The sequence below is a fragment of the Centropristis striata genome, chromosome 19, assembly GCF_030273125.1.
Source record: "Centropristis striata isolate RG_2023a ecotype Rhode Island chromosome 19, C.striata_1.0, whole genome shotgun sequence".
NCBI lineage: Eukaryota > Metazoa > Chordata > Actinopteri > Perciformes > Serranidae > Centropristis > Centropristis striata.
In genome coordinates, this window is record NC_081535.1 from 31,901,368 (window position 1) to 32,181,414 (window position 280,047).

The 280,047-nt window shown below is 41.6% G+C and overlaps 26 protein-coding genes and 1 long non-coding RNA gene across 45 annotated transcripts in view; 16 read left to right on the top strand and 11 right to left on the bottom strand.

Moving 5' to 3' along the window:
- The first annotated feature begins 907 nt into the window (after window positions 1-907).
- il7r (interleukin 7 receptor) lies at window positions 908-14,497 on the top strand. Its single transcript, XM_059357692.1, has 8 exons — window positions 908-989; window positions 8,916-9,048; window positions 9,130-9,278; window positions 9,961-10,124; window positions 10,205-10,358; window positions 12,154-12,265; window positions 12,342-12,414; window positions 13,403-14,497. The coding sequence occupies exons 1-8, from the start codon at window positions 908-910 to the stop codon at window positions 13,760-13,762; spliced, it is 1,227 nt and encodes a 408-aa protein (XP_059213675.1). The 3' UTR covers window positions 13,763-14,497.
- capslb (calcyphosine-like b) lies at window positions 14,454-26,169 on the bottom strand. Of its 2 annotated transcripts, none has more exons than XM_059358665.1 (5): window positions 26,128-26,169; window positions 24,145-24,284; window positions 22,394-22,571; window positions 19,889-20,098; window positions 14,454-14,605 (listed from the first exon to the last, which is right to left on the bottom strand). In XM_059358665.1, the coding sequence occupies exons 2-5, from the start codon at window positions 24,282-24,284 to the stop codon at window positions 14,504-14,506; spliced, it is 630 nt and encodes a 209-aa protein (XP_059214648.1). In that variant the 5' UTR covers window positions 26,128-26,169; the 3' UTR covers window positions 14,454-14,503. The 2 variants fall into 2 exon arrangements, with proteins under 2 accessions (XP_059214648.1, XP_059214647.1); XM_059358664.1 differs by lacking the exon at window positions 14,454-14,605 and adding an exon at window positions 16,285-17,681.
- A 1,551-nt stretch (window positions 26,170-27,720) lies between these two features.
- hsdl2 (hydroxysteroid dehydrogenase like 2) lies at window positions 27,721-33,332 on the bottom strand. The gene is made up of 11 exons (XM_059358086.1): window positions 33,221-33,332; window positions 31,080-31,243; window positions 29,679-29,777; window positions 29,441-29,555; window positions 29,242-29,345; window positions 29,069-29,167; window positions 28,765-28,959; window positions 28,615-28,686; window positions 28,333-28,482; window positions 28,069-28,197; window positions 27,721-27,992 (listed from the first exon to the last, which is right to left on the bottom strand). The coding sequence occupies exons 1-11, from the start codon at window positions 33,235-33,237 to the stop codon at window positions 27,877-27,879; spliced, it is 1,260 nt and encodes a 419-aa protein (XP_059214069.1). The 5' UTR covers window positions 33,238-33,332; the 3' UTR covers window positions 27,721-27,876.
- Window positions 33,333-36,950: 3,618 nt separating this feature from the next.
- ugcg (UDP-glucose ceramide glucosyltransferase) lies at window positions 36,951-45,781 on the bottom strand. The gene is made up of 10 exons (XM_059358273.1): window positions 45,398-45,781; window positions 43,180-43,324; window positions 42,136-42,238; window positions 41,880-41,981; window positions 41,660-41,772; window positions 40,575-40,753; window positions 40,412-40,498; window positions 39,671-39,778; window positions 39,461-39,539; window positions 36,951-38,857 (listed from the first exon to the last, which is right to left on the bottom strand). Exons 1-10 carry the CDS (start codon window positions 45,493-45,495, stop codon window positions 38,687-38,689), a joined length of 1,185 nt encoding a protein of 394 aa, XP_059214256.1. The 5' UTR covers window positions 45,496-45,781; the 3' UTR covers window positions 36,951-38,686.
- A 4,115-nt stretch (window positions 45,782-49,896) lies between these two features.
- LOC131992468 (molybdopterin synthase catalytic subunit) lies at window positions 49,897-52,706 on the bottom strand. The gene is made up of 4 exons (XM_059358065.1): window positions 52,592-52,706; window positions 52,335-52,491; window positions 50,116-50,239; window positions 49,897-50,016 (listed from the first exon to the last, which is right to left on the bottom strand). The coding sequence occupies exons 1-4, from the start codon at window positions 52,704-52,706 to the stop codon at window positions 49,930-49,932; spliced, it is 483 nt and encodes a 160-aa protein (XP_059214048.1). The 3' UTR covers window positions 49,897-49,929.
- An 820-nt stretch (window positions 52,707-53,526) lies between these two features.
- LOC131992469 (molybdopterin synthase sulfur carrier subunit) lies at window positions 53,527-55,471 on the bottom strand. Its single transcript, XM_059358066.1, has 3 exons — window positions 55,358-55,471; window positions 54,429-54,553; window positions 53,527-53,659 (listed from the first exon to the last, which is right to left on the bottom strand). The coding sequence occupies exons 1-3, from the start codon at window positions 55,367-55,369 to the stop codon at window positions 53,533-53,535; spliced, it is 264 nt and encodes an 87-aa protein (XP_059214049.1). The 5' UTR covers window positions 55,370-55,471; the 3' UTR covers window positions 53,527-53,532.
- A 1,755-nt stretch (window positions 55,472-57,226) lies between these two features.
- Window positions 57,227-62,098, bottom strand: LOC131992467 (uncharacterized). The gene is made up of 2 exons (XM_059358064.1): window positions 59,875-62,098; window positions 57,227-58,787 (listed from the first exon to the last, which is right to left on the bottom strand). The coding sequence occupies exons 1-2, from the start codon at window positions 60,113-60,115 to the stop codon at window positions 57,802-57,804; spliced, it is 1,227 nt and encodes a 408-aa protein (XP_059214047.1). The 5' UTR covers window positions 60,116-62,098; the 3' UTR covers window positions 57,227-57,801.
- Window positions 62,099-63,211: 1,113 nt separating this feature from the next.
- Window positions 63,212-76,080, bottom strand: man2a1 (mannosidase, alpha, class 2A, member 1). Its single transcript, XM_059358063.1, has 24 exons — window positions 75,875-76,080; window positions 74,601-74,747; window positions 74,141-74,353; window positions 73,701-73,845; window positions 72,921-73,008; window positions 72,568-72,651; window positions 72,090-72,217; window positions 71,833-72,006; window positions 71,132-71,318; window positions 70,830-71,007; window positions 70,250-70,440; window positions 69,805-70,002; window positions 69,128-69,242; window positions 68,976-69,043; window positions 68,486-68,654; window positions 68,165-68,401; window positions 67,569-67,697; window positions 67,051-67,165; window positions 66,843-66,976; window positions 65,715-65,856; window positions 65,415-65,548; window positions 64,947-65,141; window positions 64,604-64,714; window positions 63,212-63,543 (listed from the first exon to the last, which is right to left on the bottom strand). The coding sequence occupies exons 2-24, from the start codon at window positions 74,739-74,741 to the stop codon at window positions 63,373-63,375; spliced, it is 3,447 nt and encodes a 1,148-aa protein (XP_059214046.1). The 5' UTR covers window positions 74,742-74,747; window positions 75,875-76,080; the 3' UTR covers window positions 63,212-63,372.
- A 3,012-nt stretch (window positions 76,081-79,092) lies between these two features.
- Window positions 79,093-81,485, top strand: atp6v1g1 (ATPase H+ transporting V1 subunit G1). Its single transcript, XM_059358098.1, has 3 exons — window positions 79,093-79,258; window positions 80,100-80,200; window positions 80,813-81,485. Exons 1-3 carry the CDS (start codon window positions 79,177-79,179, stop codon window positions 80,984-80,986), a joined length of 357 nt encoding a protein of 118 aa, XP_059214081.1. The 5' UTR covers window positions 79,093-79,176; the 3' UTR covers window positions 80,987-81,485.
- Window positions 81,486-82,577: 1,092 nt separating this feature from the next.
- Window positions 82,578-95,232, top strand: slc31a1 (solute carrier family 31 member 1). Of its 2 annotated transcripts, XM_059358509.1 has the most exons (6): window positions 82,579-82,775; window positions 88,319-88,352; window positions 93,026-93,192; window positions 93,275-93,347; window positions 93,981-94,149; window positions 94,895-95,232. In XM_059358509.1, exons 3-6 carry the CDS (start codon window positions 93,028-93,030, stop codon window positions 95,094-95,096), a joined length of 609 nt encoding a protein of 202 aa, XP_059214492.1. In that variant the 5' UTR covers window positions 82,579-82,775; window positions 88,319-88,352; window positions 93,026-93,027; the 3' UTR covers window positions 95,097-95,232. The 2 variants fall into 2 exon arrangements, with proteins under 2 accessions (XP_059214494.1, XP_059214492.1); XM_059358511.1 differs by lacking the exon at window positions 88,319-88,352 and having other exon boundaries at window positions 82,578-82,775.
- Window positions 95,233-98,597: 3,365 nt separating this feature from the next.
- Window positions 98,598-102,166, top strand: slc25a46 (solute carrier family 25 member 46). The gene is made up of 8 exons (XM_059358008.1): window positions 98,598-99,005; window positions 99,561-99,603; window positions 99,699-99,756; window positions 99,959-100,036; window positions 100,257-100,357; window positions 100,522-100,578; window positions 100,661-100,718; window positions 100,829-102,166. Exons 1-8 carry the CDS (start codon window positions 98,738-98,740, stop codon window positions 101,423-101,425), a joined length of 1,260 nt encoding a protein of 419 aa, XP_059213991.1. The 5' UTR covers window positions 98,598-98,737; the 3' UTR covers window positions 101,426-102,166.
- A 603-nt stretch (window positions 102,167-102,769) lies between these two features.
- On the top strand, window positions 102,770-112,187 carry wdr36 (WD repeat domain 36). The gene is made up of 22 exons (XM_059357938.1): window positions 102,770-103,022; window positions 104,517-104,544; window positions 104,735-104,835; window positions 104,962-105,079; window positions 105,326-105,458; window positions 105,608-105,662; window positions 105,851-105,983; window positions 106,184-106,359; window positions 106,590-106,710; window positions 108,165-108,230; window positions 108,346-108,435; window positions 108,560-108,702; window positions 108,784-108,901; window positions 108,974-109,139; window positions 109,704-109,812; window positions 109,982-110,061; window positions 110,243-110,350; window positions 110,481-110,712; window positions 110,915-111,037; window positions 111,492-111,573; window positions 111,722-111,909; window positions 112,005-112,187. Exons 1-22 carry the CDS (start codon window positions 102,879-102,881, stop codon window positions 112,152-112,154), a joined length of 2,664 nt encoding a protein of 887 aa, XP_059213921.1. The 5' UTR covers window positions 102,770-102,878; the 3' UTR covers window positions 112,155-112,187.
- Window positions 112,188-114,578: 2,391 nt separating this feature from the next.
- On the bottom strand, window positions 114,579-123,113 carry LOC131992207 (scavenger receptor cysteine-rich type 1 protein M130-like). Its single transcript, XM_059357693.1, has 9 exons — window positions 123,080-123,113; window positions 122,097-122,129; window positions 121,670-122,007; window positions 121,192-121,498; window positions 118,159-118,473; window positions 117,562-117,846; window positions 116,549-116,869; window positions 116,239-116,321; window positions 114,579-115,933 (listed from the first exon to the last, which is right to left on the bottom strand). The coding sequence occupies exons 1-9, from the start codon at window positions 123,111-123,113 to the stop codon at window positions 115,880-115,882; spliced, it is 1,770 nt and encodes a 589-aa protein (XP_059213676.1). The 3' UTR covers window positions 114,579-115,879.
- On the top strand, window positions 116,818-136,713 carry wu:fi75a02 (RNA-binding protein 33). Of its 2 annotated transcripts, XM_059357939.1 has the most exons (13): window positions 116,818-116,867; window positions 117,697-117,884; window positions 123,145-123,294; window positions 126,088-126,210; window positions 126,754-127,506; window positions 127,918-128,377; window positions 128,890-129,186; window positions 134,737-134,760; window positions 134,937-135,108; window positions 135,227-135,315; window positions 135,390-135,461; window positions 135,796-135,926; window positions 136,046-136,713. In XM_059357939.1, exons 3-13 carry the CDS (start codon window positions 123,276-123,278, stop codon window positions 136,201-136,203), a joined length of 2,298 nt encoding a protein of 765 aa, XP_059213922.1. In that variant the 5' UTR covers window positions 116,818-116,867; window positions 117,697-117,884; window positions 123,145-123,275; the 3' UTR covers window positions 136,204-136,713. The 2 variants fall into 2 exon arrangements, with proteins under 2 accessions (XP_059213922.1, XP_059213923.1); XM_059357940.1 differs by lacking the exons at window positions 116,818-116,867; window positions 117,697-117,884; window positions 123,145-123,294 and adding an exon at window positions 124,719-124,912.
- Window positions 136,714-137,362: 649 nt separating this feature from the next.
- Window positions 137,363-147,702, top strand: pisd (phosphatidylserine decarboxylase). Of its 4 annotated transcripts, none has more exons than XM_059358539.1 (9): window positions 137,363-137,469; window positions 139,325-139,368; window positions 139,544-139,680; window positions 144,939-145,073; window positions 145,201-145,302; window positions 145,664-145,787; window positions 145,941-146,081; window positions 146,582-146,742; window positions 147,002-147,702. In XM_059358539.1, the coding sequence occupies exons 1-9, from the start codon at window positions 137,378-137,380 to the stop codon at window positions 147,269-147,271; spliced, it is 1,206 nt and encodes a 401-aa protein (XP_059214522.1). In that variant the 5' UTR covers window positions 137,363-137,377; the 3' UTR covers window positions 147,272-147,702. The 4 variants fall into 4 exon arrangements, with proteins under 4 accessions (XP_059214522.1, XP_059214520.1, XP_059214523.1 ...); XM_059358537.1 differs by lacking the exon at window positions 137,363-137,469 and adding an exon at window positions 138,015-138,205; XM_059358540.1 differs by lacking the exons at window positions 137,363-137,469; window positions 139,325-139,368; window positions 139,544-139,680 and adding exons at window positions 141,646-141,801; window positions 142,822-142,966.
- On the bottom strand, window positions 147,577-152,319 carry rnf224 (ring finger protein 224). Its single transcript, XM_059358541.1, has 2 exons — window positions 152,065-152,319; window positions 147,577-148,247 (listed from the first exon to the last, which is right to left on the bottom strand). The coding sequence occupies exons 1-2, from the start codon at window positions 152,317-152,319 to the stop codon at window positions 147,912-147,914; spliced, it is 591 nt and encodes a 196-aa protein (XP_059214524.1). The 3' UTR covers window positions 147,577-147,911.
- Window positions 152,320-159,522: 7,203 nt separating this feature from the next.
- On the top strand, window positions 159,523-172,437 carry fer (fer (fps/fes related) tyrosine kinase). Of its 2 annotated transcripts, none has more exons than XM_059357899.1 (20): window positions 159,523-159,686; window positions 161,187-161,378; window positions 161,578-161,709; window positions 161,820-161,993; window positions 162,067-162,166; window positions 162,250-162,433; window positions 162,520-162,657; window positions 162,735-162,854; window positions 163,884-164,006; window positions 164,092-164,293; window positions 164,390-164,488; window positions 165,384-165,590; window positions 165,680-165,802; window positions 165,891-165,947; window positions 166,084-166,202; window positions 166,415-166,509; window positions 166,597-166,720; window positions 170,637-170,791; window positions 170,908-171,030; window positions 171,116-172,437. In XM_059357899.1, the coding sequence occupies exons 2-20, from the start codon at window positions 161,310-161,312 to the stop codon at window positions 171,250-171,252; spliced, it is 2,481 nt and encodes an 826-aa protein (XP_059213882.1). In that variant the 5' UTR covers window positions 159,523-159,686; window positions 161,187-161,309; the 3' UTR covers window positions 171,253-172,437. The 2 variants fall into 2 exon arrangements, with proteins under 2 accessions (XP_059213882.1, XP_059213883.1); XM_059357900.1 differs by having other exon boundaries at window positions 165,387-165,590.
- Window positions 172,438-172,795: 358 nt separating this feature from the next.
- Window positions 172,796-175,179, bottom strand: cdc26 (cell division cycle 26 homolog). Of its 2 annotated transcripts, none has more exons than XM_059357904.1 (3): window positions 175,135-175,179; window positions 173,153-173,242; window positions 172,796-173,041 (listed from the first exon to the last, which is right to left on the bottom strand). In XM_059357904.1, exons 2-3 carry the CDS (start codon window positions 173,231-173,233, stop codon window positions 172,829-172,831), a joined length of 294 nt encoding a protein of 97 aa, XP_059213887.1. In that variant the 5' UTR covers window positions 173,234-173,242; window positions 175,135-175,179; the 3' UTR covers window positions 172,796-172,828. The 2 variants fall into 2 exon arrangements, with proteins under 2 accessions (XP_059213887.1, XP_059213886.1); XM_059357903.1 differs by lacking the exon at window positions 175,135-175,179 and adding an exon at window positions 174,883-175,127.
- prpf4 (PRP4 pre-mRNA processing factor 4 homolog (yeast)) lies at window positions 175,122-181,695 on the top strand. Of its 2 annotated transcripts, none has more exons than XM_059357901.1 (15): window positions 175,122-175,251; window positions 176,531-176,741; window positions 176,842-177,028; window positions 177,222-177,309; window positions 177,422-177,501; window positions 177,853-177,946; window positions 178,023-178,117; window positions 178,205-178,263; window positions 178,359-178,482; window positions 179,367-179,456; window positions 180,176-180,298; window positions 180,403-180,510; window positions 180,756-180,874; window positions 181,299-181,405; window positions 181,478-181,695. In XM_059357901.1, the coding sequence occupies exons 2-15, from the start codon at window positions 176,582-176,584 to the stop codon at window positions 181,562-181,564; spliced, it is 1,521 nt and encodes a 506-aa protein (XP_059213884.1). In that variant the 5' UTR covers window positions 175,122-175,251; window positions 176,531-176,581; the 3' UTR covers window positions 181,565-181,695. The 2 variants fall into 2 exon arrangements, with proteins under 2 accessions (XP_059213884.1, XP_059213885.1); XM_059357902.1 differs by lacking the exon at window positions 175,122-175,251 and adding an exon at window positions 175,331-175,350.
- Window positions 181,696-183,351: 1,656 nt separating this feature from the next.
- ythdc1 (YTH N6-methyladenosine RNA binding protein C1) lies at window positions 183,352-192,887 on the top strand. The gene is given in 17 exon segments (XM_059358489.1): window positions 183,352-183,590; window positions 184,318-184,419; window positions 184,530-184,825; window positions 185,650-186,025; window positions 186,106-186,168; window positions 186,265-186,359; window positions 186,788-186,896; window positions 186,978-187,095; window positions 187,819-187,903; window positions 187,975-188,129; window positions 190,160-190,239; window positions 190,544-190,580; window positions 190,846-190,885; window positions 191,336-191,401; window positions 191,483-191,556; window positions 191,558-191,675; window positions 192,370-192,887. Coding segments are annotated over 17 exon segments (2,031 nt in total). The 5' UTR covers window positions 183,352-183,562; the 3' UTR covers window positions 192,559-192,887.
- Window positions 192,888-194,849: 1,962 nt separating this feature from the next.
- On the top strand, window positions 194,850-196,007 carry ufc1 (ubiquitin-fold modifier conjugating enzyme 1). The gene has a single exon (XM_059357561.1). The coding sequence runs from the start codon at window positions 194,987-194,989 to the stop codon at window positions 195,500-195,502; it is 516 nt and encodes a 171-aa protein (XP_059213544.1). The 5' UTR covers window positions 194,850-194,986; the 3' UTR covers window positions 195,503-196,007.
- A 223-nt stretch (window positions 196,008-196,230) lies between these two features.
- On the bottom strand, window positions 196,231-201,763 carry fktn (fukutin). 2 transcript variants are annotated; one of them, XM_059357559.1, is made up of 11 exons: window positions 201,624-201,763; window positions 201,221-201,491; window positions 199,312-199,368; window positions 198,997-199,197; window positions 198,759-198,905; window positions 198,558-198,688; window positions 198,290-198,422; window positions 198,083-198,212; window positions 196,904-197,037; window positions 196,658-196,782; window positions 196,232-196,490 (listed from the first exon to the last, which is right to left on the bottom strand). In XM_059357559.1, exons 2-11 carry the CDS (start codon window positions 201,320-201,322, stop codon window positions 196,277-196,279), a joined length of 1,374 nt encoding a protein of 457 aa, XP_059213542.1. In that variant the 5' UTR covers window positions 201,323-201,491; window positions 201,624-201,763; the 3' UTR covers window positions 196,232-196,276. The 2 variants fall into 2 exon arrangements, with proteins under 2 accessions (XP_059213543.1, XP_059213542.1); XM_059357560.1 differs by lacking the exon at window positions 201,624-201,763 and having other exon boundaries at window positions 196,231-196,490; window positions 198,997-199,194; window positions 201,221-201,580.
- A 34-nt stretch (window positions 201,764-201,797) lies between these two features.
- apc (APC regulator of WNT signaling pathway) lies at window positions 201,798-225,552 on the top strand. Of its 4 annotated transcripts, none has more exons than XM_059357554.1 (17): window positions 201,798-201,937; window positions 209,559-209,714; window positions 215,203-215,290; window positions 216,020-216,257; window positions 217,219-217,327; window positions 217,432-217,545; window positions 217,648-217,722; window positions 217,802-217,852; window positions 217,937-218,023; window positions 218,274-218,451; window positions 218,582-218,782; window positions 218,879-218,974; window positions 219,137-219,276; window positions 219,362-219,439; window positions 219,596-219,712; window positions 219,787-220,001; window positions 220,094-225,552. In XM_059357554.1, the coding sequence occupies exons 2-17, from the start codon at window positions 209,580-209,582 to the stop codon at window positions 224,991-224,993; spliced, it is 6,822 nt and encodes a 2,273-aa protein (XP_059213537.1). In that variant the 5' UTR covers window positions 201,798-201,937; window positions 209,559-209,579; the 3' UTR covers window positions 224,994-225,552. The 4 variants fall into 4 exon arrangements, with proteins under 4 accessions (XP_059213537.1, XP_059213538.1, XP_059213539.1 ...); XM_059357555.1 differs by having other exon boundaries at window positions 217,648-217,710; XM_059357556.1 differs by having other exon boundaries at window positions 216,050-216,257.
- LOC131992120 (uncharacterized) lies at window positions 209,795-210,994 on the top strand. The gene is made up of 2 exons (XR_009396198.1): window positions 209,795-210,649; window positions 210,804-210,994. It is a non-coding gene; the product is annotated as an uncharacterized LOC131992120 (long non-coding RNA).
- Window positions 225,553-227,867: 2,315 nt separating the features above from the next.
- On the top strand, window positions 227,868-234,906 carry fsd1l (fibronectin type III and SPRY domain containing 1-like). Of its 4 annotated transcripts, XM_059358697.1 has the most exons (13): window positions 227,870-228,047; window positions 228,914-229,009; window positions 229,111-229,242; window positions 229,352-229,453; window positions 229,607-229,629; window positions 229,820-229,941; window positions 230,258-230,479; window positions 230,911-231,009; window positions 231,085-231,211; window positions 231,899-231,987; window positions 233,372-233,626; window positions 233,984-234,072; window positions 234,226-234,906. In XM_059358697.1, exons 1-13 carry the CDS (start codon window positions 228,033-228,035, stop codon window positions 234,325-234,327), a joined length of 1,473 nt encoding a protein of 490 aa, XP_059214680.1. In that variant the 5' UTR covers window positions 227,870-228,032; the 3' UTR covers window positions 234,328-234,906. The 4 variants fall into 4 exon arrangements, with proteins under 4 accessions (XP_059214678.1, XP_059214679.1, XP_059214680.1 ...); XM_059358695.1 differs by having other exon boundaries at window positions 227,868-228,047; window positions 230,911-231,211; XM_059358696.1 differs by having other exon boundaries at window positions 227,868-228,047; window positions 230,911-231,211; window positions 231,902-231,987.
- Window positions 234,907-236,932: 2,026 nt separating this feature from the next.
- On the top strand, window positions 236,933-244,511 carry epb41l4a (erythrocyte membrane protein band 4.1 like 4A). The gene is made up of 21 exons (XM_059357694.1): window positions 236,933-237,028; window positions 237,148-237,252; window positions 237,792-237,837; window positions 238,047-238,125; window positions 238,233-238,330; window positions 238,425-238,506; window positions 238,666-238,753; window positions 238,875-238,963; window positions 239,870-239,930; window positions 240,119-240,210; window positions 240,312-240,356; window positions 240,537-240,607; window positions 241,739-241,937; window positions 242,198-242,263; window positions 242,367-242,417; window positions 242,798-242,887; window positions 242,957-243,010; window positions 243,097-243,132; window positions 243,399-243,467; window positions 243,946-244,026; window positions 244,115-244,511. The coding sequence occupies exons 1-21, from the start codon at window positions 236,933-236,935 to the stop codon at window positions 244,191-244,193; spliced, it is 1,677 nt and encodes a 558-aa protein (XP_059213677.1). The 3' UTR covers window positions 244,194-244,511.
- A 5,565-nt stretch (window positions 244,512-250,076) lies between these two features.
- Window positions 250,077-280,047, top strand: part of LOC131992660 (DENN domain-containing protein 1A-like) — a 34,606-nt gene continuing 4,635 nt past the window's right edge. The window contains exons 1-20 of one of the 3 annotated variants that reach the window (XM_059358297.1): window positions 250,077-250,314; window positions 254,354-254,418; window positions 256,619-256,662; window positions 257,277-257,326; window positions 259,778-259,897; window positions 260,530-260,599; window positions 261,242-261,322; window positions 263,012-263,065; window positions 264,726-264,836; window positions 266,941-267,041; window positions 269,806-269,851; window positions 270,422-270,523; window positions 271,044-271,169; window positions 272,297-272,398; window positions 272,561-272,648; window positions 273,272-273,312; window positions 274,953-275,024; window positions 275,124-275,180; window positions 276,252-276,401; window positions 278,333-278,397. In XM_059358297.1, coding sequence (XP_059214280.1) covers window positions 250,298-250,314; window positions 254,354-254,418; window positions 256,619-256,662; window positions 257,277-257,326; window positions 259,778-259,897; window positions 260,530-260,599; window positions 261,242-261,322; window positions 263,012-263,065; window positions 264,726-264,836; window positions 266,941-267,041; window positions 269,806-269,851; window positions 270,422-270,523; window positions 271,044-271,169; window positions 272,297-272,398; window positions 272,561-272,648; window positions 273,272-273,312; window positions 274,953-275,024; window positions 275,124-275,180; window positions 276,252-276,401; window positions 278,333-278,397 — 1,562 coding nt within the window. In that variant the 5' untranslated portion in view covers window positions 250,077-250,297. The remainder of the gene's footprint in view (window positions 250,315-254,353; window positions 254,419-256,618; window positions 256,663-257,276; window positions 257,327-259,777; window positions 259,898-260,529; window positions 260,600-261,241; window positions 261,323-263,011; window positions 263,066-264,725; window positions 264,837-266,940; window positions 267,042-269,805; window positions 269,852-270,421; window positions 270,524-271,043; window positions 271,170-272,296; window positions 272,399-272,560; window positions 272,649-273,271; window positions 273,313-274,952; window positions 275,025-275,123; window positions 275,181-276,251; window positions 276,402-278,332; window positions 278,398-280,047) is intronic. The other 2 variants (XM_059358296.1, XM_059358298.1) reach the window with 2 other exon arrangements.

The following is a 280,047-nucleotide window of genomic DNA, read 5'->3' on the forward strand; positions in this document are numbered from 1 at the left end:
AAGGTGTCCTTCAGTGGAGAAACATGTCATCTAAGGCAGCGGTTCCCAAAGTTTTTCTACTGGGCCCCCCTTTTCTATCTAAAAAATACTTTCAAGCCCCCCTGGCGGCCTCCACACAACAAGCATGAATGGTTTTGTAATATTTATTTATCTTTGTTTTTTGTATTTGTAATATTTGGAGTAGAGTCATGATCTAATTCAGCTTTTACCAGCATTGGAGAACAATTAAATTATTTCAATTTAGCCTTGCCACGCCCCCCCTTTTATAACCCTGGGGGCCCCCTAGGGGTCACACCCCCCAGTTTGGGAACCACTGATCTAAGGCATGCTTAAGTGGAGAAAACGTGTCCTCTAAGGTGTCCTTCAGTGGAGAAAACGACATGCAGTGAATTTCTAAATTCAGTTTTTTTTAAATGTATTTACCTTTTGCCAAAAACTTCTGAACCGGGCTGTAAAGATGTTGTGACGGGTTATAGATGATTGATTATAGATTATATATCATAGATGATAAGTGATAGATTATAGATTATGACTCATAGAGAGAAATGTGATGTGTACATACAGAAACCCAGAAAGGCCTGTGAGTTAGTTTTATTGTTTGCTGGGACCTTTAGTCTCTTGTTAAACTTTCTGTGGTTAAAATCTGTTTTGAGCAACTGAAAACATTTGTTACATCCAAAGCAGCAGGATGATGAAACTGTGATGTGAGTAATGAGTTATTGAGATGTGTGTGTTTTCTGATTTACATCCTGCCCCCCCCCCCCCCCCCCCCCCCCCCCCCCCCCCCCTCCCCCCCCCCCTCCTCTGAACAGGCCACTCCTTCTTCCTCCTGCAGCTGCAGAAGAAAAGCTTCAGCTGAGCTCAGCCTCACTGAGAGGAGGAGATGTTGCCAGGCTGCTGGATCACCATGCTGCTGCTGCTGCTGCTGCTGCCGCCGGCCGCCCACGCACAGAGTGGGGACGCGGACAGGGACGGGGACGGGGACATGGGTGAGAACATATTTTAATACTTTTATTTCCAAAAACAACCACAGGGAGATACAAGCTGTAATAAACTGTTTGTGTGACATGTAACTACAGACTGTTTTGAATATCCGGAGCTGGTCTGATGTTGTGCAGCGTGCACTTCATCCTCCAGACTTTACTCTCAGAGAGCTGACAGCAACAGCCGCAGAGCCACAGAGTCATTTCAGCAGAGAAACATACACAAGGAAATAAACTCCTCATAGCGTGTTTGGAAACCTTGAATAACACTGACTGGTGTTGGACTACATCAGGCTGGAAAACCTGTTGAGTCTTTACAACCAGTTCCAACATGTCGGGATCACTGTCGACTGTGTGGGAGCTGCAGGATCTCCTGCTGGTCTCTGGTCTCTGGTCACTGGTCACTGGTCTCTGGTCTCTGGTCTCTGGTCACTGGTCTCTGGTCTCTGGTCACTGGTCACTGGTCTCTGGTCTCTGGTCACTGGTCTCTGGTCTCTGGTCTCTGGTCACTGGTCACTGGTCTCTGGTCACTGGTCTCTAGTCTCTGGTCACTGGTCTCTGGTCTCTGATCTCTGGTCACTGGTCTCTGGTCTCTGGTCTCTGGTCACTGGTCACTGGTCACTGGTCACTGGTCTCTGGTCTCTGGTCACTGGTCTCTGGTCACTGGTCACTGGTCTCTGGTCACTGGTCTCTGGTCTCTGGTCACTGGTCTCTAGTCTCTGGTCACTGGTCTCTGGTCTCTGATCTCTGGTCACTGGTCTCTGGTCTCTGGTCACTGGTCACTGGTCACTGGTCTCTGGTCTCTGGTCACTGGTCTCTGGTCACTGGTCACTGGTCTCTGGTCACTGGTCTCTGGTCTCTGGTCACTGGTCTCTGGTCACTGGTCACTGGTCTCTGGTCTCTGGTCTCTGGTCACTGGTCTCTGGTCTCTGGTCTCTGGTCACTGGTCTCTGGTCTCTGGTCTAGGAGGCTAAAATATCCTAGCTTGACTAGAGGATGGGAAGGCACCAGTGTTATCATTCCTGAGCTGGAGCTGCACACTGCTTGTCTTATCTGTAATATTTTGTTTGTGAAAAAGGCTTTTTCCTCCCCGACAGAACTTTGGTCTTAATTGGGGAGATAGAGTGTTATGACAACAGTCATAACATTGGAACTAAAACTGATAACAAGGTCATCAACTAGAGCTGAGGGCAGGGTTGGTGATGTTGTAAAATCCTGGGTGAATAATGCACAAGTGTTTTCATTTACATAGCACTTCCTGATTACCTCTGCTTCACCTTTTGTAGGATTGGCAAGGGTGGTCATCATAAAAAAAACACAGTAGTGCTCAGAAAGAGCAACAGCGTTCACCACAACCTCAGAGATATTACAGTTTTTCTCAGTCGCTTTGGTGCATTTCTCACATCGCTCTTAACATTTTCACAGTTAATGCATTTCTCAAAACAATTAGTACAAACTGCAAAACCTAGTTGATAATATTTAAAAGCCTGTCACTTGCTCAAAATGGATCATAGCTCATTCCTCAAAAGCAAGCATTCATGTCAATGAAAGTGTCAGTGACACCAAGATGAAAAGTCCTGACACCATGTTTATGAACGAGAAAGTCAAATGTCTCTGTCATGTTTTCATTATGACAGTTTATTCTGGAAATGTTTTCAATGCAAAAAGGTCAGATCTTGGTGACGCTACCTGAAAATGCTCCAGACAGACTATATACTTGTAGGGGGTCACAGCTGTTCCACAAGTTTCATTTGGATTTATGGACTGAATGCAGTGAGAATTGTGTCAACAATTTCTTTTCATGCTTCCAAGATGGAGGCCTTTCTCTTTCTTACCTCAAGGCGTCTCGTTGGCTAATTCTAACAGGAAATACAACTCAGTTAGAGACACAAAAGTCTCCTCCAGCCATCTCCTCTCTCTCTTCTCCTCGACTCCCTGGGGGACAGCACGTCTGCTGTCCTGGTCTGATCTTCCAGGAGGTAGATCAGACCAATTTCCCTCTCTCTCTCCAGCTCTAACGGAGGCCGGCAAGGCCCCAAACCAAGCTTGGGCCCAAGCCATGCTTTAAGTTTCCTGCTTGTGATCTATACTGGATATAATCACAGAGACCTTCACCAAGCTTTTGGAGCCAACGGCAAATAACAACCTTTTGTGTTTGGAAACACCAAACACAAAAGGGACCTGATTCTTCTTCAAAAGGATTTCTGCTTCCCCCTTTCAACTCTGGACTCTGTGGTATAGTACTGGGCAGTTAGTAAGCAAGAACAAGTTTGTTAAACTTAAATCAATGGTGTTGATCTGTTGTGTGTTTAAGTATATTTGTTGTGATATTTTGTGTAGCTAGATCATTTGAAGTTGTATGATTAATCTTGCTCTACATATCTCAAGTTGTACATGTAAATTAACTATAACTCATTAGATTTGCTCACACACTAATCCACATAAAATATACTTTAATTTGGCTTCCTACAACACATAGACTTTCAAGGCTGCATGGTCTATTGTTCTTCAAGAACAAAAGGGCTTCTGCCATTTTGATTTAACTGTAAATGTCTTTAAGATTAGTTATTGTGTTCTGTTTGCTTTGCTTTGTTTAGAATAAATATCTTTTTGGATTAATATACTTCTTCTTTTAATGTTGCACATGAATGAGTGATCTGCTAACCTCTGCTATGAAAAGAACTCCAAAATTCCTTCAACCGTTACTGAATATTAATAAGGTAATTTGATTATAATTATATTCATAATTAATAATCAATGTTCCAAATTGATAATTTGTTAACTTTATGAGATTGATTTACTATGATTTGCTATCTTTTCCTATTCCTAAGTGAATAGGTGGTGCCCCGAAAACAACTTTAATTTATTTAAAGTACTAAATATTAATTTAGTCAATTTCTGATAGCAATATTGACCTAAATTAGCTTTACCTCTAAATATTTTGGTACCCCTGCTGGAGGCAATTTGTATCTGAGACCAGATACCCCTACATACTATTGCACAGCCATTTGAAAACTACAGTAAAGTTACACATTACTGTATTTAGTGAGGTAACTGAGTACAACACACTGGATACGTATGTTTCACTTTTTTTTTATTGCATATGCCACAATTCTTAAAATAAAAAACCCCCTTAAAAAACTCCCTTTGGGTAGAGCTGTGCAAAACATCCAGACGTTCCTCTCTGTCTGGCCACATTGTTTCATCTCACAATGAATATTGTCTCTGGCAATGCAGCGAGGGAAGTATCTCCTTGAGTGGCGAATCCACCCTCTGCAGGACTCTGCTGTGATGTCATCACATGCTGCGTCCATGGTCTCTAGCAGGGCCAGATATGTGGACGCTGGTCATACACCTTCCACCTCCAGGAAGAGAAAAACTCCTCTATTGGATTCAAAAATGGCGGGTATTTCATCAGGAATCTGCCTATGTACTTGGCCTCTTCTTCCTCTTCCCCTGTTTTGTCCCCTTCCTCTTCCTCCCCGCACTCTCACCCCTCCTCCACGCGGATGACCTTCCATTTCGGTGTCACTGTAGAAATGGTCCACACTATGTCCTGCTTGGTTCATATTTGTTGTAAAGTGTTTATGGGTTTATGGGATTCAGCTCTGAGTGATTGTAGAGAAGTGGTTCAACTAATGCTTCACACAGCCCTTCATCAGTCTCATCAGTGAAAGCTGAGGTTCACCTGAGAGAAATGATTCAATTTAGGAGACATATTCAGGAAAAAAAAGATTTAGAAAAAAATATATAAAATTTGCTTGACAGATTTTGACAACTAGTTCAACATTTTTGTATGTAATGACTCAAGCAATGAAATGAGGACTGTTAGTTTTATATGGAATGACTATTCAGCATTCACAAGTATAGTTAATTTTGACTGACATGACATAAGCAAATAATAATGTTATAAAACAGCAGAGAGTTGTATAAAAGCACTTGATGCATGTCCAAAAGCATTTGCAATTTGTTGAAAGGAATGAGAAACTGCTACTATGATGAGCACAAATGACTAAATGTTGTGGAGGTTGAATGTAAAGAGCGATGTGAGAAATGCACCAAAGCGATTGAGAAAAACTGTAAGACCTTTGGTAATAATTAGATCTAATATGTGTCCTCTGTTATGTGTTGGATCTGTGACATGCTGAGAAAGCCCAAAGTTATCCAGAATATTTAAAAGTTCTTTAGCACACCCATCTTTAGGATTATCAACATGAATGTTAAAATCACCTACTAAAACAACACAGTCAAAATCCATGCACACAACAGACAGCAGTTTGGCAAAGTCATCAAAAAGCCTTGCATCATATTTGGGGGGTGTGTAGATGGTCAAATAGATTGCTCTATAGGGTGATTTTAACTGAATGGCAACATATTCAAAGGAGTCAAACAGGCCATAAGACATGTTCTTGCATTGGAAGCTGTCCTTGAACAGGGTGGCAACTCCGCCTCCTCTCTTATTTATTCTTGCTTCACTGAAGAAACTAAAATTTGGGGGAGTTGACTTAATAAGAACTGCTGCACTATTATCCTGACTTAACCAAGTTTCAGTTAAAAACATAAAATCAAGGTTGTGCTTATGAATAAAGTCATTGATTACGAAAGATTTGCCAACCAGAGATCTGATATTTAAAAGAGCTAGATGTAAATCCTTAACAGGAGACGCTGGTGAGTTTGGAGGATGACATGCTATACTCAGTAGATTGAGTGAGTTAATTGAACTCTTTTTATTTCTCACCAGTTTGATCCCTTTTCTGTTACCTACTATCACAGGGATTGAGAAAGCTGACTTAACTCCATGGGGCCCTGACTTTTGCTGGAACAGAGCAATCTTGATATTGATATCAGAGCCTGGACCCAGCACATATCAGTCAGACTCACAGATAGGGTCATTCAGAGATTCACAGGTATGTCAGATTCAGAGGGGATGGGGGAGGGCGGTGACTTTTGGTTGAGCGTTGTTTCCGAGGTGGTGGAGTGGGAGGGGCTGGATGTGGGAGGTTAAAGGGGATAAATAAGAGATTTTGGCATGGTGTTAGCTGGATTCCAATCTTGACAAGGCTCTTCATCCTGTCTGTGAAATCCAGAAGTGGGGAGTCCTGGCTGCATGGAGAGAGTTGGGGGCTGGGTGGGGTTTGGGGGGGTGAGGGTTGGGGGTCTCCTGCCGGGACTCGGTGAGACTCCCCTCGTTGGGCTGTTGGGGTTGGTGGAGACTCCACTTTTAGTGGAGATGATGACGCTGCCGGCTCTCTCAGACTCTGCTGTCCTCCATAGTCAGTCCTTATCATAGCTTATCCGTTGTTTTGGAACGTGTTGCCTCATGTCCTTGACACAGGCTGCTTGTGTGTGACGCAAATGATAAAAAATGTTGGAGCTTAGCAACTGTACTCCTGCCTTGTTAAGGCGAAATCCATCTGCCTTAAAGAGGTGCCTGCGTCCCCAAAAGATGTAATGTCAAAATGTCAATGTAATTTATTGATGAAATTATCAATAAAGTTCACTGATTGAGCGGCACACATATCTTTGAGCCATCTGTTTAGCATCATCAGCCTGCTGAATCTGTCATCCCCTTGCCGAACTCCTGGTAGAGGTCCACTGAAAAACACCTCAGTATTTAAACATCAAACTTTGTTAATTAGATCAGTGAAGTCTTGCTTTAATACCTCTGATTGTTGCTTCACAACATCAAGGGCTCCTGTGTGTATGATGAGAGCATTAGCTGTTGGATGCTCAGCAGCAACGTTCAGGATCTTCTTTGAGATATCAGACACGATGTCGTTGGTAGAACAGAGTACTTTGGTGTTCTTGCTGCAAGAGCGTTTTATCTCATTCACAGCTCCGTCACCCACTATCAGAGTTTGGGGCCCAGTGGTTAGCTCTTTCTGTAGCCTTTTAGCATATGAATTAGCCTCATACCTTTCTCTGGAGCTGGAAGATGAGCCCACTTTTGGGGAGTCAGGATTCTGAGAGAGTGGAGCAAATCTGTTCTTCCGTAGAATTCCTGCGTCTTGGGGCAATTTGCTCTTAGTTTTTGTTGTAGCCTTGGTCCATGGTTGCTTTCTCTTTGGTACTGGGGTTGAAGCGACATTCCTGTATGATGGTAGTGCAGGCCACTCGGTGTCATCGTAACTCTCCAGGTGCTGGGTTCTGCCTGATAACTGTCTTCCCAAAACTGAGGGAGGTGATTTGTAGTGCTTTGGCTTTGCACCAAGAGAGTTCCAGGGAGGACTTGTTGGCTTATTGCCATTTACACCCAGCTCCTGCTGCGTCTTGGTGGTGCTAGTTAGCTTTCCGTTAGCCTGCTCCCTTTCACTGTTTAGGGAAATCGGCAGAGTAGTTTTATTCCCATTCTGTCCATTTACCTCCACATTCACTTTGAGCCGGTCAATTTTTGTTTCCAGTACTGCTATCTTCTGGAACAGTTTGTGGTAATCATCCGTGGAAAAGGGAAGCATCTTGCTGCTGTAGTCCGCTAATCTTATAAGAGCTCACAAATACACGTCTGCACTCCTCCACTGCCGCAGAGTCGCGGTAGTTCTTCTAGTTTTCTATTGTTACTTTTAAGTTTACTGTTCCGTTTTTGGTTTGACCTTTTGTAAAGCATGTAGCCTCCAGCCTCTCCTCCTACATCTCTTCCAACTTCTCCTGCTCTACCTCCTCCAGCCTCTCCTCCTGTACCTCCTTCTGCATCTCTACTATCCCTCACCTGACAAAAATATATTGATGCATGACATGAACAGTGTGTGACAATTTGCGGTGTAACAATAATCAATTTTGATGATACGGTTATAGAGGAAAAAACTTAAGTTTCACATTATCATGAGTACAGATCAGGCGGCAATCTCCGTGCCTGAGCATGGAAGCCACCAGGAAGTGCATAAAGCCTGCAATTCACCGAAAATTCCAGTAGGGGGTGCTAATTTTGGCTGCAAAAGAAATCTGCCCATTCATTTCAGTGCTAAATTTGAAAACTTCTCACTTGATTTATTACCTCAGAAACATTTTTCAGGGACAACATTATGGTCTCAATCGCTAGTAAAAAATCTTCTTCAAGACAATTTGATGTCAATAGTTCTAATAATGGCCCCATTTAGAAGAAAATAGAAGATAAAGAATCGTATGATTTGGGGCGTTTCTAGCTTTGATTGACAGGTCACTGCAAGGCGAGCCGTCACCAGGAGAGAAGCAGAGCGTATCCACGGCAACGTGTCAATAAAGTTATATATAACGTTATATAGATAGAAAAGAGGACGTTTAGCGGTTTGGTCTCATAACTTTGACCCTTTCACACTATATTTTCACTTAATGACAGTTTATTTGAACGTTTTGTTCAGTAAAAATGTCTTGTTCAGCGTTTGGTTGGACTAACAGACACTCCAAGGAGTCGCTGCTCAGTTTTCTGAGGTAAGAAAGATACATTTTGTTTTTGTTTTTTTGCTAGCCAAAACTAACATCCCAGTTAATGCTCCAGTTAATGCTAACATGAATTAGCAGCGGCTTCTCTCAGTCGGGTTGCCGGTGTAGAGATGCGTGTAGTCAGTGTCGTCAGATCCCTCTCGCTCCTCCACAGTCCAATTATGGTCTGCTCCGCGTATCGGAAACATGATGGCGACGCAAGATGGCGACGAGTGTAACGATGAACTCGAGGCTTCCAACGGACAGTCCATAAACCAATGGGTGACGTCACGGTGACTACGTCCATTATTTATATACAGTCTATGGTACGGATGTATAAAACCACATTTGTAATCCGAGGTTACAGATTGAGCGGCCGTTTTCCGCTTGGTCCTAGTCCCTGACGCTTCTCTTTTGGACGGTAAAAACAGCAGGGGACAAAAACGGCCTTTTGTAAAAGTGCAGGGGCCATGAACCAGACGTTCGTTAAAAATAAGAAACAAATTCACTTTGTTCTGGTTTCATGTTGGTGAACAGAGCCCCGGATCAGCTGCACCTCCGACATCCTGGTCAAATACAGCAGCCTCACCTGCCGGCTGCTCGCACACCGCCGCGCCGGAGAGGACGACGAGGACGACGGGGACGATGGCATGGAGAAGATGACCGCGTGGTAAAATGTCTTTTCATTGGTTCACAGAGGACACGTCAACAGTGTCCAGAGGACGTTAAAGACTGAGCTCTCTGTCCTCAGCTACATGGACTACAGCCTGAACCAGAGGAAGTGCAATGAGGCCCTGGGGGACACCGTCACGGGTCTGAGTCCTCTGCCTCGGTTAGACGTGAGCATCCTCCTGAAAACAGGACGGACCATCAATACCACCGTGGAGCTGATGAAAATCAGTCAGTGTTTTAACTCAAGTTTTATTATTATTAATAATAATAATAATAATAATATCATATAATACTGTGGTGGAATGTAACTAAGAACATTTACTCAAGTACGGTACTTAAGTACGTTTTTGAGGTACTTGTACTTTTTGAGTATTTCCATTTTATGTAACTTTATACTCGTACTTCACTAAATTTTGAGGCCAATATTGTACTTTTTACTCCACTACATTTATCTGACAGCTTTAGTTACAAGTAACTTTTATGGTCAATATTTAACACGAAAAAGATGTGATCAATACAAAATGATAATGCTTTTTTAAATTAATTATACCACATAATAGCATATGAAGTAGTTCAAATGAACCTTACCTGGACAACAGTAAAATGCTGCTTACAAAATGCATCATAGCAAATAATCTAATAGTATATTTGAAATATATAAAACAAGCTGAGTGAGTCCATTCTGCATAACGAGTACTTTTACTTTTGATACTTTAAGTACATTTTGATGCTGATACTTTTGTACTTTTACGTCAGTAAATTTTAAATGCAGGACTTTTTCTTGCAGTGGAGTAATTTTGCAGTGTAGTATTAGTACTTTTACTGATGTAGCCTAAGGGATCTGAATACTTTTTACACCACTGCTATAATATCATGTTGACCGAGTGTCTCTGCTGTGTCGTCTCTGCAGTCAAGCCCAGAAGTCCTCGGGTGAAGGACGTGTCCTTCAACACAGACTCAGACCAGGCAGAGCTGCACATCTGGACTCCGTACGACAACGAGTACCCCAAAGAGTACCTGCATCAGGGCACGCTGCTGTTTGAGCTGAAGCTGTGGGCGGCGGGCAGCTCAATTGTAATGTCTCTTCCTCTGTGCTGCACTAATGTTCGTCCTCTGGAGTTCAGCAGTGACGATGTTCTCTCTGTTTCTCTCAGACTCAGAACGTCACGTCGGACACCCTGCGGATTGACCTGAAGCGGCTGGGGGGGCACCGGGAGTGGAGGGTCAGCGTGCGAGCGCTGCCCGTCAACGGTATGCAGGGAACCTGGAGCGACTGGAGCGAGACGTTCGGGTTCCTTACTCCCGCTGGTGAGAACGAGCCTCTGCACATTCTGCTCCTGTAAATAGGGTTGCCAACTCCCTGAGAAATAAATAAGGGACACCTCATCGGCAGGGCCCGCCGATCCGATTGCCTTCACCAGGCCTGGAATTTCACCATTTTAGGGAGAAGGCCACTTGGCCTTTTGTGTTGTCAAATTTTTGAAGGCACAAAGTCCAAAAGCCAGGGCCCCAAGGCCATAAAATAAAACAGTGATTTTAAGTCCACGTTCATATTGAAACTAATTTAAGGACTCGTAATGACACTTCTGAGGAAGATTGGAGTCTCGGTTGAAACTGTCAAGCAGGTAAAGAAACATCTCCTTGTAAAGTTAAATGCATCAATCTTGTGCACTTTGAGAGCTAAATGAGAGCAAACACCTCACATAACATTTTTCGCAGTCCGGAGATCCGTATTATAGAATCTTTGTGTTCCTATACTGTGTCATTTTTAATTGCCATAAGCATGCTTTCCACTAGGACATGGAGCAGCAAGCCAATGTGGAAAATAGCTGGCTAGAATTTTTTCCATAAAAACCCAAATTTGGGGGCCTCTCAAATATTCTAATGCAACAATTCCATTATACACACTCATCTTAATCATTGCATATTTTAAGAATTATTTTAAAGGAGAATAAAGGTGCTTGTATATTTTATTTAAGGCATCTTATTTTGACAGACTTCTTGTAAATTCTGTGGTCGATTCTGTTAACACACTGCGCTTTTATTTTGAAAGCTGCATGCGTTTAGCGACAGGAAGTTATTCGAAACAGTAAGTCACAGTTTAGTGTGATTAAAACAACTTTAACTGTTAGCTAATGTTAGCTTGCGGCTAATGAACGGCATATGCAACTGTGCACTTCGACCTCTGACCGCCCGGAAAGGCTTATAGTATTTAGTAAGGCGCGCGGTGACGGTGAGACACGGAGCGATCATGTGGGGACGAGTGTGTGTGTTAGTGTGTGCATACGCGCATTTCTCGGAGGATGACCGAGTGGTGGGTCGGGGTTCGACTGACTGACGGGTGACAGACACTCAGACACAAAGCAAAATAACTTTGTGATTACTTATGACTAGTGTAGATATACTTTCAGTAGCTTGAAGTGTGACGTTAGCGCAGCACATGAGACTGGTGGGACAGATTAGAGTGCTTTTGATGAAGTCTCCTTGCTTGGCCGGTGATAGATTTGTGTCGAACTGTCATTAAAGCCCATCTTAGCGGTTCATGCCAGGCTGAAATCAAACCCACCACTGATGATGAATGTCATCAAAAGATGCTTTTTTTCCCTCAAAAGTTGTGTTGACAGGAAAGAGGCAGACTACAAAACCAACTGGGGCGGTGGGCGGGGCATCAAGGCCACCATGGCAGACATGTTTTTAAGGGCACAAGGCCAAATTGTTAGGGCACGAGGGCCATGGCTCTCAGTCACCTATGCATGCTGCTTTGTTGTCTTCTGCTATCTTCTCCGCGAGCAACAGTACCTCCTCGACCAATGGGACGAGCGTATTCTGTATCGTCACATGGTGTGTGAATATGCTGTCAGCTCATTGGTCACAGAGCAGGACAGGGTGTACCGTAAGTTTTCAAATAAAGTGCCCTGTTATTAATTCTATTTTTTGACTCTCACAGTAATACGGAAAAAAGTGCGTCCCTTTTCAGCTCGAAACAGGACGGCTGCTTTTGTTTTTTAAATACGGGACGATTTCGTTTTCCAAGGAACGGTTGGCAACCCTACCTGTAAAACACAAACACTCACCTGATTCCACTTGGTCCTTTGGTTTCCAGAGGAGAACGTCCCGCAGGCGGCCGTTGGAGGACGGGAGCTCTCCAAGCTGATCGTGTGTCTGGTCGTTCTGGTCGTGGTACCTTCAAGTGTCCTTCTCTTCTGGAAAAACAAGTACGATGTCACAGCTTCCTCCGATGCTCCCGCCACATAAGTTAATTTATTAACATTTCTGTTTCTTTCTCCACAGAATATTCAGCTACATCTGGCCGAGCATCCCACACCCCAAACATACCCTGGTGCACATCTGCAAGCCCAGTAAGGTGAGTGCTTTTATTCTGAAACTGAAGCATCAGCTGTTTGAAAAGCTCGTTAACTCTCTAGGGGCCGGGAGGAAGTTAGTGTCAGTGTTTGTCTCTGTGTTCTGCTCTGGATTGGGACGTCACTTTCCAACTATTTGGACGTCTTTCCAAACTCAATCTGCTACAAATATCTCAGCTTTACACTTATACAAATGTTTACAAATGCAACGCAGACACAGAATCCACTCGTCTGCCTCTGATCACTTCACGTCTCCGTATGGAGTTAGTCACACTCTCTAGAGGCTGCAGTGATTCACAAGGAGTCAGTTAGAGAAGTGCTGACGGAGCACTATTTCAACCAAACCAAAGCTTTCTGTTCCAGCAGTGAACCTTACCATGTCCTAACACTTTCATAGGAGTCTATGGGAGCTGTGGTAGAGACTCTCAAAGCAGTCTATGGGAGCAGTGGTAGAAACTCATAGGAGTCTATGGGAGCTGTGGTAGAGACACTTATAGGAGTCAATGGGCGCTGTGGTAGAGACAATCATAGGAGTCTATGGGAGCTGTGGTAGAGACACTCATAGGAGTCTATGGGAGCTGTGGTAGAGACACTCATAGGAGTCTATGGCCGCTGTGGTAGAGACACTCATAGGAGTCTATGGGAGCTGTGGTAGAGACACTCATAGGAGTCTAACAGGGTCAGAGGTAGCAGGATGGAGTTTGGTGTCTGTGTTAATGTGATGTGAAAGTGTAAAACCTAGTTATTTGTAGCAGATTGAAGAGAGCAGGCTGTATTTTCAGTTGATGTTGCTTCTGGTATTCGGGCACCGTTAACCCCTGACTGACCAGTGTTTGGTTGTGGATGCAGCTCTGACGTGTGTCTGACTTCATATCGAACGCTGAAGAACAGTCAGCTTCTGGTTCTTTCTGTGTCGATGGCAGTAACAACAATATATTCAGCTTTAATTTAACAGTTGTTAAGGACGTTGTGCTGTGTTTCTGTGTGCAGGGACTCCTGCTGAACTTCAGACCTGAGGTGTTCAGTGCCCTGAACCTGGAGAAGTCTGAGGATCAGCCCCAGGAGGAAGCAGAGCCTCCACCAGGTGCAGCTCCTGGCTCCGCCCAGAGCTCCGCCCAGAGCTCCGACCCGAGCTCCGCCAGCACCACCAGTGCGGACACCGAGGAGCTGGAGCTGTCTGCCCTGCTGAGCCCAACCTCCTCTGATGGAGAGGACAGCCTGCAGAGCGTCCAGGACCTCCAGCCCGGGGACAGACCTGAGGGACCTGGATCACCAGAGGCGTCCTGCAGCAGCGGAGGGAACGAGTCGGAGGCCTACGTCACCATGTCCAGCTTCTACCGGATCCAGTAGGTCAGCAGGTCTGACTGAAGGACCACAGCAGGAACCAACCAACAGCAGGACAGCAGTTCATCTTAAAGACATATCTCTATCTCTATTATATATCTTTTTTGATGGATTGCTATGAAATTGGGTTCAGAGACTGGATCTCACCAACAAAGTTCATCCAATGAGCACGTTTACATGCACAGAATACTCCGTTTTTTAATCCTACTTATAAAAACATCCCAATATTCCTTCTGAGCTTCTTTCATGGCTCATGAAAATTCATATTCCATCAAAGATCCTGGTGGACTCGATGCTCCATGTAACCACGTCTTAGAGTCGATCAGTGGGAGTTTGGACTGACGTCTTCAGTAAGACGTCTGTTGAACGTCTCCGTCACACTGGGGACGTTCATGTCTGATGGTTTTATTTATGTACCATGTAGCTGAATGTTTCAGAGGTTTAACATGTAGCTTTTCCTCTGTCTTGCTGCTTTTATGGGTGTATGATTATATAAGTATATTTTCATGATATCTCACCGTGACTGATACATTATGTTCCTGCATCTTTTACTACAATCACAGAAACCTGTAGCTGGTTAAAGGCTCAGTCCAGAGTCAGATTTGAGCTCAGAGCAGCTGATGTCACATTTCACTGCAGGTTGGACAGAAAAACATTCATATATATATATAATGTACAGATGTGATGTGACAACATATTGACTGACCATCTGTTTTTATTTAACCAAATAAACATATTATGACATCATCAGAGCTTCCAGGCATTCCTCATCATCAGGATGAAGTAGACGTCGCTGTCCACCGAGGCGCTGACGCCGCAGTAATAGTTGACAAACTCTTCTTTGGTCACCTGCCGACAGAGAAACGCCACGTCACCGTCACACACACAAACACACACACACACACAGAAATAATCACATCATCAGCTGCTTTCCATCCAAAGGAGCCAAAAGCATCAATTAGTAGAGAAAAATAATTATGGAAATTATTTAAAAAGTTGATTTAAATGGAAATGATGTCATATTTGTAATTTATTTGATTTAAAACTATATTATTTATAAATATAAACTAAACTTATATTTAAAGTTTATGTGTCAACTTTTAACTACACACGTGGACAAAATTGTTGGTACCCCTCGGTTAATAAAAGAAAAACTCACAATGGTCAGAGAAATAACTTGATTCTGACAAAAGTAATAATAAATAAAAATTCTATGAAAATTAACCAATGAAAGTCAGACATTGCTTTTGAACCATGCTTCAACAGAATTATTTTAAAAAATAAACTCATGAAACAGGCTTGGACAAAAATGATGGTACCCTTAACTTAATATTTTGTTGCACAATCTTTTGAGGCAATCACTGCAATCAAATGATCCCTGTAACTGTCAATGAGACTTCTGCACCTCTCGGCAGGTATTTTGGCCCACTCCTTATGAGCAAACTGCTCCAGTGGTCTCAGGTTTGAAGGGTGCCTTTTCCAGACGGCATGTTTCAGCTCCTTCCAAAGATGCTCAATAGGATTTAGATCGGGGCTCATAGAAGGCCACTTTAGAATGGTCCAATGTTTTCCTCTTAGCCATTCTTGGGTGTTTCTAGCTGTGTTTTGGGTCATTATCCTGTTGCAAGACCCATGACCTGCGACTGAGACCAAGCTTTTTCTGACACTGGCCAGCACATTTCTCTCTAGAATCCCTTGATTGTCTTGAGAAAGACAGAAAGAAGTCTTGAGCAAAGCAGCCCCAGGCCAGAACATAACAGAGCCTCCACTATGTTTCACAGTAGGGACAGTGTTCTTTTCTTAACATGCTTCATTTTTACGTCTGTGAACATAGAGCTGATGTGCCTTGGCAAAAATTGCCATTTTTGTCTCATCTTTCCATAGAACATTCTCCCAGAAGCTTTGTGGCTTGTCAACAAATTCCAGTCTGGCTTTTTTATGATTTGTTTTCAACAGTGGTGTCCTCCATGGTCGTCTCCCATCAAGTCCACTTCGGCTCAACCAACGACAGATGGTGCGATCTGACACTGATGTTCCTTGAGCTTGAAGTTCACCTTTAATCCCTTTATAAGTTTTTCTGGGCTCTTTTGTTACCATTCATATTATCCGTCTCTTTGATTTGTCATCAATTTTCCTCCTGCGGCCACGTCCAGGGAGGTTGGCTACAGTCCCATGGATCTTAAATTTCTGAATATTATGTGCAACTGTAGTCACATGAACATCAAGCTGCTTGGAGATGCTTATAGCCTTTACCTTTAACATGCTTGTCTATATATTTTTTTAAATCTCCTGAGACAACTCTTTCCTTCGCTTCCTCTGGTCCATGTTGAGTGTGGTACACACCATGTCACCAAACAGCACAGTGACTACCTGTAGCCCTATATATAGGCCCACTGACTGATTACAATATTGTAGAGACGTCTGATGCTAATAAGTGGACACACCTTGATTTAACATGTCCCTTTGGTCACATTATTTTCAGTCTTTTCTAGGGGTGCCATCATTTTTGTCCAAGCCTGTTTCATGAGTTTATTTTTTAAAATAATGCTGTTGAACTGCGGTTCAAAATCAATGTTGGATTTTCATTGGTTATTTTCATAGAATTTAGAATTTAGAACTCATAGAATGAGTTTATTTGCAATGTTTGGATGGAAAGAGTGAAGAAGAAGACTGATTGGTTTAAAGGTCTCTAAACTACTGAAACTACTGAGGTTCCTATATAATCTATACCAGCCTCAGTTACATCTATCTATAGTATAGATCTATACTATAGATCTATAGTATAGACAGATAGATAGATGTATTTATTTTGTTTTATTGAGTGTGCTTGAAACAGCACACTATATTCTCTCCACCGGGCTTATTCCTAGATTTATTCTTCCATGTTTTTTTCGGTCGACCACTCCCGTCAGAGTTTTGGTCACACATACACTAAAAAGGTATCAAATCGACCGGCTCGGCCATGACAAGTGTGCTATGACTTTTCTAAGGGGTTCGACAAACTATTTTCAAATTATTTGGCAAAAACACTCCAAAAAAATCCCCCCAATGTAACCTTATGGAGAGGCTAGAGTTGGTGACATCATCGCTAGAGTGCGGAGGGAGAGAAAAATTTGTCAAAAAATAAGTTTGGAAATTGCGCTCGAGGTCGCAGATGCCACTCTACAGAAATAATTTATGAATAGAAACGTAGGAAAATTTGTCTTCTCACACATTGGTCTGCTAAAGCTGTCAGAGTTATAGTTTGGGCGTAGGACGCACAGATGATCCACCAACACCACCCACAGCCTCATAGACCGCAATGTTAAAAAGGAGGGAACTTTTCTGGAGGAAAGCAGAGGTACCAGTTTCTTCTGATCGCTCTAAAAAGACAATTTCTTCATTTTTCTACACAAAACACATGTAGACGTTTAGGAAGAACTACAGTTTGGCCAGAAATGCTTTCTGTTCAAGGGAAACTTTCAGCTGTTTTTCTCTCTCAGTGGTGTCAAATGTCATAGGTGCAACTGATTGCAGTTGATTGCTCTTCTCTGATTGGTGGCCACCAGATGGCTCTGGTTGTTTGGCTACCAAAGCCTCTCCATGAAAACAGTTCAAGTTGTAATCTAATAATGTATGGCTGAGAGTCATGGTCAAGCACACTTGAAATTTCTTTAGACATTTTCTGGTTTGTATTTGAATACTAAAGACAGATGTAACTGAGGTTCCTAAAGGATCTGTTGGTATGTCGTTGGACCCGTCCTGTTCTGCGGTGACAGGGTTCAGGTTAGCGAGCGACATACTGCAGAAGACTTGCAGGCTCGGTTGCTGCAGCCACGCTCACTCACAGCTTCCAGGCGTTTCTCATCATCACAATAAAGTAGACGTCGGTGTCGATGGAAGCGCTCACTCCGGAGTAATAATTGATAAACTCGTCCTGGGTGACCTTCAGAGAGGACAGCGTCAGAACCAGGTCAGAGGACGTCCCGCTCGTCTTTATCACCTGTCCGTCTTTATCACCTGTCTGTCTTTATCACCTGTCTGTCTTTATTACCTGTCCGTCTTTATCACCTGTCCGTCTTTATTACCTGTCTGTCTTACCTGTCTGTCTTTATTACCTGTCTGTCTTTATCACCTGTCCGTCTTTATCACCTGTCTGTCTTACCTGTCTGTCTGTCTTACCTGTCCGTCTTTATTACCTGTCTGTCTTTATCACCTGTCTGTCTTTATTACCTGTCCATCTTACCTGTCCGTCTTTATCACCTGTCCGTCTTTATTACCTGTCTGTCTTTATCACCTGTCTGTCTTTATTACCTGTCTGTCTTTATCACCTGTCTGTCTTTATCACCTGTCTGTCTTTATTACCTGTCTGTCTTTATCACCTGTCTGTCTTTATCACCTGTCCGTCTTTGTTACCTGTCTGTCTTTATCACCTGTCTGTCTTTATTACCTGTCTGTCTTTATCACATGTCTGTCTTTATTACCTGTCCGTCTTACCTGTCCGTCTTTATCACCTGTCCGTCTTTATTACCTGTCTGTCTTTATCACCTGTCCGTCTTTATCACCTGTCTGTCTTTATCACCTGTCCGTCTGTCTTACCTGTCCGTCTTTATTACCTGTCTTTATCACCTGTCCGTCTGTCTTACCTGTCCGTCTTTATTACCTGTCTGTCTTACCTGTCTGTCTTTATTACCTGTCTGTCTTTATCACCGGTCCGTCTTTATCACCTGTCTGTCTTTATCACCTGTCTGTCTTTATTACCTGTCCGTCTTACCTGTCCGTCTTTATCACCTGTCCGTCTTTATTACCTGTCTGCCTTTATCATCTGTCTGTCTTTATTACCTGTCTGTCTTTATCACCTGTCTGTCTTTATCACCTGTCCGTCTTTATTACCTGTCTGTCTTACCTGTCTGTCTTTATTACCTGTCTGTCTTTATCACCTGTCCGTCTTTATCACCTGTCTGTCTTTATCACCTGTCTGTCTGTCTTACCTGTCCGTCTTTATTACCTGTCTGTCTTAATCACCTGTCTGTCTTTATTACCTGTCTGTCTTTATCACCTGTCTGTCTTTATTACCTGTCCATCTTACCTGTCTGTCTTTATCACCTGTCCGTCTTTATCACCTGTCTGTCTTTATCACCTGTCTGTCTTTATTACCTGTCTGTCTTTATCACCTGTCTGTCTTTATCACCTGTCTGTCTTTATTACCTGTCTGTCTTTATCACCTGTCTGTCTTTATCACCTGTCCGTCTTTATTACCTGTCTGTCTTTATCACCTGTCCGTCTTTGTTACCTGTCTGTCTTTATCACCTGTCTGTCTTTATCACCTGTCCGTCTTTATTACCTGTCTGTCTTTATCACCTGTCTGTCTTTATTACCTGTCTGTCTTTATCACCTGTCCGTCTTTATTACCTGTCTGTCTTTATCACCTGTCCGTCTTTGTCACCTGTCTGTCTTTATCACCTGTCTGTCTTTATTACCTGTCTGTCTTTATCACCTGTCTGTCTTTATTACCTGTCCGTCTTACCTGTCCGTCTTACCTGTCCGTCTTTATCACCTGTCCGTCTTTATTACCTGTCTGTCTTTATCACCTGTCCGTCTTTATTACCTGTCTGTCTTTATCACCTGTCCGTCTTTATTACCTGTCTGTCTTTATCACCTGTCTGTCTTTATCACCTGTCTGTCTTTATTACCTGTCCGTCTTTATCACCTGTCCGTCTTTATTACCTGTCTGTCTTTATCACCTGTCTGTCTTTATCACCTGTCTGTCTTTATTACCTGTCTGTCTTTATCACCTGTCCGTCTTTATTACCTGTCTGTCTTTATTACCTGTCCGTCTTACCTGTCCGTCTTTATCACCTGTCCGTCTTTATTACATGTCTGTCTTTATCACCTGTCTGTCTTTATTACCTGTCTGTCTCTATCACCTGTCCGTCTGTCTTACCTGTCCGTCTTTTTCACCTGTCCGTCTTTATTACCTGTCTGTCTTTATCACCTGTCTGTCTTTATCACCTGTCCGTCTGTCTTACCTGTCTGTCTTTATTACCTGTCCGTCTTTATTACCTGTCTGTATTACCTGTCCGTCTTTATCACCTGTCCGTCTTTAATACCTGTCTGTCTTACCTGTCTGTCTTACTTGTCTGCCTTCATTACCTGTCCGTCTTTGTCGTACGGAGAGTCGAAGCTGTCCAGGAACGTCCTGAACACCTGCTCCTCCGTCCACTCCCCGTTCTGGTACTTGGGGTGGTACTTGGGGTTGTAGACGCCCCGCAGGTCGTCCACGGTGATCACGCCGTCGCCCGTCTTGTCCAGCTTCCGAAAGGCCTGCAGGACCACCTCCTTCCTGGCTTTGGACATCTGTGGCTGCACGGGACACAAGCCTTAAGATGCTGTATACGAACTGGGGCTGAGCCAGTTATCATTTCGATTGAAATTGCGATTTCAGACAACACGATCATGTGATCGTCGAAGCTGCGGTTTGTTGCAGATCATTACATTACATAACATGTCATTAAGCTGACACTGTTGTCCAAAGCAACATACAATAAGTGCATTCAACCTGAAGGTACTGGCCTCAGACGACAGGAATCAAGTAAGTACATAACTTTAAGAGCCAACTGTAACCGCTACAGGAGTGCTATACGTTAAGAAGAAGAGCATTTTTTATTTATTTTTTCAATATTAAATTAGGCGACCATGACTTAACCAAGGTATTGTTGGAAGAAGTAGGTCTTCAACCTGCGGTGGAAGATGTCGGTGAGGAGCTCGTTCCACCATTTGGGAGCCAGGACAGAGAAAAGTCCGGAAGAGGTTTTGAGGCGAGTTGACGCACGCAGGATGGGAGTCTCCAGCTGTTTGGCTGATGCAGAGCGGAGTGGACGGGCAGGAGTGTAGGTTTTGACCAGATCATGGATGTAGGCTGGGCCTTAACCATTAGCAGCGGAGTAGGCCAGAGCTAGAGTCTTGAAGCGTATCAGCCACTGGTAACCAGAGGGAGGAGTGGTGTTGTGTGTGTGAAAGGTTGAGAAGATTGAAGACCTATCGAGCAGCTGCATTCTGGAGGAGTTGTAGAGGTCGAATGGCTTTGGCAGTCAGACCTGCCATGAGGGAGTTGCAGTAGTCCAGGAGTGAGATGACCAGCGCCTGGACCAGGACCTGAGCTGCCTTCTGAGTGAGAAACGGGCAGATTCTCCTGATGTTATGCAGCAAGAATCTGCAGGATCTGGTGGTAGCAGTAATGTTTGTGGTGAGGGACAGTTGATTGTCGAGAGTCACACCAAGGTTTTTAGCGGTCTTAGTGGAGGTTACCACTGTGTTCTGGACAGTGATGTGGAGGTCAGTAGTGGGAGAGGTAAAGTAGCTCAGTCTTTTCCAGGTTGAATGTAAATGAATGTATATGACTGACCCAGGATCTGTCGTTGTCTCCCTCTCATCCGGTCACCAATCAGAAGAAGCCTGCTACTCCTGGACAGGTCAGCTAACCAATCAGAATTAACTGTTACCTGCTGCTCCAGCATTGTAACGTTTATGTGTTTTCAAATGGCTTCAGAAGGAGTTTGAGGATTTCATTTGAGGCTGCAGAAGCTCCAGAAACAGGAACTGAGCAAAACATCCAGCGGATCACATCGAACACTGAATGTTGCACTGACGCTAGATATGAAGAAAATCCTAAATCCAATTGAAATCGCAAGATCTGCCAGAAAAATCACGACTATATCTTTTCCTGAAATGGTTCAGCCTTACATGAATATACAGTCATGGAAAAAATTATTAGACTACCTTCAATTTCTTGTCAATTTTAATGCCTGGTACAACTAAAGGTACATTTGTTTGTACTTATTTAATGATAACAACAAAAATAGCTGATACAAGTTTAATTTAAGAGCTGATGTCTAGACATTTTCCATGGTTTTCTTGATAATAACCAAAATCATTATCAAGAAAACCATGGAAAATGTCTAGATATCAGCTCTTAAATTCAACTATTTTGAGCTATTTTTGTTGTTATCATTAAATTTGTCAAAACAAATGTACCTTTAGTTGTGCCAGCTATTAAAATGAACAAGAAATTGAAGAAAACACGGGTCTAATCATTTTCCATGACTGTATATGAATGCATATATTGTATATGAATGTATATATTGTATATAAATGTATATATTGTATGTGTTGTATATTAATGTATTTATTGTACATTTTGTATATGAATGTATATATTGTATATGAATTTATTTATTGTATATATTGTATATAAATGTATATATTGTATGTATTGTATATTAATGTATTAATTGTACATATTGTATATGAATGTATATATTGTATATGAATGTATTTATTGTATATATTGTATATAAATGTATATATTGTATGTATTGTATATTAATGTATTTATTGTACATATTGTATATGAATGTATATATTGTATATGAATTTATTTATTGTATATATTGTATATAAATGTATATATTGTATGTATTGTATATTAATGTATTTATTGTACCTATTGTATATGAATGTATATATTGTATTTGAATGTATTTATTGTATATATTGTATTTGAATGTATTTATTGTATATATTGTATATAAATGTATATATTATATGTATTGTATATGAATGTATAAATTATAAATATTGTACCTATTGTATATTTACCCTGAGCGTTATGAGAAACTCGTCGAAGTCGATGGTTCCGTTTCCGTCGCGGTCAAAGAGCTGGAAGAGCGCTGTGGCCTCCTTCTTCTCCATCATGATGCCGTAGTCATTCAGACCCTTCAGGAACTCCTTCAGGTCCAGGGAGCGACTGTTGTTGTCGTCCATTATTTTGAAAGTTCTGATAAACAGGAAGTCGGTTCATCTTTCATCATAATTATAACGACTCTTTGTCTGGTATCATATGAAACACAGCAGGGATAAGCTCCATCTATTCTCTTTGATAAGAGATATATACAGTAAAGGCAGATTATGATGAAATGTAGCAATAAAAGATGATATTGGATCAATTAATCAATATATCATATTGTTACAATACGAATTTTAAAGCAACTGTATTGAACCTTTTATATCGGTAAAAGTACTTTTTAGCCCAGTGTACTTAGGACATAAATATAAATATATACATATGTTGTATGTACTAATGTAAATGTACTCATTTTAGCATTTAAGATAATAATATTAATACACTCTTTTTGAAAATTCTTTTTTTAGAGAACAATGGTTGGTGTAATTGACTTTATTTTAAAATCTTCCCCTGCACTAAATAGACTGTTGTCAGATTTGAGTGAAGGGGAGAAAACGTGTGAAGATTAAAATAATCAAGTCAGCACCTGAAGCTTAAACTGAAGTAAAATATTAAAAGAGTAAATGGAAAGTCCCGGCTGAGCAGCTGAGCAGCATTAGCATGAAGTTCTATCAGCCAGAATCTGACGACGCAGCGCAACAAACAAAACCACAACATGAGCAACAACACACAAGGATGACAATAAACCAAGACACATCACAACATCCTGCTGCTGCTGCTGCAGCCTGCCATGTCTGACAAAATCCTATAAAAAAAATCGACATGCTATATAAGACAGACTATGCTGTTATATATATCGACAGACTGTAATAGAGCCATTTTAAAATTTGATAGTTTTTGACAAAAATGGACATGCAATACTATGACTTCTTTTTTTTTTTTAGGCTCATAACATGGTGTTTTTCTTTCATTTCTGGTCATAATATGCTCTAATATGTATCAACAGACTATAATTGAAACATTTTAAGGCTTTTTTGGGCTTTTTAAAATTTGCCCATTTTTTGAGAAAGGTTGACATGACTTTTTTTGAGGGGGTCATTTTTGGACATCGCATAATATGGCGTTTTCTGTCATTTCTGGTCATATTATGCTTTAATATGTATCAACATACTATCATTGACCCAAATTTAGCATTTTTAAGCATTTAAAATTAGACAGTTTTTGAGAAAAATTGACATGCTGAGGAAGTCATTTTTGTACACCCCATAATATGGTGGTTTTTCACTATTTTTGGACAAACTGTACTACCACACATATTAACAGTTCAAAATTGATCCATTTTAAGGATTTTGAGGCATTTTAAAATTTGTCCATTTTTGACAAAAAAATCGACATGCTATAGTATGACTTTTTTTCAGTCGGTCACTTTTGGACGTACCATAATATCGTGTTTTTCTTTAATTTCTGGCCATAATATGCTGTAATATGTATCAACAAACTATAATTGATACATTTTTAAGCATTTTAAAATTTGACCATTTTTGACAAAAATTAACATGCATTGAGGGGGTCATTTTTGGACATCCCATAAATGTTGTTAAAAAAACGTAAAATCCCGGGCTGCCTCAGAGAGAGGTGCACTCTGGGTAATATAGTTCCTGCCCACCTGCCCAGCCCTTTGATCCCAGACGAGCCTCGGGCCAGACACTGCAGTCTGAGTCTCTCCACCGGGTCCGAACACGCCGACAGCTGCTGCTTTGCCTTCAGCGCCATCTCACGGTCGTGTCTGGACGTCCCCGCCATCATCTGACACACACACACACACACACACACACACACACAAGTACTCACTGAAATACATCAGAGTACTCAGATATACTCACTGAAGTGCATTAAAGTACTCACACATACTCACACAAATACATCAGAGTACTTTAATAACTGAGAGAGAAGCTCTGACTTATAATAATAATCATTAAATGAACAATGTGTCATTTTCTCTGAAGGACTTGAGACAGTTTGTTGGACTTTAACTCAGAGTGGTAAACAGTTTTTATTCACAGTGAGATGTCTCGTCTCTCAGACTGTTTCATTAGTAACTTTATTGTCTTTTCCTGTGTGACGTCACAGCTCATGTTAGCTGTGACATTATTTCATTTTATTTTGATGCAGAACTGTGAAACCAGTAAAGACAATTATAAATATTCAGATAAAATGTTTTGATGCAGACAGAATGTAAATGTTGTACTGTTCTGTTGTTTCTGGTAGTTAAATTGACTTAAATTGTACATTGTGTTCTTATTAATGTAGATTTTATAACATTCCTTTGAGTTCAATAAACACGGTGGAAAACACAGATTACACTTTTTGAAGATACAGGTACATTTCAAAAAATCATTTCAGAAAGTGAAACTCATACATTATATAGATTCATTACAAATAGAGTGAAATATTTCAAGCCTGTTTTACTTGTAATTGTGATGATTATGGCTTAAAAATAATGATGACACAAAACTCAGTGTCTCAGAAAATTAAAATATTGTGAAAAAGTTCAATATTGGAGTCCACAGTCACTGTGATTTCTGAAGTCCACAGTCAACTACCAGGACATTTAGAGCTATTTTGAGATGCTGGTTTCATTTTCCAGCAGGACTTGGCACCTGCCCACACTGGCAAAGGTACCAAAAGCTGGTTCAATGACCATGGTGTTACTGGGCTGGACTGGCAAACCTACTTGGCTGACCTGAACCCCATAGGAGTCTATGGGCTGTTGTCAAGAGGAAGGAGAGAGACACCAGACGACCTGGCTATAAAAAGGCTGCTATTAAAGCAACATGGTGCTGTAGGATGATCTCCTCCAGTAACCTGCAGTAATTCATGCAAAAGTAGCCCAACCAAGTACTGAGTGTATAGAAATGAAGATACTTTTCAGAAGCCTGACATTTGTGTTTTAAATATCCTTTTTTTAATTGATCTTATGTAATAAGATATGTAAAATTTCTGAGGCACTGAGTTTAGGGTTTTCCTTATCTGTAAGCCATAATCATCAAAATTACAAGAAATACAGGCTTGAAATATCAATCAAATCAAAATCACTTTATTCATCCCCAAGGGCAAATTTACTTATTCTGGTAGAATCTCTTGAAGAATGAGACAGCCTGATGGCTGTAGGTGCAAAGTATCTTTTCACTCTATGTGTAATTAATCTATATAATATACAAGTTTCACTTTCTGAAATAATTGACAAAAAATATAGAACTTTTTCACGATATCACAATTTTTTGAGATGTACCTGTAATATTGAAAATGTTTTTAATTTGTTGAAATAATGGATAAATAAATCATGTTTGGGTGCAGCTCCTTGCTTCCTACAGTCACGTCTCTTTATTTAGAAATGATTTGCTTTTATTTATTTATCTTCTCTTCTTTTTGTACTAATTGAAATTCCAGCTGTTTCTTTTATTTATTATATGCCGTGTTTGTTTGTTTATTTGTTTGTTTGTTTGTTTTTTATTTTTTTAAAGACGACTCCAGTCCTTTACTCTCTCTATATATATTCTATATTCTATATGTTAAAGAACTTTTACTGCAGCAACATGTTCCGTATAGAAACTGATTATTATTAATCATAAAAACATTAAAGACTCACCGACTTTCTTTTTTTCTTCGGATGAAAACAACCAACCGGAAGTCCGACCGTTCCCCAAACAATCCGCCGTTACCACGGAGACCTAGTGTCCTCCTCTGATTGGCTGCTGCACGTACGGTGTCACTTGTTATTTTTTTGCTCAACACTTCCTGTGGCTCTTTCACAGTAAAAGCCTACCCCTGCCTTCACATTAAAGCGCTTTTATTTTATAAAATGAAACACAACTAAAGTATATATATAAATCTTTTATTTTATTTATTCACATTATCATTATTATAATTAGTAGTAGTAGTAGCCTAGTAGTAGTAGTAGTAGTATATATATTATACATTATATTATTATTATTATTATTATCATTCATTTTCATAAAATCAAGCTATTCAGTTTCCACTTTATCTTCTAGAATTTAAATTCTTCATTGATATTTCCTTTTCTTCGTCTTTCAATATTATTTGATTTATTTCATTTTTTATAAATGTATTATTCATTTGATTGATTGGTTTTACGTGAGTCATGTCAGCTATGTAAATATTGTCTGTATTTATTAATTCATTATTTAATTAAAAATTGAAGCTGCATACTTTTGTCCCTTCTAAAATATCTTATATTTATAATATATTTTATTTACCATTATTATATATATATAATATAATAATCTTTTAAATATTATTTCTATAATTATATTATTTATGAAATATTAATATATTAATTATATTATTTGTTTCTAATGTTTTATCTGTATCAATAATGTCAACATTAATGGTATTAATGGTTTCTAAAGTCCTTAAAACTAGATTGGGAGCTAAAGCCTTCAGTTATCAAGCTCCTCTCTTGTGGAATCATCTCCCAGTCTCAGTATGGGAGGCAGACACCCTCTCTTTATTCAAGAGTAAACTTAAAACTTTCCTCTTTGACAAAGCCTATATTTAGGGCTGGCTGAGACCAGCCCCTATTCATGCTGCTATTGGCCCAATGTGTCGGGGGACACCATACACCGGGCCTATATAAATAAAATTGATTTGATTTGATGATAATGGACTGTTTAGATTTGATGGATGGTAGTTTGGACTCGCTGCCCCCCTAGTGGCCACATCAAGAACTGCATGGTTATTAAACATTTAATAATCGTTATTATTATAATTACTATGATAAGTAATTCTCATAATTATAAGTTATTATTAAAAGTGCAGATTTTATATTAATACCTTTGCATCGTTCTCTGCTGATGATGATCCAGTGAAGTGATTTCAGATTTATAATTTATTGACAGAAAACTGCATCAGTACCATGTGGTTCCATCTGCTCCAGCAGAACATAATCAACCATAAACATATGAAAAAACACGAGGACACCATGATATCTATAATCACACACTGATTGTTATAAGTCAATAAAAGTATGTTTGATTTCATGATGTTGGATTGTGAATATTTCTGTCCGACAAACTGATTAACATGTTGAACTGCTTTATATGTAAACAATCTATTTTATTTACTTATGTCAACACCACAATAAATCCTGAACTTAAACACTAAACTATCAACATCACAGCCTTTAGAAGTCACACTTTTGAGGAAATGACTCAAAACATAATAATGTTAAAAAACATCTTCAGTTTATTATCAAGGCAGGTTTTATTAATTATTATTATCATTATTATTATTAGTCCTTATTATATTAGTGTCCTTAAGGCAACATGTAGAGATACAGGGGGCGGGACATGTGGCGGCCAGGGGTGGGGCTTCAGCATCACAGCTTGGACTTGTTCATGGTGCCCATCAGTTTCTCCAGCTTGATGGCGAGCGTCATGTCGCCTTTGATGCGCAGCTTACCCGCCATGAAGGCGAGCGTCGGCTTCAGCTTCCCTGAGAGAGATACAGCTGTTACCATGGAAACAAAACAAAGTGTCACGGCTACGGCATTACCGTGGTGATGGCTCACCTGCAAACATCTTGCTGAAGTCGTTGGAGTCCATCGTCATGACGACGTCAGCTTTGACGGGTGGCTGGCCCTGGCCCGCGCAGCCAGCGCCGCTCTTAAGGTCCAGGAACCAAACGCCACTGTGTTCTCCTTATATGGTCATAAACAGGTCAACATTAGACACGCCCACAGGATGTCCTTATATGGTCATAAACAGGTTAACATTAAGGACATGCCCATAGGGTGTCCAATGTCCATATATGGACATTATCCTCAGGCTCTTACCTGATAGGTCAAACTGATAAATGCCTTGCGTCGACTTGACGACATCTTCGTTGATGACTGCTCTGATGACATCAAACGTGCTTTCTATTGGTCCACTGGAGGTGGCCGTGGCCGAGGCTGAAGATGGCAGTTTGAAAGCGGGGGTTGCCCCTAGCAACGAGGAGACAAAACAAGGTCAGTGAGGTAATCAGGAAATACTTTAGATGATATTTTAGATATTTATTATATTACAGAATACGCATTGGTAGCATTTGTAGTCTTGGTAGCTTTTGTATTTTTTACCATGTTTCTCCATGTGGTCGACCAGCTCCTCGGGCTCCGCGTCCAGGAAGAAGTCCGGCAGCAGAGGGTTACCTGTCAACCAATCAGAGAGCACGGTGAGAACCACATGACAGCGTGAGCATCGGCTAGTTTAGCGTTAGCGACGGTCACCTGGTTGGACGGCATACTGGTCGAAGTTGTGGATGCCGCGTTGCTTCAGGACGTCCTCGTCCACCAGGAAGTGACCCGTGAAGTCCTTAGGCTGGGACAGCACGGCGTAGGCGGCATCTGCCATGATGTCAGCAGTACGACACTGTTTAGCCACGCCCTCGCCACCCAGCATCTCCATCGCTGCCGTCTGGATCGCTATGACAACAACACAAAGCAGGGTTAGCATCATGGATTCAGTTAGCATGCTAATTTACTATAGGAGTCTATGAGGAGTCAGTTAGCATGCTAACAACTAGCCACTGACCAGTTTTGGGCCAGAGGGCGTTGACAGCGACTTGACCTCTGAACTCTTCGGCCATCCCCAGGACACACATGGACATGCCGTACTTCGCCATGGTGTACGCTGCAAACAAACACAGGTGTTGATGTTGTTGTTGCTGTGCGACGGCGTGACGGCTGGTGTTTTGCTATGGTTACCTGTGTGGTTCTTGAACCAGACAGGGTTCAGGTTGAGCGGCGGAGAAAGATTCAGGATGTGAGGACGAGAACTCTTCAACAGGTGAGGAAGGACCAGCTTCGACCTGAACACAAACACACACACTTTCAGCTTTTATTTCTCAGAGCTGGCAGGTGTGTGTGTGTGTGTGTGTGTGTGTGTGTGTGTGTGTGTTCCTACGTGACATATGTTCCTCTCAGGTTGATCCCTAGCATCAGGTCCACCTTCTTCATGGGCGTCTCCAGAGTTCCTGTCAGGTTGATGGCACTGGCGTTGTTCACCAGGATGTCGATTCCTGAGCAGACACCACAACACGTAGTTTACAGAGCAAAATAATATTTCTTCTATTTATATTTGTGTTATCTTCTGGTTCTGAGATGTTTTGGTCTGATCAGGTCGTAGAAACACGACATCATACCTCCGAACTTGTCGACGGCTTTCTGAACGGCATCTCCGATCTGCTGCTCGTCTCTGATGTCCACCACACACGCCAGAGCCTTCCCACCCACCGCCTCCACTGAGACACACAGACAGAGACACACACACACAGACAGACAGACAGACACACACACAGACAGACACACACACACAGACAGAGACACAGACGTCAACCTTAACCCTCTGAACACAGACTGTTTCTCTCTGCAACATATAAAATCTTTAGACATCTAGAAATGTCATGAACAACTCAAACATGTAAACAGCCTCTCCTGTCCTCTCCTCTCTGCTCTGTGTAAACAGCCTCTCCTGTCCTCTCCTCTCTGCTCTGTGTAAACAGCCTCTCCTGTCCTCTCCTCTCAGCTCTGTGTAAACAGCCTCTCCTGTCCTCTCCTCTCTGCTCTGTGTAAACAGCCTTTCCTGTCCTCTCCTCTCTGCTCTGTGTAAACAGCCTCTTCTGTCCTCTCCTCTCCGCGCTTTTTGGTTGAAGGAGGTAAACAATGTTTTAAAGTAAGTTTTAATTCTAAAAGAAGAGGAATTTCTCAGAGTCAGAAAGTGAAACGCTGACATCCAACAGCTGCAACACAACAAACTGGTTTTGTTTGGCAGCATAAAAAGTGAAAAAGAAGGAAATCAGTGGTGCTGTCAGCAGAGCAGCAGACCATTAAACTCCTGGTGAGGTTGGATTATTTAATTTATACAACGTGATATAAAAAGTCTAATAATCTATAAAATATCCAAATATTGTTATTATTATGATGATATATTTTCTAGGATAATGGTAAATAGCAGAAGACAACAGCAGTTAATAGCCTCTGCTAGTAATCTGTTTAAAGAATTTCATGGTCGCAGGGTGTTTATTTTAAATTATGTTTTAATGATAAATTATGTAGTCTAAACATGTTTTGCTTTGTCACCATTAAAAAACAAAACACCACAGAGTTTTATCATCTCCAGGCATCGATACAATAGTCTAAGATCAATTCTCTGACTCAGACATGTGGACTTCACGCTGACTCAAATTTGTATACATGAGCTGAGAGCAGTGTCTCTGAGGAGCAGAATTTAATGTTTCTAACAGGATCTGGTTAGTGCAAACGCTTTATTTTAAATGACACATGTAGAATAAAGAGATTTTGACACAAAACCATTTTTATCTTTGTTTTCTGTTGATAACGTTTGTTTTTATAGTTTCTTTCTACTATAAATGCTGGATTTGTATTGTTGTTATTATTATTATTATCATCATCATCAATGTGAATGTGTGAAATCAGCTGCTGATGTTAAACTCCTCAGGACGGTTTTCCTCTTCTGTCTGTTTGCAGTCTGAACTCTGAACTCGACGCAACATCTGGGAGGACGTTAGCGGTTAGCAGCTCACCCTCCTGCGCCGCCGTGTAGATGGTTCCGGGGAGTTTGGGGTGGGGCTCGGCCGTCTTGGCGGCGATGACGATATTGGCGCCATCTCTGGCGGCCTTCAGAGCGATCGCCTTCCCGATGCCGCGGCTCGCCCCAGTAATGAAGAGCGTGCAGCCGGCGAGCTTCCTGAAACACCCGACATACACACACATATGAATTTATTTGTAAATTCTTCTCTTGATATTATTCATAAAGCGCAGCTTGTCACCTCTTATTGTTCTAAGTTTTATTGGCTGTCCCACTCATTGAGCCCCCCCCCCTCCGGAGCTCCTGTTTGTCCGTTTGTCTTCAGGCAACAATACACGTTTTCTTTCTGGGTGTTTGTTTGTTCTTTAAACTAAATCCTGTTTTCCATCAAACAAAAGAAGAAAATCTATATGACTAAAACCTGTTAAGTTCAGTAGAAATTAGGGCTGGGCGATATGGAACAAAAGTCATATCCCAATATATTTAGGCTGAATATCGATATACGATATACATCCCGATATTTTTTATCACAAAGTGAGAGCAAATGTTCAGTCAAAGTCAAATATGACATGTCACAAGTAGTTTTATTGAAACCTTTTTGTTTAAGTGAACATAAATACTGTATAACAGGAGAACCTTTTAAAAAAAAAATAAAAAAATCAAAGCTCCATTAAGTGCACATTTAAATAAAAAAATATCTTAAATAAAAATAGCCTAGGAAATAAAATAGGCCAATCTTTTTCTGAAATATATATACATTTATATGAGAAAAGAATAAACATTACAAAAGAACCAAATATTAACCCTAGTAAGGGCAGCATTTATATAGAAAGAAAAAATTTGAACTTAAATATATTGATATATTTTTTATATCGATATATCGCCCAGCCCTAGTAGAAATTAGTAAAAATAAAAATAGACACAACAGGAAGTTTTCTTTTGAACTTTCCCTTCAAATTAAAACAACCTTCAAAGATCAGTTTGGTACACAAACACTTTGTTTTTTTTACTTTATTATGAAATCTTAAAACATGTCATTGTAGATGACATAGAAAAGATTACTTTTTTTTAAAAACACTGAATGGGAAATAAAACAGTGAATAAAGTGAATGTGTGTTGCTAATCTTTGACATATCCCAGGCTGTGATAAAAACAATGCCCCAGCCAAAAATATTTTATTATGTGGAAAATAACTTTATTTCAAATTAAACTGGCTTTTAAAGGGTGAAAATCCTCAAAATGATTGAATGTTGGTAGTTTTGACCAGAGCTGAAGTTGTTTAAGAGTTTCATGCAGAAAAAAAATCTATAAGGTTTTTATAGGGTTTTTTTGGGAGTGGACATTTTTATCCTTAATGGCCATAAAGGGTAGTAAATGTGTACACAGACAGTGCATTACATACACAAAATATATCAAGAAAAAAAACCTTCTTCCAAAAATCCTACCATAGGTAGAATCACAGCCAAAATTATTACCAAAACTAAAGTGAAAAATGACAAATATGGCTGAAATGTCGCTAGTGGTCCCAGAGGGTTAAACTGCCTTGCTCAGAGGTCAGAGGTCAGACTGTCAAACCGCTCACCCTCTTAAACTCTCACTAATTATCGGTGATTCGGGTTTGTCATGTTCTACAGGTTCGTCTCAGTTTGTGGGGAATGAAGAATATGAATACTGTGTCTGCTGAAGAGAGGAAAACGTGTTTTCTAAAACGGCGTGCAGAGAGACGGCGGAGCGGACCTACCAGCACCGAGCCGGTCCGGGTTCCGTAGCAGGAGAGTTCGGCTCGTTGGAAGTCCTGATACAAACACTGTTTAGTCTATAAGACTATCTTTACTCCACCTGCCTTTATTCTGCGGGTTTCGCAACGGGCTTCAACACAACAGTGACATAATGAGACGCAGCGGAAACCAAGAAATATCCAACTTTCAATGACTCGTTCAAAGGTGAAAAACCAGAAGAACCAGAATCAAAACTGCTGATGTACCTGGCGCAGAAGAATTCAACACTCAATTCGGCGTCATTAAAATAACAAACTAAAGGTTTTTATTCACTAAAATCCACGAACTCTCCAGTCGCTTCTTGTTTGGAGGAGTTTGTTAAAACGAGACATTTGTGAGCGGAGTTCTGCGGACTCACCCTGTGTTCTGCAGCATGCTGAGGGTCTGTTGTTGGAGAACTGTTGGAGAACTGCTGGAGGTGAAGAATGAAGAATGAATCTGTCTCTTCTCACCTTTCACCTACTAACAGCTCCACAGCCGGAAGTCACTCATCAGCTGCTCCGCTCCACTTCCGGTCTCCAGCGAAGATTCTTTTCTTCTTTTAAAATTAAATTAAATTGAAAATGATAAACCCTGTGACATTTTACTCAAGACAAAACAGCAAAGAAAAAAAACTTAAAATGTATTGAATATATCTAAAATAAAACTAATTTAAATAAACATATCAAAGGACTCAAATATATATATATTTTTAAAAAAAAGAATAAAAATTAAATCACAGGGTGACATTTTCTGCTTCCATTTGGTCCACAAAATCCAAGAAAGGCTGCCAGGTTGCATAGAATTTGTTGCATAGACAAAACAGACCCTTGGAGAGAGTCTCTTATTTTTTCTAGCTTCAGATGTTGCTTAGTATCTCTAATCCAATGGGAGTATGAAGGAGGAAGAGGGTCTTTCCATCTGAACACAATCAGTCGTCTGGCCAGTAGTGTGCAAAAGGCCAATGAAACGGATAACACTGACTGAACAACAGGTTATGAAATGATCCTGCCTTTTATTTTATTTTATTATTTTTGCTCCACTTTAGTCTTATTTATTTCATTTTAGTACATATTTTCCATTAGTTTGATGTTTGTTGTCACTGTCCATTTTATTTACTCACTTTCTTTGTCTGTGTGAATGAATATATGTTCGAGGGGATATAAATAAAAATGTTTGTACATTCGACATAAAATTTGATATGCACTTGAAACTTCAATAAAAAATATTGTTAATAAAAAAATGGTGATCTCCATTTCACTAACTGTGACACTGCTGACATCAACTAGCTGGAACTCTGTTGAATTAGATCAGTTACTTTAAAGGGGATGAATACTTATGCAATCATTTATTTTACCTTATTTATTTTTTATTAATTGACATTATTTTGTAAAAATCTGTTTTCACTTTGATATTAAAGAGGTTTTTTTGCTATTTTTTTTTTTAAAAAGGCCAAAATATATTGACCATGATTTAATGTGTAAAAACAAAAAAAGGGTGAAACATCCAAGGGGTATGAATACTTTTTATAGCCATTATACAATGAATTCACTGTTAATCAGTAACCCTGTCCTATCTTAATTATTCTGTTACACATCAACAGGATAAATCTGACCAACCAATAGGACTTGGACAAGTGAAAACGTAATAATGTTTGGGCTGTATCTTCATTCTTCAGATTGTGTATAACCATGCACCTTGCTGCAGGACACAGCTGGAACAACTACAGCAGCAGGGAATGATGAAACTGAGAAATTAAATAATAATTTTCAACTACATAATCAGCTACCCTTTGACACATTTTCTTCCACAGGATGTCGGCTCGATCTACAAGTGTCATATGCTTTTAATATATATATGTTTAATATAATGGTTACTGAAAACCAAAAACTCCATACGGAGACAAAAAGCTAAAAATGTAATAAATTAAATTGGAGATAAAGAAAATAGAGAATGATGTCAGTATTCATTTTACCTTTCAACAAGAAAACAAAACACTTTTATTACTACATAATTATTTTAAGTCCTTTTGTTTAAATTATTTGACCATTTAATTATTTTATTTTTTGATATTATTATCATTGGTTAATTTTAGTCTAATATACAAAATTAGGCCTCATTTCAAAATAAAAAGTAATAAAACCTGAATATTTTTTTAATAGTTATAGTGAAATAATAATTTCTTAATGGCAATGCACACAGCAGGTTATGTTAACTTTTGGTCAAACTTATGTTTTGAAAACATTGTTAATTTTTGGATGGCAGCAAAAATATGGTAACATTATTATGGTGTGTAATTTTAGATGGCAAAAAAATTGAGCATTGCAGATGTGTTGCAGACTAGTTCAAGTTCTTTTATTTGTACCCAGAGGTAGATTTTGTTTGCAGTATAGAGTCCTCAACTTAAACCAATGGGAGTTAAGAAATGGCAAGTTAAATAAAATTAAAACAAATACAATTAAAAAGTATTAAAAGTTCTTACAGGTCCAGACTATATACTTAGATATTGATGTGAACTAAAATACGAATAGCAAAAAAAAAAGAAGACAGAAAAATAAAAACAAAATAAAACAGCAAAATAAAATAAAACTTGTTTAGGTTGTAAAAACGTAGATAAAGGTTAAAATGTATATATAGAAATAGTAAATACATACATAAAAGCAACAATAAATAAACACCTGTGCAAAGCATAGCTATGACTTGTTCCTTAGTATAATGGCTGCAGGGACAAAACTGTTTTTGTGTCTTTTTGTTCTACACCTAAGGATTGTAAAGCTAAACGCCCAGAGAGGAGAAGCTGAAACTCTGTGTGCAGTGGATGGGACCTGTTGTTTAAAATTGAACCAGTAATGTGATGTAACTGTTTTGTGTACAAGGTCTCCACGTTGAGCTGAGGCTCACCCATCAGTCTGCTAGACCACTTTACTATTTGGTTGAGTGAGTTTTTATTTTTCAATGACAGGTTCCCAAACCAGGCTGCTAGTGCAAATAATAAAACTGATTCAATAAAAGCGTGATAAAAGAGGGTCATGATGGATTTGTCAATGTGGAAGCCACTCAGATTCCTCAAACAAAACAGGCGCTGATGCCCTTTTTTTACACACCGCTTCACAGTTTCACTCACTCAAATGTGAGTTTTGAGTCTATTATCGTCCCCGGGTATTTATAAGATTGCACACATTGAACAGTCTGACCTTTGATTGATGTGATTTCTTGTGTATTCATTTTTTTCCTAAAATCAATTAGCATGTCCTTTGTTTTGGCTACATTTAATTGAAGGGATGCCTCACACCATTCAGCAAAGTCATTACTCCTATACCCACTCCAATTACTATACTAACAAACTGAGCAACAAATTGCACAAAAATACCAGATGTTGCAAAAAGAATCTGCAGGTTCCACTGGTGGATCAGTCATTGCTGCATGAAAACTTCATTTCAGCAGATGTATGATGTTGTGTTATACGGAAAAAATTTTTTTTGTATGTTTGAGGAAAATGTTTAAAGGAAAGTCAAAGTTTTAATAGGTTAAAAAGATTAGGTTTTATATGTTTTTGTTAGTTCAGGTAAACAAACTGTGAGCAACAAATTGTACCAAAAGACCTGATGTATCAAATATGATACAAATCAGAATTCATATATGCAAATTGATAAATTACTATTTTTAAATTTGTCAGCAGGTTTAATAAATACTCCAGTTTAAAATAATAGAATTTTCTGGCAATTATTTCATGGTTCAGGCTTTATAGGGTTAACAAGAAGACACAAAATCAAAACACTTTTATTTTTTATTTAATATTTTAAGTTTTTTAAACCTTCAGAAGATTTTTTGGTCCTTTGGTTTAAATTATTTGAACCTTTAATTATTTTATCTTTTGATATTTCAGAGCTCAAACTGTTTTTGTAGCTGAATGTTTTTCTGCTGATGAATGTAAAGAACCCTGGTGCATTGTGGGACTGTTGTTGTTATATGAAACATTTTTGATATGAACTGCTGCATGGTGGGGCCAGTTCATTTACATTTATTCTGAAAGGGTGACAGGACGTTTTAGCATGAGTCACTGAATAAATAATCTGACAATCAATGGCTGATTTCAACAGACAAACAAGTTGAAGTTTGATGGATAAAACTTTATTGTTCCTGTGTTGACACAATCCTGGGCTGTGATTGGTCGCCTCTCAGACTACAGCAGATCATTATATAAAAAAAAACAACAATAAACAAATAAGAATCTAGCGATCCTATTGGACGACGGTGACGGGGCTCGTCCGACTCGCAGTGATGTCATCAACCAATCCCCACAGCTACGCTAACAGCTAACGGCTAACAGCAAGCAACACAGCTTAGAAAACACACACACACACACACACACACACACACACACACACACACACACACACACACACACACACACACACACACACACACACACACACACACACACACACACACACACACACACACACACACACACACACACACACACACACACACACACACACACACACACACACACAGTGTTTACACTTCAGAAATGTGGATTATTTATTTTTTTTGTTTTATTTTCTTGTTTATTTATTTATTTGGTCCTGTGTTTTATTTTGAAATGTCGCGACCGTTTAAATACTGGAACTCTTTCAGTGCTCGACTCTTTACGCTTTTTTTAATGTTTTTTCTTTTTTTTTTAACGTTGGGAAAAAAACATAACATAATATATTTATATATAAAAATAAAGTAAAGTTCTGTGCTGTGATTGGCTGATTTATGATCTGATTGTTGAGATTTATTATTCATTAAATAATAATAATAATAATGATAGTAATAATAATAATAATATCTGCTCACAGATTCTGGAACGATGAAAAAAAAACAAGAAATTATCTTCACCTAATTTTTATAATTTTGTTTGATGGAAGAAATGTTTAATTTTCTGATGTGTCATAACAAAGTTCTTTAAACTTCGTTTTGTTTCAGCTACGAACTTTTATTTTATGTTAAATATTTCAAATTTAACGCAAAAATGAGAAAAACGGCACAAATAATGAGAAAATATTTTCTTTGTTTAGGATAAATGTAAAAACAAAAGTACATTTACTTTGTTTTTGAACATCAGAACTCGATCTGTCGCCTGATTGGCCGATCAGCCAACACAAAGAAAAACAAATCTATAATGTAATCATTATAGAATAATAATTCACAAACTGAACAGAAACTTCTATAAAATATCAGAAAATAATGAAAAATGTCGTCACAGTTTTTTTTTAAAGTTAATTTTGATCAAAAACAAACATTCGTAAATTTTTTTGACGATAAATTGAATGAAAACTAGTTTGAGACTTTACTAATTTTGAGTCTGAATGTTGCAGCTCAAATATTTTTTTTATCTGAGAAACAAAAACATTTCTATTTCAGCAGAAAAATCTGAATGAAAAACATTTCATCCACTTCTCTTCTTCGTTTTTACATTCACATTTTAATTCCAATTTTTTTAAGTTTTTGGAAGTTTTCATTCAGATTTTCTGCAGAAACTTGAAAAACGTTTCGACGTGTCAGAAACAGAACGTTGAATTTTATTCAAAGTGGCGAAAGATTCAGTCTAAATTTAAACTTTGTGGAAATGTTTCAATAAACACTTCGACATTTTAAATAAAGTCGATGTGACCAATCAGGAGAGAGAGCTGGGAGCTGCTGGCTCCTGATTGGTCGGTCAGTGCGATGCGTTCATTGGCTTGTTCTGGCATCATTTAGTTTAGCACCAAAAGGAACATAAATAGTTAAAAACACACATACACACACATACAAACACACTCTCTCTCTCTCTTTCTCTGTAGAAACAGGCAGGGTCTCAGACGTCGAGGATTTCTTCGGCCGTCCCGCCGCAGCGCAGCCGGTAGCGCCCGGTCCTCCAGCTGATGGTCGGGTCCCACAGCGCCGACAGGAAGATCTGCACCGCCATCGACTCGCGGATGAACCACGCCACAGCGAAGTCCAGCTTTGAGAAGCACAGTGGGCCGGCCTGAGGGTGATGTCATCAGTCAGTAGCGAATCAGAGAACAGGGACCATTAAAACATTAGATTTATGTCTTTTATTTGATTTGATACATTTAAACTTCATTTTGTTTTCAATTTAATTTTAGATTTTTTTCTTATTTTAATGAAATTTCATATATTTCTGTTTAATTAGATTTTTTCTTATTTTAATGTAATTTTATATATTTCAATTTAATTTGATGATCTTTTTCTTATTTTAATGCCATTTCATACATTTCAATTTAATTTTCAGATTTTTTTCTTATTTTAATGTCATTTTATATATTTCAATCTAATTTGGGATTTTTATTTTATTTTAATGTTTACATTAGATATATATTTCAAGTATTTCTTATGTAATGTTAACTATTTGTTATATTTTTAATTGACTTTATCACCTTTTTAAAAACCCAAATAAAAATGTAAAATGTATAACTGTTTTATGAAACAAAAATATAGAGCTACATGTTTATAAAATAAAAATGTTAAAAAAACGTATAAAATAAAAGTTTAAATGAAAAATATTTTAGATATAAAAACAAACAGGTCCCTGTGTGTCTGATTTTCAAATTAAAAGCATGGAGTTTACCTGAACTCCAGTGAGCTGAATGTAGTCGGAGATGAACCAAGCGAGACAATGACACATGAAGAACACCATCATGTCCCACCTACACACACACACACAATTAAATATTGCTACAGTGTTTTTAAATGATTACAACTTTTATGACCTCTCAGTATAATAATAATAATAAAATGATCAGCTGTTCTCTCATGCTGCTCTCTGATTGGCCGTTACCTGAACACATGATGAGCAGCCCAGCCAATGATGAGGCTAGCCAGGAAGCACTCTGAGACGGGCTCCAGCACAGTGCCAGGCAGCATGTTGATCCTCAGCTTCGTCCACCTGAACACAAACAAACACACACACACATACACACACATCAATAACAGCTGATCACCACTACATGATGATAAATCTGCATATAAATAAATCTGAATAATCACAGAGGAAACTCTTATGTAATATGAAATCCTACACTTAAACTGAAATCAAACTGATTGTTCTGTGCAGCCGATTTTAAAGCACCTCCTCCTGTAAATGAACCTCATGCTGCACACAAATGAACATTAAATACAATAAAAAACAATGAATGCTTATAATAAAACAAGAGTAATAATTCAAAACAGTGGAAGCTGTTATAGGTGCAAAAGCGGGAGTTTTTTTAAAGTATTTCCTATTTCTTATGTAATGTTATACATTTTTATTTGATATTTGTTATTTTTTTAAATTTACTTTACCAACTTTTTAAAAACCCAAATAAAAATGTATAACTATGTTTTATGACACAGCTGATTTTAAAGCACCTCCTCCTAACCTCACGCTGCACACAAATAAACATCAAAAAAACAATTAATGCATACAATAAAACAAGAGTAATAACTTGAACGTGCTAAAGTGTAAAGATGATTTAATAAACATTGCGTCCACATTCATGAGGTAAAAAATAAAGGAAAAGCTGTGAGGTGGTGAGGTCACCTAATCATGCGGGACTGGAACTGGCCAATCGAGTACGACCCAGAATTCTGCATCGCCACCTGCGTCGCCATGGAGAACTTCCAGCCTCTGAGGACACAGAAGAAACACATCAGCTTTTTACTAAACTAGGTGACTCCACAGGTGCTAATGCTAACGTGCTAACCTGTCAGCGATGGCTTTAGCCATAAAGTAATCCTCAGCGATGTACTGAGCGAAGGAGACGAGCCCGCCAGCCTGATCCAGCACGTCCTTCCTCATCAGACAAGACATCCCCGTCACGCACTTTATCCCCGTCACGTTCGCTGAGATGTAGGAGCGAGGGTGGGACGTCCCAAAGTACACCTGAGGACGGGTTAGCATTAGCATCATTAGCACCAAGAGCTAGTCTCATGTTAGCAGCAACAGCTAGTCTCATGTAAGCACCAACAGCTAGTCCTATGTGCTAGCACCAACAGCTAGTCTCATGTTAGCACCAATAGATAGTCTCATGTGCTAGCACCAACAGCTAGTCTCATGTTAGCACCAACTGATAGTCTCATGTAAGCACCAACAGCTAGTCCTATGTGTTAGTACCAACAACTAGTCTCGTGTGATAGCACCAACAACTAGTCTCGTGTGATAGCACCAACAACTAGTCTCGTGTGATAGCACCAACAACTAGTCTCGTGTGATAGCACCAACAGCTAGTCTCGTGTGATAGCACCAACAGCTAGTCTCATGTGTTAGCACCAACAGCTAGTCCCATATTAGCACCAACAGCTAGTCCCATGTTAGCACCAACAGCTCGTCTCATGTTAGCACCAACAGCTAGTCTCATGTGTTAGCAGCAACAGCTAGTCTCATGTGTTAGCAGCAACAGCTAGTCTCATGTTTTAGCACCAACAGCTAGTCTCATGTGTTAGCAGCAACAGCTAGTCTCATGTTTTAGCACCAACAGCTAGTCTCATGTGTTAGCAGCAACAGCTAGTCTCATGTGTTAGCACCAACAGCTCGTCTCATGTGTTAGCACCAACAGCTAGTCTCATGTGTTAGCACCAACAGCTAGTCTCATGTGTTAGCACCAACTGTTAGTCTCATGTGTTAGCACCAACTGCTAGTCTCATGTGTTAGCACCAACTGCTAGTCTCATGTGTTAGCACCAACAGCTAGTCTCATGTGTTACCACCAACAGCTAGTCTCATGTGTTACCACCAACAGCTAGTCTCATGTGTTAGTAGATGTAGCATGTCTTTAGCGTGTTAGCGTTACCTGCTCCAGTGTGGCTGCGAAGCCTTGGCGGTCGGCAACATATGGCAACCCATGGACCAATCCCACCTTCTCGGTCATCTGATTGGTCAGATCTGTCAGGGTGTCGGGTTTCACTGCAGCACACACACACACACACACACACACACACACACACACAGTTAGCATCAGCACACACAAAGTTTCAGTGTCTGAAGCCCATATGTTCACAAAGTCTCCGGACCTCTGATTCCACTGTCACAGATCCAGATCAGGCCATATTTGGCTCCTTCGTAGCCCGGCATCAGGTTGTTGATCTTCGGGTTGATTCCAACTTTCTTCCCTCCTGAGAACCAAAGAACAACACATGCTAACATTAGTTGCAAACAAAGGACTGAAGAAAGTGATTTACAGATCATTAAATAAAGTCAGTTTTTACAAATAAACAACAATAAACAACAGAATAAGTTGAATCAGAACACACAGAAGTGTTTTCTCACCGATAAATAATCGAGCGTCTACATTTGGATATTTGCCCAACAACTTTTTACAGACGTCAACAGCTGGATCGTCTTGATCCTGAACGCACAACAGGATCTCATACTGCAAAACAAACATGGTCAAGTTACTGCAACAACCCTGCAAGGGGGCAGGGGGACAGTAGACGCAGCAGGGGGACTGTAGTTTGGGCAGGGGAAAGGAAGTCGGGGCAGGTAGACGGGGCAAGGGGACGGTAGACGGGGCAGGGAGGTGGTAGACGGGGCAGGTAGAAGGGGCAGGGGGACGGTAGACGGGGCAGGGAGGTGGTAGATGGGGTAGGTAGGAGGGGCAGGGGGACGGGGCAGGTAGGAGGGGCAGGGGGACAGTAGACGGGGCAGGGAGGTGGTAGACGGGGTAGGTAAAAAGGGGAAGGGGGATGGTAGACAGGGCAGGAGGGATGGTCGATGGGGCAGGGGGACGGTAGGCGGGGCAGGGAGGTGGTAGACGGGGTAGGTTAAAGGGGAAGGGGGATGGTAGACGGGGCAGGGGGATGGGGGTCGGTAGACGGGGCATGGGGATGGTAAATGGTACAGGAGGGATTGTCGATGGGGCAGAGGGTCGGTAGATGGGGCAGGGGGATGGAAGACGGGGCAGGGGGATGATAAACGGGGCAGGTAGAAGGGGCGTGTAGAAGGGGCAGCGGGATGGTTGACAGGGCAGGGGATTGGTAGATGGGCCAGGGGAATGGTAAATGGGGCAGGGGATGGTAAATGGGGCAGGTAGAAGCAGCAGGGGGACGTAGACGGGGCAGGGGGATGGTAAATGGGGCACGTAGAAGTAGCAGGGGGATGGTAGACGGGGCAGGGGGACGGTAAATGGGGCAGGTAGTTGGGGCAGGGGGATGGTAAATGGGGCACGTAGAAGTAGCAGGGGGATGGTAGACGGGGCAGGGGGACGGTAAATGGGGCAGGTAGTTGGGGCAGGGGGACGGTAAATGGGGCAGTTGTGAAGTGGCTCATGTGGAATTGAAGGTTGTCAGCTCGTTGGCGGGTCGTTATCGTTACCTTTGGATAATCCATTGTAAAAAAGGTCTCCAGGTTGGAGATTAGGTTTGGGTCGACGCCCTTCAGCGGCTTCAGCAGAGAAACTCCTGCCAGCTGCGCAAACGGCTGTTTGACCTCTGACCTTTTCTTGTTGAGGTGGAGACGCCTTAAAGACACAGAACACAGATCAGATAAACAACAAAAAAGTTGGTCCTCTTCAGTTCAGTTGGTAAGCTGATGCACGGGGAAGTGAAGTCTGGGACAGCAGACGATTATTGACGCAAGTGGAAGATGGTCACGTTTCTCCACAGATTTAAAATAAATAAAAGATGGTGTGACAAGGAGTCACGACGTCCAATCAATGAGCTTCGGGTTCATTTCCAATAAATCAGTGTGAAAAAGCCCATACAGATGATTAAACTTCCTCAGCTGTATAAAATGTTTTAAGAACTTTAACTTTGCAGGTGTTCTCATAGGGATTATATAACAGAATCCGTTCAGTCTGAAAGTACTGGAGAAATCTTGAGGGTCAGGAAACCTTCTTGTCTAAATTAAATTATGGTGCAGATTAATGATAACTGTGACCACAGAATTCAATGACCTTTCAAGGAATCTCAAGGTACCAACTGTTGATCTTCAAGTCTTTCCAGGTTGTTTGTGTTTCAGCATCTTAAACTGACCTTCAGTCTGCTGATGCTCCGCTGCACCAAACCCCTTTACTATACCGGTTAAATTTAAGGTGCCGCGATTATAGAGAGAAGTAAAGTTACTACATACAGAAAGAAAATTAACCTACATCTATTTTATTTGGAAAATGTATTGATTTACTATTATTATCTATCAATTACAATAGATCATCAGTAGAGGTAACAGGGGTTTCTGTTTGTTTTCTGGGAGCCTGATGTCCATCAAAGCGCTGCAAGTACTGAATCCATCTGCTGACAATTTTCTTAATTGAGTCGGTCTAAAAACTGGAAGAACAGAGTGAAAACTGTCCATCGCAGTTTCAGGAGACGTCTTTAAAGAACAATATGTAACTTTCTCCCTCAAACCAAACCATAATAAAAGACAGAGCGTTTGTGTTTATGGACCAGAAACCTGTAAAAACACTCAATGCAGCAGTTTCATGTTAAAATCAGTGTTTTTTAAAAGCAGTTTGGTGAACACGGGATGCCGTGGAGGGGCAGCGAGCTAAGGTGCTGCCAGTGTTCACTTAAATGATAAAAGTCAACGCCTGGAAATAGGGCTGGGCAATAAAACGATAAAGATAAACTGTAAAACTAAGATTTTGTTATTTACTTGGAGTTGACCAACATATTTAATGTATACTTCTGTAAAACCTGAAGTATTGAGATTTTTTAGTTTGTTAAATATGCCTATTTTATTAATTGAAATACAGTTCTACAGTACATGTGTCATGTTCAGCTTCTGGCAGCAAACAAATAATTAAATCAAAATTAACCCCTTGATATCTTCACACGTCAATTAAAAAGAGTAAAAGAAGCTTTAAGCCCGACAGAAATAGTGAACGGATTTATATTTACATATATGAAAAAAATATCGTGATTGGACCGTATCGACCAGAACTTCCTGAACATTTAGTTTAATGATATAAAACGGTTAAAATCAGGCAAGAATGATCTATTATGACACCGATAAATCACGGCAATGCTCCTGGACATGCAGTGAGACATTTAGTGTGTGTGAAGGAGACTAGAGCCGAGTGGTGGAGAGACTCCGGGCATCAGACGAAGGTTTTCCTGCCTGCAGCAGAAACATAAATATTACTTAATCAGATGGTTTCTAAATGTGATTCTGAATCAGGAAATCCCCGGCTAACGCTGCCGGACCGTGATGAACCGAGTCCAGACCCGGGACTGTAATCCGTACGGAAGAGCACATTTCAGCTTCGATATATAAACTGTCCCAGCTCGATAATTAAGTAATTAATTAATTAATGAATGAATGTTTAGAGGCTACAGGGAGCCCTGAGTGAGCGGAGCTAGCAGGCTAGCGGCTAACCAGGAAAACGCCCAACTGATAACCGTTCAGACACGGAGGTTTACCGGCCGTCACACCGCCACAATCCGCCGTGAACTAACCGTCTGTCCCTTTAGGGTTTCATCCTGAAAGTGACATTAACGTTAAAACAACAGAAACACAGACGGGAAGCAGCAGCTAGCTGTTAGCCTAGCTGTTAGCCTAGCCGTTAGCCTAGCTGTTAGCCTAGCTGACTCACACATAGATGATGGACATGAAGTGCATCAGCCACAGCACGAAGAACAGCCCGCCGCCGAAAACGGCCAGGCCCTGCGTCAGCAGCTCCACCACGGCCATGGCACCACCGGCAGCACCGGGCTCTCCGGGTTCACCGGCCCCACCGGGGTCTCAGGGGTCTCCGGGCTATCCGGGGTCTCCGGGCGGTGTGCGGGTCTGGCTGAGGGAGGCGGAGCTCGGCTCGTTCGGACCTCCGGGGCAGCGACCGGTCCGGGTACGGAGCTCCGGTAGCGGGGACAGAGAGCGGCCTCGGCCTGGGCTGCTGGTCCAGGTCCGGGTCACGGTGCGAGCTTCGGGGGTTTGACAGTCACCAGACCGGCCGACGGTCAGCTGACCAACCGGGGGAGCGGCTGGCACGAGACGCTGCTAACAGCTGCACGCCACTTCCGCTAGACTTCAAAATAAAAGTAATTTAAAGCTCTTACCATTCAATTACTGTTTGAAAAATGTTTTATTTGAAATATATGGAGGCATTATTCAACTAGTGGAGTTCTAGAGCAGTGTTCCTGTGGGGGCCCAGGAGGGGCCAGTGTTTAATCAGAGGGACATTAAAATACGGCAAAGATGATATTTAAGCATTCAAAACTTTCATTTTAGCTTACCGTATTTAAACATCTCATTCAAGTATATTTGGAAGATACAAATACATTGATTGAAACAATGAGACTTACCAACAATAACAGTTATTTTTGTAAGACAATGACATTTCTCATTTTTGTGAAAAATTACTTTTATTTTATTTTTGAAAGTGCAGCACAGTGCGAATGATCTTTTATTGCACAATTAAACTATTATACAATGTACACTTCTGGGTTCCTTTTGTGTACAATGAGATATTGTTTGAACAAAAAATAGGTAAGAATTGTTCCGTCATTCATCGTTATACATTGATCATTTTATTATTAATTTGACACAGGGGCCACAGCAGGGGCCAAGGGCTTCTACACAGGGGCTCCTGTAGACCACTGTGAAGAAACGCCACTGTATTCAACTGATTAAATGTTTGTTCCTTTGTATTATGTAATAATTCCCTGACTGATTTAATTAAATCACATATTTATTGACTTGTAAAAAATTGGGAATTTACTTCAGTGCATTGGGATCTATATTTCAAAAGTATAATGTCTCATTTCATTGCTATGCGGACGATGTACAAATATATTTACCGCTAAAAATGAATAACCAAACCTCTGTGCAGGTCTTATTAGACTGCCTGAAAGACACCCAGTCATGGATGGAAGCAAACTTTCAGTCAATTAATAAAAACAAGACTGAAATCATTTTATTTGGCCAACAAAATATTTTAGATGGCTATGACAGCGCCATTGGTAGCCTTGAATCTCTGTGTCAACCCTCTGCAAGAAACCTTGGGGTTATTCTGGACTCTGACTTCAAGTTTACCAAACAGATAAGCTCCACAGTCAAAACTAGCTTCTTCCAGCTACGGCTACTGTCTAAAGTAAAGGCTTATCTCCCCACGAATGACTTTGAGCGAGTCATTTATCACGTCACGCCTAGACTACTATAACTCTTTGTTTGTTGGTCTTGACCAGTCAGCAGTGTGCCGCTTACAGGTTGTCAAAAATGCAGCCGCCCACCTGCTGACTGGAAAGAAACGGCGTGATCACATCACCCCCATCCTTGCATCTTTGCACTTGCTACCTGTACATTTTAGGATCCAGTTTAAGGTTTTATTAATTGTTTTTAAGTGCTTAAATGGTCTGGCACCGTCTTATTTATCAGAGCTTTTAAAACCCCACAGTACTTCCAGAGCACTTAGGTCGTCTAACCAGCTGCTCCTGGTCGTACCGCGGTCCAGACTCAGTACTCGTGGGGACAGAGTCTTCTCTGTGGAACAGCCGACCTCTCCAGGTCAGAGCTGCACAGTCTGTTGAGCACTTTAAAACATATAAAAACCTATTTATTCTCCTTGGTGTTCAGTCCCAGCTAGGCAAGAATCCTTGGCTTTCTTTTTACTTTTTTACCCTTTTATTTTTATTTTTTATCTCTAACTCTTTTTTAAATTGAGTTTTTATTACTATTTTATTGTTTTATTGTTTTTAGTATTTATTGTTTTCATTGTTTTTATTTATACCTATTTGTGTATGATTTTATTCTATTTTAATAACTGTACAGCACTTTGGTCAACCGAGGTTGTTTTTAAAAGTGCTCTATAAATAAACTTTGACTTGACTTGACTTTATTGTCGCATTTATTATTCATAAATATATTCATTGATTTAAAATGTATTTATTTTAATACACATAAGTAGTATAACTAGAAAATATAAAATAGCTTTTAAAATAAATTTAAAAAAAGAAAAACATTTTAAAGAAAGGCATAAAATGTAACATTAAACAGAAAAGTAAATAAATGGGGGAATTAATACAAAAAAATTAAAATAATAATTAGAAATCAGATCAAAAAATCAGAAAACAATAATAATTTACCTCACATTTTATTAATTAATGTCTACATATATTTCTGGTACACTTAATCTCATATTTATTGATTTATCAAGTCATTTATTCATGTTTATTTATTTTGGCTTTTGGCAGCAAACAAACTCCATTCAATAAAATGTTAGAGCTGTAAAAATAATCACAATACCATTCTCCACTTTTTATATGAAAAATCCTGAAAATTTTTTAAAAAGACTCTTTAAATATATTCATGACATTAACTTTACAAGGCCAATATATATTTATTTAAAAGCATAGATTAATACATTAATTAATTCATATTTCTTTTGAATTAAGAGTTTCTTAACACACCTGATCAGCTGATAAGCCCCGCCCCCACAGGTGAGTCAGCGGTTTTATTATGAATTCTGTTGTTATGATTTTATGTGATAGGTGAAGGGTTTTGCCTACCTCCTGTCCACTAGGGGGCAGTGCAGTATTAGTTTTGCTACAATGTTAGGTAGGAGTTAGTGCCAGCCATTTTGGGGAATGTCTGCTTACATGTCAGACACACATTTCTGTGTTGCATATTTAGCATGTGATCACTTAATTCATGTAAGTATGTTTATCTTACCATGTTCATTTTGAGTTAGTGATTTGTATTTTGCATTCACTTATGTTGTTGTTGTGCCTGCAGGGCTTCCACATTGCTGTCGTTAAAGCAAACAAACTGACATCAAGGAGTCTTTCTTCAATGGGAGCAGCTGACGGCAGGACTGCTTATCACAAACAGCCAACAAACTGTCTGTTACAGCAGCTTCATGAAGACCAGTGAATAATAATAATAATAATAATAATAATGCCAGCCATGATTCCTATTATACTGAAGATTATATGAAGCAGGTTAGGATTTTATATATCTGCAGAAAGTTTAGCTACATGTGTTCAAACAGCTGAAATACAGCTAGTGATGCTGCTGACGTCATCACGTCTCAGTGTTTCAGTTTCCTGTTTGTCCCTTCACATTAAAGCTCCAATCCAATCCAATCCAATCCCCTTTATTTATATAGCACAATTTTAGCAAACACAAGGTTTCCAAAGTGCTGCACAAACAATAAATACATAACACAATACAAAGCGATGTAGTAAACAATAGATCAGTAAGATGCAATAAGATAAAATAAATTAAAAATGGGATAAAATAAATAAAATGTACTGCCCGCACAAAATAAAATATGCATGAATACAATAAAAACTCCACCATCATGTCTGTTCGTTTCGTTTGTCACTTCACATTGAAGCTCCACCATCATGTCTCAGTGTTTCTGTTTCTTGTTTGTCCCTTCACATTAAAGCTCCACCATCAGCTCCAGTCATTAAACCACTTCATCCTCATTGGGTCTCTGAATCCCTCAAGGAAACATTGTTTCAAACTCAAGCTCCGACTCTGTCTTCTTCTTCTACTTACATACAGGCCACACTGGCTGCAGGTTCCCTACATGCTCTCAGATATAGATCTATAGTTATAGTTATATATAGTGATGTGACTCTGAGGGAACACACTCAGATATATATATATATATATATATATATATACACACACACATATATATATATAGTGATGTGACTCTCAGCTGCAACACAAACACCTCTGGATATTTATTAACTTCAACATACTTTCAACTCCGCTCAGTTTGTTACATGTTCTCCAGCTGTGAGCAGAGGTTATTTTTAATGGAATATTATACATATATGTAGCGTCCTGAACGCAGAATGCGTTAAATAAACTTTATCGAGTCTGTTTTTCAGAGTATATCATTTGAAAAATTAGTAAATATAAATTTGATTTCATAACAAGGAAATATAAATTAATATATAAATATATGTTAATATAAATGAATATATACTATTAAGTAAAATTAATTCTACAAGTGTTTAAAAGTAATTCTATTTTAATATATCATAAATTAATATACGTTAGTAAATATAAATGTATAATATATAGAGTAATATATAAAGTGAATATGAAGAGATGTATGATAACAGACACACAGGGACTCAGTGATAATAAAGTTTATTAATAAAGTGCAGCTCAGGAGTCGTCAGCGTGTTTGTGGCGTTTTGCCCACGGACACTCAACGTTCTGCTTCCAGCTCGCCTCCTGCGTGTCGTACACTTCCTGTGTGTTTACATCATATTATTGACATTATTAAACATTAGAAATACATGAAAAGTATAGAGTGTATAGTTTATGTAAGAGATCATGTTTGTGCCGTACCTTTTTCCAGATGGGGACGTGGGCCTTCAGCTGGCTGACGGCATGCTCCACCGCCTGCTGGGCGTCCTGACGGTGAGGGGACGACACTGCCGCCACCACACTGGCCCCGCCCACCTCCACCCACCTGAGACACAAGGACAGGTGAGAGGAAAGGTGAGTGGACAGGTAGAGGACAGGTGAGTGGAAAAGACAGGTAGAGGACAGGTGAGTGGAAAAGACAGGTAGAGGACAGGTGAGTGGAAAAGACAGGTAGAGGACAGGTGAGTGGTCGGGTGAGGACAGGTAGAGGAAAGGTGAGTGGACGGGTGAGAGGAAAGGTGAGTAGACAGGTGAGTGGACGGGTGAGAGGAAAGGTGAGTGGACAGGTAGAGGACGGGTGAGTAGACAGGTGAGAGGACAGGTGAGAGGAAAGGTGAGTAGACAGGTAGAGGACAGGTGAGTAGACAGGTGAGAGGACAGGTAGAGGACAGGTGAGTGGACAGGTGAGAGGACAGGTAGAGGACAGGTGAGAGGAAAGGTGAGTGGACAGGTGAGAGGACAGGTAGAGGACAGGTGAGTGGACGGGTGAGAGGAAAGGTGAGTGGACAGGTAGAGGACAGGTGAGTGGACGGGTGAGAGGAAAGGTGAGTGGACAGGTAGAGGACAGGTAGAGGACAGGTGAGCGGACAGGGGAGAGGACAGGAAAAGGATAAGAAAAGGACAGGTAGAGGACAGGTGAGAGGACAAGACAGGACAACTTCTTTCACCTCTAGCATCAAATCAGCTAAAACCACATACTATCATGACAAGATCTGCAAAGCCACAGATGCTCGGAAAATGTTCTCAGCTTTCAACTTGTTCCTCTATCAGTGCTCGGCCCTCTTCTCTTCTCAATCTACACACCTCACAGTGTGAAAGGGTCAAAGTTATGAGCCCAAATCGGTAAACGTCCTCTTTTCTGTCTATATAACGTTATATATAACTTTATTGACACGTTGCCGTGAATACGCATTGCTCTGCTTCTCTCCTGATGACGGCTCGCCTTGTTAGTGACCTGTCAATCAAAGGTAGCCCCGCCCCAAATCATACGATTCTTTATCTTCTATTTTCTTCTAAATGGGGCCATTATTAGAACTATTGACATCAAATTGTTTTGAAGATGATTTTTTACTAGCGATTGAGACCATAGTGTTGTCCTGAAAAAATGTTCTGAGGTAATAAATCAAGTGAGAAGTTTTCAAATTTTGTACTGAAATGAATGGACAGATTTTTTTTGCAAACTTAGTGCCCCCTGCTGGAATTTTTCGTAGAATGCAGCTTAACCCTTGTGTGATGTTCATATTGTTGTTACTCAGCCAGTGTTTGTGGGTCTGATGGACCGTTGCATTTTGTGGCTTTTAATGCCTCACAATCAAATACTTTTATGTTAAAATACTGAACAGATGATGCACAACACAAGCTGAACACATGAACACAGAGTAAACATATCAGTCAAGACAGACTGAACATCAATTTCCACACTTCTATTAGCCCCGGGTCCAGTGGACCCAGACATCTTATATGTAATAGAAATGTGTAGGGGGGTTGTATGGTGTGTGGTCATTAAATATGTATTCCGATATATGTTCTTCACAGAAAATGAGCCAAAGTCAGTGAGTCTCAGTTCGAAAAATTAATTAATTGTATCTTTTTTTCTTTTAATAAAAAATGAAAACGGGTCCCACAGACCCGAACACCACACAAGGGTTAAGACACTTCCTGGTTGGCCTCCATGCTCAGACACGGAGATTGCCGCCTGGTCGATTTGCCCTATACAACATCAGGAAGATCAGACCCTACCTGACGAGCATCATCACAACTCCTGTTTCAGGTCCTTGTGTTATCACGTTTAGACTATTGCAACTCTCTACTGGCAGGTCTTCCTGCTGCACCACCAAGCCTCTGCAGATCCTTCTGGTCTTCAACCAGCCCAGGAGAGCACTCTTGATCTACACAGATGAAACGATAAGTATCACACTGACACTACGCTACGTCCTGATGGACTCAGACTGAACCACGGCTCTGACTCTGCTATGTTTCTTGACTTCATCCTTGCTTGTGTTGTATTAACTCTCATTTGTACGTCGCTTTGGATCAAAGCGTCTGATGAACGACATTGTAGAATTGTAGGACAGGAAGAGGACAGATGTGTGGACAGGTAGAGGACAGGTAGAGGACAGGTGGAGGACGGGTGTTCTGACCCCAGCCGGTGGTGGATGCAGACATGTGTGACGGCGGGCCAGCGCTGTCTGATGTCGGCGCTCAGCGTCCTCAGCTCTGATTGGACCATGGGCTCATAGGCCTCGTACTCCAGACCAATCACCTTCCTGCCATCCAGTTGGTCCTGCCGGGTCGTTCCTGCACACACATATTATAAACATTACACACACACACACACACAAAATATTTAGTGTTTAAATACTTCTGCTGATAATACTTCTGCTGATAATAAATAAACCTATAAAAAGTGAAATGGCTCCGCAGGACGGGCTGCTGACGGCGTCCACCACCTCCTGTACAGACAGCCAATCACGGCTCAGCTTGAAGACATCTCTGCCCTCTGATTGGCTCATCTGATTCACCCAGAAACACATAAATAATAAATAAATAAACAGTGTGAAAAATACATTTTATTTAGGACATATCTTCATTTTCTTACTTATTTATTTACATTTCTATTAATTTTCCCATTTAAATGTATTTATTTACTGAATTTTACTTTTTAATTGATGTTTTTGTATTTATCCTTATTTATTTTATTTACATTCCTGATGGTTGTATATTTAAATACAACAGTTTTAGAAAACAATATATGAATTAATAACTTTAAAATAATTTTAAAATACATTTTAAATAGATGGGAAAAAGGCAAAAATAGTTGAAACAATTAGAAATTAAACACAAACTTCAATAAACTCAAATAGGAACATAAATAGATACAATCAATAAACAGATAAAACATTAATGAATGAAGTAAATATAAGATAAATCAATTTATGTCACATTTTATCAGTCCATAATTAATCATTGCTATTAACATTACCATAATTATTATTATTACCATTATTATTTCCATTATTATTATTATTATTATGGTTGTTATTACCATTATTATTATTTTTATTATTACCACCACCATTATTATTATTATTATTGTAATAACTGATTTATTTTTAATATTATTTTTATTTATCAAGTCTTTTATTTTGGTAGCTTCTGTCCTCCATCAATAAATAAACATCATGCCAAAGAAATTAGACATTGTTTTATTGATTAGAACTTTTTAATAAAATAGTAATAAAAGTTCATATTTTCTTTGTTTTTGTCTTTTTCTCATTTTCATTATTATTCTGATGTGGAACAGAACTTTATATCTTAATAAATAAAAACGGACCGTGTTTATCCTCCGCTGAGAGGTGGCACCACGGCAATCTCGTCCCCGTCTCCCAGGTTAACCAGCTGGTCGCCGATGGCAACGTACTGCTGACGCACCGCCAAGACCACCTGATGCTGCAGGACACTCAACCTACACACACACACACACTAAATAAATAACTATATCTAACAATGTCAAGTTTAATGTGAGAGAAACTGAGGATTTACAGACAGACAGACAGACAGAGCAGAGACAAGGTGTCTCTTGTCCAGGTACGTGATATGCTTGAACAACAGAAAACTTTTTTCACTGAACTGCTAGAGCAGCAAGAACGCAATTTGAAGAGCTGCATGCAAATCTTGGTAGATGCATCAAACGTCCATTCCCAAAGCTTTCAGTGAATATTTCCATGTCAACTCACAATTACAATTACAATACTAGACAACTGACCAGATTTCACCTCCTCACTATCTACTACCCTCGGTCAATTCTCCTTAAAATACAGAGGATCAATACTCTGGAATGATCAGTTTAATAGTTCAATACAGTTTTCCTCTCAACACATACAAGAGCAGTTTAGGTGCTCTGATGCTCAACACACATACACAGATGCATGCACACACACGCATTTCTACACTTTTGTTTTATTTGACTTATTATTATAATTTAGCTTTATTTTTATGGTAATTTTTTTTCTATTTCATAGTTACTTGTTTTTAATTTAACTTGTGAATTTTAATATAGGTAGAGGCCTGTAGAAGCCCTGTTGGGTTTCTTGCCGCTACCTTGCACCTTCCTTTTGTTGTTATTTCTTTGTCCATTTCTTTTTGTCGTATAATTGTGCAAAATATTTTAAAAAAATTCAAACTTCGAACTATTTCTTTCAGGATTTATTTATTTTTACTGTTTGTCTCGGTACCTCGGGTGTTGCCTTAGCAACAGGCTCCACAGGTCCTGGCTGCTGATTGGTGTTGGCACGTCACTAAGCTCCTCCTCCCTGACCCCGGTCAGCTCCACACTCTGAGCGAAGTACAGCACACACACCTGCACACACACACACAAAGACACACACACACACACACACACACACACACACACAGACACAGACATTTAACTTTCTGTTTTAATAAATAAAAGTGATTAAATATCATCTTTTTATTTTTTTAATCTTTTAAACATTTAATATACAAACTACATCGAATTTAATCAGTGAAGTTAAAAAATCTTTCATTACTCCTGATGCTACACATGAAGTTTGAAGTATGTTTATTTATAACAATGTTATTATCAGATATTATTATCTGATATTATAGGAACTGACCTGGACCCTGACCTGGCCTCTGACCTGGACCCTGACCTGGACCCTGACCTGGCCTCTGACCTGGCCTCTGACCTGGACCCTGACCTGGACCCTGACCTGGACCCTGACCTGGACCCTGACCTGGACTCTGATCTGGACCCTGACCTGGACCCTGACTCGGGCAGCAGTCTTCTTCCCTCGTGCTTCTCACGAGGGTCTGACTCTCAGACGGTCACCAAACACTGATCTCAGCTTCAGCCGATCTTCATTTGAAAGTTCTCAAATTTTAACATTTCTTATCTAAACAACAAACTCTTTCTGTAAACTACGAGTTGCAACTAGTTTTTATATCAGGAAATAACCTGGCTTTGATTCTGCGTCCACATCACTGACCAGCACGCGTTTGAAATGTATATATTGATTATATATTGACTCCATATTGACTCCAGCTGGATGCAGCGCGGCGTTAAATTCAGAGTAAATGTTAGAGGAGTCTGGCGTCGGGAGCGCGCCCAGTGCCGGTCCTGTTCTGGACCTGGTGGACTCACCCGGGCGGTCATGGAGAATCTGGAGCAGCTGAAAAAGTGAAGGAACTTCAGGATCTGAACTCGGACGGTTTCTGCGTCCGGTCCTCCTCCGCCCCTTCTTCTTCTTCTTCTTCTTCTTCTCCTTTTTCTTCTTCTTCTTCTTCTTCACGTTTTATGGCGGTTGAACAACAAAATGCGCGCTGCCGCCGCCAGCCGGAAAGGAGCGGAACAACATGTAAAACATATTAATTAAATCTTTAGAAGGCTCCTGAAACAATCAATAATAAATATATTAATAATATCAGTGTGACGTCACAGTAAAAGCAGCAGCAGACAGCTTCAGCACGCTTTAATACCTATTAACAAATCTTCACCACACAGACACACATTGTTTATATTTTTAATGTTTTTTGTCAGTTTTCTGTTCTTGTTTCTTTATTTATGATGCTGTTTTTGACTCAATCTGTTTTCTTTGTTGTTGTAAAGCAGATTAATCTGAATAAAAATATTATTTTTGGCATAAAACTGAATAAATAAAATCAACATGAAGTAAAAAAAATATATATATCTACATGTTGGACAACAAACTGACAAACAGAAAGAACACATAAAACTACCATCACTAGAATAAAAATGTTGGATAATCTCCTGAAACAAACTAGAGACCTAGAGCATTCAGAGGATGGATGGCGTAGACACTAGATTCACAAAAAGCAGCAACACAACACAAGTGCTGCCATACAATCAAACAAAATACACAAATAAATTGTCAAATGTTTCTGAAACAGTATCACAGCAGGATTTTTCTCTCTTGGAGTCTGAATGATTCTGGAGTTTAAACATTTTTATCCCTTCTAGAATAAAAAAAAAAAACGGCTTAATGTATCCCTTAATGTGTAAAACAAACGGTATGAACCCATGATAAATAATTGAGCATCAGAATGGATTGCAGTCAACAGTCATAGTCAATGCTCTTAACCCTTAAACCACTAGTCCAGTGGGTCATTGTTCAGAAAGGCCAACATCTCAGTCTTTCTCTGACGAGGCATTGACAGCAGAAATGTACTGAAATTACTGATTCACTTCATAGTTTTCATGTTGGCTTCATGGGTAAATATTGATTGATTTGCTCTGGCAGCAAGGGGAAACCAACAGACCAGGAGCATTTATCAGTGAACGTGGAGACGATTAATAAGTTCCAAACACACTCACAGCAGGACGTTTGTGTGATTCAAACAGCTGTTCATGCAGAAAACGATTCACAAACACAACAAAAATAGACTTGACATGTACAAAAACGCTTCTAAAAAGGCTTCCAGTGGGGAGTGACAGTTACAGTTGTAAAACAGTCTGTGTGGCTCTAAAAGTGTTTTCTGTTGACACCGGGTGGTCTGCGTCACAGTGTTGAGGAGGATAAACAGTGAAGTAACAAGTCAGTGTTTCACTGTTTCACAACGGATTGCTTTTTCACACAGATCCAGTCTACACACTAGCCTGGGTATACCCAGACTGCCTTGCGAGTTCGATTTCATTTCGAACTGCCAAAGGGTCTGGAAACCAGAGAGGTTTCTTAGCCCTGTTTTAGGGATCCAATCACAGAGCGGGGAGGGACGGCAAGACGATGACGCGTACTACCCGGCAGACGGAAGCTTGTAGTTTTCTTACGGATCCAACATGGCTGCTGCAGACGCGAAACTCTCTTTAGCTGTAGGTGGTGTTTTAAATAGTTTAGAGCGAAAGTTGAAAGGCGAAAGGTCTCTCGGCGGCTCCACTGTCCCCCGGCTCGTAGCCAGATCACCGGCTTTAAGTTAGCGGGGCTAATGGGCGCTAACGTAATGCCGGTGATCTGGCTCCGAGCCGGGGGACAGCGGAGCCGCCGAGAGACCCGCAGCAGCTTGTTTATTACCCATAAAATCAGTGGATGTGTGTGGCTGAATGACATGAGGGGGAATAAAGCGTGAAAATAAATAATCTTGCAGAAAGCGAGAACTGGCGAAGCAACGCAGCAGCAACACTCTCTCACAGACACACACACAACAAACATCCATCTCTGTTGCTCTACTACGTCATCTGGTATAACTGATCTGATTGGCTAAGAGCTACCTACAGACGCTTTGATAGACATTCTAAGCGGCCAATAAACGGCTCCGGAGGATCGTAAACCACACCTCCTCTACGGAGAAATTAATGGCTGGTTTCCAGACTAAATCTCATTTGAGATTAGTCTGGTGTTAGCCAGGCTATCTACACACTGTAAAACTCTTCAATCTTAAACTCACCAGGAAGATGGTTATTATTGATACTCCCTGAAACTACCGCTGATTGTTTTGGTGGTTGAGTAGCGCAGAAGAGTCATTTCTCTCAGCCAGGTGACACACACACTACACCTGTAACATGTTGGCCACATACAGTACCCGCACTGACCAAATGTGGTCAGCCACCTCCTGGATTTCAACCCAGTCTTGTTACTTTTCTGTAAATGATTTAAGTTCTTCCTTCATCATCACCAACTGATCAGTGACCTTCTGACAGCGATCAGCTGACTGGATGATGCCTTGTGTTAACTCTCTGTCCTGTTCACGGGTCGCAGTGAGTCTGACGACTGACACAAGGATCTTCATCATTTCACGGATCACCCTCACCACTGAGACAGTAACCTCCAAAACTTGTTCACTAGTTTTCCTCAGCTGAGACACTCGTCTTAGAATCCACTGAAAGTCCTCCAGAAATGCCAGAATCCATACAGCCCTGACTTTGGATGGTACTTCCTTCAGCTTTTCACATTCAGTCTTTATTTTTTTCAGGTCGTTCTTCAGAGGTTCAACGATCTCTGTGAACTCTTTCCCCAGCTCTTCTACCTCCTTAGCACCTCTGTCCTCTTTCATTGTTTTTGTGACGTTTTCCTGAACAGCAGCAGCAGCAGCTGCAGTAACAGCTGCTGCTGCTGTTACAGCTGCTAACCCCAGCCCCCCAGTGATCGGAGTTGTAAGGAGCATGAGGACGACTCCTACTGCAACAGTTATTCCAGCTCCTCCAACAACAGCTTCTACTTTTCTGATTTTATCTGTTCTCTTCTGCACCTTTCTTACTTGCTCAGAGATTTTCTGAAACTCTCCTACAATCTCTCTCATCCTGGGTTCTCTGCTGTCAAACTCTCTGTTGAAAGAAGCTGCATGTTTCCTCAATTCAGAAAAATAAGGAGGTAGTTCTATACTCCCTCTTCTTCTCCGTACTGAGGGCATTAATTCAGACAGATCAGAATGTAACCTCCTTCTTGGCGCTGAGGACATTTTGAGGAGTTTCCTGCTGACTGGATGTGTTGAGGAGTTTCCTGCTGACTGGATGTGTTGAACAGTTTCCTGCTGACTGGATGTGTTGAACAGTTTCCTGTGGACTGGATGTGTTGAGGAGTTTCTTGTGTGATTAAAGTGTGATGAGCTGATCAGAGGCTCTGTGGAGACAAGAAGAGATCAGAATCACTAAATGTTGTTATTTCCATCTGTTTACATGGACAAATGTAATTTCCACCGGGTGCGGAACAGCTGCGCTGCTTTTTTTGCTCCGTCCTGATTAGTGGCAGCGATCAGCTCCGGTGACTGCGGCACAGCCGTTCCGTGGCCGGTGGAAGTCAGGCTTCACAGATCAGCTTCACACCCTCCTGCTCATCCCTAAAGGTTTCCCCTTCACCTGCCTCGTCAGCCCAACTCTCCTCACCTTTTCACTCAGCTGCCTCAGATCACCAGTCACCGTACTATATAAGCCCCTCCTAGCCCCACCATGCAAGACTTTCCAGCACTCTCCCTTGGACTGCTTACCTGTTGCCGACCCAGCCTGCCTCTGACTCCCCTCCGTCCTCTGTTCCCAGCTAAACACCTTGTCTGATTTACGAGCCATCTCCAGACCCACAGAGAATGTGAACTGTGCTGTCTCTAACCTATCTGCTGGTGATCCTCTGTCTTGGACAAGTGATGTCAATACAAACTGTGATTGGTGTCAGTTGAACTGCAGTTGGGTCCAAATCAGACCCGTTACAAACAATCTGAAAAGTAGGATTTGGTGGAAATAATATGAATAATTAATTCAAGTCATTGAAAAGTTGAATAATACCAATAATAAATATAACATGTGAAATATATTTAGGTTAATTGAAGAGCTGACGATACACTGCAATGGTGGCTTAAAGGGTGAAGATAAAGTTGAACTAGTAGGAAAAGGTCATGGTTGAGTAGAACAGGAGAAAAAAACCCATCCTTACAGCATCGGGCACTTAAAAGCATATAAGGCACTTACAGTGGCAAGTTCAGCAGCTAACATTCAGCTGTAATGTGTAACTGGTGTGGTGAGGACCCAACAGCAGCACAAAGACTGCAGGAACAGTTGATAATGACTTTCATTCCTGGCAGCAGCAAAAAGTTTCGCAACAGGTATTACGATCAATACAGTAAATGAAAAATGAATAAATACAAATAATACAATGAGCCTGTAACACTTACAGACATTATAAAACAGACTTCCTGAGTGCTGGAGATGTATCCTACCTGTGTTTGTGCAGGTGAAGCAGCACGGAGCACACGTCCCAGCTGAAGTCTGGAACTGATTAGCTGCTGGGTTGAAGGTCCACAAAACGCCCCGTAAATAAACAAAGCAACAGTGTGAATCACAGCAAAAGGTTAAGAAAGGACTTGTCAAGCTGCTGAGACTCAGCTGAAACTGAAACTGTACTTTAAAGAATCCACACTGTGGACCTGAGAGCAGACTGATGGATCCATTATTAATCATCTGTAGAATTATTATTATTATTATTATTAAAGTCTGTGAACTGTCCGTCACAGAGGAGAAAACAATCCTGAACTTCCTGTTCAGATTTAATGACTTGACTTTGTTTCCTCTCAGGATTCTATTCTACTAAACACTAAAGTATGTTGAAGATTAAGCAGTGAGCCACATGGACACAGAATAAGTCAAACACACAGAACAGACTGATTCAGGAGTTATTGATCCTGACCCTCAGGAGGCTCTGATGCCTTTTACTGAATAGTTCATCAATCAATCAAATCAAATCAAATTTACTTTATTTATTCCCAAGGGGAAATTCAGTTAGTCTGGTAACTCTGGAAGAATGAGACAGCCTGATGGCTGTAGGAGAGAAGGATCTTTTGTATCTCTCCGTCCTCCAACGGAGAGAGAGAAGACGATCACTGCTGTTTTTTTGGTCCTTCGAGGTGTTGTGTAGCAGATGATCCGGGTATTTCAAGATGGCCTCAAACATCTTGTCATATAAAACTGGATCAACAATAACTTCCTGCAAAGAGGAGAGCAGGGTGATGTCAAAGCAGCCCGGCATGGTAAATATGGTATTTAAGGTATTTATGGTATTCATGGTAATTATGGTATTTATTAGGGCCTCGGGGCAATCGCACCGAGCATTGGTCCCATACAGCAATAGCTGTAGGGACCAGTGCTGCACTACTGCTATACTGTGGATTTTTTCTTCTTCCTCTTCCGGACTTCTTCCGTCCCGCTACTAGTCCTACAACTTGAAGTTGCAGGACAAATTATATATCAAAACGTGCGATTTGATCGGGATCGGTGTGCTATTACTTTTCTCGACAGAATACGAAAACTGCACAAAATTTTGCATTGAAAAGAATGGGAAGGCCGAAAAAAATGAGCTAAAAAGAACAATAATTGGAGATTTTTAAACGCCATAGAGACGTAGGAAAATTAGTCTTCTCCCTCACAATCCTCTGGTTAAGCTGTCAGAGTTATAGTTTGGGCGTAGGACGCACAGATGCGCCACCAACACGCACCAACAGCCTCATTGGATCCCATATTAAAAACGCAGGAAGATTTCTGAGAATGGGAGATGTAACAATTTTTTTAGATCGCTCAAACAAAGCTATTTTTTCATTTTTCTTTAAAAAAAAACCCATATGTAGACGTTCAGGAAGAACTCAGGACGCTCAAAGTGAAGTCGGATCAATGATAGGTATTATGGTTTTGCCAAAAACTTTTTGTCCAAGGCCAGAAATTCCAGTCTGTCCACCTCTGTTACGGAATATTCGGCAGTTGGTGGCAGTTAATTCTGTTGATTGCTCTGCTCTGATTGCCTTTGATCTTTGATGTGATTACAGTTACAGATACACACACACACACACGCGCGTATGCGCGCACACTCCTCTAGATACACATGCTTCAAACACACACACGCACGCACGCACATACACACACACAGGTAATTTTATGTGATTATAATTACACACATACATACACACACACACACACACAGGTAACTTTATGCGATTTTCGTTACACACACAACGGAATGCTTGTTGTAGGTGTGCTCCTTGTATATTATATGGTATTTTAACATTACTAGTTAATTGTTTGAAATCTCTGAAGAATCTCATCATAGTGTACACACACCGGCAGTAGCCCCCGTGGCCCTTTCACAATTTCCCCAGAGGAAATTTTCTAGTTGTATCTGTAATTTAAGGTATTTATGGTATTTAAATTATTCATGGTATTTATTGTTTTTATGTTTTTTAAGGTATTTATCCATAAGATCACACTGAAGGTGGAGGCATGCTACCATATGGACACCCTGAGGCTGCATAATATTTGTATCTTTGCATTCAAGAGATGATTGGCACCTCAAATGTTTGGGTGCAAAAGAAATTTAAAACATTTCGGACTGGAGATGAATTTCAGATAAAGTTTAGCTTGTTCTGTTCAGTTCTGAACATGTGGATGAATCAATAAACATCTTGTCCTCCTGAGTATCTTCTGTGCTTTATGCTTTTATTTTCAGTGATGTCACTGAAACTCAATCTGCCCGAGTCTCTGTTGTAACATTAAAATATTATGTTTATATGAACTTCTCACCAACAACAAGCACATTTCAACAATAATTTATTTTATATTAAAACCATCAATTTCCCCCAAAACATGAAAAAACATTTCATGAAAGTAAAAATACATTTTATATAATTTCAACTTTTAAATACTTCATTAATGTTTTAATAAATCTGTTTAAACAAAATAGAGAATTTCTAAATTAGAAAAAATAAAAGATTCATATAGATTCATAAAGATTCACCAAGATTAAAAAATGTTCCCTTTTCACAGCAAAACATTGAGTATTTAAACAAACATTAAACCCAAATAAAAAACATTTATCAATTAAAATTCAATCAGAAACACAGACAGACAGACAGACAGACAGACAGTCAGACAGACACAGATAGACAGACAGACACACACACACACACACACACACACACACACACACACACACACACACACACACTCCCAGTTAAAGACTTGTTTATGTTTCAGTGTTTTGCCAGATATTTTTCTTCATTTGATAAAATAATCTAATCTAATAATCTCTGTTTCTGTGTTTGACCTAAAGAACATAAAGAATAAAGAACAAAGAGCTACAGCAGCGACTGTTTCCTGACCAATCAAAGAGCTCCGAGCCTGAGAGCTGAGGCCTGACTGCATAGAAGTGTATGTGAAAAGAGTTTGTGTTTAATGGAAACTACCTAATCTGGGATTATGTGCAAGTTTCTTTTTGTGTTGGTTCTCTAAATTTGCAACTTTTGCGATTATTTTTGAGTCAGCGCTGCAGCTCTTTATGTTCCATATTAAATATTGTCTCATTTTATTGAGCTACTGACTCAAAACCACTTCTGTCCAGTTTTTAAAAAAAAAATAAATTCCTCCCAGCAGATACTTTTATTTTTTTGTAAATTTATATATGTATTTAAAAATAACTGTATTATATTCTTTGTGCATTTTAATAGTGTTTTCCCTTTTTTTCCCGTTTGTTTTCCTGCATTAAGATATTTTTGTGTTTTTATCTTTTAATTATTTAACATTTTTTAGAAAAAATGATTCCTCTTTAACTTGAACCTGCTTCATTTAAAGTTTTAGACATTTGTCATGTGACCCGTTACGCAGATTCTGATTGGCTCGCTGTGACGTTTTCTAATAAACGAGCAAATTACGCTTGAATTTAAACTTTTTGTTTTTCAGTCGAGTTCCAGTCGGAAGGCGCTGATTTCCATTGGTCGCAGGCGGGTGATGCGTGGCGACTGCTGTTGCTGGGCAGATTCCGGCGGGTCATGTTGTCGCAGCAGCGTGAGCGCCGAGCGGCGCAGCGAGCGCAGCGGCAGCGGAGAGAACACGGCGTCCAGGTCCACCTGCTCACAAATAACAAGAATAAAATAATGAGTAAATATCATAATAATAACCATGGAGAAATGAATGAATTAATAAATAAAATTCATAATAAATTAATTTTTAAATTATACATTAAACAGATTATAAATATAAAAAGTAGTAATGGTATTTAAAATTATAAATGAAATACATAAATAATCATAATAATATATGAACTAATCAATAAAATCAGTCCAGAAAAGACGTGAAAATAAACAGTTTAAATTAAAGATAAAAGATAATTCGGATAAAAACATGAAAGAAAACTTTTTCTTTTTCAAAAGTTTTCATCAAAAACACTTTTATCATTAAATAATTTAAAGGAAAAGAAACTTCAGAAGGTCACCCGCTGGCACCATCAGCTGTGCATGTGGTCCCCATAACATTACAAACATCTTATTGATCCAGGGACTAATAGGATTTCAGTGATTGAGTCTCTTAACAGTTGCAGGCTCTCCTCTGTTGAGTTGCTGTCATTCCAGGGGACACTGCTGTCACATCTAAACTTTCGTCATAGTTTCACAATTCATTTTCTGGATTATACGCCATTTCATGTTCTGGACTGTGTTTTTATTCCTTTTCATATCTGTGTGTGTCCTTAAGAGGTGAGTGCAGTGTTGGTTTGTTTCTGTGTGTTTGGTCGCCCTGTTTTAATTTCTTATCCTTATTCTTGTATCATGAGTAGATTGTTCAGTTTATTTTCATGTCTATAATCAATATATTTATAGTTTATGTCAGACTTTTCCCTCCCGTTAAGTTGCACTGTGAGCGCTGACGCGTCTATACGCGTTTTTACCATATCATATTGTTTATTCATTACTGTTTCAGATGTCTAAACTTTCATATTTGTTTACATATTTGTTTTTCTCTTTTCAGTTACCACATAAATATCTATGTATGCATACAATATCTGATTCTAAAATAAACAAGTGATCATAAAGAGTGTGAGAGTGTCACTGGAGCGGACAACAACACCTCTTTTATAGAAACTATAATAATTCTAAATAAATAATAATAATAATGTGTGTGTGTTGTGTTCACCTCCTCGTGCATGCTCCATGTGCACTCCAGCGGTGGCTCAGGGGCGGAGCTACAGTCGAAGCCCTTCCTGTGGAGGAGGAGCGCCACTTCCTGTGATGGACTTCCTGCTTCCTGTTTACCAAAAACACAAACAAACAAACAAACAAACAAACAAACATGAAAATGTTTTAATATTAATTTCACATTTTTCTGATGGGAACATGATGAAAAGGACCGTCGTAAATCTGATGATCAATTCTGTTAAATTCATGTTAGAACGAGTCCAGATGAGTCCAGGTGAGTCCGGGTGAGTCCGGGTGAGTCCGGGTGAGAACAGGTGAGTCGGGGTGAGTCAGGGCGTTACCTGTCGGTCCTCCAGCGTCCTCAGGTTCAGCAGGTGAAGGTCACACGGCAGCGACGAGTGCAGCGGCAGGAAGGGGCGGAGCTTGGGCACCTGGCTGTTGTCGGGGATAACCATGGTGATTGGAGGGTGGCTGAGGGAGAGCGAGGTCAGGTGGGCGAGCAGCGATAGGTGTTCCACTGAGGCTCCCTTCACTTCCTGTCAGGAGGAAAAAATTAAGAAATAAAATAAACAGAAAAACAAATATAAGAAATCATTAAGAAATAATGGAAAACTAGTAAAATCAAAATAATTTAATATAAAAAGATAAAGATAATATTTATAAGAATAGACAAAAGAATAAATTTAACAAATTAATCATAAATAAATCATTAAATTCATTATTTATTAAATGCGTTCACTGATGGAATTACAGCTCATCACATGACGGGTTTAAGGACCGTTGGAAATCTCTGAAGCTGAACCCCTCACCTGAGCCCCGCCCCTCCTGTCCTCCAGCAGCAGGTGGTAGAGACTTGCTGTTAGCTTGTTGTCTGTGACGCCCTGACCGAGGCCGCGGTTATCGTCCTGCTGCAGCCGCCGGTCCAACACCACCTCCAGCTCACCTGCACTCACAGAGGTCAGAGGTCACCGGAGGTCAGGGGAGACACGAGGTAACAGAAACACAGAGTGCCTGCAAGTGATTGGCCGATGCAGTATCGGATTTACCTGAAAGCTTTTTATTTGACATATTTGTCATGATGATACACATAAACAGTAACTATGACTCACCGGGTCTGAGCGATGCCACCGCCTGACTCTGCGCCGCCAGCAGAGTCATACGGGACACAGTGTCCTGCAGGAACGCCGCGGTGGTCATCGGGTAAAAGTTCGCCTGCAGCGGGAGCTTCGCCAGAGTCCGTCGCTGCTGCATCTGCACCAACAATCAATAACCAGTCAATGATCAATCAATAACCTGTCAATAACCAGTCAATGATCAATCAATAACCAGTCAATAACCAGTCAATAACCAGTCAATAACAAGTCAATGATCAATCAATAACCAGTCAATAACTAGTCAATAACCAGTTAATAACCAGTCAATGATCAATCAATAACCATTCAATGATCAATCATTAACCAGTCAATAACCATTTAATGATCACTCAATGATCAATCAATAACCAGTCAATAACTAGTCGATAACCAGTCAATGATCAGTCAATACCCAGTCATTTATCAATCAATAACCAGTCAATAACCAGTCAATGATCAGTCAATAACCAGTCAATGATCAATCAATAACCAGTCAATAATTACTCAATGATCAATCAATAACCAGTCAATGATCAATCAATAACCAATCAAAGATCAATCAATATCCAATCAATAGTCAATAATCAGTCAATAACCAGTCAATAATAACTCAATGATCAATCAATAAATAGTCAATAACTAGTCAATGACCAGTTAATGATCAGTCAATGATCAGTCAATAACCAATCAATGATTAATCAATAACCAGTCAATGATCAATCAATAACCAGTCAATAATCACTCAATAACCAGTCATTAAACAATCAATAACCAGTCAATGATCAATCAATGATCAGTCAATAACCAGTCAATGATCAAACAATGATCAGTCAATAACAAGTTATTAATCAATCAATAACCAGTCAATGACCAATCAATAATCAACCAATGATCAGTCAATAACTTATTAATCAATCAATGACCAATCAATGATCAATCAATAACCAGTCAATAACTAGTCAATAACCAGTCAATGATCAATCAATGATCAGTCAAAAAAACATTCAATAACTAGTCAATAATCAATCAGTGATCAATAGAGAATGTGTTATTCATCAAACATTGTGACAACACGGCGCGGTGTGAGTTGATTGGCTTACGGACCTGGAAGCCGTTGAGATCGGAGTAGAATCGGTTGCCACTGGCGACGCCGCTGACGAGCCGCATGGCGAGCTCTCTGTTGACCTCTGACCTGATGTCCACCATGTTGGAGATCTCCAGGGACCTCCCAGCATGCCCTGGGGCAGACAGTCTCTGTTATGGATTACTGATTATTGGTTTAATTGAACAGGTTAATTAACAAGCTTGTTACCGTCTAGGTGGAACAGTCGCAGCGTGTGGGTGAAGTGACGGAAACAGGAAGTGATGTCAGAGAACACCGGACCTCTGGTGACACGGACCAGGGGGGGCTCCGAGGACGAGTAGACCTGAGGGGCAGAACGGACCGGTTCAGGGTCTGGTCCTGGTCCTGGTCCTGGTAATGGTTCTGGTCCTGTCTAGTTTTGCTTCTGACTAGTTCTAGTTCTGGCTCTGACTAGTTCTGGTCCTGATCCTGGTTCTGACTAGTTCTGGTACTGACTAGTTCTGGTTCTGACTAGTTCTAGTTCTGGTTCTCACTAGTTCTGGTCCTGGTTCTGACTAGTTCTGGTTCTGACTAGATCTAGTTCTGACTAGTTCTAGTTCTGGTTCTGACTAGTTCTGGTTCAGGTACTGTCAAGTTCTGGTCCTGGTCCTGTCTTGTTCTGGTTCTGACTAGTTCTCGTCCTTGTCCTGGTTCTGACTAGTTCTGGTTCTGACTAATCCTGGTCCTAGTCCTGGTCTTGGTCTTACCTGACCACCCTCCTCCCCTGGCAGGAACAGGTACGCTCCACTCTTGTCCCGGTTCGCTCCGGTTCTGGTTCCGTACCACAGGAACTGGACCTGGACCTGACGGACCAGACCGGACTGCAGACGCAGCTTCTGGATTTCAAAATAAAACATTTAATTAAAGTCGGTTTATAATAACAATAAATTACTTTAAACAGAAAATAAATATTAAATAATTTTAAGAATAATAATCAAAATCAATAATTGGATTTAAAATAAGATAAATCAGAATATTTCAAAATATAATAATTTATTTCAACTGTATCATTTTCAAACTATATTTAATAGTCTTATATTTTATTTTGTGCTTCAGTGGAAATTAAACTTTTTTCTTGATTCATTAATAAAAAATCTCTATTTTTCCATCTTCTTTTCTTTTCTCTCTTTTTCTAAATTACCAAAATGTCACAGTTTTTTTAATTACTTTAGGAAAAATAAATGTATTTATACATTTATTTATTCTGTAAAATATATTTTCATTGTTTTTATCTGATTAATGCGTCTGAATCATCGAGTGTATAAATTGTTAGAATAGAGTCTCTTATTTTGAAAACACTGACCTGCAGCAGGCCGGTCTCGGGGGAACTCCATATTTGGATGTGGTTGTTGCTAAGCGACAGGGGGGCGTCGGCCTCAGCTCCCTGTGGGTGGGACACCTTGAAGTGTTCAGCCTGGACGGTCGGCGGGTCGCCACGGCGATGGAAGGTGTAGTGAGCACGGTGGGTGGAGCCAGGGGAGGCCCTGGTCACATGGTACACAACGAGCGCCAGTGGGGGAAGTTCGGCCACAAAGTCGAGCTGCAACATCACAGGGGTGGGGCTTAGGAGGATAATGGAGGACACCAAACGAGAAAAAACTTCTTAATTTCTTGTTTATTTTACCTGGAATGACTCTGTGGACGCCCGGCTGGGCTCAGCCCACACCGCAGATATCTGAGCAGCCATTGGTCGGCCCGTTTCTGCGTCAACAACACGAGCATCCGGAGCATCAACGACCACGCTGACGACCGTCGAACGCCACTGCTCCGTCGGGTTAAAGACGACCAGCGACCTGAAACACAAACAACCACATTTATTATTAGATTAACTGAAATAATAAATAGCATCTGTTAGCTTAGCATCAACAAGTTTAATCATACTAACTGAAATAATAGCATCTGTTAGCTTAGCATCATCAAGTCTAATTATATTAGCTGAAATCATAAATAGCATCTGTTATCTTAGCATCATCAGAAGTTTCCCTCTCATTATAAACTGAATGCTAGAAAGCTGAAAGCTAGTCTTTGATGCTACTTCCTATTTGGATTGGAGTTTCTGCTGTTAGTAAATAGTAATTGACTCTGCCTCTCCGTCTCCAAGCCCCGCCCCTCACCTGGGCTCGTTACGGAGGGTGAACGGAATCTTCTGCGGCAGAGCGTCCTGCGATGACATCACGTCGTCCTGACAACACATCACAGTATTTACATGTTACATTTATTACATATTTTATATTATTAGTTTTGTCATCTCGAGGTCAAAGGTCACCGTTAGCATGAAGGGCTTTGATTGGTCGTGGTGGTACTGGCTCTTGTCCAATAGGAGCAGCCAGTGGGCGGAGCTCTGCAGCACCTGGTGCAGGTTCAGGATCGACTGAAATAACCTGAACAAGAAAACTAAAATTATTTTCACAATAAAAGAGATTTTATTGATTTAATTAAAACTAGAAACTTTATTTAAAACACTGTTAATGAGTTTAATGCGGTTAATGCTAAAGCTAAATGAATGGGTTTGATGGGGAGCTAATGCTAACAGCTCACGCTAAGCAGGGCGGTACCTGTTACCGCCGCCGGCGCTGACGTCCTTCAACGGAGAGCATGGAGGGACAAAAGACAAAACACATGCTAACGCTAATGACGCTAAAGAGTTCCAGATGCTGACAGTTATTTGTGATAATCTCTAAATATAAAGAATAATTTCAAACCTTCATAAAGAAACTGAAACACATTTAAAGTTTAGAGTTTAAAAGGAAACAACATGTTAGCAACACTTCTCCATGCTAACAGGAAGAACATTTATTTTTTAGAGCGTAAATGAAAAATGTTTATAAGTTCAAATAAATTATTCTGGAAATGTTCACTCTTTATGCCTCACCATGCTAACATGCTAACAGGCTAATAAAGTATTTCCTGATTGAAGCTAACATGCTAACAAAAAGTAGCCACCTGGTGCCGTAGTCGACCACCACGGGGTCGCGGGCTGTGCCGGTGACGGCGTCGTGGTGCTGGAACAGCGCCAGGCTCCGCCTCCCCGCAGTCAGACGCCCGAAGTGTTCGCTCGCTGGGAAGCCCTCCGGCAGCCGGCCGTCGCCACGGAAACGCCGCATTTCAGCCAACGCCAAGCTGAAGAGGATTTCTGTTGCTCTGCAGAGAGACGACAACAGAAGCCCGACCGAGTTCACGGTTCAATAACAACTTATGAATGAATTAAATTAGTTACAGTAAAAAGTACAATAAAGACAAAGCCTGAACTTAGTATGACCTCAGTATGACCTCAGTATGAACTTAGTATGACCCCAGTATGACCTCAGTATGAACTTAGTATGACCCCAGTATGACCTCAGTATGACCTCATGGTGACCTCAGTATGACCTCAGTATGACCTCAGTACCTGAGCGTGGCCTCCAGCGTCCTGTCGAGCCGTTTGTAGAACGGTCTGGAGGTGAAGTATCCGCTCCAGTAGTGGTCGTCTCGGTCGGCGTACGTAAAGAAGTCGCCGCGCAGTGTGGGCAGCGAGTCGCCGGCGGTGCTCAGACGGCGCTGAAGAGCCTGGAAGTAATCTGACAGCGTCCCGAAACGAGCCTGAAGACACCAAGAAGAAGAATCTGTTAATAACTGATAATGTTTTATATTATTCTCACATTTTATTTTTAGTTCAGGATCAACAGTCAGAGTTTGTTTTATGTATTTATACATTTTTAATATTCTTTATTAGTGATGTTTGAACTTCATATATCCGTCTTTTAACTGTGTTAATTTATTGTATTTTTTTCTTTATATTTATTAGTTATTTGTAATATTTGTTCTTGTTTCTGAGTCATAAAATAAATTATAACGCAGATAACGCAGCTCGAATAAAGAAATTCTTATTTCATCTCAGACAGACAGCTTGATAAATAAAAACAGAAACTCTGTCCCCCAGGCCCTCAGGACCCGCCCCTCATGCCCAGCCACGCCCCCTCCCCGGTCACCTTGACGTGGAGCTCAGGGTGCTTGTCGAAGTAGTCGAACAGCTTCTGGTAGTTGGTGAACTGGGCGTCCCACTCGCTGGCGTCAACGAAGCGGAAGTCGTCACCGAGCGGGACAAACAGGACGGGCGAGCGGAAGAGGCGGGACTTCTGTCGGTACTGGTCCAATAGGACGCCGGCTCTACAGGGACAGACACATCTTAGAACTCCATTCAGAAAGCAGCCGATTTAAGGAAACACTTTGTTCTTAATTAACATTAATAATAATAACAATTGATGTCTCCTTGGCCCCGCCCCCTACTGACCTCTCCTTGATGTTCTGCTCTGTGATTGGCTGCGGCGGAATCCTCCACGGGCAGAAGACCCGCCCCCCCGGCAGGCGGTGGAAGTCAAACTGGCAGCACACTGCTGGGTTCGGACCGCACGTGTGCGGCACATCGTAGCTGTAGAATGGCATCATGTGACATGTGATGTCACTGCGGGGGGAGGAGTCTGACACCGGAAGTGGGTGGAGTTAAAGAAACAATAAAATACATTTACTCTGAGAAATTAAAAACGTTTCTTCTCAACCAGTTTATTTTAATAAAACTTTCATTTTTTCTATGAAAGAATATTTTTCCCTTTTTCAAAATCATGTTTTTTTTTGTTTTTTTTATTTTAATAATTTGTACTATATTTGCTCAAATTATTATAATTAAAATGTAATTAAAATATAATTTCTGTCAAAATATTTGTCAATATTTTTCTTTTACTGATCATATCTTTCATATTTAAATTTAACTCAATTCATGTATGTGTATTTTTTAGACATACTTTTATTTATTAAAATGTATATTTCTAAATATCTCTCACATTATGTTTCGTTAGAATCACTGTTATTAAAATGTTAATAAAAGTAATTTCTGTTGTTATTTTTTCAATTTATCTTAACTTAATTTAAAGGTTTATTCTCTTGTTATTTTAATGTATTTTATTAGTTTTACAGTATAATTGTGTTTCTGATTACCCCAGCTCTGTCGCCATAGAAACTCCAGCGTCTGTTGCTGGGCGAAGTGCTTCTTGACGGCGTAGTGAACGCGCTGGATGACCATGTTGCTAAGCCCCGCCCCCTTCAGCAGGTAGGCCATGGAGGGGGAGTGGCCAAACGGGTCGATGGCCCAACCACTGCTGGGAGACACACCTGCAGAGAGACAGATAGGTGAGACAGACAGTCAGACAGACAGGGACAGACAGACAGACAGGGACAGACAGACAGACAGGTACCCAGGTGTCTCTCCATCCACTGGTGTCCCTCCATCAGCTGGTCCAGTAGAGCGTAGTAATGTGAGTTGGCCTCGTCGGCCATCACCCAGCCCCCTGTCACCAGCTCCAGCTGCCCCGCCCCCAGAAGGCTGGCCAATCACAGAGCAGCACAGAAATATATTTAGCTTCAATTAATGCACTGCAAAATAGAGGTGTCTAAAAACGAGATAAAAACACTAAATCTGAGAGAAATGATCTTGCTGCATGGACAGATAATTTCACTTGACAAGACTTCTTGAATTAAAATTATTAAATCTAGAAATAAGCATGTTGAACACTTAAAATAAGAAATTAACTCTTAAAACAAGATAATTTATCTGACTCTTCTAAGTTTTTTTTATCTTGGTAAGAACCAAATAATTTGTGTGAAGTAATTTAAATTACTAACAAAGAATAAAAATAACTTTAAGTTAAATAAATGAATGAAGAGTGTTGTTACCGTCTGACCGTCTCTCTCTGCTTCTCGCTGATGTCGTTCCACCACTTAGAGAAATAACTGATCTCTGCCCAGATCATCTTCCTCCTGGTACAGGGAGAGAGAGACAGGCAGGGGGTGAGACGGACAGAGAGACAGAGAGGCAGACAGACAGAGAGACAGAGGGAGAGGGTGAGACAGGCAGAGAGACAGGAGGTCAGACTCCGATCTGCATCAGGCAAACAGCTGGAGACTCCCACCCTGCGTGGGTCAAATCGCCTCAAAACCACTTCCAGACTTTTCTCTGTCAAAAGAGTAATGTAAGTAATGTAATGAGACAGAGAGAGAGATAGACAGACAGGATGTGAGACAGGTACCTGCTGTCTTCAGTCAGTTTGATCAGCATGTTGTTGAGGATGTGTTTCGTCTGGTCATCATAGTAACGGTCAAACGTCTTCAGCCAGCCTGAAAGACACACACACACACACACACACACACACACACACACACACACACACACACAGTGTAAATACTTTATTAAATGGATGTAGGTGCATTTTAACCTTTGTGGATTTAACCTTGCTAATTGTGTTCTGGTTAAGTCAATGCTTCTGGTGTTGCTGTATTGTTGCTGGCTGTTCTTTAGACTTTGAGTTGTCTTTTGTTTTGATTATTGGGGCTAATTTACCTTTTAGGAGCTTTTGTTCCCTAGTTTCTGTGGGGGTGTTTTTTTCTGTTTAAATCCTAGGCAGTAGGTCCAAAGTAGGCTGCTGTTGACTGCTCTTGGTTTCATCTTACTTCCTCCTTTACTTGACCATGACGACTTTCTCAATTCTGGTTCGAGTGTCTACTCGTAGATACTTTAAACCACGATCATGCTAATGTACTTATCGCAATCTTGTACAGCCCACTGGCTCTGCACATACTCAGCACCTTGTCAAAGGTGGTCTTTGGAACTGCCAGTCTGCCGTAAGACTGAGTTCATCTCTGGCTTCGATGCCCACCGATCACTGGACTTTCTTGGCCTCACTGAGACGTGGTTTACACCAACCAACTCTTCCACTCCTGCAGCTCTTTCTGCTGCCTCTCCCATGCCTAGACCCACAGTCCTTTGAATTCCATGCTGTAACCATAACCATCATTATGTGCGGTCTCACCGGGGTCGTTGTGTGAATGAGGAACCAGGAAAACTTCCAGTGGCTGCTTATCCCACTCGTTGCCTTGGTAACGGATGTCAAAGCCTTGTTTCCAGGCGCCGCCATCAGCGTTATCGAATGGCAGAAGGTCGTAAACATCCAGCAGCTGAAAATACACAGAAACTTTTACTTTGAAAACACATGTGTACTTCCTGTTGAATTTTTTATTAATTAAAAATAAAAAATATATTTTTATTTTAAATGTACTTAAAAATATTTCACAAATATTAATATCTTATATTAATTTATATAATATAAATAATATAAATATTAAAACTACAGAATAAACTACTTAACTACAAACAGCTGTTTGTTTTCATTCATGTTTTTTTCTTTATTTTATATATTTGTGTTATCACAAATGGATTGTGACTCTGCTGTTAGCATTATGCTAAGCTAACCTGCACGCCGTCCTTCATCTCTTCGGCCAATCGGCAGCCAGGCAGCACGGCAGGCTGGCGGTGGGCTGAGTCAGAGCTGACGTTGGCCCTGCCCCCTGGCTCCCCTGATGCTTTGCTGCGGATCAAAGCGTCTCGCAGCGTAGCAACCAGACGGTTGTTGTCGCTAAGGAGACGCTCCAACCTGTCAATCTTCTCCTGGAGGCGGTACAAATCCTGCAGACGGAGAAGCTGATTGGTTAATAAAAACGTAATGATCCTCCCGATTTAATAAATAAACTATATATAAAATATTTAAAATGTTAAAAAAATATGGAGAGTGTTTATTAAAATGTGTAAAAGAAATAAATACAAACAAAAAAAATAAGTGAAAATTTATAAACAGAATTGACATGAACAATAACAAAAATAAATGAATCTGATGTTGTATAAAAATAATATTTGGTGGAATAATAAAACTCACCTCGTCAACCTGTCCACTAGGTGTGTTCCCGCGCTGCTGAAGCTCGGCTCCCTGCATCAGCTCCAGCATGCGGTACAGTGACATCACCGCCACACAGAAGACTCCGCCCACCAGCACGGCGAGCAGCCGACTCCTCTTCATCACAACCTGGACAACAACAAAAACAACATATACATCATTAACAAATAATCTACATCTCAGTAATAATAGTCTTGTTTTATAATAAATACATAAATAAAGACATAAATAAATACATGAATATATAAATAAATGAATGAATGAATTAATTAATCAATAAATAAATAAGCTGTAGCAGATTGAAGCATTTTGTAGAATAAATGATGATTTTATCTTTAACTCAACGTTCAGATTTATTGGAAATGTTTGTCAACAATCAGACAGAAAAGCTGGAATATTCTTCTTTAACCAGGATTAAATAAATAATACGTTGTAATAAAGTTATTGTCTCACAACATCCTGGTGGAAACACTGAAACTCTTGTATTTATATTTATTACATTTATTTCAAATGTATTATCTTCTTGTTAACTGATGTTTTCTAAAAATAAAATAAACACTAAAAATAATTCACTCTTGATCTACACAGATGAAACGATAAGTATTGCACTGACCGCTCAGTGACCTAAAAGCACTTGTGTCCTAATGGACTCAAACTTAATCCACGGCACTTACTCTATTTTTTTTACTTAATCTTTGCTTGTGTTGTAATACTCTCATTTTGTACGTCGCTTTGGATAAAAGCGTCTGCTAAATGACATTGTAAAATTGTAGAATATGAATAATGAAATAATATGAATAATAATATAATATATGTCATAATATATAATATGAACAATAATATAATAGGAATAATAAACTATATTAGTAATAATATGAGTAATAATATAATAATAAATTATATATATATATATATATATATATATATATATATATATATATATATATAAATATAGTATAAACTCTTTGTTTAGTCTAAGTAATAACATATAAGTAATAATATGTAATATATGTAAGTGGTTATTTGTGAATTTTTACTGCTGTAAAGTTTTGTTAAACTAATTTTATCTGCTTTTTATTCAATAAAAACATCATAATAAATAATTGACTCTAAATCAAAGTGACAGGATGTTTCTGTAATGAAGTCAGATTATTTTTAATAATTCGCTGAGTGTGTGTCACGAATAATCTCCCCTGTAGGTCAAACGGCTGAAAAGATAAAATTAATAAACTTTATATTTAAGCATTTAAACAGACCTGACTTTACTTCCGTGTCGCCAAGCGCTCCGATGCATAGACATATGTCTATGCTCCGATGAGTCTCCGCTCTGTTACCTGCTCGGTGACGCCACTGTCTGCTCAGTTTCACGCTGAAAGCGGCATGGAAAAAAAAGTTTTTATTGTTTTTATTTTAATAAAATTTATAAAGTTCGTCGCTTCGCAGCGCGAGCTCCCTGTCTGCTGCTGCGCATGCGCACTGACTTTTGTTTTGCTTCCGGTTGGTTTCAGCTGACTCAGCGCTGCAGGACTTCCGGTCATGACATGACGTCATATCCGCAGCAAAAGACTCAATCATTTATTATTTATGTTTATGTTTTTTACAATAAAGAAGATTATATCCTCCGAAAAACACTCATTAATATCATAAATAAATACATATAATATACAAATATATATATATATTTATTTATAATATAAATATATATATATATATATATATATATATATAGTATTTGAATAAATAAATAGATATATAAATGGTAAATGGACCTTCACTTATATATCGCTTTTCTAGTCGCTTTTGCGACCACTCAAAGCGTTTACACAGACTGCGCACATTTACCCGTTCACACTGGTGGCAGAGGCTACCCTAGCATCGGGAGCAATTTGAGGTTCAGTATCTTGCTCAAGGATACCTCGACATGAAGGCTGCTCAGGGCTGATCAGGGATCGAACCACCAACCCTCCGATTGGTGGGCAACCCGCTCTTCCAACTGAGCCAAAATAAATAAATAAATAAATTTAGAACTCGGACGTCTCCTGCTCATCCTTCCCCATCAAACGACTGGCACAGAGAAATAGGTGAGGATTTAGTGTTGGGGTCAGATAACTTAATTTTAAAGATTTCCTCAATGTATTTCTCAACGCAGTGTGTGTGTGTGTGTGTGTGTGTGTGTGTGTGTTTATCTAGCCTAAACCAGATCACATACTGTGAGAACACACTGCCTGTCTGAGAACTCAAGACACAGCAATAGTGAAGAAAACACAATCTGTTTCCTTATTATGTTCAAATATAATATAACAATACTAGAAAATTTCCACTGGAGAAATTCTGAAAGGGCCACGGGGGCTACTGCCGGTGTGTGTACACTATGATGAGATTCTTCAGGGATTTCAAACAATTAATACTAGTAATGTTATGATACTATGATATACAAGGAGCACACCTTCAACAAGCATTCCTTTTCAAGTATTTATTTATACAGCAACCTATGCCCTTTTTACTTGATTCCTATGGTCTATGTCTAGTACCTTCAGGTTGAATGCACTTATTGTAATTCGCTTTGGACAAAAGCGTCTGCTAAATGACATGTAATGTAATGTAATGTAACCTCAAAATGTGTTTGTGTGTGAAACGTGTATCTGGAGGTGTGTGTGTGTGTGTGTGTGTGTGTGTGTGTGTGTGTGTGTGTGTGTAACTAAAATCACATAAAGTTACCTGTGTGTGTGTGTGTGTGTGTGTGTGTGTGTGTGTGTGAAGCATGTGTATCTGGAGGAGTGTGCACGCTTATGCGCGCATGTGTGTGTGAAGCATGTATATTTGGAGGAGTGTTTGTTTGTGTGTGTGTAACTAAAATGACGTAAAGTCACCTGTGTGTGTGCGTGTGCGTGTGTGAAGCATGTTTATCTGGAAGAGTGTGCGTGATTACGCATGTGTGTGTGCGTGCATGCGTGCATCTGTAACTGTAATCACATCAAAGGATCAAAGGCTTTTTGGTCGACCAATCAAAGCAGAGTAATCAACAGAATTAACTGCCGCTGTAGAATGTTCCAGAACAGTGACAGCAGCCAGACGTGGACAGACTGGATTTTCTGGCCTCGAACAGAAAGCATCTTTGGCAAAACCATAATACCTATCATTGATCCGACTTCACTTTGAGCGTCCTGAGTTCTTCCTGAACAGCTACATATGTTTTTTGTGAAGAAAAATTAAGAAATAGCTTCGTAAGATCGATCTGAAAAACTGTTAAATATGCTTTTCTACAGAATTCTTCCTGCGTTTTAATATGGGAGTCAATGGGGCTGTTGGTGCATGTTGGTGGCGTAGAGCACCCATTTGTCTTCCACGTTCTCGAATATTTAGCTTTTGGACTCAAATTTAGGAAATTAGTTGGTGGTTTATATCAGAATATCAACAGCTGTGTCATGCTACCTTGTGGCACCACCCCCAGTTTTAATGTCAATGTAGGAATTCTACAAGGTTGTCCCATTTCACCATATTTATTCATATTAGTCTACTAAAGAAATCCAACATCGACCCCTCCATTCTCTCAAACGTCAGACCAATTTCTAAACTACCCTTCCTGTCTAAACTCCTCAAGCGAGAAGTCTATGTCCAACTGAAAGCCTTTCTGACCTATAACAAAATCTACGAAAAATTGATTACATCACCCCTCGCATCGCTCCCCTGGCTCCCCATCCATCACCACATTGACTATAAACTTCTTCTAACTGTTTACAAATCCCTTTTTGTTAGATAAAAAATAAAAATGTCTTTGGTACAGATATTGTCATCAGCCAGCTAGCGGATGACACAACAATATTTGTACAAGACAGACACCAAATTCCAATAACAATCGAAAAAAAAAATATATATATCTAAAGCTTCAGGGTTAACTTTAAACAAATGTGAACTATTTGCAATTCATGATACAACTCTAAAAGACATCTGTAACATCCATATCAAGTCAGAAATTAAATACCTTGGAGTACACCTTACAAAAGAGCAAAAACAAAGTCAATACTTGAATGTAGAAAAATAAAATAAAAGAGAGTAAAGCCAAATTAAATTCATGGCTCCAAAGAGACCTCTCAATACTTCTAACAATACAATTCTAACAATAACAAAGGCACAAAAATTATATGAATTCATATTAATATTTCACACTGAAATGAACAGTTAAAACTAATTTGAATCCCCCTTATTGAAAACAACATTTAGACCGTTTTATATGTATTTTATTTTTGTCTATTTATTTTAGGATTTGATTTATTTCAACTGCTCTGAATTTACAATAATGTTATTATTATACGTTTTAGTGTTGATTGATGTTCACCTAGCATTCTTTCTACACTTATGCAAGTACTGTGAAAAACCTGCCAGTAATGTTTTTTTTGTAAATTTCAATAAAGCATTGAAAAGAAAAAAAAGAAAAAAAGAAGAGGACCCATGTGACTGAATCACGTGACGCAGCGTGACGTGGATCAGCTGACTGGCCTCCTGAAGAAGAAGACGAAGAAGAAGAACCGTCGACCTTCAGTCATCATCCTCCTCCGACATGGCGAGTCAGTCCCAGGGCATCCAGCAGCTGCTGCAGGCTGAGAAGAGAGCCGCCGAGAAGGTGGCCGAGGCCCGCAAGCGTGAGTAGAGAGGAGCCTGGAGCTGTTTGCTGTTAGCTGTTAGCTGCTAGCTGCTAGCTGCTAGCAGATTAAACCAGCTACTAGCGGAGATAACACCGGAGAGGTCCGAATAATAACTGAGGGAGAAAACACCAGCCTGCAAGACGGGTCGGTAGAGACCAGTAACAACTAGCGAACTTCACAAACAATCTGCGGGTTTAGAGATTCTTTGATTAACTCAGATTCAGAACCAGTAGAGTCCTCTTTTTAATTCAGCTGACAGTCAGACCTCCAGACGTCCTGGACTCAGGTCTGAGCTGTTTCTCCTCCTGAAGCCTGAAGCTTTAAATCCATCAGATACGGGATTCAGATTCTATATGGTTTCATGTGAAAAGACTTCTCCGGTTAGATCACAGCAGGTGGAAAGTAAAATGACTTCATGTGTCTAAATGTCAGAAGAAGCTTATTTACACAAAGTGACAGACATGTGGATGGTTCCGGATTTAACTGTTATTATAAACGCATTTAAGAGGTTTTAGATTGTTTCATGCAGTTCTGTTCTGTAAAAAATACAGTTTCCACTTCTAATATTTATTCCAACAAGTTATTAATTCTGTATCAGAACACTAAAACCTTCAAATGATTTAAATGGTGAAAATGCAGCTGCTGGTTTTATTTGTAGTGTTGTTGTTGTTCTCATAAACACTTTTATTATTATTATTGATGAATGAATGAATGTTTGCTGAATCTTTTTTCCTTCATGTTGACGAGTCATGTGACCTCATCATGTGATTCAGAGTCACAGAGATGATGAGATCAGACCTGACTGTGTGTCTGTCTGTGTGTGTGTGTGTGTGTGTAGGTAAGAACAGGCGTCTAAAGCAGGCTAAAGAAGAGGCTCAGGCTGAGATCGAACAATATCGACTCCAGAGAGAGAAAGAGTTCAAGACCAAGGAGGCCGCGGTACAAACACACAATATACAATACACATTACTACACATTAATACACATTATTACACAATAATACACATTAATACACAATAGTACACAATGCACACAATGCACATTAATACACAATTATACACAATAATGCACACAAATACACACATACATACTAATATACACACAATACACACTGATACACATAACACATACAGTACACACTGACACACAGTACACAATAATACACACTGATACACACAACACACACATAGTACATGCTAATACATATTAATACACACAGAAACTCAGAATATTTCAGAAAAAAACTAGCAAAACTGTAAAACAGCTCTTTTTTACACTAATTTTAAAATGTTATTTTTTTTCCCAATGTTATTCACACAAATATTATTTTATTTATCTGTTTCTAACTTTATTTACATGTTTTTTTATATTGTTTCTATTTACATGTATTTTTAATATGATTTTGGTTATTTTCTTGTTTCTAATAATATTTATATAATTTAAAAATTGTATTGATTGTTTTAAATAACATTATGTTTTGATTTATTTTATGTATATTTTTATTCATATTATTATGTGATTGTTTTGACCATTGCGCCTCCGCCCCCTCAGGCTCTTGGTTCCCATGGTAACAGTGCAGTGGAGGTGGACCGCGACACGGCGGAGCGAATGAGCCGGATCCAGGCCAGTTACCGCGGCAACAGGGAGGCGGTGCTCGGCGAGCTGCTGCGGCGCGTCTGTGACATCCAGCCGGAGTTCCACGCCAACTACCGCGTGGCCGGCTGAGGTAGCGGGGCGAGGGGGCGGAGCAATCCACGGAAACATGGACGTTAGCAACATTAGCTCCATTAGCTTCACGGCCAAACTAAATGTTTTATTTTGAAGGTGCAGCGTTCCTCTCTTCCTGTTTCCTGCTCCATTGGTTGATGTTGTTATTGTTACCGTGGTGATGTTTACCAAATATTTATAGATCGAATTCCTGAATCTAACAAAATAAGTCTCTCTAAAGAGGAAACCAGCCAGTCAGCCTTCAGAATAAAATGATTCCAAATGAGCTGATTGGTTGTTTCTCTCTGAACTCTCCTCCAATCAGGAGTCACCACTGCTCTCGCCTGATTGGCTGGAGAAAGTGTAGTTTTGTTGTGAAAACTATTGTGAATTTCCACTGTTTTTTTGCTTGTTTCGTGTGTGATCATGTGACCTCCTGTTTACGTTCTGATGACTTCCTGTTGATGTTTGTGAGATGATGAAATAAACTAAATATTAAACTGAATGTCAATTGAAACTCTGTGCTGCTCTGTGATTGGCTGAACCAGATTTTATGCTGATAAACAAAAGTTTAAAAATATCAATTTGTGTTTATTAGAAGAAGAGAAGAAGATTACTTTATTAATCCCACAGTGGGGAAATTCAACCTCTGCATTTAATTATGGTGTTATATATGGTGTAAAACTGCATTTTCCTCCATTGTCCGAGGGCTATAAACTGTAAATACAATGCCAGTTGTGTGTAGTTTGAGTTTAGATATGAAACAAGTTTTAAATACAGCATAAAAGAGAGTAGTTTCCGGTGCCACCGCACATTCTCACGGCAAGTTCACTTTTCATACATGTGGCGTGTGCGGGTAAAACAGCGTATGCAATGTTTTTGTGCGTATGCACCGTTGATACATGAGGCCCCATCACAACATAAAAACGAAGCAGCATCAAGCCCTGCTGTTCAGCTGCTCTAAAGTTTTGGCCTTTCCAGAAGTTTCCATGTCCAATTTAATGCATCAACCCTTTTTCAGCAAAGGAAAAAAACACTTTAACCAAGTGTAGGAACATGATTTTGTAGTTACAGAGATTTTTCTAATATATTAATATAATATTTTGTGTTTATTTTTTGTGTGTTTTTTTTTGTAATTTCTTTGTTTCTTTGTGTTTTTTGTGTGTGTTTTCATGTGTTTTGTGTTGTTTTGGAGAAAAAAAATTGTGTTTTGTAAAAAAAAAAGTATGTTTTAAGTGTGTTTTTATGTGTTATTTGTATTTTTTTTATTTTTGTGTTTTTACGTGTTTTTTTGTAATGTTTTTGTTTTTTTGTGTGTTTTTATAAGTTTTTGTGTGTTTTTTTGTGAGTTCAAAATGTTGATCCAAAATAATCAGGTCATATAGGTGAGGTTGTGCTGAAAACAATGACACCAACACGTCATGGTAAAGATTTTTAAGTGATTTATACAGGCAGAATGAAAAGGAGTCAAAAACCGACAAAACTCCAAAGGGTTAAACAATAAGTTTAATTCTTTAGTCTGGTCACGTGACTTTCTCGACAAAAACACCGCTTACGTGGATACAACTAAGCCCCGCCCGCCGCAACAGAACTCGCCTTCTGATTGGTCCAAACTATGTGCGTTTGTACGTCATGACGCACGCAGCCGGAAGTGTAGGCGGACGGTGAAGTGAAGAAGTTGAAGCCACGAACCACTTTCTTCTTCTTCTTTCTTTTCTTCTTCTCTTTTGTTTTCTTTCTCCAGTTTTCCCGTGTTTCGGAGCCAAAACGGAGAATAAGAAGTAGAAGCATTTCCGGAGGACTCCAGGTGAGCTGTCTTGCTTTTTGCCCGTGTGTTTACCTGTCAGTGACCTCTGCCGCAGCGCCCCACCGCGCCGAGCCAGATCCCGTAGAGAAATGTGTCCGTTTAAGACTGTTCACTGACGGACAGGAATCCGAACCTGCGGGACTCGAACCCGTGGCAATCTGAGAACAGGACGGGTCCTGCGGTTCCTTCGGCCTGCATCCAGTTCCCCTGCAGAGTCCTCGGCCCCGCGGACCCTCACCTATCTGACCCTAGGACGCTGATCCGCGGCGCCAGCCTCGTGTGTCGCTCCACCAGAAGGAGAGAAGTTTTAGAGGGGATCTGGTTCACAGAGGTTCATGTAGGGCTGGGCGATATGGACCAAAAGTCATATCCGGATATATTTAGGCTGAATATCAATATACGATATATATGCTGATATATTTATCACAAAGTGAGAGCAAATGTTCAGTCAAATATGACATGACAGCAGTTTTATTGTTATTGTTATTGTAATTATCGTTTGTTAAAGTGAACATAAATACTGTATAACAACAGGAATACCTTCTTCTTCTTTTTTTTAATCAAAGCTCCATAAAGTGCATGTTACATTAAAAAAAAATCTTGAATAAAAATAACCTATGAAATAAAATAAGCCAGTCTTTTTCTGAAATAAATATATTTATATGACAAAAGACTAACAAACATTACAAAATAACTAAATATCTAAATATGACACCCTAGTAAGGGCAGCATTTTTTTATAGATTAGATTAAACTTTATTGTCATTGCACAGAGTACAGGTATTTATTCAACGAAATGCAGTTTAGCATCTAGCCAGAAGTGCAAAAAAGGCAGTAAAGTGCATATGTACAGTAATATATGTAAATGTCATAAATAAATACAATAGTGTTTGGGGTTTTGTTCTTCTGTTTTTTTGGTGTTTTTTTTAGCAGCAGATGGCAGTAGGTAGTGCAAACAGTCACAGTGATAAACAGATGAGTGCAGATGTCAGATGTTCATTGGCTAGAGGCAGATGTTCAAATGTTCAGTGCTGTAGTGCTGTATTTATACCTAAAATATATTTAATATATGCAATATGGTCTCATTCCATATCACATTTAAAAATATATATTGATATATTTTTCATATCGATATATCACCCAGCCCTATTTCACACTGGCCCTCATTTATCAAGCGAGCTTAGAAACCAGCGCAGATCTGAGTGTATATTTCGTCTTACGACATGGTTCACGTGGGATTTATCAAACCATCGTGTCTCTCCAATCACAGCGTAAGAATGATTGGCTGTTGATAAATGTAGCGGCTCGAAATGAGCGTCATTTAAATGTCACGCCCTAATATATACCCGATTCAGAAGACTCAAAGGACGCAATACGGCCAAAAAGAGAATTTCCCCCCCCCCTAAAGTCAACTTTATTAGCAAAGTGCACCGTTACATTTAACAATAGGGGCAATATAGACATATTACAGAAATACGCAGCGACAGAGGTTTATGAAATAAAAGTACTTATAATTATAAACTCAAACAAGTTCAGTGAATATTTTACATTTGGAGCACGGACTTAAAAGTTTTCACAGCTTTTTGGTTTAAGGAAGTAAACAATGTTTTAATTCTAAAAGAAGAGGAATTTCTCAGTCAGAAAGTGAAACCATGGCGTCCAACAGCAGCAACACAACAAACTGGTTTTGTTTGGCAGCTTAAAAAATGAAAAGGAAGTAAATAGTGCTGCTGTCAGCAGAGTAGCAGACCATTAAACTCCAGGCGAGGTTTGAGTAATTCATTTATACATTGTGATATATAAAGCCTAATAATCTATATAATATCCGAATATTGCTATTATTATGATGGATAGATATTATTCACCTCTTTACATTTACTAATAATGATGTCCCAGTCAGAGAAGTGTGTGGCAGCGCTGATTGGAAATGTTTCTATTCGGGCAGCAGCGCTGGTAAAAGATTTCACAATCGCAGGGTGTATTTATTTTTGGATTATGTTTTAATGATAAATTATGTAGTCTAAACATGTTTTGCTTTGTCACCATTAAAAATCAAAACACCACAGAGTTTTATCAGCTCCAGGAATCGATACAATAGTCTAAGATCAATTCTCCGACTCAGTCGTGTGGACTTCTTGTGACTCAAATTTGCGTACACGAGCTGAGAGCAGATGTGAGATCTGATCGTATCCTCCGCTCACGTCCATATTGATAAATGCCGAGGCTTGCGTAGAAATCATCTTACGGCCACTTTACGATCACTTTCTGACGTACGCTCGTTTGATAAATGAGGGCCTGTGTGATTGATGGAGGTGAAGCGTGCGGGTTCACAGCAGGACAGGCCGCGTGCACCAACATGGCAGATGTTCGGCTGGGGCCTCATGTATCAACGTTGCGTACGCACAAAAACATTGCGTACGCTGTTTTTTCCGCAAACGCCACATGTATGAAAAGTGAACTTGCCGTGAGAATGTGCGGTGGCACCGCAAACTTTTGTTTGGCGGAAACTACTGACTTTTTTTGCTCTATTTAAAACGTGTTTCATGTCTAAACTCATACTACACACAACTGGCATTATTTTTATAGTTTATAGCTCTCGGACAATGGAGGAAAATGCCGTTTTCCACCATCAATAACCTGTTCTAAATATGAGAGCGTAGATGATTTTTTTTCATCTATTATCATATTTTAGACTTCACCTACGTACTGCTTCTTACTTGTGCAATGATATGTTGAAGTCTATATGTTTTGATGTTAAGATTGTATATTTTCTTAAGTCTATATATTCTGCTATTTCCACTATTTTATATATACCGAATTTCCCTCCGGAGATCAATAAAGGTCTTGTGATTCTGATTATGGAGCGCACACATTTTTCACAGTTAACCTGCCTTAATTACTGTGTCAAACTGCCGATCGCCGACTGTTTCCCCTTTGGTTTAACAAGGAGATGTTAACGCTGCAGGTGCACATCGATCCATGACGCACAGATCCCTCTCCCTGGAGAAAAAACGTGATTTGGAAATCCTTTCAGAATAAGTCAGGTGTGGTGCATATTTGATCCCGTATGTGATGTTTAATTGGGACAACAAGTTAAGTGTGGCTTATAAACTGATGCGTAAAAATGATTTTGGCAGCATTACGCACTTGCTGCTCTAATGGATCTGACAATAATCAATAACAGTGGAGTATAGAAGGAGCGTGTGTGGAGGGACCCTTCTGCCATGGTGCAGGTCTCTGATCCGGCTGCGTTAACAGCCACAGTGACACCTTGTTGCTGATCCCAGAGGTGAGGCACCAAAAAGCTCGTTTTCCTGCCTCCACCTCTGAGATCACCACATCCACCTCGCTCCCAGAGTGAATTTAGTCACTGATGAAAGCATCCTATCATATTTCTTAAATATATCCCTGTTTGCTAACATGCTGTGGACATGATATGCCTTATTTTTTAATTCCATTTCCTTCCACCTAGCAGTGTAATCAGAGTCACACCAATAAACCAGAGGCCGAATTTGTGCTGCGTAGTAATATTCTAACAGATTTGGTGAGGCTAGACCACCTTTGTCTTTGGGAATCCCCCCCAAATGAAACGTGAAATTTTTTTGTCCCACTCTTTAAATTGCGATTTGGGAATTTTGTTGGTCGCGACTGAAACAGATATAGGATTTCTCGGTAGTACGTTCATTTTTATGATTTCAATCCTGGAGCTGAAATCTGATCTCAACATCGACCACCTTTCCATATCTTTTTGAATTTCCTGATTCAGTGCCCTGTAGTTAGTTTCATATCATTTTGTCAAATTTCCTGTTAGGGTTCCGCCTAAGTATTTTATTGTTTTTGCATTCCGGACATGTTATTCCTAATTCTCTTAGGGCTGTGTTTATATATCGGGAGATATGTATTTTGCTGCTTTTCTTTGTCCTAGTTGTATCTAGATTTTGGTCAAGCGTAGAGTTGAGACACCAGGTTGGGGACCCCCCACTCTGTCAGTCTATATATAATAAAACATGTTAAAGAAGCCTTGCAATGGGCGGAAGGCTTTGCTTCTTATATTCAGGTTCTGTTCGGCTTCTAAGATAGATTCCCCCGTGTTCTACTCAATTAATTTTTAACTGAATTCACGTTATCGTTAGCTAGGGGGACTTTGTTCGCTTCGACTGGTGGGAGCTAAATCCTACGCCACCATTCCTCTCGCTGTCGAACAGGAAGTCCCACCTGTCGGGAGGTTTAAAGGGTCAGAGACGTGTTTATTTTCTTTTTGGGCTTAAAATAATTTTATATGATGGAATATTAGAGCCACGTGAAGGAAAAACACACCTGATATTATCACAATAAAGTATTATTATTACTTTTTTTATTTTCAAAACCTATAATAAACCTTTGTGATTTAGTTCCTGTAATATAACATTTCTAATAATATGATTTTATTCTGGTAAAATTATGATTTATTTTTTCATTAAAAAAATTTTTTCAGACTTTATAGTGTAAATCTCTGATGGATGTTGCATTTAATATTTATACAATAATTAAACAGTTAATGAGTGTATATGACGATGTGATGCGTTCAGGTGAAACAGGACAAAGAGAATCCGTCCTGTCGGATCACAGACATTTTAAATAAAGTGTGAATAAAAAATAAAATAAATAAAATAAAAATAAAAACATGAGTCACATTAACTATTTACATCAGCAGGTAACAGCCAGAGCTACAGCTAAAAACTGACACTAATGAAGCTGTTATAAGGCTGTTATAAGGCTTTTATGAGACTGTCACGAGGCTGTCATGAGGCTGTCATGAGACTGTTATAAGGCTGTTATAAGGCTTTTATGAGGCTGTCATGAGGCTGTCATGAGGCTGTTATGAGACTGTTATGAGGCTGTCATGAGGCTGTCATAAGACTGTCATAAGACTGTCATGAGGCTGTTTTAGACTGTCATGAGGCTGTTATAAGACTGTTTTAAGGCTGTTTTAGACTGTTATGAGGCTGTCATGAGGCTGTCATAAGACTGTTTTGAGGCTGTTTTAGACTGTTATGAGGCTGTCATGAGGCTGTCATAAGTCTGTTTTGAGGCTGTTATGAGGCTGTCATAAGACTGTTATGAGGCTGTTATGAGGCTGTTTTAGACTGTTTGACCCTTATGAGGCTGTTATGAGGCTGTTATGAGGCTGTAATGAACTGGATGTACGTATGATGGCAGCGCGACGGTCAGAATAAAACAGGACGTTAACTCACACTGAGAAACAAACATTAAAGTGACTCTGAGGTTTCTGTGAACTGTTGACTCTGACCCAGATTGGCTCAGAGTCCATCAGACACGGATAACACCTGAAGACGTGACGAGGTGAAGGTAACACACGTTGCTGCCTCAGGGTCAGCCGCCGATGTCTGACTGGCTGTCAGACAGCCACCTCACTGCTGGTTGGCTGAGGGAGGATCATGCTGCTCTCTGATTGGCTGAAGATGTTCCTGTTATCACTTTTATTAGCTGTTAAACCCTCGTCTCTCTCTCTCTCTCTCTCTCTCTCTTTTTCTGTCTCTTCAGTGCTCGGTCGCCCCTCGCTCTCCACTCTCTGCAGGTAAGATGTTCTACTCCCTGTCACCTTTTAGTTCAACTAAACTGTTTACACAGAGCTGAGAGGAGAGGGAAACACTTGTTTTTTATTGTGTATATTGACACCACATGTTAATATAAACGATGTAACGGAAAGCAGAGAGAGAATCTGAACGAGTGTCTCAGTCTGAGAGTGAACAGGTGATGTTCCTCACTCACCTATGGCTCCGCCCACAGGGGGAGGAGCCTGATTTATGATTTCTCTTAATATAACTGTTTTCTTCTGCCATCTTGAAGTTATTTAAAATTATTTTTGTGTCTGTAAACAGCCCTTAAATGTTGCGGAGGATGATAACATCTGTGGACATGTCATTTTTCCACTTTTCTTTCAATATTATTATTATAATACATGAATATTAAATTCAGATATTTTCTGTCATTTGAAAACACCTAGTCAACCATCCATTTATTTTTTCCAAACATTTTCATTTTATCTTGTTAAAATTTCAGCATAATTCAAACAGAGGTGGACCTTGCGATAATGAGATTTTCAACAGAAAATGCAATAAAAAAACTAAAATAATTTATTCTTAAGTTGAAATTAGTATTTTATGCAAAGTATGGAACACTTTTATCTTTAAAATTATATTTTGTTATATAAATAAATTACATGTTTCATATTTAAAATCATTAATGCCATGGTACTTTATTGTTTTCATGAGAATGACCAATCAAAGCACTGTTCGTCCCGTCTGAACCTCCTGGCTATGACTCTTGTTCCTTCAGACTCTCAGATGTTCGTCACTTTGGATAAAAGCGTCCTCTAAATATAATTTCATACTCTGCAAATCAAAAATGATCCATCCTGATCAGGTAATCCAGCTGCAGACACTGCGATACACTCAATGGCCCTCATTTATCAAACGAGCGTACGTCAGAAAGTGTGTGTAAAGTGGGCGTAAGATGATTTCTACGCAAGCCTCGGCATTTATCAATATGGACGTGAGCGGACGGTACGATCAGATCTCACGTCAGCTCTCAGCTCGTGTACGCAAATTTGAGTCAGCGTGAAGTCCACACGACTGAGTCAGAGAATTGATCTTAGACTATTATATCGATGCCTGGAGCTGATAAAACTCTGTGGTGTTTTGATTTTTAATAGTGACAAAGCAAAACATGTTTAGACTACATAATTTATCACTAAAACATAATCCAAAAATAAATACACCCTGCGATCGTGAAATTCTTTAAACAGAATACCAGCCGAGGATATTAAATGTTGTTGTCTTCTGCTGTTTACTGTTATCCAGCTCCGACAACTGAGCGTAAGCGACTCTTTTACCAGTGGTGCTGCCTGAATAGAAACATTTCCAGTCAGCGCTGCCACACGCTCCTCTGACTGGGACATCATTATTAGTAAATGTAAAGAGGTGAATAATATATCTCCATCATAATAATAGCAATATTCGGATATTATATAGATTATTAGGCTTTATATATCACGATGTAATTACTCAAACCTCGCCGGGAGTTTAATAGTCCGCTACTCTGCTGACAGCAGCACTGATTTCCTCCCTTTTCACTTTTTATGCTGCCAAACAAAACTAGTTTGTTGTGTTGCAGCTGTTGGACGTCAGTGTTTCACTTTCTGACTGAGAAATTCCTCTTCTTCTTGAATTAAAACTTACTTTAAAACATTGTTTACCTCCTTCAACCAAAAAGCTGAAAACTTCTAAGTCCGTGCTCCAAATGTAAAATATTCAGTGAACTTGTTTGAGTTTATAACTAGAAGTACTTTTATTTCATAAACCTCCGTCGCTGCGTATTTCTTTAATATGTCTATATTGCCCCTATTGTTAATTGTAACGGTGCACTTTGCTTATAAAGCAGATTTAGAGGGTGAAAAAAATCCTCTTTTTGGCCGTATTGCGCCCTTCGGTGTCGTAAACTCTGAAGGCGAGTCTTCTGAATGGGGTATATATTAGGGCGTGGTATTTAAATTACGCATGTTTCGAGCCGCCACATTTATCAACAGCCGATCATTCTTACGCTGTGATTGGCGAGATACGATCGTTAGATAAATCACACGTGGACCCTGTCGTAAGACCAAATATACACTCGGATCTGCGCTCGTTTCTACGCTCGCTTGATAAATGAGGGCCAATGAGTGTTTCCAAGTGTCTCAGAGTGTCTGTGACTGTCTGCAATCGTCTCAGAGTGTCTCTGAGGATTTCCAAGTGTCCCCGAGTGTTTTTGAGTCTCCCTGAAAGTTTGCAAGTGTCTCATAGTGTTTTGCGAGTGTCTCAGAGTGTCTGCAATCGTCTCCAAACACTGATAACACCTGAAGACGTGACGAGGTCAAAGGTTACACACGTTGCTGCCTCATGGTCAGACAGCCACCTCACTGCTGTTCTCTCAGAGTGTCTCCAAGTGTTTCAGAGTGTCTCCAAGTGTTTCAGAGTGTCTCCAAGTGTTTCAGAGTGTCTCCAAGTGTTTCAGAGTGTCTGCAAGTATCTCCGAGTGTCTCCAAGTGTTTCAGAGTGTCTCCAAGTGTTTCAGAGTGTCTGCAATTGTCTCGGTGTCCCCGAGGGTTTCCGAGTGTCCCAGAGTGTCTGCAATTGTCACGAGTCTCCCTGAGAGTTTGCAAGTGTCTCAGAGTGTCTCAGATTGTTTGCAAGTGCCTCAGAGTGTTTGCGAGTGTCTCAGTTTGTTTGTGAGTACCTCAAGTTTCTCCGAGTGTTTCCAAGTGTCTGTGTGTGTCTGCGAGTCTCCCTGAGAGTTTGCAAGTGTCTCAGAGTGTTTGTGTTTTCGAGTGTTTCCGATAGTCCCCAAGTGTCTGTGATTGTCTCGCGTGTTTGCGAGTGTCTTTGAGTGTTTGCGAGTGTCTCTGAGTGTCTCCAAATGTTTCCAAGTGTCTCTGTGTTTCCGAGTGTCTGCGAATGCATGCTAGTGTCTAGAGTGGAACTGGATGTGCGTATGAATAAAACAATAAGTGGGACGTGGGTTCTGGATTAAATGAAAATCAGCCCAGTGCTCCGTCTGCAGGGATACGAGGAGAGAAACACATGGAGCCTGATGTATATAAATATATCTAGATATATTTGATAAACGTCAGTTAGGAGGAGAGCGAGTGGGCAAGAGACATTGTAAACAAATAGAGAGAGAATCGGTGATGCTGACCCGTCCGAACAGAAATTGAGCGTTGCCGGCGGCGATAACCGACCTTCCCGATAACGTTAATGTCGTTGTGATCTAATTGGCCATGCAGTGCTCCAATTGGTTTGCTCTGCCTCTTGTAGCCTCGGGGCCCGAGAGCCAATCAGATTACAGCAGGGCCTCTGCTGGTGACGTTGGGCCGTTACCGCGGTTACAGTGTTCAGCGTGTCATCAGTGTGTCTCTGTTGGAGACGCAGCTGGTAGGACACGCTGACTGGTTACACTCTGAGGAGCTGATGGTGAGTTTACACCTTGTTGACACTTTGGTGTGTGTGTGTGTGTGTGTGTGTGTGTGTTCTGTGATGGTCTGATCAAATCTGGATCTTTCCTTCATTATAAGATGTTTCTGCTGCTGGTTCTCACATCTCTTCTTCTTTTGTTTTGACTTCGTTCTCACCTCTAGCTCTGAGAACCCAGACCCCCATTTAGAGGATCAGAGTTCTTCTCTGGTCCCCAGAGCCGGTTTGAGCAGCAGAAACCAGACAGACCGTCAGACGAACAACTAAAAGCTGGTTAGTCGGTCCGGTCCTGAATCAGATCAAACTGAACTGGTTTTGTGTTTCTGGTGAAATGTGACGAATAAACAGATTTGCTGTAATACAAAGAGGCTGAATGAACGTAACGTCGGTCAGATATCAACATGTTTCAGTCGTCATCGTGCTGTTATAACTAACAGAGACGGCAGCAGCAGCCCCGCCCCTCCCATAGAACCCTATGAAAGTTGTTGCTGTTAATGTTATCGGACGGAAGGATCAAACTGATGGTTGATCTGATTTACAGACGTTTGTTTGTCCGTTTGTCTCTGCGGCACCTTGACGTCATGTAATAGATGAGTCTCGAACCTGGACTCTGTCTGGTGGTATAGGAGTCTATGAGAAAATTAGATGGGCGGATGCTTCGGGAAATCAATCAATCAATCAGACTTTATTTGTATAGCACTTTCCATACAAGAGGATTGTAACACAAAGTGCTTCACATCAAAAAGGAAAATAAAATAAATAATTATAATTATAATTATAATAATAATAAAACATAGAAACAAGCAAACAAGCAAACACCCTCCATCCCATTATAAACAAAGCACAAACTGAGGAAGCTCCATCTCATCGTGGAGCAGTGAGGAAACACTGGAGGCAGGTTAGAAATGAATCAGATAAAATAAAAAAATAAAGTAAGGTAAGATAAAATAAAAAACAAAAGCAAATAATAACAATAAAACGTTTTTATAAAATACATAAAAAAGATGAAAATAAGAAATAAATAATTAAAAAGTAGAGCATGATAATATATATATATATAAAATAGACTAATAAATAGTAGCAAATAAATAAATAAATAAAAGAGAAGATGTTGTAACATTAAAATGCATGAGCAGATCAATATTTTAAAATGGTTCAAGTAAAAGCCAAATTATTTTGCTGTTTTAATCCTGCAAATCATCATAGGAACTGTAGTTCCATAAGTTGAACTTCTTTCTTGCAGCCATGAACAGCATGAACCACAGCAGCATGGACCACAGCAGCATGGACCACAGCCACCACATGCACCACCACCCCACCATGGCCCCGACCACCAGCGGCGGACACGGAGGAGGACACGGAGGAGGACATGGAGGAGGAAACGACGGGGGCCACGGGGGCCACATGATGGTGAGAGAAGGGGCTTAGCATATAACATAATCCTTTTGTGTTAGCATTAGCTGACATGCTAACGCTTGTTGTCGTTGCCTAGGCGATGACCTTCTACTTTGGCTACAGCAACGTGGAGCTGCTGTTTAGCGGGCTGCTCATCAACTCACCTGGAGGTACCAGATACCACCGAAACGTGTTTTATATTTATTTATATTTTAATTTTGTATTGTGATTATATATTTCATTTTGTAAATCGTCTTTGATATATTTTTATTTTATACGATTTATGTACGTTTTTTCATTATTTATATTGAAATCAATTTTGTAAATATATTTAATATTTGAATAAAATATTTCTTGTAGTGATTTTTATATTAATTTATATTTTAATTTTATATTGTTTAAATTTTTATTTATTTTGTAATTATATATTTTTTGTATAGCATCTTTTATATTTTTTTACATTTTTATTTTTATACAATTTTTATAGTTTTATTTTTTTTAAATCATTCAAAATATTTTTTAGTATTTTAATTATATTTATTTATATTTTACTTTTATATTGCTTAGATTTGTATTGATATTGTAATTATATATTTTTATGTATAGCATATTTTATATTTTAATTTTATATGGTTTGTATGCAGTTTTTTATTATTTATATTGAAGTAATTTTTTAATATATTTTTTAATATTTGAATTATATATTTCTTGTAAAGTGATTTATTTTATACTTATTTATATATTAATTTGATAGTGATTTTCTCTGTCAACATTAACCCCCTCTCTGCCTCTCGTCCAATCAGAGATGGTGGGGGCCTGCATCGGAGTGTTCCTATTGGCCGTGCTGTACGAGGGGCTGAAGATGGGCCGTGAGTCGCTGCTGCGCCGCAGTCAGGTCAACGTCCGATACAACTCAATGCCACTGCCGGGGGCAGATGGGACGGTTCTCATGGAGACGCACAAGACAGTCGGGTACGTCGCTAACGCTAAAAGCAGGGTGACATCACTATGACATCACACTGAGGTTATGTGATTAAACGTGTTTACTGTGACAGTCAGGGGGCGGAGCCTCACGAGTCCTGCCGCTCAGCACGCTCTTTCAGGTAACTGTAGAGTCCTGGTCCTAGTCCTGGTTTTAGTTCTAGTTCTGGTGCTGGTCCTGGTTTCAGTTCTGGTTCCAGGTCCTGTTCCTGGGTCCGGGTCAAGGTGCTGGTTCTGGTTCTGGTTCTGGTCCTGGCATTGGTTTAAGTCCTTGTTCTGGTCCTGGTTGTGGTTCTGGTTTAAGTCCAGGTCCTGGTTCTGGTTTTAGTCTTGGCTCTGGTCCTGGTTCTAGTTATGGTTCTGGTCCCAGTCCTGGTCCAGGTTCTGGTTGCTCCCGTTCCTGGTGCTGATGCTGGTCCTGGTCCTGGCCTGGTCTTGGTTTTATTCCTGGTCCTGGTTTTAGTCCTGGTCCTGGTCATTGGTTTTAGTCCTGGTTGTGGTCCTGCTAACACTGAAGCTAATGCTAACACTGCTGATGGGAAATGTAGTCCACGAAGAAACATGTTTAAGTTTATAATGCTGACAGCTGCTGATGCTACAGTTAGCTGCTGATGCTACAATTAGCTGCTGATGCTACAGTTAGCTGCTGATGCTACAATTAGCTGCTGATGCTACAGACAGCTGATGCTACAGTTAGCTGTGTAGCGATGCTAAGCTCTTTTTCTCGTCCTCTCAGGCAGCGGATGCTAAGCCCCGCCCACTTCCTGCAGACGCTGCTGCATGTGGTCCAGGTGGTCGTCAGCTACTTCCTGATGCTCGTCTTCATGACTTACAACGCCTACCTGTGCATCGCGGTGGCTGCTGGCGCAGGCATGGGCTACTTCCTGTTCAGCTGGCGGAAGGCGGTGGTGGTCGACATCACGGAGCACTGCCATTAGCATCGGAGCTAACGCTAACCAACACGTTCACTAGCTGTTAGCACTAAACTACAAACGTTACTCTGTAGCCATGGTAACACCTCAACCTGCACACTAGGGGATAATTCTACATGTTTCTGCCATAAAGTCTTTGTTGTGCTCCTGCTCAGGGCAGCCGGCCAATCATAGCGCGGCTCCCCTCAGAGGGCTCTGATTGGCCAAGTCTCAGCTGCAGGTTAGCGGTTAGTATCGTTAGCGTAGCCACCAATCTTAACTCAGTGTTTAACATTTATTGAGAATATATAATTTATTAGAATAGATATTTTACAAATGTTTTCATTAAAAGTAACTTTTGATTTTTGTTGCAGTTTTCAGACAAAATCTTTTTTTATTTTAAGAACTACAAAATTATTTTCAAAATAAAAGTCCAGAACACGAGCCGGCCAATCAGAACTCACTTTGATTTTATCATCATTAAACTTTCAGATGTGCTTTACTATTATTCCATTACTTTTGTTTATTTATAAAACAAGTTTAAAACTTTTTGTCACTGCAATAAAAATAATATTTGTGAATAAAATGTATTGATGGGAATAAAATTAATGATTTATAGAATAAAACATGTTTTTTATTGCAATGAGGAAAGTTATGAACTTGTTTTATAAATGAACAAAAGTCAAATGAGATGTGATGGATGAATCGGTGATTAATCTTTGTTTGGGCCTTAACAACACGTGTTGCCTTACTCTCTGGATCTGTGTCTTTTATCGTTTTTCCAGAAATGAAACTACAAACTGACCTGGATCTCGTTTCTGGTTTCTGCACTCGTGTCTGTGATTTATTGTGACTTTTTTATTATTGATTGACACTGAGAGGTGGGCAGGGTTTACTTACTGGACCAATCAGAGGGCGGGACAGGTCGGTTACTGTCAGTGAGAATCTAATGAAGGAAATGTTCTTCAATGTGTTTTAATGTCACAAATGCTGGAATCATTAAAAAAAAAAAAACTGAATAAAGTTTATGAAGAAAGTTGTTGTCTTGTCTGTTCAAACTGAAACATAAAATAACAAATAATAACTCAGATCTGCTGCTTAGAGGAACTTTAATAATCTGCAGTATTCGTACTGTTACTGGAGAATTAATACTCTTACTGCAGTATTAGTGCTGTTCCTGCAGTATTAGTACTTTTACAGCAGTATTAGTGCTGTTACTGCAGTATTAGTACAGATAAAATTAGAGAGATCAAGAGACAGTAAAAATACAATATAAAATATAAATACAAGGAAATGTAAATACAAGGAAATATTATAAATACAAGGTGTTGTGTAGTGGGTCAGGCCTGGTGCTCCTCCCCGACCTCTGTCCTCCTTTGCCGCAGCCTACCTCCAAGTGTGGTGTTATACAGTTTAATGGCACGGGGGACAAAGGAGTGTTTCAGTCTGTTGATGTTGACCTTGGGGAGGAGCATCCTGTCGCTGAACAAGCTCCTCTGTTTTGCAGTAACATATATACAGCAAAATAAAGAGTGAGGGAGAAGGAGCAGAATTTGCTGATGTCTTTTTTATATCTTTGCATAAATAGATTTGGAGGGATAGATTCGGTGGATGAGTTTAAGGGAAATTTCTTTGATTTTATTTGTGATGAAGTATTTGGCAGGTAGAGACCATTTGTTTTTCCAGACCAGATTTGTGAATGTATTGTTCCAGTATGATACCGCGTTTGGGGTACTGATGATTTCTTTTTGGTATTGTGCACGTATATTACGGTTATTGTTCTTTTTCACTGAAAAGCAGATTCGACCGACTTCTGTCAGCACAGGCTCCAGAGGTAACAGCTCAATTTCAGATACTATGACACTTTTGATCAACATACTTACACCAGAGGGTATTGCATCAAATACTATTGCGTATTCTTTTGGAGGAATAGGAAATGTATATTTATTTAAAAATTCTGTATAGGATAACAGTGTGCTGTTCGGACTAAAAAGCTGACTGACTAAATTTATGTCATGATTGAACCAGTTCTCTATAAAAAGTGATTTGTCCCCCATATGTCAGAACCCCTGTTTTAAGCCAGGGTTGATGGATGCTGTATTTAAGCACTGGTCAGATGATGGTCTTACCACTATCAGGGATCTGTACATTGACAATCATTTTGCTTCTTTTGCTCGACTTCAGGCAAAGTTCAAACTCCCTACTAGTCAATTTTTTCGTTATTTGCAAATTAGGAATTTTGCCAGGCAATCATTTTCTAGCCTAGATGTGATCCCGATACAACATGTCTTCTATGATATTATGACGAAACCTCCCACCTCCAAACATTTGATCTCTCGATTAGTTAACCTCTTCTCTATGGCAACCCCCTCTCTCCATATTAAAGAGGCATGGATTAAGGACACCGGTGAAGTAATTTCTGATGAGCTATGGACGAAAGGGTTAAATAGGATAAAGGCATGCTCCATTAATGCTTGACTTGAGCTCATTCAGTTTAAAGTAATACATAGATTACACTACTCCAAGACTAAGTTGAATAGAATCTTTCCTGCGGTCTCTCCCACTTGTGATAAATGCAAATCAGCTGATGGAACTCTTGGGCATCTCTTCTGGTCCTGCTCTAAGCTCACTAGATTTTGGGTTTATATTTTTAATTTGTATAGTACTGTATATGACAAACGACTGGTCCCTGACTGTCTCTTGGTGATACTGGGCTGCTCCAACAGTTCATTGACTCTTCCCTCTGCTTTACAACAAGCCCTCATGTTTGGTATGGCCATTGCAAAACAAGTCATCCTAAGGGAGTGGAAGTCCGCTTCCCCTCCCTGCTTCAAAAGGTGGCTGAATGATATGGTTTCCTGTTTATACCTCGAGGAGGTTCGATTTTCTTTGTCTAATTCTCATGATAGGTTTAAAAAGATCTGGGGACCTTTTATTGAATACATTAGAAAAGATAGACCTCAAACTGGGACCTGAACGCACTGCTTTCTTATTTTTATTTTATTAAGTAATTTTTTTTATTATTATTAAATTATATTGTATATAAGTGTATGTATTATATATATATATATATATATATATATGAGACTTTGCTGTTCCCCTCTGGCTCGGGCCTCCTGGACTCAATCTCTGGCCCTTTTCATTTCATATGAGTGGACAATTGGGGACATTTTGTTGGACCGACATGTTTTTGTGCACATTTTCTTTTTACGTTAATGATTAAGTGGTGGCTGGCTGTCTGTTGCTTCTGTTTTGTTTTATCTGTTTGTTTTATTCTGGTTTGTTTACCTTTATTTTACTTTTTTTCTCTGTTGGGTTTTTTCTATGTTTCTTGTACTGTATGTGTCTGTATATATATATATGTGCCAAAACTTTGCATAAATAAAATTTCCCAAAAAAAAAAAAGTGATTTGTGTTTGTATAGTATGTCCCTGTAATTCCAAATGTAAAGGACTTCCCAGTTCCTGCAGGAGGCGGTAACTAACGAGGCGCGTCACTGCACGTAAGCCGGAAGTGAAGAAGAATAACTTCCGGGTGGTTGTTGTTGTGTTTCGGGTCAAACGTCAGGACGAATATTCCTCTTCACATCATTGATCCCGGTATTTTCCGGTATTGTGCCGGTATCTTCCTGTTGTCTCCTTCCTCCGGGTCTTGGTCCCGACCCTCTGATGGCCTCCAGGCGGCCGGACAGCTTCGACGGGCTGGGGCTCCGCCGGGACGACCCGCTGTACGGGGCGGGTTACCCAGTGCGGAGCGCCGGAGGCCCCGCGGAGCTGCAGCACCACCACTGGGTCACCACGCCCCCGGACATCCCCGGCAGCCGCAACCTGCATCACGGGGAGCGGACTCCTCAGTACGACGACACGCTGGGGGAGCACGGGGGGCCCGGAGCAGCAGCCGGCTGGGAGGCTCCGCAGCCCGGCGTCCCGCCCGCCGGTGGGTTGGTTAGCTGGAGGCTAACGTTACAATGAAAAGTGGACGGCACAGGCTAGCGGCTACATGGCTAACGGCTAAGTAGTAGTGAAGCGAAAGTAGCTTAATGAGCTAAACGGCTAACAACAAACTGGAGAAATGAAATGATTGTATTTATTTATTTATTAGTTTATCTCACTCTGTTGGCTCACTGGAGGTTAGCTTCAGCTGACTAACTAGCAGCTAATAACATTCTTCAGATTGTCATTTAATATGATGTTTCTCTAATCATTTCTGATCGTTTTAATGAGATTATTAATGAATCTGTTACTAATCTGCTTTATTGTTGCTGATTTTAGATTAATAAAAAATATATTTATATTATTAGTCTGTATTAATATTTTTGATCTTTCAGTAGTCAGTATTAATATTTTTGATCTGTTATTAGTCTGTATTAGTACATTTGATATTATTAGTCTTTATTAATATTATTGGTCTGTTATTAGTCTGTAATAGTATTATTGATGTTATTACTCTGTATTCATATTTATTCCTGCTGCTGTGTTGTTGTTTTTTCAGAGCAGCTCAATCGATTTGCAGGATTTGGAATCGGACTTGTCAGGTTGGACATAAATTCCTGTTATAAATGATTATTAAATGAAGTTGAACAGAAATCATTTTCTAAATCACAGAATGTGTGTGTGTGTGTGTCTGCAGCCTGTTCACTGAGAACGTCCTCGCTCACCCCTGCATCGTCTTCCGCAGACAGTGTCAGGTATGTGATGATGATGATAATAATAATAACAATACATTCAGTTTGAAGATCTTTTCATCAACCAAGACAACAAAAAGAGAGCAGTATAACTCATTAATGACTCATTTATAGCTGCTCATCATGTTTTGTTTCTGGTTCCATTGATGAGTAAAATAATAACAGTGAATGTTTGTGCTGCTCTCTGGTTGGCTGTCGGCTGCAGGTGAACTACCACGCCCGCTGTTACCACCTGACTCCGTTCAGCGCCGTCGCTGTCATGTACGCCATCACCAAAGCTCAGGTGAGTCTGACACCTTCATACTTACATTGATGAACCAAACTTACTAAGAAACTCATTAAAACAACGAATCTGATAAATAATAAATATTAATGAAAACATTTAATTTATATAAGAAATGTAATTAAACATCAGCAAGAAAGTTGAAGAATCTAAAATGTTTGAAATATGATTTACGAATAATAAATGTGCATCAAATATTAATAAACAACTTGTTGTTCAGGGTCCGAAGGCTCTGTGGAAGGGGATGGGCAGCACCTTCATCGTCCACGGCATCACGCTGGGAGCCGAGGGCGTCATCAGCGAGTTCACGCCGCTGCCACGGTAACTGCACACTGCCAGATCCCTGCAGGAATACAACATGAATACTGCAGTATTCATGTCGTATTCCGTTTTTTTAGTATTCCATAATATATTCCATATTCCATAATATATTTAGTATTCCATCAGTATTCCTGTCGTATTAATAGTGTGATCACTGTGTGCAGGGAGCTTCCTCACAGGTGGAGCTGGAAGCAGCTGGCAGGACATTTGCTTCTCAAAGGGTCAGTTCACTTCTTCTTCTGTTTGATTTCGTGTCCTTTAACTGCAGTGCATTGTGGGAACTGAAGTCTTTGTGTCCTGCAGGTTAACAGCTGTGGTGGCTCTTCCTTTCTACTGCGCCAGCCTCATCGAGACGGTCCAGGTCAGTACTGATTACTGATTATTGACCTATATATATATATATATATATATATAAATATTTCTGTGTGTTTGTGTCTGAATTTAACGTGACTTCCTGTCATGTGACCACAGAGTGAGATTGTGCGTGACGACTCGTCATCGGGGCTGCTGGACTGTGTGCGTGAAGGCGTGACGCGTGTGTTGGGCGTGGGCGCTCCTCACAGCCGCCGCTTGCTTCCTCTCAGCTGTCTGCTGCTACCTGCCGCACTGCACGCCGTCCTGCGCTACGCCATCGCCGCCTCCGTCCAGCGGGTGGTGCTGTGGCTGCACCAGCGGGGCAGGAAGCAGCGGGCGGACCCGTCCAACCCGTTGGACGCCTACTTCCCCGAGCTGGCGGCGGCGTGGGCGGGGTCTCTGGTGGCGGACGTGGCGCTGTTCCCTCTGGAGACGGCGCTGCACCGTCTCGGCCTGCAGGGCACACGCACCATCATCGACGCAACCGACGGTGTGGTTGCCGTGGCTAATGGCGGCAGCCCGCTGGTCCTGCCCGTCAACACACAGTACGACGGCTTCTCCGACTGCCTGCACGCAATCCGCCGCAAAGAGGGCGTCGCCGGCTTCTACCGCGGCTTCGGATCGCTGGCAGCGCAGTACGCACTGCATGGAGCGCTGCTCGCCGCCGCCAGGACGCTGCTGAGGCTAATGCTCTTGGAGGGCCGCGCCTGCTAGAGCGTCGCCACGGACACACAGCATCACTTCTTGTCCACTGTCACCATGACAACAAAACCATTCTGTTTCTATGTACAGTAAAAAAAATTCAAAGATGAGTCACACTTGGTTATAACATGTAATAACATGAAATAATTATAACATGTTATAATTATTACAACATGTTATAACATGTTATAACAGGTTGTTATTACTGCAATGACATGTACTATGTGTTAATATAATGAGCGCGGTATATGATTATAACATGTTTATAACAAGAGAAACACTGAAAGCTGATCAATTTAAAATATTTAAATTTGTCCAAAAAATAAAAGCCAATGTCACAGTGATGTCATCATCATGTGACTGTTTACACCTGTGTGTGTGTGTGCGCGTGTGAGTGAGTGAGTGAGAGAGAGAGTGTGTGAGTGAGAAACGGGTGGAATCGCTCTTTGTGTCACTCTCTGATGTCACTTCCTGTCCAGCATGATGTCATGACTTTATGTTTGTACAAAGCTGTAAAATAAATAAATAAACTTTAGTAGCTCTAGATGAATAAATGTGCTTCATGAATATTTAAATCAAACGACAGGAAACTGGATAGGATGATTGACTTTTCAAAATAAATGTTTGCAGATAGGTGCAACATTTTTGAATCTGAAAGAAAAATAAAATACGTTTGTTTAGTAAATCACTGGATCTGTTTATGTTGTACTTTTGTTGTAAATGTTGAAAATAAAAATAAAATCTGAACTCTGAGTTTTTTCTGCTGTAAATTTATAAAATAAAGAGTTTTAATTCATTAAGAATAATGTTTAAATAATAAACCAGAATATTATTTTACTGAATCGCACTTTATGTTTTTATTGTTTGTTCATGACAATAATTAATAGAAAAACATAATATTTTATTTATCATAATTTTCTGTTGTGAGCATCAGGCTGCTTCTAATTTTCAGATATTTTTGTGTTTTTGAAATGAATAAATCAATAAATTATATACATTGTTTTTTATTTTAATTGAATTTATATATTTTATTAATAAGAATTAATGAAGATTTTAAGTTATATATTTTTTAATATTCATTTTTTTATTGATTAAAATGTTAATTTCAGAGTTTAGTTTCTGTGTTTTTATATATTTTATTATTAATAAATAAAAAAAGTATACAAATTGATAATTTTATAATTTTTATGTTAATTGAATCAAAAATATTTTTAATGCAGATTTTAGATTATAATTTCTTTTTTAATATACATTTTTTTTTTAAATGATTTCACTGTTCAGTTGCTGTGTTTTTATATATTTTGGTTATTTTTTGGACTTCCGGTCGTCCTGCAGGAACCGTCGTCTTGGTTCCGCGTGTTTCCAGTCGGACCAGTTTCCTGTTGCTCCTCCATGTGTTTCGGTGTCCCGGTGAGTCTCCGGTGATTCTCAAGTGATTCTCCGGTGTGTCTCGTGGACAGGTAACATGTCGGGCGGCAGCTCTTTGTTCTGTGGTTTTCGGGTTCTGGGACTTTATTCGAACCACGTGCCGCACGCGCTCCGTTACCACAAGAAGCACCGGGAGTTCTACGTCACCACGGCGGTCGGTAAATGTGTCCACACGTACAACGTAAGAGACTTTCTTTCTTTATATTTATTTATGTTTCTATTAATATTATGTTTGTTTACTGTAGACCTCGTCTAATGAGGTCTAGGGGCAGTGTTTATTTATCTGGATCTGGTCTAATAAGGGCTATGGACAGTGTTTATAGATCTGGACCTGGTCTAATGATGTCTAGGGACAGTGTTTATAGATCTGGACCTGGTCTAATGATGTCTAGGGACAGTGGTTATTGATCTGGACCTGGTCTAATGAAGTCTAGGGACAGTGTTTATAGATCTGGACCTGGTCTAATGATGTCTAGGGACAGTGTTTATAGATCTGGACCTGGTTTAATGATGTCTAGGGACAGTGTTTATAGATCTGGACCTGGTCTAATGATGTCTAGGGACTCTGGTCATTTGAATTATAATGTGTAACCTGCTCATGGTTAGTTATAGTCAGGCACCTTAGCTAAATAAGGGGGACACGCCAAACCAAAGCACCAAATGTTTTCCACATGCTCGCTATCACCATAAGTTTCAGTTTTTGAGTGGAGCCATATAAAATCTATCAGAACCACTATATCTTCTAAGCCACTCAGAAAGTCAATTTTGTTGTCAAAATCTACATCTTCTGGGTCAAGGAATCATTTAAAGCTATTGAGAATATCAGTAGATGATTAGTTGATCAAATAGGTATGTTCATTTTTTAGAATACATGTACTGTAACCAGTGGTGGGGGGAAAGTATTCAGATATCTTACTTAAGTAAAAGTACTAATACCACATTCTCAAATTACTCCACAGTAAAAGTCCTGCATTCAAAACTTACTGAAGTAAAAGTACAAAAGTATCAGCATCAAAATGTACTTAAAGTATCAAAAGCAAAAGTACTCATTCTGCAGAATGGACCCACTCAGATTGTTTTATTTACTCTAAATATATTATTACACTATTTGTATTGATGCATTTATGTAAGCAGTGTTTTAATTTTGTAAAGACAGGGCTCATTTAACTATCTATTACACTGTTATCAGGTATCATTTAAAAACAAATGTCTAATCACTTTAAATGTATCATGTTTTTATGTTAAATCTCGACCTGAAAAGTAACTAAAACTGTCAGCTGGACAGAGGAGAACAGTATGGACAATCATGTTTCCCTCTCCTCCCACCTGACTGAATTTATACAGTTTGTTAATTGTCCCACCAGAGAAAATAAAACCCTTGATCTGCTGAAAGCTAATGTCAAACAAGCTTACAGAGCTACTGCCTTACCACCACTTGGCAGGTCAGATCACAAAATAGTTCTTCTGGAGACTTGTTACAAACCCTGTGTGTGGAGGCAGCCTGCAACTAAACTCACAGTCAGGAAATGGACACCAGAGGCTACTGAGGCTCTAAAGGACTGCTTTGAATGTACAGACTGGAATATGTTGCTGGAAACAGAGGAGAACAGTATGAGTACATGATGGGTGGTAGTGATGAAGTGATGATGATGCTGACTCGTGTCTCTGTCTGCAGGTGAAGCGTTTGGGGATCGTGTCTGTCAGTGAGTAAACTTTGACCTCGCTGTGATGTCACAGCGTCTTTAAAACGTTTCATCTCTAAATCTTTAAATCATAAATATTTAGTACTGAAATAATGTTTTTCATTACATATGGAGTGTTATTTTCTAATTAAAGTATTATTTAAAGTTATATTAGCTGGTCTCTGATTGGCTGCTGTGTTTGGTTGCCCAGGTAACAGCCTGTCTGATGACATCAGCTGTGTGGCGGCGGACAGGATGTTGGTGTTCGCCGCCGCCGGGCGACTCATCAGTGCCTTCGCCCGCAACAAGGAGGTCAACAACAAACATTTTATTATTATAAACAAATACATATTAATTATTCATTATTAAACTGTTCTCACTTTATTTACAATACAATAATTTACTTAAAGTGATTATTATAAATTAATATGTGTGCAGGTAGTGATGCGTTACCATGGACACGGACAGGATGTGCGGCTGCTGCTTCCTCTGGGCGATCAGCTGATCTCGGCCGACGGGGGCGGTGATGTCATCGTGTGGGACGTGCAGGAAGGAGGTGAGGGGGCGGGGCTACACATCTGGCTGAAGATATACAGCCTGAAAATGTGTTTACACGTGTACACAGGTGTTAACAGATGGTTACAGGTGTTTACAGGTGTATAGGTGTTTAAAGGCGTTTACAGGTGTATACAGGTGTAAACTGTGGGCGGGGCTCTTCAGGTGTTTCAGTTTCAGCAGGTTGTAGTTTGTAGTCTGATGTGCCTCAGGAGACACAGTTACCCATCATGCCTCTCTCTCTCAGACGTGTACCTGCGGCTGAAGTTTGACCCTGCCTCCTTTGACGTGTCGGCCATGATGCACCCAAGCACCTACCTGAACAAGGTGCTGCTGGGCAGCTCCCAGGGTGCACTGCAGCTGTGGAACATCAAGACTAGGTGAGCCAGTTAGCATGCTAGCATCAAGCAGAACTCTTCATGATGTCATAAAATACAACAACGGGAGGTTGTTTGTTCAGCAGCTCATTCACTTTAACGTGCTGTTTGTTTGTTTGTTTGTTTGTTTTGTTTGTTTGTTGCATCTGCAGTAAGTTGTTGTTTACGTTTCCCGGCTGGTCAGCAGGAGTCACAGTTCTACAGCAGGTCAGTAATTATTTAAGTCTTTTTTTTTATTTTATATATACATATATATATATATATATATATATATATAATGTTTTTGTTTTTTGAACTTAAAATAAATATACCGTTTGTTTACTTTAATATTAAAATCTAAATCTGTATAAAAACAATAAAAGAGGCAAACTAAATGTCTGAACTTAATTTCCCAGAGTCCCGCAGTGGACGTGGTCGGCGTTGGCACGGCGTCGGGACGCATCATCATCCACAACATCCGATTGGACGAGACGCTGATGAGCTTCACGCAGGACTGGGGACCAATCAGCTCGCTCGCTTTCAGGACCGGTGAGTCTTGTGATCAACACGAAGCTTCATTCACAACATTTCTCTGCTTCAGTTTCTGATGTTTTATGTTTAGATATGCAAATGAGGCCTGACCTCATTAAATATGGAGGTTAGACAAACTGTGACTAAAACAGATTCTTTAGAGTCAGACAGAACTCCATTCAGAAAACATCAGATTTAAGGTGTTCTCTCTCTGACAGACGGTCCTCCCATCGTGGCGTCCGGCAGTCCTCAGGGCCACATTGCATTCTGGGATCTGGAGCGCCGTCAGCTAGTCACTCAGCAGAGACACGCCCACAGCACGGCCATCGCTGCGGCAACCTTCCTGCATGGAGAGCCGCTGATGATCACCAACGGAGCCGACAACGCCATCAAGGTAAAAGAGATAAAAGATTAATATTAATAACATCAGACTATGCTTTTATTATATATATTTTTAAATATTTATTTGAGATATTTCTAATATTTATTTTATGTCTGCAATATTTATTTGTGATTTTTTTGTTTAATATTTATAAAAATATTTTTTAAATATTTGTCATATTTTTAAAACATGTATTTAATTTTAAATACATTAAATTTAATTAAATTTAATTTATTTTTCAGGTATGGATATTTGACCAGGAGGGGGGCGGAGCCAGATTGCTTCGGAGTCGTCAGGGTCACAGTGGCCCGCCCACCACCATCCATCACCATGGAAACGATGGGAAAAACATCCTCAGTGCTGGTAAACAAACTGCGTCGTCTGTTTATTTACTTCAGTTACAGTTAAAGTTGTTTATACTGATACGTTCAAGTCCAAGCTTTATCAGCTGTAACAAGCTTGTTACAATCGGTAAACGTTGCTGTTTGTTGCTAGCCTGGGTATACCCAGACTGCCTTGCGCGCTCGAATTTGATTTCGAACCTCCAGGCAGTCTGGCAACTAGGCGATTTCGCTAGCCCTGTTTTAGGGATCCAATCACAGAGCGGGGAGGGACAGTGAGACGATGACGCGTACTACTCGGCACTTGGAAGCTTTCCGGATCCAACATGGCTGCTGCAGACGCGAAACTCTCTTTAGCTGTAGATGGTGTTTTAAATAGTTTAGAGCGAAAGTTGAAAGGCGAAAGGTCTCTCGGCAGCTCTGCAGTCCCCCGGCTGGTAGCCAGATCACCGGTAGCGGGACTATTAGTGCCGCACGGGCGGTTTCTGCGGCTCGTTGCGCCGAGCCGGTGAGACCGCCGGTCACCGCCGGTGATCTGGCTACGAGCCGGGGGACAGCGGAGCCCCCAGAGACCCGCAGCAGCTTGTTTGTTGCCCATAAAATCAGTGGATGTGTGTGGCAGAATGACATGAGGGGGAATAAAGCGTGAAAATAAATAATCTTGCAGAAAGCGAGAACTGGAGAAGCAAAGCAGCAGCAACACTCTCACAGACACACACACAACAAACATCCATCTCTGTTGCTCTACTACGTCATCTGGTATAACTGATCTGATTGGCTAAGAGCTACCTACAGACGCTTTGATAGACATTCTAAGCGTCCAATAAACGGCTCCGGAGGATCGTAAACCACACCTCCTCTACGGAGAAATGCATTGAAGGTGTCCAGACCTAATCTCCAATGAGATTTGGTCTGGTGTTAGCCAGGCTAGTTTGTTGCTGCATGTTGCTGTTTGTTGTTGTTTGTTGTTGTTGCCATTTGTTGCTGTTTGTTGTTGTTGTTGTTTGTTGCCATTTGTTGTTGTTTGTTGCTGCATGTTGCTGTTTGTTGTTGTTGCTATTTGTTGCTGTTTGTTGTTGTTGTTTGTTGCCATTTGTTGTTGTTGTTTGTTGCTGTTATTTGCCATTTGTTGCTGTTCGTTGCCATTTGTTGTTGTTGTTTGTTGCTGTTCGTTGCCATTTATTGTTGTTTGTTGCTTTTGGTTGTTGTTTGTTGTTGTTTGTTGCTGCATGTTGCTGTATGTTGCCGTTTGTTGTTTTTTGTTGTTTTTTGTTGCTGTTTTTTTGCTGTTTGTCGCTGTGGTGTAGTTCCCAGCTCAGCCACCAGGGGGCAGTGTGTCTGCCTGTTTGTGACTGGAATGAAGCTGTGATGTTCTGTTTTCTGTGTTGTTGGTTGACGTCCAGTTTGTTGTTGTTGTTGTTGTGTTGTTTGTAACTGAAGGTGAACAGCTGTGTGTGTGTGTTGTGCCCCCTGCAGGTCAGGACGGGACGCTGCAGTCTTTCTCCACTGTCCACGAACGCTTCAACAGGAACCTGGGTCACGGTCCGTCAGCCACATGTTTCTCAGTTTCCTCTCATTCTTTCAAACATCAACAAGAAGAAAATCCTACTTGGGATTCATGAATTATAAAAAAAACCTTGATATTTTCCCGCCATAGGCTCCATCAACAAGAAGAAAGAACAGAAGAAGAAGAAGGGGCTTTCCTATGAAGAGCTGCGCCTTCCTGCCATCGCGGCATTCTCCTCTGGTGAGCGCTCCAACTCAAACACACTCAGAACTCCATCCAGAAAATATCAGATTTAAGATGTTGTTTGTCAGAACTCCATTCAGAAAACATTAGATTTAAGGTTTTCTCTCTCTGGTGATGACAGCTGCCGCCCGTCAGTCAGACTGGGACAGCCTCGTAGCGTGTCATCGTGGTCGCCTAGCAGCCACCACCTGGAACGTGCCACGGTGCACCATGGGAACTCACCACCTGCAGCCGCCGGGCGCTCGCAGGAACAGCATCGCTACGGTAATGGCCCTTTCACGCCTGCTCTAAGCCCCTCCCCCTGTGTCCTCTCAGTATCACATGACTTCCTGTCTTCGTCCTCAGGCCGTCGACATCACTTCCTGTGGAAACTTTGCTGTGATTGGCTCATCGTGCGGCCGCGTCGACGTGTATAACCTGCAGTCCGGCCAGCACCGCGGTTCCTACGGCGACCAGGACAAAGGTATGTTCACCTGCTCTCGTCTGTGATTGGTCCGTCCCGTTTCCTGTCTGTCACTAACCCCGCCCCCTTCAGCCCACAGTGGGGCAGTGCGAGGCGTCGCCACGGATTCCCTGAACCAGCTGACACTCACCACAGCCTCTGATTGGCTGCTCAAGTTCTGGCGCTTCAAGAGCAGGAAACAGGAAGTGCAGCTGAAACTACATGCTGCTCCGGCTAGCATGATGCTACATAGAGACAGGTAGCTAACAGTTGGCATGATGCTACACAGAGACAGGTAGCTAACAGTTGGCATGATGCTACACAGAGACAGGTAGCTAACAGATAGCATGATGCTACACAGAGACAGGTAGCTAACAGATAGCATGATGCTACACAGAGACAGGTAGCTAACAGTTAGCATGATGCTACACAGAGACAGGTAGCTAACAGATAGCATGATGCTACACAGCGACAGGTAGCCATCAGATAGCATGATGCTACACAGAGACAGGTAGCTAACAGATAGCATGATGCTACACAGAGACAGGTAGCTAACAGCTAGCATGATGCTACACAGAGATAGGTAGCTAATAGTTAGCATGATGCTACACAGAGACAGGTAGGTAACATTTAGCATGATGCTACACAGAGACAGGTAGGTAACAGTTACCATGATGCTACACAGAGACAGGTAGGTAACACTTACCATGATGCTACACAGAGACAGGTAGCTAACAGCTAGCATGATGCTACACAGAGACAGGTAGCTAACAGCTAGCATGATGCTAGGTGGATGACGGTCTTTTTGTTTTTTTTATATTAGCGGGATGTTAGCATTAGCGCTGGATGACTTCACGCTGCTGGTGGTCGACATAGAAACCAGACGGGTCGTCAGGAAGTTTGCGGGTCACCACGGCAACATCAACGGCATGGTGGGTTTAGAAAGGCTAACATGCTAATAACTTGCTAATTATGTTCATGTTAATGTTAATGTTAACATGCTAACAACCTGCTGATGATGGTAATGCAAAGCTAATATGCTAAGAGACTGTTGATGAAATTCATGCTAAGCTAGCATGCTAACATGCTGTTGTTCTACAGACATTCAGCCCTGATGGCCGTTGGCTGGTCACCGTGGCGATGGATTGTACCATTCGTACCTGGGACCTCCCCTCCGGCTGGTGAGAGTTCACTCCTTCACTCCTTCACATACAGAAGTCGTTCACTCCTTCACGCAAGAGTCATCTACTCCTTCACACACGAGTCGTTCACTCCTTCAGTGATTTTAACATAATAAAGTTCTGTTTGTTGTATTTTGTAAATAAATAAACAATACGTGTGTTCACGTGTTTTTCTCTTCAGTCTCGTCGACTGTTTCCTGGTTGCCATGGCACCGGTGGGTGTGTCCTTGTCGCCAACCGGAGACTTCCTCGCGACGGCTCATGTGGACAGCCTGGGCGTGTACCTCTGGTGTGAACCAATCACAGTGCAGTGTTAACTTACATCAGCCAATCACAATGAGATGACATCACTGATCCGTGTGTTTAAGTCTGTCAGCTGATCTCCTGCAGCCAGTCATAGTGCAGCTCTCTTCCCTCAGGACCAATAAGAGTCTGTGTGGACCCGTGGGTCTCCGCCCCCTCCCAGCAGACCACCAACCAGCCGAGGAGACGCTGCCCGGCGTCACGGCAGACGAGCTGGGACAGGGAGAGACTTCAGAGGAGGCTGATGATGTGTACGAGTCAGCTGAGCAGTTGGGGGCGGAGCTTGTGACCCTGTCGCTGCTGCCAGAGTCTCGGTGGAAAAGTCTGCTGCACCTGGACGCCATCAAGGTGAGTCCACCTGGTCTGTAGTCCTCACACCCAAACCAAAGTGTTTATATATATATATGCGATATATTTTGTCGTTCAAACTACGTTTTTCTGTTTGAGTTGTTCTGATTCCACAAAGCTGCAGGTGTTATAGATTATATAGATTTATATTTGTTCTATAAATATTTATTTATTTTGTTTATATTTTATGTTGTGTGTGTAGAGGAGGAATAAACCTGTCGCGCCCCCTGCTGCTCCGGCTGCTGCTCCGTTCTTCCTGCCAACACTTCCTGGTCTCACGCCTCGTTTCACGTCACCTGAACAACAGGATCCTCAGGAAGCTCAGGTAACACCTGCACAGGTAACACAGGTTACACCTGCACGGGTTACACCTGCACAGGTAACACCTGCACAGGTAACACAGGTAACACCTGCACGGGTTACACCTGCAGTAGGTTTGTGTATTTGTCAACAGAGAGCTGAACTAACAGCTAATGTATCAGTTTGTGGTTATAAAATGACAGGAGAAGCTATGAAGAGTTTCAGACTGGCCGCGCTGCGTCCTTCCAGGTGGTAAACCATTAAATCTCAGGACAGAGAGGCTTTATGATAAATAAACAGAATTATTAAACCTAATCACATATAAACAGCAGCAATATAAAGACACTAGAAAATAAAAAATATGATTCTTGTGTAATGAAAAGAAAAGATGACTGGAGTAAACACACAGCGGAGTCCTGTAGTACACAATAAATAATAATGATAATAATAATAATAATCTTTTGTTGTTGTTGTTGCAGTCCAAGCTGCTGGGCTGGGGTCAGCTGGCTCAGAGATCAGAGTTCAGCTGTGAGCTGGATGCTGCTCTTCACTCCGGATCCTGTGAGTGTTCACATGTTGTTATATGTTTACATAAACAGATGACCTGTTTGTTTATATTTGGTGTCAGATTACAGTTTTATTTAAATGTTTTTATGAATGATGTGTGTTAGAATGTCTGTTAGAATAATAAAGTTTATTCTGGCTCCAGTCTCTGTCCCGCTGCGTCTTCTGAAGGGTTGTGGGCCAGCGGCGCTCTCCGTGGAGCTCACCTGTTTGTCATCAGAGGGAGGCGGAGCCAGCAGCCTCCTGCTCGCCTTCATCCACATGATTGACAGCATGTTGAGCAGTGGGCGGGACTTTGACCTGGCTCACGCTTACCTGGCGCTTTTCCTGAAGGTCAGCCAATCAGAGCGCAGCATCAGATCGAACGACATCTTTTTATTGTATTTTTTTACTCAGTTTCCTGTTTATCTTCGTTTGTTTGTTTTCAGCTCCACCTGCGCTCGCTGTCACAGGACGCTGTTGCCATGGCGGCGCTTCTCCGCCTCTCCTCCCGGCTGGAAGCGGGATGGGCAGAGCTACAGGCATCATTCGACCAATCACTGTGTCTACTGTCATACGCCAAGAGTGCACTGCTGTGACACACACACACACACACACACACAGTTTTGTTGTTTATTAAAAGTTTCTGATTGGTCCTCTGAGTCAGTTTGTTTCTTTTCTTCTGAACTTGAAATGATCTAATCTTGATTTTGGGGTCACAGGTCAGATCACTGATTGTAGTTTTTAAACGTAAAAAAATACTTTAATATAAAAAATCAATCATATCAAAATTACTTTATTAGTTAAGTCCCCTGTGTACAGTTTGAACAGGAATGGAGCCAGAACAGTGCCTTGTGGAGCCCCTGTGCTGCTCATTAATGTCCCAGAAACACAGTTCCCCAACCTGACATACTGTGGTCTTGTCAGGTAATCTGTGATCCAGGAGATGAAGGAAAGATCCACTCCCATCTCTGTGAGCTTGTTTTTGAGTATGTTGGGTTGGATGGTGTTGAATGCGCTTGAAAATAAAAAAAATTCAAAAAATTCCAGCAACACATTCCAGTCTGTACATTCAAAGCAGTCCTTTAGAGCCTCAGTAGCCTCTGGTGTCCGTTTCCTGACTGTGAATTTAGTTGCAGGCTGCCTCCACACACAGGGTTTGTAACAAGTCTCCAGAAGAACTAAGTTGTGAACAGACTGACCAATTGGGGGTAAGGCAGTAGCTCTGTAAGCTTTTTTGACATGATTGAAGTCTCCTGATACTTTCTTCCATGTTTTTTTTTTTCGGTTGGATGGTTTTCAAATTATTCAGCAAAAACATGCCAAAAAATCCCTCCAATGTTACCCTATGGAGAGGCTAGAGTGGATGACATCATCGCTAGAGTGCAGAGGGAGAGAAAAAATTGTCAAAAAATAAATTTGAAAACTGCGCTCGAGGCCGCAGATACCACTCTACGGAAATAATTTATAGATAGAAATGTAGGAAAATTGGTCTTCTCACTCACATTGGTCTGATAAAGCTGTCAGAGTTATAGTTTGGGTGTAGGACACACAGATGATCCACCATCCAACATTTCTGGATGAAAACAGAGGTACCAGTTTCTTCTGATCGCTCTTAAAAGACAATTTCTTCATTTTTCTTCACAAAACACATGTAGACGTTCAGGAAGAACTCAGGATGCTCAGAGTGAAGTCTGTTCACTGAAAGGGACTACCGTTTGGCCAAAATAGCTCTCTGTTAGAAGACAACGTTTTGCTGTTTTCCCTCCCTGCCAGTGGCTTCACATGAGCAGTTAATTTCAGTTGATTTCTCTGCTCTGATTGGTTGCTGCCACCTGGCCCTGGTTGGATGGCTACCAAAGCACTAACTAACACGCACTAACTGAAAACTGTTCTGATCAGTTTTAAACACTAACTGGCACGTTTTAGGCACAAATTACTTGTTTCACACTACTTTCAGACAACACACACACACCAACACCTGCTTTATTATCTTACATGACTCCCTCCTCTTTTCCATTTTGAAAACAGTTCAAATTGCAATCTAATAATGTATGAGTGAGAGTCACAGGCCAGACTCAAGCACACTCAAAATGTATTTAGAAATTTTGTAATTTTGTTGTAGAAGTTTGTTTAATCTAAACTGCAGCACCTGTTTCCTACCTGTAACACATTCACACAGGATGAGAACAGAAGTGAGTTAGCATATTAGCTCCCTGCGGTCAGTGTTGGCGGTTAGAAGCTAAAATCAGATCTGAGAGACGTTCCTTCTGTTAGTAAATGCGTCCTCTGGTGAGTTCTGGAGTTTCTATGAATCCTTAGAAAGACGTCAGCTAACAGGTTGACTGAGACATTTTCAGTTTTATTTCTTTGAACATGTTTAATCCAGTAATCATCATTCCATCCCATGTGTATTAAAAAGCTACAACAGTGACATGAAAACTGAATATTTGAACAGATCTGAGTGTAAAGTTCAGCTGATGAACATTATTTCATGAGTTATATTTCCTCTAAAATTCCTTCAGTGAAAAACAAAACACAGTTCTTCTGAAATATCACAAAATGAACATTTTATATAAACACAAAATAAGCAAAGTCCTTTAACACTTCATTCATCAAAAAGCATCAACATTCTTAAGAAATAATCAGAATCCATCACAAGCGCCATAAATTCTTCCATCACACATTAATCAACAAGCAATTCTTATTATTGTAATAACTGGAAAATAAAGAATCCTTCAGAAAATTAAGCAATTTTTCTTAAAAATGATTAAACTTGTATATAATAAGCAAATACCTGCATCACAAAATAAGATTAATTTTAAACTATTTTTGTATTAATTATACAATAATAACAGATGTGAACATCTCTAAATCTGAGTAGTCAGAGACATGTCAGTGTTTCTCTGTGTCTTTGACACTTGTTAACCTGCTGACAGTCTTGTTTTCTGTCTGTTGTACATTCAGGAGGAACCTATGGGCAGGAAGTCATAATATAGTAGTAATAAATAGTCAAATAATAATAATAATAATAAATTTTATTTATCATGCACTTTACATTAAAGGAAATCTCAAAGTGCTACAGGTTAAAATCATAACAGTCTAATATAAAAAGGATTAAAAAGGATAAAACAGCTCAAAACAGAAGACAAAGTATACAAATGTATACATACATACATACATACACAATCTAAAACCATGTGGACAGGAGGAACCAAAGGTTTTACTAAAAGAAAAGTTTTTTGTCCTTTTTTAAAAGTGTCTATGGACTGTGGTGCCTCAGGTTGTCAGGAGGAGCGTTCCACAGTCTTGGTGCAGCATAGGGCTACACTTAAAGATATATCGATATATATTTTTAAATGTGATATGGAATTAGACCATATTGCATATATCGATATAGTTCAATTTTTTTCTTTCTTTATATATAAATGCTGCTCTTACTAGGGTTTGTCACATTTAGTTATTTTGCAATGTTTGCTATTCTTTTCTCATACAAATATATTTATTTTAGAAAAAGATTGGCATATTTTATTTCATATGCTATTTTTGTTTGAGATATTTGTTTATTTAAATGTGCACTTTATGGAGCTTTGATATTTTTTTAAAAGGTACTCCTGTTGTTATACAGTATTTATGTTCACTTAAATAAACCGTTTCAATAAAACTACTTGTGACATGTCATATTTTGCTTTGACTGAACATTTGCTCTCACTTTGTGATAAAAATATCAGGAAATACATCATCATCTATATACAGCCTAAATATATCGGGATATGACTTTTGGTCCATGTTGCCCAGCCCTAGTGCAGCAGCACAGAAATAGTCTTGTTCTGGGAGTGTGGAGGTGGAGCGAGTGGGTGGAGCGGAGGAACAGGTTTTGTTTTGTGGGGTGAGTAGTTTTTGAGATGTGAGGCATTTCTGTAGATGCATTGATGAGTTAGAAGGGAAACTTCATATTAGATCCTGGTGTAAACAGGGAGCCAGCGAAGTGAGTGGAGAATGGGAGCGACTCATCAGGATCCTAGCTGCAGAGTTCTGGATGTATTAAAGTCTCTGCAGACTCTTGCATTACAGTAATCCAGTCTGGAGGAGATGGAGGAGTGGACCAGCTTTTCAGCAAAGAGAATGGGGCGGAGTCTGGCCATGTTATGAAGGTGGAAAAAGGCGATCTTGCAGAGGTGATTGATGTGTGATTCAATGGTGAGTTGACCCTTGTTGATTTGGTCTCTTCATTTTGAGAGAGAGAAGCCTTCTTGGTTAAAGGAACATGTGTCTGATGTGAGAAGAGTTACTCTGCTGGCTGAGCTGCAGGAACACCCAGGTTCTAATAATCCAGCTCCATGTGGCCCCGTCGGCTCGGCCTCTGCCCCCTGGTGGCCTGGAGAGACATGACAGCACACAGATGAGACTAGGAGGAGGGTGTGTCTGCAGTATTTAGCAACAGCACCCCCCTATTTGGAAGCATTACAAACCATTCTGTGTTTCACAGCCTTTGTTTCAAATTTTTACAACAACAGTGAGAACTGGACATTTCCTGTTATATGCTGTAGCGGGTTTGATCAATGCAGTGGTCTGAATCTGCAGTCTTCGGTTCTCTAGAGGCAGACTATTGGTGACTCCCTTCATCATCAGCTCAGTAAACAAGAAAGAGGTTGAGTTGGGTCAGTGTGAACGTGTCAGTACCTTACAGTAGCAGTAGAGGGCGCTGTTGGCCAGCAGCACAGTCAGCGGCAGCACCAGCGCTCTGATGATAAACACCGTCGGGTCTGAAACATCAAACACAATCTGATCTGATTGGTGGAGACAATTAAGAGCTGCTGTCATAGTGACACTCAGAGAACCAGAGTTACCTGGTGACCAAACATGCTCTGACCTCTTCACTGTCCTGTCTGTTGTCATTTCTGCTCTTTGTGTACGTTTGGTTCCTATATGAGCTGTAACACAGCATCACTAACAACAACATGTGGTCATGTGTCCTGTGAACTCAGCGTACCTGAGACGGAGACAGTGAGCTGACGGCTCTCAGAGGAGAAGTTGTGAGGAAACACATGGACATGATAAACACAGCTGTAGCTTCCTTGGTAGGCGGGCTCTGCAGCAGGAAACAGGAAGTGGGCAGAGTGATTGACAGCTGGCTGGGTGTAGTTGTGTGCTGAGGTGGAGGAGGTGAAGGAGAGCTGGAAGGAGCCTCCTGGGTACTGAGGCTGGATGGAGCAGCTGATGGTGAAGGAGGAGCCTCTGGACACCTGAAACTCTTCCTCCTCAGAGGCCCCGCCCACAGAGGAGGACACACAGATGATTGGCTGGAACAGGTCTGTAAACACAGAGAGGTGATACAGACAGGTGTGTCCTGTCAGGTGAAGCTCAGCGTCCTTTGGAGGGTTTAAAGCAGAAACAAGATAACTTCTCTACACTTCAGGATGTTTACAGTTGAGTCCGTTTTTTAACCCTTTACTGTCACTGTGACAGAGGAAGGAACTGGAAACATTACTGTCATTCATGATGTCAGAGATGACTACAGGCTACATGGTGCTACCCTCAGAGTCAGGCTACATGATGCTACTTGATGCTTACTTCAGAGTCAGGCTACATGATGCTAGATGATGCTAACCTCAGAGTCAGACTACATGCTGCTAACTCCAGAGTCAAGCTACATGATGCTATATAATGCTACATGATGCTAACCTCAGAGACAGGCTACATGATGCTAACCTCAGAGTCAGGCTACATGATGCTACATGATGCTAACCTCAGAGTCAGGCTACATGATGCTATATGATGCTACATGATGCTAACCTCAGAGTCAGGCTACATGATGCTATATAATGCTACATGATGCTAACTCAAGAGTAAGGCTACAAAATTCTAACTCCAGAGTCAGGCTACATGATGCTACATGATGCTAATTCCAGAGTCAGGCTTCACAATGCTACATGATGCTAACTCCAGATTAAGGCTACATGATGCTAACTCCAGGGTCAGAGATGATGTCACTGACAGGCTTACTTGAGCAGGTGAGCTCCAGACTGCGTTCAAAGGGCCACGGTGCCAAACACTCCCTGAGCACGGCTCCAGCCTGGATGCAGTCAGAGCTGATCCACCACATGGTCCTAATGACCAGATTCTTCCTCTCTCCTGCAGACAGGGCGGAGCCACATTCCAGCTGTCTGCAGAGCACTGACGCATCACTCATCTCAACGTCAAAGTACACCACCGGCCTCCAGTCCCCTCTCTGGCTAACCTCCAGGACTCCTGCACAGCGACTGGCTCCCCCCACCAACCTGACAGGCTCTGAACACAAACAGGAGAGTCATCAGGGAAAGAATAAAGTGAGTTTGATCAGAACAGAAATGAACCAAATCAAAGCTGCAGCTCCAGCACATGATGCTAACCTCAGGGTCAGGCTACATGATGCTAACGTCAGAGGCTACATGATGCTACATGATACTCACCTCAGAGTCAGGCTACATGATGCTACAAGATGCTACCCCCAGATTCAGGCTACATGATGCTAACTTCAGTGTCAGGCTACATGATGCTAACTTCAGAGTCAGGCTACATGATGCTAACGTCAGAGTCAGGCTATATGATGCTAACTTCTACCTGAGCAGGTGAGTCCAACAGCTCTGCGAGGTGAGCAGGTGTTTCTATCTGAGCCTGAGCTTCTGCAGTCCAGGAGAGCAGACTCATTTCCTCCACATTGGAACTCTTTGGTTAACATTGGAGCCTCCACTTCTCCATAGAGCGCCCCCTGGAGGACTGAAGGAGCCCCACAGCCAAGCTCCCTGCAGACCACCTCTGCATCCTGCTGGTCAAAGTCAGCTTCACACACTGAGGACCAGCTCTGGTTAGACTGGTCAGACTTCACCTCCAGTCTGCCTGAGCACAGACTGATTCCATTCACCAGCCTGACAGAGTCTGGAGAGATGAGAGAAGAGACACAGAGAGAATAAACAGACGTCATCAAACAAACCCTCTAGATCCACTCAGAATCCACTTGGAAAATAGGCAACTAAAGAACTATCTGAATGTCAGATAGGATAAACGCTGAGACTCTCAGATAGACAACCAGCTGCATCCAGTTACTGGAGGATCCTGATCCTGATGCAGTCTGCTCCAGCTGATTTAGGTTTGTTGTTGTTTACTCTTGCTCACTGTTGAAAACCAGGTAGAGCAGCTGACCAGATCTTGTTTTCTCATTTAAGAAACATCAGTCAGCTTCAACAGCAGAACTGAAGATGCTTTTACATGATTGATCTCATCTATCAGACTCATCACATCCTGAGTCTCTGGCTGCTGTTAGACCCATTCAGTTTAAAATTCTCACTCTCACAGATAGAGCACGACACGGACATGATGCTATATGATGCTACATTACATTATATGTTATTTAGCTGACGCTTTTGTCCAAAGTCAACCTGACGGTACATACTAGCCTCAGACCACAGGAACCAAGTAAGTACATAACTTTTACGAGCCAACTGTAATTGCTACGGGTGTGCTATACGCTAAAGAAGAAGAGCATTTTTAATTTTCTTAGGGTTTTTTAGGTGACCATGACTTAATCGAGGTATTGTGGATGAGGTAGGTCTTCAGTCTGTGGCGAAAGATGTCTAGGTTGTCTGAGGTCCTGATGTCTGTGGGGAACTCGTTCCACCATTTGGGAGCCAGGACAGAGAAAAGTCTGGAAGAGGTTTTGAGGCGAGTTGACCCACGCAGGATGGGAGTCTCCAGCTGTTTGGCTGATGCAGAGCAGAGAGGACGGGCAGGAGTGTAGGGTTTGACCAGATCCTGGATGTAAGCTGGGCCTGAACCATTAGCAGCAGAGTAGGCCAGAGCTAGAGTCTTGAAGCTTATCAGCCACTGGTAACCAGAGGGAGGAGTGGTGTGGTGTGTGAAAATTTGAGAAAATTGAAGACCAATTGAGCAGCTGTATTCTGGATTAGTTACAGAGGTCGGATGGCTTTGGCAGGAAGACCTGCCATGAGGGAGTTGCAGTAGTCAAGGCGTGAGATGACCAGCACCTGGACCAGGACCTGAACTGCCTTCTGAGTGAGAAACTGGCGGATGCTCCTGATGTTCTGCAACAAGAATCTACAAGATCTGGTGGTAGCGGTAATGTTTGTGGTGAGGGACAGTTGATTGTCGAGAGTCACACCAATGTTTTTAGTGGTTTCTGTGGAGGCAACCACTGTGTTCTGGACAGTGATGTGGAGGTCAGTGGTGGGAGAGCCCTTCTCTGGGAGTTAAAGTAGCTCAGTCTTTTCCAGGTTGCGTTTGATGTGGTGTGAGGACATCCACTGGGAGATGTTGGCCAGACATACGGAGACATGTGCTGCTGCCTGTGTTTCGGACTGGGGAAATGAAAGGATTAGCTGGGTGTCGTTGGCATAGCTATGATAGGATAAGCCATGTGAGTGGATGAGAGAGCCAAGGGAGTTGGGGTATACCAAAGGAGGAAAGGGAGCGGACCAAGGACAGAGCCTTGAGGGACACCAGTGGTGAGTGGACAGGGTTCTGACACAGAAACCTCCCAAGTCACACACGAAGGTGCGGTCCTTGAGATAGGACTTGAGTAGAGAGAGGGCAGAGCCAGATCCAAGGTGGAGAAGGGTTGAGATGAGGATCTGATGGTCAACAGTATCAAAAGCCGCAGAAAGGTCCAGTAGAACCACCACAGATGAGAGAGAGGCCGCTTTCGCCTTGTGAAGCTGCTCAGTCACAGCGAGAAGGGCGGTCTCTGTTGAGTGGCCCTTCTAAAAACCAGACTGGTGAGGGTCAAGGAGACGTTACTAGGCTAAGCACTTGAGGAGGAGACAGTGGAGTGAAAGAATGTTATGACGGACAGGTACAGTATCTGTCGATGAGGGCAGACGGTTCGATCAGGAGAATGGGATCGTAAAGTAGATGAAATAATGATCAGAGACATGAAGTGGGGTTACAGAGAGGTTGGTGGTAGAGCAGCTCCTGGTATGAGATCTAGGTGGTTGCCAGCTTTATGAGTAGGTGGTGATGGAGTGAGCAGAAGAGCGAAGGAGGAGAGTAGAAGTAGTAGGTCTGGTGACTTCTTGAGCTGGATGTTGAAGTTGGCGAGAAGAACTAGTGGTGGGCCATCTTCAGGGAAGTTTGAAAGGAGGATGTCAAGCTCCTCCAGAAATTCTCCCAAAGGACCAGGTGGGTGGTAGAGAACAACAATGGTTATTGTTAAGGGAGAAGTTATGGTTACAGCATGGAATTCGAAGAACTGTGGGTCAACTGTCTCAGAGGGTGCAATGAAGTCCAGTGATTGCTGAGCAGCAAAGCCAGAGATTAAGTTTTGTCTTACGGCATGCAGACTGGCAGTTCCAAAGACCACCCTTGACAAGGTGCTGAGTATAATACATGATGCTAGCTCCAGAGTCAGACTAAATGATGCTCCATGATGCTAACTCCAGAGTCAGGCTACATGATGCTAACTCCAGGGTCAGGCTACATGATGCTAACACCAGAGTCAGACTACATGATGCTACATGATGCTACATGATGCTAACTCCAGGGTCAGACTACATGATGCTACATGATGCTAACTCCAGAGCCAGGCTACATTATGCTACATGATGCTACATGATGCTGGTTCATTACCTGTGAGGTGCTCACCTGAACAGTTGACGTGTACGATGGAGGAGGAGGAGCCTGCCGTCACACATTCCATCAGGGCGGTCCCGTTCTGGACGCAGGAGGGGTTCAGGACCCAGACGGACTGTTCTGAGGATTTCAGGTTCCAGGCGACGGACACGGCGGAGCCACAATCCAGCTGCTGGCAGGCCACCGAGACCTTGGCGATTGTCCAGTGAGGGTCCCCCACCGCCCTCCACTGGCCGTCACGCCTCAGCTCCAGCGTCCCTGCACAGCGACTGACTCCACCCACCAGCCTGACGGACTCTGGGGAGAAACGGGAATCAGACTACATGATGCTACATAATGCTAAATAATGCTAACTCCAGAGTCAGACTACATGATGCTACATAATGCTACATGATGTTAACTCCAGGTTCGGACTACATGATGCTAACTCCAGAGCCAGGCTACAGATGCTACATAATGCTACATGATGCTAACTCCAGGGTCGGACTACATGATGCAACATGATGCTACATGCTGCTGGTTCATTACCTGTGAGGTGCTCACCTGAACAGTTGACGTGTGCGATGGAGGAGGAGAAGCCTGCTGTCACACACTCCGTCAGGGCGAACCCGTTCTGGACGCAGGCGGGGTTCAGGACCCAGACGGACTGTTCTAAGGACTTCAGGTTCCAGCTGACGGACACGGCCGAGCCACAGTCCAGCTCCTCACAGGCCGCCGAGACCTTGGTGAGGGTCCAGTGAGGGTCCCCCACCGCCCTCCACTGGCCGTCACGCCTCAGCTCCAGCGTCCCTGCGCAGCGACTGACTCCGCCCACCAACCTGACGGACTCTGGACCGAGACAGGAAACATGAGGCGTCAAGGGCAGAAGGAGGGAATTTAATTTAGGAAAGGTTCAAATCAAAGTCTCAACATTTCACCTGTGGTGTTGCATGGTCCTTCAGCCTGGAGCCCTGAGACACAGAGAGACACATTAGAGATCCAACAGGTCACCACCGCACTGAAGTTAGTGTGAAGTTGGATATTGGACATAGTGATGGTAATTTGGTTTCTGTTCAGTGATGTGGATCATTTGGCTCAGCTCACCAAGAAGAGCCAGCTCTTTCAGCTCCCAAATGGCTCCTTATTTTACCACTCATACCTTTTATAATTCAGACAAATTTAGTGCTTTTTTGATTTCTATTTTAATTTCATTTATCCTTTATTTATTTTCTCGAGGAATCATTGAGAGCAACCCCTTATTTGCAATGATGTCGAGAGTACAGAGAAAACACAAAACAGAGTACAGAGAAAACACAAAACAAAGTACAGAGAAATTACGAAACATTACAGACAAAACACATGCAAAAACATTAAAAACAGTTACAGTGAAAGGCAGAGTTATTGGTTATCATAGTTTTAAACTGGCCCATAGTTATAATTGTGTTGAGTTTGAGTGAATGTTGTAAGACAGTGCATGTCTCATCTCACGAATAAAGGTGCCCATCCAACCTTGTATAGGATGCAATGATGGGTGGAGTAACTGTCACCAGTGATGAATCGGAGTGCAAAGTTATAAACAGAGTCCAGTGAGGTGAGAGTGGAGGCAGAGGCAGTCTATAGATAACATCAGCATAATCCAGAACTGATAAAAAGACAGCCTGAATGATCCGTTTCCTACAGAACAGAGGGAAGTTTGTTTTATTTCTGTATAAGTATCCAATTTTTTGTTTTAATTTACTTGTAAGTATGTCAATATGAAATTTGAATGTGAGTTATTGATCTAGCCAGACGCCCAAATATTTGTATTGTGAAACCCTTTCAGTGCTGTGACCTGTTAAAGTGGATTAAGCCCGGTGAATAGTATATAGTGGCTTTTTCAAGCACACTCAATGATTCAATTAGCAGTAGATGAGAGTCCAACCTGAGATCAGCAGCAGCAGCAGCAGCAGGTCCATGTCCTCACACTTCCCTCTGATGTCCTCACAGCTCTGATGTCCCAGCGAGGTCCTCACTATATATCTGGGGACAGGAAGAGTCCCTCCTCTGTCCCTCTGTCCCTGCTGTGTCTGTCCACTGTCATGTGTCCCCAGGCTGTCTGTGAGGTCTGACAGCAGCGGATGTTTCCATCAGATTACCGTGAGTAACTCCTGCTACGTGTCTTCTCATCATGTTAACTGATCATCCATTGATTATGTATTTATAGTTTTATCAGAGTCAGATGGCGCCTTCAGGTCCAGGCGGAGCCTCGATCTGATCTAATGCTGTGTTCAGCTCTCAGTGTGTGTGTGTGTGTTACTGTGTGTTTTCAGCTCTCAGCGTGTGTGTGTGTGTGTTCAGCTCTCAGTGTGTTAGTGTGTGTGTGTGTGTGTGTGTGTGTGTGTGTGTGTGTGACCTCTACATTCAATTAAATTCAACTTTATTTATAGAGCGCATTTCATGCACAAGGCAGACTCAATGTGCTTCACAATGGATATACATAAGTACAGTTTAAAAAACAAAACAAGACAACAGAAAACAAACAAACAAAACAAACAAAATGAGAAAAAATTAATTACAAATTAATTGATGAGTGCAGGTAGACAAGCTATGCCATATTCACCACATACACATTTACTTACTCACACGTGCACCCACTCCCACAACCACACATGCACACACGCACGCACACAGTTCAACCGAATGCTGTTGAAAAAAGATAGGTTTTTAATTTTTTTTTTTATAAATGGCTACTGATGTGGCATGTTTGACTGTGTCAGGCAGGGTGTTCAACTTTCTTGGGGCATAGACACTAAAAGCTGCTTCTCCTTCTTTGGATCTGGTGTGAGGGATGAGTAAGTTGCCACTGCCTGCTGACCGAAGTGTTTTTGCTGGGGTGTAAGTGATGAGCATATCTGTGATGTACTGAGGTGCAAGGCCGTGTAGTGCTTTATAAACCACGAGCAGTATTTTGAAATCGATTCTTGTTCTAACGGGTAACCAGTACAAAGATTTAAGAACGGGTGTGATGTGTTGATATTTTTTGGTGCCAGTGAGAATACGTGCAGCTGCATTTTGAATTAGTTGTAACAATACTTGATTTGGAGAGATACATGATAATCATCATGTCTGTTGGATAATTAATCGACTTAGCAGTACATAAAGTTAATGAATGGTTAATATGGGTTATTATTAGTTAGAAGTTATTGATAAGTAATAGGAACAATAATCAATGCTTCAGTTTATTATTGTTGTTGTGATTAATATTGTTATTACCATCATAAATCATTAAAAAAGATTTATGTGAGACACTTTTAACATCCCTTCAGCTGCTGAGACTGCTGCTGGAGAGGAGCAGGAGGAGGAGAAGGAGGAAGATGCGCAGGAGGAAGAGCACGAGGAGGTGAAGGAGGAGGAGGAAAGGAGAGGAGGGTGTTGCAGGAGGAGGTGCAGGAAGAGGAGAAGGTGAAAGAGGAGGAGGAGAGGAGGAAGAAGAGTAGGAGGTTATCCACAACGGGAAGAATATAACGATAATTTATTTTAATTTGAAAGAGTTTCTATCATAATTTCCGCTCCTCTTCGGAATGTTTTATTTTGAAATCCCCGCCGGAAGTGTCTCAGTGTGGGTTCCGTTAACTTGACGCCGGTCCGCGGTGATAACAGGCACCTATTCCTCCTGAAATACCGGCCTGATTCAGTGTTTTTCAGCCGGTAAAGCGCCAAAAATGAGAGCTAAGAGGATTTAACGGAGACTAGCGGACCCACGGGGCGTGAGAAGGTAAACAGAACCGTTAAAATGTCCCGGTTTAACGGCTAACACACAGTAAAGCCTGCTAACGAGAGCTAGCCGCTGCTAGCTCGATCACTTTCCTTTATTTCCCCCAAATCCCGTTTTATCCTCACTTCGACCCGCAACATTCCCGCTCCCTCTAACCTTCCCTTCGGCTTACGTCACACACAACTCCGTGATGACGAAATAAAACCGTGAAACCCCCGTTAACCATCTGACGTGAAAACGGTTCAGATTTACTGGGACATTTCTGGGATTTTCCAGCAAGATCCGCGAAATCTCGCGAGAAACAGTGAGAACAGCTAAAATATTGCTGAATTAATACTTTAGTTTAATATTTAATATATCAACTAATTTATTATGTAACATTATAGAATATGCGGTTTTATATATATATATAAGTTTATAAAGCCAGTAAAATAAGGGTTGTTTAATTATTTGAGTCACATGATGACAAATATATATATTTGTGTGTGTGTGTGTGTGTGTGTGTGTGTGTGTACAGTATTAGCAAATGTCTTAGACAACAGCTGTCCTAAATGAACAGCATTAATAATTAAGTCATGTTTTATGTTTCATACAGCAGCATGTAGAAGCTCTTTAACACAAATTATTTTAATGCAAAAATATAATTATTATTGTTATCCATGCATTTTAAAATTCACTGTTTTAGAAAAAAATAGTAGCACATTATTATTTCCTAATTAAGAATCAAATTATACTTATTGACTTTAGTGTTTGAATGTTCTGCTGATTCATTTGTGACTTCTGGCTGCTGAATAAATAACATTTTAGTTTAAAACAAGCTTTTAAAAGATTTCAAAAATAATTATGATTTCTTGTTTTTATGACAGGTGGTCTAGTGAACTTGTTAACTCTGTACACACACACGCACACACACCACACACACACACACACACACACACACATATATATAAAAGATGGAAGAGATGATGATAAAATGAGATTCTGTTGACTTTTCTTGTAATGGAATTATCTTTATAACTATGTATATATATATATATACATATATGTGTCATTTAAGTAAATTCCTTCCCATATAATTTGACGAGAACTGATTTTCTGTATTAATTTACTCGTGGTAATTATTCATATTAACTTTTATTCCTCTCACTCTCTCTCTCTCTCTCTCTCTGTGTCAGTCATGCTCACTCGCCCGCTCACACTGACCGAGAGCACAGACAGGGGGCGGGGCCTGGCTGCAGTGACTCCGCCCCCTTCGCTCCCATTGGCTGATGAGGCTGATGATGAAGAGACACAAACAGGTGCATGTTGATTTTTAGGGTTTTATTTTCTAATATTTCTTTTTATATTTATTCACATAAGTATTGTATTATTATTTATTAATCATACATATTCTTCTTCTTATTATTATTATTATTATCATTATTGATAACCATAATATTTTTTAATCATATTTAACTTTTTATTTGTTTATTTTTCAGAGCTTTTTCTCATGATTGTGTATTTATCTAATTATCTTTTATTGAAATTATTGATCATATTTATAATTTATATTCTTTATTTTTAATTGATCATCTTTTTTCCAAACCTTTTTATTGATTCAATTTCTTTATTCTTATTTATATATCACACATATTTTTATTACTATCATTATTGCTATTATTGTATTCTTATTTTCAATTTTATGTCACATTTATTATTATTATTATTATTATTATTATTATTATTATTGTTATTATTATTATTATTATTATTATTATTATTATTAATGTATAATTTTTGATGTATTTATTATAATTATTGTGAGACGTTGTGTTTGCTGATGGCTGTTTCTCTTCCTGCAGGAGTTTTCTCTCCTCCTGCGCCTCCTTGGAGCTCCCCCTCTCCTCCTCTCCCTCCATCCCTCCTCCCCCGGCCTCCTTCTGCTCCTCTTTCTGTCTCTGCTCCTCCTTTTATTTCACCTCCTCCTGTAGTTCATTTTTTGCTTCCTCCTCCTTCCTCCTCTGCTCCTCCATCCCTCCATCCTTCACCTCCCCCTGTGTTGTCTCCTAACTCTGTCTCTTTTTCTCCTCCTCTCCTTTATCACCGCTCCTCTCCTCACGTTTCTCCTCCTGCACCTCCTCCTGTGTTTTTCACTCCTTTTACCTCTGCCATTTGTTCTACTCTTTCTTCTTCCTCTCCTCCTGTTGCTCCATCTCTCCCTCCTCCTCCTCCCCCTCCTGTCTCTTCTCCCCCTCCTCCTCCAGTCTCTTCTCCTCCTCCCCCTCCTCCAGTCTCCTCTCCTCCCCCTCCTCCAGTCTCTTCTCCTCCCCCTCCTCCAGTCTCTTCTCCTCCTCCAGTCTCTTCTCCCCCTGCAGTTTCTCCTCCTCGTCTCCCTGTAGCTCCTCCTGCTCCCTGCTGCTCCTGCTCCTCCCTGCTGCCTCGTCTCCTCTCGGCTCACCGTTTGGAGGTGCGGCGCCTCCTGCGAGGAGCTCTGGCCTCCCTTGGCCGTCGTCTGGACTCTCTGGAGAGGAGGAGCAACAGGAGCAGCAGGAGGAGGAGGAAGAAGAGGAGCAGGGTGACCGCTGAAGAAGAAGAAGGAGCAGCCTTTCCCTCGGGTAAGTACTGTCTCCTCCTGCTCCTCCTCCTCCTGCTCCTCTCTGGCAGCAGAAACAGAGGAGCAGAAGAGTTTCAGGGAACTGACTGCTGCTGCTGGATCACAACACAAAACGGTCCTTATAGACATTCATAGATATATTTGGGAGAATTTCATATATATTTTATATATATATTAAAAATGTATATGTATGATATAAATATATATATATCAGCTGCTGTTTGTTGAAACCTGCATCTGCATAAAGCAGCATGTATGTGTGTGTCCGCTCTGTGTTGATAAGAGTCAGGTTCAAGGTTAATTTACAACTGATAAAATCTATCTATCTATCTATCTATCTATCTATCTATCTATCTATCTATCTATCTATCGATAGATATGAATACTGTTGATTCACTTTTTTCTTCTTCAGGTTCAGGAGCCACCCCATACAGCCCCGCCCCCTCCTGCAGCCCCGCCCACTGGCCTTGTGTCACCTTCTCCTCTTCGTCAGCGTCTTCATCGGATGGCGAGGATGCACCTCCTTCCCTCAGTGTGAGCCAATCAGAGCAGATCAGGAGGAGCAGGGGGGAGGACGAGGAGGGCAGCGGCAGGAAGAGGAGGAGGAAGAACCACAGAAGAAGGGAGACAAGTATTTTTCCAGAAAACAGAGAAGAAGAAAACGAAGAAGAAGAAGAAGATGCTGGGAGGTTTGTGGGACGGATGGCGTTCTCCTTCAGAGAAGCAGGAGGAGGTGCAGAAGAGCACATCGTTCTGCACAAGTTCAACCACAGGAAACACAGAAGAAGAGAGGGGGGCGAGAACAACCAATCAGAGAAGACCGTCAGTGTTGTCAGACGGAACGGTTTCAGAGTGCCGCCGCTGCTGCACGGGTTATTATATTTAAATATTTATTAATTATGTTAATTATTTATTTTGGTTATTAATTTAACACGTTTAGGACCTGTAACGTGTATTTTATGGGATCAACAGTATGTATAAACCCTTTTAATGTTTGTACACAATGTTAATGTTGAACGTATGCGTGCATGCCAACAGAAGTGGTATTGTTCTCCAGTCGTTCTGACTGACAAGCATTTATAAGCGTTTAGAAACTGTTCCCAGCATCAACATGTCTGGTTGTTGCGTATACGGTTGTACGAATCGATAACCTTATATGCAACAACCAGACATGTTGATTCTAAATGCTTATAAATGCTTCTTTGTCAGTCAGAACGACTGAAGAACAATACCACTTCTGTTGACAGAACATTTTGTGACGTCGGCTGAAAAAGGGTCTAAAATATTTATTATCATATTAGAAATTATTTTTCACAGTTTTGAGAATAAAAAGAGACATCTATAATAATATAATAATCAGTCAATAATCAATGTTTCTCTGCAGCTCCTCTTCCCAGCATGCCTTGCAGCTGGAGCAGCTGGCCCGGAGCCAATCAGAAGCCCTGGCCGTGTCTTCGGGTCAATGGCGTTTCTGTGACGTCCCCCTCTCCTCCAATCACAGCTCTTTCCACATATGGCACCTGAGCTCCTCCCCCTCATCATTTAGCCCTGCCCCCATGCTGCGGCTGTCAGCGGTTGCTGTGGAGACCTTGTCAGAGGCAGTGAGGGGCGGAGCTTGTTGGCGTCCCCTGCGGCGCCTGAAGGACTGGACAGCCCCGCCCAGTCTGAGCAGTGACCACTGGTTGGTTCAAATGAATCCTTGTTAATATTCATGACTAACATCTTAACAGGCTCATTAGTATTCATGATGTTGTGGAAATTTTCCTTTGCTGCTGGTGAAGAATGAAATAGAGACTTCTGCCGGCCGACAAATGTTTTATTTCTTTGCAAAGAAAGGTCGATCAACACGCGAGCGGTCAAAGTGGAGAAAGACCCTGAACAGAGGAGAGATAGCCCAATTTATACCTGGAGAACGCCCACTAGGGTGTGGGGCGCACCTATATGCAAACCAGGGGTCTGGCTACGATATCCTGCCCCCCTCCCAGGGTGTGGGACATATGACAATTTACAACATAAAGAGGACTTTGCTAGGTGTGAGAGCTTCGTCTGGACATCCCATTTGAAATACAAAAGGGGACCCTTTCAGGTGTAAAATCTCATCTGCATATCAAATTTGAGACACAAAGGGGAAGTCAAAGTGTTGGCAGGAAAGGGGGAAGGGAGTATTGCATTTCAAATGGGCTGAGATGAAAATTACTATTACAATCCCTCCTTTTGATTATTGATTAATCACTAACAGTAAATAAAAAATAAAAACATAAAAATAAAACAAGGAATATAAAAAAAATAAATAAAATAAAATAAAATAAAATAACATAAGATGAAACAAAATAAAGTACATAGTCACAACTTAAATATCTGACACATTAATTCACCTAGATTTTAAAATGTATCATCATGGCAGTTGTTTAGAAGAGGAAGGAAACAAAATAAAAACAAAAATAAATAAAAATGAAAATAAAATAAAGATAAACATTATCAGCATTATTTAAAAGATGTCATCATCAGAGTCCGATTCTGAGCTGGGGTAATGATGGGGATCAGAAATGTCAAATGAGTCTTTTGATTGTCATATTTGGTATAATACGAGTGAATTTGTCCTGATAGCCAAATTTCTGGTTAAACAGTGCAGGAGAATGTTGCATTTTGTCCTTCTGTCAGGGTGGTGGTCTTGGTGGGTTTGTAGATGTAGGTTTCTATCAGCATCGTCCAACATGATAGAATAATGATCAAGTGTTACATGGTGTAGTTTTGTTGGGGGGGGGTCTGCGTTGTTAATCCTGTTGTCTAGTTGGTTGGAATTTATGGTGTTACTCCTACAGTTGTCCTCTCGCACTGTCAGTCTCTGCATTGTTTGTCCTTGCGTTGTCTGCGTCTGGGTCGGGTGTTCCCGTGTCACCCGTGTCCGTCTACTTCTGGGGTCTCCTGACCCTGCGGTGGTGACATGCCAATGTCACTTCTGCCCTCTGTATCTTCCTTCGCCCTCGATGATATCCTTGTTATTCTCTGGTCGCCTGATGACCAGGGCTGGAACGGGTAGTCCGATGTTGGGGAATGCAGCCACGATCCCACGGCCAAGGTGTTCCTTCTGGTCCCGCTGGTTAAGCCGTCGTCTGGCTGGTCGAGGAGTCATCAGTACTGGGAAACATGGAAGCAGGCGTCCCTCTCAGCTACTGGGACAGCAGTTGGTTGGTTGTCGGTGGCACCTCATGGTCCTCTCCACCTGGGTTGGCACCAATGCTTCCTCCTGAGGTCCTTGACAACGACCCAGTTTACAGGCTGGATGTTGTGGAGTTGCTGGTTGTTTCAGGAAAGGCAGCTTTCATCTTTGGAAAGATAAACTTGCAGAGCATGGTTAATTGTACAAAAAAAAAAAATTTTGCATACCACAATCTATTGACAATATCCATCATCAAATGTTCAAATGGTCTGTCTGGTGGTGGGTGAGTAGCGTGTGTGATTGTTTTGGTTGTATCTGCGTTGTGTGTTGCACAAACCATACATGACTGACAATACTTCTGCGAATGAACCGAAAAACCTTTGGTGAACCAATGTTAAGTTACTGCATCCAACATCCCCCCTTTTGACACATGGTCCAATCCATGTGTCAATTCTGTGAGGGAAGAAGTGGTAGGGAAGAAGGGAAGAAGTGTTTGGGTAGGCAAGGTTTGTTATCTGGTCCCCGCCACACTGCTTCCATCTGTGTGGCTCTGCAGCGTCTCCACAATGGCTTTCCTTGTGGTGTGGCAAAGGACTGTGTTGCTGTAAGGGAAGTGGGAATAGATACTGGTGTAGAAACAAACAAAGGATGGGTGGTGGGTTGAAGAGCTGCTGTTTTTTGCAGCAGCATCAGCTTTTGTATTTCCTAGAGAGACAGAATCTGAGTTTTTAGTATGGGCAAGGCAGTTACACACAGCAACAGATGCTGGCAGTCAGGAATAATGCAGACAAGAGGTTAATGGTGAGAGGTTTATGAGCAATTGACTTTCCTGTAGATGTAAGAAAGCCACGGTTTTTCCATAAAGCATGAAAGTTATGACACACATTGAAAGCATTCTGAGAGTCAGTGTAGACTGTGATGTTCTGTCCTGTTCAATGAAAGCATGTTAATGCAGATAATTCAGCTGCCTGTGCATCCACATACAACATAGCATCAGAATTAGGAAGGTGTGTTAGAAGAAATCATTGCATGGTTTTGACAGTGTTAAACTCCTCCAGACAGGACTGTGGTCCTCATCACGAGACTGTAGGAAGCAAAAATGATTGTTTTTTTAAGAACAGTACATGTAATAATCACGTTTCTGAAACGAAAAGGGTTAAAAAGGTTTTGTCGGGTCTGGAAGTCTTTAAACAAAGAGAGGTAGACAAAGCTTGTTTAGGTCAGTGAAAGCAGCGCCCGCTGCAGTAGTCCAAGTCAAAAAAGTCAGTCATGGCCAAATGTTTTTCCCCATGTGTGATGTCACACAGGGGTTGGGAGATCTCCACAAAAAAATATTTTTTAAATCCATGGACGGCAATAGCCTGCTAAATCTATAGAATGCATCGTTTGTTTGTTTTGTTTGTTTTGTTTGTTTTGTTTGTTTTGTTTGTTTTGTTTGTTTTGTTTGTTTTGATTGTGATACGAGTTGCAACCTTTTGTTTGTGATAGTTTTGTAGTGAGCTCTATATTGTGGAAACTTCTTGAAGTTATCGGATGTGTAATGTATATATGTTAAAGCAATCTGTTCAATATGTTTGTGTGAATGAGGTGCAGTACCTTCTACTGGTCCCACAGGTTGGTTTAGCTCGTCAGCAGGAATCCATCTCTCTCCGACAACCCCCATCCATTTTCAGTCCGATTTGTCCATTGTGTTTGGTGAATTATTGGGACATTCACGTTTCCAATGTCCACGTTGACCACAGAGGAGACAGGTATCCCTTGGGAATTTCTCTTCCCATTGCCTGTGTCGGCCACGGCCTCCTCTTCCTTTTTGTCCATGATTTGGTTGTCCATATTCTCGTACTGTGTTGGGACATTCACGTTTCCAATGTCCATGTTGGCCACAGAGGAGACAGGTATCCCTTGGGAATTTCTCTTCCCATTGCCTGTGTCGGCCACGTCCTCCTCTTCCTTTTTTCTTTTTCTTTGAAAGCATTTGGTCATGTGCATGCATGGCGTGTCTGCGAAGTTCAGGCAGACGTGCATCATTCCAACCAATGCAGGAAATTTTGACAGCTGAAGCAATGTCTGGTTTTAGTCCGTTTAAGAAATGATTACAGAGATGAATTTCCCACACATCTGGAATGTTGGTTAATTCATCAGGCAGTTGAAGGCCACTGTAGGTGTTGCAAACCTCTGCTGTTGTTGGGTCAGGCAGATGTTGTGAGGCTGCTGTGATGTCAACAGAAGTACATGGGCGGAAAACCAACGTTACACCTTCTGGTCCTGATACTTCAACCATGGGCATGTTGAAAACTGCATCTTGGTTTGGATGGCGCAGTCTATGTGCTATTGGAGAAGGTGGGGTAGTCGTAGGTTGTTGTGGTGAAGCAGACACGTCAGTGGCACAGTGAGCTGCTCCTGGAATGGTCGTTGGAATGGTCATTTGTGGTGGCCTGGTGGAGTAGTCTTTCCTTCTTGAGCTGGTGGGTGTTCCATATGGTGGTGGGGCTGATGGATGAATGGAGGGATTGCCATCGAGGTCTGGATCCAGCTTCAAAGCCGCCAACTGTGGAAACAGAGAAGAAATCTGCGAGTCTGGTGTTCTTTGTACTTCATTGTTTTCAGTTTTTTCACATGAAAGAGGGAGTTGTACTGTTTTCCTATTTTGCGCCTCTGCTGCCCCCTTCCACAACTGAAAACATTCTTTCTGACCTTCCATATCTTCTAATTTTCTTACAGAAATCTTATTTTTTCTTCTCATTTGTTGTTCTTTTTCCTTTAGTTTTTCTTCTAATATTGATATATTTTTTAAACTGAGGGATCCACCTATTGGGAATCCAAACTCAGCTGTCCAGACGTTTAAATATTTTAGACTTTTAACCCCACATTTCTTTCTCATAATATCCACAATCACCCCCTCCATTTCCAATGGAGACCGCGCGACTATTGAACAATACAGACGTCTCTATATTGCTTCGCTCTGTTTATGCTACAAGCGAAGAAAAAAGCAGGGATATTTCGTAAGGAAAGAATCAGTCGCTTTATTTATGTTACAAGCGGCAGATTATTTCATAAGGAAAAAACCAGTCACTTCGAATTCCAGGGGACTAGTGATAAAAGAACCCAATCGCTTCGTTTTGATATGCTACAAGCGAAAAAAAAAGCACGTATTGTGAATAAGATGAGAAACGAAAATGTTATGCCAATTTTAAACCCAATTTTTAAAGTCAAGATTCAATATTTCAGTGCTCACCAGATGAATTTAGCTGAATCGCGTTCTTGGAAATCCCAGCGGTGACGATCCGGGGCGTTTGCGGTCAGCTCTCCCTTCTCAGAAGATTTTTGAGGTTGGAGACTGAAAGTTTTTCTTCCAGGATGGCCCATCACTGTCCGCGTCCCGTCCCAGACGATCACACGAGGGCTCCCGCTTCTGACACCAAATTGTTGTGGAAATTTTCCTTTGCTGCTGGTGAAGAATGAAATAGAGACTTCTGCCGGCCGACAAATGTTTTATTTCTTTGCAAAGAAAGGTCGATCAACACGCGAGCGGTCAAAGTGGAGAAAGACCCTGAACAGAGGAGAGATAGCCCAATTTATACCTGGAGAACGCCCACTAGGGTGTGGGGCGCACCTATATGCAAACCAGGGGTCTGGCTACGATATCCTGCCCCCCTCCCAGGGTGTGGGACATATGACAATTTACAACATAAAGAGGACTTTGCTAGGTGTGAGAGCTTCGTCTGGACATCCCATTTGAAATACAAAAGGGGACCCTTTCAGGTGTAAAATCTCATCTGCATATCAAATTTGAGACACAAAGGGGAAGTCAAAGTGTTGGCAGGAAAGGGGGAAGGGAGTATTGCATTTCAAATGGGCTGAGATGAAAATTACTATTACAATGATGTCTCTGCAACTTTTACATTAATTAGTGAACTTTTGATCATATTTAACCTGTTAAACACATCGAGAATTTATTTAAACAGTTTATTATAATTCATGTAATAATCAGTTTTATTTTTGTAGTTATTATCAGTTAGTTACGGCCCACTGGGAACAGTAAATTAATGTTTTAAATGTTTCTCTTTGCAGTTATGTGCGAACACCAACACCAAGGTAATTTTAATATCATTGTTTTATCATTGTTCAGAAGGATCAACTTCTGCTTGAGAAATAAACCTGACTAAATAAAATCTGGTGCTTTTACATTAATGTGTGTCAATTTAAGTATTTTCTTTAAATGTTTTTGTTGTAAAATATGTTTTTATGAGGCTCTCAAACTTGTATTGCAGTTTTTCTGCCCGGCGACAGCAGAAGCAACGGGCCAATCACAGCTCCCGGAGCCTCCACCTGACCCGGCGACGGCCCCTCCCCCTCCCCCTGTGTTCAACCAATAGGCTGTCTGCTCCGCTCGCCGTCAGCCAATCAGCAGAGGGCTCAGAGTTTCTCAGCACAAATGGAGAGGTGGAGGTTTTTCTTCTTCTCCTGTTTCATTTCCACGTTTTTACATTATTTTTGTCTTTAAATTCTCGTATTTTTTTTTGCTACTGATAGAAATGTCTGTGTGTGTTTTTTTTCTCAGCGTGGGAAACGAGTCTCACAGATACGAATTCGCCGGGCATCGCCACGGGAAACGCCGCTCACTCCGATGGGACTGCCAAAGGTCAAAAGGTCAGAAGGGGGCGGAGTCAGAGGACACAAACTTAAGTACAAAGGTCAAAATATTAACAATTCATTTGTTTCAGGCTAAAGAAGAAAGAGTTCAGTCTGGAGGAGATTTACACCAACAAGAACTACAAATCCCCCACAACCAACAGGTAAAAATTACAAATTCCCCACCACCAACAGATAAAAACTACACATCCCCCAATACCAACAGATAAAACTACAAATCCCCGACCACCAACCGGTAAAAACTACAAATCCCCCACCACCAACAGGTAAAAACTACACATCCCCCAATACCAACAGTGAAAAACTACAAATCCCCCACACCACCAACAGGTTAAAACTACACATCCCCCAATACCAACAGTGAAAAACTACAAATCCCCCCCACCACCAAAAGGTAAAAACTACACTTCCCTCCACCGCGAAGAACTCCTGCTATATAAACTACACTTCCCAGCATGCCTTTCTGTCACACTGCAGGAGTCTGGAGACGATCTTCGAGGAGCCACGGGAGAAAGACGGAGCGCTGCTCCTGATTGGCCAACAGAGGAGGCGCAGGCTCCTCCTCTTCCCTGACTTCACTCAGCCCAGGAAGAGGAAGAGAATGCCAGGTATGCTGGGAATTGTAGTTTAATGAGGTGGGGGGATTATTCAAGTTATGTTGAATGTAAATGTAAAATATGAATGGATCAATATGATCAAACTCGTTTAAATGGTATGTGTTGTTAAGGGGCGGGGCTTCCTGTTGCCCTCGTGCCCCGGAAACGGGCAGCGGCTCGGCGCCATTGTCATGGCGACGGCAGTGACGACTCAGACCTGGACGTGATGCTGGTGGAGCGACTGAGTGCGCTCGAGGACTTCCTGACACGGCAGGGCCTGGACGTGTGAGCTGTAACATCACTTCCTGTCAGCTGACCAAAGGCCAAACAGCTGCTAGCCTTCTTTTTTTTTGCAGTGAACTTTGATTTTGTTTTTTACGGTTTAAAATGTGAACTTTCTCAATATTTATAATAGTTTTTTAACAGAGATCATGACCATGAGACCACGCCCACTCTTGAGACCACACCCACATTAGACCACACCCACGCATGAGACCACACCCACTCACGAGACCGCACCCACACCATGAGACCACACCCACTCATTAGACCACACCCACACCATGAGCACACACCTACTCATGAGATCACACCATGCAGCAGAGGGTTTTATTTTCTTTCCTTTTTTTTGTTTGGTGAAATACAAAAATACTTTGCTGTACTTGTCTGTACCACAATAATAGTACTGAGTACTGCAGCAGTGTTGGTGAAGTATTTGGAGTTTTTAAAGTGTAATATATATTTCTGATGAAAATGAGACTATTTTTGGAACAAATAAAGTTTGTTTCTGCTCACTGAAGTCAGTATGTTTATTATTATTAATTTATTTGTATTATTATTGATCAGTGATCAGTGCCCCTCTGTCAGTCTATTTATTATTATTAATCTAAAAGGAGGTGACAAGAAAGCAGAAAACAGGAAGTAAAAAAAGTAAAAGATGTAAATAAAGTTGTTCATCATAAGTATAAAATATAAAACATAACGGACAGAAATAGAGAATTAAAACAGGTCACAGCTGTGGTTTCCTGTTTCTGAGCAGACTCAGTCAGAAAACACCTGACAGACTGAATTCTGGGCAGTAAACACCTTACAGACTAAACTCTGGGCTCAGTTGGTAAAGTGAGTCGCCCCCCAACCGAAGGGTTGGTGGTTCGATCCCTGCAGCCTACATGTCGATGTATCCTTGAGCCAGATACTGAACCCCAAATTGCTCCCGATGCAGCCTGCGTTCATCGGTGTGTGAATGAATTCCCAATGGTGGCAGGTGGCACCTTTTAGGGGAGCCACCAGTATGATTGTGTGTGTGAACGGGTGAATGCATGCAATGTGTAAAGCGCTTTGAATATATAAGTGCAGGTCCATTTACCATTTACACACCTGGTCCATTGACCATTTAAACACCTGTCAGACTTCACTCTGGGATTTAAACACCTGACAGACTAAACTCTGGGTGGTACTGCTCCATGGACCAGCATGACGCACGACGTCCTTACGTCACTGATGAAAACAACATGGCGGCGGCCTTGCGGAGGGTGTGCAGCGGACTGACTCCCAGGTAATGAACTCTGTTTACGTCTTTAAACTTTATCGACTTTAAGCTTTATCTGATCAGAGGCTCCAGCTCGGTGACGTCAGTCAGTAACGTGTTGTGGTTGTGGCAGCGTGACGCCGGTAAATCACCGATCAGTCGGCTCTGCCACGGACGGTGTGTTTGCTGTGACGTCACAAAGGCAAGCAGCGCGTGGGTCGAGTGACGCTATGGGGTGACGGAGCACAGACACGGAACCTGGCGGAGCGGGCCGCGTCCCAATACTCTGCTGCCGCAGTGACCACTAATGATGTCACTTCCTGTCGTTAAAACACGTTCCAACATGCGAGAAGCTGAAATGAGACTGAACATACTGTTCCAAACTTATAACATGTTATAGGTTATGTCATATTATAAGATTTTATTATATAATAATCAACAGACTTCAGGCGGTGGTACGGTGGGATCAGGGCTGCAGTAACGTCCCTGGAGGCCCCGGGGCCACAGGTCTGTATGAGACCCAGTCCCTCAGTGGGTGATATAAAAACTCCATATAAGGTCTGTTTGGCTCTGTGCCAAAGACAGATATGGAAGATGGGAGCAGCGTCCATCACTTTACCTCCAGATGTCCCTGGCTGTATCCCTATGTCAACGATCCCTCCTTGGTAGGATCCTTCCTTCAGAGTCGGGTCCTCCAGAGGCGAGGCCACAGGCCTTCCTATCACTGGTGTAACGGACTAATGGAGCGGCCTTCAGTGTGCAGGTGTGTGTCATTGTGTAATTGGACGTTCGGATTAATTCAGCGCTGCAATTTATAAACCAGTTCAGACATGATGTGTCTTTAACATCAGCATTCTGACACATATTAGTGGAAATGGAAGAAGATGCTTTAAGGTTGAATCTCCACGATTGTGGATTAAACCTAAATATTTCACTGATCTTGAATGAATTTGACCGCTACTTAGTTTTATAAAAGCAGCGGAGCATAATTCGCCATTCTGTTTCTCTTTTTTAAATTTTACAGTAAATAACAGTTATTTATAAATAACAATAACTACGGTGGCCCTGAAGTGCAAAACACACCAGCAATTCACACAACACGGCAGCAATTCACACAACACGCCAGCAATTCACCACAACACACCAGCAATTCACACAACACGCCAGCATTTAGCCAAAACGCGCCAGCATTTCGCCAAAACGCGCTAGCATTTCGCCAAAACGCGCCAGCATTTCACCAAAACGCGCCAGCATTTCACCAAAACGCTCCAGCAATTAATCAAAATGCGCCAGCAATTCATCAAAACGCACCAGCATTTCACCAAAACGCGCCAGCATTTCACCAAAACACACCAGCAATTCATCAAACCGGAAAGGGTAGGTACGTATTGGACACTGATCCTCCTCCTGATTGGTTCCTGCCGACATTCACTTCTCCATAGTAAAACCAGTCGCCCATGTAGTGCGCCCGTATTGTGATATTTATGGTAAATTCATTGAGCCGGTACAGAGCGAGCTGACATGAAGGAAAAACACTTTACTGCCATTCTTTCTCACTTTGCAGTATAAAACTCTAACCTGCAAAGAAGAGATGAAGTGTTAACTTTACGTGGACACTCCACGTGATATAATCAAATTACGTCGCACCCAAAATGTATTTGTTGTGTCGGCGAAATTCATAATAAGCGCGCACACTCCTCCAGATACACATGCTTCACACACACACACACACACCGGCAGTAGCCCCTGTGGCCCTTTGAGAATTTCCTCTGAGGAAATTTTCTAGCTATATAATAACATGTTATTATCATATAATTATGTGTTATGTGTAAATGTTGAATCATTTAATTTTAATTTAAACTTTATTTTACTTTATTTTCAGAGTTTTTTCTTTGAACTGCAGCCAGCAGAGAACGCTGAGTACAGGTCAGTCTGCTCTTCCTCCTGCTCCTCTCCTGTTCCTCCTCCTGCTCCTCCTCCTCCTGCTCCTACTCCCCCGCCCCCCCTTCTCCTCCTCCTTCTCCTCCTGCTCCTCCTCTCCTACTCCTCCTCCTCCTCCTGTCAGATCTCATAGACCAATCAGATCTCTCTCTCTCTGCAGGACGCAGCTTCCTGTCCCGCCCCCGGCCTCTCCCTCTCCTGTTAGTGACAGGAGGTGGTTACCTTGGTTACCAGCACTACAGGAAACGGGGCCAACAGGAGGATGGAGACCCACCCCCTCTGGCCACGCCCACACAGGTAAGACAGGACACGCCTCCTCCCTCAGCCTGTCAGTCAGACTGTGGTGGTCAAAGGTCGCTGTGACCTCAAAAACATAGTCCTTCACTCAAGAATTCAGATTAATATTTTATTATTAAGACACATGTTGGACTAGTTGTGTCTCCTGCTGTTGGACGTGTTGGACTAGTTGTGACTACTGCTGTTGGACATGTTGGGCGTGTTGTGTCTCCTGCTGTTGGACATGTTGGACGTGTTGTGTCTCCTGCTGTTGGACATGTTGGACGTGTTGTGTCTCCTGCTGTTGGACGTGTTGTGTCTCCTGCTATTGGACGTGTTGGACTAGTTGTGTCTCCTGCTGTTGGACATGTTGGACTAGTTGTGTCTCCTGCTGTTGGACATGTTGGACGTGTTGTGTCTCCTGCTGTTGGACATGTTGGACGCGTTGTGTCTCCTGCTGTTGGACATGTTGGACGTGTTGTGTCTCCTGCTGTTGGACATGTTGGATATGTTGGACGTGTTATGTCTCCTGCTATTGGACATGTTGGACGTGTTGTGTCTCCTGCTTTTGGAGGTGTTGTGTCTCCTGCTGTTGGACATATTGGACGTGTTGTGTCTCCTGCTATTGGACATGTTGGACGTGTTATGTGTCCTGCTGTTAGACGTGTTGTGTCTCCTGCTGTTGGACATGTTGGACGTGTTGTGTCTCCTGCTGTTGGATGTGTTGTGTCTCCTGATGTTGGACGTGTTGTGTCTCCTGCTGTTGGATGTATTGTGTCTCCTGATGTTGGACGTGTTGTGTCTCCTGCTGTTGGACGTGTTGGACGTGTTGGACATGTTGGACGTGTTGTGTCTCCTGCTGTTGGATGTATTGGACATGTTGGACGTGTTGTGTCTCCTGCTGTTGGACATGTTGGATGTGTTGTGTCTCCTGCTGTTGGATGTGTTGGACATGTTGGACGTGTTGTGTCTCCTGCTGTTGGATGTGTTGGACACGTTGGACATGTTGTTGTGTCTCCTACTGTTGGACACAATAAAAGCCTTTTATTGTGACGTTTTTTGTGTGCAGTTAGTGTAGTTCCGTTAGCACTGACCTGACCTAAGGACAGACTCTGACTGGCTCACTGGAGGAAAGGTGACAGTGAGGTCACAGTGATGATGTCACCCTGACCGTGTCATTGACATTACCCGCCTCAGGCCCCGCCCCCTCAGCTCACTGCCTCTCCTGCCCTCTGATTGCTCCGTTCACTGAGAGCACGGTGTGATTGGACGACAGAAAACTGAACATGTTTATTTATTATTCTGTCTGTTTGATTATTTGTTTTTCAGATTGTATATAAACAGAGGACTTACTATATTTATTCATTTAGTTTAAAATCAATGTACAAAAATAATAATGAGTCCTATAATAACTAATTCTCACATCAATAATTTATTTTATATTTATATTTGTTTATAATTTGTCTAAATAATGAATACTTATGTGATCATTAATTGTTGAGGAAATAAGCAAATTATAATTAATCAGGAAAATATAATTTGAATTATTTTTTACTCCAGTTAATGAATGTGATGATATTAATACAACAAATAACTTTAGCTCATTCATTTGTCGTAATTTATCATCTAAAATTTGTGTAATATCTATATTATATATATTTTTAAATGTTAAAATATTTATTAAAAATATAATTACATATAAACAATTAGACATAATGAAAATGAAATAAATTAAGTATAAAATTGTTTGAAGATTTATTACATTTTACATTTTGTAGGTATTCAAAATTATACCATATTTTATTTCAGATTAATAATAATTTTTCCACTATAAAACAAACACTATATTAATTAGAATAATATATTATATTATCACTTTTTATCAATATCACAGCAGTCAGCTGTTGTTTGTCAACAAAGATGGGCAGGGCCTTGGCAGACGGGGGCAGGGCCTGAGTGGAGCGGGGGCAGGGCCTGGGCGGTCAGAGCTCATCAGGATGAACTCTCCGTCTCTCCGTCTGTCACTTCTTCTTCTGTCCTCTCAGGGAACGGTCTGGTTTTTCTTCTGCGGTGATTTTTGAGTGTCAGCATGTGTCGTCGGCCGTCTGTCTCCGCGTCGTCGTCGTCTACGACTCGTTCATGGTGAGGTTCTCCTCTCGGCGCCGCACCGGCGAGCGGCGTGACCTGCTGCGGCAGGTGAGGCGGGGGCATGGGGCAAGCACAGAGAGCGACAGAGACGGAGGAGCGGCGAGGAGTGGCGTGAGGACAAGGGCGAGCGCACGCTTCAGGTTGGACAGAGAAAGATTAATTTGAAGATAAACACAAACAGCTGATCAGTTTATATACAACGATTAATTTAATGATAAACACAAACAGCTGATCAGTTTATAAACAAAGTTTAATTTAAAGATAAACACAAACAGCTGATCAGTTTATAAACGAGGCAACAAACAGGAACAGGCTGAACAGTAAATACAAGATCAGTGACGGACAGGTGACAGGATTACTCTGTGTGTGTGTGTGTGTGTGTGTGTGTGTGTGTGTGTGTTTAGTAGCAGGTCAGCTATTTTAGCTTTAGCCTAGCTTAGCTCGCCTTAACCTGCTTCCTGTTGATCCGATAACCTGATAACCTGCTGACCCTCAGAGTTTGTGTGTGTGTGTGTGTGTGTAGTTATTATCATATCATTATATTTTTCTGTGTCCAAAACATTAGGAACATGTGTAAATAGAATACAAACATCAGGTCAATAATAAACCTATTTATCAATAAATAATAAATGTATAAAACTAAGTTAAATAAATAATAAATAATAAACATAAACACGACAAAAATGTCATGTGTTAGCATGTTAGCTTCTCAGTTAGCATTCCTAATAGCTGCAGTTTAGTGGCGTCCGCTCCTCTTCCTCCTCCTCCTGCTCCTCTCCTTCTCCTCCTGCTCCTCCTCCTTCTCCTGCCCCTCCTCCCCCACTCCTCTCCTCCTCCTCCTCATGCTCCTCCTATTCTCCTCCTCCTCCTTCTCCTGCCCCTCCACCCCACTCCTCTCCCCCTCCTCCTGCTCCTCTTCCTTCTCCACCGCCTCCTGCTCCTCCTGTTTTCTCTCTTGTTCCTTTGTGTGTTTACCCCCATACTCTCCTTATGACATGTTATTATCGTAATCAGGCTCCAGGTGCCTCGTTTGGCTCTCCGTCGTCGTCTGAGCGTGCTCAGTGGCTGCGTGTCTCGACCCGCCCCTTGGCGCCGTAGGCCAATCGCCTTCCTTTGCTATGTCCTGTCAGTCGGCGCTCTGCGGCCGCTGGCCAAACGGGTAAGAGCAGCAGGACGTGGCGAGGTTGTGTTCTCTTTCATTTTATTTTATTCTTCTCCTTCACCTTCTCCTGCAGTGACACTGAGGTAGAAGACATGCAGTGACTCTGAGGTAGAAGACATGTAGTGACTCTGAGGTAGAAGATGTGCAGTGACTCTGCTGTAGAAAAACGTGCAGTGACTCTGAGGTAGAAGACATGCAGTGACTCTGAGGTAGAAGACGTGCAGTGACTCTGAGGTAGAAGACACGCAGTGACTCTGAGGTAGAAGACATGCAGTGACTCTGCTGTAGAAGATGTGCAGTGCCCCGAGGTAGAAGACGTGCAGTGACCCTGAGGTAGAAGATGGGCAGTAACTCTGAGGTAGAAGCCATGCAGTGACTCTGCTGTAGAAGACGTGCAGTAACTCTGAGGTAGAAGACATGTAGTGACTCTGAGCTAGAAGACGTGCAGTGCCCCGAGGTAGAAGAAGTGCAGTGACTCTGAGGTAGAAGACGTGCAGTGACTCTGAGGTAGAGGACGTGCAGTGACTCTGCTGTAGAAGACATGCAGTGACTCCGAGGTAGAAGACGTGCAGTGACTCTGCTGTATAAAATGTGCTGTGACTCTGCTGTAGAAGACGTGCAGTGCCCCAAGGTAGAAGACGGGCAATGACTCTGAGGTAGAAGACGTGCAGTGACTCTGCTGTAGAAGACGTGCAATGACTCTGAGGTAGAAGACGTGCAATGACTCCGAGGTAGAAGATGTGCAGTGACTCTGAGGTAGAAGACGTGCAGTGACTCTGAGGTAGAAGACATGCAGTGACTCTGAGGTAGAAGACGTGCAGTGACTACGAGGTAGAAGACGTGCAGTGACTAAGAGGTAGAAGACGTGCAGTGACTCTGAGGTAGAAGACGTGCAGTGACTTGGCTGTAGAAAATGTGCTTTGACTCTGCTGTAGAAGACGTGCAGTGCCCCAAGGTAGAAGACGGGCAATGACTCTGAGGTAGAAGATGTGCAGTGACTCTGAGGTAGAACACGTGCAGTGTCTCTGAGGTAGCAGACGTGCAGTGACTTTGAGGTAGAAGATGCGCAGTGACTCTGAGGTAGAAGACGTGCAGTGACTCTGCTGTAGAAAACGTGCAGTGACTCTGAGGTAGAAAATGTGCAGTGACTCTGAGGTAGAAGACGTGCAGTGACTGAGGTAGAAAACGTGCAGTGACTCTGAGGTAGAAGACGTGCAGTGACTGAAGAAGAAGATGTGCAGTGACTGAACGAGAAGACGTGCAGTGACTCTGAGGTAGAAGACGTGCAGTGACTCTGCTGTAGGAGACGTGCAGTGATTCTGCTGTAGAAGACGTGCAGTGACTCTGCTGTAGAAGATGTGCAGTCCCCCGAGGTAGAAGACGTGCAGTGACTCTGAGGTAGAAGACGTGCAGTGACTCTGAGGTAGAAGACGTGCAGTGACTCAGCTGTATAAAATGTGCTGTAACTCTGCTGTAGAAGACGTGCAGTGCCCCAAGGTAGAAGACGGGCAATGACTCTGAGGTAGAAGACGTGCAGTGACTCTGCTGTAGAAGACGTGCAATGACTCCGAGGTAGAAGACGTGCAATGACTCCGAGGTAGAAGATATGCAGTGACTCCGAGGTAGAAGACATGCAGTGACTCCGAGGTAGAAGACGTGCAGTGACTCAGAGGTAGAAGATTTGCAGTGACTCTGAGGTAGAAAACGTGACTACATGAAGTGCGCACCATGTGCTACCAGCAGAAGTTATAACAGGAAATGGAACAAAAGAAAATAATGTCACCACATCTCTAATCTCTACTTTGACTTATGTTTCTCCTCTGTCTGCTCCTCCATCTGTCTCCTACTTTTCTCCTCCTATTTCTTCTCCTATATAATAGATAATATATAAAATTTAATTATATAAATTCCTCTTCTTAATATGATATAGTAATGTTTCACAGGTAGTTTTGTATGTTTGGTGCTGCAGGTGGCACTGTACCGCTCCTTCCCGACGCGCCTCCTGTCCCGGGCCTGGGGTCGTCTGAATGGGATGGACCTTCCCACCTGGCTCCGGAAGCCAGTGTACTCGCTCTACATCTGGACCTTCGGGGTCAACATGCAGGTCAGGACCAGCAGCTGTTTGTTGTTTACTGATTGTTTGTTTCTTTACAACTTAATGCATTTCTCAAATGTTTAGTTTTTTTTTATTTTTCAGCCTGTTATTTCTGTCTTTCCATGTCGTCCAATAGGAGGCAGCAGTGGAGGATTTACATCAATACAAGAATCTGGGAGAATTTTTCCGTCGGCGTCTCAAACCGGCAGTGCGACCACTCTGCGCCTCATCCTGCCTGGTGACGCTCCTCCTCCGTTCCTCCTCCCCTCTTTCTCCTCTGTTCCTCCTCTGTTTCTCCTTATCTCTTTATCCTTCTCTCTTTCCCCTCCTCTGTTCCTCCTCTCTTTCTCCTCTTCTCTTTCTCCCAGGTGATTTAGATTTGGAATGTGTTTCCTTAGTTTGTTGTCTTTATTAAAATTATTTATTAAATTTATGTATGTTTTTAAGTTTTATCTTTAATTGGTGTTAAATTATGTGACTTGATTTGTCTTTTCCTTCTCAGCAATGTTTTGCTTTTTTGTCCATGAAACTTTGAAAACTTTTTCTCCCATTGTCAGTCACAGTCTTTATGATGATTTAATATATATAATATATGTCAGATCTCTCCGGCTGATGGGAAAATCCTCCACTTCGGTCGCGTGAAGAACTCGGAGGTGGAGCAGGTGAAGGGGGTCACCTACAGTCTTGAGAACTTCCTGGGTCCACAGAAGGGGCAGGGCCACGGTGAGGCCATGCCCCCAGAGAGTGTGTGTGTGTGTGTGTGTGTGTGTGTCTGTCTGTCTGTCTGTCTGTCTGTCTGTCTGTCTGTCTTGTCTGTGTGATCCTGACGATCCGGCCCACTTCCTGTCAATGAATCATCTCTCTCTCTCTCTTTAGACTCGTTGTCCTTCAGGGACAGCCTCCTGTCCTCACCTGAGAACGACCTGTTCCACGTGGTGGTCTACCTGGCCCCAGGTGACTACCACTGCTTCCACTCGCCCACCGACTGGAGGGTGGAGCGCCGCCGGCACTTCCCAGGTGAGAGCTTCTCTGCCAGATGTGGCCCCGCCCTCACCTGTCTGCTGTGGCCCCGCCCTCACCTGTCTGTGTGCTATGGCCCCACCCTCACCTGTCTGTATGCTATGGCCCCACCCTCACCTGTCTGTATGCTATGGCCCCACCCTCACCTGTCTGTATGCTGTAGCCCCGCCCTCACCTGTCTGTCTGCTGTGGCCCTGCCCATACCTGTCTGTCTGCTGTGGCCCCGCCCTCACCTGTCTGTCTGTCTGCTGTGCTGTGGCCCTGCCCATACCTGTCTGTCTGCTGTGGCCCTGCCCATACCTGTCTGTCTGCTGTGGCCCCGCCCTCACCTGTCTGTCTGTCTGCTGTGGCCCCGCCCTCACCTGTCTGTCTGCGTGCTGTAGCCCCGCCCTCACCTGTCGTTCTGCTGTAGCCCCGCCCTCACCTGTCCGTGTGCTGTGGCCCCGCACTCACCTATCTGTCTGCTGTGGCCCCGCCCTCACCTATCTGTGTGTCAGGCTCGTTGATGTCGGTGAACCCGGGCGTGGCACGTGTGGTCAAAGAGCTCTTCTGCCTTAATGAACGCGTGGCGCTGACCGGCCAATGGCAGCATGGCTTCTTCTCGCTGACGGCAGTCGGAGCGACCAACGTCGGATCTATCAGGGTTTACTTCGACCAGGTACCACAGAACAAGAGTTAATTATTTCATACTAAATATTCATCTGGAATTCACTTATACAAAAGTTAGAAAACTATTTTTCAGGTTTTTATTATTTTATCTTCTTAATATAAAAACAAGTTTTATTTTTTTTAAATTATTGTAACATTTTGAAAAATGTGTTATTTATTTGACCTTTATTATTATTTTCTAGTTTTACACAATTCTGACAGAATAAATTTAATTTAACAACAAACTAAATATATTTATTTTCTTTCAGGAGCTGCAGACCAACGCGCCTCGCTACAGCAAAGGCTCCTTCCATGACCATAGCTACGTTGCAGATGGCGACCAGGTGTCGGAGGCAGCCGGCGAAGGGGGCGTGGCCTCCGATGAGGGCGAGGGCGTGGTTCTGCAGCGGGGTGCAGCGGTGGGCGAGTTCAACCTTGGCTCCACCATCGTCCTGCTGTTCGAGGCTCCAGCAGACTTCAGCTTCAGCCTTCAGCCAGGGCAGCGAATCAGAGTGGGGGAGGGGCTCGGCAGCCTTTGATTGGCTGCAGAAGGCGGCCTGATGACGAGGAGGCTGATTTTTAAGGGTTTATGGCATTGTGGGTAATTTTTTGTGGAACAAAGAAACTGTGGAGGAGGACTCAAACTCCCAGCATGCCTTGTGCCAAACCTCTCCCTCTTTTCTGAGTGGCGCTCATCCACAAACAACAAACAAACGTCATATTTAACAAACTAATAATTAAAATAATGAGGTCAAACATTCTCCGTCCACTGAAACAGTTTCAATGTTTGAAACTTTATTGTTCGTTTGTTATTCAAACAAATCTGCAGCAGCTGATTGGTTGGCACTCAGCAGGAGGCCTGTGATTGGTCAGAATGAAACAGTGATGTAAATATGAATTTATTCTGTTTATTTCTTCAGCTTGTCTTCTTTTGTAAAAGATGTAATTAAAAATAAATATTTGTTTTTCAGCAGCTTCGTCTTTATTCCCCTTAAGACATTTATTGTTGTTCATTGTATGTTTGGTCAGGGTTATTAATATCAATATATAACAGTTCTAATGTAAATATTTTAATTATTCTTCAGTTCTAAATGAATGAACACGTTTCATGTTTATTTAAATATCTCCACCACTCAGCAGAATAAACAAACACGCAGGCAGCGCTCTCATTGGTCGGTCCTAGCCCCGACCCGGGCAGCAGAACCAGCAGCACAGCCAATAGGACGCTGGTGGGCAGCAGTTGCCGTAGCGATGGAAGCGAGGTTCAGCCAGACCTCCGTGCGACCAGCCGTCGTCCGCAACTTCCTTTCCCAGCCACAGCTCCCCGTCCCGGGCTGCAGCTGTGGGCGGCGCCCCCTCCCGGCGGCCGGAGCTCCAGGAGGACAGGGAGCAGGAGGAGGTGCAGGTCTGCTGGGCCTTCACTCCAAGGAAGGAGGCCAGGTCCAGGTCCAGACCTGCTGCGCCTCCTCGGGGTCTCGGCGTGTTCTGCCGACACTGAGGACACGGGATCCACACCTGAGGGGGGTGGGTCATCGTTACATTTAGCTTTCAACTTCCTGCTTTGCACAATTTACCTCAACCACCCCAACCATCTCAACCACCACAACCGCCCCAATCGCCTCAACCTTCTCAACTGCCCCAACGGCGTCAACCGCCCCCAACCATCTCAATCGCCTCAACCGCCCCAATAGGCTACACCGCGCCAGCCGCTTTCAAATGCTTCAAATGTCCCAACCATCTCAACCGCCCCAATGGCCTCAACCACCCCAATCGTCTCAACCCCCTCAACTGTCTGAACCGCCGCAACCGTCCCAGCCACTTCAACCATCTCAACCGCCCATGCTGCCCCAAATGCCTCAACCGTGTCACCCGTCACAACCGCCTCAACCGTCTCCACCGTCCCAACCCCTCAACTCAGCATTTCATTTCTGTCTTTAAGAGCCTAACCAGGAAGCAATTCTAAAATTGTTAATCCAAGATGGCAGCGGCACGTCTCTACCTGTCTGTGTTGGTGTGACTGTTCTTGTTTTTTCTGAATGAATGTTACATGTTTTTCTCTGAAATTACTCATTAACTTTTGTGAGTTGTTCAGCCACCATTCCAACTTATTTTGGGTTGTACTCGGACGTTTTTACACGGTCTTGAATTCGTAAACCCGACAGTGATCACTCAGCCTCACTCCTGCCTGGTATAGGCTCGCGATTTTCACATACTGGGAAATTGCTGTTCCCAGTAGTGATCTCCTGAATCCATACAAGTTATTCGGACTAAATAAACAGGCCTACCTCAGCACATCATACATTAAGTCTGCGTGCGAAGAGCGACTATTGTCGCCAGTGTCTCGAGAATCGATCCCATTTGTTTGAACCCGGAGCTTCACCTGTCAGAGCTGGAAGACGCAGGTCGACTTGCCTCCTGATTGTGTCGTGCCTGATCTCTTTCAGCATTAAGGAAAATGCTTCTTCTCTGGTTCTAACAACTTTTAAAAGGTTATCAATCCTGATTCCTCAATCTGAATCCTTGGTCTGGATTTTTATTCATGTTTTCCACAGAGTTGCTTCTCTGGGCTTAATTTCCTGTTTATGTGAGATTTCACGCAACGTCATCATCTGACTCGGGAGGATTAAAAGCTCAGACTGGATTTCTACTGCGCTGACTTGGACTTTCTTGCTATTTCCCTGCAATCAGGCTGAGTAGCATGTTTGCATTAGCACCTCTTCTGCTCTTATTTACTGTACTGTTCCCACAAGAGGTGTCTGAAAGAAATGGATACCAAAGACACCACAACCAGTCGCATATTTTATACCCTCCAAAAGACACAAACTGTGATTTTGAATCTTTTATATATTTTAGGACCCTTCCAAATTTGGTTGCTCAAATGTCTAATAACTTGACCTACCCTATTTTATTGACATTTTCGGTACTTATGACTGGCTGCACTCACTCCATTTACATCCTCAAAACAGACCTCGAGTTAAAGCAAGCATTCGGTACATACAAAAAATTCTGTAAAAAATGTCTTGTTTTTCTCTTGCTTTTATTGTCTGGGAATGTTGAACTAATAAATTATTATTGAATGATTTTATTTCTTCCGGTTCACTATTGGATTCCTTACAATCATGTCCAAACCCAATTCAGCCGTACAAGCAACATGCCCATTCTTCACTACCATCCAATAGTCCTGTTGATCAGCCATTTAATTTTATCCCTCTGAATGCAGTGGAAGTCCACAGAGCTTTAAAGCAACTCGATCCTTCCAAATCTGCAGGTCCTGATATGATAGACCTGTATTTCCTCAGGATTGCTGCAGATTTTAATGCAGACCCATTGACTCATATTTTTAATCTTACCCTCTCCAATAGTGAGATCCCTATTATTTGGAAATCTGCCTTTGTTTTTCCTTTGCTGAAAGGAGGTGACCCCACTGTTTTTAATAATTATAGGCCAATCTCTAAATTATGTGTTTTAGTAAAAGTTTTAGAGAAATTGGTAAGTGAGCAACTTAAAGAGTTTTTAGACACAAACAGTATTTTATCGCAACATCAATCAGGTTTTAGAAAATGGCACAGTACATCATTTGCAACTTTAAAACTGGTTAATGATTTTATCCAGGCACTGGATTGCAAAAAATATTGTGCAGACCTTTTTATTGATTTATCGAAGGCTTTTGATACAGTAGACCATAACGTCTTGGCAAACAAACTTTTTAATATTGGTCTTTCTGAACATGCTGTTGGTTGGTTCTCCAATTATTTATTGTCGAGAACACAATCTGTCCAGGTTTCTGGCTCTTCCTCTGCCTTCCTCCCTGTGTTAAAAGGTATGCCCCACGGCTTGATCCTGGGTCCTCTTTTGTTCTTGTTGTACATTAATAATGTTTGTGATAATGTATAAAATGCCTCATTTCACTTCTATGCAGGTGATACAATCATTTATTGTTCATCCCCTTCACTAGTTCAGATCCTTCAATACATGCAATCAGCTTTTGATGTGGTTCAATCCCATCTAGCTGAACTCAGGTTGGTATTGAATGCGGAGAAATCTAAATTTATGATCTTTTCAAATGGTAAAGACTTGACACCCAATTTGCCAAAGATAACGACGGTACAAGGTGATGAAATTGAAAGGGTCACGGCTTACAAATGTTTAGGGATCACTATTGATCAGAAGCTGTCTTTAAATCCCCATATTGAGAACCTTGTGACAAAACTAAAACTAAAATTGGGATTCCTTTTTTGAAATAAGTCTTGTTTCTCCTATCTGACAAGGAAATATTTGATTTCTGTAACTTTTTTGCCTCTACTGGATTACGGTGATCTGCTTTTCATGAATGCAACAACTCAGAGCCTGAAGAAGTTGGACTGTGTTTATCATTGTGCTCTGCGTTTCATTACTGGCTTGGGAAATAGTAAACATCATTGTACTCTGTATGCCACGGCTGAAATGCCATCTTTGTATGTTCGCAGGCAGTCTCATTGGTTAGTTTTTATCTATGAATGTATTCTTGGGCTGCTTCCCTCTTACCTGTGTGCATACATGTGTCAAAACCAAACTAAACATGGTCTACGCTCACAAAATATTGTACAGATGCTGGTGCCAAGAGTGAGAACTGAATTAGGTAAGAAAGCTTTTAGTTATGCTGCCCCTTTTTCATGGAACAATCTGCAAAAAGATTTGAAATTGTCTGAGTTGATCACAATTGGTGAATTTCTAAAGGATAAAGACATAATTTCCCTTGGTCAGTGTGACTGCTCCTTATAAGTCTCTACTTGAGGCTCTTTCATTGATGTTGTGATGGCTGTATTTGTATTTAATTGTTTATGTTAATTGTGTTTTAAATGTTGTAACTTGTCACTTTTTATGCTGCCTTCTTGGCCAGGTCTCTCTTGTAAATAAGATTTTTTAATCTCAATGAGACTTTTTTACCTGGTTAAATAAAGGATATATATTTCTATCTTAAACTTAGCTCAGTGGTTTTGTAGCCTAAACTCACAGAAACTGCAACTTGTTTACACCAGTGAACCGTATGATGTGTGATGCTCCGCTCTGTACTGAGAGCCGCCAAACGCTCATAGGAGTCTATGGGTGGGCTGACAGGCGCTCATAGGAGTCTATGGGTGGGCTGACAGACGCTCGTAGGAGTCTATGGGTGGGCTGATAGACGCTCATAGGAGTCTATGGGTGTGTTGCTCTCACTGAGAACTGATTATATCGTTCAGTGAGACAGGTTATTGATCTGCAGTGTGACATGTTCACTTGTCTGTCTGTCAGTTCTAAATGTAGATATCAAGGTGACAGACCTCCAGGTGAGTGCTGATGATGTCATCGTTACCTGTTCATTGATGACCGTATCCAGCCTCTTCAGACACGCCTGGCAGAAGGCGTGGCCACAGTGCAGGCGCCGCGGCAGCCGCGTCAGCAGGTCGTAACCGCCGAAGCACACGATGCACACCAGGTCCTGCCTCCTCAGTGACATCACCGGCTCGACGGCGATGGAGGAGGGGGGAGGGGGGAGGGGCTCACAGGTCACCTCCTCCTCCTCCTCCTCCTCCCCCTCCTCTTCTTCTTCTTTTCTGTTGTCCGTCATTTCCTCCTGATGAAGTTTCTGTGAAATAAAGAAACTCAGCTGATCTTCTTCCTATTTATCACATATTGTTGATTGTTGTTGACTTCTCTCTCTTCTTCTTCTTCTTCTCTCGTCTTTCGCTCTCGCTGCTTTTCTTCTTCTCTGTTTGTTGGTTGTGGACTTTCTCCGAGAGAGAGAGAAAGAGAGAGAGAGAGAGAGAGAGCATCAATAATTCAACCTTGCACAGCCGACAGCACACACACACACAGACACACACACACACACTCACAATTTGTCAATTTAAACTTTAACATAAACACAAATATGAAGGAAACAAAAAGAGAAAAGAAAAAAATTAAAACCGTTAAATTAATTTAAATCAATTCCTTTAAATTAATTTAAACGTAAGAGAAAAAACTTTACACAAAAAATAAAACTTTAAAGTAAAAAAAAATCCTGTAAAATGTAGAAATGAAATGAATAAAATCTTCTAAAATACAAATTTAAATCAGTTTAAAGTTGATTTCTGTAAATAACTTCAAGCGATCAATAATAATCATTTAAAACAATCAAGTCAAATTATGATTAAAAGTTTAAATGATCAATTATCCGCCCAGTAACCTGATCAGCCAATAGAAAGTGGAGCTGCTCTCAGCTGTCCACCTATCAGGTTACAGCTCAGTGTGGACCGAGGTCGCCTAGCAACACACACACACACACACACACACACACTATGAGAAATACTAAAGTTTATAATAATAATAACAAGAAAATTTCCTCTGGGGAAATTCTGAAAGGGCCACGGGGGCTACTGCTGGTATGTGTACACTATGACACTTCAGAGATTTCAAACTATGCGTGTGTGTGTGTGTGTGTGTGTGTAGCGAAAATCGCATCAAAGATCAAAGGCAATCAGATCAAAGCAATCAACAGAATTAACTGGCACCTGTTCTGGCTCAGTGACAGCAGAGGTAGACAGACTGGAATTTCTGGCCTCGAACAGAAAGCATTTTTGGCAAAACCATAATGCCTATCATTGATCCGACTTCACTTTGAGCGTCCTGAGTTCTTCGTGAATGTCTTTTTTTAGGAAAAATGAAAAAAAAGCTTTGTTAGAGCGATCTGAAAAAACTGTTACATCTCTCTTTTTCAGAAATCTTCCTGCGTCTTTAATATGGGAGCCAATGAGGCTGTTGGTGCGTGTTGGTGGCGCATCTGTGCGTCCTACGCCCAAACTATAACTCTGACAGCTTTACCAGAGGATTGTGAGTGAAAAGACAAATTTTCCTACGTTTCTATGTATAAATTATTTCTGTAGAGTGGAATTTGCGGCCTGGAGCGCAGTTTTCAAATTTATTTTTTGACAGTTTTTTCTCTCCCTCTACACTCTGGCGATGATGTCACACACTGTGACGAGAACATTCCATGCAATACACACCCATTATAATCTCAGAATTTCTCAAAAAATGATCATGGTCATTGAACAGGGATTGATAAAAAACTATGACCTATCGAAACGTGGATTAATACACTGATACACAAGACTTGTGTCTACTGATCTCCAATTATTGTTCTTTTTTGCTCATTTTTTTCCGGCCATCCCATTCATTTCAATGCAAAATTCTGGGCAGTTTTTCGAAAAAATCGTATTCCGTAGAGAAAAGTAATAGTACACTGATCCCGATCAAACCGCACGTTTTGATATATAATTTGCAGGACGAAATTGCGTCCGAAAGAGGAAGAAGAAAAAATCCACAGTATAACAACTATTGTTATACTGTTGTTATACTGTGGAGCACTGGTCCTTACAACTATTGCTGTATGGGACCAGTGCTCGGTGCGATTGCCCCGTGGCCCTAATAATGGACACAAACTCGTTAATACTTTTCATCGTTTTTATTACATCAACAAAGAGTTTCACATTTTCTGCATTTATACTTTAAAACTCCTTCATACCAAAATGTTCAAAATCATTGTTGTGAAAAAATATAAATACTTTCTGGAAATGAAAATAAGGAAAAACTGGATAAAATATAAAATGTAAAATACAAAAACATTTTCCCAAAAGTTGTTCGTCAGCAGAATATTTGATCATTTTTATATTTGATATCTCAGTAAATATGAATAAAATCCACAACAAGTATAAAGTTTATACGGGTTGTTCATTTAAATATTTTCATTCATCTTCCCATAATAAACCAATAATCAATATTTAGACATGTATATTATCATAACTATTCATATGAATAATCATAATTAAAGTAATTATAATAAAGATTTGTTTATAACTCCTTGAAACAATGTGTTAAAAATAAAATAATAATAATTAAACGTATGAATTAATCTCTGATCTGTTCTCCTGATCGATCACTTTATTGATCCACCTTTTAAAGCTCATCAATCATCCTGTTTATTATAATAATAATAATATTATTATTGTTGTTGTTGTTCTTATTATCATCATCATTAATTATTATTATTATCATTATTATCATATTTATTACTATAATAATAATAATCATAATTATGATTATTATTATTAATAATAATAATAATAATAATAATAATAATAATAATAATAATAATAACTAGAATATGTAATTTTCAGTGGAGATTTATGTATATTCTAAAATTGGTGAGTTTTTGAATATGATAAAGGCCTCAAAAAGGCGATTTCAATTCCGGAATAATAATAATAATAGACGGACCAATTACAATAGGGTCCTCGCACCGTTAGTGCTCGGTCCCTAATAATAATAATAATAATAATAAATTACATTATATTTTTTGTTTTTCGGTCAATTTTAAAAACTTCAAACAACTTTAACTTCCTGTCCTTTATTTCTTCTTCTTCATCTCCTCAGCTACTTCTTCGTGTCCTTCCTCGTCTCCCTCCTCGTCTCCTTCCGTGTCTCCTTCCGCGTCTCCTCAGTGAAAGAAGGAAACATCATCAGCGCCCTCCCGCCGCCGTGACGTCACTTCCTCCTGCAGCGGATGCAGCAGGCGCGGCACCTCCCCCCCTGCTCCTCCTCGCCCCCTCCCGCCTCCTTTACCACGTACGGTGGGGGGGCGGAGCTCGCCGCGGCATACGGGTTCCCTTCGCTGTTTAGAGCTCCAGGATTGGCTATCACCATGGAGCCGTCATCGGAGGGGCGGAGCTTAGCCCGTGGGATGGTCACATTACTATACGGGTTGTCAAGGGAGACGTTGATTTTTGATGCCATGATGTCGTGTCACAGGAAGGCGGAGCTAAAGACGGTCAACCAACCAATCAGTTGCAGCGGGAGCTCTGAGGAGGACAGAAAGACACAAAAGGGTTAATAATTCATCGGTTCTCCTCCCCGGGCCGCGGGACGAGAGGCGGATCCACCTGAACAGGTGAGACTGTCACAGTGCGACAATCACGCTCTCATTCACTCCTAGGAGACATTTAGAGTCACCTAAGTGCATGTTTTTGGACTGTGGGAGGAAGCCGGAGAATCCGTAGCCAGAGATAGCCCACACTGACACAAGGAAAACATGGGAACTCCACATAGAAGAGCCTCAAACTCCACATAGAAGAGCAACGACACCACCGTCTTATAATAATAATTTTATATATATGGCACCTTTTAAAAACAACTGAACAGAGAAGTTCATCACAGAGGAGAATGATGCCATGAGGCCAAAACAATTACATTTAAAACAAAAATGGTAAAAGATCCATCACCAGAATGTCAGGTTCTGAGGGAGTCATGAGAAGAGCATGAAAAGGGAAAAGGAATCTACGGTGGCCCTGAAGTGCAAACCACACCAGTAATTCACCACAACACACCAGCAATTCACACAACACGCCATCAATTCACCACAACACGCCAGAAATTCACACAACACACCAGCAATTCACCACAACACGCCAGCAATTCACACAACACGCCAGCAATTCACCACAACATGCTAGCCATTCACCACAACACGCCAACAATTCACCACAACACGCCAGCAATAACCAATGAATAACTGATGGATAGAGAGGAGCTACAGTGAATGAGACTACAGTGGATGATACTACAGTGACTGAATGATACTACAGTGGATGCAACTACAGTGAATGGATGAGACTACAGTGACTGAACGGGACTACAGTTGATGAGACTACAGTGACTGAATGAAACTACAGTGACTGGATGAGACTACAGTGAATGAGACTACAGTGACTGAATGTGATTACAGTGGATGAGACTACAGTGAATGAGACTACAGTGAATGAATGAGACTACAGTGGATGAGACAACAGTGAATGAATGAGACTACAGTGGATGAGGCAACAGTGAATGAATGAGACTACAGTGGATGAGGCAAAAGTGAATGAATGAGACTACAGTGGATGAGACTACAGTGGATGAGACTACAGTGACTGAATGAGATTACAGTGGATGAGACTACAGTGACTGAATGAGACTACAGTGAATGAATGAGACTACAATAAATGAGGTGAATGAGACTACAGTGGATGAGACTACAATGAATGGGACTCGGGCAATCTGCAATATAATTACGCACCTAACACTTTAACAATTTAACACTTCAGCACTCTGCACTTTAATCAGCCCTTTGATACGTAAACGTAGCGTTTAACACTAGTGAAATACATATGGTCCCCTGACCCTTGGCCTATATATTCCATGATCCACTATACTTTTCATTGTTCTTGCTTTTATTTTTATTTTCTGTTCAATTGTGTTCTCAAGGACTCTCTCTCAAGGTTCTCTCTCCTCCTGCTCATTCTGGCCATGAAGGCCAACTGTTCTATTTGTTGTTACCGTTGTTTTATTGATTTTATTGTCTCATGGTATTGACATCAACCTGCCAAAGGGACTAAAGATGGAAATTAGCTGTTGGCTATAATCTTGCATATTAACATGTATATATTCATTAATATGTATTGTCCCTGTTTTAAATAAATAAACTCAAACTCAAACTACAGTGAATGAGACTACAGTGGATGAGACTACAGTGACTGAATGAGACTATAGTGGATAAGACTACAGTGAGTGTGACTAAAGTGACTGAATGAGACGACAATGAATGAGAGTATAGTGACTGAATGAGATTACAGTGGATGGGACTACAGTGACCGAATGAGCCTACAGTGGATAAAACTATAGTGGATAAGACTACAGTGGATGAGACTACAGTGAATGAGACTACAGTGACTGAATGAGACAACAGTGAATGAGATTACAGTGGATGAGACTGCAGTGGATGAGACTACAGTGAATGAGACTACAGTGACTGAATGAGACAACAGTGAATGAGATTACAGTGGATGAGACTGCAGTGGATGAGACTACAGTGAATGAGACTACAGTGAATAAATGAGACTACAGTGAATGAGACTACAGTGAATAAATGAGACTACAGTGAATGAGACTATAGTGAAAGAGACTACAAAAATGTGACTATGTAAAACAACACATAAAACACATAGAACACATATCTCAACACATAGAACACATAAAACAACACATAGAACACATAAAACAAAACCTAGAACACATAGAACAACACATAGAACACATGGAACACATAGAACACATAGAACAACACACAGAACACATAGAACAACACAAAGAACACATAGAATACATATGACAACACATATAACAACACAGAACAACACAGAACACATAGAACAACACATAGAACATATTGAACAACATAGAGAATACATTGCACACATAGAACACATCAAACAACATATAGAACACGTACAGCAACACAGAACACAAAGAACAACACAGAACATATAGAAAAACACATAGAACACAGAGAATAACAAAGAACATATGTAACAACACATAGAACAACACATAGATCATTTTGATATTGACTCACCTGTCCACACCTGTCCACAGCTCCTCCTCCTCCTCCTTCTTCTTCTTCTTCTTCTTCTTCTCCTTCTTCTTCTTCTTCTTCTTCTTCTGTGTTCTCCTGTTTCTTCTTGTTCTCTGCCGTCAGACACTCACAGTTTAAGTAAAGTCACAAACTGAAGAAAAGAATCAGGTCTGAATCTCGCTCTCCTTTACACTGTGCTTGTGAAGCTCACTCGACCGCCTCGCCCAAACCTGTTCTACCTGCTGACACTCCCTCTCTCTCTCTCTCTCTCTCTCTCCCTCTCCTCTATCCCCCCTTCTCTCTTTCTCTCTCTCTCTTTCCCTTTAAGGTATAAGGATACTTGTAGGATACACGTAGGGTTCTATGGTCTGGAATAGAGCCACCGGGATTCCGATCAATGGGCACCCACTCTACCAACTGAGAAAATGTGTGGTTACTTTTCTGTTATATGCAGTTATACTAATTGGTATATTTGGTTTTAAATAATTTTATTTAAAATAATTTTAATGTATCTCATATCAAATCAGTGAAAAGATTTGTTTCAGAGTGCGAGATGCAGCAGGACTTTCAGGAAACGCGTCAGAAACCAGTTGGACAGAAACTGTCAGCCTGCTTGCTCCAGGCCCCGCCCACTCTACCACAGATCGCACCTACACGCCCATAGACCACGCCCACATACAGACCACGTCGAACCCAGGCCCCGCCCACATGACTCCTATTGGCTGGATCTTACAACCATATAGCCGTTAATGTAAATATCACCATTGAATAATTACCTTCTGTAAATTTCAGTAAATTTATAACATATTTAAAAAATGTAACAAAAAAATAACATGTTGTAAAGTCCTGCCCATCTGTCCTCTTAAATGATGGGAAATGTAGTTATTTGGTTTATTTCACCTACTTATTATATTCACAATATTTTTAATTTCATTTTTATTGGCTTTTCTTTTCCATCTGATGTTATGGATTTTATGGATTCTATTTTCTTCTTATTTCAATTTTGGTAACTTTTTTTGTATGAAATTAATAATTTATTATTTATATACATATATTTGTTTTGCATTATTTACTAGATTTTAATGTGAGAAAATAATGTATAAAAGATTAAATATTTTACCTTCTATAAGTATACATTTTGAATATGTTAAATATTATTTACAATATGATGTTAAATATCAATGTTTTGTTTTTTTAAATATTTGTTTCTTAACTAGAAGTTATTTTTTTGAATTAATATGTAATATAATAATTAAATATTAATGTTTAATGTTGTTTAATAAAAAGACAATACAGACGCCCCCCCCCCTTTGCCCACGTTTCCGTTTCCGGCGGAAGCCCCTCCCTGTTAGCCGTTAGCCTGTTTAGCTCTGTAGCCGGACGACCGGAGAAGAAACCGGTGAAACGGAGGAGAAAACCGCGGAGAAGAGGAGGGAATGAGCCCGGCGGAGGACGGCAGAGGGCCGCGGTGACCGGACAGCGAGTCTGCGGCCGAATCAACCCGCTTCACGGTGAGTTACAGCGACTGAAAAACCAGTAAAAACAGCCGCTCCTCCTGCTACTGCGGCGGCTTCATCTGGTCGGTGTTTACCGGAGAAACGGCAGAAAAACAAACAAACAAACAAACAGACTCCCCTCCGCTCCGGTTGTTTACTTGTTTGTTTGTTGTGATGCAGTTTTAAAGTTGTCTGTTAGCCTGTTAGCTTCACTTCCGATGGAAACTTCAGAGCTGCCGTTAGTCTATTAGCATGCTAGCTTCAGTTTGCATTAGTTTTAATGGGAAAGAGCGGCTAATGTTCGCCTAGCTTCAGTTCTGTTAGAGGCGTTAACGGCACGCTTAATTTGTGAAGTTTAAGTTTCTGTAAAGTCTGAAAGAAAGAAAATGTTTGTTTCTACATTTACAGCCCCGAGTTAATGTTTTACAGAAACGGGTTCTAAAAAACTCACTAAAATCTGACTGTCTCCTAGTCCCCGATTGTCTCCTAGTCTCTGACTGTCTCCCCTAGTCCCTGACTGTCTCCTAGTCCCCGACTGCCTCTCCTAGTCCCTGACTGTCTCTCCTAGTCTCTGTCTGTCTCCTGATCCCTGACTGTCTCCTAGTCCCCGGCGGTCTCCTAGTCTGTCTGCTGGTCCCTGACTGTCTCCTAGTCCCTGACTGTTTCCTAGTCTGCCTGCTAGTCCCTGACTGTCTCCTAGTCTGTCTGCTAGTCCCTGACTGTCTCCTAGTCCCTGACTGTCTCCTAGTCCCTGACTGTGTCTCCTAGTCCCCGACTGGGTCTCCTAGTCCTCAACTGTGACTCCTAGTCCCTGTCTGTCTCCTAGTCTTTAACTTTGTCTCCTACTCCCTGACCGTCTCCTAGTCCCTGACTGTATCTCCTAGTCCCTGACTGTGTCTCCTAGTCCCTCTCTGTCTCCTAGTCCCTCTCTGTCTCCTAGTCCCTGTCTGTCTCCTAGCCTCTTGACTGTGTCTCCTTGTCCCTGACTGTGACTCCTGGTCCCTGTCTGTCTCCTAGTCTTTGGCTGTCTTCTTGTCTCTGCCTCCTAGTCCCTGACTGCATCCTTGTCTGTCTGCTAGTCCCTGACTGTCTCCTAGTCCCCGACTGTCTCCTAGTCCCCGACTGGGTCTCCTAGTCCTCAACTGTAACTCCTAGTCCCTGTCTGTCTCCTAGTCTTTAACTTTGTCTCCTACTCCCTGACCGTCTCATAGTCCCTGACCGTCTCATAGTCCCTGTTTGTCTCCTAGTCCCTGCATGTCTCCTAGTCCCTGCCTGTCTCCTAGTCCCTGACTGTGTCTCCTAGTCCCTCTCTGTCTCCTAGCCTCTTGGCTGTGTCTCCTAGTCCCTGACTGTGACTCCTGGTCCCTGTCTGTCTCCTAGTCTTTGGCTGTCTTCTTGTCTCTGCCTCCTAGTCCCTGACTGCATCCTAGTCCCTGTCTCCTGTCACTTGTCTTGTCCTGAGGTGAATCGAGCTGCACGCGTGTATATCTCAGTGTGTTCTCTCTCTCTCCACAGACGACCATGGTTTCATTCCCCGCTCGCCCTCGCCGTTAGAGAGACTGTGTGTGTGTGTGTGTGTGTGTGTTTGTCTCTGTGTTTGTGTGTGTGTGTGTGTGTGTGTGAGTGAGTGTGATCAGGATGGGGTTCGGTCGGGACCTGAGGAATTCGCACGAGGGATTACTGAAGCTGCAGGACTGGGAGTTAAAGGTACAGCACTGTGCTTTTATTCTGATAGGAGTCTGCTGATCAGCACTTCCTGTGTGTTTCTGCAGGGAGAATTATATTGTGTGTTTGAGGCCTGTGTGTTGGTGTGACCTTTGCTGCAGGCTGCTGTACAGTGTGTGTGTGTGTGTGTTTGTGTGTGTGTGTGTGTATTTGTTTAATGACTGTGTGTGTCGCCCTCTAGCTGCTGGAGACAGTGAAGCGCTTCATGACTCTGCGCGTGCGGAGCGATAAGGAGTACGCTGCTCTGCTGCTCAGCATGACTCAGCAAACAGAGAAACAGGAAGCAGCTGATTATGTCAGCACTGTGAGCAAGGTGAACACGCTTGAACGCACCTGAACACACCTGACTGCTCCGTAACAGCCGCTAAGTTGGGACGCTGCGCTTAAAGCGTGAATAAAACCGTTTGTGTGTGTGTGTGTCAGTCCTGGTCTCAGGTGATCCGGCAGACCGAGGCTCTGGGTCGAGTCATGAGGAGTCACGCTGACGACCTGAACTCGGGTCCTCTGCACCGACTCGCCACGCTGATCCGAGACAAGCAGCAGGTGAAGAAGAGCTACCAGAGTCTCCACCAGCAGCTGGAGAGCCACAACCACAAGGTGATCTGGGTAATGTGTGTGCGTCACTGCCGGCGAGGGCTTCCTGCTCATAACCTGTTGGTGTTGTTGCCAGGTAACCAGGAGTGACCTGGACAAACTGAAGGCGACGTACCGTCAGCTGAGCCGTGACGCCAACAACGCCAAAGACAAGTACAGAGAGGCGTTGTCCAAAGGTTCACAGCCATCTTCTACTTTGTACATTTTAAAAATCCTGAAATGTTATTGAACGTCTTGAACCGCTCTCGTCCAATCACAGGCCGGGAGGCAGAACGTGCCCGGGAGCGTTACGACAAAGCCACGGCGAAGCTCCACAACCTTCACAACCAGTACGTGTTGGCGGTGTGCGGCGCTCGAACGCAGCAAGACGAACACCGCCGCCACACGGCGCCCGCGCTGCTCGACGCTCTGCAGAGGATGCAGGAGGACATGACGCTCGCCCTGTGAGTCACACAGCGCCAACACGCCCACACATAGTAAAAGTATCCTGGAGGAGTACTGTGAGATGTGTTTCTGTGTATTACTGCAGTAAGAGTATCCTAGAGGAGTACTGTGAGATCAGCAGCCTGCTGACGGAGGAGATCGTGAAGGTTCATCAGGAGATCTCGGCAGCTGTGGAGCAGATCGACCCGCTGGCAGAGTATCAGCACTTCATCGACGCCTACAGGTCAGAGAACCGCCACAGTGGTTTGCCGTGTCGGTCTCTGTCATGGTTGCCGTGTTAACCGTGTCTGTCCCTCTCAGGTCTCCGGAGACTCCTGAGGTGAGTGTGGAGTTCGATTCGTCTCTGTTGGACGAGACAGACAACCTGCCGGCCAATGAGATCCTCTGGAACACGCTGACAGCCGACACGCTGCAGGCCATGTGAGCTACTGCACAACTTCACCTGACCCTGTAGAATCAGCTCCTCTGGAGCCAGACCTGGGAGGGGACCTGCTGAGACCTGTCCCACAGGGCCTGGACAGGCAGGAACAGGCATTGAGGGCAGGTGGTAGGCCAAGGTGGGGCCCCAGGTGTGCTGACCCCTGAGTGGTAGACCGGCTCAGGGGAGGCAGAGCAACACATATTAGATAACGTCAGGTTCTGAACCCTCCTTGAGGGGCTGGACTACATGTTTCAGTTGGTCCTGTTGGTCAGATAGCCCCGCCCCCAGGCCCCGACCTTGGTTGTTGGAGACCAGCAGGGAGTTGATGCAGCTCTGGAACTACTCCAGAGCTGCATCAGAGAGCCGGTTCCTTGGTTGTCCAATGCCAAGAACTGGTTTCAGATTAGGCACCGACCTTCCGACCGCCTCGATCAAAAACAGGTTATTCTTGGACTTCTGTGCTCGTCATGGATTGGCTGAAACAATCATCATGTTGAAACAATCATCACCAGGGTTGTTTATAAAATCTGTGCGGTGTTTGTAGAACCTCAGCAAGAGCGGTGTCAGGATCCTCAGGTTCTCAGTCAGAACTGTCCATGGACTCTGATCCTGTAAGTGATTCATGGACAGGACCAGAAGGAGCAGCCGGGGGGAGGAGGGTTTGGTCTCTTTGTAGATGAGGTGGGTCCGTTGGTTTAATCAGACCTTCTGCTCACCAGAGCGGTTTGCAGCCAAGTGTGAAGGTACTGCCCTCTGTGGTCACAGAGAGGCACTGCCCCCTGTGAGTGGGTTAGGGTTTCCTCTGTAGGGGGTCTGGTCTCAGCCTTAGAGATCCTACTTATGGGGACCCTGGACCTCCTGTTAGAGAGGACATATCTCAGCTGGTCTGAGACAGTTTGGGGTCCAGGAGGAGCTGGTTGTTGGACAACGGGAAGATGTTTTAAACTACAGGACTTTCCTGTGACATCAGAAACGTTTTATAGTTGTTTCCTGTGTTTGTTGGTAGATTTTCTTCTGTTGTTTTGCAGGTTGTCGTCAGCGACGGAGGAGCTGTCGCTGACTCAGCAGAATCTGAGGACGAAGGAGGCGTTGGCCGAAGACCTCGGCGCCAAAATCCAGACGAGTCAGCAGAGCGCAGAGAGGAAGAGCGAGTGAGTCAAAGACAAATAAACTGAGAGAAGAAGCCTGTCTCTCTCTGTGACTGTCTGTCTCTCTGACTGTCTGTCTCTCCCTCAGCTGCGTCCTGCTGCTCAGTCAGAAACTGTCTCTCCTGGAGCTCCATCATGCCGTCCAGTCGCTACGCGGCTCTGAGGCCCGCCTCGCCTCCCAGAAGGCCCTGCTGGACGCCAAGATGGCTGCCGCCGCTGCCTCCCCGCCCCCACCGCCGCCTCCCCCAGCGCTGCCGTACGAGGATGACGCCCGCTCCATCGGATCCACCGTAATTATCAATTATTGATTATTAGTCAAATCTGATCTCACTGTTGCCCTTTAAAACCAGAGCATTTAAACAGCTACTTTCTCTCTCTCCCTCCAGGATAAAACGAAGGAGAAGAGTTCTCGGTTCGACACTCTTCGTCACTCTCTGGCTGGAATGATTCGATCTCCTAAAGCCATGCTAGGCTCCTCCACCTCGGTGAGGTCATCTGCCACCTGTCTAACCTCTCACCTATATCTGTCTCACCTCTCACCTGTCTGTCTCACCTGTATTTGTAGTCATAGTTTAAACCCTCCTGTAGTCCTGAGGTCCTTTTTGACCCCAAATCAATTTCAGCATACGATTAATATAGATTAAATATGTTAATATAGGGAATAATCATTTCTTGATGGGAATGTACTGAGTAGGTTATGCCAACTTTTAGTGAATCTTATGTTTTGAAAGCATTGTTCATTTTTGGATGTCAGCAAAAATAAAAATAAAAAACACACCCATGCTCCTCAGGGGTCAAAAAGGACCCCAGGAGATTAGACTTGTTTTAAGACGTGTAGAAAAAATGATTTTTCACCTTTTTTATAAATCTGGCTGAGGAGGACAGCAAGCAAGAGGTTGAGGTCAAAACGTGTATTTGCACATATTGTCAATTATGCATATTAAGACACGTTCAAACACTCACAAACTCACACACACACACACACACACACACACACACACACACACACACACACACACACACACACACACTCAGACAAACACACTCACAGGTACATATGTTCTCACAAGGACACACAAACACACACTCACAAGCACAAATGCATGTATGCATGCACACACAGTCAAACTTGAAAATTAGGCCCTAATTTTGTATATTTGACTAAAACTTACAAATTATAATGAAAAAAATATTAAAATTATATATACATTTTTGGTCATGATATGGTAATTTTTTTTCTACATGTCCTAAATACAGTCTTGTGTCATGGGGTCATTTTTGACCCCTGAGGAGGATGGGTGTATAGTCGACGCGAGGAGTACACAAGAGTTAAAATGAGCTGAAGCTGAGGTGTGTGTCTGTTTGTTTGTCTCTGTGTAGCAGTTCTTTGATGTGATCCCGACCTCGGAGCGCCCCCTGGCAGAGCAGGAGTGGTACCACGGTGCCATCCCCCGAACTGAGGCTCAGGAGTTATTACGGCAACAGGGAGACTTTCTGGTGAGAGAGAGTCACGGTAAACCGGGAGAGTACGTCCTGTCTGTGTTTTCTGACGAGCAGAGACGGCACTTCATCATCCAGTACGCCGACGTACGTAGACACACACATTTATATTTAATGCAGCTAATATTACAGGTAAATATTTACCTGAGTCGTCTCTCTCTCTTTCTCTCCGGTAGAGTCAGTACCGCTTTGAAGGGACGGGCTTCTCCACCATCCCTCAGCTCATCGAGCATCATTTCTCCAGCAAACAGGTGATCACCAAGAAGTCTGGAGTCGTGCTGCTCAACCCCGTCATCAAGGTAAACACAATATATATACATGTATGTACACATACACATCACTATGACATGTACATCTTCTTCATATACTGCATGTGTTGTTGTGCAGGATAAGAAATGGATCCTGAACCACGAGGATGTGGCGTTGGGCGAGCTGCTGGGAAAGGTGACCTCACTTCCTGTTTTACTTCACAGTTCTGTACTGTTTTCTGTTTGGGTTTGTTCCGGTTAAACATGCTCTCACCGTGCTGTCTCTCTCTGCCTCCATGTCCCATCATGCCCCGTCCTCTACTGGTTGCCAGGGTAACTTTGGCGAGGTGTTCAAAGGCACGCTGCAGCGAGACAAAACGCCGGTCGCCGTCAAAACATGTAAAGAAGATTTACCCCCAGAGCTGAAGATCAGGTTCCTGTCTGAGGCCAGGTCAGCATCCACCAATACATCCATCAATACATCCATTAATCGACGAATCAATACATCCATTAATCAACACATTAATACATCCATCGACACATCAATACATCCATTAATCGACACATTAATACATCCATCGACACATCAATACATCCATTAATCGACACATCAATACATCCATCGACTGGTGTCTGACGCCGCCTGTCTGTGATTGGCTGTAGGATCCTGAAGCAGTACGACCACCCCAACATCGTGAAGCTGATTGGTGTTTGTACGCAGCGACAGCCCATCTACATCGTCATGGAGCTGGTTCCTGGTGGGTTGATCTTATTGTCCTCTGCTGTTTTTCTTTGGTCAGTAAGTAGCAGCTGTTCTATGATTGGTCTGTGTCCCCGTCTGTCAGGTGGAGACTTCCTGTCCTTCCTGAGGAAGAAGAAGGACGAGTTGAAGACGAAGCAGCTGGTTCGATTCTCTGTGGACGCTGCAGCCGGCATGGCCTACCTGGAGAGCAAGAACTGTATACACAGGTACACCTGTCTGTCTGACACCTGTCTGTTATGGCGTCATATTTGAGTCGTAAGTCGCATAAGCCATATAACAGATGTCTCAGCGTGCGCACTTGTTTGATCTTCGCGCACATATTCAGCAATCGAGTGAAGCAGAGTCAGGCAGGATGTGAGTAAAAAAACAGCAACACGCACAACAACAATGTGCAGCTACTTTGTGCGTGCTGGCTCTCTTCAGCTCTCGCTCTCTCTCTCCCCCGTCCTCGCTCGCGGTGAAGCTCTGCTCACTCAAAGCAAGGACTTTTGACACATTGGGCTGACCTCGCCCCTCTTATGATTGGTCATTTTCCAGCCCTCCACGTGGGTGCCTTTTCAGTTTTCTGCGTCACATACGTCACATACGTCACATACAGGAAGCTCGGTGGTAGTGACGGCATCATGTAAACGACAACAACGGTTGTTTCATGACGTTCACAACCACAACACCCTGCTTCATCACTGGTAGTGAAAAGGTTAAAAAGTGCTTGTTCTTGTTTCTATTGGTGTTAATTGTCATCTAAATACTACTACGACTAATAATAATAGTATGGATTAGAATATATAATAAATTGTAAATAAAAACATACACTGTTTTTATATGCCTATTACAATGGATATCATACAAATGATCATACAGTAGTTAAAAGTGTTAGATCCATGGGTTTGCCGTGACACGGAACAGAGAGCTGCAGTCCAGCGGTGCAGGCTGTCTCTCTGAAGCAGAGGATGGCGGTCGTCTTAATTTCCATCAGTCTTCTCAGACAGCCCACAAACATTAAAGACTTTCTTATCATATCCTTGTCCAGGGGCGTTGTTAACATGAACAAATAAAGAGATCCGCGCGTGTGCAGATGTTATCGCTCTCGCGACTTATGACTCAAATATGACGCCATAGTCTGTCTGACACCTGTCTGCATTCTGGTTAGTGCTCTCTCTGCTCTGTGCATTGCTTGTTGGTGCTGCTGTAACTTTGGTTTCTATGGCTTTCTCTCTTTGGCTTCTCTGTTTTACCAGCCTATGTAGTGTAATCCCTAGCCTTTTCTCAGCCTGTTGATTTGCCTTATTGTTTTTTTTTTTTTTTTTTTTTTTAATGTATTTTTTGGGGCTTTTTCATGCCTTTAATGGACAGGATAGTTGAAGAGAGACAGGAAACAGGGGGCACAGAGAGGGGAATGACATGCAGTAAAGGGCCGTCCGATGCGGGACTCGAACCGGGGCCAGCTGCAGCGAGGACTGTAGCCTCTACACATGGGGCGCCTGCGTAACCCACTACGCTACCGACCACCATTTGTTGATCTGTTAGGAGCCGTGATTTGCCCATGCCCCTTGGTTGTCAGACTAGGTGCATGTCAACAGAGCTTCTCTAAGGGCATCAGAAAGGCAACGGCAAAAATCTAAACACCCTGATGATCTTTGCAACTACCAATCACTTCTTGTACTTTCTTGTAATTGATCTCCGCTGAAAAACACTCTATCAGACCAAGATCCAATCCTCTTTCTCCAACCTACAGAAGCTCTACTCCATCTTAATGAACCTCCTGGTTCCTCCAACCCCTTGGACTTGTGACTTGGAGAGGTTCTGTGTCAGAACCCTGTCCACTCATCACTGGGGCCCCTCAAGGCTCTGTCCTTGGTCCGCTTTTTTTCTCGGTTTACACCAACTCCCTCGGCTCTCTCATCCACTCGCACGGCTTCTCCTATCATAGCTATGCTGACGACACCCAGCTAATACTTTCATTTCCCCAGTCCGAAACACAGGCAGCAGCACGTATCTCCGCATGTCTGACCGACATCCCAGTGGATGTCCTCACACTAGGGGTGCACTGATTGCAATTTTCTGGCCGATCACCGATTTTTAAAAAGCCTGACCTGCCGATTCTGATTTTGGCCGATACCGATTTTTTTTTATAACTCACAGCATACACCTTCAATGTTTGAATCTTATTTAATTGAAAAACAATAACACAGCAGTATTTTTCTTTAACAAATAAAGGAAATCACAATGTCTGAGGTAGTTAATAAAATATTTAACTTAAAATAAATAGCAACAATTAACAGGACAAACTAACAAAAGAACTGCAACCATAAATAAAGTGTTTTTTTGTTTCGTTATAGTACAACATACATACAACTAGGGATGGGCATCGATTTTCGAATATTCAAATAGTCATTAAATGGATGGGCATTGATTTTCGAATATTTGAATAGTCATTAAATCATAAAAATTTGAATAGTTCATCATATCTGGAAGAAAAATCTGGTGTGCCTTCCACACGGGGCAGCGTATAATTTGATGATACAGTGTGGCGGGCTAGATGCCAAGCTGTAGAAGAAGAAACAAACGGGAGAGGGTTTTCCACTTCGGGACAATTTAGCGCCCAAATGGATTTACGAGACTCCGGAGGTGGCGTATGGTTTTCGCCGTCGCTAACTGTGCATACTGTCAGCAGCTGATCAAAACAAAGCAGCATGGCTAATTATGCACAGCCTCTCCGCTGATCATAAACATAGTGATCGTGATTTAACCAGCATTGCTAACTGTGCACAGAGTGTCCGGTGCTTGTTGTAAACAAACAGAGATCGCTAAGTGAACACCAGCAGCACATACACACTGTACTGCTACAGAGCTAGCTGTAGCCAACTGCTGCTAATGGCGGCTCTTCTTAACAAGCCAGCCTCCGGATCGTTAGCAGCTCGTTAAAAAAAGTAAGAAGGAGTCGCTGGATTTGTCTTTTTCTTGAAAAATAGTTGCTAAAGGGGTCTGAAAAGTTGCTAAATTTAGCAACAAAGTTGGGAGTACTGCTTCGCCGGTGGGGGGTTATTATTGAGGTAGATAAGCTTGCTAGATAAGATCTGTTTGACGTAAAAGAATCGGCCGATCGCAGATTCCGCAAAATTAAGGAAATCGGGGCAGATCGATCGGTGCACCCCTACCTCACACCACCTCAACTCAACCTGGGAAAGACTGAGCTGCTTTACCTCCCAGGGAAAGGCTCTCCCACCACTGACCTCCACATCTCTGTCCAGAACACAGTGGTTACCTCCACCGAGACCGATAAAAACCTTGTTGTGACTCTCGACAATCAACTGTCCCTCACCAGAAACATTACTGCTACCACCAGATCCTGCAGATTCTTGCTGCATAACATCAGGAGAATCTGCCCGTTTCTCACTCAGAAGGCAGCTCAGGTCCTGGTCCAGGCGCTGGTCATCTCACTCCTGGACTACTGCAACTCCCTCATGGCAGGTCTGACTGCCAAAGCCATTCGACCTCTACAACTCCTTCAGAATGCAGCTGCTCGATTGGTCTTCAATCCTCTCAACCTTTCACACACACCACACCACTCCTCCCTCTGGTTACCAGTGGCTGATACGCTTCAAGACTCTAGCTCTGGCCTACTCCGCTGCTAATGGTTAAGGCCCAGCCTACATCCATGATCTGGTCAAAACCTACACTCCTAACCGTCCTCTCCGTTCTGCATCAGCCAAACAGCTGGAGATTCCCATCCTGCGTGGGTCAACTCGCTTCAAAACCTCTTCCAGACTTTTCTCTGTCCTGGCTCCCAAATGGTGGAACGAGCTCCCCAGGCTGAAGACCTACTCATCCACAATACCTCGATTAAGTCATGGTCACCTATCTATATATTAAAAAAAAACAAAATAAAAAAACCCCTCTACTCTTCTGTTTCTTCTCTTCTTCAGCGTATAGCACTCCTGTAGCAGTTACAGTTGGCTCTTAACGTTCTGTTCTTTCTTGGTTCCTGTAGTCTGAGGCTAGAACCATCAGGTTTAATCACTTATTGTAAGTCGCTTTGGACAAAAGTCAGTTAAATGACATGTAATGTAATGAAATGTCTCTGTCTGACACCTGTCTGTCTGTGACCTGTCTGTCTCTCAGGGACCTGGCGGCGAGGAACTGTCTGGTTGGTGAGGGCAGTGTGTTGAAGATCTCGGACTTCGGGATGAGTCGTCAGGAGGACGATGGGATTTATTCTTCTTCTGGACTCAAACAGATCCCCATCAAGTGGACCGCCCCAGAGGCTCTTAACTACGGTAACTACCCGTCTGTTCTGTGATTGGCTGTGCCCTGTCCTGCTCTCTGATTGGCTGCTGACCTGTCCTGCTCTGTGATTGGCTGCTGACCTGTTCTGCTCTGTGATTGGCTGCAGGTCGTTATAGCTCTGACAGTGACGTGTGGAGTTACGGCGTGTTGCTATGGGAGACGTTCAGTCTGGGGGTGTGTCCGTATCCTGGGATGACCAATCAGCAGGCTCGGGAGCAGGTGGAGAAAGGTAACTGATGATCAGTCAATCAATCAATCAATCAGTCAATAATCAGAACACAAATCTGACCTCCCCCTCTCCTCCTGGTTGCCAGGTTATAGGATGGCGTGCCCTCAGCGTTGCCCTGAAGACGTGTACCGAGTGATGCAGCGTTGCTGGCAGTATAACCCCGAGGACCGGCCCAAGTTCTCCGAGCTGCAGCGTGACCTGGCTGCCATCAAGAAGAAGTGATGACATAATCACACAACCTCACCATCAAGTAGTGATGACACCATCACATGACTTCACCGCCATCAAGAAGTGATGACATCATCACACAACCTCGCCATCAAGAAGTGATGACATCATCACGACCTTGCCATTAAGAAGTGATGACACTATCACACGACCTCGCCATCATGAAGTGATGACATCATCACAACCTCACCATCAAGTATCGATGACATCAGAAACAGCAGCAGTGTATTTTGTTTGAAAGTGGGCGTGGTCAGCAGGTGGAGATGTCATCAGCGTCTTAAAAGTTAAAACAGTAAAATTCTGTCGGTGCTGCAGACCGTTAGCATGTAGCATTTAGCAGCTAATGTTTGAACACTACTTACAGGTGGCAGTGACGTTAGCATGGCGCTAGCTGATGAAGCTAACAATGCTAACAGGTTAGTGTGCTGGTGGCGAGGGCGGCGGCATCCTGATGTCATTATTTTCTTCATGTGACAAGTGAAACTGCTGTGATGTCACGGTTGTTTTAATCAACTAATGTAAACAACTGGAGTGACATCACAAGACGGTCAGACACTAAGCCCCGCCCCTGTCCCTCCACCTGTCACTACTGTAACCATGGCGACAGCTTGAGCACTAAAGACACTAAACTCGTTTCAGTTATTTATTATGTTTTTATAATTTTTATTCTTCAGCTCAACTTTATAAAAATAACTACAAAATGACCTTTATTTTGAAAAACCAGCTGTCAATCATCAGAACGACCACGCCCACTTTGTGTTCTAAGGAAATGTTTTTGACCAATCAGTGATCAGAAATGACAAAAAAAATCTTTATTTAAATAACATTTTTAAATTTAAACATTTAATTATTTACTTTTTTATTATTTTAAAACCAAAGTAAAGAAACAAGCTCAAACTGAGCACTTACATGTTTCCTGGTTGTCATGGTAACTGAAACAAAAAAAAGTTTAATATAAACATGTAAAAACATGTATGTGTATGAATGGAGAGTCCTGATTGGTCAGCCTCACTTCCTGGACTGTGATGTCAGAGCTCTGCTGTCGCTGTAAATAATTCAGATGTTTTTACATTTAACACTAATCGTTTGTTTGTCTTTTATATTTGTGACTTTATAAAAATGTTATCGTAGCATTTATTATGAAAATAAAATCATACAAACAAGCCTCACATGTCACTTAATCAAATTATTTCCAATGGAAATATTTTAACACGATTTAACTTGAAAAAAAAAAATTGAATAAAGCTTTTTTATGCTTTGGATTAATTTTAAGAATTTAGAGCTGGATTGTAATAATCATAGCATTATTAAAGTAAATCTGTCTCTTCTGTTATTGTTCTATGGAACAGAATATTTCTACCAACATGTTTGGATCAAAACATATCGGGTTATTTCATGTTATTTAAACTCCTTCAGTTTCCGACTTAAATGATAAAAATGATAATGACCCGTCAGACGGATTCAGCTCCCGTCAATAGATAAACTAATTCATTAATATCAAGTGATCATTGTTTCAGGATTTCAGAAGCGACAAGAATTTCCATTTCACACATTTTTATTTCCATTGACACTAAAACTGTAAACTTCCAAACAAGGTGGGCAGCGTGGCTGGTTTGGGGTGGGGCTTGTAGCCAATTCGCTCGTTGATAAGCTCCGCCCTTGACGCCGCCGTGGAGGAAGACGCCGAAGCGGAGGCTCCGCCCCCAATGACGTCGACACTGATGACAGAAGCCCCGCCCACGACGCCTCCTGACTCCGCCTCCTCTCGCTGACGCTTCCTGGCCTTAAGACAAATAATACACAGTGATGTCACACGCTGATAATGTCGTTCTGGATCATGTGACTGGAACTGATTATTAGTTTATCAATAAAGAGATCAATAACATGATCGGACCTCCAGCTCCTTCTTGACGCTCTCGAATTCTTCGGTGTCGTCGATCTTCAGCTCCAGACGAGTCGGTTTCCTCCTCAACATCTTCTCTTCCTGACACAACATTATTGATTATTGATCTGGATCAGAAACCATCAGTAATCTGGGCCTGAAACTTCAGGATCAATAACCACAAACAGACCGCAGCAAGATGACCAAGATGGTATTATTGGAATCCCTTGTCCGGTTATAATATCCGTTAATATAATGTGTGTGTATATATATATATATATATTATAAGGAGTTTTTGTACTCAAATGATATTCTATCAATCAATCTGGCTTCAGGAAAAAACATAGTACCATCACAGCAGCAATGAAGGTGGTAAATGACATTACTGTAGCACTTGACAAAAAACTACAATGTGCATCTCTTTTTATTGATTTGTCAAAAACTTAGACTGCGTCACTCAGGATTTTCAGAGCACACAGTTGCTTGGTTCTCAAATTATCTCAGTAATAGGTCCCAATGCATTAAATATGATGGTCTGTGTTCTGAATTTGTTACTGTCCACAAGGGGGTGCCACAGGGTTCTGTTTTGGGGCCCCTCTTATTCATCATTTATATCAATGACTTGGGTCTAAATGTGTCCGATGCAAATGTGCATTTCTATGCTGACGACACAGTTATTTACTGCTATGGATTAACTCTTGTTCAGGCTATTGAATATTTGCAGATAGCTTTTGTAGCTGTACAAAACTCATTAATTCACTTGAAACTGGTTCTCAATGCCGATAAAACAAAGCTTATGTTATTTTCTAACAGTAAAAAATTGCCTCAAATGGTTCCCCCAGTGTCCACTCTTGAGGGCAGCGAAATAGAGTTGGTTCATATGTTTAAATACTTAGGAGTCTTAATTGATGATTCACTCAGCTTCAAGCCACACATAGAAAATCTTGTGAAAAAAACAAAAATAAATACACAAAATAAGAAAATCTTGTGAAGAAGCTGAGGTTAAAATTGGGTTTTTATTTTCGAAATAAGTTGTGTTTTTCTTTTAATGTAAAAAAACGTCTTGTCACTGCAACTTTTTTTATCTGTGTTGGATTACGGAGATTTTGTACATGAATGCTACTGCTAAATGTCTTAGAATGATTGATACTGTTTATCATGCTTCGAGGTTCATTACTAACTGTAAAATGTCCACTCACCATTGTGAATAATACTCTCGGGTAGGATGGCCGGCTCTGGCCACTCGAAGGGCTAGTCATTGGTATACCTTCATTTATAAGGCAATATTGGGACTGCTGCCTTCGTACATTTGCAGCTTAATTACTGTGAGAAATGCAGGATCGTATTCTCTTTGTTCACAAGGTCAATTGTTGCTTTCTGTCCCTTATGCTCGTACGGAGTTGGGTAAAAGGGCATTTGTTTACTCTGCACCTTGTGCATGGAATATGCGCCAGAAAGAATGGAAATTAACTGAATTTTTTTCTTTGAGCACTTTCAAATCCAAACTAAGAGTTATTGAGGCCAATTCCATAACATGCACTTGTTTCTCATGACGTGTTTATGGTCTGTATGTTATGTAAATATGTAGCTGTATTCTGTGTTTGCTGCCTCTTGGCCAGGGCTCCCTTGAAAAAGAGGTTCTTAATGTCAATGGGATATTCCCTGGTTAAATAAAGGTTAAGAAAGAAGAAATTTATATAGATATATAGAGAGATTATATTACTACTATTACTTCGAGTTACCGTTAGTTTAGAGGAGAGAGGAGAGGAGTTGAGGACGCACCGAGCGGATTGGGACGCGGCCCTGGTGTTCCAGTCTGAATAGAGATGCTAAGCTAACAGACTAACGTTAGCTCGAACAGGTAAAAACAGTGAATTAAACCGGAAACGGACCGTTTTTCCCCGCTCTCCGTCACGCGACAGCCTCCCCAGGTGGACCAGATGTCACTAAGGTTACCTGACAGGTGAGCTGCGGCTTGTTTGCGCGGGTTTTACCTGCTCTGCTGTCTGTCTCCACCGCCTCGTCAACCGGAAGAAGAACCTTTGACCCGGGACTGGTGACGTGTGTACATCCGGGTCACCGCTCGGATCCGCCGCTCGTTTTTCATTCAGGTGACTTTAAACTAACTAACTTTAAACATTTAAACTGTTTCAGACTCATTTACCTGTTCACCTGTCGGCTCAGGTGAGGCTGGCCTGCTGAGTGACGCGGTATGACGCTGTGTGACGCAATTTTCCCCGATGTTTTATTTGCTAATGCTAAGCTAACATTAGCTCCGTGTTTAATCCAAACTTCGTCTGAATTCGTTTAATTAAACAAAGATCCGCCGATTACACGTCTGAGATGCTTCAGAGCGGCAGCTGCCTGTTATTTTGATAATCGTAATAATAATCATTATAACTATTATTATTCTGTTTGTGTTTATCAACGGTTGAAGAATAATTTTTGATCATAATGTGAAGAAGACGAGTTTTTATTGACATATTATGTATTAACATTAAATATTCATATTATTTGTTGTTTAGTATAATATTAATAATTATAATACGTTTATTTATTATATACAGGTGCATCTCAATACATTAGAATATGATGTTAAAGTCCATTTCCAGTAGTTCAAATCAAACAACTCCAACCAAGTATTGAGTCATATAGATGGACACAATAACAGAAAGAGAGAAAATCAGGACTTTTAGTGGATTTCTTTGTCATTTTGTGTCCTTTTGTGGTAATTTTGTGTCTTTTCTGGTCATTGTATGTCTTCCTTTGGTCATTATGTGTCTTTCTTTGGTCAATTTGTCTTTCTTTACATTTTGTGTCTTTTGTGGTCAATTTGTGTCTTTTTTGGTAATTGTATGTCTTTATTTGGTCATTGTATGTCTTTCTTTAGTCATTATGTGTCTTTTTTGGTCAATTTGTGTCTTTTTTTTCTTTTATGGGGTGATGTTGATAAATGAACACGAGTCACCTATTCTGTTCAGGGTTGGATTGACCCACAACAGTATATATGGATAGGATCATCTAAAAAAAATTAGAATATGATGTAAAAGTCCATTTCCAGTAGATCAAGTCAACCAAGTATTGAGTCATATAGATGGACATACTTTTCCATATTAAATATACTTTTTTAAATTGATCTTTTGTAATATTACATTATTTTTGAGACACTGAAGTTTAGGTCTCTATTAAATGTAAACCATAATCATTATAATGAGAATAAATTAAATAAAGACATGAAATATTTTATTCTGTGTGTAGCGGATCTATATAATGTGTTATTTCCACTTTTTAAAATTGAATTACTGACGTACATAAACTTTTCTATGATACTCTCATTTATTGAGATGCACCTGTCATAATATATATGTATAATAATATAAATATGATCAGTGTTTCCAGCAGCTTGTTGGGGGTGCCAGCAGCAGAAGAAGATAAAGAAAGATGTCTGACGATGAGGACATGGCTCCGGCTGTGAAGAAGAGTCGTGTTTTCTATGGGAGCCTGGAGGAGAAGGAGCGCGAGCGTCTGAGCTCGGAGGCGGCGAGAGGAAGTGATGCAGTTAAGGCGGGCATCGAGGCGGGGAACATCAATATCTCGTCAGGTGGGTGTGGCACTGTCAACGTGTTGTTAACCTGTCTTTAGCGTGTGAACGTGTGAGTGAGACTCACGATGCCTTCGATGTTTCCCATGATGCCCTGCAGGAGAGACCTTGGAGTTGGAGGAGCGGGTCAGCGAGCGGCAGCAGGAGGCGCTTGCTGCTTTTGAGCGGCGGCGGCGAGCACGGCAGATCACCGTCTCCACCGACGATGCCGAGGTGAAGGCCGGCCTCCGGGCGCTCGGAGAGCCAATCACGCTGTTCGGAGAGGGACCAGCTGACCGCCGCGAGAGGTAAACGCAACATGTATTAGTTAGAAATGTAAACAACAACGCTTATAAGTTAGAAGGGTAAACAAAAAATCTGCTTCTGTTTAAAATATTAATTTATTTTGATTTGATTAATTTAATCTAAATTTATTTTGTGTTCAGAGAGAACGCCGCGGTCACATGACCTCACCTGTGTGTTTGTCTGTGTGTGTCTCAGGTTGCGCAGCGTTCTTTCTGTTGTCGGTCCAGACGCCCTGAAGAAGTCGAGGAGAGACGAAGAACGAGCCAAGAGATCACAGGAGGAGGTACACACACACACACACACACACACACACACTTGAATGCATTTCTAGGATTCTCTAATAAACTAGTTCTAGAGTAATTTCTCTCTAAACATTCTGTTCTGACCAATCACAGTGTCAGCAGACCTGGTACCACGAAGGCTCCGCCTCCCTGAAGGAAGCTCGCCTCTGGTTGGCCAAATACTCTCTGCCACGGTGAGTCAGTAGCACCTGACCAATCAGTGGTGTGTGTGTGTGTGTGTGTGTGTGTGTGTGTGTGTGTGTGTGTGTGTGTGTGTGTGTGTGTGTGTGTGTGATCTGTCTGTGTGATCTGTCTGTGTGATCTGTCTGTGTGATCTGTGTGTGTGTCTGTCTGTGTGATCTGTCTGTGTGTGTGTGTGTGTGTCTGTGTGATCTGTCTGTGTGTCTGTGTGTCTGTGTGATCTGTCTGTGTGTGTGTGTGTCTGTGTGATCTGTCTGTGTGTGTGTGTGTCTGTGTGTGTGTGTGATCTGTCTGTGTGATCTGATTGGCTGTGACTGATGAGCTGGGCTGTGATTGGTCGTCAGGGCGGTGAAGCGTCTGGATGCTGCTCGCGCTCAGAGGGAGATCCCCGAGGCAACTAGAGCCATCCGGCAACAAGAGCTGCACAAGAGCCTGAGGGTAAATATTATTATTGTTTTTGTTGTTGTTGTTTACTGTGACTGACTGACAAAGTTATTTAATTTTTTTTCTTCAGAACCTGAATAATTTCTGCAGTCAGATCGGAGATGATCGACCAATCAGCTTCTGCCACTTCAGCCCAGACTCCAAGATGCTTGCCACGGCGTCCTGGTATGAGCCCCGCCCACTTTAGCATTAGCTGAGCATTAGCATAACCCCAAGCTGAGTTTACGTGCTAACCTGCTAACCCCCCCCCAGGTCCGGGCTGTGTAAGCTGTGGTCGGTGCCAGACTGCAGCCTGATTCGCTGTCTCAGAGGTGGGCCTTCCTGCTCCTCATTTACATCATGACTTGTTCTATGTACTTGTGGTAACTCCGCCCCCTCTCTGTCCTGCCCTGTGATTTGCCCGTAGGACACAACACGAATGTGGGCGCCATCGTCTTCCGCCCTCAGGCTGGCGTCTCCCTCGACGAATCAGACGTCAGCTTGGCCTCTTGTGCCGCCGATGGGACGGTGAAGCTCTGGAGCCTGGACAGGTAGTAGGAGGAGGGGGGGTGAATTTTCTGTCAAAACCAGGCGGCAATCTCCGTGTCTGAGCATGGAGGCCAACCAGGAAGTGCCTTAAGCCTGCAATCTACCAAAAATTCCAATAGGGGGCGCTAAGTTTGGCTGCCAAAAAAATCTGCCCATTCATTTCAGTGCAAAATTTGAAAACTTCTGACTTGATTTATTACCTCAGAAAATGTTGTCAGGACAACACTATGGTCTATTTGATGTCAATAGTTCTAATAATGGCCCCATTTAGAAGAAAATAGAAGATAAAGAATCTAATGATTTGGGGCGTGGCTAGCTTTGATTGACAGGTGGCTAACAAGGCGAGCCGTCATCAGGAGAGAAGCAGAGCAATGCGTATCCACGGCAACGTGTCAAAGTTATATATAACGTTATATAGATAGAAAAGAGGACGTTTACCGATTTGGTCTCATAACTTTGACCCTTTCACTGTATTTTCACTTAATGACAGTTTATTTGAACGTTTTGTTCAGTAAAAATGTCTTGTTCAGTGTTTGGTTGGACTAACAGACACTCCAAGGAGTCGCTGCTCAGTTTTCTGAGGTAAGAAAGATACATTTTGTTTTTGTTAGCCAAAACATCCCAGTTAATGCTCCAGTTAATGCTAACATGAATTAGCAGCGGCTTCTTTCAGTCGGGTTGCCGGTATAGAGAGGCGTGTAGTCAGTGTTGTCAGGTCCCTCTCACTCCTCCACAGTCCAAATATGGTCTGCTCCGCGTATCGGAAACAAGATGGCGACGCAAAATGTCACTGAGAGTAACGCTGAACTTGACGCTTCTACGTCCATTATTTATATACAGTCTATGGTCAAAACTAACAACTTGCTTTCTGTCTCTGTTGCTGTAGCGATGAGCCAGTGGCGGACATCGAGGGTCACAGTGAGAGAGTCTCCAGAGTCTCCTGGCACCCGTCAGGACGCTTCCTGGGCACCACCAGGTAACTAAAAGCCCCGCCCCCTTGTGACAGCTTGTTCTAAGCCCTGCCCCTGCTGTCTCTGTCCTCGCTGGCCCCCATTGTCTCTGTGTCAAATCAACCAAAATCAAATCAAAATTACTTTATTTATCCCCAAGGGGAAATTCGGTTAGTCTGGTAACTCTGGAAGAATGAGTGAATGAATCTGCTAAGTGTCCTCAGTGTGTCTCTGACGCCCCTTTCATGGTGTTGTCCCGCTATATTGCCATTAAGATCTGTGCTGGCTTTTCTCCTTAGGGAGCTCATAGTGGAGATGATAGTCAGAGCAGCAGCAGTGCTAATAGGCTAACAGTTAGCTCTGTAGCAGTACAGTGTGTATGTGCTGCAGCAGGATGTGTTGACTTAGCAACCTTTTGTTTGTTTACAACAAGCACCAGACACTCTGTGCACAGTTAGCATGTCGGTTTGTTTACAATAAGCAGCGGGCACTGTGCCCAGTCAGCGATGGCGGCCGCAGTGAGCAGTGATTGGATGACTGTGGGACCAGGTGGCGGTGTGTGTTAGACGTCCTTCTTCACCCCGATGTCCCGTTCATAGTGGTCCCGCTCCAACAGTATTACCAGTGTTCCTCTCTGAGACTCTGGAGGATCATAGTGGAGGGAGATAGTCATGGAACAGATCTATGAAAGGGGCTACTGTCCTCAGTATGTCTCTGTGTCCTCAGTATGTTTCTCTGTCCTCAGCTACGACGCCTCGTGGCGTCTCTGGGACCTGGAAGTCCAAGAGGAGATCCTGCACCAGGAGGGACACAGTAAAGGAGTTCATGACCTGACCTTTCACCCCGATGGCTCGCTGGCTGCTACTGGGTAATACTGCAGTACTCTGTGTACTAGTACTACAGTACTTTGACTGTTTAGAAGTATTAAAGGTAACTCTGTGGCCCCGCCCCTCTCCCCTCTGGTCCAATCAGAGGCCTGGATGCATTCGGCAGGGTGTGGGACCTTCGGACGGGACGCTGCGTTGTCTTCCTGGAGGGACATCTGAGAGACATCTACAGCACGCACTTCTCTCCCAACGGGTCAGCCAATCACAGAGCAGCACACAGCCAATCAGAGAGCAGCACGCCAACACAGCTAATCACAGAGCAGCACACAGCCAATCAGAGAGCAGCACGCCAACACAGCTAATCATAGAGAAGCACTGACAGCCAATCACAGAGCAGCACTGGACAGCCAATCACAGAGTAGCACTGACAGCCAATCACAGAACAGCAGGCTGACAGCCAATCAGAGGTTGTGTTTCTGAAGGTGTGTTTGTTCTCAGGTATCACCTGGCGACAGGAAGTGGTGATCACACCTGTAAGGTATGGGAGCTGAGGAACAGGAAATGTCTGTACACAGTCCCCGCCCACCAGAACCTGCTGTCAGCCGTCCGCTTCCAACGTAAACAATGTTTATTATTTATTTGTTCTTCCACCGTAAACATGATTTATTATTTATTTATTTTTCCAACATAAACAATGTTCATAATTTATTCATTTATTCTTCCAACATAAACAATGTTTATTAATTATTTATTCTTACAACGTAAACATTTATTATTCCAACGTAAACATGTATTTATTATTTATTTATTCTTCCAACGTAAACCTTTATTTATTTATTAATATTAGTATTCCAACATCAACACTTGTTGCCACTTTGTTTTTTGTGTGTTTTTCCAACTTAAACTTTATTTATTTCTTTTTTTGTTTTGTTTTTCTTTCATTATTTTCCCAATGTAGATACTTGTTTGTTTGTTTGTTTTCTGCTCTTCATTCTAATTGTTTGTTTTGTGTCTCTGACCTCACTTCCTGTTGATGAACAGCCACAGACGGTCACTTCCTGTTGACGGGAGCGTACGACAACACAGCGAAGGTTTGGAGCCACCCGGGCTGGACGCCGCTGAAAACGCTCGCCGGACACGAGGGGAAGGTAGGAACGCCGCGCTCTGATTGGTTGTTGAGACGCTGCTGCTGATTAGGTGCTGACAGTGTCTCTCTGCAGGTGATGGGCGTTGACGTGTCACCGGATGGGAAACTGATTGCCACCTGCTCCTACGACCGCACCTTCAAACTCTGGCTGTCAGAGTGATGTCACTGTGATGTCAGCGTGATGTCATAGCAGCAGTACACGAAACTATTTTTTATGAAAAGGATGAAAGGAAATGTTTCATTCTTGTGTTTTCTTTTGTTGTTTTTTTAAATAAAAGTTTACATTTGGAAGTTTTGTCTCTTCAATAAAACTACGTGTTTAATATGACATTCATGTTGAAATATTAAAGTGATTCACCTTCATGCTCCGACTGTAGAAGCATCAATAAATACAAAATAAATACACCACTCAGAACATCAGAAGATCTTAAAAAAGTTCAATATTTTTTGTCAACATTTCAGAAAGTGAAACTCTGCTTCAGAATATTTTAATATTACAAAAGATCAATGAAAAGATATTTAAACACAAATGTTCACTCTTAGCTCTCAGCCTGCAGCTCCTCAGGTGTCTCACCTTCCTCATAGATTCACTATGTGGCTCATTGAACCAGCCTCTGGTACCTGAACCACCGCTGGGCTGAATCCAGTAGACAAAGTAATTAATGAGGTAAAAACAGTGATGTGATAAAAAGGGTGGAGATAATGCATAGAAGTCCATTTCTTTGTTTTTGATTGATTGATCTTTTGTTTTACATGTCAATGCTCGTAGTTTCCTGCTGAACAAGCTTTTCTGCTGGATGATGGTGTTGTAAAGTGGATGCCCTTTATTGTCCATGATGGTGAGCAGTTTGCTCAGAGATATTTTTTCTGCTACTGAAGTGATGCTCTCCAGTTCAGCTCCCACAACAGAGCCAGCTTTCCTTACCAGCCTGTCCAATTGCCCGGCATCTACTCTTAGTGCTTCCTCCCCAACACACCACTGCAGAGAGTAGGACGCTGGCAACCACAGACTGGTAGAATATCCCCAGGAGTTTGCTGCAGACATTGAAGGACTGCAGCCTCTGCAGGAGGTTTAGCCGGCTCTGTCCTTTCTTGTAGACCCCTAGGTACTTATAAGTGCTTACCACCCCCACATTGACTCCCTCAATGGAGACTGGTAACAGAGCGGGCTTAGACCTACGGAAGTCTACCACCATCTCATTGGTCTTGGTAGTGTTAAGTTGCAGGTGGTTGAGTTTGCACCATTGCATAAAGTCCTTTCACCAGGCCAGGGCCGGTTATTCCTACAGGCCACCAAGGCGGCTGCCTAGGGCGCCAAATTGGCAGGGGGCGCCCCCTTGTGGCGCCCTTAAGCATACATCTTTGTTTTAACAACATTGATTAACGAAACATTTTTTAAAAAGCATGGGCAATAAAACCCTCATTGAATTAAATGAACATGCACCAACCCATATTTCGAATGAAAATGTAATATTATATTATATAAAATATGATACGTGCATGGGTGTCGTCACTTGTCATGACGATGCAGTTGCAAGTCACAAAACACTAGAACTAGATCACCATTATATTGCCTGTATGTAGTTCATGTATCAAATATAAATGTACATTTAAATTTCATTTTTATTTTTATTTTTATTGCATTTGTATGTCTACATTTTTCTACGCAAAATCTCAATATCGCCTAGGGCAGCCAATGGGCTAGAACCGGCCCTGCACCAGGCTCCTGTCCTCCCCCTCCTGCCCATCTCTGATGCAGCCCACAATTGCAGTATCGTCCAAGAACTTGTGCATGTGGCAGGACTCTGTGTTGTAGCTGAAGTCAGAGGTGTACAGGGTGAACAGGACAGGAGAGAGCACGGCTCCCTGTGGTGCTCCGGTGCTGCATACCACAGAGAGGCAGTGCTTCAGTCTCCTGTCCTGTTAAATCAGACTGTCCTCCTCCGGCCGGCAGGCGGCGCTGTGACCAACCCGCAGCTACAACAACACTGGCCGCCATTTCCGTGAGTCGGCTGCTCGGTCTGCTCTGTTCTCATCATCGACATTATTATTGTTGTTGTTATTATTGTTATTATCACCTTTTGTTCCCATCAAACTACAAACTGATCGCGTGTTTCGTTACCTGAGCGCGAGGCGGGAACACGTCATCGCGGCTGTCATGGCTACCGACCGTCGCGAGGACAAAGGTTTGTTAGCTATTAGCATGTTAGCATTGGCATGTTGCTATCTTTGTTCAGCTGCGGATCAATAATCAATCAGTTCATAATCAATCAGTTAATACTTAAGCAGTTAATGTTGGTGTTAGTTAGTGAGTTAACATGTTAGTAACGAACGTTAAATATCCTCACAGCAGCTTTCATTCATTATTAGCAACATCCGCTAAAAACTACTGATTAAAACCTTAAAATCTACTGATTATGACCTTTAAATCTACTGATTATAACCTTTAAATCTACTGATTATAACCTTTAAATCTACTGATTATAACCTTTAAATCTACTGATTATAAACTTTAAAATCTACTGAATATAACGTTAAAATCTACTGATTTTAACCTTAAAAAACTACTGATTATGACCGTAAAAACTACTAATTATAAACTACTGATTATAACTCTAAAAACTACTGACGATAACCTTAAAATCTACTGATTGTAACCTTAAAATCTACTGATTATAACCTTAAAAACTACTGACGATAACCTTAAAAGCTACTGTTTATAACCTTAAAAACTAAGGATTATAACCTTAAAATCTACTGATTTTAAACTTTAAAAACTACTGATTATAACCTTAAAATCTACTGATTATAACCTGATTAAACCTCTACTGACGCTAGACTCCACTCAGATATCTACTGATTTTGACCTCAGACTGGAAGCTGGATGTATCAATAATAAACTTGTTGTTTCAGATGGAGAACTGAATGTTCTGGAAGATATTCTGACTGAAGCTCCGGATCAGGACGATGAGCTGTACAACCCCGAGACAGAACGAGCCGTCAGCGACAAGAAAGGTAAGACAGACTCTTGAGACGTGTCTCACTGTGTCTCGTTGTGTCTCACTGTGTCTCGATGTGTCTCGTTGTGTCTCACTGTGTCTTATCGTGTGTCTTTGGTCCGTCAGGGACAAAGAGGAAGAGTGAACGCTCTGACAGCCAGGATTTGAAGAGGCTCCGCCCCTCCACGGGCCACGCCCCCTCTCGGTCCTCCTCCACCAATAAAAGAACCCCTGGTCCTCCTCTCTCCTCCTCCAAGAAGGTGGCGTCCAGCCCACGGACTCGCCATGCCGCCGCCAGCTACCGCCACGAATACTATGAGGAGCGAAAGGGGCGGCGAGGGGCCCGAGAGGCGCCACGGAGCCGCGGAGGAGATGACGTCCGCCGCCGGGACGCTCCCAGAGGACTGGAGGTCCTGAGCCAGGTAAGACCTTCTCTATGTGTTAACAGGACCTGCTCGGTGTGTCTGTGACGGGAAAGTTCAGAAAAGTTTCTGGAAAACATGTTTGATATGAAAAACAAAATTATGCGCCTTTACAAAAGTTTTATTGAATTTTGTTGTTTCCATCAACACCAACAAACACCTGGATCACATGATCGGTAAAGTTCCGCCAACTGAGAAAGAAAACTAGCAGGGTTTCCTCCAGGATTTTTTTAAACCGTGGGGGAGGTCTGCCTGAGTGGAAGAGGGGCGGTGACGACGAAAACATGAATTTTGAAATGTGAAATTATGACTATTTGAAACTGAATGTTTTTCTAAATACATTATTTACTTTAGGGTTTTTGGTACATGAATTGAAAATAAAAATTGAAAATAGGATCTTGCAGTATCACTAGGCCAAAACAAGGCCTATTTTTTCAAAATAAGGGTATTTGCAGTGTAGCGTCACATTTCATGAAAAACACCATGTTTTGTGCCAAAATCACATTTCATACAATAATTTACATTAATATAAACATAAAACAACATAAAAACAAGGTACCAAAAAAAAACATTATTCTGAAGGTGTGGCGGCTTTTATTTTGCTTTTGCGTCTAGGATATTTTAATATTTCTTTTCCACATTTCAATTCCAATGTTTAATATTCTCCAGTCTGTGGAACAGGATGAACTTATTATGGTCTAATATGGTTATAAAACTAAAACAACATCAATACAACGATACTATTGTTTATCCTGAGTTTCTGGGAAAATATAGCGTCCTAAAGAATGTGTTATGATTACAGTCCTGTTCTCGTCTCTCTGCAGAAGCTGCGGCGGGCAAGCCCCTCCCCCCACGAAGAGGACAACCAATCAGAGGGCGAGGCAGCAGAGTACGGGTCAGAGGCAGGGTCAGGAAGCTCCTCTCCCGCTGTGTCCCACGAGGAGGAGGAGGATCACGAGGAGGAGGAAGAGGAGGAGGAAGAGGAGGGCATGGATGAAGAGGAGGAAGAAGAGGAGGAGGAGGAGGAAGGAGAGAAGGATGAGGAGGACGAGGAGGAGGAGGAGGAGTACGAGCGCCGCGGCGGCGAAGGAAACGACTATGACACTCGCAGCGAGGCCGGGGACTCGCGATCCGCCTCCTCCGTCAGCTTCTCTGACGACGGCGAGTCGGTGCACTCGGGCTCCGCCTCCGAGGCCTCAGGTAACCATAACGACCACCATAACGGCCAACGTCATCAATTTGACCGCCGTCATGTTAATTCTGTGCTTTTACTTTGAAAGGGTCGGAGAAGAAGCAGGAGAAGCTGTCGTCGTCAGTCCGTGCGGTCCGCAAAGGCCTGGAGAGTAAGATGAGATCACTGATGTTTAGTTTGTGTTAAAGTAACAAAGGTAATCAGATTACTCCTGTCCTAACCTGAACACCTACACCTGTCGCCTCAGATCCCACCAGCAAGCTGCGCTACATCCTGCGAGACGCTCGGTTCTTCCTCATCAAGAGCAACAACCACGAGAATGTGTCTCTGGCCAAGGCCAAGGTACGCCAGCCTTCATGTTCATGGTGTTATGTAACTCTCTGCTACTGTTTTTTCTCTCAACATTCTGTGAGCCGACCTGTAGAAACATCTGTGGTTGTGAAACAGAAATCCTTGGGAAGATTTATGCTGACAGGAACATTTCTTAACTTTCCCAGAAACAAAGGACCATTAAGTAAGAGTGATTATTGCCTGTAAAAACATGAAACAATGTGCCTAATAACCACCTAATAAGTGACCAATCAGAGTAAAGCCAACAGCCGTCTGTAAACTATAAATTGTTGTGGTCCAGTATGCAAATTGATATATTCAACATAGTTGAAGTACTTTCAGAAGCTAAAATTAACTATTGGTATTTTTTAACCGTCTCCGACACCCACATCGGTGTCGTCTGTGGATCGTCTTGTCGGTAACAACCTGTTTGTGTTCAGGGCGTGTGGTCAACGCTGCCCGTCAACGAGAAGAAGCTGAACACGGCGTTCCGCTCGGCGCGGAGCGTGGTCCTCGTCTTCTCCGTGAGGGAGAGCGGAAAGTTCCAAGGTCAGGAACCCTCTCCAGCTTTCATTCCGTCACTCTACTTCTGCTTCAGCCTTCTGAAAGTTTCCTTTGTCTTGTCTTCAGGTTTTGCTCGCTTGGCGTCCGAGTCTCATCACGGTGGCTCTCCGATCCACTGGGTGCTTCCTGCCGGCATGAACGCCAAGATGCTGGGCGGGGTCTTCAAGATCGACTGGCTCTGCAGGTAAACACCCTGAGCCTGCCCTGAGACACACACACCAACATTCTCAATGAGAGGTTAAAAATCAAAAAGGTCACCTTGTGGTCGAACACATATTGGTTACATAGAATCAGAGTAGATAAACCATTCCATATCACACAGTAGGTTTACAGTATTATTTTAAAGTAAGACCTAGAATGACAGGGCTCCATCTTATGAACAGTGGTACTTTCAACTGTAAAATAGCCATAGTCATATTTTCCATTGTATGGACCTGTTTGATTGTTCCACTGAGCTTTTTTAAGGGTACTAGACTGCATCCAGTTATTAGTGATCATTTTTCTTGCAATCATTAACAGAATATGTAGCATGTAGCATTGGTCCTTAGAAATCAATTGTTCAGGCATTTTCTCCAATAAGAAAATGAAGGGGTCCAGAGGGGTATCCATCCTGAAAATGTTGTCCAGTTCCTCTTTAATGTCATTCCAACATGTCTGTATCACAGAGCAGTCCCAGAATATGTGGGTATAGACCCCCCCCATGCCACAGTTTCTCGAGCAAATGTTGGGGGCATTGTTTTTAAACCTTGATACCTTAAGAGTGCTAAACATATATCTTCCCATGTGTCATTATCTGATGTTGTATTGAGTTCACCCGCCCACCTCTTAACGGCCCAATCTAATGTGAGAGATTTAAACTCTGTTAAAGACTGACTGGCTAAATAACTCGTGGTGGGGGTTTTTTCAGGCGGGAGCTTCCCTTCACCAAGACGGCTCATCTGTCCAACCCGTGGAACGAACACAAGCCGGTCAAGATCGGACGTGACGGACAGGTGAGCACTACTTTCTCCTGCTTCGGTTCTTTTTGTTTCTGGAAACTTTAATCTTGTGAAATGTGTTTCAGGAGATTCAGCCGGACATCGGCGCTCAGCTCTGCGCTCTGTTCCCATTGGATGAGAGTGTGGACGTCCACCAGGTGGCTCGCCGCGTTCGCCATAAGCGTCGGACGCCGTCGGAGCCGCGGCCTCGGGGCCGACCACCGCAGCGTGAACCGGGAAGGTTAGCCAATCACCAAGCTCCTCCTCCTGCTTCCTGTACTTCTTCTTCTCCTGCTGTGACCATGGCGCCACCTGCTGCCGGACGACGGAGACGGCCGTCGCCGTTAGCCGGCGGCTAGCCATCCCGTGGCTCGCGCCGCCGGTTCGCTGGTCGTTGTTGTTGTTTTTCCACCGGAGCGACGCCTCGCTTCGCGTCTTCGGTCGGCCTCTTAAAAAGTCAGGCAGGAAGTTAAAACCCTCGTGGGGGGGAAACTCGCTTAACAGTTTACATCAAAGATTGATTCTTAATTTAATTAAAATTAATACAGATTAATTCCTAACTTAATTCAAATTGAATCAGTTTAGTTCTTCATGGTTTTAGCTTCAGGTCGAGTTTTGTTTTGTTGTTGCTTAATTTCTCTGTGAGATCTTTTTCTTTGCAGGAGTTTCGTACTTCGGAAGTTAAAAAAATCAAAATGTTTGGCTTTTAGCTGGACTGTGGCTGACCCTTTCAGAATAAAAGCATAAAGGACGAGCGTCACTGGCTGGACTGACGGAGGAGGGGGGGCGAGGGGGGCGAGAGGGGTTAAACTAAAGCAGAGAAAGTGGGGGACTGATGCCAGCGGACTGTTTCTGGTTTTTAACGAGGTGATGATGTGTGGTCTCGCAGGGGGCGTGGCCTCTGGACTGTATCCAATCAGAGAGTTGGAAGTGTCTTTGGGGGCGGGGCTTCCTCACCTGTTAAAATAAGGTAAAGTTACAAAGATGGACTCAATTAAACCCCTCTTGGACTGAGTTGTGACCCGTCAATGAAAGGACAGTTACCCCCTCCCCCTCCTCCCCCAGCACACACACACACTGAATCAGGACTGAGCGTGTTTGTGTGTGTGTGTCGCTCTCTTATGGACTGAAATAAGTGTGTGTGAGGAAATAAAAGTAGAAGTAAGAGAAGGAGAACGACGGAGCGACAGAAGGTCGTTTCTGTTTCAGGACTGCTGGTCTGGAGGGGGCGGGGCTGGTCTGAGAGGGGGCGGGGCTTTGTTTATTGATTGACAGGACTGCACCATCATCATCATCATCATCACCCCCTCCACCCTTTCAAAATAAGAGGGTTTATAAAAAAGCCTTTAACATGGACTGATGAGGAGAAAAACTGGTTTATTAATGAAAAGTGTTGTTGACACAAACAGCCCCTCCCACATACACAACAAGCGGTATGTTGTCCTCAGAGGCTTCTTCTTCTTCGTTTGTTTTTTTACTGTGGTGTGTGTGTGTGAACAGAAAGCTGTCAAATGCTGTTTTGGTTTTATAGCAGAAAGGAGTTAATGGATACACAAAGTCTTCAATATATCCAATTCAGTACATATACACCAAGATAGACGGCAGGACTAGCTGATATCAGGACCAGCAAATATCAGGACTAGCAAATATCAGGACCAGCAAATATCAGGACTAGCAGATCAGATATCAGGACCAGCAAATATCAGGACTAGCAGATCAGATATCAGGACCAGCAAATATCAGGACTAGCAGATATCAGGACCAGCAAATATCAGGACTAGCAGATATCAGGACCAGCAAATATCAGGAATAGCAGATATCAGGACCAGCAAATATCAGCACTAGCAGATATCGGGACCAGCAAATATCAGGACCAGCAAATATCAGGACTAGCAGATATCAGGACCAGCTGATAGCAAGGTCAGCAGGGTGCAGGACCAGCAGAGAGACGACCAGCAGATATCAGGGTCAGCAGGGTGCAGGACCAGTAGGCAGTACTCTCACGTTCCTGCAGGGCATCGGTGTTTTGTGGATGTTTGGACCTGATGTTTATCTGAAACAGGAAGTGCTGGCTGAACACCTGTATCTCACCTGGATGAACCTTCAGCAGATTTCACGCCAGATAGTTTGTCACATTGAGAATATGTTTGGTGAAGATCTGTGAGTTTCTTCTCCTTCTGTTTGAAAAGTGACCTGAGTGTGTATTAATGTGTGTGTGTGAGTGTGTATTGGGTGCGAGTGTGTGTCTTACTTGTGGACTTGTCTACGTAGGCGTCGTCCTGAAGAGTACGACCTTCACGGCAGGAAGCGGCCGCGAGCGGACGGTCCGCCCGACTTCAACCAGCGAGCAGGTCGTTAATCTGGCAAATTCAGCCTACAATTTATTTTTTATATTTTTATATTTATTTAAACAGTTTTTATAAAAAGTGAGCTGCATTCTTTTATGAAATGTAAAAATTTAATTTAACATAAATTTACACATTAATTAAACATAAATTTGACATTTAATACTTTGAAAGTTTGTTTTGCAGTTTAATGGCGTTGTGTTGCTTCCTTTGATCTTTGTTTATAAAATGTTTTTCATTTTAATTGTTTGTAACTGACGCACACAGAAACTCTTTAAACAGAAGTTAATAGTTGTTCGTTTGTTTCCAGGCTTCATCCAGGACCTCCGTAACCAGCCGGTGGACAGGTGAGATACTCCTCACACATTCACCTCACCAGCCAATCAGAGACAGGAAACGCCTCAGAAATTACCTGAGACATGTCACAGGAAGTGGGCGAAGCCACAGCAACTTTCATCAATAAAAATAACTGCGGAAGGAAATTTTGTTGAATTAAAAATGTGAAACATTTAAAAACTTTAACAACTGTCTCTTTGTAGTGCTGAATACAGCAAGTCTACATAAGTTACTTTTACATTTTCTTTAAGCTTTTAAACTTTGTTTTGTTTTCAGACGATTCTCCAACGTGAGACGAGACGTTTTCCTCAACGGGGTGAGTTTACCTGGTAGCCTCATTCTTCCTGTTAGCATGTTAGCTTAGCCTCATTCTTCCTGTTAGCATGTTGTAGTGGTTATGTGTAGTTCAGGTGTAGGTCAGGAGTAGTTTAAGGTTTGTTCAGGTGTAGCTCAGGTTTGTTCAGGTGTAGCTCAGGTGTGTTCATGTGTAGCTCAGGTGTAGCTCAGATGTGTTCGGGTGTACTTGAGGTGTAGCTCACGTGTAGTTCAGGTGTAGCTCAGGTGTAGTTCAGGTGTAGTTTGAGTGTAGTTCAGGTGTAGTTTGAGTGTAGTTCAGGTGTAGTTTGAGTGTAGTTCAGCTGTAGTTTGAGTGTAGCTCAGGTGTAGTTCAGGTGTAGCTCAGCCGTAGTTCGAGTGTAGCTCAGGTGTAGTTCAGGTGTGTTGAGGTGTAGTTCAGGTGTAGCTGACCTGTGTGTTTGTGTTTCAGTCCTATAACGACTACATGAGGGACTATCACCACAGCGTGGGGCCTCCTGCTCCCTGGCAGACTTTGGTGAGACTCATGTTGATTTTTTTATTGGTCGATCAGGTGATTGACAGTAATCATCTGATGATGTCATGTTTGTGTCATCAGGCGGCGTACCCCGGCGTGGAGCAGCAGCCCCCCCACCACCCCCCCTACTACCACCACAGCCACCCCCCGCCCCCCCCCTCACCAAGCCTACCACCACCACCACCACCCCCCCCTGCCGCCACATGAGGCTCCGCCCCCTCGCTTCAGAGACAAGCAGCGTGCACCGCAACACCGCGCCTTCACGTCTAGCCCGGTGGGTTCACTGAGTTTTTACTGTGTTTTCTACTGTTTCCACTGAGTTTCTATTGTGTTTACGCTGTGTTTGTATTGAGTTTCTGTTTTTTCTACCGTGTTTCCACTGATTTTCTATTGTGTTTCTACAGTGTTTCCACTGTTTCCACTGTGTTTCTTTTCTTTCCACTGTGTTTCTACTGTGTTTGTATTGTTTGTATTGAGTTTCTATTTTTTCTATCGTGTTTCTACTGTGTTTCTATTGTTTCCACTGATTTTCTATTGTGTTTCCACTGTGCTTCTACTGTGTTTCCACTGTGTTTCTATTCTTTCCACTGTGTTTCTACTGTGTTTGTATTGAGTTTCTATTTTTTCTACCATGTTTCTACTGTTTCTATTGTTTCCACTGATTTTCTATTGTTTCCACTGTGTTTCTATTCTTTCCACTGTGTATCTATTGTGTTTCTACTGTATTTATACTATTTTTCTATCGTATTTCCACTGTTTCTACTATTTTTCTACTGTGTTTCCACTGTGTTTCCACTGTGTTTCCACTGTGTTTCTACTGTGTTTCTACTGTTTCCACTGTGTATCTATTGTGTCTACTGTGTTTCTGTGTTTCTACTATTTTTCTATTGTGTTTCTACTGTATTTCTAATGTTGTCACAAATAACATAATTGAAGTTTGAGTAACAGTTTTTTTTCCCATCATGCAGCACGACTACGACATGCGTGTGGACGACTTCCTGCGGCGAACGCAGGCGGTAGTGAGCAGCCGGCGTGAGCGCGAGCGACAGCGAGAACGAGAGCGTGGCGGACCCCGCCGCGAGAGGGAGCGAGATCGAGCAAGGGACAGAGACAGAGAGAGGGAGAGGGACAAGGAGAGGGGGCGGTACCGCAGGTGAACCGATGATGTCACATCCTGTCAGCATGCAGGGGCTTTTTATTCTGACAGTCAGCTGTGTTTCCTTTTGTTTTTTGTTTTTGTTGTTTGTTTTTTTAATTATGAATAAAAAACAAGACAAGCTTCGTGATGACATCACTTTTTATGTAAATAAAACCTAAAAAATAAAAGCCTGGTGAGTTCTGTCAAGCCTTTTATTTTGATGGTCCTGTGAAAAGGGAAGTGACATCATAGCACAGTGACACATCTCCTTCACTTTGTTTCCAAGAAACCTCTGAGGATCAATCATTGCTTCTTTTATTTTGAAAATGTTGACATTTTTCTGTAAAATCCTTCAAAATAAATGAGAAAATATTTCAAACCTGTGAAGAAGAAAGGTTGTTTGAGACGAGCGAGGTTATCAGGAAAAAAAGTGCTTTTACTGTCTGTCTCACTTTTACAATTTAACGTAATTACACAGCCATATAATGCCATATAACCCATGTAACCAGTATAACACCATATAAAGCCATATAACCCATAAAATGCCATATAACCAATATAACGCCATATACCCATATAACACCAAATCTACATTTTTCTGGTCAAGGAATCCATTAAAGCTCTTGAGAACATAACAAGGTGATTATTTGATCTAATTGATATGTTCATTTTGGCCATGTATTTACATCACTTCCAACTCAGTTCGTAAGCGGTCTGACATATATTAATCTATAGGTCATATATGGTACATATATTCTGTAAAATGACTAACATGCAAAAAATGTATTGAGCTTTACCACTTTTACTCATATTATTAATTACATTTACAACTACAAAGATTGTTGCAGTTCCAGTGAGCCTTTGCATGAGCACATTGCACCACAGGCACTTGGTTGTAAAGGTGCAGGCGGTTGTGGTGCAAGGTGCTCATGCAAGAAGGCTCACTGGAACTGAAACACAGATCTTTGTAGTTGTAAATGTAATAAATACTACAAGTGAATATAATAACGTTATTAAGCTGTATTAGTTAAGATAATAAAGTTCAATTAAATGTATGCATGTTATTCATTTTTCAGAATACACGACCCGTATATGACCTATATTAATGTTAAAGTTAATACAACACAAGCAAGGATGAAGTCAAGAAACATAGTGAGATTAAGTGCCATGAGTTAAATTTTAGTCCATTAGGACGCAAGTACTTTTAGGTCGGTCAGTGAGATACTTGTCGTAGTCGTCAGTGTAGATCAAGAGTGAAGGTGTTCAGTAAAGAGTTGGTCTTCAGTCTCTTCTTAAAGATTGAGAAGGACTCAGCAGATCAGATGGAGTTTGGAAGTTTGTTCCACCACCGGGGAACTAAAGAGGAGAAGAGTGGTTTGAGAGGCAGAGGCCTTCAGCAGCGGAGGAGCCAGACGTCTTTCACTGGAGGAGCATAGAGGGTGGGAGGGTTTGTGGACCTGTGCCTGTTGCTATTATGTAGGCAAGAGACAAGGCTTTGAATTTGATGCGGGCTGTGACTGGGAGACAGTGCAGAGAGATGAGGAGCGGAGGGACATGTGCACACTATTGATTATATATTAACTGATTATTATTGATTATGTATTAACTTATTATGACTGAGTATATATGAATGGCTAATTATTGATTATATATCGACGGATTATTATTGATTATATATTAACTGATTATTATTGATTTTATAGCAACTGATTATTATTATGTATTAACTTATTATCATTGATTATATATCAACTGATTATTATTGATTTTGTATTAACTTATTATTATTGAGTATATATGAATGTATTATTATTGATTATATATTAACTGTACACATGTATAAACCGTGGATGGAGCTTTTTTTTTCTCTCTCTGAACAAACAACAACCTTTCAATGTTTTTATTTATTTTGCAGACCCTCGGCGGACCCCGGCCTACCAGATGAAGTTTCACTTCTGTATAAAAGTAAGAGTCATTCCACACACAAAAAATAATTTATTCAACAGTAACAAAACATCTCGATTCTTAATTTTCTGTTTTTCTAATAGAAAAAGATTTCTGTAATTAAAAGTGATACATTGTTTTAATAATAAAAATGATGAATTTCATCACATTGTTTGTGATCTAATGCAAATAAAACAAACAAACAAACAAACAAACAAGAAAGAGACAGAAAATACCTTTCTTTATTAGCTCACGTGTTATTAAAACATTTTTTAATAATATCCAGCAATGAAAAGGTTCAGTACTGTTTAGGGCTCTTATCGTGAAAATCCCGCAGGGAAGTGGTTCGTGTCGGAGCGTCTTTCGTCACACCGGAAGTCCACGTCAGTCCTCAGAAAGGGAGACGAAGTTAACCCGGACCTGCGCGACCCGACCTGGACCCACCTGAACCCGACCCAGTCCGATCCTGACCCGCTCCGACCCGACACGTCTCTTCCGGACTCATGGAGGAGGCCACGCGCAGGGCCGCGTCACAGATTCCGCTGCTGAAGACGCACGCGGGGCCGAGGGAGCGCGCCCTGTGGCCGGCGCGCCTGAAGGAGGAGTACCAGGCCCTGATCCGGTTCGTGGAGCAGAACAAGGCGGCGGACAACGACTGGTTCCGCCTGGAGTCCAACCCGGACGGGACGCGCTGGACCGGAACCTGCTGGTTTATCCACGAGCTGCTGCGCTACGAGTTCCGACTTGAGTTCGAGATCCCGGTCACCTACCCGGACACCGCGCCCGAGGTGGCGATCCCGGACCTGGACGGCAAGACCGCAAAGATGTACCGGGGCGGCCGGATCTGCCTCACCGAACACTTCGCGCCGCTCTGGGCTCGCAACGCGCCGCGCTTCGGGCTGGCGCACCTGATGGCGCTGGGACTGGGACCCTGGTTGGCCGTGGAGGTCCCCGACCTCATCAGCAAGGGGCTGGTGGTCCATCAGGAGGGGCAGCGCGAGGCGGCAGCGGCGGAGTGACCGGAGGACCCGGGGGGGACCGGAGAGAGACTGTGGGACTAGAGGGACCTCTGAGTGAGACATGAAACCAGGACCTGGTCTGGTGTTGACTCCTGTAGATCTTCAGTAAAGATTCGGTCTGTGACTGACTGATGATTTATTTTGATAATTTAAATGTTGGATCATAAAGTGAATAAAGATGATCAGTCTGGAGGTGAAATGTTTATTTGTTTTCAACGACATAAACATCAAACTGCTCAGTGCCGCCATGTTTGTTTACACCTGCAGCTCCTCCGGTAACACGTGATAATGCTCTTTAACCCTTTAGCCGTCGGTGGTGTGGTGGTCCAAGGGTCGGAGGTTCGACTCCGGCCTGAGGCTCTTCTATGTGGAATTTCCATGTTTTTCCCGTGTCATTGTGTGTTCTCTCTAGTTCTCCAGCTTCCTCCCACAGTCCAGAAACATCCAGCTAGGATTAATTGGGGACTCTTAATTGCCCGTAGGCGTGAATGAGAGCGTGTTTCTATGTGTCAGCCTTGTGATAGTCTGAGACCTGTCCAGGTGAACCCGCCTCTCAGCTCCAGACCCCCGAGACCTGAGGAGGAGAGGTTCTAATAGCTGAATGAATATTAAACTGACAGATAATAAAACGAGTCTCTGTATCTGACTGGAAATATTTAATAAATATGTTCTAACTCAAACTCAGTTTGGTTAAAACGATTGCAGATTTTTACACATTAAGAAAAAAAACTTTTTTTTCATGTTTTCTTTATTTGTAGTTTCAGTGTTTCATTCTCAGTAAACTTGGATAAGTTCCGCCCACTCCGATGGAGGCCACACCCCATTTTCCTGCACGTTGCTAGGGGACGACTTCCAGTCCCAGCTCCTCACTGGGACATTCCAGCCGGCGCCGTAATTCGCCATCACGTAGTCCAGAGTCTCACACGGGACCCGGACCTTCAACTCCAGGAGTTCTGCCCAGCACAGCGAGAACCTGGGGAACACGTACCTAAGGAGCACAGAACAGCTTTAATCTGGATCTGGGTCAGGGTTAGGGGTCTGGGGTCAGGATTAGGGGTCAGGGTAAGGGTTAAGATCAGGGTCAGAGGTCAGGATAAGGACTAGGGGTCAGGATCAGAGGTCAGGACCTGATAACAGAGAAAAGCGAGTGTGTACTTGAACTTCCTGCCGCTCTTGGCCTGTGTCCCTCCGTTCCACAGTTCGTCTCCGTCCTCGTAGAAGAAGAAGATGTCCAGTTTGACGTCGTCTCTCAGGAAGGAGAGCTCCAGGCTGTCCTCCACCTGCCCTTCAAAATAAAGCACATGCCTTCAAAATAAAACAGAGAACATTCATAAAACACTTCTAATACAAAACTAAAAGTAGTAAAATAATAAATAAAGCTATAAAAGGTCAGAGTTTCACCTTTCCAAACTTGTGTTTGAGTGACAGCCCGGCGTCCCTGAATGCCACCACCATGTCCGGCCTGAAGTCTGTCGCCAGCACGCCAATGTCCACGTCACGACTGTATGAGATGACGCCGCACTGCCGGAACCAGCCTGCAGGGGGCACCGCACCAGACAGAGACACGAGCGATAAAACACTTAATTTTATTTTCAAAGGAGCTCCGGATCACAACAGAATTAATTTAAGGTTACCTTAAATAGAACAGCTCTATATATTGTCCTTTTATTAAACAAACTTAATAGCCTTATGTTATTTATCTGATTAACATGATGGCATGTCATTTCTGTCTACATGGTTGGTGTGTACAGTTCTCGTCTGCTCTGTGTCTCTCTCACTCACACACACACACACACACACACACACACACACACACACACACACACACACTAAAGAAGCTAAAGACATTGGACAAGGGTAGAAATAATTATTTAACCTGTTAATCTCCAACCCTACCTCCAGATCCTCAGCAGCCTGAGGAAGTATAATTTTACTGTTTTAACATTAGCTTAATTAATATTTCTTTAATCACAAAGAGCTGAACTGTGAATAACGTGCACAAGCACATGCAGCTTTCAGAATAGGAGCACAGTGTGTTAACAGAATCCACCACATCATTTACGAGAAGACTATCAAAATAAGATGCCTTAAATAAAACATAGGAGAACCCTTATTCTCTTTGCATTAATTATTAAAATCTACAATTATAAGATCAGTGTATATGATGGAATAGTGGCATTAGAATGTGTAAGAGGCCAACAAATTTGGGCTTTTTTTTACTGAAAAAAACAATTATCCGGGGGGCATGCCCCCAGAGCCCCCAAGCCAGTTGTTATTCCACATTACTACTACTTATTATCACTACTCCATGTAAGAGTGGAAAGCTGTCAACAGAGACTGAAAATGTCACAGTAGGATAACAATAAAGACTGACGAAGAAGACTGTGATAAATGTTTTGTGTGGTGTTCGCTCACATTTAGCTCTCATAGTGCACAAGATTGATGCATTTAAGTTGAAATGTACATTTTTTTGGTCCTGGGGGGGGGGGGGGGGGGGGGGGGGGGGGGGGGGATGGATGGATGGATGGATGGATGGATGGATGGATGGATGGATGGATCAACGTCAGCGTGCTAGCGTACCCAGGCAGGTGCCGCTGCTTAGCCAGAAGGGGACGTGAAGCGCAGCGAGCGTTCGGGCAGTGGCGTGCAGCAGAGACTTGACCTTCATCCTGAAGGCCAAGGCGTCTGGAGACGAGTCGTCAGGGTAGAGCTGCACACAGGAAGACAGTCACTATGTTTGATTATCTTCCTTTAAAAGCACAATAAAAGCCCCGTGTTCGGTCTGACCTGCAGGAAGTTGCGGGCGTCACGGTGACGGCACTCCAAGAAGCGAGCGTGATGCCGCTCAGACAGGAAACGGGAAATGTTCCTCGGGATTCGAACATCGAGGCCGTCGAGGACGGTCAGGACCAGCTCCAGTCTACACACAAACACACAGAATCATAAAATACACACACACACACACACACACACACACACACACACACATTAAATATAACTATTATAAGCAATAAATATGCAGATAGCCATTTCCTGAGGTTGATTATGTCATCACCTGTCGTAGGCGCCAGCGTGGCGCCCGTAGTCGAGCCGTGTGAACGGGGCGAAGCGGCGGTCCATGGTGGCGCGGAGGCGCAGTGGGCCGTGCCACAGGTAGCCCCCGCTGCGCTCGTACAGGAACACCACCTGAAACACAACACATGTCAGCTCTGTTCCTATTGGTTCTCTGTCCTCACCTGGGCTAAGCTCCGCCCACCTGGATGATGTAACCGTGGAGGCGGAGCAGGAAGTGCAGGGGGATGTTTCCTCCTGATAGGGTGTCCAGACCGGCCAACCGGGGGTCTTCTCCTCGCAGCTCCAGCATCTCGAAGCCTCTCTGCTCAGCTGCCAATAGGAAGCCGGGCTGAGGAGAGACACGCCATTAGACCACGCCCCCAGAGCCCCGCCCAGATGGAGCCACGCCCAACAAAACCCCCGCCCCCCAGGCTGCTCACCTCATACTTCCATTGGTTAGCGTGCAGAGCGAAAGATGTGATTGGCCGGCCGGTGCACAGGAAGCTGCAGTGCGGCTCGCGCACCAGCCGGTCTCGCTGCCGCAGAGCATCATGGGAGAGCAGCGTGAGGGCAGCTGTGTCAGCGAGGAACAGCGGCAGCCGGAATCGCTGAGCAAGCGACAGAAACGTCTTCACGGTCTGCTGCAGAGACGCAGGGGGAGGGGCTGTTACCAAGGCAATAGCTGGCCTGACAGGAAGGAAAGGGACTCACCTTTTCAAACTAAAAGCTTTGTGGCTAAAGGTAGCGCCACTCACCCATTGGACGTCACTGGCGGTCAGGTGACCTGTCTGGCTCAGGATGTGTGGGCCGGGCTGCAGAAGCAAGGCATGATGGGAAATATGACATAATTTTCATTGTTTATTCATAATAATAATAATAATTATAATTATTGTTGTTGTTATTATTATAATGTTATTACAGACCAATTTCCTGTTTACCAACAAAGATGAGGTAATCTGTGGGCAGAGGCCACAGCTGCTGGTCCCAAAATATAATGATATGAATAATAATATAAAATATGAAATAATAATATAATATAAAATAACTAGAAAAATTTCCTCTGGGGAAATTCTGAAAGGGCCACAGGGGCTACTGCCAGTGTGTGTACACTATGATGAGATTCTTCAGAGATTTCAAACAATTAATACTAGTAATGTTATGATGCTATATTATATACAAGGAGCACACCTACAACAAGCATTCCTTTTCAAGTATTTATTTATATAGCAACCTATGCCCTTTCAACCTCAAAATGTGTGTGTGTGTGTGTGTGTGTGTGTGTGTGTGTGTGTGTGTGTGTGTGTGTGTGTGTGTGTGTGTGAAACGTGTATCTGGAGGAGTGTGCGCGCTTATGCACGCATGTGTGTGTGTGTGTGTGTGTGTGTGTAACTAAAATTACATAAAGTTACCTGTGTGTTTGTGTGTGTGTGTGTGTGTTTGTGTGAGTGTGACTAAAATCACATAAAGTTACCTGTGTGTCTGTGTATGTGAAGCATTTGTATCTGGAGAAGTGTGTGTTTGTGTGTGTGTGTGTGAAGCAAGTGTATCTGGAGGAGTGTGCATGCTTACGTGCGTGTGCGTGTGTGTGTGTAAAATCACATAAAGTTGTCTGTCTGTCTCTGGTTTTGGTTCTCTCTTTCTGTGAGATATGGATGAAAGGATGAAAGGCTTTGGGGCCGACCAATCACAGCAATCAACGGAATTAACTGTCGCTGCAGAATGTTTCGGAACAGTGACAGCAGCCAGAGGTGGACAGACAAACTAAAAGACTAAAAGACTAAAAGACAACAGGACAGGATAAAAACTAAAAGACTAAAAGACAACAGGACAGGATAAAAACTAAAAGACTAAAGACAACAGGACAGGACCCTAACCCTAAAAACTAAAATACAACGGGAAAGAAAATATAATATAAACAATGTGATGAACAACTAAATAGGTAAATAGATAGGATAGATATAAATAGATAGGAGAATAAATAAATAAATAAATAGTAAAATAATCAGTTAAAAGCTAGACCAAACAGGTGGGTCTTGAGCCTCCTTTTAAAAACATCAACAGTCTCTGCGTTCCTGATGCACTCTGGTACGCTGTTCCAAAGGCGTGGGCCATAATGGCTGAATGCTGCCTCCCCGTAGGTTTTAGTTTTAACTCTTGGAATAATTAAAAGGCCGGTGCCAGAGGACCTCAGGTAAATTGTTTTTTTTGTTGGTGATGTTGTTGTTCTTGGTGGTAGTGGTGTTGGTGTTGTTGTTGGTGGTGTTGTTGCTCTTGGTGGTGTTGGTGGTAGTGGTGTTGGTGTTGTTGTTGATGGTGTTGGTGTTGTTGTTGTTGGTGTTGTTGTTGTTGGCGGTGGTGGTGTTGTTGTTGGTGGTGTTGTTGGCGGTGGTGGTGTTGTTGTTGGTGGTGGTGTTGTTGGCGGTGGTGGTGTTGTTGTTGGTGGTGTTGTTGTTGGTGGTGGTGGTGTTGTTGTTGTTGGCGGTGGTGGTGGTGTTGTTGTTGTTGTTGGCGGTGGTGTTGTTGTTGTTGGTGGTGGTGTTGTTGTAGGCAGTGTAAGTGTTGTTGGTGTTGCTGTTGTTGGGGGTATTGGTAGTGTTGTTGTTGTTGTTGTATTTGGTGGTGTTGGTGTTAAAGTTGATGTTGCCATGACAGCATTTGGCTCACCTTGCTGAAGTATTTCCGGTAGTAATGCAGCTGGAACAGCAGGAACACGGAGCTGCTGACGACCAGCAGCGACAGGACGGCCGTCCGGTTCACACGAGGCATGCCTGTCCGACCCGGTCAGAACCCGGTCAGAACCCGGTCCGGTCGGCGGAGCTCCGGGTCCCGAACTACCGGCGGACAGACACCGACTCACTGAGAAACACCGCGCCGTCCGCCGCGGACAGGACCGGCGCCATCTTTAAAATCCCAGGCCACTTCCTGCCGCTGCGACCTTCACATTAAAAGAATCGGCCCTTCACAGTAAGAGCTTTTAAGGTACTTTCACGGCAGTTACTTCAGATGAAAGTGATACTACTGTACACTTTTACTGCAGATACTTTAGATTGAGCTGATAATACGTTACTGTTGTGCAGTAGTTGTACTCCGGACGGATACTTGTAACGGAGTATTTTTACTTCAGTACTTCTTCACAGAGGGACAGAAACAAGATGGCGGACCGCAGCAGCAGCAGTTTCTCCACAACAGACAGGCCGAGCAGCTAACGGCTAACAGGGAACAGAGACCCGCCAGGAGAGGAAAGTTTACCGCTTTAAACTTTGTTAAAGTCCAGTTCTCCCGTCCGGACCGGGCTCATGAGCGTCCTCGGCCGGCTCTGACGGTCGGCCTGCCGGCGGGGATGTGTCCGGGGATCTGAAGCGGACTTCGGTCGGTTAGAAGGTAAGAGGGCCGAGCTGTTAGCTTAGCTCCGTGCTAACCGTTTGTTTTGGTCGGTGTCGGTGTTCGGACGGCTCCGGGGACACACCAGGGACACTTACCGGGGTTACCGGGGACGGCTCGAAGAAATCGGGTTTTTATGAACCGACATACAGCTAGTACTGGTGAACTGATTCCGGGAAAATGGAGCGAAAATAGCGGCTAGCGACGTTCAGGTAACAGCTAACTGAACTAACGGCTAACTGCTGCTATTGTCACAAAACACCGATTACTACTACAGTACTACTACAGTACTACAGTACTACTACTACAGTACTACTACAGTACTACTACTACTACAATACAACACAACACAACAGTACTACTACTACAATACAACAGTACTACTACTACTACAACTACAGTACAACAGTACAACTACAGTACAACAGTACTGCTACTACTACAATACAACAGTACTACTACTACAATACAACAGTACTGCTATTACTACTACAGTACTACTACTACTACAACTACAGTACAACAGCACTACTACTACAGTACTACAGTACAACAGTACTATTACTACAATACAACAGTACTATTACTACAATACAACAGTACTATTATTACAATACAACAGTACTACTACTACTACTACTACTACTACAGTACTATTACTACAACTACAGTAAAACAGTACTACTACTACTACTACTACTACATTACAACTACAACAGTACTACTACTACTACTACTACTACAACAGTACTACTACTACTACTACTACAGTACAACAGTACTACTACTACTACATACTACTACTACAGTACTACTACTACTACAGTACTACTACTACAGAACAGTACTACTACTACTACTATAGTACTATTACTAGTACTACAGTACAACAGTACTACTACTAGTACTACTACTACAGTACTACTAGTACTACTACTACAGTACTACTTGTACTACTACTACTACAGTATCACAGTACGACTACTAGTACTACAGTACTATTGCTACTACTACAGTACAACAGTACTACTACTACAGTACTACTACTACTATTACTACAGTACTACTACTTCCACAGTACTACTAGTACTACTACTACAGTACAACAGTACTACTACTACTAGTACTACTACTACAGTACTACTACTACTGCAGTACTACTACTACTACTACGGTACAAAAGTACTACTACTAGTATTAAAGTAGTACTACTAGTACTACAACTACCACTACTACAGTACTAGTACTACTACCACAGTACTACTACCACTACTACAGTACTACTTCTACTACTAAACTACTATTGCTACGACTACCACAGTACAACGGTACTACTACTACTAGTACTACTACTACCACTACTACAGAACTACTACTACACTACTACTTCTACAGTATTACAGTACTACTACTATTGGTGCCAGTTATACAGTCCTACTACTACAGTACAAAAGTACTACTATTATAAGTACTACTACTACCGTCCTACTACTACCACTACTACAGTACTATTACTACTACTACTATAGCACTACTACTACTACTACCACAATACTACTACCACTACCACTACTACAGTACTACTACTACTATCACTACTACAGTACTACTACTATAAGTACTACTTATACTAAAGTACAACAGTACTACTACTGTTACTACTACTACTACAGTTCTACTACTACTACCACTACTACAGTACTACTACTACTTCTACAGTACAACAGCACTACTACTACTACTACAGTACATACTTCCTACTACTATTAGTACTACTTCTGCAGTACTACTACTACTACAGTTCTATTATATTACTATTATAGTACAACAATATTATTATTACAGTACAGTATTACTACAGTACTACTTCTACACTGCTACAGTACTACTACTACACTACTACTTCTACAGTTCTATAGTACTCCTACTATACTACTACAGTACTATTACAGCACTACTTCTACAGTACTGCTACTATATTACTACAGTACTAGGTCACTACTACTACTACAGTACTACTACAAAACTACTAATATTAGTACCAGTTATACAGTACTACTTCTATACTAATACTACTACCACTCCTACAGTATTACTATTACTACTACTACTACAGTACTGCTACTACAGGGCTACTACTACAGTCCTACTACTACCACTACTACATTACAACAGTACTACTACTAGTACTACTACTACAGTACTACTACTTCTACAGTGCTACAGTACTACTTCTATACTATAGTACTATTACAGTACTACGATTAGTACCAGTTATACAGTAATAGTACAGTACTATTACAGTACTACTACAGTATTACAGTACTACTACTATTAGTACCAGTTATACATTACTACTACAGTACAATGACAGTACTATTACAGTACCACTACAGTAGTACTACAGTATTCTAACAGTACTACTTCTATTCTACTACAGTACTACTACTACTACACTACTACTTCTACAGTACTACAGTACTGCTACTATACTACTACAGTACTAAAGTACTACTACTACAACAACAGTACTACTATTATTATTATTACAGTACCACTACAGTAGTATGACAGTAGTATGACAGTAGTACGACAGTAGTACTCTGACCTGTGTTCACTGTCTGGACGGTAAAAGACCCAAACAGCTGAAATGTACAAAGTTTAAAGATTAGTCTGAGGAGGATGGATAGATGGATGGATAGATGGATTGATGGATATATGAATAGATGGATAGATGGATTGATGGATATAGGAATGGATGGATGGGAACTTAATGTTGTGTGTTGAGGACAGAGGAACTGCTGCTGTTTCTAATTCTTTAAGTATGAGAAGCTCAGATCTATGAGAACAATCAGGAAACAGAGTTTCAGGGTAATGATGTCAGAACAGAGACAGTTAATAAACTGTCTTTCATTCTGATCGGTGACTTTGTCTCAGACTGACTAGACGGAGACGTATATGGCTGCAGACATTAAACTGACAGACCGGACCGCTTCAGATGATTTCAGCGGTCCAGTCCGTCTGTTTAATGTCTGCAGCCATAAATGCCTCCGTCCAGCTTCACAGGGTGTCTTTGACAAAGTCACCAATATGAATGAACGCCAGTTTATTTTTACTTTTTCTGTTCTGACATCCAACAAAAGCATCGCTACCCTGAAACTCTTCTCTTCCCTTATTATAGCCGTGTTTGTTTCCACTGAGTACTTTTTGTAAAGCGGCTGTGTGTGGAGTGTTTTGGCTCCGCCCACTAGCCCTCGGCCTCTGTTTCCATACAGGTACTTTAGTAGCGACTAACCAACGGAGTTAATGTGACAACAGTAGTGTTGCCAACTTAGATGTTAACCCCTCAGCGACCAGTCTGCAAATGAATCACGCATGTGGGAAAACGCCGCTGGGTTGGGCGGAGCCTCTCTCCCAAGCCACACCCAAAGCTCACTAGAGGGAACAGTACCTGATGGAACAGTACCTGATGGAAACGCACCGATTGTTTTCATAGATCCAAGTTGTTTCTCCAAAATGGTCTATATTCACTGCATTAATTAGCTCACCTCAGTCAGCTGGTGTAATTAAAGGTTACCATGGTGACGGACGGCACATATTCCTGAGTGTACCTGACATACTGCTGCAGCTTTTATTATGTAGAGAGAGGGAAAGGAGAGAAGGTCCACCAGCTGAAATCAGCTGATCAGGCTTTCAGAACAGATCAGATCAGATGCTCAGACGTTCCTCAAAGAGAACAAGGAGATATTTCAGCTGAAAAGTCGATTTAATATTAATCAGGATGAAAAACGTAGCTGCAGTTTATCAGAGGAAACCAAAAATGACCTGAAATCACATTAACAAATGAAGAAGAGTTTAGTATTGATCAGACTGCAGAGTGTGTGTGTGTGTGTGTGTGTGTGTGTGTGTGTGTGTGTGTGTGTGTGTGTGTGTGTGTGTGTGTGTGTGTGTGTGTGTGTGTGTGTGTCTGCCTGCCTGCAGCAGCAGCAGCTGCAAGGCATTGTGGGAGCAGGAGGAGGGAGAGGCAGCCCCCCCTCCCCCTCTCTGTTGTCTCTGGCTGCTGATTGGCTGCCGGGCGGCCCAGCTGACTGGCCTCTGTCAGACAGAGAGACGGGGAGGGTGATGGAGGCGACAGCGATGGGGTGAGCTGCCATTTTCTCTTTCTTTATCCACAATCTGTTCATTCTTTATTCATCCTACATCATCCTTCTCCTCCTCCTCCTCCTCCTCTGCTGGTCCTTTGTCTGTCTGTCCGTCAAGGGGGACGGGGGGGCCGGGACGGTCGATTGTTCTTTTCTTCTTTCATTGTCTGTCCTCGGATCGTTTCGTCCTTCTGGTGCATTAAATGTGTTGAATGTGTTGTTGTGTTGCTGTGATGGAGAGAGAGAGAGGGAGAACGGGTGGAGGACGGGGAGGATGGAGGGAGAGAAAATGGCGGAGTGGTGATGGAGGATGGATGCAGAGGGAGGAGCTGATCCAGGATCAGACCGATCGATCACAATGGGCCTGATTCATTATTGATGATGGAGATGTCGACAGGAAGAGGAAGTGTTGGAGTTGTAGTTCTCTGGAGGTGACTTGTAGTCTTAGTTCAGTATTTTTATCCAGGTAATCATGTATTAAAGGTTCTGTTGCTATGTGACTAGATCTGTCGGTTCTGTTGCTCCGTGACTCGACTCGTCGGTTCTGTTGCTTTGTGACTAGACCCGTTGGTTCTGTTGTGGTACTAACAGTGTCGTACCGTAGTCTTGTAGTACAGCGGTGTAGTAGTGCTGCGGTGTAGTAGTACCGCGGAGTAGTGTAGTACTGCGGTGTAGTGTAGTAGTACTCCTGTGTAGTAGAACAGTGGTGTAGTAGTACTGCGGTGTAGTGTAGTAGTACCACCGCGGTGTAGTAGTACCGCGGTGTAGTAGTACAGTGGTGTAGAGTAGTAGTACCGGGGTGTAGTAGCACTGTGGTGTAGTGTAGTAGTGCTGCTGTATAGTGTAGTAGTACAGCGGTGTAGTAGCACTGTGGTGTAGTGTAGTAGTGCTGCTGTATAGTGTAGTAGTACAGCGGTGTAGTAGTACAGTGGTGTAGTAGCACTGCGGTGTGGTGTAGTAGTACCACTGTGTAGTAGTGCCGCGAGGTAGTGTAGTAGTACCCTGTGATTAGGGTGGAAAATTTCCAGAAACTTTCCCTGGAAAGTAGGGCTGCACCTAATGATTCTTTTTTTATTGATTGAATCTATTGATTATTTGAACAAATTTAAAAACGTGTAATTTATGTTTCAATATAATATTAATTATCATAATAATGATTATAATATATTCAATAACCTTCTTTTAAACAAAGCTGAAACACAGACTGTGTAATCTGTGTTTTACACTGATATAAAGTTGACGCAGAGCGTGTTCATTGAACTCAAAGGAATGTTATAAAATCCACAATGTACAACTCAAGTCACTTTAACTACCAGAAACAACAGAACAGTAAAATATTTACATCCTGTCTGCATCAAAAATAAATTAAAGTTCCCTGTTGAAGGCCAACCAATAATTTTGTAAATTCCCTGTTTATTGCCATTGATTCCCATAAATTTCCATGGAAAGTTTCCAACTTGGAAAATTCCCGGAATTTTGCGACCCTAGTCATGATACTGCAGCGTCGTAGTACTGCAGCGTCGTAGTACTGCAGCGTCGTAGTACTGCAGTGATGTGTTGTGATGATCAGCCGGTGAATCAAGGGACAACCAATAATTTTGTAAATTCCCTGTTTATTGCCGTTGATTCCCATAAATTCCCATGGAAAGTTTCCAACTTGGAAAATTCCCGGAATGTGCAACCCTAGTCATGATACTGCAGTGTCGTAGTACTGCAGCGTCGTAGTACCGCAGCGTCGTAGTACTGCAGCGTCGTAGTACTTCAGTGTCGTAGTACTTCAGTGTCGTAGTACAGCAGTGATGTGTTGTGATTATCAACTGGTGAATCATGTGACAGTTCAACACAAACAGAAAGAAAACATCACATGATGCCCACACAAACACACACACACACACACACACACACACACAACCACTAGTATTCTGAGAGTTAAATTACAGCAGATAAATATTAGAGAGAGGATATAAAAGTTAAGAGGAACAATTAATTCAACTTCTTCTGTTTGCTGCACATTGTAATACAGTAGTGTTCAATATAATAGCAGTCCAATGTGACTAACCAGATTAACCCAGGTCTTTAGTATATTTTTTATTGCTACATGGCAAACAAGTTACCAGTAGGTGCAGTAGATTCTCAGAAAACCAACAAGACCCAGCATTCGTGATATGCAGCTCTTAAGGCTGTGCAATTGGGCAATTAGTTGAAAGGGGTGTGTTAAAAAAAATAGCAGTGTGGCATTCAATCAATTTTGGAGAGGGGAAAACTTATGAAGACATGCAAACAATTATAGGCTAAAATGATCTCCAATGCTTTAAAATGGAGAGTAAAACCAGAGACACGTAGCAGAAAATGGAAGACAACCATCAAGATGAATGGAAGAATAAGCAGAATGGCAAAGGTTCAGCCAATGATCAGCTCCAGGATGATCAAAGACAGTCTGGAGTTACCTGGAAGTGCTGTGACAGTTAGAAGACGTCTGTGTGAAAGCTAATCTATTTACAAGAATCCCGCGCAAAGTCCCTCTGTTAAAAAAAAAAGGCATGTGCAGAAGAGGTTACAATTTGCCAAAGAACACATCAACTGGCCTAAAGAGAAATGGAGGAACATTTTGTGGACTGATGAGAGTAAAATTGTTCTTTTTGGGTCCAAGGGCCGCAGACAGTTTGTGAGACGAGCCCCAAACTCTGAATTCAAGCCACAGTACACAGTGAAGACAGTGCAGCATCATGATATGGGCATGTTTCTTTACTTTGGTGTTGGGCCTATTTATCACATACCAGGGATCATGGATCAGTTTGCATATGTCAAAATACTTGAAGTGGTCATGTTGTCTCATGCTGAAGAGGGCATGCCCTTGAAATGGGTGTTTCAACAAGACAATGACCCTCAACACACTAGTAAACAAGCAAAATCGTGGTTCCAAACCAACAACATTGATGTTATGGAGTGGCCAGCCCAATCCCCGGACCTTGATCCAATTGAGAACTTGTGGGGTGACGTCAAAAATGCTGTTTCTGAAGCAAAACCAAGAAATGTAAATGAAATGTGGAATGTTGTTAGAGAATCTTGGAGCGGAATAACAGCTGAAAGGTCCCACAAGTTGGTTGACTCCATGCCACACAGATGTGAAGCAGTTATAAAAAACTGTGGTCATACAACTAAATATTAGTTTAGTGATTCACAGGATTGATAAATCCTAGAAACAAAAAAGTTTGTACAAAATAGTTTTGAGTTTGTAAAGTCAACGTCAGACACGTTATATATATATATAGTACAAACACTGATCAGCAGATTTCCACCTGCAAAACTGTTTGGCCAACTGATGTCATACCTCCAGGTCAGAGGTCACAGCTACCTCCACAACCAGATAAAAAATAAAAAACACTATATGAACTTAAGTGTGCATTAGTAGAGTACTGCAGTATGCTCTGTGTGTAGTAGTACTGCAGTACTTCAGTGATGATGTGTATTGTGTGCAGGTCAGTCGTGGCTCCTCCAACATGGCGGCGGCGTCGTACGACCAGCTGCTGAGACAGGTTGAGGTGTTAAAGATGGAGAACTCCAACCTTCGACAGGAGCTGCAGGACAACTCCAACCACCTGACCAAACTGGAGACAGAGGCATCCAACATGAAGGTCAGTACTGGAGTACTAATTAAACCCAACATGGACACACGCACAAACATTTGAGGAATCATGGTGGCCATGTGCATGTGTTTCTTTTAATGGCAATTATTAATTATTTGAACTATACATTTAACTAAACATCAGAACATTTATTTACAATACATAATAATTATTCAGGACAACTACCCACAAAGTGTGCCGTTTTTGTCACTGCAGTGAATTTTCCTGGCCTTCTGGAAGAACATTTCCATGGCCTTTTGATAAGGGAAGTCAGAAACTTCTGGCCCATTTATCGAGAGCTACATGCAGGCTGTAAGACGGTCTCCTTGTAGCCTATTGCGGATGTTTGTCTTGACCTGCAAATACATTAACTGTTATGCTTTAAAAGTGATATCTGATATCTTAAAAATAGTGATAACTTAAAGCAGCAAATCCCATTGTGAAAAGTATTTATTACCCTGTTCATGGTTGAGAAGTCCCTTGCACAGTTAACACTGCTGACTGGGACTGTCAGGGCAATGGAAGCCAGTAGGCTTATATGTGGGTACAAGACACCATGCTCCTGATATTATGAGGAGAATTCGGACAATATGGCTAGCTCTGTCTTGTTCTGAAAATGTTCAAAATGAAAATCAGTACAGAGTGTAGTGTTCATGAAAATGTCATGTGAAAATAACATTTTAAGTTACCTTGAGTGGGCCAGAGACCACTTGCTCCTTGAAAGAGGCCCATTCTTCAAGGACTGTGCCAAAATCGACACTGGAACAAAACTTATTCACCAGTATCCTCAGTTTTGTGTGTGCAGTGTCGTCAGGAAGTGTAGCTGCCTGTGGGCAGAATATCCCAAATGCAGCCACGACTCCAACCTCACAGAAGCGTCTCCCGAGATTGACAATGAGGCCATCCAAATATGGATACACTACCTGATCAAGCACAGGGAAAATGTCAGTAAATTATATATAGAGCTGCAACAGCTAAATTAAAGTTATCCCTATAAGGTCAGCCAAAAGCCACATAACCATACCTGTGATTGAAATCTCTCCCAGTACAGCTGTCTGTCCCCTGCACCATCCCCTCTTCTTCCTCTCTCCTGTTCAGAGATGCAGAATGCCCCCAGTCCTGCAGGGTCATCCAAATTCTGGGACAGCTTACTCAGGTGTGAGCCAGGTTGATGACCACCAGAATCGTTTATGCCCTTTATTAAGGAAAAATAAATAAGCACATTGACTCATGTGAAAATATTTTTTGTGGTACCTATGTTTGTGCAAAAATAAACAAGATAAAACATAGCAGTTGAGGTGAGTTATTCAAGTTTCCTGCTCTTTGATTGCCAGGAACATTAGATCCTCCTTTTGGAAGAGCTTAGAGAGACGTGCCAGGTGATGGAGCACATCAGCCTGCAGGTGAAGGGCGGCAATGAAACGATAGGTGGCAAGGAAAGAATACAGTCCCTTTAGCAGTAGAACATTTTCGGGTCTCCACTTCCTTTACCAAGGCACTCAGTACAGCAGTTATGTTCCTACTGGGTTTTTTTATGGCTTCATGTTGGGAGAGCCATCGTCACCAATGGTGACAGTAATAACAGCAGTAATAGCAGGAATGAGACTAATGGTGACAGTAATAACAGCAGTAATAAAGTAATGATAAAGTTTCCTGAAAATTCAGTCTGCAGGCTGTTACTTCAACTCTGTCTGACTGTCTCTCGGTCTCTCTGTCTCTCTCTTTCTCTCTCAGTCTCTCTCTTTCTCTCTCTCTCCCTCCCATATAAACGCAGTGTCTCTCTCTCTCTCCTGCCCATGTAAGCTCAGTGTCTCTCTCTCTCCTCCCATATAAACTCAGTCTCTCTGTCTGTCTCTCTCTCACTCTGTATCTCTCTCTCTGTCCACCTCTGTCTCTCTCTCTCTCTCTCTCTCTCTCTCATATAAGCTCAGTGTCTCTCTATCCTGAGGTTTTTCAACCAATCAGGCGCTGCTTCTAGTTGTTCAGAGTGAGTGTTTGTGTGATTGAGGATCTTTGTTTTGGACTGATGAAACCAGTCAGAGTGAGCGGTCTATCTTTCTCTTTTTATGTTTTATTTATTTGCCTTAGAGGATTTTTATTCTTTCTTCGTGTTTTATGTTTATTTTTTCATTCTTTTCATGCTCTAACTGTTTGTCTGTATTTATGATTATCTGTTTTGTTTGTTTGTCTGTTTATTTTCTGTCTTTTATTTAATTATTTGTTCTAATTTCTTTTTCTTGTTAATTTTCAGACTTCTTGTTTCTGTCTTTTTCTGTTTCAGTCCCTTTTCTGTCTCTTTGGGGTTTTTTTTTTCAAACTTGTAGTTTTAATGTTCTTCATTGTTCACTTTGTCCTTCCTCTCCAACCTCGCGCTCACTTCCTGTTTCCCGTTTCCTGTTTACTGTGGATGAGCAGGAAAAGCTGGTGGATAGTGAGTGTTGTTAGTTTCCATAATGTCGCTGTTTGAACGCTGCCGCTTCATCGTGGTGAGTTACAAACCTGCAGACAAACAGGCTTACTTTATTTAATCATTCACCTCATTGTTTATCCTCTCAACCGACGTGTGTATATATATATATATATATATATATATATATATATACACACACACAAACACGTATGTATGTATTTATATATATATATATATGTGTGTGTGTGTGTGTATATTAGGGCTGTCAATTGATTAAAATATTTAACTGCGATTAATCACACACATTTTTTATCAGTTTCTAAATTAACCTTAGCAGGATATAAGTTTTTAGGGCTCTTTTCAACACGGAGTGGACACACATGCTGCTTTTTGCAAATACAGGTTTATTGTTATTGCAACAAGCCAAAGAATGAGAGATTCTGTCCAGAGGGGTGTTCCATCAAGGTGGATTAAGGAAAAGCCTGGCTTATTTTGATAAATCTCGCTAATTTCGGTGAGAGATGTGTTCCATCAAAGTGGCTTATATGACTCCCCACTCAGTAACCATGGTAACTGATACCACTGAACTAGCCTGCTCTGGCACAGACGAACAGACCTGCTAACTTGAGCTGTGTGTCAATTTATTTCTGAGGGGCGGAAAAAAAATCCCAAATACAGTTCTGTCACGTTTCTGTTGCCATGTCCGTAGGGAAAGTTTAGACTTTTTGTTTTTTATGTTACAGTCTGGTTTAGACCTTTTTTCCTCACAAAGTAACAAGGCATGAATTTATATACCTATTTCAGTCAATCTGTTTTTTAATTCATGCAACTTTTGTTTTGGAGTGAACCCTTTATTTGGAAGCTAAATATGTATAATTTAAGAAAAGTGTGCAAAAGTTTTTTAGTCCTTCATTCATTTTCCTCTAGCTGTTAAGACAAAAAATATATCTAATCTAAGTTCTAATTATTAATAATTTAATTTATTACATTTTTAGCTTTTTGTCTCCATATGGAGTTTTTGGTTTTCAGTTCCCATTATATTAAACATATATATATATTATAAGCATATGACACTTGTAGATCGAGCCGACATCCTGTGAAACGTGTCAAAGAGTAGGCTTAGCTGATTATGTAGTTGAAAATTATTATTTAATTTCTCAGTTTCATCATTCCCTGCTGCTGTAGTTGTTCCAGCTGTGTCCTGCAGCAAGGTGCATGGTTATACACAATCTGAAGAATGAAGATACAGCCCAAACATTATTGTGTTTTCACTTGTCCAAGTCCTTTTGGCTGTTCAGATTTCCCCTGTTGAGATTTAACAGAATAATTAAAATAGGACACGGTTACGTCACCCAGAGGCCAATTAACAGTAATTTCATTGTAGTTGTGAGTTCTCAGAACTTAGCCTACACCTAACTGAGAACATACATCTGTTATTATCCAGCCTACTGATAATATAACCACTCTTATTGTATCTAGGGATCTTATTGTTAATTTATTAACAACTACAAATAACACAATCAGTAGGATTGAATTACTCGTGCATTTTATCAGTCTGCAGTGTTTCACCATGCCATCTCCCTGGCTCTGTTAATGGGAGCAGTATTGTCTGTTATTGTGAAGGTCACTTTATATTCTTCATAAAACTCAACAGCATTGTTTGTTCGACCGCCGAGGAAAAATCAGCGCTGTTTTTCACCTCTTTTTGTGACCGTCACTTGATATTCTTCATAAAACTCCTTCAGCGCTGCTTTTCACCACTGTTTGCGACATCTGATTGGCTGTTCCATGATCAATTAATACGGGCTGCTTATATACTCTGCTATCACGCACAATGCCGGCTTATTCAGCCTGGCTTGAGTTAGCATTGACTAGACACGCCGAGCTGTTGGTGGAACGGCTTTAGCCTCAAGTGAAAGTCGGTGTTAATTCTAACCAGGCTTTTCAATGGAGCCTCAGTTTGTTTAGCCACGTTGATGGAACACCCCTCTGGAGAACCTCAAAGGTCCTGCAGCCTCAAAACACAAGCGGAGAGCAGAACAACAACAAACAGCAGCTGACTACATGACAACATGACTCAGTGACACTGACTCCATGTAGAGTCCAACTGATTTAAACAGCTCAACACTAAAAGACCTCATCACAACAACAACAGACAATGTACAGCACATAGACAACAGGTAGACAAAAGGTAAACAACAGGTACCTGTGAGTTAAATCCGATCTTCCCACTGACAGTGAATAAACTGTCTGAGCCACATGGGGAGAATAAAGCATTCTCCTCGACTGAGTGGATCAAAACAGCTGATACAAAACTACATTAAAACAAACAATAAATAAAGTGTGATGAGGGGGAGGAGTCTGTGGTCTCCATGGTAACATTCACAGCGACAGTAACTAATGTAACTCTGGTTTCTTGAAGCTGGACCTCAGAAGGCTCTTGATTGATTTGTGCTGCTGGAGGTTTTTTGGAGCTCTCTGCTGCTGCTGATTGATCTCTGAACTACGGGCGGGCCGAGGGTCAAACTTTGACAGCCCTAATTTATATATATAAATCTATAAATGCAGGGACCCACGAAAAAGCCTCTTGGACCCTGAACCCAACAGGAATTCTGCCATCTTGCCTAGAATGGCAGTTTTGGGCGTTTTTGGGCTCCGTACTAACGACCTCCTCCAGCTTTAACCTGATCCACAGGACTGTCTTAAGACCGGTTCAAACCAATGTACAGACAACTCTTTGTTTTTATTGTATGTATTTTCAGTATGTGGGCGGGCATGGTGGTGAAAAATCTGTTTCACACAACAGGAAGTTGATATAACTTCTAATCCATCCCAGATTTCTCCTGTGTGATCAGAGTCCTGCCCTGAACATATTGACATGTCAGTATTGACACATAGCCACAGCGCCCCCCACAGGAAATACTGTGTGTTATATTGTCCTGCTCCGAGCCAACAGATCCTCGTCTCCTTCAGGACGTAGAGAACGCTGCTGAATGTGACAAACTCGGCCGAGTCGCAGGCACTCACCCTATGGCGCTGCTCGTTCCTTTAATTAATATTTGTATTGTGTTAACTCATGTCAAACAGGAAGTGCTGAAGCAGCTGCAGGGCACCATAGAAGAAGAGTCTGGAGAGGCGTCTGGATCTCAGTTGGAGCTCATTGAAAGACTGAAAGGTGAACAAAACAAACACACACAGCATGTAATCTGCTGTATATTTTTATCTGTGTATATGTATGTATATGTATGTATATATATATATATATATATATATGTGTGTATATGTGTAAATGTATATGTATATATGCATATGTATATGTATGTATATGTATATATGCATATGTATATGTATATATATGTATATGTGTATATATGTATATATATTTGTACATATACATATTTGTATATATATGTACGTACATGTATATATAAATGTATATATGTGTGTATATATATATGTATGTATATATGTACATATATATGTACATATATACACACACACACACACACACACACATATTAGTGCCCAAAAGTCTGTGTTGTTTTCCATGAAAACAAACAGTTTTATTCAATTTTATTCAAGTTACAGAATGAATCTAAAATATAGTAAAGATAATGACAAGGGCAGAAATAATCATTTTTGTACATTATTAAATAAAATGTATCTTGTGCATTTTTAGAGCTAAATGAGAGCAAACTCGTCACATTACATATTCAGTCAGGAGATACTGTGACATAGAATCTTATGTTATCTTATGTTTTTCTACTTGTTATGGTGCTGCTGTTAATTTTGCTTTTGTTTCAAAAATAAGGACATTTCTAAGTGACCCTAAGTGTATATAGATGTACCTGTGTGTGTGTGTATATATATAAATATCATGACTGATTTTCTCCATATGGCCCAGACCTGAAATTGGGTGTTTCTGATCTTCCAGAGATGAGCCTGGACGCTGCCGGTTTTAAGCCCAGGTCGAGGCCTCCTCAGCCCCCCTCGTCCTCCTCCAGCTCTGCCTCTTCTGGTTCTGGAGCTCCTGGAGGAGCAGCTGGGGGCCCCCCAACCACCACAGGCTTCCCCAGGAGAGGGCTGCCGACTGCAGGCAGAGACAGCCACGACCGCTGCCTGGAGGAGCTGGAGAAGGAAAGGTACTGTTAGTACTGTAGTCCTGGAACTACTGACAGCCTGTAACTACTGACAGCCTGTAACACTGTAACTACTGACCACTGTAACTACTGACCACTGTAACTACTGACCGCCTGTAACTATTGACCACTGTAACACTAACTACTGACAGCCTGTAACTACTGACAGCCTGTAACACTGTAACTACTGACCACTGTAACTACTGACCACTGTAACACTGTAACTACTGACCGCCTGTAACTATTGACCACTGTAACACTAACTACTGACAGCCTGTAACACTAACTACTGACAGAACTGTAACTACTGACCACTGTAACACTGTAACTACTGACATAACTAACTACTGACCACTGTAACACTAACTACTGACCACTGTAACTACTGACATAACGAACTACTGACAGCCTGTAACACTAACTACTGACAGAACTGTAACTACTGACCACTGTAACACTGTAACTACTGACATGACTAACTACTGACAGCCTGTAACACTGTAACTACTGACATAACTAACTACTGACCACTATAACACTAACTACTGACCACTGTAACACTGTAACTACTGACAGAACTGTAACTACTGACCACTGTAACACTAACTACTGACCACTGTAACTACTGACCACTGTAACACTGTAACTACTGACAGAACTGTAACTACTGACCACTGTAACACTAACTACTGACCACTGTAACTACTGACCACTGTAACCCACTATAACACTGTAACTACTGACCACTGTAACTACTGACCACTGTAACTACTGACCACTGTAACACTAACTACTGACCACTGTAATTACTGACATGACTGTAACTACTGACCACTTTAACTACTGACCACTGTAACTACTGATATGACTGTCATTTTTGTTTGAAATAAGATTTTCCCTCACTGTCTCTGATTGGCTCCTCTGCCTCTCTGTCCTGCTCTGTGATTGGCTGCCTCTCTGACAGGTCTCTCCTATTGGCTGAGCTGGAGAAGGAGGAGAAGGAGAAGGACTGGTACTACGCTCAACTGCAGAACCTCACAAAGAGGATCGACAGCCTGCCACTCACTGAGAATGTAAGTACTTCTGGTACTACACACTGTTAAAGTACTACTGGTTCTACACGCTGTAAATTAAAGTACTTCTGGTACTACACGCCTTATTAAAGTACTGTGTGTAGTTCACTCTGCAGACGGACATGAGTCGGCGTCAGCTGGAGTTTGAGGCCCGTCAGATCCGCTCAGCGATGGAGGAACAGCTGGGCACCTGTCAGGAAATGGAGAGGAGAGCTCAGGTAGGTTCACACCTGTTCACACTCAATAAATACCAATAAAAAAAACATCTTTAATGTGAACACTGTGTGTGTGTGTGTGTGTGTGTGTGTGTGTGTCTTCAGGCTCGTGTGTCTCGTATTCAGCAGATAGAGAAAGACATCCTGCGGCTCGGTGCTCGGCTGCAGGTAACCTTACCTGTAGGTTCTTCATTTGCTTTCATTTCCTCTGGTTAAAGTCATGTGACGTGTTTGGTTTGATGATGTTCTCTGTCTTCAGGTGGAGGAAGCTCAGGGGCAGAGCGACAGCAGCGGATTGGCTGGAGCTCAGGTGAGCTTCCCCGTTCTTTGTTCTTCTTAGTTTACTTTTTCTTCTTTCATCGTATTTAAAACGTTTGTTTTCTTCCACTTTCAGAGCACCAGCAGCCGGATTGACCACGAGCCAGCCAATGAGGCGAGCTACTCTGTACCTCGAAGAATTACCAGCCACCTGGGAACCAAGGTTACTAATTCTGCCTAGCAACATCCCAGTTATCCTCTGCCTAAATATTTTATCTCTCGATAACCAATCAACAACAGGAGTGCTGTAAAAATTTACACCCCACTTTGAAGATTAACTGCTCTACTTTTTACAAAAAAAAGTAATGCATCACCCCGTACAGGTGGAGGCGTTTACGATGTAAAAAGTAATGTGTCGCCCCCTACAGGTGGAGGCGTTTACGATGTAAAAAGTAATGTGTCGCCCCCTACAGGTGGAGATGGTTTACAGTCTTCTGTCCATGTTGGGGACTCATGATAAAGATGACATGTCGCGGACGCTGCTCGCCATGTCGAGCTCTCAGGACTCGTGCATCGCCATGCGTCAGTCCGGCTGCCTGCCGCTGCTCATCCAACTGCTGCACGGCAATGACAAGGACTCCCTGTTGCTAGGTAACATTAGGTTGTAGTGTGAGAAGGCGGTGGTGTAGCTGTTGTTGTTATTGTTGTTGTTGTTGCTGCTGTTGTCATTGTCCTCCCATTCTGTGTCAGGACTAATTCTTTACTCATCGCCATTGCCTAGGAAACTCCCGCGGCAGTAAAGAGGCGCGAGCGCGAGCGTCGGCAGCGCTGCACAATATCGTGCACAGTCAGCCCGACGATAAGAGAGGCCGGCGGGAGATCAGAGTGCTTCACCTGCTGGAGCAGGTGCGTCATTACTGCGAGGCGTGTTGGAGCTGGCAGGAGAACCACGAGAGGGGCGTCGACCAGGAGGACAACCCCAGTGAGTGATGTCACACACACACTGGCCAATCAGGACACCCCTCAGTCAGCTCACATGTTTAACAGTCGTCAGCTGAACATTGTTTGATCTTTTCAGTGCCTTCTCCAGTGGAGCATCAGATCTGTCCCGCCGTCTGTGTCCTCATGAAGCTTTCCTTCGATGAAGAACATCGACACGCCATGAACGAACTCGGTAAACACTCTGGTTTATTCCCTGTTACTGGTTCTGACTGTTTTTTCCCCTGTTACTGGTTCTGACTGGTTTATTCCCTGTTACTGGTTCTGACTGGTTTGTTCCCTGTTACTGGTTCTGACTGGTTTATTACTGGTTCTGACTGTTAATTTGTCCCTGCAGGCGGTCTGCAGGCTGTGGCGGAGCTGCTGCAGGTGGACTGCGAGATGTTTGGGCTGAGCAGCGATCATTACAGTGTCACGCTGCGGCGATACGCTGGCATGGCGCTCACCAACCTCACCTTTGGAGATGTGGCCAATAAGGTTGGAGGAACACAAACACACCTGTCTGTTCACACACACACACATGTCTCTCAGTAACCAGTGATGTGGTTTGTTTTCCCATCAGGCCACGCTGTGCTCCATGAAGGGCTGTATGAGAGCAATGGTCGCCCAGCTGAAGTCCGACAGTGAGGACCTGCAGCAGGTAAACTCTCCTGACACCTGATTGGTCAGAATGACAGACAATACTTTTATTAATACACGATGAAGGGGGCGTGGCCTTGATTTCTTGTGTTTGTTGGTGTGAAACATTAAGTAAGTCTCCGTTTCTGAATATTAATTTTGTTTAAATACTTTTTAGGTGATAGCGAGCGTGTTGAGGAACTTGTCGTGGCGTGCTGATGTCAACAGTAAGAAGACGCTACGTGAGGTCGGCAGCGTGCGGGCGCTGACCGGCTGCGCTCTCGAGGTCCAGAAGGTAAATAAAAGTTTCTCAAAATGTTTTGTCTGCTCTGAGCGTGCTTGGAAATAATTTCTTCTTCTGCTCCTCAGGAGTCGACTCTGAAGTCCGTCCTGAGCGCGCTCTGGAATCTGTCAGCCCACTGTACGGAGAACAAGGCGGACATCTGTGCAGTGGACGGCGCTCTGGCATTCCTTGTGGGAACTCTGACGCATCGCAGCCACACCAACACGCTTGCCATCATTGAGAGCGGCGGCGGCATCCTGCGCAACGTCTCCAGCCTCATCGCCACCAACGAGGCACACAGGTAAACGATCATAAACAACCGCAGGTAAACAACGATGTCGACCATATGGACTAAAACTGACGACCCTCTTCTCCCCGCGTTCTGTCTTGCAGGCAGATTCTACGAGAGCACAGCTGCCTGCCGACGCTGCTACAGCACCTGAAGTCTCACAGTTTGACCATCGTGTCCAACGCCTGTGGCACGCTCTGGAACCTGTCCGCCAGGGACGCCAGAGACCAGGAGGCTTTATGGGAGCTGGGCGCTGTGGGGATGCTACGAAACCTCATTCACTCCCGCCACAAGATGATCGCCATGGGCAGCGCTGCTGCCCTGCGGAACCTGATGGCCAACCGGCCAGCACGCTACAAAGACGCCAGCGTGGTGTCGCCTGGCGCTGGTGCCCCGTCGCTGCACGCCCGCAAACAGAAGGCACTGTTCGAAGAGCTGGACGCCCAGCAGCTGTCCGAGACGTTTGACAACATTGACAACCTGAGTCCCAAAGCGGCGCACAGGAAGGGGCGGGGCTGCAACGGTGCCGGAGGAGGAGGGAGCACGACGCGCTCGTACACCAACACCCCGGTGCTGTCGAGCCCGAAAAACGGAGAAGGATCAAAGAGGACGGGTGAGGAAGTGTCGTACGCTCGTCCTGTTTTCCCGCCCAGCGTGCGCGCATCAAGCGACAGCCTCAACAGCGTGACGAGTGCCGACGGCTATGGCAACCGCGGCAAGACCAAACCGTCGACGGAGCCATTCTACTCGTCCGATGAGAGCGGAGCCAATAAATGCTGCGTCTACAGGAAGTATCCGGCCGACCTGGCACACAAGATTCGCAGCGCCAACCACATGGCAGACGACGACAGCGCCGAGCTGGACACGCCCATTAACTACAGTCTGAAGTACTCGGATGAGCAGCTGAACTCCGGCAGACAGAGTCCGAGCCGCCGCGGCAGCATCGAAAGCGACGAGGACGACGAGCTGGACGCCAGGCTGAGGAGAAGGAACGATGGCGGCGACTCGGCGGCAAGTGGCGGCCGGATTGCGTCTGTCCCGCAGCCACGTTATGTTGTCGCCACGGCAACATCAAACTACGGCAGCGACTCAACAGCTGAGCAGCCGATCGACTACAGCTTGAAGTATGGCGCCGAAGGCCCCCGCAAACCGCTCTTCAAGCCAGAAGAGACCACCGGCCCCTCGGTCCCGCCTCCTCCACCATCCTCTGCCAACAAGCTCCGCCCCCCTCCACCCTCGGCCAATCGGGCAGTCCCAAAGAGCAACCAGGAGTCGACACAGACATACTGCGTGGAAGACACGCCCATCTGCTTCTCCAGAGGCAGCTCGCTCTCTTCACTTTCATCAGAGGAGGAAGAGGAGGACGGCGATGTCATCGGGAGGAAGAGGAGAGGCGGGAGCGGCGGCGGTAATAACGACTACCCGACACTTCCTGTCAGTGAGAAGGACGCACACGAGCAGCAGCAGAGACAGCAGAAGGAGGCCGAGAGCCAGACCGCCACTGCTGCAGCCGCTCCTTCCTCAAGAGGAAGACGAGGTCACCACCACCATCACAGCCACGCCCACCACCATCACCACCACCATGTGACATCATCATCGGGCGCCAGGACTCCGAAGAGTCCCCCGGAGCAGCCGTACGCTCAGGAGACGCCACTGATGTTCAGCCGCTGCACCTCGGTCAGCTCCCTCGACAGCTTCTCCACCTCATCCATCGCCAGCTCGGTGCGCTCAAGTGAGCCGTGCAGCGGTGTGCCGAGTGGCGTGGTCAGCCCCAGCGACCTGCCTGACAGCCCGGGGCAGACCATGCCGCCGAGCCGTGCCAAGACGCCGCCGCTGCCGCCGACCACGCAGAACACAAAGGAGGAGGAGAAGACCAAGAAGAAGGACGAGGAGGAGAGCAGCGCCGACGTCCTGCTCCACTTCGCCACAGAGAGCACGCCGCACGGCTTCTCCCGGGCCTCCAGTCTGAGTGCGCTCAGTCTGGACGAGCCGTACATCGCGGCAGAGATGAAGAAGGAGGCAGAGCAGCGAGGCAACGAGGAGAGGAAGGAGGAGGAGGAGGTGTCAAAACCCATCCTCGACGAATCGGATGATGACGACGACAAAAAGATCCTGGAGGCGTGCATCAACATGGCCATGCCCAAGTCGTCACGGAAACCAAAGAAACAGCAGCAACCGGCGCCACGGAAACCCAGCCAGCTCCCTGTTTACAAGCTCCTCCCCCCTCAGAGCCGCACCCAATCGCAGCAGAGGAAAGACGTGCCGCCACCGCAGGAGGAAGTGCCGAGAGTTTACTGCGTGGAGGGAACGCCTCTCAACTTCTCCACCGCCACTTCGCTTAGCGACCTCACCATCGAGTCCCCGCCCAATGAGGAGGCAGCTGTCGTACCTGTAGCCCCGCCTCCCCCCGGGCAGAAAAGGGGGCCGGGGCTACCCGAGGGTGAGAACGGCGATGACATCCTCGCAGAGTGCATCAGCGCGGCCATGCCCAAAGCCAAACCTAGAAAACCTTTCAGAGCCGCGGCGAACACCGAGCACCTCCAGGCCCCACCTCCTCCGCCTCCGGCCCCGCCCCCGCTCGGTCCGCTGCAGCAGAAGAAGAAGCCGACGTCGCCGGTGAAGCCGATGCCCCAGCGCGCACCGTACGGAGTCGCCACTGCAACAGCCACCAAAGCAAAACCAGGGTTTGCCTTTGACTCGCCACACCACTACACACCCATCGAGGGCACGCCATGCTGCTTCTCACGCAATGACTCGCTGAGCTCACTCGACTTCGACGAAGACGATGGTGGCGAGAAGGACGAAGAGAAGAAAGAAAAGAAAAGAGAAGAAGAAGAAGGCAGGAAGAGGAAGCAGCAGACAGCGGCTGTTTTCCCTCAAACTAAACCTGCGACCAACGCTGCAGGGGCAGACGAGAAGCAGAAGTTCGCCATCGAGGACACGCCTGTCTGCTTCTCCAGGAACTCATCGCTGAGCTCGCTGAGCGACATCGACCAGGAGAACAACAACAAGGAGTTCGCTCCGCCGCCGCCTGAGCAGCCAGTTGGAGGCAAAGCAGGAGGAAAGTCTCCTACACAGGAAGAGCTGAAGCCCCGCCCCCCCGCGGCGAGCGGCTACGCCCCCAAAGCGTTCCACGTAGAGGACACGCCCGTCTGCTTCTCCAGGAACTCGTCGCTGAGCTCGCTGAGCATCGACTCTGAAGACGACCTGCTGCAGGAGTGCATCAGCTCCGCCATGCCCAAGAAGAAGAAGAAAGCTGCTGCCGCCCCGGTCTCCGTGGCACTTCCTGTTCCAAAAGCTGAAGACGGCATTTTGGCAGAGGAGGAGCCTTCAGAGGCGCCGAGAAGCCCCGCCTCCCCTGACTCAGAGTCCTTTGATTGGAAGGCGATCCAGGAAGGCGCCAACTCCATCGTCAGCAGCCTGAACGCTGCCGCCGCCGCCGCCTCATCGCTGTCCCGCCAACCATCATCAGACTCCGACTCTGTGCTGTCCCTGAAGTCCGTGGGCTCGCCATTCCGCCTGCCAGCAGCCAATAACAACGCAGAAGAAGAGGCGGAGAAGGAGGAGGCGGCAGTGAAGCGAGGGGCGAGGATCCTCAAAGGCAACGAGCGCAGCACGCTGGAGGCCAAGAAGAAGGACGAGGACGACGAGGAGGCGAAGGCGCTGAGAGGCGGAAAGAAGGTGTACCGGAGTCTGATCACCGGGAAGCCGAGGTCGGAGCCGTCAGCCAGGGGGCGGAGCAAACCCCGAGCAGCCGCCGTGGCTAAAGCCCCAGGAAGCAGCGAAGGCACCGATAGAGGAGCCGGCTCCTCTCGGGACTCCACGCCGTCTCGCTCTTCCACTGTGGCCAATCAGAAAGGAGGGAAGCTGCTGCAGACGGCTCGCACCGCGTCACCAGGAAGTGCGTCGTCGTCGTCGTCATCAGCCTCCAGGCCGGCCAAGCAGAGCGGGGTGGCGAGGAGCGGCGGCGGCATCCCAAGGAGTGAGTCGGCATCGAGGGTGAGCGGCGCCACTGTGGCCAAGAAGCAGAAGGCGGAGCCAGAGAAGCCGGCGCTCGTCCGCCAGTCAACCTTCATCAAAGAAGCACCGAGCCCGACGCTGAAAAGGAAACTGGAGGAGTCCGCCGCCGCTGCCACAGCGTCAGAGTCTCTGTCTAGCCCCGACACCCCACTGCCGTCCACCACCAGGAGACATGACGTCAACCGCTCGCACTCTGAGAGCCCATCACGACCACAGGAAGTGACATCATCACGGTTCAGCCGGACTGGAACATGGAAGCGGGAAAACAGCAGTGCGGGAGGAGGAGCGGGCGGCGGGAAACACTCCACGTCGTTACCAAGAGTGGGGACGTGGAAAAGGACGGGAAGCTCATCGTCGGTGCTGTCGGCGTCATCGGAGTCCAGCGAGAAGGGGCGGAGCGAGGAAGAGAGCGCCGCCAGGTCCAAGGGGACGTGGAGGAAGGCGAAAAGCAGCGGTGGAGACGCCTCAGCTGGCCGCGGCTTCACCGACAAATCAGAAGACGTGTGGGTCCGTCTGGAGGACTGTCCCGTCAACAACCCTCGCTCCTCCTCTTCCTGTTCAGCACGCTCTCCCACCGCCGCCAACGCCCCGCCCGTCATCGACAGTCCCGCCCCCTCCAAGATCCCCTCGTCGTCCTCCTCCTCCTCCTCCAACCTCAACCTGCGCCGCAGCTGCGAGAGCCTCGATGACAAGCCGCCGCCCGAACGCCAACAGCCCCAACAACAGCGCAGTCAGCAGCGAAGCGGCGCCGTGGCGGCCCGGGTCAGCCCCTTCAACTACACGCCAAGCCCAAGGAAGGGCAACACTGATGTCACCACCATCGCCACACCAACCACCACCACGTCATCATCAACCACCCCCACACGACCCTCACTCATCCCCACCCCCGTCACCAAGAAACGGGAGCCAAAGGGTGGAGAAGGTGCTGGCGGTGGCGGCGGTGGTGGGGGAGAACGTGGCTCGTACATTGTGACGTCGGTGTGAAACAGGAAGTGACTCAGTAGGGACAGAAGTGTAAATAAACGTGTTTGTGAATTGAACAGGAAGTGAGTCCGTATTTAAGTGCTAGACCCGCCCCTTCACCTGCCTCCTCCCCTCTCATTGGCTTCTCTCACCTGTCAGTCAAATAAGAGAAAACTTTAAAAATGACTTTTTATGTTTTTATACCACTAAAATGATGTGTAGCGCTTAGCTCCGCCCCTCTGTGTCCCGCATGGCCCCGCCCCCTAACGGTGACTGCTCTGCTTCTGAAGTTTCCATGTTTTTCTGAATGGAGTCTGGTTCTGGAAATAACGAAACAGGAAGTAGGGAACAGATTTCAGAATAAAGGTTTGTTTTGTTTTCAGAACCTCACTGTCGCCTTGGAAACAAATAACACTGTAAAACATAAGTTATTGCTGTAAAACCCTAAAACCTTTGAACTTTGAAGCACATAATTTAAAAGAAAAAGATTTTTTGCCAAAAAGCGTTTCCACAGTGTTCTTCACGGCTGTACGTTGATTTTCACTGTTTGTATGTCGAAGCTGGAGGAAAACGTTTTGGTGAAATGTTAAACTGATGATGAACAATAAAATTAATTTAGCTGCAAACCTGCTGTTTGATTTTTCCGTTAATGATCCTCAAATTAAAAACATTTCAGTCAGTGCAACGGTCAACAACACCTACACTTCTATTTTATTATCACTATTAATATTACCATTGTTACTGTCTGGATTATTCTGGAAATATAAGAATTCACTAAGTGTCAGAACAGATTTTTGATTTGTTTTAATTGTGCAGAAAGTTTTGAACTGAATCTCGTCCAGGAGCTGATGGATGGATGATAGATGGATAATGAATTGATGGATGGATGGATAATGGATGATGGATCACTGACATAGACAGGTTTAATATTTGAAGAGTTTGAATACATATATATCATAATAAAACAAATGTTACTGTAACCACCTTATGCTGGGCTTACACCACAAGATTTTTACAGTCCCAGACTAAAAACTGAAAGTCTTTGGTAAATTTAGGAGTTTTACTGGAGTCACGGTGTGCTCCCGTCATCTTCATCGTTAAGTTTAAGGTAGTAATCTGCACTGTTTCATATCAGTCTTTTCCTAGTCTTGGGTTTATGATCATATCAAACGTGTTTGATATTCTCGCTAGTCGCAGTGACGTAACACAATCACCAACCAATAGATGAGCGGGGGAAAGGTCCCCGGTTCCAGACCGGCCAGTAAAACCACTTCCACAGGAAAAAGTAACATCACAATAATGCTAGTAAGCTCAATCCTAAATAAAAATACAGTGATGTCATATACAGTAGTGTTCAAAATATATCCATACATTTTAACTGGGTCTCCTTACTGTTCTCTTTACTAAGAAACAGCGCCCCCAAAAATCCCACTTGTGGCCATAAATACAGTAGTGTTCAAAATAATAGCAGTCCAATGTGACTTACCAGATTAATCCATATTTTTAGTATATTTTTTTATTGCTACATGGCAAACGAGTTACCAGTAGGTGCAGTAGATTCTCAGAAAACCAACAAGACCCAGCATTCATGATATGCAGCTCTTAAGGCTGTGCAATTGGGCAATTCGTTGAAAGGGGAGACCCAGTTAAAATGTATGGATAAATGTATACATAAGTAATAATCGATTAATGTATGATTAACTAAATGGAAGTCGATAGAGCTGATAAATATAATTATTCAATTAAACACAGAATTAAATAGGACATGTATATCATGAATTCATTTCTAAATTTTCCTTTCCTTCTTCTTTATATCTATTTTACTGTAAAATAGTCAACTGTTCATGTCAGGAAAAACAGAAACCCTTTTTCAGCTCTGAGGGGCATTTTGTGGCGTGTTCTCCTCTTTTTGTTGTTTTTTTCCAACACAAACCACTCTACACACTCAAGCAGCTGTAGCCAAAAGCTGCTTCTCCTCCATTTTGTAAGTTTTTACTAAGAGCATGATGGGGGGGGAGGGGGGGGGAGGGGGGGGGGGGGGGGGATTTTCCAATTCATCAATTTCCTCAATATCATGACTAAATTAATACCAAGACGAACAAACATGAATACTGAAAGAATCTAGTTGTAGTCTTGTAAATAGTGATACCCTGCAAGATTCACAGCCTGTCTAAAATCTCAGTCTGAGACTCGGCTGTGACTAAAAACTCTAAACACTTGTCTTTAGATGTGAGCAGGTGTGAGCCTATAGTTTTCCGTGAGTCTTTTCCAATTCTTTTCAGTCTTCTGATGTATAGGTACCATTAGTTGATATATTATGAAGAAGAAGAGTGTCGGGGTTATTTTGAGGCCATCAGTGCAGGTAATGATCTTAAACTATGTGAGCATGTGTGTGACTAAGCTGAAGTAAATATGTAATATGTTATTGTCGTCTGTTGTTACATTAGACATATAGACATATTTATTGAGAAACATTCTGTACAGAAAATGACAAATGCCTGTATTCTGCTGTGTGTGAGATGAAAGATGGAACTGACTGAGAAGAAAAAAGTGTGTTGTGATTGTTGTGGTGAATTAATATATGTGTATTTTTAAATACTCTTTATTGATTTTAATGATTTATAAAAAAAATACAGTTCTAGTTTGTCTGCTTTCCCCAATAAGTACTCATGATTTCCAGTCAGAGAACCGGTGGTGAATTAATCTTTAATTTGTTATTTATTTCCTTTATATTTTCTCATAAGATTGTTAAAAGAAAATCAAACTGCCCTTTAAATTTGGCAGCTGAAGAAGATTAGCAGATTAGCAGAGCAACCTTAAAATAATTATTTATCTAAAGGTATCTAACAAATACTTTTAGAAAAGTATCTAACAAATACTTTTAGATAAATAATGCGGGTTGCATTACAAATACAACATTAAAGTTGGTTTATAACAAGCATCCCATAATAACCTTCCAGACAGCTTCAGACTCTTATTTAGACAGTCCAGACAGGAAGTCAGGCGGGCGATGTGTGTGACGTCACTTCTTGTCAGAGCGTCAGACGGTGCCGTCAGCTGATGGACACTCAGAAGGTAAAATCTGATCGATCGGTGATCAGTAACATGATCAGTGAGCTGAGGTCGAGAGACATAGACAACACATAGCGGAGAGAGAGAGGCTAAAGGCTAACAGCTAGCAGCTTTCTCTTTTTCCGGTCGAGTCAGCTTCGCTTTGAATGAGGATTTAAGATAAGACTCTGGTGGAGCGAGCTTTACTGTGAATGGACAGCTGTCAGGACCTATAATACTACTGAGAGTACCTCTAATACTGCTGCTGTTAGTACCTATAATACTACTAAGAGTACCTCTAATACTGCTGCTGTTAGTGCCTATAATACTACAGAGAGTACCCCTAATACTGCTACTGTCAGTACCTATAATACTACTGAGAGTACCTCTAATACTGCTGCTGTCAGTACCTCTAATACTACTGAGAGTACTTCTAATACTACTGCTGTTAGTACCTCCAATACTACTGCGAGTACCTCTAGTAATACTGCTGTTAGTACCTCTAATACTACGGCTGCAAGTACCTCTAATATTACTGAGAGTACCTCTAATACTACTGCAAGTACCTCTTATACTACTGCTGCAAGTACCTTTAATACTACTGACAGTACCTCTAATACTACTGCTGCAAGTACCTCATTATAACATTCCGAGTATAAATTGAAATCTCTGAAGAATCTCATCATAGTGTACAGACACCGGCAGTAGCCCCTGTGGCCCTTTCAGAATTTTCTAGTTACATATGTAACTTTCGTTTTACTGAGTTTTACTGTGTTTTACTCTTTTACTGTGTTTTACTGTGTGTTTTTGTGTTTTATTGTGTTTTTCAGACTTTACTTTGTTTTGCTGTAAAAAAACGAGTGTTGAAATGTCATTTTATTGTGAAACAGGAAGCTCTGTGCCGGATCATAAGCACCTTAGCCAATAAGAATGAAGAGCTCCAAACCTTCCTGGAAACCGTCGACAACACCCTGACAGGACTGCAGGTCAGCAGCTGATTGGCTGAGAGGGAGTAGGGGCAGGGGTTTAGAGAGGGGGGAAATTAGAGTAAAAAAAACTAAATTAATTAACTTTTCCTTCCAATCAGGAGGAGTCATGTAAGGTGATGTCAGAGTTGGAGGCGGAGCTTGAAGAGTTAAGCTCCGCCCTCGAGCAACGGGGGGCGTGGCTCCGTGATGTCATCCAGGAAGAGAAGCAGAGGAAGGAGGCGGAGCTCCAGGTGCAGAAAATAACTTATTTATTTTCAGTGATCTGTTTCTAACATCCTTTATAAAGAATTCCTACGTTTTCTCACATGAAAAAAAACCAAAACATTTTCCTCTGATCAGAAGCAACTGTCGGAGGGGAAGTTCGCTCTGCTGTCGTCTGAGGAACTTCTCGAGTTCGCCAATCAGACACTGACAATCACTGACGAAGAAGAATTCCTAAAGGTATGAGATGAAAACACTTTTCCAATTCATCAATTTCCTCAATATCATGACTAAATTAATACCAAGACGAACAAACATGAATACACTATTTTATTGGAAATTCAATTTTTATCTAAATATTTAAAGTTTATTTGATCTGTGTTTGGTTTTCAGGCTGCAAAACAAATCAAAGAAAGGTTTGTTCAATGTTTAAATATGATATAGACAAAAATAATATTAATTATAAAACTTTATATGAACATTATATTTTTTTCATCTAAATTGTTTATTTAATGTTTGATATGTTTTATTTTAGTTAGTAGTTTTAGTTCTTCAGTTCGAACCAATCACAGTTCAGAATCATAACTGAACCGTTGCTGTTGCCAGGGTAACCATGGCTCCGGCGTTCCGCCTGACAACGCGTCCGGTCGTCACAGAGACAATGTCGCAGTTCACCGTCGACTTCAGTGCTGAGAAGGCGGGGCTTCAGCAGCTTCACTTCCTGCCAGGTGAGACACCTCTTCAGTGTTTAAAAACATTAAAAAGATTTCCTCTTAAGTGTTAAAATTACTGTCAATAAACTGTAAATTTACTGCAGTAATATCAATAAAAGCAGTCCCATAACATAAAAACATGAACTTTAATCTTTATTAAGAAAACAAATCTATTATAAATAAATTAATAAATTGTAAAAAAAATACATTTGTTTCACAGTTTTTGTGCTTTTTAATATTTTTCTTCCTGAATCATCTCAGTCATGGCAACTGAAGATGATTAAACATCTCATAATTTACTTTATGTGTATGTTTTTTTGTTTTTTTTCAGTCCCTGAAGCTCCAGAGATCGACGAGTCCTGCTGCATCGTCCGTGACAACGCCATCACGGTCGTCTGGCGACCGTCCGGTGAGGCCGACGGTGATGGCGTCCGAAACGAAAGTTACGACCTCGAATACCGGAAAACAAACCGCGACAGCTCGCTGCACGCTGCACCAGAGGCATTCTGGGAAAAAATCCACAACATCAGAGAGACACAGGCCACCATCTCAGGTCAGAGGTCAGAGGTCACAGCTCAGGTCAGAGGTCAGAGGTCACAGCTCAGTCAGAGGTCAGAGGTCACAGCTCAGTCAGAGGTCACGGCTCAGGTCAGGTTTGCCTCCCGCTGCTCCTTAAGATCCTGTCCATAAAAACTCCAAACAGGTTCAGAGACCAGGGACAATCCTGACTGAGAACCTGAGGGTCCGGACACGGCTATCACTCACACAGATCTTATAAACAACCCTGGTACCCCAAACTCCTCTCAAGTCTTCTCCAAATCCACAAAACACATGTACACTGGATAGAAAAACTGAAAAAGGTGAACCGGATCAGTTCTCCTGGGTCTCCATGACCCGACCTCTGACCTTTGACCTCCGATGACCCAGTATTTTTTTATTTACAGAACATGATTAATGTTATTAATAGTTTTGTTTATAATTCAGGTCTGAAGTTTGATTCTGGTTTCGTCGTCATTCGAGTCCGAGCCAGAAACAAAATGGCCCCCGGCGAGTTCTCTGAGCCTGTCATCATGGAAACCAAAGGTGAACACGGACTACAAAACTCTTCTTCTTCTGTGTGTTTACAGAGTATAACTTATTCTTCTGTGGTGTTTGCAGCATTCAACTTCGGCTTTGACGCCGTCACGGCACACGCTGAGCTGAAGGTGTGCGGCAACTCGGTCACCTGGGAGCCGCAGGGGGTCAAAGGTCACGACCCCCGACTGAGAGGGAAAGAGAACAAAAGGTGAAATGTGTCACTGATGACGTCGCTGATGACAGCACAAAATTGTTTAAATTGATTAATTAATCTATGAATTTATTGACTGATTGATTGATGGCTTAATTGATTGATGGATTGATCGATTTATTGATCAATTGATCGATTGATTGATTAATTGGTTGATTGATTAATTGATTGATGGATTGATGGACCGCAGTCTGCTGCAGTCTGTCTCTTTGACCTTTTTGTTCCTCTGCAGTCTCCATACTTCGTCTCTTCGACACTCAGGTAGAAATTGTCATCGCTGACTGGTTGCCTAGCAACTACGGTGTCACCAGTTCATCCACCATTTCTGACATTACTGCTGACATCACTGCTGACATCACATCAGCGCTTCTTTGTTTTGTTTTTTGTTGCTGTTTGTGGCTTCAAACAGGCTCATCGAATAAATAATCGTGGTTTTAAATTAAAAATCTAAAATGTTGCTTTTCAGAAAGTAAAACTGTGTTTGCTTAAATTGGTTTTAATGCAGATAATCTTGATTTATTATAATCATAATGATAAGTTATATTTTGTGTATTTCCGTTCACATTTTTCCACCTTTGTGCATCATCGCGCCCCATCGGCTGTTTCACCTCCTCGTTGTTCCTTTTTTCTTCTTTGGGAGTTTCACCTTTCTTTTCCTTCAACACTTTGTTTTTATTTCCTCAGCAGCAGGAGCGCCACGCCTTCGCCCAATAAGACGGCAGGAAATCGATCAGGACGCGAGCGATTCGCCGGGGAGTCGTACACAGTACTGGGTACTTCACAGTACTACTCAAATAGTACTTTGTACATTTATTACAGCTAATGTTGATCAACGTTACACATAGTTTTTTTTTAAAAAATATGAAAGAAAGGGGGTTTTTTATACATCAAACAACCACGTGCAGGCTTGGTGTAGGGGTCGGGTCACTGTGAGCGGGTGGCTCCCGGTCCTGGGCGGGTCCCTGGGCGCTCTGACCCCGGCTGCAGCGACAAGCTCTAGGAATGTGGAACATTACCTCGCTGGCGGGGAAGGAGCCTGAGCTGGTGCAGGAGGAGGAGCATTACCGGCTAGAGATAGTTGGGTTTCCTTCACACATCCACTCTGGAAACAAACTCTTGTAGAGGAGTTGGACTCTCTCTGGCAGGAGGAGAGGGACCGGAGGCTGAGTTCCAGTTACAGAGGACTCACACTGCTCAGCCTCTGGGAAAGTCTACTTCTGCTGGAGAGGAGGCTCTGACTGACTGTCCAACCTCAGATTCAGGAGGACAATGTGGCTTCCGTCCTGGCCGTGGAGCAACGGAGCAGCTCTTTACCCTGACAGACTTCTGCAGGGTTCTGGGAGCGTCTCATCCAGTGTTTAGTTGACTTGGAGGAGGTTTTGACCCTGTCCCTCGGTTAGTCCTGAGGTAGTTATCTGGTTCCTGTATAACCAAAGTGAGAGCTGTGTCTGCATACTCGGCACAACGTCAAACACGTTCCCAGTGGGTGTTGGTCTCTGCCAGGGTTGCCCCTTGTCTCCGATTCCTTGTCAGGATCTCAAGGAGCAGTGGTGTCGTGGTGTAGAAGGAGCTGAGCCGGTAGGCAAGGTTCTCGATTTACCGCTTCATCTACGTTCCAACCCTCACCTCTGGTCCTGAGCTTTGGGAAGTGACCAAAACAATGAGATTACTGATACAAACGGCTGAAGTTTCCTCCGTAGGGTGGCTGGGCTCAGCCTCAGGAGGAGGAACTCAGACAGGAGGAGGGAGCTCAGAGTAGATCCACTGCTCCTTTGCCTCTAAAGGAGCCAGCTGAGGAGGTTCAGACATCTGATCTGGATCCTCCCGTTAGAGGATGAACCAGGCCTAGGGACGGCTCGGGGTCCAGGAGGAGCTGGATGCTGGCTGGCAGAGGGACATCTGGAATACTTTGCTCTACCGGCTGACCCTGCGACCCGGCCCCGAAAAAGCGGATGAAAAAAACATTTAAACACACTTATACAGATGTTTAATATAAAATATATCGTTTAAGAAATTAATATTCATTTAGTAATAATTGTTGTTTGTTTTCATTTTTAAAGTCTTAATTTTAATTTTAGTTTGGGTGCTTTTATTTTGAAGGTCGCTTCAGTTTCTTCTGGCTTTTTTGTTTCAATAAACTTTTCTTTGGTTTCCTAGGTGACCAGGATATGATTGGCGGCTGTCACTACTGGGAGCTCCGCCCCCTCCCTGATTGGAAGTCATTCAGTGTGGGCGTGGTCTATCGAGCCAGCCTGGGACGATTCGACCAATTAGGGAAAAGTGCTGGTTCATGGTGTCTCCATGCCAGCCAATGGCTGCAGAGCACGCTCGCTGCCAAGCACAACAACCGAGCGAAGGCGCTAGATTGGCCGCTGCCTCAGCGAATCGGAATCTACTGTGACTACGACAACGGTATCGGCTGAACCAAACCCTTGATGCTGCATTTAACATGTTTCATATCTGAACTTTGTGTTTACAGTTTGAGATCTCTGACAACTAACCTGTTCTGAATACGAGGGGAGATGATAATTATTATTATTATATTCAATATCTCACCTGTGGGCGGAGCCAGAGAGTTTATAGTCCTCTACCTGTTGGTCTGTGGGCGGAGCTCGTCAGGTGTTTCAGTTCCAGCTGGTTGTGACATATGAAGGAAAGCTGTTGAGAGCAGTTTGATTACATGTGGAGGACATCTGAGTCACGAGATCTGCTCTGCAAACAACTGCTCTGTAAACAACTGTAAACAACAGCTCCGTTTGTGTTTTTCAGGTGATTTATCGTTCATCGACGTTGATCGTCTTCATCTTCTTCACTCCTTCAAAACAAAGTTCAGTCAGCCGCTTGTCCCCGCCTTCACTGTGAGTACACACTGCAGTAAAACTGTAATAACTGCAGTAAAACTGTACACACTGCAGTAAAACTGTAATAACTGCAGTAAAACTGTAGTAACTGTAGAAAAACTGTAATAACTGCAGTAAAACTGTAGTAACTGTAGTATCATTGTGTCACAGGTGTGGTGCGGTGGTATTGCCATAACGACGGGCCTGCAGGTGCCGAGCTTCATGGGTAATTTCCTGTCGACCAATCGAAGCCTCAGCAGCCTGTCTCAGTAGATCAGCTGCTTTTATTTTGATAATTATCATTAATTTATGAATTTAATTTATTTGTATTTATTGATTTTAATATTATTTTGCATATAGAAATATTACACTTTACACACATATTTCAGATTGATTATGTGATAGTTATTGATTATTGACTGCTAATTTATTATTAAAATAGTCGTAATAATATTTATAAATATTAAAAGCTTGGAACTTAAGCCATACTTTTATTTTGAAGGCTACTCATGTTGTCTGTGAGCTTTTACTTTGACTTTTATCAGGAAACAGATATGAGACTGTAGACTTTTACTTAGATGCTGTAAGAAGACATAATTTATTCTTAAATTCAGAAAATACTGTGATTTATTTCTTTGAAAGACTCTTATTGTGAAAGTCCTCAATAGATATTGTGGTGTCATTTATTTTGTTGGTGAGAATAGAACTTCCTGTCATGTTGAGCCCAAAGACAGAGCTTTACTGTGAAAATACAAAGAATAAAAAAATGTTTTATGGATTTATAATGTTATTTGTATAAATCAGAAGAGCTGATGAGTCAATAAAAACAACAAAGTGATTGTTTGTTTGTTTGTTTGTTTGTTTGTTTGTGACTTCAGACACGTTTAATCTTGTGTGAGTGAGATTTAACATCCACAGGTCACAGGTCAGTCAGTGGAACAGGTGTGTTCTTCTAACCTTGTCACTTATTCAAAAATCAAAAACTATGTTCTAAGTTTTTATCCTCCTGCTCACCAGGTGCAGATAGTGCCAATATGTACAAACCAAAATAAATAAATGAAGCAAAAATGCTCTATATACAAGTACAAAGCAAAAAAGAAAACAAAATTTCCATACACCCGAACTTGTGAGTTGGAAACTCATGTTCACACACAATTTTACTCTTCACCAAACCACAATATGGATGTGACGAGCAATGGCAAATCTCTTACACATATTTTTGCTTAAAATATGATTTAACCTACACACAAGCCCAGTTTAATAAAGTAATTAAAGGGATCCCTGAAGCAGTCAGAAGGCTAAAGTCCAAAACATAGATACACACCCTGGTGTGATAAATCTTCCTGCACTTAATTTCTATGGCCTTGACTTCCTGGCTAGAGGTAGTTCAAACATAGCCATGCGTACTCACCTTAACAAAAAAAAATTCCCAATACGATCAAACAGAAATTACATTATCCAACTATTTCCTAAATCAGACATTAACAAATTTCATGAGCTTTCTAAACTAAATTATGGGGAGATATTTATAACCTGATTTCTTTTTCGATTGAACCTCATTTGTCCTTGTGCTTTGAACATAAACTGTTTGGTTTCACTGACTTTCCTTTTGCAAAAGAAAAACAATACTATATCATCAATCTCAGGATACACTTAGCCAAATGGCACATCCATAAATGTTGTTACGTTAATCAAAAACCTCTCTTTCTTGTCTTTGAAAATGAAACCAAACAATATTAAGTCTATTAAGAAATCTACCAACATGAAAGCTATAAAAACTTTGAATGTATGTACACTTTACAATGTTTTTGTATGAAAGCTTGTCTCTGTATTGTTGAAACTCCCTGACGGCGTTTTGCTTGTATTGCACAATGTTGCTTTAATAAAGTTACAAAAAAAAAAAAAAAGAAAAAAAAGCCTGCTCCGTCACATGGAGCAGGTGATCCACTCCTCTGGTGGATTCAGGCAGACGGGGGCCGTAGTCTCACCTTTGGCTCCTCCCACACAGGAAGCCCAGGAGGGTGTCTCCATGGCAACAGCACAACAGAGTACAGAGAGAAGTTGGTCCTCAGGAGGAAACGCTGCCGTCTTCTTCTCTCATATTTTGAGGTAGATTGTGTGACATTGTTCAGTATTAATAATAGTAATATTAATAATATTAATCTTTTTTTTTAATCAACATTAACCTACATATTTGTGGTTCACTGAGTTTGTACCTGCAGACACTGCCCAGGGCTAATTATAATAATATAATAATTAATATATTAGTGTGAATACATTTTTTTATTATGATCAAAGACCTTAATTAGCTCTTTGTTGTGAAAAAAACGGTAGGCGAAAATGGGCGTGGCCTATATCACAAGATTCAGCACAATTTAGGTAACACGTGGATATAAGGTTTTTGATTGGGCGATAAAGTATATGGGAGTTATTTGCCAAAACGCACTTTTTTTTATTATAATGGCACCTAGTGGTGAAAATTCAGGATGACAGTAGATTATTTTCGATTATTTATTTAGAACATTTTCGCCATGTGTGACTTAAATTTAAAGTTTAGTGAGTTTTGGGGTACATTCAGGCAGTGAAAAATGCGATCATTTGGGACCAAGAAAAATAAATAATCATTAGAAAAACAATAGGGACCTCGCAGGTCGTTACCTGCTCAGGCCCTAAAAATAATAAAACATTGATAATAATAAATATTTTAATAATACTATTGTGTAGAAATTATTTTACTTTTAAAACCAAGAATGACAAAAAATGTAAATGTTTCATCGTTATCTGTTATATAAAAAAACTGCTCTTAGAATAATTGTTATTTTGTTTAAATCAGCTCAGATGGTTTGAAAAAAGATTGGAACTTTTGTGTTTAGTAACGATGGCGTGTTTCCGCGGCAACTGGGAGGAATTTTATGGAGAAGTTCTCCTATTGGACGAGAGGAAGATGACACTGACGAGCGAGCAAGGCATCAAGGTGACGCCACTTCCTGTTTCATGTTACTTTTTCCGTCCTTTTTTCTCCTTTTATTATTTTGTTTTATTTTGTCTTTCCTGTTTTCTCTGAAGATGAAGAAAATCTGTTTTTATCCTCAGAAATCGTCGAAGGCAGCGGCCGTCCTGCAGCGCGTCTTTTCTCTCCTGAACCTCGAACAAGTCGAGTTCTTCGGTTTAAGATTCTGTGACAACAAACAGCAGACGGTGAGAAAACAAACAAACAAACAGCAGACGGTGAGAAAACAAACAAACAAACAGCAGACGGTGAGAAAACAAACAAACAAACAAACAGCAGACGGTGAGAAAACAAACAAACAAACAGCAGACGGTGAGAAAACAAACAAACAGACAGCAGACGGTGAGAAAACAAACAAACAGCAGACGGTGAGAAAACAAACAAACAGACAGCAGACGGTGAGAAAACAAACAAACAGCAGACGGTGAGAAAACAAACAAACAAACAGACATTGAGAAAACAAACAAACAAACAAACAGCTGGCGGGGAGAAAACAAACACAAACAGCAGATGGTGAGAAAACAAACAAACAGATGGTGAGAAAACAAACAAACAAACAAACAAACAGCAGATGGTGAGAAAACAAACAAACAAACAAATATCAGATGGTGAGAAAACAAACAAACAAACAAACAGATGGTAAGAAAACAGATGGGTGTGGGGTCACATGGCTGCACTGGGATCTATGAGACATCATGTCAGTTTAATGTGTTTGTGTTTTTTTCAGCACTGGCTGGATCCATTAAAAACTCTCTCACAACACAGAGACCTCAGTGAGTTTCACCATAAAAAACAAAGAAAACTGACATTCTATGTTTATATTTGATATTTCTAATTCTTAAAATTAATTTGTCAATATTTCAATTATTATGTGAGTTTTATCAGAATAACCAAAACATTAAAAAAAATTGTCTTCAAATTGATGCAATTTCCTATAAAAGATATTTTAATGTGCTAAATGATCAAATTATCTTTGTCACAGTCGGGCCACCGTACATTTTCTACTTTGGAGTGAAGTTTTATGCCAAGGATCCGTCTGCCCTGCAGGAGGAAACCACACGGTAGTACTAAAAATATATCAGTCAAAATAATAAAGTCAGTGTTATTATTATTAATCATAATATTATATAGTTTAATTTTAAATTAATGAAATTAATTCTTGTGTCAGGTTTCAGTTTTACCTGCAGCTTCGTCAGGACGTGCGGCGAGGTCGTCTACCGTGCCCCGCCCACCTCAGGCCACGCCTCCTCGCCCTGATGCTGCAGGGTGACCAAACACTTAGAGTCAAATATTATATTGTATATAATATTTTTAACTTGTTCCAAGTTAGGCAGACCTTTCTGTTTTTATCTCCTCCCAGCGGAGCACGATGATTCCAGTGAGGTGGAGCCGTCAGGCGTGGAGGAGAACCAGGAAATTCAACACATCTACAAAAGTCTCAGGTAGAAATAATTCAATTTCTATTTCATCATCATACTTCAGCTTCAGTTTGTTGGTTTACCTTCACCTGTTAAAACTCGTCTGCCTGTCTGTCTGTCTGTCTGTCTGTCTGTCTGTCTGTCTGTCTGTCTGTCTGTCTGTCTGTCTGTCTGTCCCTCCAGTGGGGTCTCTCGTCCTCAGGCTCAGCGTCTCTTCCTGTCTCTCTGCAGCTCTCTGCAGATGTTTGGAGTCTCTCTGTTCACTGTCTACGTAAGATAATTGATTACTGATCAATACCTGATCACTACTAACTGGCTGACAAGCTGATACTTAAAACAAGTCACAATGAGTTGGTGGTTATTGATCTGTTTTATTGCTTATTATTGATCAGGGTGAGAACCAAAAAGAGTACTTCCTGGGTCCGACTCCAGTGGGCGTGGTCATCTACAACAACAAGGAGCTGGTTGGAAAATATTTCTGGTAAGAGTGAGACGTCACTAAGTGTTAAGTCCTTTCTGTAAGGAGTGAGACGTCACTATCTGTTCAGTCCTCTCTGTAAAGAGTGAGACGTCACTAACTGTTCAGTCCTCTCTGTAAGGAGTGAGACGTCACTAACTGTTCAGTCCTCTCTGTAAGGAGTGAGACGTCACTAACTGTTCAGTCCTCTCTGTAAGGAGTGAGACCTCACTAACTGTTCAGTCCGCTCTGTAAAGAGTGAGACGTCACTAACTGTTCAGTCCTCTCTGTAAGGAGTGAGACATCACTAACTGTTCAGTCCTCTCTGTTAAGAGTGAGACATCACTAACTGTTCAGTCCTCTCTGTAAGGAGTGAGACATCACCAACTGTTCAGTCCTATCTGTTAAGAGTGAGACATCACTAACTGTTCAGTCCTCTCTGTAAAGAGTGAGACGTCACTAACTGTTCAGTCCTCTCTGTTAAGAGTGAGAAGTCACTAACTGTTCAGTCCTCTCTGTAAAGAGTGAGACATCACTAACTGTTCAGTCCTCTCTGTTAAGAGTGAGACCTCACTAACTGTTCAGTCCTCTCTGTAAGGAGTGAGACGTCACTAACTGTTCAGTCCTCTCTGTAAAGAGTGAGACGTCACTAACTGTTCAGTCCTCTCTGTAAAGAGTGAGACGTCACTAACTGTTCAGTCCTCTCTGTTATGAGTGAGACATCACTAACTAATAAACATGAATCAATGTTTGAATAATACTTAAATAAACATATTTAAAAACATTGTAAATATAAATGAATAGAAATATTAGTCATTGTACAGATTTATTAAACACAAATGTTTGAATGAATATAAACAAAGTAAGAAAATGTTTGAATAAAAGTGAACAACATTAATGTGTTTCACTCTGATCATGTGATGTTTTCAGGCAGAGAATCATCAAACTTCACTTCAAAGAAAAAACCTTCGAGCTCCGAACCAGAAAACATGTAAGTTCTCCTCCTAATGCTAATGCTGATGCTCACATAATCACAAACATCAAAGACAGATATTTCATATTTCATGAAACTTAATAATAAACAATTAGTGTGTGTGTGTGTGTGTGTGTGTGTGTGTGTGTGTGTGAGTGTGTGTGTGTATGTGTGTGTGTGTGTGTGTGTGTGTGTGTGTGTTTTAGGGTTGTGAGACATCGTTCTTCTTTCAAACATTGCATCGATCAGACTGTAAACGTCTGTGGAGATGTTGTGTTGAACACCACACCTTTTACAGGTAACACACACACACACACACACACACACACACACACACACACACACACAAAACACACACACACACACACACACAAACTGAGCAGGTCTTTCTGTGTCCAGGATGCCAGCGTCGAATCCATTAACATACAAACTGAAACACAACAGGTAAGTTATTCTTTTTATTTCCTAAATATTTTAATTTTATCCTTTTTATTGTATTTTGAAATAAATGTTATTCTTATTATGTATTATTTATAAAGCAAACAAGTCAATAACTGATCCTTAAAATGACTTCAGGATTAATGAATGACTATTAATAATAATCTCTCTCTCTGCCATGTGTAGTATTGCTCATTCGCCCACTGTGACTCGGCTGAATGTCGACCACCTGGGAAACAAAACAACAACACCGCACAGTATGAGCACTTTTATTATTATTATTATTATCATTATTATTATCATCATCATTATCAGGGCCACGGGGCAATCGCACTGAGCACTGGCCCCTACAGCAATAGTTGTAGGGACCAGACTACTGTTATACTGTGGATTTCTTCTTCTTCCTCTTCCGGACACAATTTCGTCTCGCTACTAGACAAATTATATATCAAAACGTGCGGTTTGATCGGGATCGGTGTGCTATTACTTTTCTCTACGGAATATGAATTTTTTGCGACTAACGTTGTGAAAAACTGGCCAAAATTTTGCATTGAAATGAATGGGACAGCCGACAGCATTGCCAGAGTGTAGAGGGAGAGAAAATTTTTTCAAAAAATAAATTTGAAAACTGCGCTCCAGGCCGCAAATTCCACTCTACATAAATAATTTATACATAGAAACATAGGAAAATTTGTCTTCTCGCTCACAATCCTCTGGTAAAGCTGTCAGAGTTATAGTTTGGGCGTAGGACGCACAGATGATCCACCAACACGCACCAACAGCCTCATTGGCTCCCATATTAAAAACGCAGGAAGATTTCTGTAGAAAAGCATGTTTAACAGTTTTTCAGATCGCTCTTACAAAGCTATTTTATTCATTTTTCTTCACAAAAAACATATGTAGACGTTCAGGATGAACTCAGGACGCTTAAAGTGAAGTCGGATCAATGATAGGTATTATGGTTTTGCCAAAAATGCTTTCTGTTTGAGGCCAGAAATTCCAGTCCTTTCCACCTCTGGCTGCTGTCACTGTTCCGGCACATTCTGGTGGCAGTTAATTCTGTTGATTGCTCTGCTCTGATTGCCTTTGATCTTTGCTCTGATATTTATTTATTAATCATACATGAAAGAGAAATAGAACTTTAGGTCTTTGAACAGAAAGAAAGGAGATGAAGTGAAAGTCAAACACAGAATCGCTTTTGTTGATATTGTCAAACTATCATTTTACATAATATTGGTTTATTCATATCAAATATTTTATTTTATTATTTGTCCCTTTGCCTGGAGTCGACACTAAAACATTACCTGTTGATGAAAACTTTTTAGAAAAGTTAGTTTTTTGCTTTCTAAACTATTGTGATGTAGTTTTCTCCACCTCCTCTCCTCCAGCCAATCAGACGGCGGTCAGTCGTGGACCAATGGCAGTGCAGAGCGCGCCACCTGCTGTCCAGAGGAGAGACACTGAGCCAACAGAGAGACTGGTTTGTGATGTCATGGGGTCATGTGATCAGTTGGCTCCTCCCTGCAGGTCAGAGGGCGAGGCAGAGCAGAAGCCCAGTGCACCATGGGAAAACAGCGGCCCGCTGAGGTAACAACACATGATGTCACTCTGTCAGACTGAGTCTTATATCATGGAGGTCTATTAACTGATAGTGTTTCTTGAAAGTGGATTTGACTTATTGACTCTCATGTGAATTTTAAATAGGCTTCAGTGTTTTTAGCAGTTAAACGAGCCTCAACAGTTATCTGATTACTGAGGGAAAATAATCTGATTACTACCTTTATAAAACACAATATATCAAACATTTAATATAATCTGATCACACTATGAATATAATTTGGTTCCAGGGGCCTTTTTAACCCAAAGTTTCCTCCAAACACCAAAGAAGAAGAAGCTGGAGGGCGACCTCAGAGGTAAGACAGAGAGAGAGAGAGAGAGAGAGAGAGAGAAAGAGAGAAGGAAATGAGTGAGGAAAGGAGAGAGAATAAGTGAGTGACACGTTTGTTTTTGTTTTAGGAGAAGCAGAAGTCTGGATGGTGATCGACCAATCAGAGAGCAGAGGATGAAGTGAGTGAAAAGTTTTAATTTAACTTCTGAGCCTCTGTTCTGATCTGATCTGTTTTGATCTGATCTGATTTGATCTGATCTGATCTGATCTGATCTGATCTGTTCTGATCTGCGTCAAGATTTGTGCGAAAAACACATTTCCCATCATGCCGAACGATGAATGAATCTCGTCTTTGTGTTCACAGTTTGAATTGTTCCTGAAGTGTTTATGGAGCTATTTTTATTTTTTATAAAACTAAATTGTGCACCCTGCGGTACAAAAAGATAAAAAAAAGAAGAAATGTCCAACAATTTTAAGGTTATTGTTGTTTGGAAAGTTAAAGTTCAGTTTGGAAGTTTCGGAATAGTTTGGAAAAGTTTGACATGATTTATTTCACCAGGTCTGGTTTCCATGGCAACACGAGCAGCGGCAGCGAATCACAGAAGACACCTTCGAACAGCGAGCACCGCAGAAGAAGGAAAAAGAACCGGTGAGACAGGTGGCTATCTCTTTCTCGTTCCTTCGGTTGTTTCCTTTCTAACTCCTGTTTTTAACCCAGGGATCGCCATGGCAACCAGAGACCAGACTCCTCCTCCCGCCGCCGAACTCGATCGTGAGTAAACAACTGTTAGCACATCAGCGCTAATGCTAATGCTATCAGTTTTACTATATGAAACTTCATATACCCCTTCCTCACAGACGCAGTCCTGACGCTCTGACATGGAGACACATCCAGTGAGTCCACACACACACACACACACACACACACACACACAAACACACACACACACTACCAGTGAGTCCACACACACACGCACAGACACACAAACATCCAGTGAGTCCACAACCTGTTGACACACACTTATTTATTTGTATCGAATAATAATGTGTGTGTGTCTGTGTGTGTGTCTGTGTGTGTGTGTCTGTATGTGTGTATGTCTTTGTCTGTGTGTCTTTGTCTGTGTGTGTATGTGTGTGTGTGTGTGTGTGTGTGTGTGCAGGAAGCAGCTGATGGAGCCTGATGGTTTGATTGACAGGCAGACAGAGGAGATACCGTACGAGGAGGTGAGGTAAGGATCCTCCTCTTCCTGTCTGAACTCTTTTTAATAAATGGATGAATTCCTGTTTGTTGCTCTAATATGAGCTTTTAAAGACCAGAGTATATAAATGAATGATAATGAATTAGTTTCCGTTGGTCTGACGTCTCCTTCCGTATCTCTGTTATTAATATTAAGAGTTCAGAGTTGATGTGAATTAGTGAGTCACTCAGCAGAGATTATAATATAAAGCCTACCTGCATTATATCACATTCTGTCTTTTCATTTTGAATTCTCATCTGGTATAAAAACATTTTCCTCTACAAAATAAAGATATTTCCACCATAAATTGGTAAAATAAGAAAATTTGTGATAAAAATGAATCGGACTGCAGAAATGATGATTAAATACTTGAAATAGAATAATAGATATATAATAATAGAATACTAATAGAATATATAGTTGGTTTCGTTCATGATGACATAAAGAAAGCTTTTATTTTGTGCTGCAGGATCTCGGGGCAGCCAATGAGCACACGCCGTTCTCCGAGGAGGCGGAGCCAACGTGTGTGGGCGTCGGCCTCAGACCTCCGGTAGGTGTCCAACACTGATTATCACCTGTATTATCATTATCACCTGTCCTCAGGTCTCTTTTATTTCAATCACGTTGTTTGTTTTTAGGTCAAAGGGGGAGCTGCTTCCTCCTCTTCCTGTTACCAAGGCAACCAACACTTCCTTTGGATTACCAACGAGTCCCTGAAGCAACATTTGAGTCTTTCTTTATCACATTATAATTTAGTAATATCCCCTCCAGGTATTAAAGCACCACATTTTATATATGTTTGTACTGCAGCTGCAGCATTAACTGGATGTTAGTTTAAATGTTGGTTAGTGACCTGAAATCTGAGCAGTGACTCCTCTGAGTCTGTTACAACTAAACACTGAACAAGACATTTTACTGAACAAAACGTTCCAATAAACTATCATGAAGTGAAACACAGTGAAAGGCTCAAAGTTCTGAGACCAAGCGGATGAAAACACAACGACAACAAGTTCACGCTGTTTTTAAAGTCTGCGTTGCCATGGATGCGCGTGACCTGTCAATCAAAGGCAGCCCCGCCCTAAATCATGGCATTCTTTATCTTCTGTTTTCTCCTAAATGGGCCATTATTTACACACTAACATCAGATTGTCTTGAAGAAGGTTTTTTATGAGACCACAGTGTTGTCCTGAAAACATAATTTTCTCAAGTTGTATTGAGATAGAGAGGACCGGCAGCTGAAACACTTCCTGTGTCACTGCGCAGACTCCAAACAGCAGAGGAGCCAATCACACAATCCAACTATTTAGTAGCCAATAGGAGAGCTGGATTTGTTCCAACTCTTCCAACTTCAGAGGACAGCCAGCCAATCAGGAGGCTCCATTTGTTCCGTTTACATTCTTAGAGACATAATGTGACGTAATGCTGTTACACAGCACAGATACAGGACTCAAATGCAGCACTTGGGAGGCAGAAACAGGAGGTAACCAGTCTTTAATTACAAGCAATGGTTCGGTACACGGAGTTCAGTCAGGCAAACAATCCAAAGGGGTCAAAACCAAAAGCACACTAGGAAACCACTGGAGAGTAGGACACATGGTACACTGACAATCTGGCACTGGGGAATGGGACACAAGGGCTTTAAATACAGAGAATTAATGAGGTGATGAGACACAGGTGTGTGATTAGGGGGCGGGGCCACCACCAGGTGGGACGCTGGAGCCTAGTAGACAGAGGAGGGGCTGACTGTGACATAAACGTACTAAACTTCCATTGAAAACTCCTTATAAATGGGCAAAACCTGTTTCATTTCAGATTCAGTACGATTGTTTTTTTAACCCAACAATATCTTTGTAAAAATGCATTTCTGTTTATCACATGATCTTCTGCTGAGGAACCTCAGGGCTGTGAAAGGGTTAAACTGAGACACAAAAACTGAATATTTTAGTTAATGATCGATGACTGCAGTTCAGTAAAAGTTACCATTATATTTATATATATGTATATATTTATACATGTCTTTTTTTATTTAATAAAAACTTGTGTGACGGTGTGAGATAAAAACTGCTGATGAAGAAACAAATGGTGTATTATGTGTTTATGCATGTTGTGATTCAGAGCAGCTCTCCGGCGCCACAATTACACCTGCTGGTCACCCTCTACAACTGCACTGACAACATAATTGATATTTAGTTTAGTATGACATAACCATTTGAAATTATTCTAGTAACAAAAGTAGTTAAATTAATTAAAGTAATCATTTCCACATAAAGACTCAGTTCTGTGTTTCTGAGGCAATTTGTCGTTTGTCCTGCAGGGTTCAGGCTCAGGACACTGTTTGTGTTGTTGTTTTTATAACCTGTGATATAGAGCCAGAGGGCACTTTTTTTCTCACAATTTGACGAGGCATGAATTTACACACCTATTTCAGTTAATGTGTTGTTTAATTCATGGAACTTTTGTTTAGGAGTGAACCCTGCAAAAGTTCATCAACAAAATACTCTTTGCAGGTGAGATTAAAGGTATAAATGAGTGAACATAATATGCTCTAATATGTATCAACAGATTATAATTGACCCATTTTAAGCATTTTAAAATTTGACCATTTGTTACATGCCAGAGGACTGGTTGTGTGTGTTTCTTCCCATTCACCCTCCCCCCGTAATTTCAATTATTTGGTCCCACCACTTTGGGTTGAAGATTTTGGTTTTAACTAAAACTTGTTCAATTTACACCTCACCTTGAATCCTGCACTTTTTGGTTGTTGCGTTGCTTTCCTCCTCATTATTTCTAAGAGGGGACCAAACACCATGTTTGACAAAATTCTACATGCTATAGTATGACTTTTTTTTATTTTTTATTTGGAAATCCCATAATATGGTGTTTTTCTGTCATTTCTGCACATATTATACTTAATTATGTATCAACAGACCCTTTGGACATCCCTTGATAGGGTTTTTTAAAGCTATTTTTGGACAAACTATACTACCACATGTATCAACAGACTAAAATTGACCCATTTTAAGCATTTTAGGCATTTTAAAATTTGACCATTTTTGACAAAAATCGATGTAAGACTATTTCTTTGAGGGGGTCATTTTGGACATCCCATAATATGGTGTTTTTCTGTCATTTCTGGCCATATATATTGTATTGGAGTATTTTCACAGTATGGTATTAGTATGGTAATAATCCTCTAAAAACATAGTTGAATAAACAAGTAAAGCTTGTTAGAATTAATTAAACGAAGTGATCAAATGGAAGTGCTGCCCATAAGGCCAAAAGTTAAACGCAGAAGAAATTACGCATGAAATAATAATAATTATGTGTGTAATTATTTTTAATTAGATTTCTAGTTATCTTTTGCCGTGTTTGTATTTTAAACCGAACAGCAATAGAAATGTGCATTGGCGGTTCTAGACCAGTTTTACTGTGGGGGCCAAGCAGGGGTCAGTGTTTAATCAGAGGGGCACATTAAAAAACGCCAAAGATGATATTTAAGCATTCAAACCCTTTATTGTAGGTTATTTAAAAATCTAATTTAAGTATATTTGGAAGACACAAATACATTGATTGAAACAATGAGACTTACAATGAGACAACAATAACAACTATCTTTGCACGAGAATGACATTTCTCATTTTTGGGCACAATTACTTTTTTTTATTTTGAAAGTGCAGTACAGTGAGAATGATCTTTTTTTTAATATATACACAAGCTTTTATTGCACAGTTAAACTATTATACAATGGACACATTCTGGGTTCCTTTTGTGTACAATGCGATATTGTTTGAACAAAAAATAGGTAAGAATTGTTCCGTCATTCATCGTTATAAATTGATCATTTTATTATTAATTTGTGGCCCCTCTAGGCCCCTGTGTAGAACCGCCACTGGAAATGTGTTATCAGCCATAACACCTCAATTAATTAATTAAACCCTACATACAAGGGCGTAGGAACCGGGGGGGACGGGGGGGACGTGTCCCCCCCAATATTGTAGACAGGCGCATTTGTCCCACCCAAAAATTATACCGCGGACGAGAAAAATATTTTATTTTGAAATATTTAACTCACATGCTTTTATTTTGAAAGCGCAACACAGCCTCTTGTCACCGGCCCGCCCCCTCAAAGGCTCAGACGGTTTGAATCCTGAGTGTGCAACAGACAGCAGGTCAGAGATTAAAATGAAAAGAAAGCAGCAGCTCAATTTAAGTGAGTTTTTTTCTCGTAGGGAAGAAAAGAAAGAAAGAAAATGTGAGTTGCTAATAATTTTGCCCAAGAGGATAATTATATTTTCTGTCAAATGTTAGACTGGTTGATGTTAAACTGATGTTGTGATTCAACATCTAACTAGTACAGTGTTTCCCACACATAGACCATTCTGTGGCGCACCGCCACAGAATGGAGACCGACCGCCACAAAATGATTACCGGTAAAAAAAATTTCCCTATCTAGGGGATTAAAAAAACGTGGTTGGACTGAAGAGCAGCGCTGCTTTGGGTTCTGTAACGTTAGCCAACACACAGAAAACACCACATTCACACCGATAAATAAAAGTTTTACAATGAACCGGGCCGATCTCTGAGCTGTCAACACTCTCCGGTAACGTTAAGGCTTATTGAATGGTTTCCACAAATGCCGTTAACGGGACGAGAGCAGTCAAAACAGCTGCTTCAAGCTAGCTACATCGAGGGTAGGTTAACTTCCTGTTTTCAAAGTAAAAGCACAAATTCTATCGTTATAAAGGGCAACGGGCGTTTATTTTTGTGGATGTAACCGGAAGTGCGTTGCTCACGACGGCTAGCTTGAGTCGCGCCGAATTCGTCCGAACCAAATAGTAAACAGCTGGTATTTAGACAAATTAACGACGCACTGGGGATCTAAACGGCTACTTTCTTGCCTAAAAATGTTTAAAATGTTAATAAAGTGGTATATTTAAAGAATTTAGGACTTTACAGCCCTAATATTTGAGATAGACTACTATGCCCACAGTCAAATCAAAAAGAATAGACCACATTTTTTAAGTTGTTATTATTATTATTATTATTGTTGTTATCAGTCCTTTTTTGAATGTTTCCTGCTTTAATCCAGATGAGTATTGAAAGATTTTTTATAAGGCAAAAACGGCCTTGTCAAGAGGACAAGGAGCAGCATGAGGAGGTGTCAGTCTGAAACAAAGCTGAACAGTCAAATGGCTGGTAAATGTTAATTTATCTGAATGTTCTATAGGCATCGAACAGTGGTGCTCAGGGAGAAATAGAGGAGGACAGCAGACAAAATGCTCCTGTAAGACAGGCAGCTGCTGAAAGAACAGGTGAGGTGGAAACAGAGAAGTGTAGACTTTAAATTAAAAAAAAAGTAAGGTAAAGTATTTTAATTCTGATTTGTCTGTGGCTGTTTGCGGTTTTGTTATTGTTTTTATGTTTTTTTTGGTCTTGTACTGTAGGATACTGTAAGACTTTCCATAAATGGGCCCGAACCCAAGGAAGTCCCTTATGAGAGAGCACTTGAGTTTTTTTTCAGGAAGCCAAGAAAAATGAGGTGTTCTGATAGGGCATGCAAGCCATGCATATTTGTATTAATATATTTTATTGTTACATTAATTAATTTTACCCAAAAAGTTAGAACAGGTTATTGGTTGAGGTAGGTCTTAAGTTAATTATTTGAAATAAAAACTTCCAATTGAAACTGTTTTGTGCAAATCATTCCTGATTCACAGAATGTAAAGATTGAACTAGTTGGGGTGAGGAATGAAACCAGGCAGGGTTCTGGTCAAAATGGTTTTAGTTGTCTTCTCTTAAATAACTTACTTTTAAAGAACTGACTGAATAATTCCAAATGCTGTAGCTTTATAGTGTCTCAGCAGGAGACTCTGAAGAACAATAGAAACAGGTTTTTTCATATGGCAGCTTCAGAAAGTGTTGAACACCGCCCGCTGCATCCACCCGATGACCGACACTGTGACACTGGATTCCCCCACCGGTGTCAGTGGAGCACCACACATTGCTACCTGGTCTGTGGGAAACACTGTAGTACACTCTTAACACGTCCGGTTTTACGTCTCGGCCTATCAACGCAATTTAAAAACTAGTATATAGTTTGAAATCCGCACTTTCGCCACAAGTTGAAACGGAGAGTCAGTGAGGCTGCATCTCGCGGCTCCGTCGTCTTAAAGCGGTCACGTGATTTGGACGCGCCGACGCTTCCCATGTTATTTATTAATCTACAGGATGATTAGGCCTGCAATTAAAGAAGTGATTTTATATTTATCAGTTAATTACTGCCATTCAAAATGTGTTTTCATTTACCTTTACAAATGTATCTTTTTAGTCGAATAAATTATATTTGTCAATGTTTTGCATTGTAGTCAATTTATGACATATTTTTGTTCAAACCATTAATGGATCTATCAGGTTTATGTCAGAATATGTGTCCCCCCCAATGTTAAACTCATTCCTACGCCCCTGCCTACATATAACTGGATATACTGGTCTGTGGTCTTCTGCAGGAGCTCCAAATAACGGAACTATATCGCCCAAATCCAACGGCAAATGATATCACGCGACCTAAACGTAGACCATAACGCGCATTGTGGAAGTTGCAGTTTCTAGCATTTGATTGCTCCATATTCCATACTTACAAGTATTTTACGCCATAACTACAACTCCCATAATTCCGTGCGCGGAGGAGCGTGATCTACGCGTGTAGACGGAGAACACGGACCATGGCGTTGTACAGCTCTGAGGGACAGGTTAGCATCTGAACAACACCTCCGGACCGACGCGTCTGACCGCTGCGACCCGCTGCCGGAAACCTCGGCAGGATGGGTTCCCGAATCAAGTAAGAACCTCTACCTGAGACTGTTAGCAGGCTGTTGCTATGGTAGCTTTGTAACTGAGGGTCATAGGCGACAACACACAGCACAGTGTAGGGCCCTGACTTGTTGCGACACAAGCTAAAAACAGTGGTGCTGCTCCACTCAATGGAGCAGAAAAACAAAGCATTTAAAGCATCTATGGTGGTTTTTCAGGTCTTCTAGTCATTCACAAGGTGACGCGCTTTTTGGACAGAGATGTCAAGCAGCGAGTTACTGTAGCAACGTAAACATGTAAACATGGTAACGGGACGGAGATCTTCTTCCAAAACCGGATGCTGGTTCCAGAACCAAAGTGCAGAACAGCAGCTTTATGCTTCCCTCTATTCTCAACCTTGGGGTCGGGACCCCAATTGGGGTCGCAATATGATTTCTGGGGGTCACCAAATCATTTTGGAAGTCAGCCCTGTCTCCACTGTGTTAAAGTGTTTGGTCATTTTGTGTGTTTTTTGGTCCTTTTGTGTGTTTTTTTCATAATTTTGTGTCTTTTTTTGGTCATTTTGTTTCCTTTCTTTGGTCATTTTGTGTCTTTCTTTTTTAGTAATTTTGTGTCGTTTTTTTTGTGTGATTTTGTTTCTTTTTTGGGTAATTTTGTTTCTTTTTTGGGTAATTTTGTGTCTTTTTTGGTAATTTTGTGTCTTTTTGGTCATTTTGTTTCTTTTTTGGGTGATCTGAACTATGCGTGTGAGATTGTGTTCAGTGAGCGGGGGTCGCGGACAACATGCATGTTAAATTGGGGGTCGCGACTCAAAAAGGTTGAGAACTACTGCTCTAACGTTAGCATGATGTTAATATTGTAAGGCTAACACCACTCAATCGTTAGCTTTGGGTAAACTAGGACATTATAGGCCATTGTTGTTGTTTCGTCACCCTGTTAAAATAATCGACTAACTCATTTTTGTCATTCAAGTTTTGCAGGAAACACAAAAAACTTACAAAAAAAAACAAAAAACATATGACATTTATTGATCATTCCACTCAAAAGGATGTAACAAAGGATGGCTACTGGCATTGTAATAACACTGTGTGTAAAATATGTAACTTAAGAGAAATAAATGACTTAGGCAATTTTTTGAACATGCCTTTGTGACTTGAGCAAGATATGGTAACACTTTATTTTATTAATGTTACTTCAAATCATCATCAATCTTCATTAATGTTCATGACACATCCCATGTCATGTTTATGACACGCTCATGTCACTCTTATGTAGACACCTTCAAAATAAAGTGTTACCCAATCTTGCTTAAGTCACAAAAGAATGTTCAAAAAATTGCCTAAGTCACATTTTATTTTGACTTAGGCATAATAGATCCGCTTAAGTCACACACTTGACATAGGCCATTCGTCATGAGGCCGTCGTCTTGAGGTAACGATTTAGGCAAAAAAACCCCAGTTTTGACAAAAAATGACTTAGGCGATTATTTTAACAGTGTGACGTTTTACAGTATTTGTCTGGTACGAGCTAATGTGTTATTGTAATTTAAGGAAATGGTTGTCTCATCTGTTGCATCACAGTATCACTTCATGAGGCTGTGAATAGTTGGCTTCCAGTTGGTTTATTTGTCAAGCTTTGTCTTTAAGCTCATAGGGTGTTGTGCATATATTATGTATACACAGATTTGGTGTTAATAATGTTCAGAAATTATGTGAAATTGCACCTTTTTGTAATCGATAAAGAGTTCCAGATAGAGTTCCAAATATGTGCACCAAGTCTTCTCTCAGGATGTGAGCCCATAGCAGAAAGAAAATGTAATATAAAATCTGCTTTATATCACATTTAAATCTCTGAGACTAAAATGAGCAAAACTCAAGACCAAATTGAGATTCTGTGTATTTTCTCATTTGTCTAAATTTTCAATCCTGAGAAATAAAAACATGGTCAAGTCTCACAATAATCACTGTGTGAGTTAAAAAAGGTGTCTCTTTTCTAGAGTCTCCAACTAAAAAGAAATTTGAGTAGTTTAAGCTCTCAAATGAGTCTCAATACAATTCCTCAATTATGTCACAGCTATCACATACAAATCTTAGTGCCACTTTCTCAAACATACACTCACCGGCCACTTTATTAGGTGCACACACAAGTATTTGACACCCTGAGCACAGAGGTCAGATGTTTCTTGTAGTTGGTCACCAGGTTTCCGCACATTTCGGGAGGGATTTTGGTCCACTCCTCTTTGCCTCCAAACTTTAAGGATATGGAGAGGACCTGTGGCTTGAAGCTTCAGCTTCCTCCAAAGATTTTCTATGCGGTTATTTCTTGAGCCACTCCTTGGTTGCCTTGGCCGATATTTTGGGTCATTGTCGTGCTGGAAGACCATTTAACGACCCATTTTCAGTGTCCTCACCCAAAATTTCTCGTTACATGGCCCCGTCCATCTTCCACTCACTGTTGTGAAGTCGTCCTGTTCCCTTAGCAACAGCCCCAAAGCATAATGTTTCCACCTCCATGTTTGTCGGACGGGATGGTGTTCTTGGGGTCATAGTCAGCATTTCTCTTCCTTCAAACACAGCGAGTCAAGTTAATGCAAAAGAGCTTGATCACATTCTCCCAAGCCTTCTCTGAATTTCCATTTTGAATAATCGAACCAACCATTGTCTCCTTCTCACCAAGCTGCTTGCTGATGGTCTTGTAGACCATTCCAGCCTTGTGCAGTTATAATGTCCCTGATGTCCTTAAACACCTCTTTGGTCTTGCCCATGGTGGAGAGGTTGGAATCTGATTGAATCATTCTGTGGACAGGTGTTTAATATGCTGTGGTGTATATATATATATATATATATATATATATATATATATATATATGATATACCACAGCATATATAATCATTTTATTCTTGAGGTTTTTGAATATTTTATCTGTAATCAATTTTTGGAACATTATATGCTGTATGCTTGCACCTTACTATATTATCAATACATTCTCTATTGCATTTAAAGTGAAGTAGTGAGCATTAGATTTTTGAAGCTTTCTAATTAAAAGGTTGTGTGTTAAAACAGGGTTCTTATTGGTTACTGTAGCCAAAGAAATTAAACTTATCCTTGGGGCTTATGTTCTCAGCCACTAAATCAACCTAGCGATTCACCAAGTGCATAGATCAGTAAGAGGAGAGCTGCCATTAAACGGGCACGGCTAGCGTGGTATCTGTGAGTCTCCTTTCACACACATATATATATATATATACCACAGCATATTCATTAGATAAGAAAACACATCATTTGTGACATGTTTTTCAAATGAAACCTTAATTCCTCACTGTTGATGAAAGCACTTGTATTTTATTAGAAGACATCTTTGCCCATACCAGTATTCCCCTGAAACCAGCAGCTTCAGCATATCTGACAGCTCTGAGTCTGGTGTTTACCACTAAGCAGAGCTATGATGCTAAAAGAACAGCAGCAGGCCACAGGTCACATAATACTTCTGTCAGTACAGATATTATTCTTTTTTAACAATATTTTTTATTAGTTTTCAAGTTTTACAATAAAATCGAACAAACAAAAGTAAATGATAACATACATAAAGAATGCAGAGCAGAACCCAAACCTTCATACACACACCCATTCACACCAGGTAGATTTGCACGAAATTATATATGTATACATACACGCACACACATGCATGCATTGCACACATATGCATATCTAAACAACATGTACATACATATATTCTTATAAACACACCCATATACGTACTTACAAATATTATTTTTAAATTCAAAATAATGCAACTTGAAGATTAAGAAGAAAGGGCTTTTAATGCAGCCAGTATTGTTAAATGAAGACATAACCCCTGAAATTACCATTTGTGTCTCAATTACTAACCTGTTGAACTTGAATTCTTGAGGAAAACTTGCATGTCAAACAACTCATGCAGTATAATAATAAAGTCTTGTTTATCCACTCGTAAACTTTCCTAAACACATGTGCGTTTTCGTATACACTTATTTATATTATGTAATATTTAATGAAATTAAATGATACATTTTCTTCCTCTGTTCCAGGGAGAGCCCCGAGTCCACTTTTGAGGTGTATCTGGAGGTTGCCCACCCAGGCACAAGCAGCTCTGGTAAGTATCTAAAGCCGACCTGGGCATTGGAAATCAATACAACCGCAGTGCTTTTATTTTGAAGGCTATTTACGTACATCTGAGTTACCCGAGTTACCTCTGTACCTTGCCAAAAACACGTATTGCTTTTTGCATAAAGTTAGTAAATTACTGGTTTACTGCATAACATACATGCTCTATATTGTTTTTGTGATTTGAATCCATGTTTAGTAGCATTCCTGTTTGAATGATGGTCGACTCTTTAACTGATAGTTCACAAGGTTTATTTAAAATCATATCTCCATGAACATAAAAGTAAGACATTCCTTGGTCACCTTGTGAATCCACTATAAGAGCTACGAGGGAAAAACATAACAAACATTAGCATTAGCACTAGAGCTAGCAAGCACTTTTACTATAGTTAAGACCACAAATATAGCCACTAATATATATGACAGAAGAAAATAAACTTTAACAAACCTTGTGTCCTGTCAGTCAGCCACTATAGAAGCCTTTTGATACTTTATATCAACTTTATATGAATTACAACACACTCGTTATTATTTACCTTTCTTTTTTCATTTTACCGTTCCACCTGTTATTTCCTGTCTTTATCTTTCAAAATTAAAGCACCCGTTTCACACTGGACGGCACCTTTTCAAAATAAAAGCATCATAACAATGTAAAACTGAAAATTTACAAAAATGAATGTCTGTAAGTATTTGTGTGTAATCTCATCTGCCAGGTTTAGAAATAATTAGTAAAGTAGAAATTACATGCAAGACCTTGTGTCTGTGTAAAGCAAGATTAACATTCAACTTCAAGCGGTGTGGCAAAGCCTAATACCAATAACCTTCACAAATATCACAACAATTACACTAAACAACTCACATTAAACCAAATCATCGATTACAGTTTAAAGTCTTGGACTGGAAGGATGGTTCCTGCTAGAACCCAGTGGTTCTTTGCTGGGTGGTGTTGCAGACTGGTCGCTGCAGTTGCTTGGTGCAAACCCACTCTGGCTCCTGTTGCATGCTGACTGCTGTTGTAGTTAACTTTGTGTTCAGTAATCAAGATCTTGATGCACACAGCAGTCTAGTAAGTGGGTATGTACGGTAGCAGCAGAGCCTCTTATCTTTGGAGAGAGAGCTCAGGAGGAGGGTCTAACCCTGTCCCTGTTTTTCGAAAAGATTGTTGATATGCTAAAGGGCGATAACGTTTTTTTTAAAGTAGTGAACATTTAGTGGCAAGAATGCACGGTGCTGGAGCTGATACTATTCTAGCATGGCAAATAATGGCAGATAAGATCAAGGAATTGCTCTAATCAATATTTTTATTTGCATTACTTGAACATGGTCTCTCATGTCCTGTAAGAGTTTTATAGAGATCCAAGTTGGGGGGGGGGGGGTCGTTGCCTGGTCCCTTTTTATTTTAAATTTAAATGTCCCTATATATATTTTTTTTATTTATTTCATTATTATTATTATTATTATTATTATTATTTTGAATTTGATTGTAATGTACCTTTTAATTTTATCGGACTGCTGTACTTGTTCTGTCTTTAAAAGCAATAAAAAAGTTGTTCACAAAAAAAAAAAAGGTGAACATTTAACTTGCATGACTGATCAGCTGTTTCTGCTCTGCTGGTCAGGACAAGCTCACATGAAAGAACAATTATAAGTTGCACAATTGAATCTTATTCCTGAAGACTTTTAGATATTTGCTGGGTTAGCAACCTCTTGTTTTGCGCAATCTTCTACTGTTGTTGCACAATAACTTCTTCTGCTGCTGTTTACTAATGGATTAGCATCCAGCAATATATTACACTGCCATCGTACGTTAATGCAGCTTATTCAATTTCAAAATTTCGCTTCAACATTCGCTTCAAATTTAATGGAAACATGGCTTGTGCCTGTGTGTGTTGGCGTCAATCTGACAGGTAGTTGAGAATGAAGAGAGATGTGCACATGCAGTTGAGATTATCAGTCCAGTTGCATTTTTTAATAACCAAGATAAGGAAATTATTCTATTGCCATTTTTCTCTCATCGGGAATGGATAAAAATTGTCAAAGCGTCCTTCAACATGCCACATGAAAACACCATCCATGCTTTGATTTACTATCAAAAACTTTAGACATCTTCAAGTGGCATTTTAAAAAATGTTCCCCCTTTAATTCCTGTTGAGTTCTTCAGTCATTTCATGTCTTTCCATTTCTTACAGGGCCAGAAGTGCAAAGGCAGTATCCTGGAGACTACACAGATCAGGTTTGAAAGACAAAATCCTTTCTTTTACCTTTCTGTGCATAGAGACTTTTAAAAAAGGACTAAAAACATTCCTTTTTAGCAAAACCTTTGGTTCCTCCCATCTAGATGGTTTTTAGATTATGTATGTATGTTTTCTGTTTTTAGCTGTTTTTTTCCCCTTTTTTATCCTTTTTATAATTAGAATGTTATGATTTTAACCTGTAGCACTTTGAGATTTCCTGTAATGTAAAGTGCATTACAAATAAAATGTATTATTATTATTATTATTATTATTATTATTATTATATCGCCCCTGTCACAGTCATTCATTAATTTCTCCTCCACCTGTAGTAATTCTTAAATGTGGTACACAGGCTTTACTCTAACTAATGCATGTACTGCTGCTGTGTGCTATTTTTAAGTCAGAGATGGAAACAGGAACCTGGAAATCCAGCTCAGTAAATTTGAATTGGTCATTTTGTCAATGTGTGTCTTCGATCAGTGCCTTCACATTTAATCCATCCAATCAGCCCTTCAAATGTTTTTCACTCCAGCACAATGGAACATTGTTAGTCCATATTGATGATAATATATGTAACTAATGTACTCTATTATCTGTAATCTGGGTCTCACAGGAAACTCTTCACACTGTGCCCAAGTTCTGCTTCCCCTTCAGCGTGGACAGGTACACACACTCACACACACCACCATACTTATATATATGTACTTTTGGGGACACAACATAGACTTTCTGAAGACTTGCCTTAATTCTTTAGATATAAAGGCTGCACAAACATGAACCATGACCACTACTTGCTTAATCCCAAACTTCACTTAAACATAACCAGAACCCAAGATCCCAGAAAAAACAGGAAAGCTGAAACTCTTGTGGACTTATTGGCCCTCATTTATCACTTAAACATAGAATCCAGCGCAGATCTGAGCGTATGCGCAGGCACAGAGTATATAAGCAGCCCAGATCAACTGATCATGGAACAGCTGGGAACAGCCAATAACATGTCACAGAAAGAGGTGGAAAAACAGTTTGTGTGTGCATGGGAAGGACTGGAAACAAAAGTTACAAGCTGTGAACCTGATGGAGATGAGTTAGCGCCATTGATTTCAGGCCTTTTACTGTGCTTTCTCTCCCGAGACATCACTCTTTATCCTCACACCCACAATCTCTGAAACAGCACATACCGATGTCTCTCAATCACTGCCCAAACTGTTAGGATATGCTGTAATAATTCACTTCCATTCCAGAAAATAATGAAAATTTAACATGCAAATTTCTGCTTTAGAAAAATATGAGACAAAGGATGGTTATGTATGAATCATATTTTCTATTTTTCATATTCATATTTCATATTTTCACTTGTTTTTTTTTACTTTAATACCACTGACTATTTTTGAGCTTCAGTTATTCATTTAATAAGGAAATACTACATACATATCAGCTGGACTGACACTGCTTTTTCTTCAGTGGCCGAGCAAATGATATTATCAGTAGGCTGGATAATTACAGATATATGTTCACAATCATGGTGTAGGGTAACTTGGGAGAACTCACAACTACAATGAATTTACTGTAAATTGGCCTAACTGGGCGAGGTAACCCTGCCCTATATTAATTATTCTGTTAAATCTCAACAGGAGCTATCTGAACAGACAGAAAAGGACTCTGCTGCAAGTGAAAACGTAATAATGTTTGGGCTGTGTCTTCATTCTTCAGATTGTTTATAACCATGCACCTTGCTGCAGGACACAGCTGGAACAACTACAGCTTTTGGACCATTTTTTAACAATTCTCAAATGCTTACATTTTGCACCAACTTTATGTAACAAATGGTATGACCCAGACAATTGTTGGAACAATTTATGAGACTTAATTTATTATTATACTATTTATCGTTTTGTTTGCCCAGCCGTGCTGTTTTATTTTTTGTTATTATCTTTTTATTAGGAAATTTCACAACAATTGACAAAGTACAAATGGATTTACAGCTGTTAGTATCAAAATTGTACAGAGCCAAATGTTTTGTATCAATAGCTTCTTGTTCCAAATGTTCATTGTCCATTCCCTTTTTAATAATATGAATATGTAAAGAAAAAACAAAACCAAAGACATACAATTTAACTATCTACATCCAGAGGGGTATGGAGGCAAAAAATAATTATATAATATGAATAAATAAATATAAATGTCTGTAGCAGTTGGGCATCATTCAGTTGTATTCATGTCACCGATATACAGCGGGAGACCCAAAAAAAATAAATAAAGGAAATCAAATTATAAGTTTCTTCAGCTTGTTACCTTTAAAAAATCCGGTCTTAAAGGTCTGATGAACTGCACCCATCTTTCCCAGTGTTTCATAAATATTTCTGCCAGCCGTGCTGTTTTAAACTGCTTTTTATCCAGTTTTCCCCCTATTTATACAGTCTACGTTTTTTGTCCAAGGATTTAGTCACAAACTCTTCAAATCCTATACATTTTCTTTTGTTATTGTTATATTTTGCAGTCCTTTTAAAGGAACACTGTTAAAATTTTTGAAAAAGATTTGGATTCACCCAAATCCTCTGTGTGACAGCCAAGTAAATCTGTAAAGGTAAATAAACCTTTGTATCTCCTGTTATTTGTGTTTATTAATTAGTTTATTACAGATGGCTATAAAATAGGTGGATGTCCTGATCTGATTTCAAAGTATCTGGGCCAACCAAAACGTTTTTTAACTGATCAGTATCAGCTTTTGAGCTATATTGAGTCCAATCCTGTCCTTTGATTTATGTGAGCTGGCACACAGTATTTATTCTGCTCTCCAACTCTTCTCTGTTGTCTCTCCACCACTTTGCTGAGCTTGTGTGTGTATGAGCAGAAGTGGAGCAACGCATTGCCATAGCACTAAAATACAATCCAAATATTTGGATATTGTACTTATTGTCATAAGCGTTACAAAGTGTGTGTATCTGGTAAGGTGTGCCTGAAGTTGTTGAAGTAACTGTTCCTTATTTAAATGTTTTTCCTGAATGTCTTACATTGTAGGAGAAAGTTCATTTCTTTCTTAGCCTCACATTTCCACCAATAACCCCCTTTTCTGTTATCTTCTGGTTGTCTCTCAAAACTTCTCTCCCCCTGCAGTCTGACAGTGAACCAGGTCGGCCAGAACTTCACATTTGTGTTGACTGACATTGACAGCAAACAGAGATTTGGCTTTTGTCGGCTCTCCTCAGGAGCACACACCTGCTACTGCATTCTCAGGTGAGTTTATGTGCGGCTGTGAGAGTGTGTGGGCAGTGACCCTGACTTTCACATGTATTCAGAAGGTAGTCTAGCAGTATCCGTAGGTTACGGTCATTACAGACACTAAGGTGGAAATGCTCATTAAAAAGCTGCTAAACTGTTTGCTTTAGTGCCAAATAGAAAAATTCTGGGTAAGGAGAGCATTTAGCCTACTTTTGGTGTGATCTGGCCATCAGTTCTATGAATGTATTGTTATGTATTGAAAGTATTTAAAGAAAATGGTAAAATCAATTTTAATTGCATTAGAACAAGGATTTAAAATCAGCAGGATGAATTGTAAAAAAGTTTACAGTTCCAGCATTCTTTAGTGTCAGTTTAGCATTGACTGTATTTTGCAAAAGTATAGCCACTGCAGCATAAAGATTAAATAATAGGATAGGAGGATAGGTCTGGATTTACAGGGATGGCCTTTGTGTGTCTATTCTTGCATAGATTTTATCCACAGCAACAGTGGACAGTGTGTAAGAATAATAATAATAAAACATTCATACATGAGGCCCAATGTTTATTACTAGAAAAAATTGACACACAGTGCAAGCATCATCTCAAATAAACTTGTTTTTTTTTCTGTTTTGTTTTTGTCTCCTCAGCTACCTTCCCTGGTTCGAAGTCTTTTACAAGCTCCTTAATATCGTTGCAGATTACACCATCAAAGGGCAGGTAGGTCTTGACAGTTGACTCTTCGTGTTATGGGGACATTGTGATGTATCTGATTTTCTAACCTTAGTCAGATTTGTTGACCCGTCTCTTCACTGGAAGTATGAGCTCAAATCATTATTTTGCTTTTGAGTTGAATTAATTATTATTATTTTTTTCCAGATTTTTCACATCATACAACAGCATGTTGATGTCTCTTAACTAGCTGTACACCTGAGATATTTCATGTGTAGCTTTTTTTTTTTTTTAAACTATTTTTTATGAAGTCATTCATTTTACAGTATACTTAGAAAGAAATAAAGAAAAAGAACAAAAAAGAAAAGGCACAGATGGAAAAATATACATACATTGTGTTGTTTTTTTGTCATTTTGTATCTTTTTTTGTAATTTTGTGTCTTTTCTGGTCACTTTGTGTGTTTTTTGGTCATTTTGTTTCCTTTTTTTGGTAATTTTGTCTCTTTTTGGTATTTTTTTTCTTTTATATGTATTATTACTTCATATGTAGCTTTGCAGTAAATATTCTGTGCTGTCTTCTAACTAACTCATTTGACTTTAGAGTTATATTTCTGTTTATGGCATGACATTTTTTTAAATGGTCATTTTTTTAAAATGGTTTGTGGATTTAAATGTTATTGAATGTTTCAGGAAAGCCAATGGCACGAGTTCCTGGTGTCACTACATACACTCCCCATACCTGAGCCTGGAGTACCTGTTCATCTTGGTGTGGTGAGTCTGACTTTGCTGTGTCACATCACATCTATTCACATCTTGTTGAATTCCCCTTTTTAAATAAGAAACTTCAGTTTAAAATACTACCACTGCAGGATTACTACACTTGGTATTTTGAGGGATCAGTTTTGGTTTCAACATTTGGAGTAACACATATCTACAGTTGCAAGAAAAAGTATGTGAACCCTCTGAAATGACCTGGTTTTCTGCATTAATTTGTCATTAAATGTGATCTGATCTGCATCTAAGTCTAAGTATAGATGAGCACTAACCTAATATATTTTAATAATACATTTCCCCTCAATGATAGTAAGTGGTCCAGGCCCTGAGGCAGTAAGCAGCCCCATATCATGATGCTCCTCCATCATACTTCACTGTTGGGATGATGTTCTTTTTTTGGAAAGCAGGGCCCTTTTTACTCCATTCCTATTGCTGCATGTTCTTCATGAACATTTCCACCATAGTTTCATCAGTCCACTAAACATTTTCCCAGTAGTGTTGTGGAGTGTCAAGGTGCTCTTTGGCAAACTTCAGGCATGCAGTGATGTTTTTTTGGAAAGCAGCGACCTCCTCCGTGGTGTCCTCCGTCGAGTTTATATCAGGGCGTGACATTTAAGCCACCACATTTATCAATGCCCGAAATTCTCACACTGTGATTGGCGAGATTTGGAAGTTTCATGAATCACACGTGAACTCTGTCGTAAAATGATTTATACGCTTGGATCTGCTCTGGTTTCCACGTTTGATTGATAAATGAGGGCCAATATACTTGGCACATGGTCCTTTGTTCCGACCTTCACCTCAAAATGTCTTAAGGTCGAACAAAGACCAACCCCCTCTTGCTGCCATCTTTGTTGTAGCCTCCTTTGTCTATAATTGTATTTTGAGAACTCAGGCAGCCATCTTGCCTTTTTTTGGCACCACTTTTACACACACACACACACACACACACACACACACAAACACCTGTTAATAGTATGTTTCTGTCAGATATAGTGTGTATTGTTAACTTTGCTGTTCTTGAGAATAAATGCTTTTTGGAATATACATACTGTCCATTTAATGTTATACATGAATGAGTGATGCCAACCTCTTCTACGAAGAAACCTCCAAATTCCTTCAACCTAAATACTTAATATTAACATGGTTATTTTGGTTACAATTATTAAGTTAATTATTAAGAGTTTGAAATATATTTGATAGTTTACAAATTTTATGAGACTCATTTGGTTAACTTGGCTAAATATTTCAAAGATTATCTTACAGAGTGGTGCGCCATCCAGAGGTGATTTGGAGTAAATCAAGTCATATTGTTTATGTAATTATTAATTATTTTTCATAATTATTAATAACTTCCTATAGCCATCTTAATTCATTTTTGAGGTAGTGCTTAGGTTTGAGGCATATTAAACTCCAACAATTACTTTTCCTGAGGCAATTTTACATCTATGAGTTGCTTTCTAGCAGTTCAAATCAAAAGTCCTGTGCTACTTTAATGTTGGGTGAGACAAATGCACATATTCTAAATGTTTAAAGATTATGATGCATCACCACATGTCTGTGGCAGATGAGGGGAAAAAGGAGTTGATTCCATGTTATTTTCACAATCTCTTTGCATTGTGTTAATTTCTCTGTACCACAATAGATAAGACTAGCATTGACCCTCTTGTTTTCTGTTTTCTCCAGCATTCCTTCTTCACTGTGCCTGACATAAGGGAACTCCCCAGCATACCTGAGAATGTGAGTGTTGATATGTACTTGTGCTTAAAGTAATCCCAGTCGAACCTCCCTAACATTTGGCTAAGAACAAACTCGCTAGTAAGGCAATTTGATTAATTTCTGTGAGTTACAGGGCAGGTAAATTCAGTGTAATAATAATCAGTGAGATGTTCATGCACACAAAGGTAGGAATCAAACCAGAATGCCTAACAACTAGGGATGTAACGATGCATCAAGAGACAGTTAAAAATCAATATAAGTGTGACATTTTAAGTCTGTTGAGATGAAAAATTAAGGTAACACTTTACAATAACCATCTAAGTGATGTTTATAGATGGTTTATAAACCAATTATTAACCAATTACAAAATTCTATACATATTTTAATCTTTAAATGTTTTCAAACAATTTCTTAAAGGTATAAGAATTATTTTGTAATCATCAACATACTTAATATGGTGTTAAAAATGTTCAAATGAGTGCAAAACTATTAATAAACTAATAATTATAATGTAATTGTTTGTTTATGGTAAAGTAACTATCAACTTACATTAATATACCATCTATTTGGCATTTATAAATTATAGTTCAACATTAATACATTTTCTATTTACCATTCTAAATGGCCTATATACGGTTTATAAATGATGATTAAACATTAATAAACTATCTGTTTACCATTTATAAATGGTTATTTACAATCTATAAATGATGGTTATTGTAAAGTGTTACCAAAATGAATTGTGATACCCTTTTTCAACAGCAGAGGGCTTAATCCACTTTTGTTTTACTTGTTCGACGGCATACGTCACTTTACTATACGGTTATAGAGACAGAGCGCATTGCAGCTCCGCCATCACTGGAGGGGAAACAATAATTAATCTCCGTTGACTTACAACCATAGACTGTATAAAACAGAATAAAAGCTTCTGTGTGGTGAAATGCACTTCGAACAAGTTAAAGAACCAGAACTAGTTTTTACAAGCTGACAAACCGAATTTTTTTATTTTTTTTAGAGATATTAGTATAACATAGCTAACATTACCTTACCAACAAATGCATAACATTAGCTTGCTAACATATAGCTATTATTAGCTTGCTATCAGCCAACAGGGGACATTGTGGATGTGAGATCTCAGCTGCTGAGAATGATGATTTGCTGATTCCTGAAAAAAAAAATCCAAACTAGGAACACATTCAAGCCTTCGTTTGTTTATTTTAAGAGATTTTTTTTTTTTTAATTATTCATTTAGTTATTTTAATGTGGAATTTGGAAAATCAAAATTTGTTTTTATTTAACATAAAATAAAATTTGAGTTGCAATTTAAAGTAGAGATATGTGTTATTTTGCAGTTCACCCTACCTCAGAGAAATAAAAAAAAACGATTCTCTTTCATTTTTTAAAGATAAAAGAAAATATATTTGCAAGTTTTTTATATATTTGTTATAGGTTTGTCAATCTATCAAAAATAAAATATTAAACTTGCGACCAATCACAAATTAATCAGACATTTTTTATCTGTTCTATGAGAACTTGTCACTTGTCAGTTGCTATAGCTACTAGATACTAAGTTTTATGACTTGAACCAAGGTTTATAGCATTGACCACAATGAATCATGGTCTTTACCCTCACAACTAACTTTCCTTTTTGTTTTTCTCTTGTTGTGTTTGACCCTTGCAGAGAAACCTAACAGAGTACTTTGTAGCAGTAGATGTCAATAACATGCTTCATCTGTACGCTAGTATGCTTTTTGAACGCCGAATCCTCATCTGCTGTAGCAAACTAAGCACTGTAAGTAGAGTCCACTTCCTGTTTCTTCTCTTTTCTACAGCTCTGCACTTTTTGGTTTCTTAAATCCCTCAGTAATGAGTAGCTCTGTTATAATCTCTATTTCACAAAACCACAGCATTTATCCGGTGACCTCTCTGAAAAAGACTTTTCTTTTAAAATGTTAATTTGATACCTTAGTATGAAATGTTGCTGTTTGGAGGTGTTAGAGTTTGAGGTGTTTTTATTATCCAGACTTTTAATGTACAATATGAAACAATTCCAGTATCAGTTAACCCATGCTAGACAGTCCATCTGTTATTATAATATTGTGCTGGCCACTATAAAGTGGACTTGGTGATAGTCTACCATAAAGAGTTCTCTATGTTAGAAAGATGTATAGATGTCTCCTCCTGCATATCAGTGCGGTAAAATGTACAATGTTCTCTAGATCAGCTGTTCTCAACCTTGGGGTCGGGACCCCAATTGGGGTCGCGAGATGATTTCTGGGGGTCGCCAAATCATTTTGGAAGTCAGCTCTGTCTCCACTGTGTTAAAGTGTTCATGTTTTAATGTGTTTTAGTCTTTTTGGTCACTTAATGTTTCTTTTTGGTCATTTTGTGTTGTTTTTTTTGTCATTTTGTGTCTTTTTTTTGTCATTTTGTGTCTTTTTTTGGTCAATTTGTGTCTTTTTTGGTCATTTTGTTTCTTTTTTTGGTCATTTTGTGTCCTTTTTTTGTCATTTTGTGTCTTTTTTTGGTCAATTTGTGTCTTTTTTGGTCATTTTGTTTCCTTTTTTTGGTCATTTTGTGACTTTCTTTGGTATTTTTTTTCTTTTTTCGGTTATTTTGTGTCTTTTGTGGTCATTTTGTGTCTTTTTTGGTCATTTTGTTTCTTTTTTGGGTGATCTGAACTGTGCGTGAGAGTTTCTGTTCAGTGAGCGGGGGTCGCGGACAACATGCATGTTAAATTGGGGGTCGCGACTCAAAAAGGTTGAGAACTACTGCTCTAGATGGCTAGAAAAATAGCCTGAAATTTACTAGGTTTTCTGCATCAGGTCGCCTGCCTTTCCTATGTTCCATTTCTGATGTAGATGTGCACAGAAATACTTTTCTTTCTTGCTTTTTTGCCTTCTAATATCCTAAGGACAATTATGTGTACCTTAAAGCAGCTAAAGCTGAGACAACACCAATGGAACGGTCAGTTGAGGGAGGGAAAAACACAATGTTGGGTATCTTTAGAATCTCTTAAACCAATGCTAAAATGGCCCAAAAAATGTGTTTTATGTTTTGCTAATTAAGCACTTACAAAGGAAAATATATATTTTCTCTCGCTGGCATAGGCTGGACATAGTTTGGCATCATCATGTTTGATATAATTGGAATGAATTCTGTAGACACATGTATCAATCTTAATAGCATACAAACAATACATTTTATTATATGTACACTACTGGTCAAAAGTTTTAGAACACACCAACTTTTCCAGAATTGAAATGAAAATGATGCAGTTTAATGTCTCAGTGTACTCTGAAACTAATGCACATTTGCAAAATTTAAAATTCTTTATTGAGCATGATAGTGTTTTGAAAGTAAAAAAAAAAATTCAAAATCACATTTAATGTTGGACTAAAGGACTAAAAAAAGACACAAAAAGACCAAAAAAGACACAAAATGACAAAAAAGACACCAAAAGACACAAAATGACTAAAAAAAGACAAAAAATGACTTACAAAGACATGAAAAGAATTCAAAAATGGACAAAATAGCCCAAGACTCCATAGAGTTAAGTTGTTAACCCATTTCTTGTTCCCTGAAAAAGGCCTACTTGTATAATTCTGAAATGTACATTATTTTTCAGTTTTGGTTAAGCTTACCTTTTTTTATTTACCTCTGGCAGTTCACCACTTACCTTTGTACCCTTTCAAGCTGTTCATTTGACTTGAACTGCTTGAATTTCAATAAAAAACTGGAAAAATTGGGGTGTTCTAAAACTTTTGACCGGTAGTGTATATATTATAATATTTTGTGTATTTTATTCCTCAATTTCTTTTAAACTGTCAGCTGTTTGAATAGGTACACATATACAGCAGCAGATGTGACATCACATATTATGTCTGTGTCCACAGTTAACTGCTTGTGTCCATGGGTCTACAGCCATGTTATATCCAATGCACTGGCAACATGTTTACATTCCTGTCCTGCCTCAACATCTATTAGACTACTGCTGGTGAGTATGCTGACTGCAAACTTAATGTATTTTAGTTTACTTTGATTTGAAGGTTTTATATTCAAATTTAGGTTACGATGCACTGCAGTTTTTACCATTCAAATTATTAATCACTGTTTCCTCAATAATCGATAGCGCGGGTGTGGCCATGAATGTCTCATGTTTTGATGATATAAAACTTCTTTATTGCAAATATTTGAAAAAATGTTTTTGGGGAACTCCATACTTATGAAAAAGTTGATCAAAACTGAGAAGAGTACCTTCAAAATAAAGGTCCGAAACGGTCCCAATTCCTTTCTCTGCCCATAATTTGAACCCCCATCCAATCCACCAGGCCTGAATTGTCTGTTGCCCCAGATAGGAGTAAATTGTGCCAAAATTCTGAGGAATATAAATACTGCTTTATGGGCAAATCTGACACTGATTTTTGTTCAATATTTACCCAAGCAGGTGGTGTGGATGAAGAAAAATAGTACATTGCAGAACTTAATTGGGTAGCCCAATAATACCATTTCAGGTTTGGGACCCGAAGTCCTCCCCTTTCATAGGGTAAAAATAATAACTTGAGCCGTAGTCTACCCTTTCTATTGTTCCAAATGAACTGGCCAAATATATTATCAATTTTATTATGGAAGTCACTTGGTAATGGAAGCGGGAGTGCTTGGAAAAGATATATAAATTTGGGTATAATAGACATTTTAATAAGGTTAATGCGACCAATCATTGATATCGGCAAATTAGACCACCGGTCCAACTTTTCTGTCACTTCGTCTTCGATGCACTGTAGTTAAAAAACAAACAATAACAGTAACTCTCAAATAGTGGCGCTAACTGCAGACAGAAGCAGGCCTTTATTTCTGTTATTCCTGTTTCTGTTACTTTGTCATATTTTAGTAAGTTGTTTTTCTTATTTGTTTTCCTGCTACATTTGACTGCGAGGACAAAGTCAACATGCTTTACCCATCTTTGCCTGATTCTTGATAAATTCAAATAATTGTGTGCATTGTTAAGCAAATTATATAAAACTACTGTTTTACATAAAAAGTCTTCCAGCAGCTCAAAGGGTAGGCTTTTATTCACAGTGTCTGCAGCTCTTAAAAGCACAATATTTATTTTCCAGGGGGGAAAAACCCTTAGAAGGTACTAAATAGTCTTATAAAACCAAATTTCTCATGCATGATGATAGTTAAGGGCTACACGTGGTGTAGTGGTTAGCACTCTCGCCTCACAGCTAGAGGGTCTGGACAGCACATCTTCTCCTTGACAGTAACATGTGCAGGACTGCACCATCTGTGGTTGACAAATAAAGCCCCCACCTTTCTTCTTGCCACTAGCTTTAGCATCTCTGTCTGATCTTATGAGAGTGAAGCCAGGTAGATTCACATCAAGTTTTGGATTTTTCATTAGTTTTAGTTTTAATTTCGTTGTGAATTTTTGTTTTCAAATTCAGTTAGTATTAGTTAGTTTTTAGAGTGAGTTTTCTAGTTTTAGTTTAGTTTTTATTTTTTGAAAATGCTTAGTTTTAGTTAAGTTTTTATTAGTTTTAGTGTTAGTTTTAGTTTTTTTGTAATGGGCTATGTGTTGGGTGCATGATTCAAAGTGGTCATAATAAATTTTGCCTTTATTTCCTTTGGTTTATCATCTCAGCCCCAATAAGGTTATTAACTGTTTTGAATTTTGGTTGGAGTGTAGACATCCAAGTCTCAGTAAACATATTTACCATGTGTTGCTTGTTCAAATAGAAACACTGAATTATGAATGAAAAAAGTTGACAAAAACGAAAACTAAGTACATTTTCGCAATAATTTTAGATAGTTTTAGTTAGTTTTGTAACCACGCAATACAGTTTCAGTTAATTATCGTTTTTTTTAAAAACTTTTTTATTTTTATTTCAGTTAACGAAAATGTTTTTTCAATTCTAGTTTTCGTTATTTCGTTAGTTTTCGTTAACTATAATAACCTTGATCCACATTGGAATCTCAGATGTTTTGATTCAACCACGTTTCCGTAAAACACAAGACTACACTCACGGTATACTTTCTGAGTCTTCACCAATATCTCCAGTTCATCAGTCTTGTTGGGCAGAGAGTTGACTTGAATTCCCCACGATGACTGATGGCAGAAAAGGCTTATATCTCCATTTCTGAGAGAAAAAACCTCTTCAACTCAGCTGGAATAGAGTGATGGTGTCCTCCAGATTTGCTCCGTTTCAATGAAAAAAGCTCCTCTCTTGAATAAACTCTTCTCTCTGCAGAAGTATCCATCAAAAATATGATGAAAATACATAAAAATTCAGTAAAATTTAGTAAAATTACAGAGCTAATGGACATTGCTGCTACTTGTTGAAGCAATAACAAACAAAAACAACTCCACAGACAACACTCAGTGCTCCTTAGTTGTTGTAATCTAAACATTCATTCATTATCCTTAACCGCTTATCATTATTATGCTTATTATGCACTTGGGTCCCAGCTGACACTGGGTGAGAGGCGGGTTCACCCTGGACAGATCTCTATACTGTCGCAAGGCTGACACATAGAGACAGACATAATCTAAACAGGTAGAGAGTAATTGATTGGCAGCTTTATGTTCAGATTTTGGGAGTGATCACACAGATCCAGGAGGTCTGAGGAACAATTTGAAGAACACTGTACGACCAGGATGTTTTAAATGCCAGACAAAGCATGACAAGATTACTATTAATATTATTTTATCCCTGTTATTACCTCAGGAATAAATGTATGAAACTGCCTCTTTTTTTCAGTGCCCCAATGCCCTACCTCATTGGAGTACATTCCAGCCTGATGGAAGTAAGTATCTATAACTGGCACATACACTAACCAGCCACTTTATTAGGTTAAATTATTATGTTTTCAACTACTCATTAACTCAAGTATCTAATCAGCCAATCACATTGCAGCAACTCAACACATTTAGGCATATATTCATGGTCAAGAAGACATGCTGAAGTTCAAATCGAGCATCATAATTGGGCAGAAAGATGATTTTGTAACTTTGAACACGGCATGGTTGTTGCCATGTGAGCCTTGTTGATGCCAGCAGTTAGAGAAGATTGGCTAGACTGGTTTGAGAGGATAGAAAGCCAACAGAAACTCAAAAAGCACTCGTTACAACCAAGGTATGCAGAAGAGCACAACACATCAAACCTTGAAGCAGATGGGCTACAGCAGATGGCCACACCGGCCTCTTTATTACGTACACACTTCACCTAATAACATGTAGATACCAGATAATTCAGAGAAATTGCAGTGAACTTTTTACACTTCTTTATTTAGCACTGAAAGGTTTTTCATGGTGGAGAATCAACCTGTATTATAAGAGTGAGCATGTGTTTTCAGTTGACTCTGTTCCTGTTGTAGAAAGTGCGAGGGATGGCTCTGGATGATGTTGTGGTCCTGAATGTGGATACGAACACCCTGGAAACACCCTATGATGACCTTCAAAGCCTACCCAATGATGTGGTGAGGACCTGCTACACAGTTCATAATGTGTTTCAGTTATTAAATATGGATGTTAACGTTCACAGATAAAATTGTGTTCTAATTGATTGATTGTCTTTATTTCGAACATGCAGGCAATAAAAAAAACAAGTTTAAATATTAATAGATGAATAAATAAAAAACAAAACAAAGTAAAAAAACAGAAAAAAAAACAGACACTTTCTGCAAGCTCGACCTACCCCTTAACGGGTCAGTATATACATATATGAATAATCGATATAGTCACATACAAATATTATAAATAATTATATATATACATATACTATAACAATTAATTTTACATTTTGAATACCTATACATGTATATTGTAAATTACTATATATATATAAATATTATAAACATAAATACAATTACCATGTATATTACAAAATTAGTCTACATATGTCCATGTTACAGAGGCTTTTCTACATTTCTGTACTTTGTAAAGATGATGTCTTTATATTTGTTTTTAAACTAAGTACTATGACTTCATGTCCCACAGGTCTCAGCTCTAAAGAGTCGTCTGAGGAAGGTTTCAACAACTACTGGTGACGATGTGGCGCGAGCCTTCCTCAGGAGTCAGGTGGCTCTGTTCGGCAGCTACAGGAACGCTCTGCAGATTGAGTCGGTCAGTACATAATAAAGACTGGGAGGAACACAGAGAGTGATAGATATGATAACTGTGATTGATCCTTTCCAAGGTTATTATAGTTAACGAAAACTAACGAAATAACGAAAACTAGAATTGAAAAAAGATTTTTGTTAACTGAAATAAAAATAAAAACTAGAGTTTTTAAAAAAACGATAACTAACTGAAACTGTATTGCGTGGTTACAAAACTAATTAAAACTAACTAAAATTATAGTGAAAATGTCCTTAGTTTTTGTCAACTTTTTTCATTTATAATTCAGTATTTCTATTTGAACATGCAACACATGGTGAATATGTTTACTGAGACTGGGATGTCTGCACTAGAACCAAAATTCAAAACACCCAGAACTGTAAGAGTTAATAACCTTATTGGGGCTGAGATGGATAAAATGGCAAAATTTATTATGACCTCTTTGAATCTGGCACCCAACACATAGCCCATTACAAAAAAACTAAAACTAACACTAAAACTAATAAAAACTAACCTAAAACTAAGCATTTTCAAAAAATAAAAACTAAACTAAAACTAGAAAACTCACTCTAAAAACTAACTAAAACTAAATGAATTTGAAAACAAAAATTCACAACGAAATTAAAACTAAAACTAATGAAAAATCCAAAACTATTATAACCTTGATCCTTTCATGTGAATTTGGGTTTGATGGCACAACAAGTCACATGGGTTTGCCAATCCTTCAGTTTTTCATGAGGTAAAAGATCAGAGCTCTTATTTATCATGAAGTGACTTTAGAGTTTTTGATGATAAAATTTGACTATGAGGGAAAACCCTACATCAATTCCTCTTGACTGAAGTAGGAAACACATGACCGATCCATTTTGTGTAGTGGATTAAAATGACACCAAATTACATGGGAATGTGTACAGATACTGATGAAAAAAACCTGATTAACAAAGACAGGTGATAACATGTAATATCTGTTATTTCTGACCTGGGCTTCAGGTTTTGTGGAGCCACGTAAGGCAAAGAACTTGCTTCGTAGTGCACCCCTCTAGGTTACTGTGCACTAAACAGAAAATCTTGAATCTGTTTGTGTTCGAGCTGTACAGTATTGTGAAAGCTGGTGTGCTTTTTGACATTTTTAGGGAGAGCCAATAACATTTAATGAGGAAACCTTTGTGAGCCATCGTTCCAGTTCCATGAGACAGTTCCTCCAGAATGCCATACAGCTGCAGCTCTTCAAACAGGTGCACACACACACACACACACACACACACACACACACAAACACTTGCTTTGGTCACTTTTGGTGGCTTTTCATGGACTTAAATTAGGAAACACACACATATATGTTTTTATTTCACCCCTCCTCTCACACAATAAAATCCATGTTGTGGTTCTACCTGCAGTTCATTGATGGCCGGTTGGACTTGTTGAACTCAGGAGAGGGTTTCAGTGACATCTTTGAGGAGGAGATCAACATGGGCGAATATGCAGGTGAATCTGTAGTGATGTGTTTGTTTGTCACCTATCAAACGTGTCTGTGGACATGGAAGCATGCAGCGTGCCTTTATATATCCATTTGAAAGAGGAAGACATGGGGAGACGTGATAAGTGTGCTTCTATGTTTGGCACAAAAGCTAACAGACCATGCAATGACCAGCCACGTTTTTCTTTGTTCTATACATTGTCTTTTCTGTTGCTATCGCTGGCTACAGTAAATACAAGTCAAAAGTCTCATTCTTAAGCAGTTCTCACAGCACTCACGTTTATCAGTGTTGGGAACAGCCATCCACATGTCCTATGGCCGGACAGTATCATATCCAGCAGAGAGATCAGATGATTTCAAAAAATATTTTTGTAACAGAATGACCTTGCAGACAAAAAATAAATTCTGAGCTGTAACTGAAAAACACAAACTAGGCAATTAATGCATTCTTTTGTATATGCATTAATTGCCTAGTTTGTCTCTTATCTTCTTCTAAGGTCAATAGTACTGACTCAGTGGCACACCAGTAAAATGCTGTAGTTGTTTTCCATCAGATTCCAGACAGTATTTTTTGTCCTTTTTAGCATCCCTGATATTTGATGTTGACTTTTTATTGTTTTATTGTCCACAGGCAGTGACAAGACCTACCACCAGTGGCTGTTCACTGTGAAGGTGAGCTAGTCTAAATACTTCCACCCACACTGACCTAACATTCATTTTTGCAGCAAAATTATAGATTGCTTTCTTTGACCTTTTCCACCACCCCCTCCAGGTCAAATCTTCCTGCTTGCTCATAGTTTGACCAATGATTATGTATCCTGAGTTGACTAATAATGGCTAAATTTAAATGCGGCCAATATTTATCCACAGCATATTTCTCTCGAGGTGAAATGTGTTTCTGATTTTCTGTAACCTCTTGACCTTTCTTCCAGTACCACTATCATCTCAGCATCTCACACAACCTGGAGATTTTAGTTACTCATGGCTTATGGATTAATTTTGTGAGGAACGTTAAAGGTCTATACTCATTGGGTAGTGGGTCATTTTCTTGGTGACTTTGCAGGCGGGTGCAAAGTAACAAGCAAAATGGATTTACTCTGAACAGTCACCGCCCTTTACCATATTCATGCTTTCTAGAGAGTAAGGCCTTTTCAATTTTATGACTACAATTTATTTATTCATGGTTTCATTGGATTCATTGTTTGATAGGGACAGATAGAATATAACTCCAAAGTTGGGACGCAGTGTTAAATGTAAATAAAAACAGCATGTGATGATTTGCAAATCTCATAACCCCATATTTTATTCATAATAAAACATAAACAACAAATCAGATGTTGAAACTGAGACATTTTACCATTTCATGGAAAATATTTGCTCATTTTGAATTTAATGGCAGCAAAACATCTCAAAAAAGTTGCTTTACAACAATGCATCATCAACATCTTGAGGTTTTTCTGACCACTTTTGAAGGTTATCTGATTGACCAGCTTAGAGCAGGACTTCACAGAGGACAGCTATTACCTCCTGTTACCAGCAGGGGTGGAGAGTGATGTGTAGCTAGATTAACCAGGATTTAGTAGCTCTCTTAAAAGGGAAGTAGCAAATTTCAAGTGATCAGGGGCAAATTCCAGAAATTGTCACAGAAAACAGGGTGTCCAAATTATGTTTTGATGAACCTTACAAATGCCACTTAGAGCTGCTGTGAGAGGTCTGCTAAATATCTGTAATTTACTGATGTATTTGCAGAAAGGCTGAGGAGAAGAATGAGAGAAAAAAGAAAAGTCCATAGTCTTTACTTGCCAACACAGGGGTAACCACACAGGTACAGTTTAGGCAAATCTACCAAAACGCTGTTCTTTAACACAGTTTTAGAATAGGAAAGAAAGTCAGTGTGCTGGAGGGAAAACACAAGAAAACAAGACCATACAGAGCAGACATCTATTCAAAGCACTCCCCTCAAAAGCAATGGGCAGATGGAAATCAAGTTTCTTGACTTACTGAGAGTACATTAAACTACTGTCAACATCAGAGTCCACTGTAACTAGATGACTGAGAAACAAAGAGAGAGTGATTAGAGTAGCTTGTGGGAGAGAAGGAGAGAAAGTTAGAGATGGAGTTGTACAGCTCACCAGCACCCAGCATAGGGAGGCGACGGGACGACCCCCCCCCCCCCCCCCCCCCCGGCAGATGGCACTTTTGTTCTTCGAAGCAACATACAATATATATACTTTATTTACATTCCAGGTGATCTGAGTGACTCAGTGATGTGTCTTGTCACTAACAAATGCTGTGTCAATGTTTTCTAATAGAAAGGAGGCGGGGCTATCTTCAACACAGTGAAGACCAAGGCAAACCCAGCCATGAAGACCGTTTACAAGTTTGTAAGCACTTCTCTGGCTTCAGTTATAAATAAAAAATTTAAACCGTTGGTGGGAAATTAGAATGGCAATGATTTGGCTTTGTTTATGTGTATTTGACAGGCTAAGGATCATGCAAAAATGCGTATCAAGGAAGTCAAGAGCAGACTGAAGCAAAAGGTATGTGGCCCGACACTGCTGACAGACCATTCTATATTTTTTTCTTGATCTTGTAAATGCTGTTACACTGGTGTGTAAATAAGAGTTTTAATATTTAATGGAATTTTTTAAGTGGGGTTCTTTGAGTTCTATACCAGTTTGTTAGCTGAAGTCGACAGAGAGAAGAAGCCAGTAGGAGTGCTCCCTCCCTCTGCAAAAGTTCTTCTTCTATATACTCTGCAATATTGAAGTATCCTATTGTTTCCACAGTGAACAGGATTATGTTCTTGTCATAGTCACTCCTTTTTATTATTTTGTATTTATTGTCTCTTCCACAAACCATTAAAGGCGGACCCAGACAACTATTCTGCAGCATAATTTAATGTGCAGCCAAGTTGTGTTTATGGATAATAATACACAGGTTTTAAGGTTTAGAAAATGTAGTAAGAAATTAAAGGGCTGTCTGACAGCATGGTGAAGTGGTGAAAATGTTCTATACACTACCGGTCAAAAGTTTTAGAACACACCAACTTTTCCAGAATTTAATTGAAAATTATGCAGTTTAATGTCTCAGTGTACTCTGAAATTAATGCACATTTGCAACATTTAAAATTCTTTATTGAGCATGATAGTGTTTTGAAAGTAAAAAAAAAAGATTCAAAATCACATTTTATGTTGGACTAAAGGACTAAAAAAAGACACAGAATGACCAAAAAAAGACACAAAATGACTTACAAAGACATAAAAAGAATTAAAAAATGGAAAAAATAGCCCAAGGCTCCATAGAGTTAAGTTGTTAACCCATTTCTTGTTCCCTGAAAAAGGCCTACTTGTATAATTCTGAAATGTACATTATTTTTCAGTTTTGGTTAACCTTACCTTTTTTATTTACCTCTGGCAGTTCACCACTTACCTTTGTACCCTTTCAAGCTGTTCATTTGACTTGAACTGCTTGAATTTCAATAAAAAACTGGAAAAATTGGGGTGTTCTAAAACTTTTGACCGGTAGTGTACCATAACTACCTTAATTGAACACCACCACCCCCGCCATGGCATGCGGTCGCTTCACCTTCCTGTGTCACCTTTTTGCAGGAACAGGCAGAAAACGGCTTCTCCACAGCAGGGTCAGCGGTCATTGATGACAACACAGCAGGGTTCACTTCCTCCACCAGTGTGGTCAGCAGAGAGGGGCCGATGAGAACCTTGGATGACCACAGGCCGATTACTGTGCACTTTGGACAGGTGAGTAGAAATGAGGCAGTGGAGGGACGTGGTGTGGAGAAAAAGAGAGTTTATAAGGAATTTCACAATGCTGCAATATATAAAGGATGTGGTTGAAGATAGTTAAATGATAAAATAATGAAGATGACAATTCCATATCATTTTTGACAACATTTTAATCCACAGTTCAGAAGTATAATGTTGCCTTGGAGTCAGTGACAACTTCAACCCAAGTTTTAAGGCTTATATTTGTAACATTGTTACATTGTAGCTTACTGACATCATGAAAAGAAGATTAATTGACTTTTTTTTTTTAAATGTGATGACAAATTTTGGAGTTACAAGGAGTATATTTGCTGTGTGAAAAGTATCATGATGATCGTGATTTGTGATATCTATATAAATAAAATTGACTTGACTTGATTTAGGGACAGGTAATAAGGGTCACTGTGGCTCAGTTGGTAGAGCGGTCGCTGATCAGAAGGTCGTGGTTCAATCCTTGATCACGACAGGCTAAATGTCAAAGTTTCCTTGGGCAACATACTGAACCATTGGCTTACTGAAACACCACTGTCATGATGTGTGAAAACAAAAGCCTTCTCCTTTTCCAGGCAATATCATCTGTCGTTATTGTTGTAAACCTGGTGACATTTAATCTCCATATCCAGCCCGATGGAAAAAAAAAGACATCAAGTAGGAAAAGCTCTTGTTGTGGAGGTGTGTAGGTCAGAGGACTCTTCCCCTTTTGACATGACAGATGCAGCTTTTGTGAAATGGTGTTGTGTGGATCAGTCTCACATGGGAATTGAGTCTTTGAGTCATTAAGTCTTGGATACCTCTTGCTGGCCAAGCGTACAGTTGATGCAGGGAAGAGTAATGATTAAGAGAAATTTAACTGACCAATGTAAATGTTGTTGTGATGCATGAGGTCAATCAGTTTGTGTTGAGCTGCTTAAAACAGGATGTTTAGTTAACCTTTACAAGTGTTTAGTTGGACACTACATGTTTATGATGGAATAATGTTCTTATAGTGTGATAACTAAATTAAATGATGTACAAAACTGTTATTATGATATGCACTTTTTTAACATTATGTGCTGATTATTACATTACAAGCTTTCATTACATTTAAATTATTTATGGATAGCTTATTACATTATGTATTGCAACAGCTCATGTTCATAAGATGCCGCATGTAAACTCCATTGGCAGATAATATAGTTTGGAGACTCTGAGCTGTTCAGTCAGTTCCAGATCCTAGTTATGGACGCAGGCATCACGATCCCCGATGTCTTCCTCCTTTCTTGTTACTGCTCTTCCCTAAGTCTCTGTCCGCATGTGTCCGAAAGTTGCGTTTGCAATTGGGCAATGTTGGTGCAGTATGTCTCTGTGAAGCATAATGTGGCGACCACTAGACGGTGACACGAAAGGTCGAAACACAGGATGAGATCTGTTAGTGTTTTGTTGCGGTTTTTCGGTGGCGGTTAAGAACAGTTACACCCCTAGAGCTTCTGGGAGGGTAAAGCCATATTGGTGTGTGACCCTGTGCTGCTTTCTCACTAGCCACTATCAGTGGCACTTGTGAGGAGAGGTATTTGGAGTAGGATTTAATCAAACACCATGAGGAAGACACCAGAGGCAAGAGGTTTTGAAGAGGAGCGAGAGCGGGCTGGCCAACTGGACCAATGAAACAGCACCTGAACGCTGGTTTCAGCCTGCTCGAATGTTGGCCTGACTCAATGACGTACACATATTCTAGATTCTAGAAGAGGTAACTCGTGTCTCATGTCTTCAGCTTCATGTCTAATGCTACACACAGGTAGAGGCACTAGGTTACAGGTTTGCAAGCTCTAGCTAATCAATCAGGAGCCTTGCGTAGCAAAGAAGCACACTGGGTAGTTGTGTTAAATTTGTTGTGTCCCTTTTTTCATATTATTCTTTCACTCCCACAGGCCCGGCCACCAATGCTCTTGAAGAGACCAAGTAGCAATTTGAGTCTGGAAAGCAGCGTTGACCAGTAAGCCTCCACTACTTCAAGTATACCTTCCTTGTACAACACTGACTAATATGCAATTACAAGAGATTACATTTACAGCCAAAACATGAACTGTAAGGGACAAATACTGCAGAGAGGATTCTTTCAGTTTGTAGAGGAGAGCAAAATATGTAACATTACAAGCCCATATACCCTACTGAACATAATATAAATTGTCAACTGTTGAGTTATTTAGGACTGAGTACCATCTGTAGTTTTACTTCACTTCAGAGTCTTTCTAAATGTCCTCTCACTCCGAGTGTAATTACATTGGTCATTTTTCAAAATTCTTGCGACTGATTCTCATTAAAGTCATTCAGTGTTTCTCACAGCCTCACTTCATTTCGCAATCTGATATTTTGAGTGTTTTTTAAATTTTTATAATGTGATTTTATCAAATAGAACACCGTAAATACAGCTCTAAGAGAATGAGACACATGCCATTGTGGTCTAATTTCCTTCTTTTGCTTCTTTTAGACTCATTCAAATGAGGTTTAATGAATAAACGCTGACATATTAATCCTGATGCACATTAAACATTTCACTAATGACGCCTTTATAAGCCATGTTAAAACTTTAGGTTATTTATATAACCCCGGTTCTCTTTCATAATATTTCATGAGATGTCTCACTATGGGATGCACGCCCTGCAGCAGACCTCAGAAGCATTAATCTCATAGCGCCAATCCTGATTGGCTGGTGAAACCAGTGTGTGTGTCCACCAAGGTTATTATAGTTAACGAAAAGTAACGAAATAACGAAAACTAGAATTGAAAAAACATTTTCGTTAACTGAAATAAAAATAAAAACGGGAGTTTTTAAAAAAACGATAACTAACTGAAACTGTATTGTGTGGTTACAAAACTAACTAAAACTAACTAAAATTATAGTGAAAATGTCCTTAGTTTTCGTCTTTGACAACTTTTTTCATACATAAACCTTTTTGGTTGATATGAAATCTATTTCATCTATCTGGTTTTATGACTTAGTAAACTTATTGGGGCTGAGATGGATCAGACAAAGGAAATAAAGGAAACATTTATTGTGACCTTATTGAATCTGGCACCCAAAAAATACCCCATTACAAAAAACTAAAACTAACACTAAAACTAATAGAAACTAAACTAAAACTAAGCATTTTCCGAAAAAAATAAAACTAATCAAAACTAGCAAACTCACTCTAAAAACTAACTAAAACTAACTGAATTTGAAAACAAAAATTGACAACGAAATTAAAACTAAAACTGATGAAAAATCCAAAACTATTATAACCTTGGTGTCCACCCCAGCTAGTACTACCTACCTTAAATAGTTCATGCAAACTGCACCACGTCATTCAAACACCTCTTCTCACTCGGAGCATATCTCACGTCCTGGGCTAGCTAGATTAATTGTCCACAGACGGATCTTATTTAGCTTCTGTCGCTGGGTACTAGCTTGGGTTGGAGACACGTTTCACCAGCCAATCAGGATTGGCATAATGAGATTAATGCTTCTGAGGTGTGCAGCAGGGCGTGCATCCCATAGTGAGACATCTCACAAAATATTATGAAAGAGAACCTCAATGATCCCTTTCTTCATTTTCCTCTTCTCCCTGGATCCTTTTCTATAGACTGAATTAACATATATGTA

Coding starts and splice junctions, on each gene's coding strand:
- apc (XM_059357554.1), top strand. CDS start 209,580: ATGGCGGCGGCGTCGTACGACCAGCTGCTGAGACAGGTTGAGGTGTTA. Junction 217,546..217,647: donor AAATGGAGAGGAGAGCTCAG/GTAGGTTCACAC, acceptor GTGTGTCTTCAG/GCTCGTGTGTCTCGTATTCA. Junction 218,452..218,581: donor CAAGGACTCCCTGTTGCTAG/GTAACATTAGGT, acceptor GCCATTGCCTAG/GAAACTCCCGCGGCAGTAAA.
- slc25a46 (XM_059358008.1), top strand. CDS start 98,738: ATGGCCTCCAGGCGGCCGGACAGCTTCGACGGGCTGGGGCTCCGCCGG. Junction 99,757..99,958: donor TCTTCCGCAGACAGTGTCAG/GTATGTGATGAT, acceptor TGTCGGCTGCAG/GTGAACTACCACGCCCGCTG. Junction 100,037..100,256: donor ACGCCATCACCAAAGCTCAG/GTGAGTCTGACA, acceptor CTTGTTGTTCAG/GGTCCGAAGGCTCTGTGGAA.
- pisd (XM_059358537.1), top strand. CDS start 138,030: ATGGAAGATGGGAGCAGCGTCCATCACTTTACCTCCAGATGTCCCTGG. Junction 138,206..139,324: donor GAGCGGCCTTCAGTGTGCAG/GTGTGTGTCATT, acceptor CTTTATTTTCAG/AGTTTTTTCTTTGAACTGCA. Junction 145,788..145,940: donor ACAGAAGGGGCAGGGCCACG/GTGAGGCCATGC, acceptor CTCTCTCTTTAG/ACTCGTTGTCCTTCAGGGAC.
- LOC131992468 (XM_059358065.1), bottom strand. CDS start 52,706: ATGAGCCAATCAGAGGGCAGAGATGTCTTCAAGCTGAGCCGTGATTGG. Junction 52,492..52,591: donor AGCCATTTCACTTTTTATAG/GTTTATTTATTA, acceptor ATGTGTGTGCAG/GAACGACCCGGCAGGACCAA. Junction 50,017..50,115: donor ACGTCCCCATCTGGAAAAAG/GTACGGCACAAA, acceptor GTAAACACACAG/GAAGTGTACGACACGCAGGA.
- LOC131992207 (XM_059357693.1), bottom strand. CDS start 123,113: ATGGACCTGCTGCTGCTGCTGCTGCTGATCTCAG. Junction 121,499..121,669: donor GTAGCATCATGTTGCATCAT/GTAGTCCGACCC, acceptor AGCATCATGTAG/TCTGATTCCCGTTTCTCCCC. Junction 116,870..117,561: donor TCTGGAGCTCACCTGCTCAA/GTAAGCCTGTCA, acceptor CTGTGTTTACAG/ACCTGTTCCAGCCAATCATC.
- ugcg (XM_059358273.1), bottom strand. CDS start 45,495: ATGGCCGTGGTGGAGCTGCTGACGCAGGGCCTGGCCGTTTTCGGCGGC. Junction 43,325..45,397: donor TTCATGTCCATCATCTATGT/GTGAGTCAGCTA, acceptor TGTGTCTTTAAG/GCGTCTCCACCTCAACAAGA. Junction 40,499..40,574: donor GCTAAAGCCATCGCTGACAG/GTTAGCACGTTA, acceptor CTGTGTCCTCAG/AGGCTGGAAGTTCTCCATGG.
- rnf224 (XM_059358541.1), bottom strand. CDS start 152,319: ATGACGGACAACAGAAAAGAAGAAGAAGAGGAGGGGGAGGAGGAGGAG. Junction 148,248..152,064: donor ATACGGTCATCAATGAACAG/GTAACGATGACA, acceptor CACCCCCCTCAG/GTGTGGATCCCGTGTCCTCA.
- cdc26 (XM_059357904.1), bottom strand. CDS start 173,233: ATGTTGAGGAGGAAACCGACTCGTCTGGAGCTGAAGATCGACGACACC. Junction 173,042..173,152: donor GCGTCAAGAAGGAGCTGGAG/GTCCGATCATGT, acceptor ATTTGTCTTAAG/GCCAGGAAGCGTCAGCGAGA.
- il7r (XM_059357692.1), top strand. CDS start 908: ATGCTGCTGCTGCTGCTGCTGCTGCCGCCGGCCGCCCACGCACAGAGT. Junction 9,049..9,129: donor ATGGAGAAGATGACCGCGTG/GTAAAATGTCTT, acceptor CTCTGTCCTCAG/CTACATGGACTACAGCCTGA. Junction 12,415..13,402: donor ACATCTGCAAGCCCAGTAAG/GTGAGTGCTTTT, acceptor TTCTGTGTGCAG/GGACTCCTGCTGAACTTCAG.
- atp6v1g1 (XM_059358098.1), top strand. CDS start 79,177: ATGGCGAGTCAGTCCCAGGGCATCCAGCAGCTGCTGCAGGCTGAGAAG. Junction 79,259..80,099: donor GGTGGCCGAGGCCCGCAAGC/GTGAGTAGAGAG, acceptor GTGTGTGTGTAG/GTAAGAACAGGCGTCTAAAG. Junction 80,201..80,812: donor TCAAGACCAAGGAGGCCGCG/GTACAAACACAC, acceptor CCGCCCCCTCAG/GCTCTTGGTTCCCATGGTAA.
- capslb (XM_059358665.1), bottom strand. CDS start 24,284: ATGATGGCGGGGACGTCCAGACACGACCGTGAGATGGCGCTGAAGGCA. Junction 22,572..24,144: donor GGGATCAAAGGGCTGGGCAG/GTGGGCAGGAAC, acceptor CCTGTTTATCAG/AACTTTCAAAATAATGGACG. Junction 20,099..22,393: donor AGTTTCTCATAACGCTCAGG/GTAAATATACAA, acceptor TGTCCCGTGCAG/CCACAGATGTCCAAAGCCAG.
- prpf4 (XM_059357901.1), top strand. CDS start 176,582: ATGTCTGACGATGAGGACATGGCTCCGGCTGTGAAGAAGAGTCGTGTT. Junction 177,310..177,421: donor CCAAGAGATCACAGGAGGAG/GTACACACACAC, acceptor GACCAATCACAG/TGTCAGCAGACCTGGTACCA. Junction 178,483..179,366: donor AAGCTCTGGAGCCTGGACAG/GTAGTAGGAGGA, acceptor CTGTTGCTGTAG/CGATGAGCCAGTGGCGGACA.
- fktn (XM_059357559.1), bottom strand. CDS start 201,322: ATGCCTCGTGTGAACCGGACGGCCGTCCTGTCGCTGCTGGTCGTCAGC. Junction 199,369..201,220: donor ACCGGAAATACTTCAGCAAG/GTGAGCCAAATG, acceptor TTGCTTCTGCAG/CCCGGCCCACACATCCTGAG. Junction 198,689..198,758: donor TCCACGGTTACATCATCCAG/GTGGGCGGAGCT, acceptor GTTGTGTTTCAG/GTGGTGTTCCTGTACGAGCG.
- LOC131992469 (XM_059358066.1), bottom strand. Junction 53,660..54,428: donor TTGCTAAGGCAACACCCGAG/GTACCGAGACAA, acceptor GTGTGTGTGTAG/GTTGAGTGTCCTGCAGCATC.
- hsdl2 (XM_059358086.1), bottom strand. Junction 29,168..29,241: donor CTGGTTCAAGAACCACACAG/GTAACCATAGCA, acceptor GTTTGTTTGCAG/CGTACACCATGGCGAAGTAC. Junction 28,960..29,068: donor CGCCCTCTGGCCCAAAACTG/GTCAGTGGCTAG, acceptor TTGTTGTCATAG/CGATCCAGACGGCAGCGATG.
- wu:fi75a02 (XM_059357939.1), top strand. Junction 134,761..134,936: donor GTGCGAACACCAACACCAAG/GTAATTTTAATA, acceptor CTTGTATTGCAG/TTTTTCTGCCCGGCGACAGC. Junction 135,927..136,045: donor GAAGAGGAAGAGAATGCCAG/GTATGCTGGGAA, acceptor TGTGTTGTTAAG/GGGCGGGGCTTCCTGTTGCC.
- wdr36 (XM_059357938.1), top strand. CDS start 102,879: ATGTCGGGCGGCAGCTCTTTGTTCTGTGGTTTTCGGGTTCTGGGACTT. Junction 104,836..104,961: donor CCTTCGCCCGCAACAAGGAG/GTCAACAACAAA, acceptor ATATGTGTGCAG/GTAGTGATGCGTTACCATGG. Junction 105,459..105,607: donor CTGTGGAACATCAAGACTAG/GTGAGCCAGTTA, acceptor TTGCATCTGCAG/TAAGTTGTTGTTTACGTTTC.
- epb41l4a (XM_059357694.1), top strand. CDS start 236,933: ATGGCGTGTTTCCGCGGCAACTGGGAGGAATTTTATGGAGAAGTTCTC. Junction 237,029..237,147: donor CGAGCGAGCAAGGCATCAAG/GTGACGCCACTT, acceptor TTTTATCCTCAG/AAATCGTCGAAGGCAGCGGC. Junction 244,027..244,114: donor GCGTCGGCCTCAGACCTCCG/GTAGGTGTCCAA, acceptor GTTTGTTTTTAG/GTCAAAGGGGGAGCTGCTTC.
- ufc1 (XM_059357561.1), top strand. CDS start 194,987: ATGGAGGAGGCCACGCGCAGGGCCGCGTCACAGATTCCGCTGCTGAAG.
- fsd1l (XM_059358695.1), top strand. Junction 229,454..229,606: donor ACGAAGAAGAATTCCTAAAG/GTATGAGATGAA, acceptor TTTGGTTTTCAG/GCTGCAAAACAAATCAAAGA. Junction 230,480..230,910: donor GACACAGGCCACCATCTCAG/GTCAGAGGTCAG, acceptor TTTATAATTCAG/GTCTGAAGTTTGATTCTGGT.
- LOC131992467 (XM_059358064.1), bottom strand. CDS start 60,115: ATGATTAATAATGGATCCATCAGTCTGCTCTCAGGTCCACAGTGTGGA. Junction 58,788..59,874: donor CTTCACCTGCACAAACACAG/GTAGGATACATC, acceptor TTGTCTCCACAG/AGCCTCTGATCAGCTCATCA.
- slc31a1 (XM_059358511.1), top strand. CDS start 93,028: ATGAACAGCATGAACCACAGCAGCATGGACCACAGCAGCATGGACCAC. Junction 93,193..93,274: donor GCCACGGGGGCCACATGATG/GTGAGAGAAGGG, acceptor GTCGTTGCCTAG/GCGATGACCTTCTACTTTGG. Junction 93,348..93,980: donor GCTCATCAACTCACCTGGAG/GTACCAGATACC, acceptor TCGTCCAATCAG/AGATGGTGGGGGCCTGCATC.
- man2a1 (XM_059358063.1), bottom strand. CDS start 74,741: ATGAAGAGGAGTCGGCTGCTCGCCGTGCTGGTGGGCGGAGTCTTCTGT. Junction 72,652..72,920: donor AAACTGACTGAAGACAGCAG/GTACCTGTCTCA, acceptor TCCCTGTACCAG/GAGGAAGATGATCTGGGCAG. Junction 67,166..67,568: donor CAGGGGAGGAGGGTGGTCAG/GTAAGACCAAGA, acceptor TCTGCCCCTCAG/GTCTACTCGTCCTCGGAGCC.
- fer (XM_059357899.1), top strand. CDS start 161,310: ATGGGGTTCGGTCGGGACCTGAGGAATTCGCACGAGGGATTACTGAAG. Junction 162,167..162,249: donor CAGAGAGGCGTTGTCCAAAG/GTTCACAGCCAT, acceptor GTCCAATCACAG/GCCGGGAGGCAGAACGTGCC. Junction 165,591..165,679: donor TCATCATCCAGTACGCCGAC/GTACGTAGACAC, acceptor TCTCTCCGGTAG/AGTCAGTACCGCTTTGAAGG.